Below are 287,434 nucleotides of genomic sequence, written 5' to 3' on the forward strand. Positions count from 1 at the left end.
CAGTTTGATTTTAGTGAGACTTATTTGCCTTTTCTTAGGGGGTTATGGATCAAATAATTATTTGGGGTTCTATTTGATCCTGATGTCTCTTCCTACTGAGATGCTCTCCTCTCATTTGTAGTTAGTCTGCTGTATCTCATTGTATAGAAGGAAGTGTTATGCATGTACAGCACCTATTTTAATCTGAATTGTCCCACTGAGCAATCACTTGAGGCTGAGACAATGGGGCAGTTTCCTTAAACCGGCTTCTTTTGAAAATAAAAAATATTTATTACTGCTGCTGTTTGACTAGCCATACTTATTTTGTATAGAGTCAGAGGGATTTGTACAATAAATCAGTGCAATTCATACGTGATTACTTTGTTTTTCTACATAAAAATTATTAACCAGCTCAATGTATTTACTGTATATACTCGAGTATAAGCCTAGTTTTTCAGCCCACTTTTTGGGCTGAAAAAAGCCGCCTCGGCTTATACTCGAGTCAGTGAAAAATTTGCCCGAAATGGAGGAGAAAAAGGGGCGGGGCCATGCCGCTGGGTGACACTCGTGAATGGCCCAGTGCCCCTGTGAGTTTCCCCTCCCTCTGTGTCAGTTTGCTGCGCAGCGCGCACCGCACCATCCCCCCTCCTCACGTTCTAATGTAATGCAGGGCTGTCTTACGATTCCCCTTCCTCCCCCTCCTGCCGCTCTGCAACGATGTCCCACCTCCTCCTTGTTATGGCAAGCAGCCACATAGCGATGTCCCACCTCCTCTGGTACAGTGATCCAATGATAGGAATCACTGTGCCGTGTGTCATAGGAGGCGGGACATCGCTCCCGCGGCTGCACGGGACATCATCATCACAGCGGGACATCAGCATCATGAGGTGAGTGAAGTATTTCATTGAATACACCGCTAGTTTACTGTTTTTCTTTGAAATAAATATTCAAAAACATTATTGGTATCTATTTTTATTTTTGAAATTTACCGGTAGCTGCTGCATTTCCCACCCTAGGCTTATACTCGAGTCAATAACTTTTCCAGTTTTTTGTGGTAAAATTAGGTGCCTCGGCTTATATTCGGGTCGGTCTATACTCGAGTATATACGGTAAATGTTTTGTGTAATGATTTTTTTTCTAACTGCATTGTTTTGTAATTTGTGTTTATGAAAACTTAATTCTTAAAAGAGGGTGGCAAAAAGGCTTCAGTCACGGCGTTGCACAAATTATTAACCCATTGGTTTTGAGTTGTCTCAATATGACCAAAGTGAGATTTGGGGGGGGGGGGAACTGCTTGTGTTTGCTTTTTCCTTGTATTGCTAATACGTTATTTGCAGGTCACCAACCAAGCATCGGCCACTTGTGGCTGCTGCAGATACAAAGCCTGGGACATCCTCGGCTTTTTGGCACAACTCAAGAGGCTGCAAATTAAGAGGAACTATTAAAGAAGGAATTTCCTGGGGCATTTCCACACTTATCCTAATCCCATCCCCACCCCCTAGATGTCAGCAAAGCAGAGAAGGGAATGTTTTCCCCTCAAGGGATCAATTGAGTTTGAATTAGAATTGACTATCCCAGGGGTGTCAAACTGCAGACCGGGTGTGTCATGCACTGGCCACGCCCACCCCCAGTTCAGCAAGGGAAGGGGGAAATTGTCATACGTCATGTGACGTGACATTGCAAGTTTGACACCGTTGGACTATCCGTATTCATGAATCTCAAAGTAATTGGTATAATAAAGGCTGGTATAATTAATTAGTGAAAGCAGTAGACATAACTTGGGACATTATTAGTAACATTACATTTATACCCCACATTTTATTTATAAAGCTGCCTAATTATTGTGTTCATGAGTTTATTAAAGATTGTAGATTGTAGATTGTAGATTTAATTTATTTGTATGCCGCCCTTCTCCGGGAGGGACTCAGGGCAGCGAACAACTCAAAAGGGGAAAGGGGATACAAACACAATACACGTAATTAAAATACACAAGAGTCATACAGCCAAGTCAAGAGGGGAGGGGAACTCATCAACCCCAGGCCTGCCGGCACAGCCAGGTTTTGATGGCTTTCCGGAAGGCCTGGAGAGAGGTGAGGGTCCGAATCTCCGCGGGGAGTTCATTCCAAAGGGCCGGAGCTGCTACAGAGAAGGCCCTCCCCCGGGTGGTAGCCAGATGGCATTGGCTGGTAGACGGAACCCGGAGGAGGCCGACCATGTGCGATCTAACGGGTCTGTGGGAGGTAATTGGCAGCAGGCGGTCTCTCAAGAACCCAGGTCCAATACCATGAAAGGCTTTATAAGTTACGACTAGCACTTTGAAGTGTATCCGGAGACCGATCGGTAGCCAGTGCAGCTTTGTGGAGGATAGGTGTAACGTGGGTGTACCGAGGTGCACCCACAATCGCTCGTGCGGCTGCATTCTGGATGAGTTGTAGTCTCCGAATACTCTTCAAAGGCTGCCCCATGTAGAAGCTTCTTGGATGAGAAGAGAAACGTCTTCAAAGAAAAATCAGAAAGTCCAGTTGCCCCTTGAAAAAAGCACTTTTGAGACATATAGAAGGCCCTCTCTTCTGTACCTAATAGTTGGGGTTTTGGCATTAGGGGCCTCTTTTAAAGGGCCTCTCCTAATCCAACATTCATACTAGGAGAAGAAAAGTCCATCAGGTGATTAGGTTTTAAGCAATTTACGAGTTTAAAGATCAATTGCAGCAATTGTGCCCAGTAGGTCACTGGCAACCTGCACAGAGCTTTCAAAACAAGCATTAAGTGATCTTATAGTTTAGCAGTCTGGCTCACTGCTTTATTTTTAATCATCGGCATCTTCACATTGTCTGGATTTAATTTCATTTCATTTTCTCTCATCCAGTCTCTCTCCAAACTCATAATGGAGATTAGGCAATCAGGGTGTTGATTATTTCCTTGAGTTGGATGGTATAGAATTGTAATGGTAGATATCATCACCATGCAGTTTCACAGTGGAATGCCAGCCCAAATTGCTTCCAGATAATTATTTTCATACAAATGCATCTGGATCTAGTAGACTACCAATATCTTGATCAATTGTTCCAAGAAAAGAATATTTGACATTGGCTTTAATTACTGGCTTATAATGACACCACTTTATGTGATAAGGAAGAAGAATTTTAAATTTTTCTCCCTGAAATTGGTAGAAACACATCCCACACTCCAGGTGGCTGTGATTAGCTTGGTTAATCATGTATTAACCTATCATTGTCAGTCTTTGTTGGAATCCTTACAGGCTGTGATTTCCCCACCTTGCATACATATATCATTCACACCTGCATTATGCAGCTTGTAATGGATACTTAATAATTGCTCATTTACAAGTTACACACAAATATAAAACCAAATTTACGATTCTAATTCTCCTACTTAATTGCTGCCACCAAAAAACTGATTGAAATAGAAGAGATTGTGAGCCAGTGTTTCTCCGCTTTGGCTGTTTTGAGAAATGTAGACTTCAACTCCCAGAATTCCCCAGCCTGCAATCCACATATCTTAAAGGTTGAGAAACATTGCTGTAAGGGATTTTAGCCATCAGTTCAAGCTAAAAGAGTTGATTGTCAGCAGCACTGTTCTTTCTCTAGCTGTCAAAATGAACGCTGATGGGGAGATGCTATGGAGCAGGGGTGTCGAACTGCGGGCCGGATATATTACGCAGGGTTAGACAAATGGGTGAAACGTCGTGAAACATGTGACAGCAATGGGATGTGACAATTTTGACAGCTGTGCTATGGAGTGTGCAGTTAGTTGATTATGGATAGATGATGATCTACAATGAACTAAATCAGCGATGGCAAACCTTTTCAGCACTGAGTGCCCAAACTAGAAGGTGTGTGCATGCTTGTGCATGTGCATGCACCGGAAACCCAAATACCATGCCCGTTTTTAGGCCATTTTTGGCTGTTTCCTGGGCCATTTTCAGAACATTTTCTGGGCCAAAAACAGCATGAAAAGAGCCTGAAAAACAGCCTGAAACGGCCTGAAAATGGCTTGAAAAACATCCCCACAACGGCCAGAAAAATGTCCTAGATTTTGGGCATTTTTTTGGCCGGTTTCAGGCTGTTTTCCCAAGACCAGCTGGCTGGTGCACATGTGTATGCCGGAAACCAGAAGAGCAGCTGGCAATGGCATGTGTGCCCACCGAGGGGGCTCTACGTGCCATCTCTGGCATCCGTGCCATAGATTCGCCATCACGAACTAAATTAACTAGCCTCCTTTTCTCCTTATATTGTACTAAGGTGGAACAAAGTGTTCATCTCTGGCCAGCCATTTTCAATTACTCAAATTGCAGTAATATTATAATTTAATTCCCTTTTTAGAAAGGAAATATGCTTTCTGGTCAAAAACATCTATCAGAATGGGGAATTTAGTTCTTGATCCTTGGGTCTTAGTTCGCATGTCTATCCAGCTGTTCTAGGCCCACCTTTGATACAGTAAAGTTGGTCTGGAACAAAGCATCTTCCTGTTCATTCTGGGGTTATCTTGTTCATTAGTCATGCTTGCAAATGAATCTTATCATTCTGATATGACTTTATTTTAAAGCTGTTCTTTAGCCATGCGCTGAATGTGTTTACACAGGTGACATTTTGCTCAAACAACGCTGCTGATAGGTTATCTCGAGCTCTAGATATCCCTCCATGTTTGGATTCATAATAATTCAGGTACTATTTCAACAATATCTTTTCACTCTTCATTTTAGCATCATCACAGTTCGCTATGAACACCTGAACTATCTCCCAACACATCTCAGGTATTATGTTGTATAGACAACCCAAACTCCTCTGAGCCATTGAGCCTTACTTGGGAAGCATGAGAGCGCAACCCTTTGTAGGGATTCTTAGTCAAGATTATTGGATCGGGATTTGGAGTTTCTCCGAAACATCTCTAGAATATGCACTGAAGCAGAAGGATAAACAAAGTTCATTTCTTCGTGTTCCACCTTTGGGCTGTAATAATTGGGGTTTCCAGCAGTGTTCTCAGCAAGGGCACTTCTACTGACTGCTGTTTTTTTCAATTCCCTTCTCTTTTAGCAACAGTTGGAAAGCTGTGCATTCTGCTGGGGAAAGGCTGTTCAGGGAAAAATAAAGAGGGCCTGTATATTGGAAAAGCTAATTTAGTAAAAGCAGGAGTGAGTCAGCCTATACAGTCGTTTTCTCTTGTAGCTGTCAGAATTCTGCTTTTTGGCAGGTAGCTTCGAAAGGAAGTAAGAACAAACAAATGAATGAACTATCTAGATTGTGACTAAAAAGGTCATGATAAATCATGGCTAAAACTAGCTGTAACTCCTAGCCCAAGAGCAAACCTTGACTTCTAATGGTAATTTGGATCTTCACACCAGAGTTGGATGTGCAATACAAACCACAAACTATAATCTAGATTTGCCTAGGAATCTAGCCATGGTTGGTGCATTTCAGTGGCTGGCTTCCCTTATTATGGCTATGCCATAATCTGCCTTGTTGAGTATGGCAGGGTGATGTGTGAATAAAGTGTGGTTTATTAAACAAGTAAGTTAGAACAATTAATACTATTAACTTAAAGGTTAGCATCATGTCCAAACCCAGTCACTGAACATCAATTAGCAATGAGATTTGAGGATTTTTCCTTTACTTCCATGAGTTCCATAATTTATAAACAGTACGCCACAAAATCTAAATAGAACTTCCATGCTCAAAGAGACTTTACTTTTTCATGTAAATAAATGGATGGTCAATGCTGGTAGTCCTCGCGTTATGACCACAATTGAGCTCCACATTTATGTTGCTGAGGGAAACATTCATTTTGTAAGTTTGCCCTTTTTTATGACCTGTTTTACATCCTTTCTTGTGACAGTTGTTAAGTGTATCATTGCATTTGTTAAGCTAGTAACGTGATTGCTAAGTGAATCTGGATTTCCCGTTGATTTTGCTCGTTAGAGAGTCACAAAAGCTGATCACATGACTCCAGGACACTGCAACCCTCATAAATATGAACCAATTGCCAAGCATCTGAATTGTGATCATGTGACCATAGGGATGCTGCAAGGGTCGTATGTGTGAAAAGTGGTCATGTCACTTTTTTCAGTGCTGTTGTAACTTTGAACGATCACTAAGTGAACTGTTGTAAGTCGAGGACTACCTGTACTTGTGGCCTTCCTGGAAATAAGATTAGTTATAGGTAAAGTTAGCAATAGGTACATAAGGTATGCCATTGACCCAGATAAATCAGGAAAGTTGTCCTTTATCTGATAGATTATAGTCATGTTTCAGCAATTGTTTTTACATATCCACCTTATGAATATCTAAATATAAAAGCCAAGTACCACTCACTCATCACAAAATCTCCAGAACCGTAAAGCCTACAAACTTGAAATTTGGCTCATATGTTCCTCTTGGCTTCTAGGTACTCGCTAAGAAAGGATTTTTCAAAATGACCATCAGATCATTAGTATTTCTTATATAGTAATTAATACGCTCTGATGCTAAGGAGTTCTACTCCCCCTCCCACCTGAAAAGAACTCTGTTCCAACTGCCAGTTGCCTTATATTAACACATTCTGATGGTAAGCAGTTAGACATTCTACTCTCCCTTCTCACCTGAAAAAAGCTCTGTTCCCACTGCCAGTTGCCTCACATTCCGTTACCTCAGTTCAAACTGGCAGACGTTCCACTCTTTCACTCAGGAGCGGCCTGGGGCTCCTTATAGTACTAAATGTCGGTACTTCACCAAAATGTCTATGCCTTCCACCTATGGAACTGCTTCCGGACTCAAAGCGGTGGGCGCAATATTCCCTTATGTGTATCAATCACCAACCACCACTGAACCAACGGATGGAACCGGAATGAACTGGATTTTTCCTGCATTGTCCGATCACATAGTTTTGTCGGGAAGCACGAGTATCCAGCTAGTATCTAATAAATGATGGCAAGGAGTAATTTACACAATTTCAATGAATAGTATTCCTTTTTGTGAGTGGTGAAAAAACAGGAATGGAGCTGATGTCCAAGAGAAGCAACCATCTTTGATAAGGGTGGGAACCCACTACTCTTCATTGCCTGAACTACTGGCATGAATCTACCAGATGGGACAGCTTTCTTTCATGTGTTCAGATCAAGACTATGGAGCCAAAGCACCTACTGAAGGCTCTGAAAAAAATAATTGAAGATCAGCCTGGCATCTCAGGGAAAAAACCAGCAAGTTCAGCCTGCAGGGATACTACTTCCACTGATGAATGGAATTGTACAGGAAGCTCTGGAAGGGATTTCAGAAGGCTTCAGCCCAAGCAGACAGAAGGTTTACACACTACACAAAGCTGTAATGCATTTTGACTTAATGTGCCACATGAGCTTAACTGTTCTGAATTGAAATGTCTGGTTTATGGCGTAGCATGGTAGGTGATTCTTCAGTTGTGCTATTTTTCAGTAAACCAGCTCTACACAATTTGTTTAGCAATCTGGATTAGGTCAGGGTTGTTCAATCTTCACAACCATTTCAACCTTCAATACTGGGAGCTGGAGACCACACATCTGAAAGTCATCAAGGTTGCAAAATAATGGATTAGACTAATGGATGAGTTCACACCTCTCATTAAACTATAATTTTACAGATATTTTTTAACAGTTTAACAGTTGGAAGGGACCTTATAGGTCATGTAGTCCAACCCCCTCAAGCAGGAGACCCTACATCATTTCTGACAAATGGCAGTCCAATCTCTTCTTGAAAGTCTCAAGTGATGAAGCTCCCACAACTTCCGAAGGCAACTTCTTCTGTTCCATTGGTTGATTGTTCTCACGGTCAGAAAGTTCCTCCTTATTTCTAGGTTGAATCTCTCCTTGGTCAGTTTCCATCCATTACTCCTTGTCTGGCCTTCAGGTGCTTTGGAAAATAGTTTGACCCCCTCCTCTCTGCCAGCCCCTCAAATATTGGAACACTGCTTTGTTTTAATTGGGATCTACTGACTAAGCTAAAATGCAAGTTTGAGTTCAGTTAGTGGCTGAGGGATTCTGGTCTGCCTTCGCGTACTTCTCAGGGTAGTAGAGGAGGAATATGGAGATTCTAACCAACATCAATCAACAGACACTATAACTAGAAATAAGAGGAAACACAATTTCCTTTTCAAAGAAACTGGAACTACAAAAGAGTACAAAGAACTTCATTACTGACTGGATATAAATTCTAAACTACCATGTCCACCTGCCAGGAAATAGTATGGTTAACATTTCCTGGATTACAATAATACAATTTTTAGCTATGTTTGTCCTTGTCTCTGTAGGAGCCTGATAAGGACAAGACTCATACATCCTGCTAAGCCACAGCCAACCGATCTATGTTATGTCTTAGCACAGCATGTAAACCTAGCATATAGCCAACTGACTTCTATGTGAAATGTTCTTCAACAAAAGACAGATGGAAGAAGGCAGGCAGATGAGTAGGCATCTGTTATTGTCTTCCCCACCCATTTTGTACCTGAACATTCCTGCAGATCTTGTATTAGCCAAGAAAGTTAATACAATCCTTGGTTGTATAAACAGATGCATAGAATCAAAATCAAGTGAAGTATTAGTACTGCTTTATAAAACTTTAGTAAGACCACACCTCAAATACTCCATCCGGTTTTGGCCACCACATTACAAAAAAGATGTTGAGACTTGCAGAGAAGAGCAACTAAGACAATTAAGAGCCTGGAGACCAAAACATATGAAAATAGTTGCAGGATTTGGGTTTGGGTAGTTTAGAGAAAAGAAGGACTAACGGGGGACATGATACCATACCAGCAGTATTCCAGTATTTAAGGGGCTGCCACAAAGAAGAGCAGTCAACTTATTTTCCAAAGCACCAGGGACAGGACAAGAAGCAATGAATGGAAACTAATCAAGGAGAGAAGCAACCTGGAACTAAGCAGAAATTCCCTAAGAGGGAGAACAATTAACCAGTGGAGCAGCTTTTGCCTTCAGAAATTTTGGGTGCTTCATCACTGGAGGTGTTTAAGTACAGACTGGACAGCCATTTGGCTGAAATGGTATAGGGTGTCCTGTTTGAACAGGGGGTTGGACTAGAAGACCTCCAAGGTCCCTTCTAGCTCTGTGCTGATTTGAGTTAGGTGCTGCGGTTAAGGTGGGCATCATGAGAAAGGGCTTCTTCAGAACCCAGGTATGGTTTTGTTCTCCGGTACCAAGTTTCATGCTGCTACTTATCAGGAATTGTCCTTCCATCCTATTTAAGACACCCCATTTTTTATGCACGCTCTGGCCTTACTGGGAACGTAAGGAGAAAACCACTGTAATATCCCAAACTCTGCAGCCAGTCCAAAAGGATGTCATGGTTGATACTATTGAAAGTGACAGAGAGATTAAACAGCACAAGGTTGGACTGACCACACCCATCCTAGAGCTGCCAAAGGTCAAGCATGACCAGTGCTCTCCTTGGACTGAAACCTGACTGAAATGGGTCCAGAATCTGCTTCCTGCCGAATTCTCTGCAACTTCTGTCTGCTCATTTCCCCAACAACTATGGAGGCTATTTATGCAAATAAACACTTTTCTCATGGAAGCCCATCATTTGAAATATGCCCCCCTTGCCCACAAAGGCTGCCTACCCTGAAATCAAATCAACTAGGATTGATCAACATCTGCCTTTGCCTATCAAAAGTCCAAGGAAATCTTTATTTAACAGTCCATTCAGGGAGAAGAGATGTCCTTTCTGAACATCCATTAAGATGAAATTATATCATCCATGTTGTACACATTATTTGTGTAATGATGTCAAAAATGCAAATTAAATAAATTATATAATGCATTGATTTGCATCATACATAAGTGACACAGTTTGCATCACTGCCTAATGGCATTACACATATGTAAATTGACTCAAGCGATGTAATTTCTGACATTTGCATAATTATGCCATTACAGAAAGAGCTGCAAATAAGTCAATTAAGGAAGATTTTTGTATTTTTTTTAATTGTCATCTGAGCTACATTGGATGCAGTGTTTGATATTCAGGAGAGATGTCTGATTAAAAATTTTGTCCATTGCATTGCATCTGAATTCTAAATAAGGATCTATTAATTCCAGGTTTCATATCTTTTGAGGGGCATTTAGCAACACACTGTTTCCGGATCTTGCTTTCAGCTGTTTTATATTCTGACCCATTTTGATAATTCTCTGTAACTGGAGTATGGGATAGATTCAGCCTGAAGATTAAGGAGAAACACAATAGTCTGAAAATATTCAAAGGGAGGGGAGAAAATGGTGAATCTTTAGTGGTGGCACAGAGTTTAGGAATAGATTCATTATAATGATTATAAGGGAAATTATAAAGATGATTGTAGCTATACTGTTAGGAGAAACTTTCTAATAGTTTCTATACTGTTTAAACTTTCTAATAGTTTCTATACTGTTAGGAGAAATTTTCTTTCTGGCACATCACACCAGAACAACTAGACACAAGGACAGTTTTTCCCCGAATGCCATCACTCCGCTAAACAACTAATTCCCACAACACTGTCATATTACCTACTAAGACTGTATTACTATTATTCTTCTCTTCCTTCCTAGTACCCATCTCTTTCCTAGTATCTATCCCTTCCCACTTATGACTATAACCATGTTGTTTGTATCTTTAAAATTTATATTGTATTATTTGTTTCCTAGTATAATTTGATTCCTTATTAGTAACCTATGACTATCACTAAGTGTTGTTGTATCATATGATTCTTGATAAATGTATGCTATTTTATTCTTCTTTATGTACACTGAGAGCATATGCACCAAAGACAAATTCCTTGTGTGTCCAATCACACTTGGCCAATAAAGAATTCTATTCTATTCTATTCTATTCTATGCATTGGGAACTCTTTCAAAATGAGTCAGAATGAATCAGAATGTGGTGATATCCTTTCCTTTAAGAAATGTCCATGTATCCTCTTGTTAGGGAGAAAACTGCCTTATTAACATGGTAAATCCTGTGTGGAGCAAGGAATGGAAGTGGTGATTGGACTTCCAGAGATAATTTTCAGGCCTTAGGATGCAACCCCAGTTTTTCCAAGAACACCTTGCCTCCTATCGGGGTTGGATTCTAAATTTTGTATAGGTAGTTCTCAGCTTATGACCACAGTTGAGCCCAGAATTTATGTTGTGAAGTGATAAATTTGTTGAGTTGAGTTTTGCCCCATTTTATGACTTTTCTTGCCGCATTTGTTAAGTGAATCACTGCAGTTGATAAGTTAGTAACCCGGTTGTTAAGTGAATCTGGCTTCCCCGTGGTCTTTGCTTGTCAGAGGGTCGCAAAAGGGGATCACATGTCTCTGGGACATTGCAACTGTCCTCAGTATGAATCAGTTGCCAAGCATCTGTATGCAAACCATGTGACCATGGGGATGCTGCAAAGGTTGTGAGCAGTGGTGGGTTCCAGATTCTGTTCCAACTAGTACGGTTGGAATCGCCCCAGGATCACCCACATGCATGCGTGTGGTGCGTGCGCACACATGTGCAGTGCACGCATGCGTTGTAGCTGGAAACGACGCTTCCACAAGCCTGCATGGCGCTCCAGCTGTTTGGAAGAGCGTTGCGCAGGCGCTGTACATGCCATGCGTGTGTGCGGAAGCGCCGACAGCTTTAAAAGACGGTAAGGAGCTCGGGCAGGCAAGTGGGCGGGCTCTCCGGAGCACCATACCAGAACGGTACCCGCTGCTCCGGGCAGGATCCAGTATGCTCGTACCGGAGCGTACCTCCTGCAACCCACCACTGGTTGTAAGTGTGAAAAATGGTCCTAAGTGACTTTTTCCAGTGCCATTGTAACATTGGACATTCACTAAATGAACTGTCGTAAGTCAAGGACGACTGGTAGAAAGCAGCCATTGCTGTTGACAGTTTCAATGGCATGAATTACTAAATATCTCCCGTGCATGCTTTTCTTTTTCTTTAGAAAGCTACATAAAATGCAGCAGTGAAAGTCAGCGCTTTTAGAATTGATTATTTCTTTATGGCAATAAAATGATTAGGCTTTGAATAATCAATGGGTGTCAATTAAATCATAACACTTGAGAGAAAGCCAACAAATTATTCTATGAACTTCTGGTTCTGTGAAAATGTGGACTGGAGCCACAAAGGAAACTTGTCCCATGTTTAAAGAGCATTTGCCTGAGTAAGGGCTTTTGATCTGGTATCAGTGGAGTGGAAACAAGTTGGAAAAGTATATCAGGAATCAATTTCCCCAGTACATGCACAGTCAGGTTTTTAAAAAATGATTAAAACTTAATCAAAGCCAATTCCACTCAAATGTCCACAAAGCACTATGGTAAAGTTTGGTTCTGGGAGAATGGGAATGATTGAAGGAGAAGGGGCATGAAAATATGAAATATTACACGGCAGGGAAAATGTTAGAAAGGGAACCATTTTATGGTTAGGCAAAATGCATCTCAGGGCTTTTGTATCTGTTGTGATGTTGCTTCCAGTTTCTACAGGAGTTATAAATGGCAGACTTTCTATTTTATAGTCTAGTTTAGCTTTGGAAACAGAAGGTGGGGTCTTTGATGCTCTCTGAAGTGAATAGTTTTCTTGCGGAAGTTTCACTATCAAACTAGGTAACATCATCAGTGCTATGAGGGAGTGGCGTTTGCTCCTATTTTTATTACTAGTGCACGAGTGTCAAACTTGATCACGTCACGTGACTTCACATGACGTATCGCGATGTTTTCTGCCTTTGCAGAGCTGGGGTGGGCATGCCAGTATGACATCCCTGTACTAGTGGTTTCCTATCAGGGACGTGCAGTCAGGGGAGGCGGGGCCTCACCAGTGTCATGAGGAAAAGAAAAGAATAATTAAAAGGAAAAAGACTAAGGTAGTTGCTGCCAGACTCCAGAGTCACAGTGGATGACTCTGAGTCTGCTTAGTGCTAACTGCTGGGGGAGGCGAGAGAACTAAGGGCTTCCTTTGCATAAGGAATTTTTCGCCTTTTAACCCTTGCTCAGAGTTAAGCAAGGGTTAAAAGGCGAAAAATTCCTTATGCAAAGGAGGCACATGGTTCTCTGCCTCCTGATCTAGCAGCAGCAAATCGTGCCTAAGTTGCCTTTTTATTTAATTTTTTACATTTTCATCATGGCGGGCGGACAAGAGGAGAGTTGAAATTCACAGCTGGAAAAGGTATGTGGATCAGATGGAGGGAGGGGGGGAATTCAAAATTATTATAATTTAATTTGTAATTTTTATTGTGAGGAATTTATGGGCGTGTGTGTGTGTGTTTCTTCACAGCGGTGGGCTCAGAGGAGGCAGGGGGCGAGGCGGCGGAGCGCAGCAGCAGCAGGGACGTCCTCCCCACTGTGTCTGACAGGCCAGATGTCTCGCATTTATGTCCGTCATAAACACGAGACGCCTAGCTTGTCGGACACAGCAGTGGGGATGTTGCTTCTTGCCGCTGCTGCGCTCTTGCCTCACCAACCATAAACCTCACTGCACGTCACTGTTTCCTATCAGTGTTGGGTGTAGTCTTGATGATCCCTTCATTAGGTTATTATTTACTGTTAACTTGTTTGTCTGCATTAGTAATTCCTCCATTGGGGTATTTTTTTACTTCTTGATTGTTAGTCTAGTGCTAATGTTTGCTCATCTGTGTGTTGGTTGCTAGTGAAGTGTTTTGGTCTTCCTGTTTCCTTTTCAGCTGGTTGATTGTCTCCTTTGAATGGTATGTTAATGTTGTTTATCTAAATGTGCCTGTTGTTGATGGTCGATTTGTCAAAGCGCCAGGCTTCCAGGAATTCTCTAGCATTTTTGGACTTGGCTTGATCTAGGATGCTGACAAGTTTCACAGTTGAAACTATGGTTACCGTAAGTCTATCCACGTGTTGTGAAATTAAGGACTTTTCATCATGTCTTCCGACTGCTAGTTGGTGTTCATGAATGAACTCTGCTGATCTTGTGCCTATTTGTCCTACATACTGGGTGTTATAGTCCTTACACTGTATGTTGTAGATGACTCCTTCTTCTTTTGGGGCTGCTGGATCTTTTAGTTATGGACCTAGCATCTTTATTGCATGTTTTTCCCATGATATACTGTACTTAACTTCAAAGTCACTGGAAAGCTTTTATGCTGGCATGAAGCTGCCCACGAAGACCCATAAGAGAAAATTTGTTACTTAGAAAAACAATGTCCATGACCTGGACATACAGAAACAACAGAGCATGTGCTTCTCTAGTGCCTATATTACAGAGATATTCATACTAGCCTCATCTCACCATTACTGTATAAATATTCAGGGCACAGAGGACACTTGTATACCTCCCCGCTGCTTGCAGAAACTAATTCTGTTATAACCTATAATGTTGCTAGGTTCTGCACAGCAGTGCTTAAAATCTATCAGATGATGATGACCTGTGCCTCAAGCTAGCCTTAATGAGCATTTAATTTGTTGGTCAAGTGTGTTTTGCATTGCGATAGAGTTAGTTAGTCATATATTAACTTTTATGTTCCCCTGTATTTATTTAATGTTTTAATTTTAGTAGATACCATTTTTGTTCTTCATACATTTTAGCTTTTTAAAAATGTATTTTGAATGCTTTTTAATCTTCCATACCTTTTGTTTTTTATAGTTTTTAGCTTTTTAAAAAATTGTTTGTATCACATTCTCTTTATGCTGGTCTACGACCATAATAAAGATCTGATGGCATGTAATCACAATTTCAGCAAACAGAACACGGCGAATTCAATCCTAGCACTTCACACTGAAACAGAATCTATTACTGAATGATGGAAACCGCTCTGCCTACGACTTTGGAGACCCATTGGTGGTGAGAGCAGAGGAGCTACAATAAGGATAATGGATGGGATGATCAGCTTTATGTATTTCTTTCTTAAATCTGGTCTCATTGCTTGCCCACCTAATAGGCAGAGACAGAGTACAAGAAAATGTAAGTTTTCTTCTCTCCAGCCCAAATCCTCACTGTGCAGCCTTCCCTATCTGTTGTCCTCCAGCTTTGTGGGTACAAGTCCCAGATTTTTCAGCCAAGGACCATGTGTTGTGGGGGCCTTTTGAAACTTGTGCCATTGTAGCTGGACCTCCCTTCCTCCACTTATAGGAAATTCCATAGAACAATAGTTGGAAGGGACCTTAAAGGTCTTCTAGTCCAACCCCCCCGCACGAGCGATCGTGGGTGCACCTCGTTTCACCCACGTAACACCTATCCTCCGCGAGCTGCACTGGCTGCCTGTTGATCTCCGGGTGTGCTTCAAGGTGCTAGTTGTCACCTACAAAGCCCTTCATGGTATTGGATCTGGGTACTTGAGAGACCGCCTACTGCCAATTACCTCCACTAGGCCAATAAGATCCCATAGATTAGGCCTCCTCCGAATTCCATCAGCCGGCCAATGTCGACTGGCAACTACCCGGAGGAGAGCCTTCTCGGTGGCTGCTCCGACCCTCTGGAACGAACTCCCCGTGGAGATTCGTACCCTCACCACCCTCCAGACCTTCCGCGTAGCCCTTAAAACCTGGCTGTCCCGACAGGCCTGGGGCTAAAGACTTCAACCCCACTTGAATAGTATGACTGTTGTGCTTTTTTAATGATGTATTGTCTTCATGTTTGTAACTTGTTTGTCCTTCCCTCCCCCTGAATTGTGAGCTGCCCTGAGTCCCCTCAGGGAAAAGGGCGGCATACAAATAAAGTAAAGTAAATGAAATGAAATGAAATGCTTAGGCAGGAAACTCTACACCACTTCAGATAAATGGATATCCAACATTTTAAAAACATCCAGTGAAAGGCTGGTTCTATCCAGGACTGTTTTAACGCATGAGCCTGATGGGCACTTGCCCATGGGCCCCCACGAGCATAGGGGCCCCATACTAATCTGTGTATGTTAACCTCTCAATGCACCTTGTATCATATCAATACAGCATCATATTTATTACATTTTACTGCATTTTTATTAATACTAAAATGCCAATAAAATAAATATATGTTTAATTTTATCGACCATTTACATTTTTATTCCTGGAAGTAGTTGTCATAGGGGCCCCAGTAAACTGCTTTGGCCGGGGCCCATTATGCTTGTTTAGATGGCCATGGCTCCATTCCTGAATTCAGACAGGTAACAGGTGCAGCCCATGTTATTTTATGGAGGGCAGAAAGATAGGAACTAGTCTGTCCCATGAAGGGAAAGCTAAAGCACTGAATCTTATGAGCTTGGTATATCCCCATCAGCATACAGGTAGTCCTTGAATTACAACAGTTTGTTTAGTGACGGTCTGAACTTACAACAGCACTGAAAAAAGGGACTGATGACCATTTCCCCCACTTAACGACCACTGCAGCATCCCCATGGTCACGCGATCCAGTTCAGATGCTTGGCAACTGAGTCATATTTTTGATGGTTGCAGTGTTCCAGTGATCACCTTTGACGACCTTCTGACAAACAGTCCATGAGAATGCAATGGATGGAAACTAATCAAGGAGGGAAGCAACTTAGAACTGAGGAGAAATTTCCTGATAGAACAATTAATCAGTGGAACAGCTTGCCTCCAAAAGTTGTGAATGTCCTAACACTGGAAGTCTTTAAGAAGATGTTGGATATCCATTTCTCTGAAGTGGTGTAGGGTTTCCTGCCTAGGCAGGGGGTTGGACTAGAAGACCTCCAAGGTCCCTTCCAACTCTGCTATTGTATTGTATTGTATTGTATTGTATTGTATTGTATTGTATTATATCAACCGCGCTACAGTGACTCACTTAAACAAGAAAGGTCATAAATATGGGGAAATGCACTTAACAAATGTCTTGCTTAGCAACAGACATTTTGGGCTCAGTTGTGATCCTAAGCTGACTATCTTTAATTTCAACAACCCAGATTCTCTTGGGATTTCCTACAGCAAGGCTATGGCCATAATTCTAGAGATGGAAAGGTAAACGCGTCGAGTTCATTCACACAACATGGTTACTGAATTTGCCCATTTCGTGGGTTTGCACAATATACCGCTAATAACCTGATCACAACACTTCACACTGCCCCCCCCCGCCCCGCCGCCATTCCAACCAAGCTCTTAGCATATCAAGTGAGTTCAGCCCTCGCTAAATTTACTTTTAAGTCCGTGGTGCGAATTCAGACACCGCCTTGAAAATGAGCTCTGTACATGCTCGGGACCTTCTTTTTGCCGTGGACGCGGAAGAGCCTCCCCTCGAGTTTGATCCCAACCACGCGTGGGGCAGAGCGGGGAGAGCCACTGCGATCCCTTTTCCGGCCCTCCGCCGGTTGCTTTTCCACAGGGGCGTGACGGGGGGCGCAGCTTCTCCAACTCAAATGTTTCTGCCTGGTTGCGCGGCGGCAAAACCTGCAGCCGCTGCAGCAGCCCTGCGCCACCGGGAGGGTGCCATCAGTTTGGGGCCTCGGCTCGGGGGTGGGTCGGCAGCCCCTCCCCAGCCGCTGAAAGAGACCTCTCTCGCCCCCCTCCCCGCGAATCGACTGTGGTGCCTTTAAAGGAAGGGGGGCGGCTGTGGGAGCAGCCGCAGCGCAGCTTCTCCAGCTCTTGAACGGGAGCCTCAGTCAGGCCGGGGATCGAGACGCAGCTTCTCCGCTGGAGACGGCGCGCAAGCGGCAAGGAAAAGCCAACGGGGAGGCGCTGCGCTCGACGGCATTCAGAAGCGATGGCGACCGACCCGCCGCCGCCGCCGCCGCGCCCAGGTGAGCGAGCTTCTGCGGCGGGGCTTCTGGTTTTCCCTCGCACGTGCCCCGTCTTCCTGCCTCGTCGAGCGGCAGCTCGGTAGCCGAGGCATGGCCGAAAGGGTGGGTGGATGGGTGGCGGCGACGAAGAAGGGGACGAGAGGGTTCCCGAGCACGTGCAGAGCGCTCGGGATCAGGAGCGGCACGCGGGAAGGGAGGCTTTTCCTCCGCCAGAGTTACGCGGCCTTGGGGAGTCTTCGCCAGCGGCGCCAAAGCTGGGGCAGGGGGGCGCCTTGTCTGTGAGAGCGGCGCGCCCTCCTTTGAGTACTTGCAGCCTTGTGGCCGTGTTCCGTCTCCTTCGGATCCCACTGGATCCCGTTGCGGCTCTTGCTCTCGGCCTCTAAAGCGCGAGGACTCTGAACATGTATGGAGTGCTTTTCTGCTGTTGTGGCAGGAAGGCACTGTTCCTCTGTTGCTTAGTCCCGGGTTATACCATCGGTCTGTTTAGCAGACTGCGCCACCCGCTTCCAATGCAAATAACAGTGGAAGCTCTTCTGAATTTCTTAGGGGTAAAGCCCGCTGCTTTCATGGTCATTGTCCTGGCACTTCATCCTGCTGGGTCAAGGAAATTCATGACGGTAAACCTGGATTTTTACACCACCACCACCCATCACTTTCCCGGGTGCAATTCTTACTCGGGTTGCGCTTCCTTGGGAAGGAAAGTTGACGAAGGTTGATAGCGTTTTCTGACACGCGAATGTATTAATAGATCGGTTAAGCAGTACAGAATGCATACTTTAACTTTGCCGAGGGAACGGCAAATCCCCTCTGTCCCTTTATCACAGCTTTCCAGAGAGAAAATAGCACCACTGTGAATCCATAGTGCTGTCAAGTCTCAAGGATGAGACCTGGGTGTTTTTTTTTTTTAGCTGGGACAGAAGGATTCTCCCTTGCAGGCAGTTTTATGGCAGTTGAGAGAAGAATTGTGAGCAATCTGACAAGTAGCCAGAAAGAAAAAAAACATTTTTTTCTTTTGCCAGAACTATTAGGGCAATCCCCAATAATATTTAATAATGTTAATTCTTCTATGGCCAAGTTTCCAGTTTTGTAACTCTTGTATGACATGTGTCGCTATTAACCTCCATCTGCTTTTGCTAGTAGTTGGCTTCAAGTTTAAATGGCAAAACAAGCACTTTGTTCTCCAGGGTATGTGTGTCCAGTTTCAAATGACCGGGAAAGCAAAAGGAAACCTCATCCCCACCCCTCCATATAAAACATGGGTTGCAAAAGGGAATGTGAGGACCCCCCCCCCACTGAAATTTGTTGCCCCCCCCCTTGCTCAGGCATCTTATGAATGTATATACTGGTGTTTCCCAGGGACTTCAGCACAATTGATTATGTAGAAATGCAAATGTTAATGAGGCCGGTTGCCCTTTTCGGGAAGAATATACCGCATGCTGTTTACCAGGAGGTGTGTTCAGGATGTACAGTCTTTCTGCCTTGCCAACTAGGGTTTCATGGTGCCCAGCTTTGCCATGACAACTCTGATTCTGCAACATGCTCATTTCTCTCCAGGTATCTTCAACAACATTCCATCTATTTTGTGGCTCTGCTTTGGCTCCTTTTGAACTTTAGAAATGTTCAGATGAGATAGAATGGAACTCAAACTGACTGGCTTCTAAGGGTCCTTCATCGCCTGATGCAAAAGTGAATGGGGTTGTCTTTATTAACTAATGTTACATGATTTTCTCCCGTTTCCTAAGCATTAGAATGTTTCAAAGGAGTGTCATTTTTTCCGGGTTTGCTATTCCTTAAATGCCACATGAAAAGTTAAGGTACCTATCTGATCTATATTGCTTATTTTGCAAGCTATAAAAACAGTGTACCACAATATAGGTGTTTCTGAAACAGGAATCCACAATAACTGAAAGCTCTTTGGTTTTCTTTTCAGAAAGTACCACCTGACCCTTGGATGCTTTGGGCAAACCTTGGCAAGAGTTATCTCTTAAATTAACTAAGCTGACTTCCAACTGCTTCTCTGCCCTATGACAGGCTAAGCTCACTTCTCTATTGTCTGGTGGGCATTTCATTCCAAAGGCATGCTAGATTCCGATTACTAATTGATTGTCCATTTGTAGTAATTAAACTGAGCTGACATGCAAGAAAGATTTTTGCACGCTAAAGCCCCGAAATACAAAAAGTCCTCAATGTACAACTGTTCATTTAATGGCCGATGTGACAACAGCACTGGAAAAAGTGACTGATGTCTGTTTTTCACCCTTACGACCAATGCAGCATCCCTATGGGATCAAAATCCAGATGCTTGGCAACTGATTCATCTTACGACAGTTGCAATGTCCTGGGTCATGTGATTCATCTATTCTGACCTTCTGACAAGCAATGGGGAGAAGCTGTTAATAACAACCCTGTTACTGACTTAATAATGGCAGTGATTCACTCAACAACTGTGGCAAGAAAGATAATAAAATGAGACAATGGTCACTGAACTGTCTCAGTTAGTAACAGAAATGTTGGGGGCAATTGTGATCGTAAGTAGAGGACTACTTGTAATAGTTTGGATGTTTCAGTCTCTCTAGTTCAGAGATTTTAACCATCTCTATGACCTTGGGAAGATTGCATTTCAGCTGTAGCCACTACTACTACTGTGAAACTGGAAAACTATGGCAGCAAATAAATTGCCCAAATATATAAAGAATTCTGTACCAAGGAGCTGAATAAGAGCACTGGGCTTACATTTAAAGCAGGAGGCATGTGAATATGAGAAAAGTGCTCGGATTTGGCATTAATGGTGTGGGGACCTTATTATAAGAAAGTTGGCTTTCCTTTCTCTTTTAATTATTCTGTCTCCATCCCTGGTTATTTTGCTTTCCTTTTAGGACATTGCTGTAGGAGCTAAACTGGAAGACACTTCCCTCCAACAAGTGACAATGCTCATTGAGGTGCTGGCAATAAGGGGCAATTAAGCAAAACCTCTTCTGCCTTTAATGTCCTAATATGTTACTTGTTAGAGGCTAACATTCTTACCGGCTCGAGGTTGACTCAGCCTTCCATCCATTCGAAGTCGGTAAAACAGATTGTTGCGGGCCAGATGCAGGGGTAGGCTCAGTGGTGGGTTTCAAAAATTTTTGGAACCTACTCTGTGGGTGTGGCCTCCTTTGTGGGAGTGGCTTGCTGGCCATGTTCTCTCTCTCTCTCTCTCTCTCTCTCTCTCTCTCTCTCTCCTTCCTTTTGTCTCTCTGTCCTTTTTTTCTTTTTTTCTTTCATCTCTCACTCTTTTTCTTTTTTTCTTTTTTTCTTTATTAATTTCTTCCTTTCTTTCTCTTTCTCTCTCTCTCTCTGTGTCAGTCTGTCTGTCTGTCTGTCTGTGTGTGTGTGTGTGTGTGTGTGTGTGTGTGTCAGTGGTGGGTTTCAAAAAATTTTGGAACCTCTTCTGTAGGTGTGGCCTGCTTTCCGGGTCCACTGGTGGAACCTCTTCTAACCGGTTTGATAGATTTGACGAACCGGTTCTACCAAATAGGTGCGAACTGGTAGGAACCCACCTCTGGGTAGGCTGCTGGGGGTTTGCATGGCTTCGGGAGAACCTCTAGGTAAGATTTTGTGCAGTTTGGAGAACCCCCAAATCCCACTCCTGGCTGGCTCTGCCCTTCCCTCCCCTCCCAGGAGTCCCCCTACAGCCCATTTTGAATGCAGGTAAGTGCAGGGCGTGCGCTCGGGTAGGGTGAAAAATAGGCATACCGGATGTTTGGGAAGGCCGGAAACGCCCTCCTGGAGGCTCGAGGAAAGCCTCCAGAGCCTAGGGAGGGCAACCCGCCCACCACCGTGTTGCAGGAGGTGGATTAGGCCACGCCTACCATGGCCACACCCATTCTACACCTGGGCAGAGAACCCCTTGCTAAAAATTTTGAAGCCGACCCCTGGCTATATGTTGTGGGCAATATGCTGACTCTGTAAACCGCTTAGAGAGGGCTGTAAAGCACTTTGAAGCGGTATATAAATCTAAGTGCTATTGCTAAGGCTGGCTGTTTGACTGTAAAACCACAAAGGGAAAGAGAAAGCTGTTAGCCAAGGTAGCTTTTCTACTGCTATTTTATGAATCTTTCCTTTAAAAAAAATCTGCTTTAAAGATATATATTCCCTTTTCTGGAAGAGGTCATAAAGCTGTCTTAATATCTGTTCCAAAGTGAAACAAGTGCATCTCCCAGTTTTGTTCAGGAAATACTAAAGAGATGAACTCCAAGAGTTTGCAAAACTTCTGATGGATTTTCTTAGTTTCTTGCTGGGGACTTCAGAAAAGTTTGGGAGAGTGTTTATATAATGGGTTTTTTTTTTGACCTCGCAGAACAGGAAAAACAACTTGAGCTTTTAATTTTTCTAGGCGAAACTGGAAGGCAGAATCTGTCTGGTCTTGAAGGATGTCTGGCATCAACCATTGGGATGGCTCCAATTGGAGGCATCTTTTTTCCCTTCGTATGGACAGAGGTGACCTCTTCCTTTTCCCGTAACTGGCTGCCACTAATATTGATTGCTAAAGAGGTGCCAGGCATAGTCCTGGATATATCGTTTGGATGGGCAGTGATTCGATTTTACAGTGCATCAGGAAATACTCGGGCTAGAAAATAAAAATTAAAACAGTGACAATGACTTCTATATGGTTGCCTTGAAAACTCATGAATATGTCCCTGAAGTTATCTGTGGTTAAATTCTAATTAGAATTTAATCTAATTCTAATTCTCTTTAGTGTTTTACGTATGCATAGCTGGAGCTGAAAAATGAATCACTATGGCTGGCAATTTAAAATGCTGTGGTACTTTCCTCCCTCATGTTCATAATAGCACGTGGGAATATGTTCCAGAATGTTTGCAAGAGTCAGGTGGCAGAGTCGTGACTTTCTCAAGCATCCAGGAATTTATTGCACTTATATGCCACCCTCCCCCCACCCCCCCGAGGGGACTCAGGGCGGCTCACAATCCAAGTCAGGGAAGGGGATACAGAAAAGGGATAAAAAGACAAACAAAACAATACATAATTTAAAAACACACAACAGTCATACCATTCGAAGCAGGGGGGCAACAGCTCTTTAGCCCCAGGCCTGTCGGAACAGCCAGGTTTTAAGGGCTTTGCGGAAGGCATGGAGGGTGGTGAGGGTTCGAATCTCCACGGTGAGCTTGTTCCAGAGGGTTGGAGCAGCCACAGAGAAGGCTCTCCTCCGGGTAGTCGCCAGCCGGCAATGGCCAGCGGATGGAATTCGGAGGAGGCTTAATCGGTGGGATCTAATCGGTCTATTGGAGGTAATTGGAGGAATGATACTGCTCTAAAGCAGGGGTGTCAAACTCATGTTGTCACATGATGTATCACAACTTTCCCCCCCCCCTTCGCAAAACTGGGCCTTAGGTGTGGCCAGCGCGGGGCGCATCCATTCCACAGGCTGCGAGTTTGACACCCCTGCTTTAAAGTATATTCTAAAATGTTCTGCACTTTCAGGAAACTGCAGCAGAATTTCTGAGGCCTCTACGCCAACTGCTACTTAGGAATGAATTCTGGGCTTAATTAGCAGGAGGTACTCATTTCCCCTCATCAAGTTGGAGGAAGATGGATATTTATTTCATTTTTATTCTTCCAGCACGGGAGAATTCAGAGCTGAATATTGTACTTCTGCTAATCAAAGTACTTTAAGTTCAGTTTATCACACATTGCCTTAACATACATCATCTGCTTTTATTGTTTTGCTTGATGTGTGAACCAGACCTTTCCAGTTTATAAACTTGGATCCCCAACACAACAGTCATGTTTCTATGAGCTGTAAAGTATGACTTAATGTTAGCTGTATTTAAGGCATCTAGCAAATACCCTTTGTGTCAGGTTTAGCAGTGTTCCTGATTGGTGAGATATATTTTAGATCTGATAGTCATTTATTTTTTTAAAAAAATCTGCTTTGCTGGTATTTTGTTTTGTTTTGTTTAATGATTTAGTATGCTGCCCAGACTCTCACTGTTTGAGTTGGATGAGCTATATAAATGTTCTAAATGAATAAACGTGACTTAACACAATTTTGGCTGGCCATGGTTTGTTCGTCTCCCTCCTTCGTTGTAGACATCTCTACAACTTGGTGCATGTTGCTACTGCTTCTCCTCCTGCATGACTATATTTTTAAAGCCCACAGTTATCCAAAGTCTCTGAATCACATGAAAGAGGTAGGAAAACATTAGTTTTTCCCAGTCTGTCTTCAGAATAAAGCTCTTGCTGCACTTCAATTGGAGTGAGAGTTGAAATAGAAGCATGAAAAACATAGATTCTACTGTAGGAACAACGCTGTAATCAATCAGCCCTGAACCCCCATCTTATTTTACTTGAGACATGGGCTGCTTAACTATAACTTAGGCATTAGCACAACCTCACATGAAATGGAAACTTTGTTTAAAGTAAGCTACATTAAGCTATGGTTAGTTTGGCTGGGTGTTTCTGGGTAAATAAATACAACTGTCTATCTATATGTTATGCCTATCAATCATATCATGGCTTGATGGGATGGCTTGGGCTATATGCTTAGACAATGACTTGAGTCCGATTACATGACAAACTAACCACATCTATTTAAGCTTAGTATAGCTTCTTATGTGGACTCAGTCATTCTCTGGGCATACACAACCATATTAACTATACAATACAATACAATAGCAGAGTTGGAAGGGACCTTGGAGGTCTTCTAGTCCAACCCCCTGTCTAGGCAGGAAATCCTATACCGTTTCAGACACATGGCTATCCAACATCTTCTTAAAGACTTCCAGTGTTGGGGCATTCACAACTTCTGGAGGCAATCTGTTCCATTGATTAATTGTTCTAACTGTCAGGGAATTTCTCCTCAATTCTAAGTTGCTTCTCTCCTTGATTCGTTTCCACCCATTGCTTTGTGTTCTACCCTCAGGTGCCTTGGAGAATAGTTTGACTCCCTCTTCTTTGTGGCAACCCCTGAGATATTGGAACACTGCTATCATGTCTCCCCTAGTCCTTCTTTCTATTAAACTAGACATGACCAGTTCCTGCAACCGTTTCTCATATGTTTTAGTCTCCGGTCCCCTAATCATCTTTGTTGCGCTTCTCTGCACTCTTTCTAGAGTCTCCACATCTTTTCTACATCGTGGTGACCAAAACTGAATGCAGTATTCCAAGTGTGGCCTTACCAAGGCATTATAAAGTGGTATTAACACTTCACATGATCTGGATTCTATCCCTCTGTTTATGCAGCCTAAAAGTGTGTTGACTTTTTTGGCAGCTGCTGCACACTGCTGGCTCATATTTAAATGGTTGTCCACTAGGACTCCAAGATCCCTTTGATCAACTACTTTGATCCATGGATGGAGCTAAGGTAGCTGAACAATATAAATTACTTGGATTGCGCAAACCCAATCCAACATGTGAAATGCTAGCCCCTATGGTTAACATCATCATGGTTAAAGCCCATTTTGTGTTGTTGTGTTAGTCCAATCTGTAAACCAATTTAATAATGGGAAAGCCCTTTGCTGCTGAAACACCAGTTAGAATGAAACTCTTGTCTTTTGGAAGTGAGTGACATGAAAGCTGGGTTTGAACAGAGTAGTGTTACTGAGCCCTGCATGCTATCTCCAAGGCTGTTATTAACAGCTAGCAACAAAATGGATTAAGCTAAGTAGCTGTAATGGAAACAGGGAACAACCTGTGGTATGACAGCTAACTGGCTTAATTGTTGAAGATCAGGTGTGAACCTCTGGAAATATATTCATTTTTAGTTAAAAGAGGTAGAATTACACAGCATAAAAAACCCTCGAAGCAGAGCAGCTGTTTGTGTGGAAATTGTGGATTTCCCAAGCAATGTCCTTTTTTTGTAATCTCATCTTCAGGCTGTGGATGCGTGTTGACATCTGACGGAGAGAACTTGAATATTAGCAATTTTGGAAGGGGCGTCCTTCCTAATAAAGGGCCAGCATTGTGGTTATAGCACTGGACAGGATGAAACATCCCATGTATAAATTTGCCTGTCATCCCTATTATTTTTGAAAAGGAAGCCAGTAAGAGAAGAAACAACTAGATATGAACTTGGGAGAACAGCCTTGATCTTCTGAGGTATTTCTAAACATTTTGTTTTTCCTAAGAAGGATGAAGATTGGTTTCTCCTAAGAGGTTCTGCCTTCTGTTTGTCTGTTTGGAAGAAAATCCAAAGAAAAAGAAACACATATTTGGACAAATATGTGGTCCTTTCACCTGTTTTTTCTTGTGGACTAAAATTGTTTGGTAGAAAGACCCAGTTGATAGCATTGCTAATATGTGGATAAGTGAACAGCCTTGGCTTTTTGATATTTGTGGTGAAACTAAAACATAGTTAAGCCGAAACTGATTTGATACAGATGGGAAAATTTGTGGAGAAACAACAAGGAGTTTCTCTACAGACAGGATCAGACTTCTGGGCTGGATCAGCACAAATATTGGTTTATCTTAATTACCGTAAGCTAAATTGTTGCCTTTGTATATTCGTTGTTTACAGAGCCTACTTGGCCCAAATCAAGCAAAGTACATGTCTTTAATGCAATCTGTAAAAACTCATGAAGATTTGGGATCATACTAGATTAAGCTAAAATGCAGTTGGATAGTTGGTGATCCAATTTACAATGGGAAGTCGGTTATTTACTGTGGTGCATGAACTAGTTATAATTTGGATTATAGGTTTGTTTTTCCATGTTATGGGAACTTAATACTATGTTTTGTTGACCTGGGCTTATGAATGTTATCTGAAGAAGAAAGCAAGCAGTGCTAGAGGTTTCAAAGCATTATCTCCCCTCCCCCACAAACAAGTATTGGATAAAGGCTGGTTGGGTGACCTTTAATTTTGATTCTGCAGCGGCTAACATCACTTGGACTTTCCATGGGGCAGGACACCGAGGCAAAGCAAAAGAGGTAATGGGAACGTTTCAGGTACTTGCTGGAAAAGTCGTTTCTCTAGGAATGTATAGAGTTGTTACCTGTTGGTTGTAGTTCAGTGTTGGTAGACACATGTATGTTTTTACGCAGATGAATCATGCTTTCTTTCCTAGATTTTGCTGTTGAATTATATTATTTCTGGAACAGAAGTTATGCATACTTCTGTCAAATAGATTGGGTTTGCTCATCTTGCTGAACTGTTATTTGTTTCATTATGACTAAATCACAGTTGGCTAGAATCATACATTGGGTTAAACTATAAACCATGATTCATAAATTACAATAGCAAATTTCTCCGACATAGCCAAAATCCAAAAGGTCACATTGTGCTTTGATGTGTGCCATACAATAGAACACAGGTGTGAGAATTCAGATTTTTTTCCCCAACCAAGCTGGAGGCCAGTCTTCTGATAGGGCTGTTCTACCTCAGGTGCCTTTTTATTTGATTTATTTGGCCTTCCAACTTGCCAAATAAACTTCCCAATTCTGGGAAGTTTATATATGGTTAAAAACAAATACAAAGAAACCAAACCCACCAATATCCAATACACAAGATTGAGACCAACTACAGCATTCCCATTCAACTCCTCATTTCTAGACAGGATCATACAACACTTTAGAAATTGCTTGCAGAAAAGTAGGATTGTTCATTTAATCAGTCAAATTTTAATACGGCCATATCAAGTTTTCAGGGCCTTATGGGAGGCCATCTGACTCTCAGATAGGACAGGGCAGGCTTTGTGATAGAAAGGGCATCCTACTTAGTTCCATACATGACATTGTCTCGTAGAAAGCATCTGAAACATGGCCATTATATTCAGTCGCATAGGATAAGCAGACACATTGTAGACAGCCAGTCCTGCAAACAACTGCATGGAGGTCTTCCAGCTTGATGACTCATGTTTTGAATTACACCAGGTCGCCTATAGAAAGCCAGTGCAGCTTTTAATGCTGCAGATAACTTGGTGAACTGCATCAAGTTATGGTTTTCTCTTAACCACACATATTTTTTCCATGACCATCTGTCCCTAAGCAGATCTTCCAACATGCACTCATCATTCCTGTTGTTGGGAAAAAAATGTCCTTCTGGGTTCAGTTCCAAGTGGGGAAAAAGAAACTAGAAACATGGTGGCTGCTTGGAAATATGGTTTTAATGGTGGACAGAACCACATGGTTTGAGGTCCTGGAGGGGGAAGGGGATCACATGCCCTGAAGATTTGAAGGAAAAGGGCAGAGATGCTGAGAGTCCCTGGGTTTTATACCCTCTCTGGTCTTTTGAGTTTGAGCTTGTATTCTGATTGGATGTCAGGCTCCCATGGGACCATGCAGGGGCAACTGTGTAGGTTATCTTTTGAGGCCCAAGTTTGGTTGAGTCTTGCTGGATGATGTAATCTTCCCAGGTGCCATGTGATGAGTTTCTGTTGCTAGATGGGTCCTATTATGTCCTGGAGGCTTTGTCTTTTGTGTTGCAGATAAGCTGGCTCAGGCCTTAATGGCCTATTAACAAAGGTGTTTGTGTGTGTGTTTGTGTGGTGAGTTTCTGCCTCCCTTTTAGGGGAAATATTCTGCCCTTTTTAATATTTCCTAAAATATTTCATTTTCCTAGGAGAGGGGTGGGTGCTAACCTCCTACACTATAACTGAATCTATCCATCTAGCACCACTATGCACTTCATAACTATCTGCACAACTGCATTTTCAACCAATTGCAGCTTCCAAGGGGTCTTCAAGGCGACCCTGTGTAGAGTGTATTGCACTAGTTCGAATGGGAGGTGTCCAAGGCAAAAGCAACTGTGGGAAGTTATCATCCAGCCCTCTCCCAGAAAAATGAAATATCCTAGGAAATATTGAAAAGGCAGAATATTTCTCTGGATATGAAAAGTAACTTGTTTTAAAAGATAGAATAGTTGCCTGTAACTTCCTGCCCATCCCCACTTTGTCAATGGGCCATTGAGAAGGCCAGGCTAGTCACTTTACATAATAAAGAGTTCTCCACTGCAGCCCCAGGGGAGATGGGAGTAAAGGCATGATAATGTTGGAACTTTACTCAACTGACCACAAGGCATCTGAGAACTCATCACAGCCTTGAGAGTAGCCCCTGCATGGCCCCATGGGAGTCTGACAACCAATCAGAGTACATTTCTTATGCAGGAACAGGAAACAGAGAGGTGGGACTAAACAGGGTATAAAAAGCCTAGCAAGCCCCCCCCCCTTCAGCCCTTCTCTTCTTCTCCACCAACATTGAAGCATGTGATCACCTTTTCTGTTTAGGACTCAAGCCATGTGGCCCTGTCCAACAATAAACCATCTTTCCAAGCAGCCTCCATGTCTCCAGTGTCTTTTTCCCCACTTGGAGCTGAACCCAGAAGGACATTTCTTTCAACACAACCATGAGCAGGACCTCCTGATTCAGGAATAGGCATAGTTTGCATACAAGATGGATTTGTGTAGAAGACTTGTTGGCCATGGCTGCTACCTGCAGGAGCCATGAAAGTCGGGTGGGGTGTGTCTGTGTGTGACCACATCCAGAGATAAGATGGACATTCCTAGAACTAGTGAACCTCAAAACCCCACAACCGCGTGGTCTTGCTCAATTAAACTGAAGCTTGAACTTTCCCACCCATTTCCTCACAGTGCTGGATTTTATCATTACTTCTCTTCCCCTCCTCCTGCTGTGGGTTACTGGTGAATTTATCCCTCACTTGGTTTGGGTTCTTTGCCTTTCTTGCTTTTTGGATTGTTGTTAGATGTAGAGCAACATATCTATGCACTGTAGTTTGTGTGGCTCCTGTGAAAATGCTTGCAAATGTTACGCAGATTTGCAAAGTGACACGTGAACCTTGACAGGCATGCAGGAGCTGAAATGAGGCAATGCTGCTGCATCTTTCAGAGGCAAGGGGAGACTTCCCTATTCTCAGGCACCTTCTGTAAGACTACTTGAGAACAGCATCTGGGCAAATTAACCTCAACCCTTTCAGAAGAACCTTGTCCCTGGAGGGAATGGGTTGAACAGAAGCTCATTCATAACAATCCTTCTTTGATAGATTGGATGGCTTAATAGGGAAATTGCACATTTAACCAAAGATATTAATCTCGCAGCAAGCATTTAACATCTACATTTTAAACAGTATCCCTGCAAGAGCTGCAGAATTTGAGCTGAGCAAACAAATACAGAGGTTTCTATCCTAACCAGGGAAGACAGAGGTGCTTATCCATATTTTTTTTTGCCTATCGGCTCCTGTTGCTCACTTACCTCTCAGTTGTTCAGCTGATGTTCTTGTCAGGTTGTCTCTTCTGGCATCGACCAAACTTCAGAATGAGTGTGCAGGACTGGCCTTGCAGCATGGGGTCAAGAATAGAAAAATGGGTGAGCAACACCTTAATCATGTTGGTAGAAAAAGCAGTGAAAAACTATGGCAAGGGATGCAGATGATTGTAAGCCTCGATAATATTTCACATCTCCCCATTGCTAAAAGGGACTCCTGTTTTCAAATCTTTCCCAACTCCCTCTAACAAAAACCAGAAAAAGGTCTTCCTTCCTTGCAACCTTTGCTCTGGGTAAAATGGCTCCAATGCTGCTAGGAGAGTCACCCCGACTCTATGGTTGGACTCTGATTTTGGCCCCTGTGGCCTTTAAGGAGGGAGGGGTGGGACAAGAGTTGCACTGTCTGCTTCATTGAGTGGTGAGTGAGCGGTTTCCATGACAACAAAGGCTACTCTGAGATCTTCACAAGCCAGCATTGCTTACTGTGGGGGTGGGTGGGTGGGTGGAGAGAAGAGAGTCTCAGCATTTTTTTTACATGTAGCACTGATGGTGGTCAAACACCAGAGTTGGGCTTTCCCTCTGTGAGTCATAAAGAGGAGGGTCCAGGGGTGGGTTTCGACCAGTTCGCACCGGTCCCTGCAATCCGGTTGGTCGCCGAACCCAGAAGTAAGTAACTTCCGGGAACGGCGAAGCCCCCCCCACGCCCGCGCACGCCCGCACACCCGCGCCCGCTCCTTACCCGGTTTTTCCGAATTCTGCGCTTTCCACGCATGCGCAGAACGCATACAGCGCCTGCGCGCTCCTCCAGGAGCAGCTGGAGCATCGCGCAGACGCTAGTACGCATGCGTGTGCCGCGTGCATGCGCGAGGACGCCGCGTGCATGCGTGAGGACGCCACGTGCGTGCGCGAGGACGCCACCGGCCTCATTCCAACCGATCCGGTTGGAACGGGGCGAGAAACCCACCCCTGGGAGGGTCTGACAAGTGGTTAAAATAAATGGAGATAATGTGAAGGAATTTCAATGGTGAAAAAAGTAAGGTTCTACATTTAGGCAAGAAAAACGAAATGCGCAGGTACAGTATAGGTGGTACCTTGCTCAACAGTAGTAACTGTGAAAGGGATCTTGGCGTCCTAGTGGACAACCATTTAAATATGAGCCGGCAGTGTGCAGCAACTGCCAAAACAGCCAACACAGTTCTAGGCTGCATAAACAGAGGGATAGAATCAAGATCACGTGAAGTGTTAATATCACTTTATTGGATTTAGATTTATTTATTGGATTTATTTCATTTATATGCCGCCCTTTTCCCCAAAGGGGACTCAGGGCGGCTCAAATTCAATTTATAATGCCTTGGTAAGGCCACACTTGGAATCCTGCATTCAGTTTTGGTTGCCACGATGTGGAGACTCTAGAAAGAGTGCAGAGAAGAGCAACAAAGATGATTAGGGGACTGGAGACTAAAACATATGAGGAACGGCTGCAGGAACTGGGTGTGACTAGTTTAATGAAAAGAAGGACTAAGGGAGACATGATAGCAGTGTTCAAATATCTCAGGGGAAGCCACAAAGAAGAGGGAGTCAAACTATTTTCCAAGGCACCTGAGGGTAGAACAAGAAGCAATGGGTGGAAACTAATCAAGGAGAGAAGCAACTTAGAACTGAGGAGAAATTTCCTGACAGTTAGAACAATTAATCAGTGGAACAGCTTGCCTCCAGAAGTTGTGAATGCTTCAACACTGGAAGTCTTTAAGAAGATGGTGGATAGCCATCTGTCTGAAGCTGTATAGTGTTTTCTGCCTAGGCAGGGGGTTGGACTAGAAGACCTCCAAGCTCCTTTCCAACTCTGCTATTGTATTGTATTCCTATTGTAATTTGAACCTTTTTGTGTCTCCAGATAACTATTTGTGAAGGAAGGCAGTCGTGATCTCTCCATTGAGCTTACCTCAGAAAGTGTTATGAGAGTGAAATGCAGGTGGAGGTGGACTCTATCATGATCTCTGAAGGAGACAAACCCCAAGGGGAAACAAGAACAGGGACTTCGATTTTGGTTCCCTCCTTTGCTCCAGGAACACCTAGGGGAAAAGAGAGCTTACAGCAGACTTTTTTTTAAAAAAAATAAGTAGACAAACTGGAATGCAGTGATGTGCGGTGAGATTTATGGCTGGTGAGGCATTGACGTCATTACAATCTTTTTATTAAAATGACTTCGTAATACAGGGCGTTTTAATAAAAGGATCTGCGCCGTTTCGTCCCATCCTTGTGCATTTCAAAGAGGTGGCGGGCAGGAGCGTATCGCTGAGGACCATATGCAGTGACCACCAGTGGCCAACAACAACAAAAAAAGAGATTTGGGGGGGGGGGAGCAAGGAGCCGAGGAGTTCCGTGTTATGTTTTCCACAAGAGACTACAGTCCCTCCAAGGGGGGGAGGGGGAAGAGAGAGAGAGAGAGAGATGATGATGATGATGATGATGATGATGACAATTAAGTATCAAAAGCCTTTTCAGTTTGACAATATAATATGTTATCCCAAATTATAAATAATCTTATTTTCAGATGCATTTTTTGCCATCTCTGTTATTTTCTTTAAAAAAAATCAGACTTGCTCCCAATTTGTGCCTTCTGGCAAACTGCAGTTTTCTTGGCAAGAGATCTAGCTTGCCATTGCTTTCGTCATAGGTCTGAGAAAGTTTCTTTCTTTCTTCTTTCTTTCTTTCTTTCTTTCTTTCTTTCTTTCTTTCTTTTCTTTCTTTCTTTCTTCTTTTCTCTTCCTTTCTTTCCCCTGATTTGTTTCTCTCTCTTTTCTCTCTCTCTCATTCTCTCTCTTCAGGTCTCTTTCATTTCTCTCTCCCTCTCCCCCCTTTCTCTCTCTTTTCCCTCTCCCATTCTCTCCTTCCAGCTCTCTTTCATTTCTCTCTCTCTCTCTCTCTCTCTCTCTCTCTCTCTCTCTTTCTTTCTGACACTGTGCAGAAGACTCCTCAGTGTCAGACTCAGGTCAGTGCCAACCATGGTCCTCTTCGTGTTGGCTTCGTGTTCCCTCCCTGCACCCAACCAGCTGCTGCTGCTCACCATTCCCCTCCTTCCTGAGCCAACATGAAGGGGACCGCAGCTCGCACTGACCTGAGTCTAGCGCTGAGGAGTCTTCTGCATAGCGTGGCTCTGTGAGATAAGAGATAAGCACAAGAAAAGGGCTGGAGCTTTTCTCGTTTGACACCCATTTACGCTTTCGCCCAGCGCTAAAAGTTGCCCTGAGCCTCCCTCCCTTCCTCTCCACAACCTTCCCCTGAAAGCTTTTTCCCAAATAATACCAGCAACCATTTCATCTCCACCAAAGTAGATACATACACACATGCGTGCGCGCCCCCCCCACACCAAACAAAAAAATAAAATAAAAAATGGCAGAAATGGAGAAAGAAGTGAGACCTCCAGAAAATAAAAGAAGCAGGAAGCTGGCTCATTCTGTAAAAAGGGAAATCAATGAAGAGATGAAGGTACATCTCTGCGCTCCCCCTCTATTATCACTGTATTGCAAACGAGAAGGGAAGAAAAAGGGAAGAGGGGTAGCTTTTGAACCGTTGAATCACAGGAAGAACGAGTGCCCTCTACTATGAGGCAGGAGAACTGCATGCCTCACCCACCTCTGGATTTTTTAGGCTTTTAAGCCTCAGTTAATTCTGCTTGAGCGATCATAAAACGCCTAAAAAGTCAGACTAGATGAAGCATGCAGTTCTCCTGCCTCATAGTAGAGGGCGCTTTTTAGAGGCTTTTTTAAACAGTTAAGCAGAGACATCCACGGTGAGGCAGCAGCTAGCTAGCCTCACCTCAGCTCTCACCTTTTTCCTTTTACATTTTTCTTTTCTTTTCATGATGAGAGCGGTGAGGCTGTGCCTCACTTGCCTCACCTGATGGCAGGTCACTGCTGGAATGGTTCCAAAGAAACCAGTGAGATGAGGACTACAGAAGACATATCCTATAAGGAAAAGTTGAAAGAACTGGGCTTCTGTACCCTGAGAAAGAGATGGCCAAGAAGTGACATTGAAGAATCCCATGCACACGACCAAATGGCCTGTTCTCTATTGTCCAGAAGACCAACTTAGTTCTAAAGGGATGCGACACTTTTCAACAGAAAAAGCAGGAATATAATCGCATAGAGAAGCAGAATGCCTGGGAACCATTCATTGGAATGCTTTAGAAAAGGGGTCTCCAACCTTGGCAACTTTAAGACTTGGAGACTTCAACTTCCAGAATTCCTGGCTGAGGAATTCTGGGAATTGAAGTCCACAAGTCTTAAAGTTGCCAAGGTTGGAGACCCCCGCTTTAGAGCATAGAACATCATCAGAGTTGGAAAGGACCGTGCAGGTCTTCTGGTCCAACCCACTGTTTTAGCAGGGGACTCTATACCATTTCAGACAAATGGCTGTCCAGTCTCCTCTTCAAAGCCTGCAGTGATGGACAACCCACAACTTCTGAAGGGAAACTGTTCCATTGGTTGATTGTTCTCACTGCTAGGAAAATCTTTTATCTATGGATGTCCTGCATTATGTAGGGAGTTAGACCAGATGACCTATACCTTCCACCTCGCAAATGTTTTTGATTCTGTTAATTAGCAATGTAGCCTTTTGAATTAAATGGGGAATGATGTTGAGAGGAAAGTGCTGAAATTAAAGGGGTTAATCAGGGAGCTGGAAGTAACTAAAAGATTGTTGATGCACATTCAGAGGGCTGACATGTTTAATTCAGAGTATTCCTTTTATTTTTCTAGGGAGTTGGGGTTAATTTGAAAGAAGTATCATTGCTTGTGATGCATCTTCTATCCCAGGGATGGCTAACCTTTTTGTCCTCATGTGTCCATACCCATAATGCAATGTGCACGTGACCCCCCTGTGAGCCCTGCCCCTGTGCATGTGTGGGCACTCCCCCTACACTCCCCCTGCGCATGTGCACATGACACCCCTCCCCCGTGTCCCATTCTGGGACTAGCAGGCCTCCCTGAAGTCTCCTAGGACCAAAAATGGGGCATGGGGGAGGGGACACGCCACACATGCCTGTGCTCACCCTGCCCCCAAGCATGTGTGTAAAATGTAAATAATTATATAACAAGGAAGAAGTATCTACATTATAGATGATCCCATTTAAACTTAAAGGGAAAAAATGTTGCCTATCTCCAATTTTGGCTGAGCTCTTGGCCAAATCATCTAGAAGCTTTCTCATTTTCTATGTGATGGATGGTTATATTAATAAGCCATTAAGATGGCTTTGTTTAGTTTCCTTCAATGTAGTGGTGAAACTGGATGCCGTATTAAGATGTGTTTTGTTATGGAGGGAATCCTTGGCTCTTTGTGGTCCCAAGTTGTAAGCTCATGTGGGGTGGCTGCTCTGAGTTTTCAGAAAGGATAAAAAGATGATTGTCACTATAAATAGAACACAGAATTTAATGGGAAAAGTAGAATCAATACTGTACAATTGAATGATCTGCAGCTTGATTGGCTTTGCTGATGAAGTACCTCTGCTCTTTCTCTATCCAGATTATGTAAAAACAGACTGTCCCAAAAAGCAAAGGAGAGGAAAAAAAAGGTGGAGGGGGATAGTTGGGATTTCATAAGGGAGAAAAAGAGGATGCCCCTGAAAAAATCAAGGAGAGGAATAATTTTGTTAACTGAATAATTTTGCCCTGACTGCCATATAAAATTGGATTTTTACCCATTAACTATCTGTTAAATATCCAAATTGCTGTGCTTTCTGTTTTCTGCAGCAACAGGGGAGAAGCGTATCTTTCCGTGGTAGTTGCCCTCTCAGACCCAATAAGGCACATAATCTTTTTTGTACCATGCTGCTGTAGCTATAAGCCAAAAGGACTGCTGTGTTTCTTTTTTGCTACCATAACATTCAGCGTTTGATAGGCGAAACCCTGCAGCTCCCCTTGTTTTCATTGCCTATTGGCTTCTTGGCTTTAACGCAAGTTGCGATGTTTAAACAGCATATGCTATACATGAGCTTGATTCTGGGAGAGGGGGAGAGAGGGAGGATGAGAGAGAGGGAGAGAGAGGGAGGGAGGGGGGAGGTTCTGGAAAAATAAACAGTATTTTTCAAGGTGTTAAAGTTTTGTTGTCTTGGCTTAATGCTAGTTCAGTGTAGCTTCTGCCTGGGTTACTCGCAGTCCTTATTGGCACAAGTGCTTAATGAGACTCTTGACTGCAAATAGGACTTGAACTTTTTTTAGAGTCTGTGCAGTGATCTTCTTTTCTAATACAGACTAATTTGTCTCTTATGAAAACTGCCTGTGCTCTTGAGTTGCAAAAGAGCTCATGAAGGAAAGATGTTATGGCACCTTCTATAAAGGGAAGGTGGGCTTAGCCCATCTTGTTTGTCATTCATTGGAGAGAAGCTTCAACTGAGAATTCCAAAGCTTGTCTTCAGAAGGATCGGTCCTTCTTGCGTACCCCATGCACATATGTGTTAGTTGTTCCCGACTCAAGAGGGCAGTGCTCATCTCCGTTTCAAAGCCGAAGAGCCAGCACTGTCCAAAGACGTCTCCGTGGTCATATGGTCAGCATGATTAAATGCCGAAGGTGCACGGAGCACTGTTACCTTCCCACCAAAGTGGCCCCTATTTTTCTACTTGCATTTTTACGTGCTTTCGAACTGCTAGGTTGGCAAAAGATGGGACAAGTAACGGGAGCTCACTTCGTTAAGCGGCGCTAGGGATTTGAACTGCCGAACTGCTGACCTTTCTGATCAACAAGCTCAATATCTTAGTCACTGAGCCACTGCATTGCCACAATGGAAATGTTCCCCTTAGTTCTGGGCAATAGAGTTTCTGTTTTCTTTGGTTTATGGCTGAGACTACCTTATAGCAGAGTACCAATCATAGCATTTTTTAAAAACTACCGTCTCAGGTTTCTGATCTTCATCAAGCTTTTCTAATTCTTTAACCAGAGGCAAAATAGTCTACTTCAGATAAGTCAAGAAAAAATGTGTAGCATACTAAGCTGAGAAAAGCACTGTGCGGCCGATGAGAGTCTGCAAATGGACTTATGAAACTTTTGCTAATGGAGATACCATTCCATATTACATTTGAGAACCATATGAGTGAAAAGGTCTGTAGATTACCTGAGTGATTGCCAATTTCTTCCACAGATGTGTCAACGCTCCAGGAAACACCATAGTATTTTCTTACTGCAAATTGGAACTCTCCTTGCAATTCAGTCCTGTTGATTCCCTTCCACACATTATTGATTGCTCTTTTGAACCTATATTTCTGCAGTTCCCACCCAAAATCATTATTGCCTTATTTCCTGTAGGGCCTCTGCCTTCTGTTGCTTCTCTGCCCCAGTATTGTGTTTGCTGACAATCTGTTGAAGCTCATATTTAGGACAATTATTGATGCTCTATTTCATTTTCTAAACCTGCCAGTTGCTGTTTCACTAACTTTGGGGTTTTCAGTGGTTGCAAATTCAAGTCAGTATTTAAATTTATATATATCTTTTATTTCATTTTCATTTTCATTTTATACAATCACTTATATACTGTGCATAAAAAAAAGAAAAAAGGAAAAAAAAACCCAACATAACACTTCATTCCCCCATACACCCTCTCTTCTCCCCCTCCAACTTTCCTTTCACCCCTCCAACATTCCCCTCTTCTACTTCCCTACCCCCTCAGACATCTCCCCCTCCCTCCATTTCACCCTCCTTACATTCCCTCTCACTCCCTCTTTACTTCTCCCTTCTCTTTCCCTCTTCTCCTCACTTTGGTGTATCCATACAATTCAATTTGTTTTTTACAATAAAAGTAGAAAAAGAAAAAAAGAAAAAAAAAGAAAAACGAGCCGCAGTACACAAGTGAATTCTTATTGTTCTAAAGATTGAAACTGTAATTCCACCCTCCCCCCTATAATCCCCCCTCCCTAACCCCCTTACGGCTTCGCAGGTCCCATGCCCGGCATAATTCTTTAACAAGCATTTGAGTATAATAAGGCCAGCTAACTTTAAAATTAAAAAAATAAGATAAAAGTAAAGCCAAAAAGAAAAAGGAAAAATAGTAGAAAATAAGAAATAAAAAAAAAAAAAAAAAAAAACACCCACACTCACACACAAAAAGAAGAAAGAAACAAAAAGGGTCAATAAACCCACTACGTTAACACAGCTTCCCATTATCTGTAAATCTTAAACAATGTGACTCATTCCAAATTTCGATTATTTTGCTACTTGCAGGGTTTCAAACTGTATTAGAGCCAGGTAAGTTGATCAATTAGAATTCCCCAACTAAAAGTCTCCTTGCTTTGTCTATCTATTCAGACCTTTAATTTATCTCTTTTTTATCCAAATATCCAAACCTTTCTATAACACCATTAAACTCAAATACTTCTTTCATTTTTCATTTCCAACACCTCCCTTTCTATCCTTACCCACCTCCACATATAAATTTTTTACCTTCCACCCTGCCTTTATCCATATCCACATATATATTTTATCCACATTCATTGCTCCTCCCATGTTTACTCCACTTTCCTGAAGATTCTCCGACCAATCTTTCTTAACTTTATATTGATATAGCAACTCAAACAAACATCAGCTTGCGTTCTAGCCCCAGGTAATCTAATTAAACTTTCGCTGCCCTTCCCTCTCCCACGCACCTCCCAACTCCGTTCGTCCCAAACCGCAACTCAAAAAGATCACAATTTCCGCTCTCCTCGCCTAAGAAAATAGTTCATGCACAATTTGAGTTAGAGTTCAGACAAAACTTCTGTACAATATATGTCCACAATCAGCAACGCTTCTTTCAGTCTCCATGTCTCATCATCGATATGCCACTTTTCCATTTTATCCCAGACGGAAATCATAAAACTTTAAAAACATCGCTTAGTCTTTATTCTTTAGTCTTCTGCCCTTCCGGAAGAGAAAAACAACACCCTCCGCCTTGTAGCCACGTGTCTCGCTGTTTGTCTTCTCCTTCTCCTTGCCTCTCCCCAGATCCGGATGAATCAGGAAGTCCCGCCTTCAGGGTCTCGTAGTAAAATTTTCGGGCTTCACAAACAGAGTTAATGCGGTGTTTTTGGTTGCCAAATGTAACTGTAATACCAGCTGGGACTTCCCATTTGTATGGAATCTGAGAGTTTCTGAGTTCTTCGGTTAAGAAAGCGTACTGTCTTCTTGTTCTTAATATTTGAAATGGTATCTCTTTAAAAACAATCAAGTCCTCCCCATCAATTATCAACCTCTTTCCGTAGAGCCTCTGTATTATCTCATTTCTAGATTCCCTTGTAGTAAAGTATATTATTATGTCCCTCGGAAGCTGTCGCTGTTTTGCTACCCAGGAATTCTGGCGGTAAATTCTTTGAATCTGCCAATCAAAGTTAAGTCCCGGACTTCCCACCAAGCGACTGAAAGCCTCAAAGAATGTCTGTTTCAAATTCTCCTGTTGGTTTTCACGCAGTCCTCTAACTCGTATAGCAAAGGCAGTCTTGTTATAATTTATCATGACAAGTTCTTTTTGGGCAGATTCAATTTCCTGTTCTAACGTTTGAATTTTTGATATCAGATTAAGGTTAGTTTCTTCCAAAAGTTCCAATTTGTCCTCCGTTTCAGCAATATAATCTGTCATGACTGTCATTACTCCGATCATATCCTGCTTTGCCTGAGCAATTTTAGCATCAAATTGATCACATAAATCCGATATCAGTTGATTAATCTCCTGTCTGAAATCATTAAGCGTTTTGAGAAGGAATTCTTGTGTTAGCAAATCTCCCGTGGAGGGTGTAGGAGACAAGGGTAGCGACTTCATAGCAGTTTTTGGAGATATGTTATTAAGGAAGCGCTTCTGTTTAGGTTTGGGAGCCATTCCAGAATAAAAATAAAAGACAAGCAATCAAGCGAGCCAAAAATCAAAGTCTGTGCTCCCCTCAGTTAATCTTTTAGCAATTAGTACGGAGAAGCCTTCAGGAGGGTAGGGTCAACTAGCTACGTCAGATCAAACACAAAAGCTACGAGATCGCCATCTTGTGACGCAGCTAAAAAAGAAAGGGAGCCTTTTGCGAAATTGAAGCTGGTATTTTAAATAGTAATAGAAGAAATTCCTCGGGAATGGTCCCCGCCCGGATTGGCTTTTAAATAGCTTAGCTTTGTCCTGGGAGGGGAGGCAATCTGCCTAGGCTGCAAAAAAGGCAGCGCGGAAAACTGGCCGGAGTAAAGGCTCAGCTAATGTTGAACCTCTTCTCCATTCACAGCAAAAAGAAAAGCTATGAATTACAAAGAGATCCTAACGACTGACCTCCTCTCTGCCCCTTTCTGCCAGAAAGGGGAGATATCTATAGATCTTATGAGATATACGAACCAGAGTCCTGGCAGGAGCTTTGTTGAGCTCCCGACGGCGGCAGCTCCTCCCCTCGAAGCCCCAAGTCAGTATTTAAATTGACTAAAGATGGCTGTTCCCTGTCTTTGCAGACTTGGGCATTGGCTTTATACTTTCTGATTGTTTTCTCCTTATTGCTTTGTTCACTATTCTGTACATTTCTGATGTTGTTGTGTGTGGATCAGGTATTGATTCAAAGTCGCAAACTCAAAGGAACAGACAGGATCAATTCATATAGTAAAGGTAAAAGGTAAAGGTTCCCCTCACACATATGTGCTAGTTGTTCCCGACTCTAGGGGGCGGTGCTCATCTTCATTGCAAAGCCGAAGAGCCAGCGCTGTCCGAAGACATCACCATGGTCATGTGGCCAACATGACTAAATGCCAAAGGTGCACTGAACACTGTTACCTTCCCACCAAAGGGGGTCCCTATTTTTCTACTTGCATTTTCACATGTTTTTGAACTGCTAGGTTGGCAGAAGGTGGGACAAGTAACGGGAGCTCACTCTGTTACGTGGCTCTAAGGATTCAACTGCTGAACTGCCTACCTTTCTGATTGACAAGCTCAGCATCTTAGTCACTGAGCCAGTCTACCTGGCCTTATAACCTTGTTACAAACCTCTAGGCTTGATTACTGTAATGGGCTTTACTTGGGGCTGCCCCTGAAGAGTGTTCGGAGACTACAATTGGTCCAGAATGCAGCTGCGTGAGCGATATCAGGTGTACCTAGGTACACCCATGTTACACCTATCCTCCGCGAGCTGCACTGGCTTCCCATCGGTCTCTGAACGTGCTTCAAGGTGCTGGTCATTACCTTTAAAGCCCTACATTGCTTAGGACCTGGATACCTACGGGACCGCCTCCTGCCACATACCTCCCAACGACCTATAAGATCTCATAGATTGGGCCTCCTCCGGGTACCGTCGACCGAGCAATGCCGGTTGGCGACTACTCGGGGGAGGTCTTTTTCTGTAGCTGCCCTGGCCCTGTGGAATGATCTCCCTGCAGAGATCCGGACCCTTCCCACTCTCTCGGCCTTCTGGGAAGCCACTAAAACCTGGCTGTTCCAGCAGGCCTGGGGCTGTTGACCCCAAAATATGCATGGTGTGTTTTTAAATCTATCTTTTCTTTCTCTTCTTTTTGATTTATTTGTATTGTTAGCCGCCCGGAGTCCTACGGGATTGGGCGGCATATAAATGTTATTAAACTTTAAACTTTATTAAAAACTTTACAGAACAAACTTTGTTTTCTTGTGATGACAGTATGTCAGACCATAATATGTTCATTGTACTTCTTTGTGAGTCTATGATATAGTCTTACTTTGAATTGCACCAGATATTTTCTACTCTAACTAGCTTCTGGCAAAGGAATTTTTTCTAGCTTTGCTACAAGGGTTTTGATTTCTCTCTCTCACAAAAGGCAAGATCCATTCTAGGTAGAATTCATTCCTCTCAACAAAAGGACAAAGGCTGCATCCCTGCATGCACCCAACCACAATAACAGATGGCCTGGCAGCATTTTTCTGCCTTATCCCCATGTTACTTTCATGTGATCTTCAGCTCATGAGTGAGATACAAACAAGATAAAGTTATCTTTGGCTTTACTGATGTTAAAGTAATATTTCCCCCCTTACTTCAATAACATAAGCAGCTTCAAGGTGCATCCAATGAAATCACTTGACTTAGGAGGAAACTCAGATGACTGGCAGTGATGAAACAGAATCTTAGAAGCAGGATAAGGGTCAGCAAATTGGGACAGTAAATGTCACCCCAATAAATATTTCTGCCAACCAAAGTATGGGTAGATAACACTATTTTTCTTTGGGAAATGGCTTATCAATTTTCTATTGAATCAATGGGAGATGAAAGCAATAGTAGATTTTCCATAGCTGAAGCTTATTTGGTTACTCTAAAAGCTGAAGGTCTAGGTGTGGTTGGTTTCCCCCTTTGTTGGATGCTAGTTATAGGGGTGTGTGTTTAAGGTTCACTGATTTCACCATCTTGCTTATCTTTCTTTTCCCAAGTTGTTTTGTTAATAGTATTGATGAAAGAAATGTCCTTCTGGGTTTGGCTCCAAGTGGGGAAAAAAGACACTGGAGACATGGAGGCTGCTTGGAAAAATGGTTTATTGGTGGACAGGACCACATGGCTTGAGTCCTGAACAGAAAAGGTGATCACATGCTTCAATATTGGTGGAGAAGAAGAGAAGGGCTGGGGGAGGGGCTTGCTAGGCTTTTTATAACCTGTTCAGTCCCACCTCTCTGTTTCCTGTTCAAGAAATGTATTCTGATTGGTTGTCAGACTCCCATGGGGCCATGCAGGGGCAACTCTCTAGGCTGTGTCCAGGTTTGGTTGAGTTCTCAGATGCCATGTGGTCAGTTGGGGCCAATATTATCATGCTTTCCTGTAGCTGAAGTGGAGAAGTCTTTATTATGTAAAGTGGACTAGCTTGGCCTTCTTAATGGCCCATTAACAAAGTGGGGATGGGCAGGAAGCTACAGGCAGCTTAAAACATGTTTCTTTCTTTTCACATCCAGAGAAATATTCTGCCTTTTCAATATTTCCTAGGATATTTCATTTTTCGGGGGGGGGGGGGGGGCTGGGTGATAACTTCCTACAGAATATTGTTCTATATTGTTTGGTGTACTCTGAGTTGCCCAGAATTGTTTGGAGTCGAGCAGCTTCAAATTAACCAATCAATCAAATATTGTCTCTCCTTGTAAGCCAGTTGAACTTCTAGATTTATAGTACATCTCTAATACGTGAATTGGTGCAGGAAAATGGCTGAAAATGTTGACTTTCTCAGTCTTGCAAGGCTTGGACTGCAGTGACAGGGCAGAAACCCTTGTAGGGCTGTTGGTTGAGGATTTCTGATCTTTGGCTTAATGGCCAAGTGTTAAGGAAGCACAACTCAGTTCTATTACCGCATTTTTGTTTGCTGCCCCCTCTCCCCTTCCTCTCTGAAATTGTAGCAAAGTTGCAGCCACGATTCCCAAATTAGTGTCTGATATCACTCTGGAACCTGGCATGCTGTGGAACGCAGCTAGCCGGCTTGCGTCAGCAGAAGCTCATTGGCATTCTCTCTGGTGCTTTTCTTCTCATCAGCATGCGCAGCAAGTCTCTGCTTTAGTTATTTTTAGCCTTCCAAGTTTTAGCCGAATTAAGATTCTTCATTTGTTCCTACCTCTATGGTTGAGCTTACAAGTCTAGTACATGGAGATTATATGCTTGGTAATAAGGTCTGTGGAATGACCTTTAGTTAGGCTCACTGAGGCTGAAATCAACTTGGAACGTCAGTCCATTGCTTTGGAATTATTGATCATGTGCAGAGTGTGTTTCTCTTCATAAATGTGGAATTTGATGGAAGAATAGCTCCTTTTTAGAAAGTATGTTCTGATTGAATGCTGTTTTCTTATGCAAAAAGAAAAAAAAAGGAAAGGAAAAGGTTAGGATGCTAAATCACTCTGCAGGGAAAAAAGAGATGCTTGTCTGAGAGATATAAACTGTAGCGTGGTGTGGCTTGTTCTTTTTATCCTTTCTAACAAATGGAATGTTGGACAGAAATTAAGTAATGGGATTTGCAATTCTGTCGGTCCATCTATCTGCCTGCCTGCTCATCTATCTCTCTGGGTATCAGCACGATATTGCTCCAAAAACTGAACAAAACAAGACCAAATTTGGTATGGTTAAATAAACCAGCCAAAGAAAGATATAAAAGAAAGATTGGGTCTAGTTACTGGCTGCACAAAACAGAAATCATTTGAAGTGTTGTTGACAGCTCCATTCTAAGCCTCTGCCCCATCATGCTCACAGGACCCAAGAGAAGAAAGTCTTCCCAGGGCACAGATACACAGACGCACCATAAGCGAAAAAGCAGAAAGAACCATTTACCATTAATTTGTTACTTAGAAGAAAGCGCAGGTGCCTCCTGTTGGAAGAAATATGCACCTGGTTCAGTTCCAAGTAGGGAGAAAGACACTGGAAACATGGAGGCTGATTGGGAAGATGGTTTATTGATGAACAGGACCACATGGGTTTGAAGTCCTGGACAGCTGACCACATGGAATGGAGAGTGAATGATGTTTATACCCTCTCTTGGGCCTTGCCCTTGAGTTTCCTGTTCCAGTGCCAAGGACATGTATTCTATTGGTTGCTGTCGGACTCCCATGGGGCTATAGAGGGGTCCTAGCTAACTTTGTAGGCTTTTTGAGTCAAGCTTGGTTGAAATTTGGGCTGATGCAATGCAGTTCCTATTGTGGCTGAATGGCTTTGCCCTGAAGGATAATCCCATCATCCTGGACCTGAAGGCCTTTTGTCTTGTAGATAGACTGGCCCAGTCCTGCTGGGGCTGTTAAGAAAGGTGGGGGCTGCTTTCCAAGAGCACATTTCTCCTTTAGGGAAATATAATATTCTGTCTTTTATAATATTTCCCAAAACATTTCATTCTTCTAGGAGAGAGGCGGGTGCTAACTTTCTACACTCCTATGGTGACTTTGGTTAAAGGGAGTGGAAAGAATTCAAGAATACATACTCTGCATACTTTTCCTAACCTGTTTATTCTTGCCAATTCAGTGGAACGTAATGATTCAATAGGCTTAAGATTTTGTCTTTCTCTGTGGTCGTATACATTTTTGAAATCTGATCAGGCAAGACAGAATTTGTTTTGGGGAGGAAAAGGAGAAGTTTGCAAAATGAAGATCGTGCTTGATAAGGAACAAGGTTAGGCTGGGGCCTTCATTTCATTTCATTTCATTTATTTCATTTGTATGCCGCCCTTTTCCCCGAGGGGGACTCAGGGCGGCTCACAACTTGAGCAAGGGAAAGGGGATACAGACAGTTTGACACCAACACAAAACAATACATAATTTAAAAAGCGCAACAATCATACCATTCGAGATAGGGGCAACGGTTGTTTAGCCCCAGGCCTGTCTGAACAGCCAGGTTTTAAGGGCTTTGCGGAAGGTCTGGAGGGTGGTGAGGGTGCGAATCTCCACGGGGAGTTCGTTCCAGAGGGTCGGAGCAGCCACAGAGAAGGCCCTCCTCCGGGTAGTCGCCAGTCGACACTGGCCAGCGGATGGAATTCGGAGGAGCCCTGCTCTGTGGGATCTAATCGGTCTGGTGGAGGTGATTGGCAGCAGGCGGTCTCTCAAGTACCCAGGTCCAATACCATGAAGGGCTTTATAAGTGAGGAAAACATTCCCCCTACCACCCCAAAATCCTCCAATGTTCCTATGGGAGAAAGGCCTTTTGGGGCATTGGCTTGGAATGGTGGTGATGAGAACATTTTAAGTCCTCTCCCTCCCCATTAGACCCAGAGCAGCACATACGCAGTCCCTCCCCATGTTTTTCACCTACACAGAAAACCCATAGCTGCTGGTAGTAGGTTGGCTGGAAGAAACTTGAGAAACGATGCTCTCTGCATGATTTGCTTAACTTGTTAGTGTAATGAAACTTCAGTATTGCTTCAAGAAACAAACATAAAGCCCGCATCAAACTGCCCTTACTTTATTATCTGCATTGTAGGTTCAATCTAATTGAGTGTTGGTGACTACACGGCTCTTTTTTTTTCTTGGAGGGGGGTATAATTCCGTCTTTATTGTTTTTATAAATAATACTCCTTCCTTCTCCTAGTTTCCTCACAACAACAACAACCCTTTGAAGTAAATTGGGCTGAGAGAAAGTAACTGGCCCAAAGTCACCTAGACCAGGGGTCACCAACCTTTTGGACCTCAGGGACCACTAAATTCATAATTTTAAACCCCACGGACCACTAATATGATCTGCCTAATGACTGGCGGGGTGGGTGCGGCTAGGTGGTCATGTGACTGGGTGGTCATGGCCAACTCAATGTCACTCACGTCGAGGGGCACCTCACCAGCCTCTACTCACCCCTCCCAGCCACTCCTCATCTCCCCACATGGGTTCCTTAGGGCCCCAAGAGGGAGCAGTTGTTGGAGCTAAGCAGCTACCATGAGAAAGCGTTGGCAAAACAGCTCAGTTCAAATTGGATCTGACTGAAAAAGAGGCTCAGTAGAAGCACCTCACCGAGGACTATGAGCATAGGCTTTCCAAGTAGAGGGAAGACCTCAATGGGCTGAGATGGCCAGCCAGTTCCAGGCCATGATGCAGTCCCACTGGAACAAGCCCCTCTGGCTCTTCGCCACCAGCGGCCCTTCCCTCCAGCATTCGCCCAAAGCCCTGCATCAGGAGTTTGAAGCAGACACCAAGTCAGAATTTCTTCTCCCCTCTAGCCCACACAAATAGACCCTGGAGGGGGAAACTTTCTGCAGCAGCCCAAATACTAATTGCACGTATCCAACCCAGGGGACGTAGTTTGAGGATCCTTGATTTAGTGTAATATAAAAAATGCAAATATTTTTTCTGCGTACCACCAAAAATTTCTCGTGGACCAACCGGTGGTCCATGGACCACCGGTTGGTCACCCACTGACCTAGATGGCTTTCAAGCCTTGAGTTTGTCAAAATGGGGTGGTATAGAATGTATAGGAAAATATATGCTTCATTCAATAGATTTTTAACATTTCATTTGCACAGCTAGAACCTGCAAGGTTCCAAATAAAATAAATAAAATGCATATGGCTTGACAACAGTGTTTCTTTCAGTTACACCTCCATTGCTACCCATAAATGTGCCATTTTAATGCAAGGAGGTCCAAACCAAAGACACTGTCTCACTTACGATGTGCTGCTCCCCCTCCCTTGTTATTAAGAATTTTACCAACACAATAACCACCCATTCCCTGCTTTGATAACCTTTTCCATTGCCTTGAAATTGTACTTGTTCCACATCACTAATCTGGCTAATTTCCCACCCAAGTATCAAATGCTTTGTATGCTGTCCAGAGGAAATAATGGAAGGATTACAGGAATAATATTTTTCAAAGGTTTCTGGAAAGGCTTTTATTTCAGGGCCTTTTAACTCGCTATCTGGTCACAATGGCAGGGCTAGAAACAGGCAAATCTTGTGAGCCTGCTTTTGTCTCTATAAATAATTCTTCGGGGGTTTCTGAGAGCGCAGGTGACGTGCATGATTCTTTTTTGTCCCTCTGTTTGGGTGTGAATAGGCTTCTTGTTTTGTCATTTGTCGGTTTTGTCTGCTTGAGGCTCGACATTTAGAATCCTGCAGCATTCGGTAGAAGCAGAGTGCACCCCATGTGGCAAAGAGGAAGCATGAGAAGGCAGCGACTCATTAAAACAATTCAACTGAGCTTCTGCAAACATTTGAGTATTTGGAACAGGAGGAGTGAATGTGCCATTTTGGTATAGGCTAGGCCAAATGGCATTCCCCACTCCAGAAATGGTTTTGAACAGCATGCTATGCAAAGTTACAATTAGACTATCATAGAATTGGATGAAATGGAAGTCTTTTAGTCTACCATCCTGCCTATGGCAGTAATTCTCAACCCATCCCAGACAAATAGCTACTTGTTTAAAAATCACCTGTGATGGAGCATCCACAATCCCAGAAAGCAGATTATTCCATTGCTTAATAACTCTCATCAGAAAATACTTTCATGTTGAGATTGGGTCCCTTAGCCTCAAAATAAGTGAGAGTTTATGCACCGGAGACAAATTCCTTGTGTGTCCAGTCACACTTGGCCAATAAAGGTATCCCATCTCATCCCATTCCACTTTTATGATCTCACCTTTATACCTCTGTTGGTGTGGCCCAAAACTGCACTGCTTCTTTTAGCAGTTGTAGCTTACTGCTGGCTCACACTTAAGCTGTGGTCTGTCAGGCCACCCATATCCTTCTCAAAATTATTGCCTACCTATCTTGTACCTGTGTATCTGGTTTTTCCATACTGAAATGCAGAAGATTTCATTTTTCACCTTTTTAACTGTGTTTGCTGGATAGGGCCTAATGTAAACATCCTTTGAACTCTGAGCTTCTCTTTTGGGTTATTAGTAATTCTTCCTACCACGTTTGTGACATTTGCAGATTTATTGGATGTCTTTTCTATCCCTTTCTCTTAAGTCATTTATAAAGAATTGAAGAGAAGAGGGCCCAGGACATTATCCAAAATTTCCCATTGCATTTCCCCCCTCCATGTAGACATATATCTTTTAAGGGTTGCTAGCTTGAGACAAAATCCTACTTCTTCGCTGCTTGCAGTAACCTTTTTGCTTCCCAGAAGATTCTAGAAATATGCAATTCATACCAATAAGATGAACCAAAATCCAGCATGTTGTAGGATCCTAGCCACTTCCAGATCTTCTGAGGCTGTTATATAGTACTGTTTATCTAGCAGTAATACTATGTGTTTCGCTAACTTTGCTTTAGATATAGCATATTATGTGACAGATTCGCAAAGATGGACACAGCCCAATGAAGAGTCTCAAACGAACAGGAACTATATAAGATATCTTGCACATATCTTGTTCATCTTGTTCAGTCATACATTGAAAAACATCCTGGGAGATCATGTCCTATTAATCACTTCAACCTATGTTTGGAATTTCAAATGACTAAGCTGTGGTTTTTTAAAAAAACGTGTCAATTGTCAGCATTGTTGATTTTCACTGGTTGAGTTGAGGATTTAGGAGGATTAAGGAGTACAGCCTGGTGGATTAACAGGTGGGATGAACAGACAGGAGTAAAATTCTCCTCAAAGTGGCTGTTTATCTAAAATACTAAATTGAGTGGATAGTTGAAGCACCCAACAAATTGCCACACTATTTTTTGAGGTAACATTCTCATCTTATGTAAGGCTCTTGTAGATGTTGTTATGTTTACTCCAAACAGAATGTACTGGCGGTATGCATTTATTATTTTCCTCTACTCCCTAGGCTGTGGAATTCTAGGAGTTGAAATCTACACAACTTAAAGTTGCTGAGGTTGAGAAACATCGCTGTATTTTGTTTTACAGTTTGAGGCAGGAGTGTCAAATTCAATTTCATTGAGGGCCGTATCAGAGTTGTGTTTGACCTTGGGACGGCCAGGGTGGGTGTGGCTGGGGTGGGCATGGCCAGTTCGACATTGCTCGTCAAGGCTCTGTTTGCGGCCACGACAGGCTCCTGCAGCCCTTTGCCAGCGAAAATGGAGCTCAGGGAGGATATGTGTGACCCGCCCAGGCTCTGTTTTCAGCTGCGACGGCCTCCTGCAGCCCTCTGCCAGCGAAAATGGAGCTCAGGGAGGATACGTGTGACCCCTCCAGGCTCTGTTTTCAGCTGCGACGGCCTCCTGCCAGCGAAAATGGGACTCTGGCTGGTCCTTCACTGTTTCCAGAGCAATCCCGTGGACTTGTTTTGATTTGCGGAATACAGTCATTCCTCTCATGGGTTACCGTATTTTTTGCACTATAAAACACACTGGAATATAAGATGCACAAAGATTTTGAAGAGGTAAATGAAAAAAAAAGTTTTTGCACTCTGCAGGCCTCCCAAACCCTCTGCATGCCTTGTTTTTTGTGAAAAATGGGGCATGCAGAGAGTTTGAGAGGCCTGCAAAGTGCTACTGGGGGCTGGGGGGAGGCAAAAATGGGTAAAAACCGGCTCATTTTTTGCTTGTTTTTGCCCTCCCCAGTCCCCAGGAACACTTTGCAGGCCTCCCAAAGCCTATGCATGTCCATTTTTGTAAAGAGGGTGGGGTTTCGGGGGCCAAAAATGCCGTATTCAGTGTATAAGATGCACCCAGATTTTCACCCTCTTTTTTTGGGGGGGGAAGGTGTGTCTTATACTCTGAAAAATACGGTAGTATGTGGATCATCCTGGGAAAAATTCTGGAATTGATTAGAGCCATGGTAGCGCAGTGGTTAGAATGTGGCATTGCAGGCTGATTGCTGGGTGTCCGATCCTGACTGGCTCAAGGTTGACTCAGCCTTCCGTCCTTTTGAGTCAGTAAAATGAGGACCCAGATTATTGGGGGCAATATGCTAATTCTGAAAATCGCTTAGAAAGTGCTCTAAAACCCTATAAAGAAGTAGCTAAGTGATATTGCTATTATCAGGTACCAAAATATACTTAGATTATTAGGACCCAGCTTGAGTTTATCAAAAATAAATCATATCAGCTTAACATGATTTTAATAGCGATAGGCTTGTCCAATCATAAAAACATTCTGTTCTCTGTATCCCATTTTCAGCAGCGCATGAAAAATATTTGAATGGTACAGGTTGTACCTAAGCCATGTGTTAGTCAGCAATTCTATAAACGACTTTATAAGGGAGATTCTTATGCTAATTACAGGATGCATACAAGGGCAGATAACCTGGTAGCATGCTGAATTAAGATTCAAAGTGATCTTGACAGGTTACACACTGGGTTACATAACCAGGTATTGTGTTTTCTAAATAAAAGAAATTGGTACTCTCTTATTTCAATTTCAGGAGTAATCGGGCTGATTCTTGTGGTGTTGTTATTTATATTTTTAAAAAAGAAAGCATAGAAAATGAGTACAAAGGCATTTGTTGTAAACAAACCAAGTTGATTATGCATGTATATTGATATTATCCTCTATAATGTGAAATTTTGTCAGTTCCTTTAGCTATGAGAAAAACTGGAAATTAAGATGTTAGTATTTCCAGTTCAGATTGTTAAGTACAATAGTCCCTTCAGTGGATAAAGTGCTTGGTCAAATATAGAAAGAGATAGACTCCTCAGCTTGTTATATACCTGATGGAGCATAAGAATGCTTCCAATCTTGTAAAATCAACATCTTTGTAACCATAAAATATGTAATTTCATTGTCCTCCTGTTAGTTTCCGAACAATTGGTTTCCAATTAAAAAAAAAGAATCTACAAGAAACCAAAAGCATTTCAGTCCATTTGAATTGGTAATTGAATTCTACTTCAACCCTAGTGATGAACTAAAGGCAAAACTTGAGCTTGATTCCTAATTATTGTAATGTGATTTTCTTGGCAGTAGTGGCCAGTAGCTTTCCATTTTGGTTCCTCATCCCAATATCAACCAAGGCTGACTGTATAGCTTCCGAAACGAGCCGAAATCAGCTAGCCTTGCCCAAAACAGTTCTGGTGGACACAGAAAATATAAGGAGGAATTTGTCAAGCACCTGACAGAAAAAAAATCCTGGAATTTGTTCTCAGTTGGAATCTAAACATGGAGCCAGATCCATTGGAGATGCCCAGGGAGCAGACTTAGCCTTAGTTATCCGGAAGCAGTTTAACCCTGCTGGACCTGAGAAAGTGGACAGTGCAACTACTTGTTTATTAAATCTTATTAAACCTTCTGGTTGGTAAAAGCCGCCAAAAGGTGGGTCCAAGCAGTAATTAATGCATTCCCTACAGGAGGGGATATTCCTGGGACCTTAGGAAACCTTCACTGGATCCCATCCGCCAGCACGTTTTTTGTTTAATTCCCCACCTCCCCTTTTTTAGGGAAAGTGGTAGAAGAAGTAGTTGCACAGCAACTTCAGAAGATCCTTGTGCTGTCCCAACAGTATATAGCTAATATAGGAATTAAGAGCTGTCTCCTTTAGGAAACTACCTCATGGGAAATGTAACTATCTTATGGAAAATGTAGTCCCATAACATGTGACCACATCTGTGCTCCCTGATTGGGCAGTGGGGTACTCTGCCCGGGAAATTGATTTATTACTGACCACTCTCTGAATTGCCTTCGGTTCTACCAGAAGCAGCTTTGCACCAGCGGCATGGGTTAGAGGAATTAATGTGTTTTTACACTACGTGATGGGACAGATCATGGAAAGTCAGAAGAATCTTAACACTGAACTGTACGTTTTGCTATTAAGGATGCCTGATAATAAACGTGATCTGAAAGATATTCCTAAGCGTGGAGTTAATTGGCTGCCCGAGCAGAACCTTATCGCCCGGGGCAGAACAATCCTAGATTAAATGGATTGTCTGGACCTCTTTCAGTTGGGTTTCAGGTCTGGTTATGGAAGAGAGATGACATTGGTAACACTTGTAGATCATCTCTGGGAGGAGTGGGATAGGAGTAATGCATCCATCCTTGCTCTTGTTGATCTCTTGGTTGCTTTTGATACCATTGACTATTGTATCCTTTTGGGCCAATGATGCCATCTTAGGCTGGTTCAGCTCTTTTCTTCAAGGCAAGTCTCGATTGTGTTTATAGGGAGTGAGAGGTCCAATCCCTGGCCGCTCCTTTATGGTATGCTACAGGGCTTGGCGCTGTCTTCACCCTTTTTAAATATCTATATGAAATTGCTGGGTGAGATCATCCAACATCATAGGATGAGGTATCATTAAAATGTTGTTATTATAACAATAACAAACTTTATATCTCCTTCCCTGGTGAGTCAAGGAATGCTGTAGCTACCCTCTCGTGGTGCTTGGAACCCTGGTAAGATGGAGTGACTATGGGTTCAAGGCCCTTTGAGATCTGGAAGTTTATCATCCTTAGTTTTGAGGGGGCCTGCACTACCCCAGAACAGACCTGGTGTGCAGTTTTGGTGTTCTCCTGTGAAGGCAAAGCTATGGCACACGTGCCACAGGTGATGCACGTGCCACAGGTGGCACACGGAGCCATATTTGCTGGCACACTAGCAGTCAGCCCTTCCAGAGGGTTGGGAAAGGCTGTTTTCGCCCTCCCCAGGCTTCAGGAAAACCTCCGGAGGATGGGGAGGGTGAAAAACAGCCCCAACGAGCCAACTGGAAGTTCGGGAATGATCCATTTCCGGCTTCCGGAGGGCCTCAAGGGGGCCAGGGTAGGCTGTTTTTGCCCTCCACAGGCTTCAGGAAAGCCTCCGGAGCCTGGGGAAGGGTCATGTGTGCATGTGTGTGGGTGTGTGTGTGTGTCACACACCCATGCGCATGTGGGCAGGGAGGATTGAATTGGTGTGGGCACACACACAATTTTGGCATGCCATAAGAAAAAGGTTCGCCATCACTGTCCTAGACTCATGAATCCTGTTCAAAGAGCAGGCAGCAGTCGTGGTAAGGAGAGCCTTTGTGCAACTTTATGTGTGTGCCAGATGTGACACTTCCTGGGTCATGAACCTGTGCCCAGTCACCCTTGGGTCATCTCCCAGTTGGATTACTGCAATACACACTACATGGGACTACCCTTGAAGGGTATTCAGAAGCTACAACTGGTACAGAACACAGCAGCGCTGACAGTTCTGGAGGTCCCTTGAGTGGCACATATTTTGGGGATATACTCTCTAGAGACAAGCAAGATGGTTTTTTTGAGTATTTTACTGCTATAGTGCTGTTATGTGAGCTGCACTTACTACCAGCTTGCTTCTGGATCCAATTCAAGGTGTTGGTCATTACCTTTAAAACCCCTTATGACCTGGATCCAGGGTATCTGAGGAACAATTTCATCCCAATGGAATTAGCTTTCCCCACTCATTCCAATGGAAATGGCTTACACTGGCTGGCAGGGTCAGGAGAAGAGTCTTTTCTATTGTGCCCCCTCCCCCCCAATTGTCTGGAGAAGTCTTTTGCTGGAAATGAGGTCCAGCCCCATATTCCTAGCCTTCCAGAAGAGCCCAAAAGCTTTGCTCTGCACTTGGCCTGGGGCCCCAACATTGGCCTTCTATGTTGGGGGTGGCTTACTAGGTAAATGTCCATCAGTCATCCAGGTCATGGTTGTTCCCAAAGGTGCTTTTTTAAGAAGGCAACTGGACTTCTTGGTTTTTCTTTGAAGATGTTTTGCTTCTCATCCAAGAAGCTTCTTTACTCTGACTAAATGGTGGAGAATGGAAAGAAGTATAAATCCTTCCATTTCCCCACCATTCAGCCAGAGGTGAAGAAGCTTCTTGGATGAGAGGCAAAACATCTTCAAAGAAAAACCAAAAAGCCCAGTTGCCTCTTGTAAAAGCAGCTTTGGGAGTTACCAGGTAGGAAAAATCTCCCCCCCCCCCCAGACTGCCCATCATCTTGATATTTAGCTTTTCTATTCAATCTTTTCTAATTTTAATTTTAACCATTTTCTAGTATTTTTTATATTCTATTATATTCTGAGCCATCCAGAGCCCTTGTATCAGTGAGATGGGCAGCATAGAAATTAAACAAGCAAGGAAGAAAAAAAATATTTGATGGAAAATATAAGCAAGCAGCTTCTCGTTAAATGGTATGGAAACTCTGTAACAGTATGAATTGTATATGAATGGAACAAACCACTTTAAAAAGTTCTGGTCGGATATTATAACTGTATCCTGCACTACAAAGCTTGTATTCTGTTTGTGGCTAGATTAGATTACCTTTATGACATTTTTGACTATATTATTTATATAATTTAATTATACAGTCAAACTAACTCCTGCACACAGAAAATTATTGCATTAGAAATGGTTATAACCTGGCCTTTTCTTTTCCAATGTGTGGTAATACCTTTGAGTGGACAATTTCAATTTTGTGAGTCTCACAGCTGCTGCTATAAATGGTAATATGTAGATATGATCCAAGTTCCTAAAAGTTTATTGTTCTGAACTATAGAAGTATAATACTCAAAAAAACATCTTGCTTGTCTCTAGAGAGCATATCCCCAAATTTTATTGGTGTTGGCAAGAGCTAAAATTGATTTACTGTGTTTGAAAAAAAAAACACTAAGATCAATACAAGATTGATTGTGTTTAGCAAGAATTGAAAAAGAACAGAGCTTTAACCAAAGAATGCCTTCCGAGATTGGTTTAAATCCTTGTAAACCTTTGGATTCATTTCCTGAGTATTTGGAGATGTAATCCTGTAGCCTTTACCTTCTTCAGAATTCTTGACGATGGGTGTAATCCCTCACCTTTTCGATTCTATTTTTTCCCTTCAGAAAGATTATAGGTCATGTTGTCTCACTTCCAGCCACCTTACGCCACAGTAATTAAATGAATTGTGCTGTGCTTTTGAACCTGGTTTTGTGATAAAAATAAAATTAGTCAGCCTAGTTGGAGAATTTAAAGGAATCGAAAAAATGTTTGAATGGCTTTAGTATGGTTGGCAATGGTACCTTTCTGGCTTGATTTTCGGACTTGGGCTTTGATCCTTTCTGGAGGAAAGGATTCAGAAATTGGTTATGCTGGAGGGGAGGGAGAGTTTCAACCTTGGGAGAACTTTGGGATTTTCTCAAGATTTTCCCTTATCCTTCCTTTCTTTATCCTTCACTGCAGTTTCATTTCTACATTAAAATCATTAGGGCAAAACAACCTAGTTAACTGATCTAAGATGTCATTAACATGATTGGCTAAATACTTAGAAAGCAATAGAGATGGAAATATTGTATATAGATGTATATACTGTAAAAATGAGAAAGTATGAAACAAAGTGTAATATGTATAATATAATCGAATGGAAACCTGAAATCAGAAAAAAGCTATGTGATTATATGCTATGAAAATGGAAAATAAAAAAAATTTTCTATGGGAAAAAAAAAGAAAGAAAAAAGAAATATCGATAACAGAAAGCTGTAAAAGTGCAATTGTGATTTTAATATTTAGAAAATGTCAAATTAAAAAAAAAAGATTGGCTAAGGTCAGGAGGAGTTTGGGTCCAGAGATGGGGGTGGGTTGTTGGATGAAGACAAACATTACCAGCTGAGGATTAACTTAGTTATTATTTGCATGTCATGTATTTATCAGATTTAGAAAGTGCCCATTTCTTTCATGGAAGGACTCTGGGTGATGTACAAATAAAATGTTAAAAGCACAAAAACAATATAAAAAATTAAAACGGAGACAAGGCTGGTAAAACTCAACATTAAAAATTAAAAGACAAGAGGAGGGGCCTTCACAGCTCCTGCTGTATGCTCCTCTATGAGCCCCCAGCGAGATAGCAAAGAGCCAGGTCTTCAGATATTTTTGAAAGTTTAATTCTCGAATACAGCTCATCTGCCTGGAATCCACACTGTATAATGAACATTAATACAATCGAGCGAGTCCAGAGGTATTTCACGAGAAGAGTACTGCATTCCTCTGCTCGCAATAAAAATACCTTATGCCACTAGGCTTGAAATTTTGGACCTGGATAACCTAAAACTATGCCTCCTATGGTCTGGCTTAAGCTTAATACACAAAATTGTCGGCTACAACATCCTACCTGTCAATGACTACTTCAGCTTCAACCGCAATAATACCCGAGCACACAATAGATATAAATTCAAAGTAAACCGCTCCAAACCTGATTGCAGAAAATACGACTTCAGCAATCGAGTGGTCAATCCTGGAATCACTACCTGACACTGATTTCTTCCCCAAGCCCCCAAAACTTCAACCTTAGACTGTCTACCATGGATCTCACCCCATTCCTAAGAGGTCTATAAGGGGGCGTGCATAAGCGCACCAGTGTGCCTACCGTCCCTGTCCTACTGTCCCCATTTATTTGTACTCATTTCTCATGTATATACTTATACCTGCTTAGACATATGTTTATATGTTATATTCATACTTATACTTGCTTGACAACCAAATAAAAATAAAAATAAAATAAACAAAAACAGTTGGGGCCCACCTCGCCCCCGGGAGGGAGAATGTTCCAAAGGACAGGTGCAATGATAGGGAAGGCACTCTTCCTGGACTCCACTCGTCAAAATTTTTTAACTGAAAGGGTCTGCAACATCCTGAGGTGAGATGGCTGGCAAGCAAATCTAATATGTACATACATACATACCAGAGGTGGGTTCCTACCAGTTCGCACCTATTCAGTAGAACCGGTTCGTCAAATCTCCCGAACCGGTTAGAAGAGGTTCCACCAGTGGACCTGGAAAGCAGGCCACACCTACAGAAGAGGTTCCAAATTTTTTTGAAACTTACCACTGACACACACACACACACACACACACACACACACACACACACACACGGAGACAGACAGACTGACAGAGAGAGAGAGAGAGAGAGAGAGAGAGAGAAAGAGAAAGAAAGCAAGAAATAAATAAATAGAAAAAAGAAAGAAAAAGAGTGAGAGAGAGCGATGAAAGAAAAAAAGAAAAAAGGGACAGAGAGACAAAAGGAAGGAGAGAGAGAGAGAGAGAGAGAAAACACATGGCCGACAAGCCACTCCCACCAGGTCACATGGCTGGCAAGCCACTCCCACAAAGGAGGCCACACCCACAGAGTAGGTTCCAAAAAAATTTGAAACCCACCACTGATAGATACATACATACATACATACATACATACATGCTAGTCTTTGACGGTAATAAAGATCTATTCTATCTGGGCTTATGCCATTTAAGACTTTAAAGAAATAATAACTAATACTTTGAATTTGACCTGGAAACAAACCAGCTCACATACTGTAGCAGAGGTGTTATATGTGCTGCTCTTTGGGCACCCAAGATTGCTCAAGCAGCTGCATTTGTATCAGCTAAAACTTTTGGATACTTTTCAAGGTAGAACATATTGTAATAGTTCAAACAACGGGCATGAATGACCGAGCGGAGAGCCTCCCTGTCCAGAAAAGGGAGTAAATGGCACACAACACATTAAAATAGTGATATTCATACTGCATTGTTTGCACCATTGAATATAATGTTATTCCTGTAATTATTCCTGTTGTGGTAATGAAGTACCACAACAGGGGAGGGGGGAACTAAATTAAATTATGTTTAAACTATGGTGAGCTAGGAATTGGCCTTGGCACTAATTTGGGTCTGCAGGTATAACCTCAGGCATACTTATGATTGTTCTGTCTGAAGGTTTTGGGTAGGTGGTTGATCTGACAGCTGCATTTCTGTTTGGAACAATTACAGATGCCCTGGTACATCCCTACTGTAGACTCTTGTAATGTGCTGACCGGCTGAATTTGCACAGCACAAAGTGGAGTTAGGTAGTTTGCAATTTAGCATGTTGCAGGAGCTCAGCTGTTGCCTTAACAGTTACAATAAGTTAAATGAACGTATCACTTTATACCATAATACTTTTTTTTTATTTGGGCCTAGCATGTTATATGAACATAACAATTGCCCTTGAGTTTACAGTTTAATATAGTGTGTGACTCAGGACACTGCATGGGATAAAGGTTTTGAGAAGCAGGAAACTGGAGCTCCGCCCAGAAGAAAATAAGACTTTTTAAATGCCTACTGAAGGGCTATGTGTGTGGGGGTGGGGAGGGGGAAAAGATAAGGAAAAAAAGAGTTCCCCAGATACAGCCTTTCTCTGGTCACTCTCCTAGAAATTCTTTGGAGAAAAGTTTTTCTGTCTGGCTCTTTGAAGAAATATATACTGGTTCACATAGCTTTAGAGTGAAGTGGAGGTTAAAGTTGGGTTTTTGTGTCTAGATATTTTGCATAGGGCTGGGGTGGCGAACCTATGGCACGCATGCCACAGGTGGCACGTGGAGCCATTTGTCGGGGCACGCGAGACATTGCCCTGTCAGCTCGCCAGCGCCCATGCGGTTTGTCTGTAGGGCTGTTTTTCGTCATCCGGAGCCTTCAGGGAAGCCACCTGAAGGTGCCTGAAGGCTCCGGAGAACTAAAAATGGCCCTACGGACAAACCAAAGTGACTTCCGGTTTGCTCATAGGGTCATTTTTTGCCCTCCAGAGCCTTCAGGGAAGCCTCCGGAAGGCCCCTGAAGCTAAAACTGGTCCTACGAGCAAACTGGAAGTCCATTCTCAAACTTCTGGTTTGCCCGTAGGGCCGGTTTTTTTGCACTCTGGAGGCTTCAGGGAAGCTCCTGAAGCCTCCGGAGGGCCTCCGGGGGAGTGGGGGAGGCTGTTTTCGCCCTCCCCAGGTTCCTATAAAGCCTCTGGAGACTGGGGAGGGCAAAAAAAGCTTGCAAAAAATGGGGGGGGGGTGCTGGTCATGTGCACATGCGTGCTGGGGTCGTGCATTGCATTATGGGTGTGGCATGCCTGTGCACGACCCCCCCTACGCTTCCACCACTTTTGGCACACAAGCCAAGAAAGGTTCACCATCAGTGGCATAGGGTATCTATTAGGATTCTAGGAAAATAACTGTTAAGGCATGTTTTCAAACCAACAGTCATGTGGCAATGACTTGCACCTTCCCTTGTGCAAGTTATTTCCGTTGTGGGCAAAGTGTCCCTTCTATTTCCCTGTTAGTCAATCCTCTCTTTTTAAGTTAACTAAAATTATCTGCCTGTGGAATCTTGAGGCCATTATATAGCAGAACCCGAGCAAAATATTCGAGAGCTGAAGAAGCTTCTTGGATGAGAAGAGAAACGTCTTCAAAAACCACAGAAAGTCCAGTTGCCTCTTGAAAAAGCACCTTTGGGACAACTATGACCTGAGTGACTGAGAATCTCTGTCGACATTTAATTGAACAAAACCTGTTCCTTGGTTCAAGAGGCTGTTCTCCCATGCTAAAAATTTAGCAAATATTCTTTGCCCGTCCCACAGAAGAATTTTCATTCTCATCTGTTAGTTATAATATTTTGCCATTTTCACTGTTAAAAGATTGAACACATCCCTGCACAAAGGACACACTGCATCGGTTTGTTGGATTCAGCATGGTCAGCCAACTTAATATTGTCTTTTCTAACATACTCTTACACCAGAGTACTCTTAGTCTACAGGTCACTGGATAATCTCAAAGCAAGTAGCTAATTTCATTGCACTGGCCAACAGTATCAGATGTCCAGCTGTCAAACAGCTTTGGTAAATGCAGTATCTTTTTATTTGTCTACAGCTGTCAGTAATAAGTCTATAATACATTTTATTGTTTTCCTACATTTTGCTTTAGTTTTTAATGGTAAAAATAAATCAATCAGTAATCAGTCAATGCAGTCAATGGGAGGTAAATTTGTCTTATGTCAAATCTGGAGGAGTTGAAACTTATGAAGTTTAACGAGGGACCTGCCATTGCAACCCAGAAGAATGTTGGATCAAGTGTAATCATGCTGTTCTTGGTACCATCCTGTTTTATTGTGTTTATAGTCGAACTGTACAAGGTTATCTGTTATGATGATGCCATTTATGCTGTTTTTCTGTAATATTGTGGTAGAAGTTTTGCAATATGCTACATAGCCCTTTAAGGATAAGATTTGCTCAAGAGTGTCAGAACTCTGAAATGCTTTGGTACAAAAAAAACAACAACTAGGAGCCAATGCAATTGTTATACAGCCTTTTAAAAATCTTTTATTATTCAGGCAGGCAGCTGCTTCTCTCTGAGTATCTGATAAAAGAGGACATAATTTTGTGAAATCTCATTCTGAGAGGTTTTCAAAGCCCATTGCCTCTTCATGGCGGTTATTGTTGTGTGTCACAAAAGTAGTTGGAAGAAGGTATTTGGGAGGCTTATTAACATTTTTTCCATGGGTTATTTTAAGTTTTTCTAGGCAATTCTAAATGCAGCTTGACCTCATCAATGTCAATGCAAATGTCATATTTTCTTAACGTTCTCAAAAGTGGATGGTGCTATAGTCATATTGGTTATCTGAATCTTTTTAAAATTTGGTCTTATTAAGAGGCAGAGAACTGCCTCTTAATTCTAGGCACGCTAGAATGAAAGTTATGTCCTCTTCTCCATTTTGTTGCTAGGTTGGTATGCTAGCATAGCATACTGGATTAAACCAAGCTTGTCAGTAAAATTAATCCTTCTGGCTTTTGTTTGAATGTTCCATACTGGAAGAAAAAGCATTTGGCTTGTCCCACTCCTTCACCATGATTCCAGAATAGTTTTACTGGGCCATTGAAAAGAATTTGTTCTGCATCTGGATGTTAACTTGTGTTTGCGTGCAGTTGATTATTTGTGGAGCAGAGCCAACTGAGATGACAGAAGACATCATTTTGCTTAGATATCTGTGAATGTTTTGAGCCGGTGAGAAGCAAGCTTCTCTGTACCTTAAGCCCAGCATGGTCTGGACTGGATCTCTGCCCCTCCTGCTTAATAAAATCATCCAAGAAGGTCATAGGGGCTGGATATTTGAAGTGGTAAATACATCCTTGGGTGAGAGGCATTTCTTGAAAGCTTTGAAGGAAGCACTGATGCATTCCTTTCTCAAGAGACCAACTCTTGGTCCAGCAACTGCAGATAACTGTCCTGTGTTTAATCCTGCAAAATCTCCATTCCCAACCCACTCTGGGGCCAGCCAGAGAGGGCATTTGTTGGTTCTCCGAACTACTCAAAATTTCCGCTACCGGTTTTCCAAACTACTCAAAATTTCCGCTATTGGTTCTTTAGAACCTGTCAGAACCTGCTGGATTTCACCCCTGGCTCAGTCCTTTCCCTCATACTATTTAATAACTATATGGAGACACTAGATGATGCCACAGGTCAGCATGTTTTGGGGTATTATCAATATACAGATGTTATTCAGTTCTGTTTCTCCAGTTCTGGCAAGACAGGTAATATGGGGAGATTCTCAGTTGTAGAGGCTGTCAGGATCTGGAGGAGTGAAAATAGACATAAGCTGAGTTCAGCAAGCTGTGAATATATAAATCTCCTGACTCCAGTAATGTGCTATATTTACTTCTAGACACACTCCTTTAGGTGAAACTTACTCACAATTTAGGGATTTGCTGGATTCACACCCTCAGCAGGTGAACCCAGGGCCAATATAACCTTTGCAGAATTGTACTGTATATCTTGTACAGCAATTTTAACTTGATAATATGTATTGTCATTGCTTTGATATTTCTAAGCTTTATTATGCTATAGAAATACTAGTAACAAATATAAATAAATAATATTTATATTATATAAATAAATTCTTGTACTCTAGGTAGAGTTTCCTTCAACAATGAGCTGGGCACAAGAGTTTTCAGTAATTAACTTTTCCTGACCCAAGGCCTTAATAGGATCTTGCTTGTATTGTAATTGTGGAAAATGTAATTTGCGTCTTTGTGTTTGTGAGTGATACAGATAATTTATCAGAGAGATGCTATTATTAATCACTTTAGTCCTTGAATCTAAAAATGGGCATTTCTTTCTATATGCAATGTCAAGTGCTCCTCCCCTGAGTATATAATGTTTTGGTTTTTTTTAAAAAAGTATAAGAAAATATTCAACAGCAAGCCAGTATGATTTCCATTAGGCTCTGGTATCTGTGACAATCCATGTATTGATGATAGATGTAGAATATATATTGAGAAGTAGAGTTTTCCAAGGAAGGAATGCTAGAAATGTAAAGAAACACCTGATTACATAAGACATGAAAAGCATAAAACAGTCTTTCTATTAAGATTCGGAAAGAGCTGGAGGACTTATTGAGTTTAAACTCAAGGGGGTATAAGATGCAGACAACGGCTTTAACTGTCAAAAATGTCAATGAACTGTTTAAAGTGGCTTTAGTCCTAGTGTATAAGATTCTTTATTAGCCATCCTTTTTTGAGTGTTTGGAAATCTTCAGCCTAATTCAAATCTGCCATTAGGAACCTGATGTTAGCCTTGTTTTCGTGAGCTTCTCCATCATTTTCAAGATGGGCTTTCGGGAGGCACGTGATTTTGGCCCTGGGATCCATTCCTGCTGTATCACAGGTCCCGAGTGTTTTATTTTATAAGGGTTTATCCAGCAGCTGAAATTTGGAACTTACTGAACCTTTCATTTCTTAATAGACAGGCCTGTCAAAGCATTGATCCGCTGATGTGTGCCACAGAAAATTGTTTTATTTGTGGCTAAGAATATCTGTTCTCCTTAAACCCTTGTCATAGGAGAAAATATGAAGCTCTTTAATGACTTCATGATCAGTTCCAAAGTTGTCAAGAAATTTTTCCAAAAGGAACATAGGTATGCAAAGGTACCCTTGTAGCTGTTGAATACTAATCTCTTGTGCACAGTGGAAAACTCCTCAGTCAATCTTTCTCTAGCATTGAGTAGGCCTGCATAGCCATTACACATTGGGAACAAAGTTCTTTTATCACTGTTGTACTAAGATGATTATTTATGCCATGATGACATTACAATATTTGAGGAAATCTAACTCAAGGTTTTGTTTATTTTTCATTTGACTAGCTGAAGTTTCTGAGGCAATGCAGAAAACAAGCTTCTTTGATATTTCTGAACAATTGTTGAGATTACAATATGCCGGTAAATGTTCACTTAAGTTGAAAATATCCAAGTAGGATTGGTCTATGGTGCCGTGATAGCACATACTACAACTTGGTGTTTGCAATGTGTGAAAAAAACTCTTGGAATCACAGATTATATGTTACTAAATATCAATGCCCTGAAATTTAAATATTTTTCAACACTAATTCACTAGTCATGTGTTAAAAGCTTCAAGATGTCTCAAGAGGCATTATTTCACAATCTCCTCAAGGGATGTCTTATTTTTTCTGCTTCACACATAGAAAGCTGGAAATTAAAAAAGAAGAAACATCTCCATTTGCCTGTAACTCTGCTTGTTTCAAAGGACGTTAATGAGATTTGAATATAGTAAATTCTGGGTTGCTCCCAGATCCTCTTTTGTTATTCGGGGTGTCCATGAGCCACCATGCTTACTTGAATACAACTCTCAGTTTCTGCTGCTAGTTTTATGGGGAAGAACTGGGCAGTTACATAAGGTCCTTTACCAAGTTTGATTTCTGGTGACTTTATGAACATATCCATGTAGTTTTGTTGGCAGCAGTACAAAAATGTCTTTTATCTATAATTGAGACATGTTTTAAAATTCTTCAGTCTAGACTTAGCATCCCTACCATTCCCAGAAGGTCTCCAACTTGAGCATTAATCAATCCTAGCTTTACATAACTTTCAAGCTCAAGTCAGTTAAATGCTGCCATCATCTGCTGAGGACCCTTAGTGAAGCAAAATTATAACACAGATTCCAGCTTGAGAACCTTTCCCTTTTGTGAATCCATAGAAATGTTTCAGTGTAATGGAAAACTAGTACAGTTTAGCTGAGAGTTGAGACATTTATAGAGCCTCTAACTTCAGTAGCAATGAAAAGGGTGCTGTCCAACTGCTATTTATATTTTTATTCCATTTTGCCTCCCAAAAGAGTCAAGGGTGCAATGCAAAGAATGCAAAACAAGACAATTTACAAACAGTAAAAAAATAGTTATTAAAGAAGAAAAGCAAGTAAAACAAATTTTCCTCCTGGAACAATTGTTATCATAACCTATGAGACTGAAAGTCCTCTGAATACAAACCATCCGTAGGTGAAATTTCATGAATGAGTTCATGGATGCTACAATTTATGAAAAACATATCATCCCAAGATGCTGCAAGGGTTTGACACAAACTATTTAAGCTGAGTTGTCTCTTGGTCTTTTGGAATGCCCTCCCTCCCTCCCTCCCTCCCTCCCTCCCTCCTGGGAATCCAGACTGTATTCCATCACAAGACCTGAGAGTGTGCAACTTGTTATAATGATATCTTGGACAGTTGAAATCAAATTAAGTTGCAGTGTACACTAAGGAAATCTAGAGAAATCTAAGGCGATTTCACAAAACTGGGACCTATTCAGATGTATACAACTACTGTAATTCCTAACAGTACCAATGCTAAGTTGAGAATTGAGAGTTTAAGTTCACATATCTGGAGTCACACCTGTATATTGGGGAAATATACAGTTGGGGATATACAATTGGGGAAGGTTGGTTGAAGCTGATTTGTCCTTGGAGGAAGAATCGGCTCCATTCTCCATGGTGCTGATGAGAAAATCCAGGAATGGGTTGACCTTGTCTCCTAGCTGATTGGACTGAGTCTGTCAGAGCTGCGAGGACACACCTCTGTTGCCAATGGTCCCCAGATTTTGATTCAGTCTCTCAGCTAGGACAGACATGTAAAAAATTGTTCCATTCGTTTGAGGTAGCATTCCTGGATTCTTCGCAGCAAAATGAACAGCGTGATTGTTTCCCAATCGTCTGTCTCCCGGTCTGACTGGTGGAGCCGCCAGACCCTTCCATCGTGAAGAGCTTTGGCTCGAGCCAGCTGAAGGCTGATTGATCGGCAGGCACTTCTGAGGTACTGTGCATAGCGGGTTAGCATGAATGAGCATAGTTTCATGCTGTTAACCGCTAGAGGCTCGGAGACCCGAAGGGAGCCTTTCTGCTCCTTCAGTGCATCGGCCTTGTTTGACCTGACAGTAGGGAACTGTCTTCCCTACTGAGGGTCTTTCTTTTCCTGCATGTAACTATTTTTAATATTTTATTTTCATTTGTAAAAAAAAGGTATTACATCAATGTTCTTATTTGAACCAAAGGTGCTTTTCAAAAGGCAACCGGACGTTCTTAGTTTTTTCCTTGAAAACGTTTCACTTCTCATCCAAAAAGCTTCTTCAGTCCTATTCAAAGGGTGTTCATCCCAAAGTACATAGATAAATGTCTATGGAGATTCTCAATCATTCAGGTCATGGTTATCCCAAAGGTGCTTTTCAAAAGCCAACTGCACTTTCTTGGATGAGAACGGAAACATTCTCCCACAGTGCACCGAGAACAAACGTGTCAGGTGAGATCATCATTCCTTTTCAAAGAAAAAACCCCAAGAAAGTCCAGTTGCCTTTTGAACAGCACTTTTGGGACATCCATGACCTGGATGATTGAGAATCTCCATAGACATTCTTATTTTTAATTTTCATTATAAAAATCAAGAAAGATTGTCCTGTTTATTCCACATTCCTCATGTTTTTCTCTACAATTATCATAATATATAATGTGTCTCAATAGCTTAGTCATTTTATAGTTTAGCAAAAGGATTTTTAATATAAAAAAGCAGTAACCTTTGCTTCAATAAATTATTCATTTAGGTATTTGGTCATTGTTTCATCAGTCAAATTACTAAACCTGCTTTGGGAAAATGTGTTTTATTTTTCCTTTTTTGGGCATAGTTTTAAAAAAATGAGAGTTTTTCTGATAAAAGAAAACACATACCTTTGCGTTAACACATACCTTCCTTCCTTTACAGCAATTTTATACATTTGGATAAAGGATGAACAGTTATAGCAGGGGTCAGCAACCTGTGGCTCTGCAGCCGCATGTGGCTCTTTCATCCCTCTGCTGCGGCTCCCTGTCACTGGTTGGCTTTTGATAGGGATTTCGGTTAGGAGAGGTAGAGGAAAAAGGATGGCATGCTAGGAGGAGACTCTATGGTGGGGGAACTGGACTTCTGGTCAGCTTCAGAATTGAATGGGGGGCTTCCAGTTAGGACCTTTGTGGCTCTTTTGAGTGTTTAAGGTTGCCGACCCCTGAGTTATAGGATGCTGACTAATAAATCTGATGTTATCAGCCATAGAGGAATCTTTTTTGCTGTTCTAATAGGATGTAGCTTCACTCCACTATGAAATAACATGTGCCAGTATGCATTATCTCCTTTTCTGCATTCAGAGAATAAAACATTTCAGGAATTCAAATGACTTGGGGAAATTTACTCCAGTGTACATTTCCTTTTGTGGCCAAGGCTCCGCTTTGCTAGGTTGACAGGCTGCTATTTCCTTGAATACAAAGGGGTACATTATAAATAAATTCAAAGCACTTAAACTAGAGAGTGGAGTGTCATGGTAAGTTCCTAGAGGAGCAATGGAGAAGAACCAGATTTTTATCAGAAACTGAGTTGTGAATAAAAGTGCATAGTTTATAGTTTAATTCTTAAACTATAAAGGCTGCCCCAGAGGAAAACAGAAAACAGCAGGCATAAGACTATGTAGTGGACCAGTTTCTGCGATCAATCGTACCTATATTTCTATCTCCAAACCTGAGAATAAATGAATGAAGAATTAATTTATGAAATGTTAAGGCGGACTTGAGTCGCAGTAGTTCGGATGATTCTGAAATCTTAGGTGCATATCTTCTGCTCTTAGAAAGTCCAGATCAGGGTGTGGAATAGGACCAGTTGAGCCACCATTTGACCTTAAAATGAAAACATGGAATGTGGACTTTGTGTCATAAGCCCACCTTTTTTAGTACTAGGAGTATATGCTGCTTGCTAATTCTTTAAAATTATGTTAAGAGCTTTCTCAAGACAGACATAGTTGTAACATATGCATGCCTTGGCACCTATCCTAAAAATGACTTTCTGAATAGTTTGTGTGGAGGCAGCTACCCAATTAATTAGCAGAGCAATCTAATTAATTAGCTTAATATAGACAGTGCCATCCATTGTTAGAATGTAGGCAAATGGTGTAAAATGTATTTAAACTTTATTTCCATCACAGTGGAGAACAGAGAAGCACTGAGCTGTTGAATGCACAGAGAAGGTTTTTGTTGTTTCTATTTCAGAGTAGCTTATTTATTTTTTAAAAAAAGCTTTTGTCCTCATTCTCCTCTCATCATACACTTTCATCTGGTTATCAAGAAAGGAAATGTGAATGGATTTGGTTGAACTGCTACTCTTTTGTAATGACCACAAAGAGATTCATTAGATCATGAAAAGATTAAAAACTTTAAAAAAAAGATAGAGAAATTATTTTGCTCAATTACTCTTTCTTTTCTCCGTGTACTTTTTGTTGTTGTTTTTCCCAGGACTCTGGTAGAACAGAGAAAAGGGCTCGATCTGAACAAGGAGGTCAGAAGCAGAGCAAGCATAGTATCCTGGGTTGGAATCCTAGATTGAGGCTGGCCACGTAAAGAGCGATGGGAAGATGGACAGGAAGTAGGGGAGAAAGGAAGTGGGAAACAGGGCTAAAAACCAAGAATCATCAAACTTTTAACCAATAAAGACATGTCAAAAAATCAGTGGTGGGTTTCAATTTATTTTACTGCATGCGCAGAAGTCCGGGTGGGTGGGTGGAGCCTCTTACCGCTGCCACCGATCCAGGGCGAACTGGCAGAAACCCACCTCTGCAACAAATCAGTTAAACTGTTGGAGGCCTGGATGAAGAAAGGTGAAAATTAAGTTACAGGGAGCATAAAATAAATTGCATATCCATATTTAGTAACTTTTTAAATTCAGTCTAAAAGCTGTTATCTACCTATGGTGCGTTGTGGCTGAAGAAACTTAAGGCAAGTATGAGCAAAGGATCTTGGAAAACTGTGCTCAGATTTGCCAGTGAGTCCAAGAGCAACCAAGTACAGATACAGAAGAGGGATACAAAGGATACAAAGTGGAAATAGACAGCATCAGAAGTGAGGACATTGGGGAAGAACTGGAGAGCCAGGAAAACGAGCGAAGAATATAACATTATCCACAGTATAGATGGGTGGTGTTGGAGGAGAGAGAGGTGTTTCTTTTCTTCTCTCGTAAAGTTAGAACTCAAGACCACCCATTAAATCTTACTAAAGGGAGATACAAGACTTGATGTAGTGAGCTGTAGCTCATGACTCGGAACAACATTTGGCTCTACCAGACTGTTGATTGACTACAAGAAATTCTGGCTTCTATGTATCCGAACTTACAGCCTAAATGTTGGAGATGTGGCTCTCTCGATGCTACATATTTTCATATATGATGGACCTGCCAAAAGGTTAAGGCATTTTGGATAAAAATATGGTGGATTATGCAAAATATCTTTAAAAGAAGGATAAAGTTTACTCCTCAGTTATTCTTACTAGGTATATGTACTGACTTTACAGTGGTAGAGACTAACTTGATTCTGCATCTAATAACGGCAGCAAGACTGTTGGTGGCGCAATACTGGAAGAAGGAAGACTTGCCTACAACTCAAGAATGGACATTGAAAGTTACAAATTTAGCCGAGATGGCTAAAATATCGGCATATCTTAAAGGTCACTCAAATGAGAGATATAAATGAGACTGGAAAAAATGGATTGACTATATACAAAATAAATACGGGACCAAGAAATTCCCGTTAGCCTATGCTTAAGATCAGAAATGATTTAAATTGTTTAAAGTTAGTTCAGCAAGAAGAAGCTAAGGTCAATGTAGAATATTATTAATTTCTTTATTTCTTTTTTTCTCAATAGATTTTAGACTGTGTTTGTTAGAAATCCATACCGTGTACGGGTTCTGGGAAGTCGGGGGGGGGGGGAAGGAGGAGGGGGGTTGGGGGGGAGGGGGGAGGGAGGGAGGGGTATATATTAGGCTAGACAAGAATTTGGCGGTAAACTAGAATTATTTTGACATACAAAAAATTGTACTTCGATGTCTTACTGATTGAGGAATGATGAAATGTTTGTCTTAAAAGAAATAAAACTTTTGAACTTAAAAAGAAATTCTTGTTCATGCAAGGCAGACTTAAATTCACAGTCAACCCTTGTGGCAATGGCAAGTTATTATAAGACATTCCTCAAATTCATGGAGGGTCAGGATATAAATGGTGGTGGCGGTGGTTTCAGTCTTTGCCCATCTCATGTGTCACTGCTATGAGAGGAGCAGCTCCATAAATCATTCAAGTAAATGGATAAATTGCCAGTATTATTGATTACTGTTTTTACCTTCTGCATCACAACCAGCATACCTTAACCATCTGTTGTTTGGAACTGACTAAAGAAGATGGTTGGTCATGTGACGTAGTACTGTGAACTATATAGGTCTATGGCCTAATAGCACATAGCAATAGCATTTAGAAATTGCTTCACATTGCTTTACAACCCTCTCTAAGCAATTTACAGAATCAGCATATGGCTCCCAACAATCTGGGTCCTCATTTTACTGACCTTGGAAGGATGGACACTTGGGTCAACCTTGAACTGGTGAGACTCTAACTGCCAAACTTCAGTAGTAGCCTGCAATACTGCATTTTAACCCCTGCACCACCACAGCAATCCAGCAAGTTTCTTCTTATCTTTTTATTAGAGTGCAGGATATGCCTTGACACATAAAGTGGGGGAGTGTGGTAAAGGGTCTTTGGAAATAAACAAGAAATAAACAAACAATCCTGAACATTTAGCTCTTTTTAGATATTTGGCTAGATGAGGTCATTCAGAGTCTAACATCCAACTTTCTCTGGCAATACTAAGCAATACTGAGCACGTATGATAATCCTATTGTGCTAGAAAAAACATTTTTAAATGCTTTTCTTTCCTCTTCCCAGATCAAGAGTCTGATATTAAATCTAAAGACAGGTGACAAAACCAGGATCTTGCAGGGTCATAGAGACAAGAATCCAACAGTTTCAGGAGAAAGCTGGCTAAGAACAATTGTTGGTCTTTGGTGAAGGAAGCTGAGAGCTGGCACTCACCTCATGGATACCACCAGACCTCCTCATATTGCCCTTCCATTTGCATCATTCTTGGGTGACTTTGAATGCTTTCAGACAATCGCTCCCCATAGATGACTCCCTTTTCACTGATTATTCTGCTGTTTTCAAGTTGTCTGAATAACAACACTGGAGAGAGGGAGGAATGCAAAAGTAAATTGTCTTCCCCATAATTTTATTCCCAGAACTGTTGATCAGATGATCAAGAACACAAGTAAACAACAGCAAAGAGAAGTCTTGTTCCATTGGTACAAAGGAGCTCCCCCTGCTCCCCCTCATACATTATCTATGTATGCCTGAGTGCAGTGGTGAAATTCATTTTTTTTTACTACTGGTTCTGTGGGCGTGGCTTGGTGGGCGTGGCAGGGGAAGGATATGAAAAATCCTTCCCCTGCAAAATCTCCATTCCCACCCCATTCCAGGGGAAGGATACTGCAAAATCCCCATTCCCTCCTCACTCCTGGGGGAAGGATACTGCAAAATCTCAATTCCCACCCCATTCCAGGGGAAGGATACTGCAAAATCCCCATTCCCACCCCATTCCAGGGGAAGGGTACTGCAAAATCCCCATTCCCACCCCATTCCAGGGGAAGGGTACTGCAAAATCCCCATTCCCTCCTCACTCCTTGGGGAAGGACATTGCAAAATCTCCATTCCCACCCCATTCCAGGGGAAGGGTACTGCAAAATCCCCATTCCCTCCTCACTCCTGGGGGAAGGATACTGCAAAATCTCAATTCCCACCCCATTCCAGGGGAAGGATACTGCAAAATCCCCATTCCCACCCCATTCCAGGGGAAGGGTACTGCAAAATCCCCATTCCCACCCCATTCCAGGGGAAGGGTACTGCAAAATCCCCATTCCCTCCTCACTCCTTGGGGAAGGACATTGCAAAATCTCCATTCCCATCCCACTCTGGGGCCAGCCAAAGGTGGTATTTCTGGTTCTCCAAAGTACTCAAAATTTCTGCTACTTGTTCTCCAGAACCTGTCAGAACCTGCTGGATTTCACCCCTGCCTGAGTTTATGTACAAGGAAGGATATATGGGGAAAATGTAGATGAATGTGTATAACACACACAGAGAGAAAAATGAATGGATGGATATGAGAGGCTCTAAATGGAGAGATGTAGGGATATATTATATACTATAATAAGAGTTGAATGCATGTTTCCCCCATTTTAATATTATCTCTCTGCATAGGAGTTCATCTAACTGCTTTTATATGTACGCCGTTCCCTGGGTTGAGAGATTGTGGCAAAATCAGTTGGTCATCTCTATTTTTTCATCTTTTCCAACCTCAAAGGCTGTGTTTGCAAGATTTAATTTGGTTACTAAATTTCTAAATTTACTAAAAAAAATTGAGATTTTAACAATACTCCAAACCATAAAAATATCTAGCCAGGGTGGATGCTAAACATGTGCAAATACAGTCATTAATCTTTAGCTGACCTGGTTACATGAATTGTATTTACACAAGCAATTATTCCTGACAGTGTTGAGGAAGAGGGATTAATATATTGACCATGTACTTGAATTCTTTATGAGAGAGTCTAGTTGAAAAATAACTTACCTTGCCTAGAAGAATATTATCCAATACCATCATATTCAATCAACTTCAAAGACTAGATTAAAAAGTTGTGATGCTCTTCTTGAAAGCAGGGAGGGTTGTGCAATTAAAGATTGCATTCCAAAGTTTGAAATCATGGGACTCATGGATAGATTTCTGAAAGGAAGATTACATCTTTTGCTGACTTTGGGTTACTAAGTAGTGCCAACACCTTACAATACATCTGGAAAACAAGCACAGATTTCTCAATGAAGAGAAATAGCTCTACACCTTACATAAATTATTATACTATACACATTTTTTTTCTGATTAAAATGTTTTTATTTTCCATTTTTCATTTTCATACACACACATATATACTGTGTATGGCCGGGGCCATACAACATTAAACAATAATCACAGCAATTCCTCTTGTCAACAATACCCCCCAAAATAGAAACCCAATATACCTCTTCCACTCTCCATACACCTCTTTCTTCCGCCTCCCTCCAACTTTCTATCTTCCCTCCATCATTCCCCTCTACCCTACTTCCCCTCCCCCTCTACCACTCCTCTCTCCCAGTCCACTCCCTCCCTTCCTTCTCACCCTCCCTCCCATCCTCTCTCCCACTCTCTCTACCCATCTTTCTTCTATCCCACTCCTCCTCCCCTTGGTGTATTTCTACTATATGTCAATGTACTCAACTTGTCCTATTTTTACAGAGAGATTAAAGAGAAACAGTATACATGTGAAGTCGCATTACATATACTATATTACTATACACATTTTGAAGACATAGAACACAACTTGGTATCCTGAATGCTCATCCCTGAGTAATACTGTATTACATGTATTCTTTCATAATTATTCAAAAAAATTATTCAAGAAATAAAGCATCCCTTGCAACAGCTGAAATGGTCAGTCCTATGTAATCTCTCTTGTATAGCATATCCAATGCACCAGAAAGCAGCTCATCAAGAGGCATTCCTGCCAGCTTCATGTGCAGTAGTTTTGTGTATTATCTAACTATAAAAGAGCAGGCTACAGATATAATTTAATACGAAAAACTTTCTCTTCCACCTCCTAATTCCCCCCCGCCCCCAGTGGTGGGATTCAGTCAGTTCGCACCTATTCGGGAAAACCGGTTGTTAACTTTCTAAGCAGTTCGGAGAACCAGTTGGAAGAAATCTCATTTTGTTTTTTTCCACTTTACAGGGCTAATCCTGTAAGGAAGGCAGGAAGGAGGGAAACACTCTGGTGTTGTTTCTAGCCTAATCTTTATTGCCCTGCTTACAGAAACTGCCTCTCCGGTTAACCCTTATTACATTGTAACAGCTAAAGCGAAGCGCCCATCGACCTGAGTGACGTTGGGTTATCCACGCCCAGATAGTCACATGACCACCGAGCCCCACCTACCCAGCTGGTCATTATGGCAGAGAACCAGTTGTTAAATTATTTGAATCCCACCACTGCTCCCCCCCCCCATACCCGATGCCCATGGCTGCTATAAAAACCTTAGTATATAAAAACTGAACTTTGAATTTCAATGAAATCTAATAGGGAGGTGTTTTTTTGATGCTAACCAGGGGAAAAGATGCAACATTAGAAAAAATGCCCTCTTTATTCTTCTCTCGCTCTGGAAGGGAAGAGCAAGTCTATCTAAGATTTCCATGAAATGAATGCTTGTTGAAGGAGAAAACAACTCTGAGTGCCTGATAAAAGGTTTCATTTCACCAAACAGTGATGTGATCCTCAAGAAAGCTTCTAATGGGTTCTGTCTCTTTGTAAGTGTGTGTGAATGAGTAAGAGATAAGTGTATGTGTGTGTACAGCTGGGCTCTGCAGCTGGAATGCCTTACATGAGATGTTTTGAGAGGGTGGGGAAGGGAGGGAGGAGAGAGAGAATATGAATATGAATATTGTTCCAGTTTTTTTGCAGATACATTTTCCATCACACAGTTCAGGGTGCCAAAGCTTTGAGTGATGTTCTTGCAGACCATTAATTGTCCTCAGTGTTCATTCTCTTTAGCTCTGGCTTGTGGTTAGCTGCAGGCAAAGCAGAATGTTGTGGTAGCCTAGCAACTGGTAGGCTAGGAAACTATATTTCACTGGAACTAAAGTGGAGTTAAAAGGTGCTTTTAGAGTACCTTCTGTGGAGGGAAAAACCAGTGGTCTTGTTTGAAAGTGAGAAGTAGGCCCAGTTCTCTGGCCATATTGCTTAAATTTTATAGTGGTCTTTGAAGACATTTGTTGCTAATAGTCAGTGGTGGGTTTCAAACATTTTTGGAACCTCTTCTGTAGGTGTGGCCTGCTTTCCAGGTCCACTGGTGGAACCTCTTCTAACCGATTCAGTAGATTTGACGAACCGGTTCTACCGAACTAGTGTGAACCTGTAGGAACCCACCTCTGCTAATAGTCAACACTCTAGACAAGGGGTATCAAACTCTATTTCATTGAGGGCCACATCAGAATTGTGTTTGACCTCGTGGTGATGATGGGCATGGCTGGGGGTGGGGAATGATCAGCAGGACATCGCTTGTATCGAGGGTGTCTGTGGTGGCCCAAGCGCTCTGCCCTGTTTTCAGCTGCGATGGCCTCCTGCAAACCTCTGCCAGTGAAAATGGAGTTTGGGAGGATTGCCTGTGGCACTGTGGGTTGGTCCTTCACTGTTTCCAGGGCAGCTCTGCGGGCCAGATCTAAGCACCCTGAGTGCCATGGTTTGACACCCCTGCTCTAGACATTTTCCAGAACAGTGCCCTTTATTCTGTGATTTGCTGACATGGTACCCATGTTTTCATTTTTGGCTAGGTTCTCAAAGTAAACCATGGTTAAGAAAAACTATGAACTATAGAGGTAGCACAGGCCTGGCTGGAGGCCATTGGGACCATGAAACAGCATTATTTATCCTTAAAAGCCTAGGATTCAGCTACATAAACTTTTTCTGATCTTTAGTAAAATGTGGACTGATGACCCAAGACTGTCCTATTCCAGATCAGTAGTATCTTCAGAACTGAATGTAGACTAGCAAAAAATGCAACAAACCTATATAATTTCAATGAAAGTGAAGCAAAACACAATCAATCTACAGTTCTTGGACAATTTTTTTGGGGTGGTGATTAATTTATGTGCCATCAAGTTGATCTCAACTCTGTGACTACATAGATGGATTTGTTTCCAATCCGTTCCTTTTTTTATTGGTATATCTGTCACCACTGTAATTTAATCCATTCAGTTTACAAGTACTGCTGGTGTCTTTTTCTTCTTTTTCCTTCTGTCTTTCCCAGCATTACAGATTTTCCGAGAGAAAAAAGTGTGTCCAAATTATGATAATATGAGCTGATCATTTGTGCAAACTCTTGAGATCATTTGGGTGAGAGCTCTGGTTCATTTGCTTAAGGACCATCTGTGATAGTCTCAGGAGTTTTCTCTAACACTAAAGTTCAGAAGCATCACTACACTTGACATTCTGCTTCTTCAAAATCTAACCTTTGCTTCTACAAAATGTCAGGTTGGTAGCTATAATTTGTTGTTTTTCTTTCTCAGACCACAGAGAATATTAGCAGGGATGTGGTGTCTGTGAGGTGGACGAATATTTCAGTCCTGAGAACAGTGGATATAATTATTTAATTCCTGGGCCTTTTTTCAAACAACAGGATTGATTTTATCAATTAAGCAGTTGAATATGTTATACATTTATCCATAAGGTAAAGGTTCCCCCGCACATGCATGCTAGTTGTTTCCAGCCCTAGGGGCGATGCTCATCTCCGTTTCTAAGCCGAAGAGCCAGTGCTATCCAAAGACATCTCTGTGGTCATGTAGCCAGCATGACTAAACTCAAAAAGCACACGAAGCGCTGTTACCTTCCCACCAAAGTTCTCCCTATTTTTCTGCTTGCATTTTAACATGCTTTTGAACTGCTAGGTTGGCCGAAGCTAGGACAAGTAATGGGAGCTCACTCAGTTACGCGGTGCTAGGGATTTGAACCGCCGAACTGCCAACCTTCTGATCGACAAGCTCAGTATCTTAGCCACTGAGCCACTGTGTCCCTGCCCTGCATATATCCTATCATAACTGATTACACTATTTATTTCCAAGTTAATAATATGTCAAAAATGGAATAATAAGCATAGAAAAGGAACAATTAATAGAAATATTGAGAAAAGAGAAAAGAAAACATAACTTACCAGATAGGCCCGTAGATATGAATGCCACAATCCACTGTATTTTTGATCAATAAAGATTTCTTGATAAGAAAAAGAACATGTGCGTGTATGTATGTGTGTGTACGTATGTACATACATACGTACGTACCTACGTATACACACACAGACAAATATATATAATATATATATATAATAAATATATAATATATAATATATAATATATAATAAATATATAATATATAATATATAATAAATATATAATATATAATATATAATAAATATATAATATATAATATATAATAAATATATAATATATAATATATAATATATAATAAATATATAATATATAATATATAATATATAATATATAATATATAATATATATATAATACAATACAATACAATACAATACAATACAATACAATACAATACAATACAATACAATACAATACAATACAATACAATACAATACAATACAATACAATATAATATAATATAATATATATATGAGTTACAACCCCCGGTATGCCCAAATATGGAAGATCACTACTTCCATTCTCTGTCCTTCGGCTCGTCACAAGAGGCCATCCAGACAGAAACGCAATATTTTTACTATTGCCTTTTTGTTACATTTGTTGTATTTGTGCTGATAAATAAATAAAGGGATATATATATATTTAGGAGACTAGTTTTAATTTTACCCATGCATTATGCAACATTCCTTCCTAATGATAAAGAGAGTCCCATTTACCTTATTTTGTGGAGTATAAGACACACCTTCCCCCCCCAAAAGAGGGTGAAAAACTGGGTGCATCTTATACACTGAATTTTATATACAGAATTTTTGTCCTTCCAAAACTCCGCTTCTGCGCATCCCATTTTTCGCAAAAATTGATGTGCAGAGGGTTTGGGGGGCCTGCAGTGTGCTCCCAGGGGCCGGGAAGATCTTCAAAATCTTGGTGCGTCTTATACTCTGGTGAGTCTTATAGTTTGAAAAATACGGTAGTTGGTGGAAGTACATAAAATGTACTTCCCATTTAATTAAAGTATATTTTGCTGCATTGTGCAACCCACCAAAGATGATTAATTAAGCATATTACATGAACCCTGTCATTTAATATCCTTAAAAGTAGGAACATGTGAAAATAAGTGAGTTTGCCAGAGGTTCTTTAAGGAACAGAAAGTTCACATAGAGGGCTACTACTTGCAGTCCATGGGTGAGTTAGCTATTCCTGATTAATAAATGTACATTCTGTAAAATTACCCAAATACAGTATATTAGTCCCCAGTCCAATTCCTGCTGTTAAATCCAGGTATCTGAAAAAAGATCCTTTCCCTTTCTTTTCATATTTTTAAGAAGTATTTTTTTTTCCTGTCTGAATGGGATGAGAAGAACTCCCTTGCTTTTACTTGGATCTACTGAGGCAGCATGATACTGTAATGTGCCTGTAAAGTGAGAACTCTTTGACAGACATCTCCCTGTGGGATCTGAGGGCAATAATTGATTTTCAGTAATTGGGCTGAGTGGGATGACTATCACTAAAGAGAAAGAGGGAGTGAATTAGTGAGAGGGAGGGAGGGAGGGACTGTACTTGGCTTGGCAGAGATGGAATGGACATATTATTGAAGCAATATTTTATTCATGCACCTTGATCAGAGCATGTTTGATGTTGCAGTTGCAATCTAGGAAACAGAAAACAGGTTGTCAGGCATGCCTCATTCCATATCCAAGAAAGAAAACCTCCAACTCTATTTAATTAGAGAAAAGGTACTTTTACTGGACGTGAAATGAAAACAGCGAAAGTGAAGCAAGATCTGAAGCAAAAAAGCGTGAACTTGTACATATCAAAGGTTTACCCAAATCCCTTCCCCCAGATACCCCAACCCAATGTCCCATCTCCAAGGTGTCATGTGGGACACATCTTCAAGTGGCCTCATTCAGTTGGTATGCAGAGAGAGTTGACCTTGACCAAGCCCAACCATGAGCCATCAGCATGTGCAGAAGAGGGTGAGAACAAAATTCCCTTCTTGAGATATCTCCCCTCCCAAAGACCATGAGCCCCCACCCTTCCCGTTACCATGGCAGCCGATAGCAAGCATGCAAGGTAGAGGCTGACACAGCTACTCCTCAATTTACAACAGTTCATTTAGTGACCATTCAAAGTTACAACAGGATTGAAAAGCATGACTTACGACTGTTTTTCACACTTACGACTTTGGTAGCCTCCGCATTATCATGTGATCAAAATTCAGAAGCTTGGCAACAGTCATATTTATGACTGTTGCCGCATCCCAATGTCATGTGATCACCTTTTCTCACAAGCAAAGTCAAAGGGGAAGCCAGATTCACTTAACAACTGGCTTACTAACTTATCCATTGCGGAGATTCACTTAACAACTGTGACAAGAAAGGTTGTAAAATGGGGCAAAACTCACTTAACAAATGTCTCACTTAACAACAGAAATTTTGGGCTGAATTGTGGTTGTAAGTTGAGGACTACCTGTACTTTTTCTTCCATGAGTGAATCAGTCTTGTGGATCTGGTGCTGAGGGGAATGGCCATCTTCATGCGGGTTTGAATAGGCCAGGACATTTTTGGAATCCATTATTCCCAGTGATAAATGATACCTAAGCTTGGCATTCTTTCAGTAGAGATACTCTGTCTGCTATAATTCCAGACTGCATCCTCCGCAATCAATTAAAATGGGTTTCTGTTCCCTTAATTTATTTTAACCACCTATTTTACAGGGAGGCTGGTTAAATGATATGCCACACCACTTCAGAGCATGATGAATCAAGTTTGAGAACAGTGTCCTCTTCCTTTTCAGAACATGAATGTCTTTTAGGGAGAGAAATAGAGTGATGGGGACAGAGGGATTGAAGCCCCGTTTGGAGTTTTCTGTTTCTATATAAGAAAACGTGACCAATTCTGCAGTGCTGTATAGAAAAAAATTCTACTTATTGTCTCAGAAGAAGCTATTTAATGTCACATCAGCTTAGAAACATAACATGCAATAACTTCACAGCCACCCAAATACAACTGGTTGTTTTTGCTGCAGAAGAGGAACAGTTAATTTATTGCAATTTTTAAACATTTTTAAAAAGCCAAAGATAAGAAGAAAGTAGAGCAGAGAGAAATGCCATATTACAGTCACAGCTATGCTGTGCTGCTCTATGCTGGCTGGGGAATTCTGGCAGTTGAACTCCATATACCTTCAAGTAGCCAATGTTGAGAAACACTGCCCTATCTAATAAGTCTGGAGATAGAGCTCGAGAGAGGAAGTTCAATTTTTTAGCTTTAACTTCCTCTATGAGGCCGGGGTGGGTGGGTGGGTGGGGGCTCATTCTGTGCTGTTTTGACTCTATGAACGGTGGGAGAATAAGGAGTTTAGTACTGTTTCATTCTGTTTTTCCCCCCTTCACTTATGGCAGGGATAGGACTGCTCCATCCTGAAGCAGTGTTAAGGATTCTTGTACAGGAACTTGATGCTTGATGATATAGGGTGGATATGCCAGATTCATTATACTTTACAGTCCTGCCATTAATATGCATTCCTTCTTTCAGTGTGGTATCTCACCCCCACTAGTTTAGATCTCCTAATGTGCTCTATAGCTGTGTTTCTTAAAAAAATTTTCTCCCTCAGGTCTCCTTTTCACTTTATATATATTTACATTATATTTACTAATGTTTAATGCACTAATGTATTCGTTTTCCACATAGGCTTTCAAATACTTTTGATTTCATGGACTCCCAAGAGGCTCTTAGGATCTTAAGACCACACTTTAAGAAATACTGCTCCAAAGGAGGATGGAGATTGTTGGTGGCTTTGAGAACATTGCTATAAATTCAAGAGACCTCCTCTTGCAAAATCAATTTCTACTTTTCTCAGACAGTCTCTTGATGTCAGACCTACAATATCAAATCTATGAAATCTATTTTCCCCACAAAAGCCATCCTCTGAGTGGGTAGGCCTGAGAGAGTGTGACTAGCCCAAAATCACCCAGTGGTTTTGTTACCTAAGAGAGGAAGGTTGGAATCCACTACCTTCTGATTTCTAGCCAAGCATCTTAACTACTAAAGATAGTAGGATTACAAATAGTTCTCTCACCATGATACCTCCTGATTATATACTCAATAGAATAGAATAACAGAGTTGGAAGGGACCTTGAAGGTCTTCTAGTCCAACTACTTCAGACAAATGGTTATCCAACATCTTCTTAAAAACATCTAGTGTTGGCACATTCACAACTTCTGGAAGCAAGTTGTTCCACTGATTAATTGTTCTAACTGCCAGGAAATTTCTCCTCAGTTCTACGTTGCTTCTCTCCTTGATTAGCTTCCACCCATTGCTTTGTGTTCTACCCTCAGGTGCTTTGGAGAATAGCTGGACTCCCTCTTCTTTGTGGCAACCCCTGAGATATTGGAATACTGCTATCATGTCTCCCCTAGTCCTTCTTTCTATTAAACTAGACATACCCAGTTCCTGCAACCGTTCTTCATATGTTTTAGCCTCCAGTCCAGTGGTGAAATTCAATTTTTTTTTAATACCAGTTCTGTGGACGTGGCTTGGTGGGCATGGCAGGGGAAGGATACTGCCAAATCTCTATTCCCATCCCACTCCAGAGGAAGGATACTGCAAAATCTCCATTCCCACCTCACTACAGGGGAAGGATACTGCAAAATCTCCATTCCCACTCACTACGGGGGAAGGATACTGCAAAATCTCCATTCCCATCCCACTTCGGGGGAAGGATACTGCAAAATCTCCATTCCCACCTCACTACAGGGGAAGGATACTGCAAACTCTCCATTCCCACCCCACTCCAGGGGAAGGAGACTGCAAACTCTCAATTCCCACCCCACTCCTGGGGCCAACCAGAACTGGTATTTGCTAGTTCTCCGAACTATTCAAAATTTCTGCTACCAGTTCAGAACCTTCTGAATTTCACCCCTGCTCCAGTCCCCTAATCATCTTTGTTGCTGTTCTCTGCACTCTTTCTACATGGTCCACTATATGGACCTGACTTCTCCTTACCCCAAGGACATGGGCACTTGGCATTTTGGGGGAAATGGAATTGAGGGACTGGCATGAAAATACAAAACCAGAGGCTTTCCTCCCTTCTTTGTGTGCAATCCATTCTTCCTCCCCCTCCCCCACTCATTATTCCCTTTGGCTGCTTTTATCTTGCTTTTCCTTCTGTCTGCCAGTTCTTCCCAGGTGTTCCTCCAGTTTGGCTTAATTAAAATCAAAGCCTGGCTTTCCATTCAATAACCCATTTGTAGCTGATTTAATTTTTATGAATTAATAAGGTATTTTGCCCCCCCCCACTTTTCTTTCTTTCTTTTTTTTAAAAAGGGGGAGAGCCCTTTGATGCTTGGAATTGCTGCCAGTCTATCCACAAAGATGAACGATATGCTATTTTGGCAATGGAAGAGATCAAATAATTTTTTGTTAAGTCTTGCTTTGGGGGATGTCTACTGGGTATATATGTGTTTAGCAAATAAGCTGTGCTTCTTAATTGCTCTTTCCTCTTTTCCCAGTAAAAGTGGTTTGAACATGGCTGTCAGATTAGACAAAGGCCTTCCAAGTGTGGGGTTTCTTAGTCATGTGATATCTTTTCCTGTTTCTCCAGCTTTGAATGATGATGCCATCCGTCTCTTTATGTACCAATAAAGGAGAATATTTGTACCTTAGGGTTGAAATGAAGGGTCCTTGGTGCTCTCTGAGCTTGCTTGTTTTCTTGCAGACGTTTCATTACTCTAACTAGGTAACATCAGTGCTTGTCCTGATGCTGAGGTAACTGATGCTGTTACCTAGTTAAGGTAATGAAACGTCTGCAAGAAAAGAAGGAGACTCATAGAGGACCCCTTGTCTCTTTATGTATATCGTATTGTATTATTTTCTTTTGTTTGCAATATTTATGTTTTTAGATTAACGGGAAATAAAGCAACTTCAATTCTAAAAAACAGAGTAAAAAAAGCAAAGTACCCAAAGACATTTTGGTTGATTTAATGTTGTCATTGAAAATTTATGCACAATAATAAAATGTTTATGTAACTTTGGAAACAGATGGGAGAGAAACACATATATGCTTCTCAGGAGAATGCTTCCCACTGTCCGGAATACGAACAAAAAGGATCAGTTCACTGCAGGAATCCATCTCTAAGGCTTCAGGACTTCTGAGAGTCTTCATTTTGTGTTATAACATTCGCAGTTAGTCCTACCCTTCACATCGATGGCAATGTCGCTCTCATTAAGAAGGATAATTAGAAATGTTAGCATTTTGTCTCTACAACAGGCAGCCTCTCTTTAAAACAGATGGAAATATACAAGCCTTATGCCAACTTGATTTGCACATTTCTCCCTTCTTTGGCAGTTTTCCTGATACAGAAAACTTTGTATAGTGGGGGCATCCTGCTGCTACCAGCTCCTTCCCTATTTAGGAAGCCAAATTGTCTACAAATCAGCGAGTCTGAAGAGGTCCAAGTTTGCTTGTTGTTCATCCTTGTCATGGTTGAGTTTTGACAGCGCAGCGTTTGGCCAAATGGCTGCAATATTTTGCAAAAGCAAGCTGTTGCCATGATAAAATAGTGATGGGCCCATTCCTTGCCTATAAACAGTAGATACCATTCATGAATATGACAACAAGAGACGTTTGCCCTGTGAAGCCATCGTGTCTTCCCAGGAGGAGATAAAAGGGGAAATGCAAGTGAAATTGGAAATAACATTGAGAAACCTCATCAGATGCATATATTATATAAAAAGAAACAGAAAAAGTCAAATGATTCCCTCCCCAGGAAGTTCTTTCTCATTTCAGCATCAAGGGCAAAGATTGCCTGTTTTGATCTTCTGCAGGGAAGAATTGGACATACCAAACTTTGCTTGCATCATGAGTGCTTTTGTCACAAATATGTTCTTGTGTGAACCAGGTCTTTTGAATAATTATTTATACAGCACCTTCTGTACTCATGGAGCTTTACCATGTCCCATGAAAAGCTTATAACCTAACATTTGAGAAAGGGGGAAAGTAGAATGAAGTTCAGTAAAGCTATTGGACTGTTTTACTATTGGACCCTGACTGCTCTTTAGAGGGCCAGATCCTGAAGATGAAACTAAAATACTTTGGCCACCAAAGGAGAAGGAAGGACTCACTGGGGAAGAGCCTAAAGCTGGGAAAGATTGAGGGCAAAAGAAGAAGGGGACGACAGAGAATGAGGTGGCTGGATGGCGTTACCGAAGCAGTAGGCGTGAGCTTAAACGGACTCCAGAGGATGGTAGAGGACAGGAAGGCCTGGAGGAACATTGTCTAAGGGGTCACAATGGGTCAGATGTGACTTCGCAACTAACAACAAAAGTTATTGGAAAACCAATAGCATAGCAACATATATTTATTCAACTGCATGTCCTCAAGTACTGTAATTTTTTTTGAAGATAATTTTATTATATGAAACCACTGGGTTTAGAAAGCTTGGATAAGAGTAGCAAAATAGGAGATTCCAGATTAACAGGATCTGATTGGCCCATTTTCACAACCAGATGTGAAACCTAACTACAATTAATCCCAGCTGTGGATGATTATTGAGACTTGAGTAAGCATAGAGGAGGATTTTAATTTTTTTCTTCCCTGCTCAAGTCCTGAAGAAATAATTCTTCTATAGATGGTGTTTGCTTTGGGGGTGAGTCACATCAGGGCCAGTGGAATCTAAACAAAAAACTTTTTTAGAAGCAGATTTTCCTCAGGATTTAAGCAGTGAGGAAAATGTTAAATCCCAGTAAGTTTCGGCTATGTCCATATTGTATTTTTTTTAAAAAATAGTGTGTTAAGTAAATTGATCCTTCACTACTGTTGCCTGAGTGATATCGTATAGTCTTGTTTGCAGCTTGAAAATAAAGACCTACAAAATTGTTTCCTTTAAGGTAAAGATGAAATGTAAAAAGAATGTCCTTCAAGCCCTAAACATTTATCTTAATAATACCTAGGCTCAATTAGCAAGTTTTTGTCACTTTTTATAGTTTAATTTGAAAGACTATTTGTCTGAGAACATTTAGGATTAAGTGGATTTTATTTAACATAGCCAAGCTGTTAGCATTTCCCCGGTTCAAAGCCATCAAGATACTGGCTTCGTAACTGCAACATTCATTAGTTTTAATTGGATATCCTAAATTTATAAAAACATAGCCTACTGTATTATATTAAACGGGTTCTGCAGGAGAAGTAGAGAGAGGCTTTGGTTGTTAGCAAAATGTGGCTGAATGATTAAATCATTGCTTGTATATGCCAACATATTGTTTGAGTATGAAAAGCAGAAGAAAACAGCAAATGGTTAGCATTAACCTACCAGCATGGAAGCCCAGTTTGACTCACTTATTTGGGGAATTGGGAGTATAGTAAAATTTGAAATAATCAGCTTAATATAATTTAAAAAATAATAGCTACTCTGCACTCTGACTGGAATCTATTATTAAGGATTATCTTGGCTGAGAAACCATCTATCATTAAGATCTTCAGAAATAAGAGCATGTGTCATCGAATTACAATCTTTGGACAGGACTACAATTACTTATTAGAGGAAGAGGCCCACAAGAGTCACACAAATTTAAAATAAACTTACAACAGCAGCTCGTGACCTGTAATATCATGAACAGGATATAACAACCTCTTTAGAACTCATCTTCACCCAGAGTGTGACTCCTGTGCTGTTATACACTTCATTGTTAATTATGTAGCTTGTCCTCATCAGTTTGAAAGCTCCCATAGTATGGGAGGATCTGAGGGCTCAATGAAGGAGAAGGCAAAATGATACATAATGGCATGACATAAATGAGACTGCATAATACTTATATCAACTTCGTCATACCAATAATTCATGCAATAATGATGCATATATTGCCATTTTAATGTCATTGTTACTTGTTACAGATGTTGCTCCACTGTAATTATAGACTAATGAAAATGAGAACTGAAAAGATATGACACCAAAGGAAAAAGTGAAGTGTTGAGAAGATAAATTAGGCACCAGTTCAGAGTGATCTAAGAGCCCAGTTTAGCTCAAAACATCAGTACTGAGGGAAGATGGCAGATCCCTTTTCCTCCTGTGCTTATTCACAGGCTGTTGGTAAAGGTTAGGTCACCCTGGCCTAACTTTTTTGAGGCAACGTCAAGAAGAAGAAATAGCATTTATTAACAAACCAATGCAATTTTGAAACAGAAAAGGAAAATTCCTAACCTAAGCGAATACATTTGGCCATGAACTTCCGCTTTGAGCCTCTTGTATCAGCAAAACATTGCTCAAGCATTTGGACTGAGAGACTTCAGGATATGTCATAACTCCATTCCTTATTACCGTCTCACATCAGTCTACTTGAAGTATTACCGTACATTCTGTCAGTGTTTCTGGCGTTCTGTTGTTGAATTTCATTGAGAAAGGTATATTTCTCGGAATGGGAAAGAGAAAGGGTAGCACACACACCATTTTCATCCAACCATTAATGGATCAAGAGATCTTAGGGGATTGCATCCAGGTTTTCCAGAAAATATATAATGGGAAGAGGACATTTGGCTTTGTTTATTTGCATCACAATTAATATAAAGCATACCATATAACATAAAATACAAGATTAAAATATGCACAAGTCAAACAAATCTTGCCCAGAAACCAGCAACATTAATTGTGTTGTTGTGCTGCATTGAATCCTCAAGTGTACACTGATCAGGGCACAAAGGATAGGTATACATATATATTGTCGTCTACATGTTTACAGTGGTAAGAAAAGGGCAGATGCGAAGAATCTGTTTTGCACTTCGCTGCTTCCAGTTGCCCTGGGATTGGAGGGCCACACTGCACCTCCATCCATCTGCTCTAGCAAATCTGGCCCCATCTGTTATCCAAAGGAATAGCTGTCACAACTTTCTATTTAAGCAAGACCTTCAGTAAGTTAAAACCAGCCCAGACTGAAATATGTATAAACGCCATTTTCCTGCTTACCACTTCATTTTGGCCTCGAACAGTCGATCTGAGACTTCTTTTCCTACTATTGCTCATCTCCCATGTGCCTTGTCTTTTTTGACTTTCAGCCTCAGGGCAGGTCCAGCTCAGTATCTTTTTTTATGACGAGTTATTTTGGCAGACAAAACTGATTGAAAAAGAGGACATAAAATGAACGATATGTCAGCGTTTGAGGTTTGTTCAGAATGCTGTGTGTCTGAGAAGCAAATCTGTAATGTAGCGTGGCATCCTAAATCTGCAAGTTGATCTGGGCAGTCCCTTATCTAAAGAATGGAGGTGTGCCAGCCAGTATGATGATTTCCCAAGGCTAAAGTTAAAGCACATTGGACTTGCCCTCAATTTAAGTGCTATCATCTGAATTAAATGCAATCTGATAGGGTCAAATCCCAAGGATTCTGCTAGCAAGGGAAAAAGAATAGCTTTTCCTTTCTATAGCTCCCAATGGTAGGGTAATAAAATAGGTCAGTTCCACTTTCCCCCTGTTCCAGGGTGGATCATTCAGAGTTTCTCTTAACTTGTCCCCTCCAAATCCCTCTTGATGTTTAATGTCCTTAATCTCCAGTGTCATCGGATTTCTGATTACAGAGGCACAATAGCAACGATGAAATTTCCAAACATAAAAGTCTTTGTTTGATGTGTCCTCAAAATTCCATGACTACTGCCAAGGCCCTTACAATTATTTAGTTACTTAATAAATTGTTATATCTAGTCATTGACTAATTGGTTATGTCTGCATCAAAATTGCATAGGAGAAAGAAGCAAGTTTTTACAGCATTAAATGATAGATTATTACAGCCATGGAAGATATGATTTGACAGTAACAGTTTTTAAAAATATGTATGTATGTGAATTTATTAGCCACCCAACTTCAGTAGACTCACATATGCTTAATATTCGGTATATTTTAAAGTTGCTGACTGAATGATGGAAGGTTTTAAATATGCATAATGTTTGATTGGGCTCTGTTTGCTAATATTGCCTTTCTCCCCTTTTTCAGTTGGATTGCATCATTTTGGCTCCCAGTGGCTCATGGAAGGCTTCGATTCAGTGGAAAGCTCTGATGATGAATTCTTCGATGCACGAGGTTTGTAATTCTTCTTCATTGGTTCTGAGCTGTCAAGTTTTCAGGGAGTTTTAACAAGCCCGGTCAATGTGTAAGATTTACATTTATGTTTAGCTTTCTTAAAATTTAAAAGCCTATAGTTTCATTCTCCTTTCAGGGCTTTATTGAAAACTATTCCTGTAACTTGGCTTTGCAGAAAAGAATTTGTGATGTACTTGGAGAATCTCTCCGCAGAGGGTGATTTATGGCTAATTTGTTTTTTGTTTTTTAAGAAGGGGAGAGGAATGTGCTGTAGCCACTGGTGATCTGAAATTGAATAATAGGGGTTTTTCATTTTGGAGAGGATTGTCTATCTGCATGGACTATGTGAATATTTGTATTTAAAATTAAAATATGCCGAACATGTTGCTCCAATGACGAGTAAGACAATGCAGATTTTTTTTGTCATATTGTATACATATTTCTTGAAAGGGCTTGGGTAAATTTTTGCTTGTTGCTTGTTATGGCTTTCCCTCCTGGATCTTTTTGCTCAGGGACTGAGATTTGATGTTGTGCCAAAACTAGACTGTGGACTCTGTGCGGATGGCTCACACACCATAGTTTAGGTTAGCTAAAAATAAAGTGAGGAGAAAATTACAATCCATCCTTCTCTGCAATTTTGTTTTTGCTTGACAGAGAGAAACAAAGTGCCCTTTTCAAAGCAGGCATAAGCTCTTAGATCAAAGCCTGCTACGGAACTTCCCAACTTACTCAAAAAGTAATGCCACTGTTTTGTTGGTACAGGGCTTTTTTGGTCATTTAACAAATTGTTTTACTTTGATTTTCTGCCCTATATGTAAAGGGTCCTTCTGCTTAAAACCTAGTATTTTGGAAGGCTTTAGGATGACAGACAATGCCGGGTTACATCATTTATCAAAAGTTTTGTGTATATCTCTTTAAATTAACTAGTCTGCCGCTTGCAGTGGGACTTGTGAGTGAATTTATAACTGTAAGATCATTTGTGTATGAATGGAGGTAACATTTTGGTTTTTTGGACTATGTATCTTAGTGAAGGCATGGCATGGGGGAAAAGGTTGTACTTTGATAAGTGTCCCCCCCGCCCCCCTGCCTCAGATCTGCCTAATTTGCCTAATTTGGCAATTAGAAATTGCCAAATTAATTGCTTGCTCAAATATTGTGATTTGGAATTCATTTTGGAACCTTGCAGACTTTCTTACAGCAAGCTGTACCCAAAGATAATGGATATCTGCAGCCAAAACAACTTTTATGGATTGTTTTCTTTCATTTATCTGCTTTAGGACCTATTTATTTCCTGACTTCCTGTATGTAAATAGAATGGTTCAATTACACTGAGGTCCACTTAATCATTCTGATTAATTTTGGGTCCTCTAGATTTAACAGCAGATATGTTATTTCCTTAATTGAGGCTGGCCTTAGAGAATCTACGAGCTTTAATGGACCATTGCAGAGATGAAAAGCTCACAATAAACTAAAATCATGAGCTAGCAGTGTGTAGCAGCAGCCAAAAAAAGCTAATACAATCCTTGGTTGTATGAACAGAGGCATAGAATCAAAATCACGTAAAATATTAGTACCGCTTTATAAATCCTTAGTAAGACCACAATTGGAATACTGCACCCTATTTTGGTCACCACATTACAAAAAAGATGTTGAGACTTTGCAAAAAGCGCGGAGAACAACTAGGATGATTAAAGACCTGGAGACAAAAACATATGAAGAACTGTTGCAGGAATTCAGAGAATATGGTCAGAGAAAAGAAAGGTTAGGGGTGACAGTTGTTTTTTCTTTCTTTCAAACTTGTTGCTTTAAGATTTCTTGCATTTATTTTATTTCCCCCCACTTTTTATTAGTTATAATATAAAAAGAATTTACAAAAGTGAATCATAGGAAAAGTAGAAAAAGTAGGGGAGAAAAAGGGAAGAGAAAAGTGTAGAGAAAAAGAAAGAAAAGATATTGACTTCCAACTCTCTTTGGTGCAGTAGAATAAGAAATAACATCAAACCTCAACTTTTTATCTTTACATAATAGTATAAACTAGCCATTTCTATAACAGCCAATTTAGCTAATCAGTAAAACCCAAAATCAAAATTTCATTTTTTGTTCCACCTCAAGCACAAAGTCTTGAAACAGTTTCCAAGTAGAAACAAAAGCACTTGTATGTTTTCTTTTATCAAAGCAGTCAATTGAGCCACCTCTGCTAATTCCATCAGCTTTTGCAACCATCCATTTGTAGGGAGTAATGCATGCTTCCATTTTTGTGCATAAAATAATATTGTTGCCGTCCACATTTATAATGTTCCAAGGGGTGACATGATAGTATTCCAGTATTTGAGGGGCTGCCATAAAGAAGAGGGGGTCAACTTATTTCCAAAGCACCAGAAGGCAAGACAAAAAACAGTGAATGGAAACTAATCAATGAGCAACCTGGAATTAAGGAGAAACTTCCCAAGAGTGAGGACAATTATCCCGTGCAAAAGCTTGCCTTCAGAAGTTGTGGGTGCTTCATCACTGGAAGTTTTAAAGAAAAGGCTGAACAGCTACCTGTCTGAAATAGAATAGGTCTCTTGCTTGAGCAGGGGGTTGAATTAGAAGACCTATAAGGTCCTGTCCAACTCTATTCTGATTGATATACTGCAAATGTTGATGACAGATAATAATATAGATCTAGTTTCAACCTTCAGATATCTTGGCACTTTTACTCTTTGGAAGTGGGAATGAAAAAATGATCTGCCAAAGCTTTTCTATTTTTCTTTTGTTAAATAAACATCTTTTTGTGACTTGATGTATTTTCTGATCACTGTTCTCTTCTTTGATACTACTGAAAAAATGAGCACCTGCTATTTTTGGGGTTGCTCAGCTAGATGTGTCATTTAAAGCATGAATGGTATGTGTCCTCAGACATATGTTTTAACAGAGACTCAGATTCTCCATAGCAACCACAGGTATGTAGTGATAGGACCAAAGTCAATATTGTTATATTCAAAGACTCTTTAAAAAAAACAGTATTAGTAAATCCTGGGTTGATCTAGATTCTCAATGATTTAATGCTCTAATATATAGGTATTATCTATTAGAGCATTAAATCATTGAGAATCTAGAGCATTAAATCTGCAACTCACAGCGGAAACAAAATACACAGAGAACACTTAAAGCATTAGATTAAAATCTTCACTAGAGAAGACACAATAAGAAGCCTTCTTTTTCCTCCTGATAAATGTACTTCTTGAAAATTATCACATGAACTTTAAAAGAAACTGCTACAGGAACAAGCAGGAGCTTCTCTTAAAGTGAAAATGTCAATGTGAGCAAACAGGCGTGATTTTTTTTTTAAAAAAAAATCTAGTTTATCTTAGTATCTACATTATTAAGCAGAATTTCAAGCCTGGCAGTTTTAAAAAAACCTGTAGAACATATTACTGCTATTTGTCTGCAGAAAATATATATATAAAATGCGAAAATTGAATTCACTTAAAAAGATTATGTAGTAAAAAGCAAGTTTTTTTATTTATTAAACACAAGAAACTTTGTGCCAAGAATGAAAGTGGATTGAATATGAAAGAGAATGACCAGTGAAGGAAGTAAGTTGTGATAAAGAGTGAATGTATGATGATCAAATTACAAAGCAAATATGTGAAAGAAAAATGAATGGATTTAGAGGAGAGGAAAGGTAGAGAAAATAATTGATGAAATTGATTCTGAAAAAAATGTTAAGAACAGTATATGAAGTGGTACATGGGCATGGTGAGAAGTAGGATGATTTGCAAAGATAGAAAGGTGTGTTGCAGTGTACAGTAGAATAATGTTGATGTGAACTGGTTTTCTCTTATTTCTTTTTCTTCTCTCATCCCTAATTTCTTTGTCTCAGGATTTTTTTACTCCTTTTTATGTGGATAATGTTGCTTTCCCCCAAAAGGGAATAGTGTAATAGATATTCATGTACTGAATGCACATCTTCTAAATTGGTTTTGCAGTTTCATCATATCTTGGTAACAACTGACATACACTATATTGTCTGCAAATGTTCTTAATACAGATTGTATTGCTTCTTTTATTTAAAAAGTATATACTTTTAAAAATAAGTTTCCTAATGTTGACATTTAAAAATCAAAGCTATCACAGTTTCATATTCTGCAACAGTTTCAAAAGGTTATCTGGTACCAAATGATCTTTGCAAAATTGAGCACTTATGGTTCATGGGTACAGTGAAGCTAGAGTTAAATTATCTTTACAAAATGACCTGATCTTCCCCAAACACTAGTTACATATGGCTGTATTTTTCCCCCATACTAATGTCAGTAGATGCATAGATTTTGAGTATATCAAGAATATAAGGTATGAAATTTAGGACAGCAAAAATACAGTGGACAATTTTATGCAATTTGCAGATCAGTGAATGGACTTTACTGGAGCACAATTGAAGACAGACAATTGCTTTCTTGATAAGCAGGGTGGATAAAAATTGATATATATATTTTAAAAAATGTATTTTTTTATTTAAATCAAATTTTTAAAATTTAAATCAGTTTTTTTATTTTTATCAAATTTATTTTAATAAAATGCTTTCAGAGTAAAAATCTATCTAAAGATAGTTTTCTATTTAAGATATATTAATAATTTAGCTTATTCAGCATGAAATGGAGCTTAGTTATGTAGCACAAGGGTGAGTATTCTGCAATATTAACATTTTTGGTAAACTCATTCAATGAATCCAAGTCCTGCAAGCTGAATAGGAAACCTTCATTTTGTTTACAAGCAATAATATTAAAGATTCTAACTACCAGCAAGAATGAGTCCTTACATTTAAAGAGCACCTGTCATTTCAGATCCATCATGGCAGGGCCTGTCCCAGGCATCCACTCACCTGCTGCCTGCCACATCCCTCACCTTGTGTCAATGCCACATCACCAGTCATCCCATTAAAGTAAATGGGACTGTCAGTGAGTCAACAGCGGGTCAGAGGAGGAGCCGCTGCGGGACAGAGATGACAGTTACTCTTTAAAAAGTGTGATTTGAATCGAGTTGATTTAAATCAAGCCTTTTTACTAGTGATTTAAAGCATGATTTCAATTGTGATTTAAATCGACTTGATTTAAATCAAATCCACCATCCATCCATCAATAAAATTGTCCATCAGTGGTTATCAGGTGTAATGATCATATGGCACTCCCAAGGTCTGAGACATGAACATGGTAGAAGATATGAGGTTCACAGGAGACTATTGGGATTTTTAGACCATCTATTTAACCCTTGTGAGAAAAGAGATTCTGGTTTAAAGGTGATTGGGCAAGTTTGTATCCTACACATATTTTGAGCAACAATCCTTTAATTGCTGTCTATTAGTCATACAGACTGAGATTTATAGGAACTGAAACTATCTGAAGGGCACCCAGTCGATTACTCCAAGAGGATCTATCTTGACCTGATCTTCAAGGATATTCGTACGGTGATGAAATGCCTGGAAGGGAGAATCAATCCCAGTAAATTTAAATTATTGAAGCATGGAAGACAGCAATTTTATATGTAAATATGTTTCCTCAGTGAATGAATGAATTGACAGCAGATGGCTGCCCTTGATTTGATTTCAGTTTGATATATTTCATACACAACAAATGGCAGTGTGCTTGATAAATGGAAAGGTTTTGTTTAGGAACTCAATATAAATACCTTCATTTCAGAATTTTTCTTCCCTTGATTATCCTATGATTATCCTAAAGGAAAAGAAGGGAGCCTTACAGATTCCTCTCTACACTGTGCTTTTACACTGTTGAGGATTTAAAGGAGGGCAGCCTTGTAGTCAGGTCTCATGAAGGTTTCCTAAGTTGGAACAAAACCAGGTTCCATGTTTGAAATGGGTCTCGAGGAGCCATATTTAGTTGCAGACCAGATAATTTGCTCTGGATAGTTTGCATCTTTGTCCACAAAAATGTTCAAGCTTCTATCTGATTTCAGGGAGCAGCGGAAGCAGTCAACCACTATTTATCACCTGTGACAGGTTTAATGGGAAAGAATAAACTGCAGCTTAATCCAAACCAAAAAAAAACCAAATAGTTTTGATGGATGAGTAATTTGACTCAGGTATAATTATGCAGCCTGTCATGGATGAGGCTGCAGTCATATTGGAAGTTTATGTTAACAATTTGGGAATGCAAATTGGTTCTCCTGGATGACAAAAATGGTAAAAACAAAGCTTTTTTCAATTTTTGTTGGGCTTCCATTAATAAGAAATAAATCCAGATCTTCCCTCCATCTATGCCTTAGTTGTTTGCAGAGTAGAATATAGAATAATAGAGTTGGAAGGAACGTTGGAGGTCTTCTAGTCCAACCACTAAATTATTTAACTATATGTCAGCCTCTGCTTTGCTATTTGCTTTCGGCTGCCATAGAAACAGGGAGGGGGGGGAAGGTATTTGAGCTGGGGGAATTGGTACAGGAGTGATAGTTAAAAAGGGAGTTTCTTCTCACCATCTTCTGTGCATGCTGATGGCCGGTGTTTGGAGTTGGTCAAGGCCAACCGTCCTGCATACCAACCTGATGAGGCTTCTTGGAGATGCACCCACCTGACACCTAAGGGATTTGCAGATTGGGCAATGTGGTGGGGGTTATTGGGGGGAAGGGGTTGGGGCAAATGTTTGATAAGTATGATTTTGTGCGTTTCTGCCTCAAACCTTGCTTTACTTCTCTGCTATCTTTTCATAACCAGTAAAAGTACTCTTAATTCTACAAATGGAGTTAAGTGGTTTCTTTCTTGGTTGCTGAAGGAGGCGTGCCTGACATTAATCATACTACAGCATGTAAAAATGGCCTTTTCTAAACAAACTTCCAGAAGCTTCCACAAATGCAAATAATTACAGGATACTGTCTAGACACATACTGTATACCTGACTGTTCTGACCCCCCTCCGTCCGGTGATTAACTCCGACATAGGCTTACTGTTAGCCATGCTTTATTCACAGTAATTACTCACAGATAAGACATTGGCAGCAACCCAGACTCCCACAGATAAGAGATACAATACACACAAGAGCTGCTCCAGCTTGGTATAAATGGTTGTGTCCTGCAAAACATCTCCTCCCAAAGTCTCTTCTTATATACTCTCTTGGGAGGAGCCAAACCACAACACCTGGGCTTGGTTATCTCCTATGAGTCTGTCTACATAATTGCTACCTTTGTTTCTCTGCCCTCCTCTGCCTGGTGTCAGGGACAAACTTCCTTTGATCTTCACCACTGCTCCAGTGCCTGACGTCAGGGACAAACTCCCTTTGATCTTCACCACTGCTCCAGTGCCTGACGTCAGGGACAAACTCCCTTTGATCTTCACCACTGCTCCATGCCTCAGGCGCCTCCTGGTGGCCAACCAGCCTCTCTGGTCCCTGCTCGGAGTCTGAACCCTGCCCAGGGTCCTCTACATCTTCCAGAGCCGACTCATAGGGTCCCTTACTATCGGAGTCCATCAGCAGCTCCAACGGCTCCTGCTGGGCCACAGCACCTGACCATCTCATAACTGTTTTGTTGACTATAAATTTGTTTCATTTTTTGTGTTCAACTCAAATGGTTGGCATTAACATATAAAGCTTCCATTATGTATGGTCTACTCTAGACAACTCAAAGGAGATCCTCCTTCTCTTCTCCCATCACTATCCAGGATCTCTACTTCTTGTCTTACAACTTAGGCTACATTCATGTGATACTTTTATCCAAGTCAGATTAAAAATGTATGCATTTGTGCAACTTGTGCTTAATTGCTTCAGTTAGCTTCATTGGGAGAATATGTGGACCTGGGATACAAACAGCCTGTTTGGTTATTTGGCAGTGCAATAAATTCTGCAAATCCAGAAAAATGATTTAATTTGGTAAGCAGATTCAGTATGCTGGGTGAATGTAGACACTATGAATTATAGTGGACAGCTTCCGTAAGTGTTAAATAGTTGGCTGCAAAATAATTATTTAAAATTTCCTTCGGATGCATATTTTCCTGATTTATTTATTTTTTTCTTTTTCAACTTTAGTCTCTAGAAATTATTGCTAGTACTGCTTTTGTAAGTTAGGATTATATTTCTCTTATTATTAGAATAATGCTTATGCAAATGAGTTTTAAATGGGTTGATGTTCCTGATTTCTTGTGGAAATATGATGGGATGTAAAGTATTTAAAACAAATAAATGAGGAGGTAATTGTTTGTAACTGCATGCCATTTTACAGGGGGGGTGAGGGCTCAGTGGTTAAAGACACTGAGCTTGTCACCTGGAAGCCTGACAGCTTCCAGTGTTGTGCGATGGGGTGAGCTCCCATTGCTTGCCACTTAGGTGGGAAGGTAACAGATTTCTGTGCACCTCAGGATAGAGTCATGCTGGCCACATGACCACAGAAATGTCTTTGGACAATGCTGGCTCCCTCAGCTAAGAAATGGGAATGAGTACCACCCCTAGAGTCTGAATCACCTGGCCAGAGAAGATCTTTACCTTTACCGTTTTACTGGAGTCCATAAAAAGTAATTATATATTTTCAATTTGCTTGGGTTTGTGTTGAAGATAGTGGGACATGTAGCCATTCCATCCATTTGCCTAAATTCAACACCTTCCCGTTTAAAGTATACATACATGGGAATTCCTATTTTCCTGGTGGCAGCCATTGAACTTGCCCTATATTTTGTAGCAACTGAACTCCTTATAAGCATTTGGACTTGCTTTAATAAATTGTCTCACTGCTTAGAGTCATGGCATTAATAATCCAAACCCTTTAGGGATAGACAATTTACCTCTGCCTTCTATAAGCACATAAGAAGTGGTAATGAGTCTTAGCTGCTGAAGGCTGCTATGAAGTCCAGTCCCCTGAGTATGTCATTAGTTAAGCTCTAGATGGCAACTGTACTTAGCCCAGCCTCTCCCACTGAAGTGGGAGACAGCCAAGTCTAGGTAAGGAAAGGAGGGATGATAAATGATATGTGAGGAGGTCATATTGTGAGTGGGAAACAATTGCTGGCAACAGCTAGGGCCATGATGGCGAACCTATGGCACGCATGCCACAGGTGGCACATAGCACCCTCTCTGTGGGCACACGAGACGTTGCCCTAGTTCAGTTCCACTGCGCATGTGCGAGTGTCTCTGCCACACATGCACAGGGAGCAGAGGGGGTGCAGGAGGCGTGCAGGGGGTGGGGCACATGCATGGGGCTGCACGCACATTGCATTTTGGGGGTTCAGGTGTGCATGCGCATTTGCACATGCACATGCACACTTTGGGCACTTGGTCCACAAAAGATTAGCCATCACTGAGCTAGGGTAATACTTTTAGTATCAGGAGATCAGCCAGGATGGTGCTGTGTCATTCAAAAATGGCACCTATATAAATGTCCACTATTCACTTGGAGTAGCTATCCTTTAAGTATTATCATTGTGCTCTGCCTAGAATTTGATATACTGATAGAATATAAGTACTAGAAATAAAAGAGATGATTCAAATTCTAGGCCTCCTTGATTTCTGCAGGCAGGCATATTATATGGGGAATATGTCCTTGCAAAGCCCTCTGGAAAACCTGGGTATTTTCCACTTAGGCTGATTTTGCTTTCTGTTGGTTGTCAATGAAGTAATCCTGCCTTTGCTTTCTAGGCCATCACTGAAATTATGTGGTTGTCTTTTGCAGAGGAGGTGGCCGAAGGAAAGAATGCCATCCTTCTGGGGATGAGTCAGTGGAATTCCAATGACTTGGTGGAGCAGATCGAGACAATTGGAAAGCTGGATGAAAATCAAGGTACTATTTTGGTTTAACCTGTGTCCAAATGATTGAGTGCTATCTTGTTTTTATTATGAGTGCGGCAAAATTTGGGACTGATATATAGCAATAACATTTAGACTTATATATCATTTCATAGATCATTCGGAGGCATGGGATAAGATACCACCAATACGCGGACAATACGCAGTTGTATCTGTCCGCCCCGTGCCAACTCAATGAAGCGGTGGACGTGATGAACCGGGGTCTCGAAGCCGTTAGGGACTGGATGAGGGCTAACAAGCTTGTACTCAACCTGGAAAAGACCGAGTGGCTGTTGTGTTTTCCTCCCAATAATTTGGCTAGTGTTCCATCACTCAGGCTGGGGGGCCAAATATTATACCCCTCAGACAGGGTTCGCAACTTGGGAGTCCTTCTGGACCCACAGCTGACCTTTGATTACCATCTGTCGGCTGTGACCAGGGGGGCATTTGCCCAGGTTCGCCTGGTGCGCCAGTTGCGACCCTACCTGAACCGGGAGGCTCTCACAACAGTCACTCGTGCCCTTGTGACCTCTAGGCTGGAATACTGCAATGTGCTCTACATGGGGCTGCCCTTGAAGAGCATCCGGCGACTTCAGCTAGTCCAGAATGCGGCCGCGCGAGTGATTGTGGGTGCACCTCGGTTCGCCCACATAACACCTATCCTCCGCGAGCTGCGCTGGCTACCTGTTGATCTCCGGGTGCGCTTCAAGGTGCTATGCCACCCATAAAGCCCTTTATGGTAGTGGATCTGGGTACTTGAGAGACTGCCTTCTGCCAATTACCTCCTCGCGACCTATAAGATCTCACAGATTAGGCCTCCTCCGAGTTCCATCTGCCAGTCAGTGTAGACTGGCAACTACGCGGAGGAGAGCCTTTTCAGTAGTAGCTCCGACCCTTTGGAACGATCTCCCCGTGGAGATTCGTACCCTCACCACCCTTCAGACCTTCCGCACAGCCCTCAAGATCTGGCTATCCCGTCAGGCCTGGGGTTAAAGATTATAATCCGTCCCCACCCGAATGATGAATGTTGCTCTATTTTTTAATTATGTATGTTCTATACGTCATTGTATGTATCCCCTCCCACATAAGTTGTAAGCCGCCCTGAGTCCCCTCAGGGAAAAGGGCGGCCTATAAATAAACTTATACCATACCATACTATCATAGTCCTTACAGCGCTCTCTAAGTGGTTTACAGAATCAGCATATTGTTCCCAACAATCTGGATCCTCATTTTACTGACCTCGGAAGGATGGAAGGCTGAGTCAACCTTGATCTGGTCAGGATCGAACTCCTGGCAGTGAGCAGTGAGTTAACTGCATTCTAACCACTGCACTCCCACAGCTCTTATATAGCAGTCCTGTCCACAGCCTGTGATCAGATAGCATATATCACTGGGCAGGAATATTTCAATGACCTTCTGAAAAGGATAGGACAACCTTACAGAGAAAAAAATTAAGCCGTGGACTATCCTCTCTTCCATGGAACTATTAACAGGCCTCTACTCTAAGGAACTAGTCCATATGGACTCTAGGAGAAGAAATGGCTAGCTCTGGCATGCCTTTCTATGTATTTTCAATGAGACTTCATACTCATGTATATATTAGATTATATTGCCAATGGGCACTGCTTATCCTAAGACTGAAGAAAGCTTTGGGAGAAGGAATGGGATCGACTTACACTTTTGATTTAAATAAGGTTTAGAAACAGATTGGCCAATTATGGAGAAACTGTTCAGTCCTGCCCGAAATACGTATCAATATATTAAGGGAAAACAAGACAAGACACCCATGGAAATAATTCCTTTGATCCCTTTTCCATTTTCTCGAATTGCAGTATATTATAAATTTAAACTGCTGTCATTGGCTGGCTAGTCTGCCGGAGCTCAGTAAATAGAGAACACCAGCGGCCTGCCAGCAGTTGGTATCACAGCAGCTTGGAAAATAAAAGGTACTGAAAGTTTCTATGCCTGGAGTCTATTCCTCCCATGCCGATCTAACACTGGCAATGAAAGGAAATTGACCATCCACCTCATGGCATCCGCGGCTATTTTACAGCAAGGACGACCCTGCTCCAGCCAACATCCGCATGGCATCACACACATCCCCCGTACCATAGCGAATGTTGTTGCCGAATAAATGGCTTAAGCTGTTCAGTTATAAGTGGGGATGAGATGCTCATAGATCATGCCCCAGATTTCCACTATTTTTTAAAGAGAATTTGTATACAGTCTTGGGTATATCCGAGATGAGTCCTTCTCCATGTCACCCTGAAACAGATGAATCAACTGAGATTAACTGGCTGTCAATGTATCTGTGCAAACAAAGTTGTTTTGTATTAATTTTGCTGATAAGAAGTTGAAAGTAGGTGTTAGTTTAAATTTTAATAGAAAATAGTTTTCACAAGAGAAAGAGGGCTGAAGACAGCAAAGGGGAAACTCTTGAAAACAGCATGACCATCAGAAGAAGCTTAGAAATGAATGACTGGCAGCTGCAGTGACTAGTTTTGAATTAGACGGTTGTACTTGTTGGTTTCAAACCAGAAGGGAATCTAGTAATTTAAAATGGAATAGACAGTGTTGCAGTGCTGAATCTCGTTTGTCCACAATTTATATAAAATCCATAAGCATTCAAGGACACAATCTGAGGAAAGAGCGCTAAAAGAATAAGAGAACTGGCATGGGGCCTTATCTATTCATTCCAAAGGAGCCTTGAGGTGTGTTTGAAGATGAAGTAAGTGTTTTCGTCATAGGATTACATGCTAGATCAGTGATGGTTAACCTTTTTGGCACTCAGTGCCGAAACTGGAATGCATGCATGTGCAAATGTGCCGGAACACCGGAACCTGGAAGACATCAGCTGGTCCGGCACGCATGTGCACTGGCCAGCTGCTCTCTGCTGGGTTCCAGCATACATGCACTGCACACCAGGCCAGTTGGCTGGAGCACATGCGTGCAACAGAACCAGGAAGAGCAGCTAGCAACAAGTGTGCCCACAGAGAGGTCTGTTTTCAGTTTATATCATTAAATCAGAAAAAGAGGAAATTTTGCCACCAATGCCTATAGGCATTTTCTTGATTCTAGAATTAAGAAGAGAAGGTAAGTACAGAACTAAAAAAAATCAAATATATGGCAAGTTTGTATAATTTGCACATTGACTAGAGTTGGAGTTCAGAAAAAAAATATTCTGACTTGAACTTTTGAAATTTTTTCCCATTGGAGAAGGGGACGCAAGCCAAGTCTGGAGACGTTTTCACAGTTGGCTGCCAATCAGTCAGAGAGATATAAACCAACTTCCTTAATTGTTCCACTTCAGATTATGTGCCTTTTGCTAATAATGCTGATGCAAAATATCACCTAAGACTGATATTTTTATGGTATAGAGAGTTTTAGAGTTTAGAGTTTTATTAGAATTTGTAGGCCGCCCTTTTCCCTGAGGGGACTCAGGGCGGCTCACATAAAACCGGGAAAGGGGAATACAGACATCAAGATAGAAACATATAATAAAATGGTAGGCAACATACATTCATCATTCGGGAGGGGCAACTATCCTTATCCCCAGGCCTGACGGGCGAGCCAGTTCTTCAAGGCTATGCGGAAGGCCTGGACGGTGGAGAGGGTACGAATCTCTACGGGGAGCTCATATCTCTGGCTCAATAAGTTGTACTTGTGCTACGTTTTATCATTAGTTTAAATAAAAAGAGGAAAACATCTTTTGCACTGTCTTTCAGTCAAATCCTCTGAACCTTTAAACATGCCTTGTGCAATTATAAGTAATATTTTAGTTTTTTTTTTTTTATTTTTTTTAAATCTTGCCTTTAGTTTTTCTTAAACCGAAGCAACATGACAAATTAAATCAGCTATGTTCATTATTGCAAAGCACGAGGAAACTAAACAGCATGCTTCTGTGTTTCAGTGGTGCTTAAAAATTTGGAAAATGGCTTTGGTTAAAAAGTTCACGCAAGCCCAAATTCCTATGAAAATACCCGCAATTAGATTTATTCAAATACACTGTTTTCTAGATAAATGAATCTTCATCCTAACAAGTTATCCTTGTCTGTGCAAAGGTTCTGTATTTTTTTTTTGGGGGGGGGGGGAGTCCGTATTTTTTAACTTTTTTGTTTATCATCTGATTTCTAATTTATTAGTTTTTGTCTTGGTGGTTTATTTAATTGGGTTTTTAAAAAGTTGATATTCTGTGCACAAATAGAATTTTTTTTCTACACCACTGATCAGCTGAGTGATGCAGTGGCCACATATCCAAACAGTGTCTCAAAGACAGCAAAATAGATAATTAGTGGGTGGGCTTTGAAGGACTGGAACATGTTTTACAGCTGCTCTTGACAGTGATATGAAGGGCTGCCTTGTGTTCCCTGCTAATTTATGTCAATCAACAGCCAATGATTCAGGGGGAGTTGAGAAAGATGCTGTCTGCATTCTGAGCATCTCTCCTCTTGACAGTGAGTAGGAAAATTCATTTAATGTGACAGTGAGCTGAACCATTCTATGGGAAATTAAATAGACAGTTCTGAAAGGAGATTTTACATCTGATTTCTCTGAGGAATCGTGTAATTTCAATGTATGTTTCATGGGACTTTAAAAAAATATTTTAAATTGATTTTTACCATTGTGTCTCATAAATCTCATGTTGTATTTGTCTTATCAAAGTTCAACTGGAATTGACAGAACTGGTTCTTCCTTGCAGAGAATGGTAGTATGTTAAAATATAGTCAGCTGTAATTTTATTGATCTGTTTGTGACCCATAAATTTTCCTTTCCAGTTTTCTGTGTCTATAAGAGTTAGTTTGGTGCAGTGTTAAGGCACCAGAGAAAAGACTAGGAGATGGTGAATTATAATTCTGCCTTGGGCATAAAATCAGCTGGGTGACCTTGAGCCAGTCACTTTCTCATTCATAGGAAGAAGGCAAGGGCAAACCACTTATAAAAATCTTGACAAGAAAACTGCAGAGACTTGCCCAGACAGTTGCCAGGAATGAAGGCAATATTAAGGCTTGAAGTATTATTTGAAGATGGAGTTCTTTTAGTAGAGAGTCCTAGTGGACAACCATTGAAATATGAGCCAGAAGTGTGCAGTAGCTGCCAAAAAAGCCAACACAGTTTTAGGCTGCATAAACAGAGGGATAGAATCAAGATCACGTGAAGTGTTAATACCACTTTATAATGCCTTGGTAAGGCCACACTTGGAATACTGCATTCAGTTTTGGTCGCCACAATGTAGAAAAGATGTGGAGACTCTAGAAAGAGTGCAAAGAAGAGCAACAAAGATGATAAGGGGACTGGAGACTAAAACAAGATGAATGGTTGCAGGAACTGTGTATGTCTAGTTTAATGAAAAGAAGGACTAGGGGAGACATGATAGCAGTGTTCCAATATCTCAGGGGTTGCCACAAAGAAGAGGTAGTCAAACTATTCTCCAAGGCACCTGAGGGTAGAATAAGAAGCAATGGGTGGAAACTAATCAAAGTGAGAAGCAACTTAGAACTGAGGAGAAATTTCCTGACAGTTAGAACAATTAACCAGTGGAACAGCTTGCCTCCAGAAGTTGTGAATGCCCCAACACTGGAAGTCTTTAAGAAGATGTTGGATAGCCATTTGTCTGGAACGGTATAGGGTTTCCTGCCTAGGCAGGGGGTTGGACTAGAAGACCTCCAAAATCCCTTCCAACTCTGCTATTGTATTGTATTGAGAACTCTGCTTGCTAGCTACAAATTCTGGAAAGAAAGATAATAGGAAGAGCAGAAGGGTAAGATTAATAAAGGTACTTAGAGCTTTAAAGCTTGTAGCATATTTTAGAGGTAAAAATATTTTGTTAAAAGTAATAAAGTATTTATGATTAGAGTAGTATCAGGATTGTTGATTTGATGTTAGCCGTATGCATAGTTAAGAACATATTGTTCTGACCTAGGCTTCCCAAGAACATGAAGCAAACTCCTGACAAAAAACTCTTTTATTAATTTACTGTGAATTCTGCTCATTCACATCCAGCAAAGTCTTTCAAGGGAGGATTTACAGTCACAGACCTTATCTGGCTTGCAGAGTTGCATGGCCGATATCTGCAAAACTTGGCAAGGAGTCTCGGAGAGTCACGCACCAATTAAGTGAATTAATTGTCTCCTGCAAACTCCACTCCCCTTTCATTCCTCTTTTATTTCCTCTGGGAGGGGCCATTCATCGTCCATCTGTGGCCTTACTCCCAACTCGACCCCTGTTCTTTAGCTGTTCCCTTTGTCTGGCAATTTTGTGCATGTGCACACTGGGAACAGGCTCCAGCTGTTCGTCTGCCTCACTGATGTCTGACTCTGCAGGCAGCTGATAGCTGGCATATGGCTCTGGCCCCCTCTCTGCCTCCGACACAGAGCCCTTATCAGAGCCTTCCAGACTCCAGGACTGGCCCATGTTCCTCCCCAACCTCCTCACTGTCCGAATCTGCTGCCCGCTCCAATGGCTGCTGGGGTGCCCACAACACATATGCAGTGCCTTTGCCTGATCAGACTTCTGGCCTGTCTAACCCACCAGTCTGTTTTCACAGTGACCAACTAATTGCAGAAGGAAATGACTAGTTTCCCAGAAGATGGCATTCAGAGACAGTTACATTGCTATCAAGGCTAATCGCATAGAGTCAACATAGAGTGTGAGGATTGTATTTATCCAGTTGCTCCTCCACAATAATTCAAAATGCAAAGATCTTGCTTTTCTATATTCATTTCAGCAGTGCGGTAATATTTTTGTTGCTTTATCAGGGGCATCAAATTGGTGGCCCATGGGCTGGATGCATCACGCACAGGCTACGCCCACCCCAGCTCCACAAAGGCAAAAAAACATTGTGATACATCATGTGATGCAATTGAGTTTGACACTTGTTCTTTAGGTAGATTCTTTGTTGGACAAAGAAGGACCTTGGATAGCTCCCATGCTTCTCTCCCCACCGAAGAAGTGAAATTCTGTCATCTTCTGTTGTATAATTGATTGGGGCAATTTGTCTGATACTGTACTGTACACCTATGCAGAGATCTGGATTTAACGGCAACATTTCTTTCAGAGTATATATATAGGCACAGATGTAGCTCTTGTTGGGCATGCCTTCAAACAACGGTAGTTTTTCCTGGTTGTGTGATTCCTGCTGTGGAATCCTGGGATTAGTTTAGTTTCTCATGAGATCCCAGGAAAAGACAGTCTTGCCTTTCAAATCAAGATCTCTGCATAGTCCTAGTATTTATTGTGAGAACCAATCCAGGAATGTGGGAAGGGTGTTTGTGTGCATTATAGATAAAAAGTAGCTAGAGAGGTCTACATGTTTCATTGGGAAGTAGACAACGTACATATAATCCTTTCACATGAAGGCATTTTCAGAGCAATAAACCCAGTTGGCCATATGGATAAGATGAGTGACTATTGTGAATTGAAGAGATACAAACAGTGGTGTCATTCAACCGGTCTAACGACCGGTTTGCTGAGTACGCATAAAACGTGCGCTTCGTTCTCTCTTGCAGTTCATTAAAACAAAGATAAAAAACGTACATTCTACTGCAGCTGAGGTGCACCAAAACAGCTGAGGCACAGCAATTGGCTCTGCTGCGCCTATCAGCTGGGTTAAAAAACAAGGAAATATAGGTGAGTAAAGCCCAGGGACGGGCACGCGGGCCCACCTGAAAGTCAGAGTGAACCAGTTCGCTCTCAGCTGATCTTCTGAGCTACCAGTATGCCAGAACCAGGCTGACCAAGTAGAATCTCACCCCTGGGTACAAATAATACATATTAAAATCTAGGTTTGGAGCAGGGGTGGGTTCCTGCCAGTTCTAACCTCTTCTATAGAAGAGGTTCCACAAATCTACAGTGCCGTTTAGAACCGGTTCCAGCTCCCTCCCCCCATCCGTCCAAACATCATCAAGATGAAGAGCGAGAGGAGGAATTCTGGGAGTTGAAGTCCACAAGTCTTAAAGCTGTCAAGTTTGAACACCCCTGGGTTTTTTTCTAAAGGGCTAAGGGTGCAAGGATCTTGTAACTTGACAGCTTTAAGACTTGCATGCTTCAAATGCCAGAGTTTCTGAGCTCACATTTTGTTTGCTAAGTAAGAGTGTTGTTAAGTGAATTTCACCACATTTTACAATTTGGCCACACCCACCCAGTCACATGGCTGGCAAGCTACTCCCACCCAGTCACATGGCCAGCAAGCCACTCCTACCCAGTCACATGGCCAGCAAGCCACTCCCACAAAGCCGGCCACCAGAAGAGGTTCTAAATAATTTTGAAATCCACCACTGGTTTGGAGAGACTATCTTGGCAACCATACATAATAGCAGTATGTATGGATTCCAACTGCATCTAGAAGAACAGTGAGAAAACTAGTGTTAATAATGAGAGATCTTAAAGCCAATGTGGCTGCAAGAAAGAAGCCTCTTTTTATGCAAAATAGGGAGCATATTGATTTCCTGTTCCTGCATTTCCCATTCCTGCAGAAGCCAAGATTAAAACCAATGGATGAAAGCTGTAAACTTTTAGAAGTACTTGATAAACAATATTTATTTAACAATGGATCAATTTAACAATTGGAAAAGGCACTGTTTTCTCAGTAGGGATGCAGTGACCCAGTGGCTAAGATGCTGAACTTGTTGATCTGTAAGGTGAGCATTTCGGTGATTTGAATCCCTAGCTCTGTGTAACAGAGTGAGCTCCTGTTACTTGTCCCAGCTTCTGCCAACCTAGCAGTTTGAAAGCATGTAAAAATGCAAGTAGAAAAATAGGAACCATCTTTGGTGGGAAGATAACAGTGTTCCAGTCCAGATTTTATCTGAAAATCTGGTTGGTTATTTTGGTTAGTCTGAATTTGGAAGAACAATTAGTGATGACCTTTACATTTCATAGTCTTTACATTTATGCTGCTTTGAGTTATTGCTCAGTCAGTCTAAAGGATTAAAAGCCATTATAACCCATTTTAAAATATTATTTCCTAGAAGATTAAAATATGAGCAGCTGGAAATTCAGCAAAATCCATTCTAGTGCAATTTATAGGTAGGAGTGAGAGCATATCTGTAAGGCATCCTGGTGAAGATGGAGTTTTCACAGATAACTAAATTAATCCCTCTTGGAAACCTTCATTCCCCCCCCCCCCCAGCTTGCTGTAGTTGCCACAAATACTTACAGTGAAAGCCTTTTTAATCCCTGAACAAAATTAATTTGCTTTAGTGCTCAATCTGCTTTTCAGTTTGAATGTTTGCGTTTTCATGCAATCTTCTGGTTGGCAACTCAGTATTTGCATTGCAGTTTTTTAATTGTCATTTGAAAAAGAAGGAACCAATTTAATATAATGGACCAAAATATTTCACTTGGCAATTAAATTTATACATATAAAAATGGCTGTATGTGTGTGTGTGTTCCACCATAACTCTGAAACTCCTCGAACAATTTCAACCAAACTTGGTACACAGATGACTTCCTCTCTGGAAACAAATACTGTGGGGGTAAGACACCCCTAATACCCCTTGGTGCATGTATTCTGTTATGATACAGCCTGTTGTGCCCTAAAATGACTTCTACTGTACTGCCATAAAATGGCTTCTACTGTACAGCGCCATCATAATGGCTTCACAGTACTCTACAAGGAGGCTCCCTCTGGTAAGGGGGAAAATCCAATATTAGAAATTACATTTGTCCAGACATTTTCCCCCTATAAATAAATACCCGGGCAACCCTGGGTTATCAGCACAAGTATTCTATATAAGTGTAGAGTAGTGTATTCAACAATATGTGTATATTATGACAGAGCAGAGTATGGTAGCAATATCAATGCATGGTTAAGCTGGGGAGTTTGCTTCCAATATGTGGAAGTTAGTACCAGTTCTGATTATTTTAAAGGGGGACTGGACAAAGACATGGAGGATTGTGTCATCAGAGCCGAGGTGGCGCAGTGGTTAAATGCAGCACTGCAGGCTACTTCAGCTGACTGCAGTTCTGCAGTTCGGCTGTTCAAATCTCACCGGCTCAGGGTTGACTCAGCCTTCCATCCTTCCGAGGTAGGTAAAAGGAGGACCCAGATTGTTGTTGGGGGCAATATGCAGACTCTGTAAACCGCTTAGAGAGGGCTGAAAGCCCTATGAAGCAGTATATAAGTCTAACTGCTATTGCTATTGCTATTGCTATTGCTATTGCTATTGCTATTGCTATTGCTATTGCTATTGCTAGTGCCCAGAAATCTTCAGGACTAAATCAGAGGTAGCATATCTTAAGTAATGACTTCTGGAATGCAACCGTGAAAAAGCACTAGGATTTTTCCTTCCTGTAAATATTTGGGAGCTTCTCTGAATACATTGGGCTGGCACTTGCAGGATACAGAAGACCTAGATGGTTTGCTGTAGAAATTTGAATAGTGGTACTATTCCAGATATTAATTACAGCTTTTGGAAATCTGGAAAATGAAACAATATGTTATTCTATGATTCAGATTTTATATTTTACAACAATAGAGTGGGTAACTTTTATTATTTCTATTTGATAGCAATATATTATTACAATGAGATGTTTTGATAAACAATGATTTCTATATGCTTAATATATACAGTACCTATATTAGATGTTTTGTATTGGTACATTTGAAATTCCCCCACTTCCTTTTTTCCCCCAGTTTTGGTTTCGGGGTTGTTTTGTAATTTATTGTCTTTTGTATTTCAATATTTTGTCTGTTTTTGTATTTATGCATTCTGTTTATTTTTGTTGTCTTGCTATAAAAAAAACCCACGAAATTTGGGGAAATAACTCACTCTTAAGCCACGTCATTTATAAATTGGTGTTCAGTGATATGCTGCTTCTGTACTGAGAGGTGACTAATATTGTTAATCATCCCATTTTCTGTATATAAATATATTAAAGATCTACTAGCCAAGGATTGGTGTTTTGTGTCTGAATTACATTTAATTAGACATGGTGGGAAGCAATTCTTCTTCCTGGTAGTTCAGATATCATAGCTGATTCCAACAAGCTCTATAATGCACCCTGAATTCTAACATCAGGAGAGAAGAAGCAGAATTGTTTTCCTGTGCTTGCCCTTGGTTCACTATAAAACCTATTGTAGTTATGCCAGCAAAGTAAACATAATTTTAAAGCCATTATCCATATATTGATGATGCTGAAAGGAAGCAGAGATGGAGGACAGATAGATGAAATTAGAGGAAGCTACAATGGTCCATCTTGAATATGAGCTGAATGGATGAATTTGGGTCTTGGGGTTGGGTGCTAGTGGGTGATGTAACAATTGAATGAGTCTATAGAAAAGATAAGTACTTATGAATAAAATCTAACATCTCTATTTCTGTCTTTGACAGGTGAAGACCCCACTTTTTGTTCATCTGGTGTTCTACATGAAAAACAACGTGAGTCCTGGAGCTTTTAAAATGTATTTCCATATTTAAGATTTATTGTACTGTCTAAAAGTACAGACAATAGGTAACTTTGACTCTGCCCTGATAGTCATTAAAATGTATTGTCCCCTTGTATGGCATTTTCTTTCTTTTTTTACTAAACTTACTAGGATCTCAATCCTTTCCTAGTTTAAAATACTTTTGTGATCACTTGCTAATAGGAAGCATATGCCAGCAGCCATGCATAAGTTTATTTCTCTGTAACAGATTTGTTATTATAAACAGCTAGCAACAGTGCAACAGATGGCATAAAAACTGACAACTTTTTATGGGAATGTGCAAATGGGAAGTGTCTCTTTTCCTTCTCTCCTTTTACTGAGATGGCACTTCCTCAGATGTTGGCATTTAAAAAAAAAAAACAGATCTGAAAGAGATTATTCAGGTGCCGAGGCCCAATATTTCGTTCCCATGTGAGTCTGAATGTATTTAGTTGCTCTGATCAAATACGGCATCTTGGCAAATTCTTCAGGGATGAAAGATAAGCACATCTGTCATTTGCAGCCTTTTACAGTAGGTAGCATAAGCTTTCTCAGCCATTATCTCTTGCTACCCCGTGCCAAATGTAAGCAAGGATAGCAAGCCATCTTTATCCTTAGATGCGATGACTGGACCTACATATTGAATTAAAGTATAGCTTGTTTAATTGTGATTCATTACATGACGTACAATTGGCTGTCTTCATGCAAAATAACCTATGCTATTATATCGCCTAAGAGCCAAGGTGGCGCAGTGGTTAAATGCAGCACTGCAGGCTACTGCTAGATCAGCAGTTCAGCGGTTCAAATCCCACCGGCTCAGGGTTGACTCAGCCTTCCATCCTTCCGAGGTGGGTAAAATGAGGACCCAGATTGTTGGGGGCAATATGCTGACTCTCTGTAAACCGCTTAGAGAGGGCTGAAAGCCCTATGAAGCGGTATATAAGTCCACTGCTATTGCTATTGCTTCAATGGGACGCAGTGGCTCAGTGGTTAACGCTGAGTTTGTCGATCAGAAAGGTAGGTAGTTCAGCGGTTTGAATCCCTAGTGCTGTGTAACGGAGTGAGCTTGTCCCAGCTTCTGCCATCCTAGCAGTTTGAAAGCTTGTAAAAAATGCAAGTAGAAAAATAGGGACCACCTTTGGTGGGAAGGTAACAGTGTTCCCTGCACCTTCAGTGTTTAGTCATGCCAGAGACATGACCATAGAGACATCTTTGGACAGCGGTGGCTCTTTGGCTTTGAAACGGAGATGAGCACCGCCCCCTAGAGTCGGGAATGACTAGTACATATGTGCAAGCGTAACCTTTACTTTTTAAAATTACATCTTGCTTATTATATTGCATGAATCAGGCCAGTAAATATTTGATAGGTTTCTGAAATGACCCATATCCTTCTCTAAAGAAGGTTTTTTTGCCTTTCACATGTCCTCACATGTTCTCAGTGGAGGCAGAGAAATTCATCTATCAAGACACATAGCTATACATCCTTTGAAAATGTTAGTTTTTGTTGCACAATCATATTTATATAATCTATTACTTTCTCCCCAAACTTGGTAAGTATAAGACATTGTAGAAACGTAGGTTTCAAAGAAGCATTAAAATGTTCTCTATCTCATGGTTGATCGTGACAAATCTGATTCTGACAAATCCTTTTTGTATTAGTAACTGTCATGCCAAGGGCTATCTGAGTTGCTTTATTTATTAAACTTGTATGCTTAACCATCTCACCAGAGGCGATGCTAGTGGCTTATAGACATTTATGCTTTAAGGAGAATCTGTTGAAAACACAATCTAAACTTGTGCATCTCAAGGAAAACAGACTATTTTTTTTGTTCACACTGCCTCCTGCATCAGAAAAAGCAATCTCTTCTGATCTCCAGCAATTGTGTTCAAATGCCTTTAAAAGCTCTTCTTGTTGACATAAGCAAAATGAATGCCTCCTGAGCATTCTCCAGAAAACATCCCACTCTGTAGTTGGAATATGATATGATCTGGAATGAAATCAGTTCTAATTTCTTAAACACAAATCCTATCACTCTAGCATTCCCTAATAACTGATTTTCAAACGGGAGGGATGGTTCTCAAAATGTAATTTGTGCTTCAAAGCAGACAGAGAAAAAAATTTTTCAGCCTCAGTCCCTTGGGCCTACTAAAACTACCTTTTCAAATATATATCTTCAGATTGCAAGTTATTTTTTGCTATGAAACAGAGTGAGTCAAGAGTTCCTTTAATTAGAGATTTCTGAACCAGAATAATGAAAATAGCTCAGAGTCCAGTATTTCCACAAAGCTGAGTCCTATAATGACAGGTATCTCTTATTCCCCAGTAGCTCTTGTCTTGCACACAGAATGAGAGAAGTAGGAAATAAGAAGGGTGTAGTACATGCATGGCTCCAGACCAGAGGTGGTATTCAGCAGGTTCTGACCAGTTCTGGAGAACTGGTAGTGGAAATTTTGAGTAGTTTTGAGTAGGTAAATACCACCTCTGACTGGCCCTGCCCCCATCTATTCTCTGCCACCCGCGTCCTAACTGATCAGGAGGAAATGGGGATTTTGCAGTAACCTTCCCCTGGAGTGGGAAAGGAATGGAGATTTTACAGTATCCTTCCCCTGCCATACCCACCAAGCCACACCATGCCCACCAAGCCACGTCCACTGAACTGGTAGTAAAAAAAAATTGAATCCAACCACTGGGATTTCTTTAAGGACTGCAGAGCTGAACTATACTACATGGATTTTTATGCAGCACACATTGCCCCATCCCCTCTGCATATAGTAGTCTCAATTGGGATTGAGCTTCCATCCACTTACTGGAAACAAAAACCTAAATAGATGCATACTGTATTTTTTAAAAAAAGTATTCATTTAAAAAATGAATATAGGAAGGAATATGCACTCGTATAATAAATCTTATATTTGTGTCATATAGTTCTTATATAATTGTTAAGAGTTGTCTATGTATTTAACAATAGTTAAATAAACTAATATATACAGCCTTATTTTCTAAAAGTTCCAAACAAGAATCCCCTTAGTGATCAAAACATATGTCCTCTTAAGAATAATTTCTATGGGGTTTTATGGCATCTATAGTACTGTAGGTAGGAGTTTAAATATTCTTTTTCAGTAAATATTCATAGCCAGTGCTAAATTGTTCCTTCCAGATAATATAAAATAGGAGAATGCATCAGAGTCTGTATAGTTTTTCATGTTGGGCATTGGTTTAGCCATTTGTTCCTTTGTAGCACAGATTAGTCTTGTTTAATCAGAGAGTGAATGGCTGTTTTCCTTTTCTGCCATGAATCCCCTTGCTTTTTACTCAATTAAAATTCATCCAAATAACTAGAGGATTTTATTGAGGCAGAACCCCATTGGACAATTTTGTTGCCTGTGACTTTGTCAGTCCAATAATGGAAGCATGCTACCTTTCAGGAGCTTAGGCCATTCATTCATTCATTCATTCATTCATGCAACTTTTATAGCCAAGTGACTCTGGGCATCTTACGCCTCTTCTCCATATCAGAGATCTTTTCTGGTAATGTTAGTAATGGAATGCTTGGTCATCTATAGTTGCATTACAAGTTGGAGTGTCCAATTTCACCCTGTAATATCAAATTGGATCTCTACTTTCTGATTCAGGATATATTATCCCCCCCCCTTTTTTTTAATTTCCCTGAAATTTAATCATCTGGTCTTTTGGACAGATTAAGGACAAGTGAACAGAAGTAATCACATTGGATCCAGAAGTAATCACATCGGTTTCATATTGTAGTATGCATGGTAGTGCTCATCTGATTGTTTAGATTCTTCCAGGAAGTAAATGTAAGGCTTGGCTCTCTTTTGACAGAAATGAGATGATGAGCGGGTTTTTGAGCCAAAAACAATTGCAATTAGATATTAGGACAAACTTGGCTCTCTGATAGAGTAGGTGTACCTTGGACAAAGTACTATACCTTGATTGGCCAGAACACTGTAAGTATTAATAAAAGAATGTATGTAGTGAACCTGAATGAAGGATATAAGAAAAAAGGAACTTTTTCATACAGTGTGCAATCTATGTAATTCACTGCACAATATGTGGTAATAGCCACCTACTCGATAGTCATTTGTATTCATCACAGAAAGAGCTGCCAGTAGCTGCCAGTCATGATCTAGTATCAGAGACATATTTTAGTAAAGAACACTGGAGGAAATTAATACTCTCATATACTGCTTATGGATTTCTCTGAGGGTTGCTGGTTGGCTACTTGGACAAAAGAGAATGTAGGGCTATGGCTGTCTATGGCTGTTTTTTTAAAAAAAATGATATTCATGAAGGTTAGATTAACCAAGCAGATTCTTCTAATTTGCAAAAATGAGTGACTTCTTTCCCCTATTTGATGAAGAACTGGGTAGTGTTAGTATTAATATATACTTTTCAAACAAGGCAATTTTAAGGGAACTCTACAGCTCAATCTTCATTTGGAGTTTAGAACATCAGTCCTTATTCAAACCCCCCCCCCCAATATATTGATCATGGGGATAGGGACTTTAGACGAGCACAGATGTTCCCCTATGGGACACCCTACCCCATACCCATTGAAGAGTCTGTCTTATCCTATCTATGCATTGCTTTAGTCCTCCGGGATTTGGCGGCCTATAAATCTAATAAATTGAATTGAATTGAATTGCTTTAGGAAACCTTTGGTGCTCCCTCCCCACCTTCAAATGTTCATACTGTAGAACCCATCTGGAAAGTCAAAGAAGTGCAAAGAAATTTCCGGAGAAGTAGGAGTAAAAGAGAAGTCTTATGCCATTTTAAGGAGTAACAGATTTGATACATCATAAGCTTTTCCAGGTCCATGAACGTTGTGATCACAGTATGTGGGTTAGATTTTAAAATGTCACAAGATTCTTGGTGGTAAATATAGATGGGAGAGTTCTTGGTGGATAGGATTTTCTATCATCTTGCTGTTTCTAACTTGTTTCAAAATATGTCCAATTTTCAAATCTATATTGTTAAATTATACATCCAATCAACACCCACCCACCCACCCCTTGCTGTTTGAATAGTGAGCCATTATGTACGCTGAATGTCACCTTCTGTGCAAGATTTGATTTTTGCCTCCTTTGTTCCCATAGTTTGCTTAATGATGTAATTAGCATGAATTGCAGTAATAGCAGTATAAATAAGATTGCCAGGGAAAACTGGTAAAAATCTGAAACCTCACCTGAAAAGTTCTTTTGAATCCTGCTAAGCCTCGGTTATAATTTTTACTCATTAAAGCTTTTCTTGCAAATAGAAAAACATAATTTGCCATATAATCAGCTTCATTTCAGCAGGTAATGAAATTTTTCTGTTTTCTTTGCACTCCTGCTCCCCGCCCATGTACTATTCCTTTCAATGGCTTTCTTTGATTACACTGTGATCTGTGTCTGGGACAATTTGAGCTTATCTCACACATTTGTTATATTTGTAGACTGATTCTAAAAAAGGACACCATCTTCTGTTTTTAAAAAAAATCTAATCTTTTGTTTAAATGATCCAGAGAGTCTTAGGGGATCAGACCAAAAGCCTTATTCAGAGTGACCCAGTCCCTTCTGGGTAAGGAGGGATAGAAGTGGCAGAAACATCTTCAGAGCTCTTATGACTACTTGGTGAATAAAGAGATCAACTCCAATGGGCAGATCTGGCCAGGGAATCTAGAGCCCAGTCTTGTGATGTGATTTTGAACCAGTGACTCCTGAGAAAATGGACAGGGTTCTCTGTGCTGTCAGTTTAGCCACCTGGTTATTGAACTGAGAATCCTTCTAGGTTTGAAAGCAGCCAAGGAGGTGATCTATGACTGCAATAATTTGTTTCTGGAACTTTTGCACTTTGATATGGCTCAAGGAGTAATCAATAAAGACTCAATGACTGAATGCTTTCTATGGTGTCAGCGTTTCTGAGGAAGGAGTGGTATCCCCTCCTTGAAGAAAACAATAGTGGTTTTTTTTTTTCAAGGTTAGATCATTTTGTAATATTCTTAGTGATAAAATGGAGAGTAGAATGGAGATGTCAGCCTTGAACGTTGTGGGTAGAGTAGCCTGTCTTAATGAATTAAATCTATATCCAGATTTATCCAGAGCACATTAGCCACTAGGTAAATGGCCATAGGCTAGAAAGATGGGAGCTACAATTCACTGTTATTGTACACAGGGTAGAATTTTTAATATTGGAAAATAAAAGTAAAGGTTCCCCTCGCACATACGTATGTGCTAGTCATTCCCAACTCTAGGGGGTGGTGCTCATCTCCGTTTCAAAGCCAAAGAGCCAGCGCTGTCCGAAGGTGTCTCCGTGGTCATGTGGCTGGTATGACTAAATGCCGAATGTGCACAGAATGCTGTTACCTTCCTACCAAAGGTGGTCCCTATTTTTCTACTTGCATTTTTACATGCTTTCGAACTGCTAGGTTGGCAGAAGCTGGGACAAGTAACGGGAGCTCACTCCATTACGCAGCGCTAGGGATTCAAACTGCCGAACTGCCGACCTTTCTGATCGACAAGCTCAGCGTCTTAGCCACTAAGCCACCAGGTCCCTGCCAAGAGGCCATATTTGAACTCAATGATTTTAAATAACTTCTCTCTTTTGAAGGAAGGTTGCTGAAAACTGCACTTAGTATAGCAATAGCAGTTAGACTTATATACCACTTCATAGGGCTTTCAGCCCTCTCTAAGCGGTTTACAGAGTCAGCATATTGCCCCCAACAACAATCCGGGTTCTCATTTTACCCACCTTGGAAGGATGGAAGGCTGAGTCAACCCTGAGCCGGTGAGATTTGAACAGCCGAACTGCAGAACTGCAGTCAGCTGAAGTAGCCTGCAGTGCTGCATTTAACCACTGCGCCACTCGACTCTTATGCAGTTGATGCAAACTCTAGAGCAGGGGTAGTCAACTTCTTTATACCTACCACCCACTTTTGTATTTCTGATAGTATTAAAATTTTCTAACCGCCCACCAGTTCCACAGTAATGGTGATTTATAAAGTAGGGAAGTAACTTTTCTTTATAAAATTGATAAAGCAGAGTTACAGCAAACCCCTACTGCCCACCATGAAAGCTGGAACACCTACTAGTGGGCGGTAGGGACCAGTTGACTACCATTGCTCTGGAGGAAGCAGATTATCTATACTGAGTTGAGTGTCAGGATGGAATTCAGTATGGAGGCAGACTTGGTTAAGCTTGTAGATTACCTGTGGTAGAGTCAGGATGGAGATAGTGCATCCATCCTTGTACTCCTTGATTTCTCAGCAGCTTTATATACTGTTAACTCTAATATTCTTGGGACTAGTTCTAGAGGTTGGGGTACCATTTTATGGTAGGGGTACTATTTTATGATAGTTCTCTTATTTCCTTGGGACTCAATCAATGTTGGTTGAGAAGATGTTGCTCCTTAGGTCCCTTATGGCATGCTACAGATCACAACTCTCTATCCTATTTTATTCAACATCTACATGAACTAAGTAAGGTCATTTGCTGTTTTGAAACACTAAAGCAAACGCCGTTATGGCCACTTTTGGTCATAAATTGAATTGGTGACAACTGAAGCTTTCAGATGATTGTGAAGATAGGTGGTTAACAGCAATATTATCAAAGCAAGGGAAGTCCAAGTTCAGACTGCATTTAGCTAACTTCATTGCTTGACTTTTGATTTTCTAGCCTACTTCGTGGCTAGTGAGGATAAAATTAAGTGAGAAAGTGCTATGCATACTACCTTGATCTCCTGGAGAAAAGACAGAATATATATATAAAACAGATAAATAAAACACTGTTTCATAATGTAGGCAACTCATGAATAGCCAAAGAAAATCTTCCACTCATTAACCAGCAGCATTTTCCAGTTGTTATTGAAGTTTTTTTTTTTTACAAGAACTCAGTTGAGGACAAGATAGAATAATTACTGTTGACTGGAAATGGGTGCCCTTGAACTACAGTCAGTTTGCTGGCTGAGGTGTCAGAATTACAAAACCATGGCTGAAGATTCATATCAATAATGCAGCAATCAGTTTCACAGCTGTTGGTAATTGGGATATTGAAAGCAAAAAAGGTAAGATCCCTCTTCTTTTGTCTTTCAGGGGAGTTGTACAGAGCCTCTCTGAGGAAGCATCGCTATCCTGCACAGGGCAGCATTGAAATCCATGAGGACATTGAGGTGAAGTAATACCTGGATCTTACTTCAGGCAGCTTCTGCATCTACAGCAGGGGTGTCCAACTTTAGCAACTTTAACACCTGTGGACATCAACTCCCAGAATATCAGCTGGGGGTTTCTGGTAATTGAAGCCCACAGGTCTTAAAGTGGCTAAAGTTGGACACCACTGATCTATAGCAATACAGTACTCAGATTTTTAGAATGTTTATTTTAATCATCATATTTTTATACCTCCTATCTCACTTAAGTTACTCTTAGGATTTTGCCACAAACATGCTCCAAAATCTCAGATGTTATAATGCATTGGGTGGGTGGGTGGGTGGGGAAATCTTTTGATTCTCAGCTGTCAAAACTGTCTTTGACTCCAAAATTACATTTGCTGGGCTGTTATTTAACTAATTACTGTAAATCACAACCTTCATCCATGTATTGGGATTTGATTCTGTTACTGAGAAAGCAGAGTAGAGAGACATCCATGGCTTCGTTATTTTTAATTTTAAACATTTTATTTATTTGTCAATCAATCATACTTATATAGCCATCCATCACATAAAAAAGTGATTATTGGAAGCACACAATAAAAATGTTAATGATGGTTTCAAATTATCTTTTAATCTGCAGACTTGAGCTTTTTCTAATATGGCAAAATGCACCGGAAAATAATGAATTACTCTCTGCAGTGATCATATTTTCCACCCTCTGCTTCCTCTTGGGTGAGAGCCCGTGAATAATTTAGGAAAGGGGTCCCCAACCACAGTGGACCAGCAACAGGCCACGCAAACAAGCGAAGCCCCATCTGCAGGATGCAGGCAGCACGCAAAACCACGACAATGCTGGTCTGTGGAAAATCTTTCTCCATGAAACCAGTCTCTGGTGCCCAAAAGGTTGGGGGCCACTGATCTAGGGCTACAGATTCCTGATATATGATGACCTTCTACCGCTGCACCATAGAGAGGTGTTTTAATTTACTGCACCTATGTATGGTTTGCCAATTGCAGTCACAGATAGGACAGTGCTCCAGAGGATTAACATCATTGCCCAAAAGATCATTGGTTGTCCTCTCCCCTCTTTGGAAGAGCTTTATAGCTCCCACTGCCTTAAGAAAGTTCAAAACATTCTGGAGGAGGATCCCAACGTCACGACGATACAGACGTGCAGTCTCGATGCTCCGAGACCACAGCCGATACTTTTGCCGCTAGGTGGTCCAATCGGACCTAAACCGTCCCGCAGAAACGGTGAACAGGAAGAATACATCTTGCTGATCTCAGGGACATCGCAAAGTCCCTGATCGATGCTCTTTCATTACTGTTTTTCATTCATTAGTGTTTTTCTAATTCATTCAAGAATCGGACCTTTTTTAAACTTGAAATACAAAAAAGATACAAAAAGAAACAAAGAAAATTGCAACAATAACACTGCTACTCAGAGGCTGGAGGTTTGTGTATTGGAAACGAAACACTTTTACTTTTCTTACTGATTATCCTGGCTTGGCACTCCAAGGTCTCATTGCTTCTTTATAGAGAGTGATAAGAAGGGAAGCATACAGATGTCCCATTGTAGTATATCTTCAACCAGAGAAAAATGAAAATTAAACTTTATTGTGAATCTATGCTTAATCTTGTAAAAACCTTCCAAGCTAGAGCAGCAGTGTTTTTTAGCTGGAGATAATGGCACAATTTCAACAGCAGAAAGAAACTTTAAGCCTGCAAAAGATATTCTTAGAAATTCAGAAATTATCAAACACATCTGAGAGGACGGAGAAGAAGTTGGAAGACTTAGAGTATCTAACAGTAAAATATGATGAAGAAGTTGGAGATGTTTATCAAGGGGAAAAAGTGGAGGTTAGAATCCAAAAAAACAAAGAGGAAAATGACTATAAAGAAATTAAATTTGTTGATATTTATGGTGATTGGTTTGTTTCTGGAAATGGAAAGAGTGGAATACTGAAAGAGAAATTAAATGGAGGGGAACTCTATCCCAGATGGCAAGACACAGAAGAAGAAAAAACAAAAGAAGTTATGGATTTAAAGAGAGAAATTTTATTAGCAACATCATTGATAACACTACTAACTATTAAAGATAAGCTGATTAAGGAAACAGAAGAAGGGCATCGAAATTACATGAGAGATTTAATAAGCAAGGAGTTGCTAAGGGGAATCCATACAAATTTGATTAAGGAGATGATTAGAAGAATGACACCACAAATGGCAGAAGACATGAGACTGTTTTGCTACTGGAAAGATACAGGTTGATAGATGGAAGTGTATAATTTAAAACTAGTTAAACCTAGTGAAATTTAGTGACAATAGATATAGTTAAATAAATAATTGATAATGATAATAATGTATACAATGTGTATTGTTATGATAAGTAATAATTGGATATGAATATTGAATGGTACCCATGAAAGGAAGATTAGAAATCCTTTTGGATTATATATAAAGGTTAATAAAAAAGAACTAAGTTAGATTCAGTTAAGTCTTGATTATTATGGGGGGAAATGTTATGATACAGGATATAGTCAAATAAAGGAGGGATAATGATAACAACGCATATATATGTGTGCGTACAACATAAGGAAACTGGATGTAAATTGTAAACAGTGATTTGGAAAGGAGGATTAGAAAATTTTGTTACTAAATATGATGGATGTTTAGCTAGAATAGGACAAAAGGATTCAGTGTTATTGGAGGATTTTAGAAATAGTAAATGAAATGCCATGTGTGGTTATGTATTAAATCTTGGTATATTTTATGATGAAGGATGTTTAAACAATTATAGTCAAATGAAAATGGAGGTATGATGATGGTGACATGTATAAATATCTGCGTTAAAATACTTGAGTTAATATGAATTATGCTTGATGACTGTGGAAGAGATGCACGAAAGCCTTTTATAACCAACTGACTTTCTACAGTATGTAAAGAAGGAAGATTTTATGTGTTGTGTTTGTTTTGAAAATAAAAAAATATTAAAAAAAGAAAGATCAAAACATTCTTAAAGATCCATCTCATCCTTGGCACCCTTTTTTTTAAACTATTACCATCTGGCAGGCGGTACAGGACAATAAAAAACAAGACAAACAGGCTGAAAAACAGCTTCTATCCCAGAGCAGTAACTATTTTGAATTCTACTGTATAGTGCAATATTAATGACGGTTTCAAATTATCTTTTAATGTGCAAACTTCAGCTTTTTCTAATATGGCAAAATGCACTAGAGAAGCAACTTAGAACTAAGGAGAAATTTCCTGACAGTTAGAACAATTAATCAGTGGAACAGCTTGCCTCCAGAAGTTGTGAATGCTCCAAAGCGGGAAGTTTTTAAAAGGATGTTGGATAACCATTTGTCTGAAATGGTATTGGGTTTCCTGCCTAGGCAGGGAGTTGGACTAGAAGACCTCCAAGGTCCCTTCCAACTCTGTTTATTCTATTCTATTCTATTCTATTCTATTCTATTCTATTCTAATGCAATATCAGAGGTTTTCAATTCAATTGTATAGAATGTGAAGGATATGTCTTTTTGTTTTCTTTTTTATGTATAACGTACACTGAAGATGGCATTTAATTTCATTGTACAAGGTGCAATGGCATTAAAGTATAATAATAATATCTGAGTTTTGCTCTTTTTCTCATACAGTAAATATAGCATAAAGCTAGGCTGCTTTCTCCTCAAATCATTTGGTTTCTTTTTCTTTCCCTCTCCAGGAAGGAAGTCAGTTGCGCAACTGCAGAACACATGTCCTGATTCTTGTCCTTCATGGAGGCAACATCCTAGATACAGGAGCAGGGGAGCCCAGCAGCAAGATGGCTGACGTCAACACCTTCACATCTGTATTTGAGAAAGTGACCCAGGCTCACTTCCCTTCCTCACTCGGCCATATTGTAATCAGACTTGTTCCCTGTCCAGCTGTCTGCTCTGAAGCCTTCTCCCTCATGGCAAAGTGAGTTCTACTCCTTCCTTCTTAACCATCATATTACATATTTCAGGGAACTAGGAAATGGGCTTTCTATGACAATTTTGTGGAAAAGGAAATGAGATGCACCCAGGGGTGGGCTGCTGCAGGTTTGCCCAGGTTCAGGAGAACCTGTAGTTAACATTATGGCCGGTTTGGAGGGTTCCACCACAAAACCGCGGTAGACAATTGCGCGCTCGACAAAAGTGCGTACGTGACGTCATCACAGCGCGACAAAAACATCGCGCTGTGAGCGGTAAATGTAAAAATAAAGCGAAAACCTTACCCTAACCCCCCCAAACCTAACCCTAAACCTAACCCTAAACCTAACCGTTAACCTAACGCTAAACCTAACGGTAACCCTTAACGTAACGCTAAACCTAACCCTAATGCTTAACGTAACCCTAAACCTAACCCTAACCCTTAACCTAACCCTAACCCTAAACCTAACCCTTACCTTTATGTGAATCTGCTTGGTTTAATTTTATTTTAATTTTAATTTTATTTATTTTTTAATTTTTTTCGTCGCGCTGCTGATGACGTCAGGTACGCGCTTTCGTCGAGCGCGGTTTTGTCGACCGCGGTTTTGATGGGTCACGGGTTTGGAGAACCTCCAGCTCCTATCCCTGGCTGGCCCTGCCCCCCCTGCCCCCCCAGGAGTCTCCGTTTTGGATACAAGTTAAGTGCAGGGCTCACGCAGAGGGCTCGGGGAGAGGGAAAACGGGCCTCCTGGAAGTTTAGGAAGGGCAGTTTTTGCCCTCCCAGAGGCTCGAGGAAAGCCTCCAGAGCCTGGGGAAGGTGAAAATTCCCTCCCCCCTGCCATGGTACAAGAGGCTGACTATGCCACACCCACCCAGCAACCGAGCAGAGAACCCATTGGTGAAATTTTTGAAGCCCACCCCTAGATGTACATCTTTTGGTAAACTATTCTTCCTCCTTGTGCATTTCCATCTGAGAAGTGGGGAATAATAGTAGCTTGCCTTGTAAACTGCTATTGTGGAAGAAGTACGGATTGTGAAGTATTGCTGGATTAGAAATGACAGATTAATAAACGGAAGAAATAGCAACAATACTAAATGGCGACATTGTGTACAAATGGGAATGTCAGAAAAGTTCTGTTTTCAGCTGTTGCCACAGGTGACTCAGGCTGTATTAAGTAATTCTTTTTTTTTTAGTGCCTCTGGCTTTTTGAGATTCTTACAGGGATTTTTTTTAGCACAGTTACATGTACCTCAAGCAATGATCTGAGTGTTTGAAATAAAACATAAACCTCCAATGCCATGGCTGAGAATAAAATTCCTGAATACTGCACTTCTGAGATAGGTTTAGGTAATATTTTTTTGTTCTGTGGGAAACTAGAAAAAAACAACCTCCTTAACATGAAGTCACCCAGGTTGGAATAGTGGGGACAGTCGAGGTAATACACTGATATATCGTTTCTAGAGAAAAGAAGGAACTTAGCAAAGGATTTGGTTCGGTTTCATCTGGAGTGTCAGATCATGTTCTTGAATTTTCTTTGTGCTCCCTCCCTCTCTTTCAAAACCCCATTTGTGTGCTTTCAATAAACAGCAAGAATATGGGAGAAACCTAAAGCACTGGAATAATTCTTGCAACTATACATTAATTGTATTTGATCATTTTAAATACCAATCCATATTTTAGATGGGATCCCTTTTCCTGTGAGGTCCCGTCTCCTCCCATAAAAGACTACGTTTAAATCAGGATTTTCACTTCCCCTCCAAGAGGAAAATATGGCAGTGAAATTCTTCAGCTCTTTGGAACAGGGAGAGCCAAATGCCTCGTTCTAATTGCCAAATAAACCCTTTCATTGCTTTCTCTAGTGGTAAGAGTATTCGAACTTCAGCTCAGCAGGTCCAAAGACCCTCAACTAATTAGTAGTTTAGATTCTTCCCTCTCTTTTTGAGAGATAGAATGAGGAGCATATATCATGGAGATGGACAACAATTGGAATTGGTACCCAGTTCTCAGAATGCCCCTCCCACTCTGTAAATCTAAACATTAAGAATAATTTTTTTCTTCCTGGTCTCACCAGGACAAGGTTGGCAAACAAAACTGTTCTGGGGATAAACATAGTGGAGATCTCCACATACGCCAACTTGTGCCCTCAAAGAAAAGGTGGATAAGCACGCACTAAGCTAGGGGTGTCAAACTCAAGGCCTGGGGGCTGGATCCGACCCCCAGGGTGCTTAGATCTGGAAACAGTGAAGAACTGGCCTGCGGTGCCTCTGCCAGTGAAAAAGGGCTCCCAAGTTCCATTTTTGTTGCGACGGTCTCCTGCAACCCTCTGCCAGATCTGTTTTCACTGGCAGATGGTTGCAGGAGGTCATTGCAGAAAAAAACGGAGCTTGGGAGTCTGTTTTCACTGGCAGAGCGCTTAGGCTATCACAGGTGTCCCCAACACGAGTGATGTCGAGCTGGCTACGCCCACCCCAGCCCCCCTGAGGTCAAACATAATCCTGATGCAGCCCTCAATGAAATCAAATTTGACACCCCTGCACTAAGTAATCAGCTGTCAACGGCTGCACATATGCCGTAAGCTCCCAGAAATTAGCCATATGCAATAAAACCCTATAGCCATAGAAATAAAATTTATGGCCATCTTTCTGAATCCTGAATAATTGTAGACAATCTGTTTTTTGGCATGCAGATTATTAAAGTTACTTTACATGCTTTAGCAAGGGTTGACTCGGTTTCCACCAAGATATTTGCTTCTGTACCTATTGCCAACTTTACAATTGAACTCTATGACAGATGAACAATGAACTCATGAGGGAAGCATGGAAATGTGTTATTTGCTCAGGGGGGACAATGCTGGATGAGAGAGGCTGATGGCCCTATGAATGCAAGGTCTAAGAAATAAGTCAAGTGCCCTCTCCCTATTCTTCAAAATGAAAAAGGTCTTCTGCAGTCACGACCTAAGCCTAAGATTGAAAATCAGGCTTGTCAGATGCTGCATCTTTTCTATCCTGCTCTTTGGAGTAGAGAGTTGGTTTCTGACAGAAAACATTTGAAGAGACTAGAAGCATTTGAAATGTGGATTTACAGGCAGCTGTTACCAGGGGTGGGATTCAGCCAGTTCGGACCAGTTCAGGCGAACCGGATGCTAATTATACATCTGGTTCGCAGAACTGGTAGTTGCAAGGACTGGCTGGCCCCGCCCACCCCTCCCCTCCCAGGAGTCTCCATGTGGCCTGTTTTGGATGCCAAGTAAGTGCAGGGCCCACACGGAGGCTCTGGGAGGGGGGAAAATGGGCCTCCCAGAAGTTCCAGAAATCCTGAAACAGGCCTGTTTTCGGTCACTGAAGGGCCTCTGGAGCCCGGGGGAGGCTGTTTTCACCCTTCCGGAGGCTCGAAGGAAGTCTCCAAAGCCTGGAGAGGGCAAAAATGCCCCCTCACCGCCATAGTGCAGGAGACTGAGTAGGCTACGCCCACCATGGCCACACCCACTCAGCAACCAGGCAGAGAACCAGTTGCTTCAATTTTTAAATCCCACCCCTGGCTGATTACATATAAGTTGGGTTGACAAAATGAGAAATGGGGAGGTGATAAGCCACCTGGGAAAGCCACGGGAAATCATCAAATCATAAAAAAGCGAAAGTTAGAATATTTTGGACATGTGATGCGACATCCAGAAAAAAAACACCATACTTCACTTAATCCTCCAAGGAAAGACTGAAGGCAAGCGAGGTCCAGGCAGAAGAACATCATGGTTTCAAAATCTAAGGGACTGGTTTGGACAAAACTCAACAGCACTTTTTGGTTGATAAAAATAGGATTGTTGATAAAAATAGGATCGCCAACATAATTGCCAACGTCCAATGACGGGTATGGCACAAGAAGAAGAAGCCCTCTCCCTGCTGATTTTCAGGAAAGCTGAGGACATAAGTGATTCTCAGCAGGTGGAAGAAAATCTCTTGTTGATTCATTCCTTGCATGCTGAATGGCCTACAATCCAGATTTTCTGTTGTACTTGCAAATTGAAAGCCTGGTGGTTGCATATTGTGCTTCTTTGCCGGGCGATAAATATTTCCCCCTACTTTGGTTCATATGAAAGTACTGCTGATTAAATATATAAAATGTCAGATATAATTAGAATCTTCAAAACGATTAGTGTGTTGGTTTTTGCATCAACTAAGAAATGAATTCTGAAGCAGAATGATAACTTTCTATTCTCCTACCTTCACATCATTAGTTACAACAATATAATTGGCACTAAGTGAGCTGGATCCTCTGTCAAAATATAGCTCCCACCCTAATTGCTGTTTTCTTCTGTGCCTTTAGAGACATTAATTTAGTTAAATAGCATTGTAAGTAATTAGATTTCAACATGTCATTCTGGAGTTCCTCTGTGTTCAGAGATTGTAAAGGGTCAGTATTGTGTTCCAGGTCAGTCTGACCAGAGGCCTAGAGAAAATGATGCTGTGCTATCTTCAGACGTGAGGGACAGCATTTATGTTCTGAAAATTATAAGGCTGAGGTCAAGGAAGGCTGACATTTAAACTGGAACTGAACCAAAACTGCTCTTTCTGTTTTTGTTGTTTACCAATGTGACATCACCTGGCGACTATTCCAGGAGGGGGGGGGGAGAAAAAGAATAGAAGGAAGAATTGATCCTACCCCAATTAATAAGAGAAATACAGAGATCATTAACAGGATGTTGAACAAAACAAAACGACACAACCTTTCCTCTCCTTTGAAAAATTAATGTTCATCCTTCAGTGTAAATGAGACAATCTTCACCATAGCTATACTGTACATGTAATTAAAATGAGCAGATTGCCTTGAATGAGCCAAGGTGGCGCGGTGGTTAAATGCAGCACTGCAGGCTGACTGCTAGATCAGCAGTTCAGCGGTTCAAATCTCACCGGCTCAGGGTTGACTCAGCCTTCCATCCTTCCGAGGTGGGTAAAATGAGGACCTGGATTGTTGTTGGGGGCAATATGCTGACTCTGTAAACCGCTTAGAGAGGGCTGAAAGCCCTATGAAGCGGTATATAAGTCTACTGTTATTATTATTGAATGGGGAGCATTATCAGAGGAAAGTTCTTGGATAAAGAGGCTCATAAGTTTCCAGACTCTCTAGGAGTCACAGAGCATATACACTTAATAAATTATTATTGTTGTTGTTATATTCCCCTACATTTGGAAATGCTGTCCAGGTTAAATGGAAACTTCAGTCCAACTTTCCTAGAGTATGTCAGATTGAAAAGAGCTATTAGGCTTGGAATTTCTTTGAATCTTTCTGTCTTTAAGCCTCTGTCATTTGTTGTTGTTAGTTGCGAAGTCGTGTCCAACCCATCGCGACCCCATGGACGACGTTCCTCCAGGCCTTCCTGTCCTTTTGGTACTGTCCATGGGGTTTTCATGGCAAAGATGATATTGGAGCGGGTTGCCATTTCCTTCTCTAGTGGATCACGTTTTGTCAGAGCTCTCTGCTATAACCTGTCCGTCTTGGGTGGCCCTGCATGGCATAGCTCATAGCTTCATTGAGCTTTGCAAGCCCCTTTGGCACGACAAGGTAGTAATCCATGAAGGGGCTCTGTCGTTTACATACTGGATATTCAGGAAAGGAAAGGAGTCTCTGTAGTTTTTACTTGGCTAGTCGTTATCAACTATAGGGGGCAGTGCTCATCTCCATTTTGAGACCATCCGCCAGTGCTGTCCAAAGATGTTTCCACATTGCAAAACACTATTTCCTTCTCGCCAAAGGTGGTGTCTATTTATCTACTCGTATTTGCATGCTTTCAAACTACTGGGTGGGCAGGAAATAGACAGAGAATCATTACGCAACCCTTAGGTCTCAAACCCGGGCTGTCCACTTCCTAGCTGACAAGCCCAGTGTCTTAACTGCTGAATCATCACACTTGCCCCATGAGATATTTAGAGCCAAAATCATTTCCAGATTATCCCAGAGTTCCTTTTTGTTGTTTCCCAAAGAAAAATGTGCTACCTAGAAGAGATAGCATAGGCTGTGCTCCAACAAAGTCCAAGGACTCTCTTTCTAACATTAGTCAATTCAGTGTCTTTGTCCATCTTTTCCTACTTATTAATGTAATTAATCAGACTTTCCGAAGATTGCTTCTCAGTCTTTTAACTTAGCTTTTGTGGATAGATGTTTGTAGCTCTTCTCTGTGTGAGTTTGTGGAAGCCCCTTTTCAAAATTTCCTAAATTAGTGTTAAATTAGTGTAGGGTTCCTTGCTTGGGTGGTGGGTTGGAGTAGATGATTTACAAGATCCCTTCCAACTCTGTTAATCTGTCAAATCTGTTATTTCAGAATAAGGATGGAAATGCTACTTTTGACCTCAGAATAGCAGAGGACAAATTGAGGCTCTCACTCATAGACTGGGGTCAAAACTGGCAAGAATAGCCAACACTCCAGAAGATAGGCTTAAGATACAGAAGGATCTTGACAAATTTGAACATTGGGTGCTATCTAACAAAATGAAATTCAATGGTGAAAAAAGTAAGGTTCTACATTTAGTAAAAGCAAGTAAAAAAATGCACAGGTACAGTATAGGTGGTACCTTGCTCAATAGTAGTAACTGTGAGAGGGATCTTGGAGTCCTAGTGGACAACCATTTAAATATGAGCCAGCAGTGTGCAGCATGCATAAACAGAGGGATAGAATCAAGATCACATGAAGTGTTAATACCGCTTTATTAATGCCTTGGTAAGGCCACTCTTAAAATACTGCATTCAATTTTTGTCGCCATGATGTAGAAAAGATGTGGAGACTCTAGAAAGAGTGCAGAGAAGAGCAACAAAGATGATTAGGGGACTGGAGACTAAAACATATGAAGAACAGTTAGGGAACTGGTATGTCTAGTTTGATGAAAAGAAGGACTAGGGAAGACATGATAGCAGTGTTCCAATATTTCAGGGGTTGCCACAAAGAAGAGGGAGTTAAGCTATCCTCCAAAGAACCTGAGGGCAAGACAAGAAGCAATGGGTGGAAACTAATCAAGGAGAGAAGCAACTTAGAACTAAGGAGAAATTTCCTGACAGTTAGAACAATTAATCAATGGAACAACTTGCCTTCAGAAGTTGTCAATGCTTCAACACTGGAAGTTTTAAAGAAGAGATTAGATAACCATTTTTCTGAAGTGGTATAGGATTTACTGCCTAAGCAGGATGTTGGACGAGAAGATCTCCAAGGTCCCATCCAACTCTGTTATTCTAAGACTAAAATGAAGACAACATTATGAGGGCCCCAAAACAATGGTCAGGTAATGATTTTGCGGTAGCTCGTGCAAGTGAGAAGGTCTTAGTTGAATTGGAATAGCCTACCTAGAATAAATATGTTTTAAATAATGAAGTTGTCCCACCAAAACTGCAGTGTCTTGAGCTGCTGCCTGGTCAATGTTACTGTAGGGATATTTTGCTTCTTGATAGATCTCGTTGAGCTAGATTTCAACTGGTACATGACTTGAACAACAGATGATATCTGAAAGCCCACTAATCATTGAGAGATTACCAGAATTACAATACAAACTATCAATCTATTGACAGAAAGCAGCAATGAGATTTTGTAGCAGTAATTAAGCTTTTAATGGAACAATGTCCTGCTGACATTGGTTAAGCCCCTTGATTATAGGGTGGAGGAAAGTCAAAGACACGGAGGAAGGACAGAAGACTAAAAGGAGTTGGAGGGAAGGGAAGTAAAATGGAGAAGATAGGAACAGTAAAGCAGCAGGCTTGAAATGGTTGGGAAAGCACTAAGAGTGGCAGAGTTGAAGAAGGATGAAATTCACTTCGTTTCCTAAAATAAGCAAGCCAATCTGGCACACTACAATTACAATGGCTCTTGTTTAACCTTTAAAATAGTGCTTGTGAGACGCAGCGCCCAGTGTTTATGATGGAGGTTGGATGGAGTTTGCTTGCACTCCAGAGGATCATTTCCTCTATAAAAGCTTGATATGGTTTTTTTATTAGCCTCTTTGCTTCAGTCACTTGGAGCTCATTTTCTCAATTGTAGCTGTTTCTGCAAACCTTGTGGCGGCAGCATAGGAGGGAGAGAGTTCCTGACAAGGTGCCTGACCAACTTTTCCGAATTTTGCTGCTCTACATCTTTGCTTAGAGCAGGGTGTCAAACTTGATTTCATTGAGGGCCGCATCAGGGTTGTGTTTGACCTGGTGGGGGGAGCGTGACCAGCTCAATGTCACTCATCTTGGGGGTGAGGCACTTGTGGTGGACAAGTGCTAAGGCAGGACTTCCTTGAGACCCCCGCTCGCTCTCATAATCTCTTCCCTCCTTCCCTCCCTTTTCTTCTTTTTCCTTCATTCTCCTTTCTTCTTCTTTCCCCTCTTTCCTTATTTTTCCTGCCTTGCTCTCTTCCCATCTTCCCTTCTCTTTCTTTGTCTTTCCTCTTTCCCGTTCTCCTTTCCTGTCCCTTCTTGTGTGCTCAAATGCAAAAGGGGAAACATTTCTCCTTTTGTTTTGTTTTTAGTTTGTTTTGCTAGCCCTCTGCCAACGAAAACAGAGCCCAGAGGGGCCTGTGTGTCCCCCTCCATGCCCCATTTTCAGCAGTGACAGCCTCCTACCGACAACTGCCAGCGAAAATGGCTCCTGGGTGGGGCATGCATGGCCCCCTGAATTCCATTTTCACTGGCAGAGGGCTGCAGGAGGCCGTTGTGCCCAAAAATGGGGTATGGGGAGGCCACATACACCACCCAAGCTCTGTTTTTGCTGACAGAAGCATTGTGGGCCAGTCCTTTGCTGTTTCTGGGCCAGCCCCACAGGCCAGATCTAAACATCCCACGGGCCAAATCTGGCCTGCAAGCCTTGAGTTTGACATGCCTGCTTTAAAGGTTTCTGATCTGAAAGCTGGAGTTGATGGCTGTTTTTCTGAGGTGTCTTATCTTGTTCTTTATCCTCCTTTGAACCGTAACTTAAAATTCTTCTTTCAAGCTCTGTAAACTTTCCCCAAGTTTCAAGCCCTGCAGCTTTTGGCTATTTTAAATGGAGAGGAGTAATTTGAGTGGCTGAGCTCAAAAGAGCATTTTTCTGAAGGCACCTGACTTTGTACTCTCCAGAGCTTCAAATTGGAATGCAGCTCAGAATCCAGCATCTGTGTTGTATTCAGCAGCTCCCAATTAAAACATAAAACATAGAATAACAGAGTCGGAAGGGACCTTGGAAGTGTTCTAGTCCAACCTTCTGTTCAAGCAGGAGACTCTATAGCATTTCAGACAGATGGCTGTCCAGTCTCTTCTTAAAAGCCTCCAGTGATGGGGCACCTAACAACTTTTGAAGGCAAGCTGCTCCACTGATTAATTGTTCTCACCAGTGGGCAATTTCTCCTTAGTTCTAGAATGCTTCTCTCTTTGGTTAGTTTCCATCGATTGTTTCTTGTCTTGCTTCTGTACTTTGGAAAATAGGTCGACTCCCCCATCTTTGTGGCAGCCCCACAAATATTGGAACACTACTATTGTGTCTCCCCTCGTCCTTCTTTTCATCAGACTAGACATGCCCAGTTCCAGCAACCCTTCTTCGTGTTTTAGCCTCCAGTCCCCTAATCATCTTTGTTGCTCTTCTCTTCACTCTTTCCAGAGTCTCAACATCTTTTTTATATTGTGGTGACCAAATCTGGATGCCGTATTGTACTAAGGCTCTGTAGAGTGGTACTAATACTTCACATGAATTCAATTGAATTCAATTCAATTCCAGTGTCCAAGATAGAGCTTGGAAATCTTGCAGTCATCTACAGCAGCAGACAGTCGGCGTAGATAGGACTAAGCTAAGATAAATGGTCTGGATTAGTATAAGGCAGCTTTCTCTATTGCTGTAGGCCCTGTTTGGACACCCAGAAGCCAAAATTATCCTCCAGCCTATACAAGTGGTGGGTCCATACTGCCTCCTTGTGGCATCTAATTGGTCGCTCACAGAGTAAAGGTAGCAGAAGAGAAACAGACATGATTTTCCAGGGAATAATGGTGAAGCAAAAACTGTAAGTTGAACCAAAGAAAAACCTTTAATACTTGCAAAGCTGAGCAGCCTGCAAAATGCTTCTCTTCCTTCTTGATTTGTGCAAGAGGGGTGGGGTGTATTCCCGGACCTCTTTCACAGAGAGCCCTGTCTTACCCTGATGGCTGAGAACTGATGGCTCAGTATCTTCATGATGTTGATGTGGGTGCTTCTTAGAGGCCCCATATTTGTATTGGCGAGTTTTGCACAGCCATATGGGAAGGATCGCTCTCATCCCTTTTTTCACATGGAATCTGCATTGTGCTGACAAGCAGAATGTACAAGATGTGTGAAGAGCAAGGCACAAAAGAGTGTGCAATTAGCAAGTTTATTTCACAACTATGGAACTTATAAACTGGTTGTTTGCCCATACCTCCATATTCCTTCACCTTTCCCTTTGTGTGCGTGTATGTCTCTGTGTTATATAACAATGTTTTGTCAAAAAGTCTAGCAACTAGTCTCCAAAAATTATTCACGCTAAGAGTAAACATCTTTTCTCCCTAATTAGGTTTACCAAAGTAAGGAGGAGGAAGATACAATGGCTGCTGCAGTCATTGCTTCCCTTCTCAGTTTACCCAAAGTTGGACTTCAGTTGGGCTTTCATTTATTATATTCTCCTGCCATTTAAATTTTCTTATTTAGTAATTTACCAGTCCCCTCCCCTTATTAAGTGGGGCAGACACTTCTCTTGGAACAGCTGACAATTGAAAGCAATTGGAGTCATCATTCCAAGAAAAATAGTATGTATTAATGAAGAAAACAGACTGACAGTAGCAAACATAAGACAGCAATTAAATTTTACATGCTGTTAAAACAAATGTCTTCCTTTTCCTAATTAAGGCTTTCATCACCTAGTGAAAGACTATGAGGAGAGTCTCTCCAAACAGTCAATCCCATGTTTTGGTGTGATCATTAAAGAAGGCTTCTCAAGTCATACAATATGGGACCATGTTCTGACCCCCTCCTCTGTTCAGTAACGAAAGCCGAGACAAGTGTAAAATGGAATGTCCTTTAATAACAAGACCAGACTCTCGGTGGCTGAAAGCCATATAAACAAACAGATAAGGACCTTGGCAGCAAGTCCGACAAACCTTGGCAGCAATGCAAACAAACTCTGGCAGCAATCCAGCCTGCCAAGTTTGTTTCTCTTTAGTCCAAGCGTTGACTTCTGCAAGAAGGGCGTGGCACAAGCAGTCTCTTTTATAGTCTGGAGAGGAGTTTAATGACCATCAGCTGAGCCAGGGGTGGGTTTCGACCGGTTCGCACCGGTCCCTGCGATCCGGTTGGTCGCCGAACCCGGAAGTAAGTAACTTCCGGGAACGGCGAAGCCCCCCCCCCGCGCCCGCACGCGCCCGCACACCTGCGCCCGCTCCTTACCCGGTTTTTACGAATTCTGCGCTTCCACGCATGCGCAGAACGCATACAGCGCCTGCGCGATCCTCCAGGAGCAGCTGGAGCATTGCGCAGACACTAGTGCGCATGCGCGCGCCGGGTACATGCGCGAGGACGCCACGTGCGTGCGCGAGGACGCCGCCGGCCTCGTTCCAACCGAACCGGTTGGAACGGGGCGAGAAACCCACCCCTGAGCTGAGCATAATTACCTCCTGTAATTACGTAGTTGTTCTTGACGCCGAGTAGACCATCGACGGTGTGCATCCCGGAACAACTCACTGTTGATTTCTGGATCACTCTCTCTTGTCTCCTCCCCATTGATCCAAGGCTCAGGCGCCACCTGGTGGCCAACCAGTCTCTCTGCGCCCTGCTCGGAGTCGGAACCCTGTCCAGGGTCCTCCACATCTTCCAGGGCCGACTCATAGGGCCCCTCGCTGTCGGAGTCTGGTGGCAGCTCCAACGGCTCCTGCCGGGCCACAACAGGACCATATCCAAGTTCTGTGTTGGATATTTGCATGGTGATAACACCAACCCAGTGCTGGTGTTTTTCTGTCAAAAATGCAGTTCTCTTGAGATCTCACGAATATGACTTTTATTTTCTTCCCTGTACTTCTGGGTCCAGAAAAATGCTTGGGTCTCTGACCTTCATCTTTAAGCTGGAGAGGTTAACTTCCTGCTGTACTGCCTCCTTCCACCTTGCACTCAGCTGAGGATCATGAGCTCCTGACTCTTATTTGCCAACTATAGGTTAATAAGACAAAGTGCATTAGGAATAGCATGCAAGTTGACTTCGTGGCAGGACAAATCTTATTCCCATGGGTCAGGATACTGTTCATCTCAACCAGCCCCAGGAAGACCCTCTCCCTTAGTATGTAAGATGCAGGCAGGATGGTATGTATGAGAAGGAGGCAAGCTCTCAAGCAGAAACAGGCAAAGAGTGTTTGGACTGCTGGAAAGTTCAAGGAGAGAGATCCAAGGAAACTACTGGGTCTTTTAGAGGCAATTCCTTCCCTGCCATAGAGGGCCATAAGAGAGAATGGCAGTGTCACAAGAGGATAGACAACTTACTTGTTTGTATTTTTTAAAAAAACAAATAGGTGCTTAGCAAACATATTTATGCAAATGTAGTAAATTTCTTGTTACCAGGAAATGGATGCTCTTCAAAATACTTTTGAAGAATTTGACTTCTCCTCCTCCTCCTCCTCCTCCTCCTCCTCCTCCTCCTCCTCCTCCTCCTCCTCCTCCTCCTCCTCCTCCTTTTGCCATGTCCATTATCAGAGGTGGGTTTCTACCAGTTTGCACCTATTTGGTAGAACCGGTTCGTCAAATCTACCGGACCAGTTAGAAGATGTTCCACCAGTGGACCCGGAAAGCAGGCCACACCTACAGAAGAGGTTCCAAAATTTTTTGAAACCCACCACTGCTAAAGGCTTAGGGGTGCAAGGATCTTGTAACTTGACAGCTTTAAGACTTGCACGCTTCAATGCCAGAGTTCCTGAGCCAATGTGACTGGAGGAGAAATTTTGGGAGTTGAAATCCACAAGTCTTAAAGCTGTCAGGTTTGAAGACCCCTAGTTTTTTTTTCTAAAGGGTTAGGGGTGCAAGGATCTTGTAACTTGACAGCTTTAAGACTTGCACGCTTCAATGCCTGAGTTTCTGAATAGCTACTTGGACCGACCTAAGTACTAATTCATAATTTCATATCCGGTCACATGGGTGGCAAGCCACTCCCACAAAGGATGCCACACTCACAGAGTAGGTTCGAACAATTTTTGAAACCCACCACTGTCCATTATCAGACGTTGGTGATCATGTGCGCAATCCTATTTTTATCAACAGCCACACGAAAACTGCTGTTGAGTTTGTCCAAACCAGTCCCTTAGATTTTAAAGCCTTTGGTTTCAGGGGGAGCCTGGAACCCCCACAGACCGCATCCCTGGGTGACAGATTGGGGGGCCCTACCCATTATGACTTTATGCCAAAATGGCGGGTTGGAGGGAATCAAATGCTCCCGTGGACCAACAGGCCTCGTGAGGCAGCCGGCTCATCAGTATTGACTGAAGGCGGAGGCCATATGAGTCGGAACAGCTTCAGAAGAACAGCGCATGGTGTGGTGGCAGCCACTTGAACAGTGTGCCCAGTGGTGTAGAAAGCAAAGGGAAGACTACTACACTATATATTTCCCAGGAAAATCATGATAATGGTGGAAAAACCTAAAAAAATTGGACTACTGGGAGTCACTAATGTCAGTTCAGTTGAATGTGTCCTGGCTCATCTTAAATTGCCACATCTTTTCTCCATCCTCAATGTAATCCAACATTTATAATGTTCTTTATTGCGGATAATTTGCATTGCCACCCCCTTCTTTTCCTTTAGCCTGAATCCTTACAGTTATGATGAGACATCTCTAAGTAGCAGTGAAGATCACATCCCGCTGGCCGCCTTGCCCTTGTTGGCGATCTCTTCTCCTCAGTACCAGAATGCAGTTGCCATGGTGATCAGCAGAGCCAACCAAGTTTATAATGAATTTCTTGGATCTCCTGATGGGGCAGGCTTTAATGGGCAGGTATGACCACTCTTCTTCCTGCTGGAAAACCTAAAAGACCTCATTACGCCGAAACTGATAAAATTTATTTTTCACAGGAGGTGTATACTTCATTCTTTATTTCTTTAATCAGAAAATACTCCACTGCTACTAGTAACAAACTAAGAAATTAACCAATATATTCAGGCTCCTGGCCCTTGCACTTTTGCTCCATATATAATTTGCTTCCTGAAACCTTGGCATTTGAAATAGATGGTATGACGCTTGTGGACTGATCTAAATGGAGAGGAAATCTATGTTTCAGGAAGAGACCACATTTATTTTCAGTTTCTGAGGACTAGAGGGGCATGATAATAATAAGGGTGCTGTCATTTGAGACCGCATTAAGTCTCACTTCTTGCAAATGTTGATGCTTGGAAAGTTTCAGGAAATAAGTGTTGTCCGTTAAAATTTTTAACAGGCCTAACTTTCTACATAATTGTGACACTTAAAAAAAGGAAATCTCATGCCACCAATTTAGTCTAGTGGTTAAGGCACTAGGCTAGAAAGCCGGAGATCATGAGTTCAAGTCCTGCCTTAGTTATAAAAGCCAGCTGGGTGACTTTAGGCCACTAACTCTCAGCCCAACCACCTCACAGTGACTTTCTTGTGGAGTAAATAAGAGGAGGAAGGTGTGTTGGATACGTTTGCTTCCTTGAGTTATTTGTATAAGTGATAACAGTGGAATATAAATTAATATGCTTGCTCAATTTTGGAGAATTCTAGAGACATGTAAACATGTTATTGATGGACCATTTGTAGTTACTCATATAGGCTCATTGACTTTTTAAAGTTTATCCTATGTTTATTTCATGTTTCAACCAACAAATAAGTCTGAAATGAAAACTGTAGAAGATGTGATATTGAAAAATACAGAGGAAAAATTCAGTTCTTAAATAGTTATTTTATGATCAGATAGATGCAATTCAGGAAGAGAGGGGCAGTCTGTTGGAGTGAGTTTTTCAGCAACTCACTTTTTTCTGTTAGGTAAGAATGAAGAACACCATCTCTGGAATTTTAACTTAAGAATTCTTACAAAAATCACCCATTCTAGTTTTCTTACAACATCAGCCATTCCTCCCAAACCTCACCTTGACATAACTTTCCTCCCCTCCACTATTGATCCTCAAAAAATGCAATAAAAATCATTTCCATGGGGAAAATGTTTTAAATAATTTTTATTCAACCTTTTAAAACTTTAAAACAGGATTTCCAATCTTTACAGCCTTCCAATACCAGTATCCATTCTATTTACAAATTTGTCAGTTTTATGGCCTTTTATACATTACATGTTATATGTTAAACACACACACACACACACACACAAAATAACTTTAACATTTAGTGATATTTGCTATGATTATACAGTTTTTCACTTTACTATTGTTCCTAGGTATTCTTTATGTATTAATTTTTGTATCTAGTTTCTAGTCAATTGTACCACCTATTCCAGATCTTAAAGTATTCTTTTTCCTCTCTATCTTTTAATTTCCATGAAAAAATTATTATGTGGAAGAGGAGATGAAATTTATGAGGAGTCCTGCTAAGAAAAAATTCTCTTTAACTTCCTTCAAAACCCCACAAGGAAGGGAAAAACTCTTCCGTTCTACTAATGAGTAATGATGTACTTTTGCACAGTACTGTCACTTAATAAAAGCTTAGTAGTTGCGGTCTCTAGATTATCCTTTTCATATGATACTGCTTTTCATGCCAGACTGGTCTGTGGATTGAACTGGTTGAGTTCTCACAGAACTTTGGAAGGAAAGCAATAGGAACAAATAGTGTCTGGGGAATTAGAAGGAGGAGGATAAATTAGCATAATGGAAGCCTGCTTCTTTAGACTTGAGAAGGTGGTGAAAAGATAGACCTGAACCAATACTAGGTTCTTTTATAATAAGTAAACAATAGTTGAAGTAGGCATGTTTAAATCCAGGGAAAAGGTTTGGAAGGAAGAATTAACCTTTCTTAAGATGGTTGCAATCCAATGCAATTTTGGATGGTCCCCATTGCTGATTTTCATAGTAATGTGAACACCTTAGTTTAATTTCTCTGTATTTTATGTCTCATTTATCTGATACTGATTATGCACAAACTTGTATCAGCTTATTTTATTGATGCAGCTGATATAACTGAATTCACATATTGAAAACTTATTATTTCCAGTATGGTAATTACAAGAAATATTTTCTCTCCGGAAGGAGCCATAGCCTATTGTAAGATCCTTCTTGTGTTCACGTCTTTGCTCTGTGACTGGAAGATTTGTGACTCACCTGTATCTGGCTTTGGAATCTCACCACACATTACACGATGCTAAAACATTAGAAAGTTTGCAGGTCAAAGTACCGCCAAGATGCTGCATGAACCAGGCAATCCTGCGAAGCTATAAAAATGGCCGTGAAATATTTATTTTGCTAATCATAATGCTGCATGGTATGTGAGTGTAATGCCATAGGGCTCAAAGTGAACTTCTCTTGTTGGGCCAAACCACAAACTTCTTCTTGATCTTCCAGGTGTGCCTTGTGGGGGACTGTGTGGGAGGAATGTTGGGCTTTGATGCCATTTGCTACAGCACAGGACTAGCAGATGAAAGCCAAGTCAGCAGCAGAAGAGGCAGCACCAGCAGTGTTCAGGTACGCATGGGAGAATGTCAGAGAAGGCAGCCACTGCATAGCTTATCATCTACAATAGCAGTTTTGCTAATTGGAAAGCTGCGAACCATTTGGAATGCCATGACAGTGAAATGATATAAAACTCCTGTGAGCTTACTGTATAAGTGCACTATGCACCAATACAGGTCCGTAGCAATCTTGTATGATTGATATGAAATATGAGTTAGAAGTGTGCGGCGGCAGCCAAAAAAGCGAATGCAATCCTAATTTGCATAAACATAGGTATAGAATCAAGATTGCGTGAAATATTGGTACCGCTTTAATAACTGCTTTAGTAAGACCACACCTGGAACACTGCATCCAGTTTTGGTCACCACATTATAAAAAAAGATGTGGGGCTCTGGAAAGAGAGCAAAAAAGAGCAACAAAGATGATTAAGGGGTTGGAGGCTAAAACATATTAAGAACAGTTGCAAGAACTGGGTTTGTCTAGTGAAAAAAAGAGCCTAAATATGTTAGTTTTAAAAAACTAACTTCGTGTTGTTGTTTGCAGTAAACTTTGGGTATGAAAATTGTATACAGCCCCTTCATGTGTATCATCATAGTAATTTCCCACTTTAAAATAAACAGACATATAAATAAATTTTCTCTAGGATAAATCTGTTTCAGCTGAAGATTCAAATCTAGAAGACCTCAAGCGCCTCAGCAAAAGTAATATTGATATCTCAGGAATAATGGAGAATGAAGAGCCGAGACAACCATTGCCTCGGAAACAAAGTGATTGCTCCAACTATGACTGTGATAGCATAACAAACCATCATGCTTTCCTATCCAGGTAACTAAAAGACTTGCATGAAGAAAGTGTTAATACACGAAAGCAGGAGCAAGACTTAGTGTGAACTAAGCAATGAGTAGATAATGTCAGGTAGACTGTATGGCCTGGGCTTGGTACCGTATTTTTCAGACTATAAGATGCACCGGAGTATAAGATGCACCAAGGTTTTGAAGAGGCAATTTTTTTTAAAAAAGTAGGTAAGTAGATAGAGGGATAGAGAGAGAGAAAGAGAGAGAAATACAGTAGGTAGGGAGAGAGAGAGAGTAGGTAGGTAGGTAGGTAGAGGGATAGAGAGAGAAATAGAGAGATAGAGAGAAATACAGGAGAGAGAGAGAGAAATACAGTAGGTTGGTAGGGAGAGAGAAAATAGGTAGGTAGATAGAGGGATAGATAAGTAGGTAGGTAGGTGGATGGATGGATGGATGGGTAGATAGATAGATAGATAGATAGATAGATAGATAGATAGATAGATAGATAGATAGATATACATACAGTAGATAGGTAGGGAGAGAGAGAGAGAGTAGGTAGATATTTCCAGGTGTATTCATCCATGTGCTGGAGAAGGAAATAGCTGACAATCTGCAGCACCTAAGACTTTGTTTCTGTTGGCACAGCACTTGATCAATGTAATTCTCATCAACCACTCTAAAGAGCTTTCTGAAAGGAAAAAAAAGTTTTTACACTCTGCAAATCTCCCCAAAACAGCCTGTTTTTTGTGAAAACTGGCTCGGGTTTTTTAAAAAGGCATGAATAGCCTTTAGTGGGCTTGCAGAGTGCTCCTGGGGGGTGGGGGGCAAAAACGAGGAAAAAACGGCCGCTTTTTCACAAAACTGGGCCCGTTTTTTGTCAAAAGAATTGCATGCATAGCTTTTAGGAAGCTTATAGAGTGCTCCTGGGGGCTGGGGGGGCACAAAATGGGCTGTTTTTCACTCATTTCTGCCCTCCCCAGCCCCCCAAGAGCTCTCTCAAAGCTTTCATAAGGTTATGCATGGCCATTTTGGTGAAGGGGCGTGGCTTCGGGAGGCAAAAAAAAAAGTTGTATTCAGTGTATAAGACGCACCCAGATTTTCAGCCTCTTTTCTGAGGCAAAAAGGTGTGTCTTATACTCCAAAAAATATGGTATTTATCTACCTTCTCAGGATGCCAAAGAAAGCTTTTGAAAAGCACACAGGTATACTCTGGAGCCCCTTCCATATGTGAAACATCATCATGAAAATAGGTTTTCCAATTACTTCTCAGATAGTATATGTCAGAGTTTGTTGCATAAATTGAAATCCAAAAGCACACACAGATAACTGATGCAGCAGGATTCATTAACTCCTTTATATATATAAGAATAGATGAATAACTGTACAATACCAACAGATGGTTCTTCCAAGTAAACACAAGGCAGGAGAGTTACGGGCAAACACAAGCAGTTAATTTCAAATCAGCAGACAAGCCCAGACAGACTGCTAGTTTACTTCTCAGAGCATCAGACTGCTTAAGTTTCTGTTTCAATTCCCTGCACAGACTCAGATCTGTTTAAGCTTCCATTAGCTGACTCAGTTGCTATGCCTATTCATTGGCTGACCTTGTTTCCATGTCTCTCCCAGTCATGAATATTTTAACAGTATATCATAATGTAATTTTTTAAAAATTGTACATAAGGCACAAACCTCATAACTGATGGAAAAATAGGTGTTAGAAAGTCTATAATGCTGATAGTTCTGCATTCATAAACTCTAGCTGCTGCCTTTGTTTACTCATAAACTGAATTTTGTATTTGCAAATATAAAGTTTTCTTTCATTCCTGTTTATTTGGAATAGATTAGATAAAGGAAATGACTTTAGTCTTTTCCTTAAGACCGATGGTTTGGAACCAACTGACATCACACACTCACAAAAGTGCACGCTCACAAACATAAAAAAAAATCTTTTGCCTGCTTTCAAAATAAATAGTCCAAAGCCCTCCCAGAAGCTAAATTGTTCTTTGGGTTGATGAAGATAAACCTGCTTCTCTCTTCCTCATGTTGAAATTTTGTCCAGAAATGGACCCATTCCCATTTTTATACATTGATTCAGTTACCAATATATTTGCAACCCTTAAAAGTATTACAGGTACAGTAGACCTCAACTTAATGACCGCAATTGAGCCCAAAATCTATGTTGCTAAGTGAGAATTTTTTAAAGTGAATTTTGCCTGATTTCAGGACTTTCCTTGGCACATATGTTAAGTAAATCACTGCAGTTGTTAAATTAGTAACACGGTTGTTAAGTGAATCTGATATCTCCATTGACTTTGCTTCTCAGAAGGTTGCAAAAGGGGATCACATCAGAGGTGGCATTCAGCAGGTTCTGAATCAGTTCTGGAGAATCAGTAGTGGAAATTTTGAGCAGTTCAGAGAACTGGTAAATACCACCTCTGGCTGGCCCCGCCCCAATCTATTCTCTGCCTGCCGAGTCCCAGCTGATCAGGAGGAAATTGAGATTTTATAGTATCCTTCCCCTGCACGCCCACCAAGCCATGCCACACCCACCAAGCCATGCCCACAGAACTGGTAGTAAAAAAAATTTGAATCCCATCACTGGATCACATGCATCCCTCTGCAACCATCATAAATGTGAGTCAGTTGTCAAGCATTCAAATGTAAATAATATGACTATGGGGATGCGCAGTGGTCATAAGTGTGAAAAATGGTCATAAGTCACCTTTTTCAGTGCCATTGTAACTTTGAATGGACATTAAGTGAATTGCTGTAAGTCGAGGACTACCTGTAGTCTTTGTCTGGTTGATTTCAGCTTCAAGTCTATCGTCATTGTGGAATGGAGCTATGTTGTTTCACTTTCTTATTCTCTTTCCCAGTATCCACTCGACAATGTTGAATGAAGATGCAGAATTTCCCCCAACAAACACTTCAAGCACATTGGATGTTAATTTGGGGCGATTTGAATTTGAGGTGTCTGATTTCTTCCTCTTTGGTTCACCCCTCGGTTTGGTGCTGGCTATGCGGAGGACAGTCCTGCCTAGTCTGGAAGGTGAGTGATGCCCATCAGTTGACAGATAGCTACTCTTGGCTACTTTCGGCCAAACTTTTATGTCCTTGAATAGAATGAGTTTGCTCAGGTTGTCTCTGAAGAGCACAAACTTCTTTGGGCAGAGTATAGGAGATTCAGTGCTAATTTTCCTAAAATTATTTTTGAAAAGGGATTTTTCCACAAAAAAAATAGTAGATCCAACATTTCAAAATCCATAAAACTTACCCAGTTTTCAAAACAGTAAAGGTCCTTCTCGTGATGATGCTGTCAGGCCTGCAGCCATCTTTTCTTTTGGATCTTTGGCCTGCCACACTTTCTATTATTCTACTATGCATTTTCTATTGTGGGAAAATGGGAGGGGGGGGAGTTGTATGGAGTTAGATGATATGTAGTCATAACAAAATTATTTCTAGAAAGCCAAGGTCACCCTTTGTCTTTGTGCCTCTGCACCTGACCAGAACTGGATGGGTGGAAATGCCAGCATGGCAGTGGAAGATTGGACCATATGTGGGTGTGGGGGCAAGATCTTGAACTTTCAACTGGGTGGGGGAAACTGGGAAGCTTTCAGATTCAGGTTTTCCCAGATGTTTCCCAATGTGGCTCTCTTAATAAATTGGAACTTTGAGGAATACCTTGCCTTGGACTCTGATTTAATTTTGGATGCTATTTGGAACCCTGACAGATGCTTTTCTTTCCATTTTTTCACACTTGTTAAAGATTAGGTTTTAACTTAATGGCAGCTGAGACCATTGCAAACATTGTGTGCAATATCAAGATTTCTGAAATAATCCATTTTGTGGGTTCTTTTTCATTCAAGTTGAATATCTGTTTTAAGAGATCTTTTCAATTGTACAACAAGAATCAATCCATTGCTGGTGGAAATTATTCATCCATGGACCAATATGTGCTTTAAACGCTTACTTTTTATCTGATTTATTAATCAGGTCTGGCAGAGCAGACATTTGGTGTAAAATGCCAGGCTTACTACAGCAATTAATATCATTGGATTGTTCTTTGCTTAGCTCTGGAGAAATTCTAATCTGATTTTCAAAGCGCAGTTTCCTATTTAGTTTGCTATAACAGCTTTGATTAGTGATGAAACACAGATAGGCAGGTGCTGGAATTGTCTCTTTGTGAATGTTGAGTAATGACAACTTTGCCTTGCAAAGGCAATCTAGGCTAGAAATAATTTGTTTTTGGAACAAAAAAATAGACGTTAGTGAATCATAGACCATTCTGATAAACCTTTTTTAGTTCATCATGTTTATACATTTTCATTGTTATGAACAACTCCAGTTTTATCAGTTTCACAGTGTGGATAGGAAACTTGCAAGCTTAATTTTCTTGCTGATTATTTGTCCTTAAAACTCGCTTTTATTAGAGATTCAGCACCTCGCCTTAATCAGGTCTCTTAGCAATTCCATTTTTAGAAAGCCAATATTTTCACTTTGTTATTGTGTAAATGAACAATCATTTAAAGAGAAGAGTATACCATAATAAAGCATGTTGATTAAGTAGCTAATATCAGCAGGATGTGAGGGAAGTAGAACAATTCTTTACTCTAAAAAAGAACAGTGGTTCAGAAAGCAATTAATTAAGATTGTTAAGAACTCTGTAGAAAGACCTACAAGCTTAAACTATTCAAATGCCTTCCATTTACATTGCTTCAAAGAAAGGCAAGCCATAAGGAGGCCAGGGTCTTATCCCCTTGCCCTAGGAGGTAAACTAGCTCTGCAACCATAAGAAAAGCAAATCAAATAATAGAAAAAAGAGAATCATTCTTTCTACCCACCTTCTCCAAGAATGTTCATTTCCTTAACTGCATGAGTCCCTCTCCCCAACCTCACAATTATTATGCTACTATTTTGCAGTGGTCTGCTCATTTCTTGCCTAGTTATTCGGGCAAAGAAAAAGATAGAAGAAGCAAATTAATAATACAGAAAAACTGGAGTGAGACAACAACATTGGTTGTCATCTCTATACAATTGTATAAAAAGGATATGGTGACTCCATCTTAAACGTTTGACTAGAAATATGGTTGAAATCCTCTCTGTCTAGCTTGTGTGCAGAGAGAAAACAGTGTTGAAGTTTTTAATTTGTTGGACTGGAATTTGAATGGGACCATTATGGGTTTTCTGAATTGCAACATAATTTGCATGCCAGTCCAGGATTTTGAAGAGGAATCATTGATGTAAATAAATAACTAAATAAAGATGCAATAAATCGAAGGTCACCTTGTTCAAATAATGTACAAAGTATGGAATTCTATTTGATATGCATTCTAAGTATACCACACCCATCAAACTGTGCACACTTTCTGTGAAATCCAGCATATCAGGAGGTGGCTTGTTTGGGTACATTGGACTCTGATTTAAAGACTTTTTTTAAAAAATCTTAAGAAACAATTTGATTCAGCGATGACTTTGAATGCAAAAACTATTCTTTAAAAAAGTTAATTGCTTTGTTTATAGGAAAAAAAGAACATAGAATCCTCTTTTAGAAAGTGGAAAGTATTGTTATTCATTAATATAACATATTTGTTTATACCGTGATGATGTGTTGGAAGGCAGAAGGAAGGATATAGCTCAGAATTGACTCCATTGTTTCCAAAGTACTTGACTCTTCCTCCATGGGAATTTTACATCTTTCGAAATTTAATAACAAGTCTGTAACCTTGTGTTTTCTTTTTGTGCTCTGAAGATATATCTAAACAGTTCATATTGACTCTGAGTCATCCTTTCTCCCTGTGTCTAGTCTGCCAAGTACATCCAGCCTGCAGTCAAGTTTACAGCCTCTTCCACTCAGCTGACCCTTCCGCCTGCAGACTGGAGCCATTATTAGAGAATAAATTCCATCTTCTGCCTCCCTGTACTGTACCAAGGTACCAGAGATACCCCTTGGGAGATGGAAGATCCCACCTCTTAGGTATTTATGTCTTTGGCTTGTACAGTTCACACAACCTGTTGTAGTCATGTTGCCTGCCTTCCAAGTACTTCTGCGTGCCTCAGCCGTCTAGACAATTATGTAAAACAATCTTTACAGAGATGAACGAATAATAACTCTCTGCCAAGAATTGACTTATGCTCTCTGTGGAGTTTCAAGGCGCCGTCTCATGGTTTGCCCAGAACATGACATCATAGGGTTTTTCCCCCCAATCCATGCACCTTATCATCCTGGTGGCTCAGGGGCTAAGACGCTGAGCTTGTCGATCAGAAAGGTCAGCAGTTTGAATCCCTAGCATCATGTAACAGAGTGAGCTCCCATTACTTATCCCAGCTTCTGCCAACCTAGCAGTTCAAAAGCACGTAAAAATGCAAGTGGAAAAAATAGAAACCACCTTTGGTGGGAAGGTAACAATGTGTTCCATGCACCTTCGGCATTTAGTCATGCCGGCCACATGATCACGGAGATGTTTTCAGACAGCGCTGGCTCTTCAGCTTTGAAACGGAGATGAACACTGCCCACTAGAGTCAGGAACAACTAGCACATATGTGTGAGGGGAACCTTTACCTTTACCTTATCATCCAAGCTTGCCTCTAGACAACATATAGTGCATACATACATTCATACATATTAGAAACTCATTGTCTTCCAGATGTGGACTTTAATTCCTATAATACCCTAATTATTAGAATCTGGGTTGAGCCTCTGTGGGTTCACTCTGCTCCTTTACTTACAGGTCCTGTGTTTCACCAAGATTGTGTTTCGTATGTCATGTATCCCAAAATTATGATACCAAACTCCACTTGTTATTATTTTGATAAGGAAAGGAATGCTTCATATTCCCTATTCATTGGCTTGGCTTTTTGAAATCTGGGTGGTTCTTCCTTCCTGGCTTTGCTCACATGAAATCTATGTCCATTATATTTTTTAATGGCTCAAATATCAAATAAGATGGGGGGGGGGGGGAAATTACCTAAATGGCTTCATAGAGCTTAGTAGTCCTTCCATGCCCAAATGCTTATCTGGCACTATTTTTCAGAAACTTTACTCCTCCCTTATCTGATTCAGTTCTTTCCCACCTTACAGCTGATACATTCCAGTACCATAGCAGCTTGTTTGCTGAAGATAGTTCTGCGAAGTCATCCTTCATGCAAGAAACTTTAGCACTTCCCAATGCTGTACAAGGGAAAATGAGAAGAGGGAGCCTGGGCAGCAGCAACAGTGAGAGCTCTGGGTCAACAGAGAGCTTGTTGTCCAGCAACATAGCAAACAGTGAGTGCAATTGGTTTTAACACTAGAATGGCATTTTGGATTATTAGTTATTGGTAGCTTTCTCCTCGTGAAATCCTGCCGGTTTTGGGTTGGCTTACTAGCAATAGCACTTAGACTTACATACCACCTCATATTGCTTTTACAGCCCTCTCTAAGCAGTTTACAGAGTCAGCATATTTTCCCCAAAAATCTGGGTCCTCATTTTACCCACCACGGAAGGATGGAAGGCTGAGTCAACTTTGAGCCGGTGAGATTTGAACTGCTGAATTGCAGCTAACAGTCAACTGAAGTAGCCTGCAGTACAGCACACTTACCACTGTGCCACCTCGGCTGTTGGCAATTTGGTGAAATAACTTAAGAAAAGCCTTTGTCAACAGCTACACCTAATTTTGCCCCTGGATCTCTCTTCTGAAGAGTTGACTCTGCTCCTTCCGGCTGATATTATTCTCAGTAGGATCTGGAGAGCTTCTGTGATGTGGAATTGACAAATGGAATGCCTGTTTCTTTTCCACAGTAACTTCCAAATGGTGGGGAGCCAAGAGAATAGATTACGTTTTGTACTGTCCAGATGTCCTCACAGCCTTTCCTACAGTGGCTTTGCCACATCTCTTCCATGCCAGCTACTGGGAATCAACAGATGTGGTTGCTTTCATTCTGAGACAGGTAACAGTACCTTCCTTGTACTGTTGTGTGCTCTCCCTCTGTCTATATCTGTGGATGACAAATACATTTTTTATCTAGGCCACAAAACTGAATTGATGGCCTTGCAGGACATCCCTGCCTCATTTAATTTCATTGCTGTGTGGATAAAATAGGCAAGCCTCCCTTTCAGTGTAGAATAGAATAGGATAACGAAGTTGGAAGGGACCTTGGAGGTCTTCTAGTCCAACCCCCTACCTAGGCAGGAAACCCTATACAACTTCAGACAAATGGCTATCCAACATCTTCTTAAAAACTTCCAGTGTTGGAGCATTCACAACTTCTGGAGGCAAGTTGTTCCAGCGATTAATTGTTCTGTCAGGAAATTTCTCCTTAGTTCTAGGTTGCTTGCCTCCTTGATTAATTGTCCTTGCCCTTAGATGCTTTGGAGAGTAGCTTGACTCCCTCTTCTTTGTGGCAGCCCCTGAGATATTGGAACACAGCTATCATGTCACCCCTAGTCCCTCTTTTCATCAAGCTGTGTAGGAGAATGTAACAATGCAGTTAAATTAATGAAATACCCAAAATATTTATGCAAAATTTGCCCATAGATGAGAACGTCTTGCAAGCAATAAGCTGGTGTTCTAAACCTGTGGTGTACGAAGATTCATTTATGCCATTATTTTGAACTTACTTGGCAGAACTTACTATGTTGAGAGCAGTTCCCATATTTATGTTTCGTTTCAGGTGATGAGATTTGAAACCATCAATGTGAAGGAAAGCAACAGTTTGGATCCAGTGTCTCTCAGCCCTTCAAATCCCCGAGAGAAATGGCTGCGCAAAAGAACCCAAGTCAAGCTAAGGGTACAGGATTGCCTTTTTATCCAATTCCTCTATTATTTAGGTAAAGGTAAAGGTTCCACTTGCACATATGTGCCAGTCGTTCCCGACTCTAGGGGGCAATACTCATCGCTGTTTCAAAGCCGAAGAGCCAGCACTGTCCGAAGACATTTCTGTAGTCATGTGGCCAGCATGACTAAACATTGAAGACTCATGGAAAGCTGTTACCTTCCCACCAAGGGGGTCCCTATTTTTCTACTTGCATTTTTATGTGCTTTCAAACTGCTAGGTTGGCAGAAGCTGGGACAAGTAATGGGAGCTCACTCTGTTATGCGGCGCTAGGGATTCGAACCACCTAACTGTCAACCTTTGTGACTGACAAGCTCAGCATCTTAGCCACTGAGCCACCGTGTCCCCTATAGTTTAGCATATTTCAAAGGAACCGAAGCCATTTTAAACCAGTTTTTAAAAGAAAAAGAAAACAAGAGCAGCAGTGGTCAAAATGGGTTGATGCATTTCAGATTTGTTCAATTTGTTACCACTTGATTTTTTTTGGACAGAGCTGCCTTTGGGGTTCTATCTTTTTAATTGCTTTTATTATTTTGTATTTGTCCAAGTAGTCTCTGGAAATAGATGGCTATAAAAAAGTTTGATAATAATAACAACAGCAGCTGGAGCAGCATTTGAACAATAGGAAGTGATGGAAATACTTTTAATGGCCAGGTACTTTTTCACAGATGGCAAGAAAGCCAGAAGGATTTCTAGTCAGCCTGTCTTGTTTAAAAGATAAAAGCAGCAGTTAAAGCCTGAAATGGCTGCATATGAATCTCAGTGGAATTTTATTTTACCGTATTTTTCAGAGTATAAGATGCACCGGAGTATAAGACGCACCAAGGTTTTGAAGAGGCAATTTTTTTTTAAACGTAGGTAGGTAGATAGAGGGATAGAGAGGAGAGAGAGAGAGAGAAATACAGTAGGTAGGTAGGGAGAGAGGGTAGGTAGGTAGGTAGGTAGAGGGATACAGAGAGAGAGAGAAATACAGTAGATAGGGAGAGAGAGTAGGTAGGTAGGTAGGTAGGTAGAGGGAGAGAGGGAGAGAGAGAAATACAGTAGGTAGGTAGGGAGAGAGAGAGTAGGTAGGTAGGTAGATGTTTCCAGGTGTGTTTATCCATGTTCTGGAGAAGAAAATCAGTGACAAGCTGCAGCACCTAAGACTTGTTTCTGCTGGCACAGCACTTGATCAATGTAATTCTCATCTATCACTCTAACTAAAGAGCTTTCCGAAATGGGAGGGCAGAAGTTTTTGCACTCTGCAAACCTCCCCAAAACAGCCCGTTTTTCGTGAAAACGGGCCCGTTTTTTTTTTTCAAATAAAAGGTATGAATAGCCTTGGGTGGGGTGGGGGGTCTTGCAGAGTGCTTGTGGATGGATAGGGGTCCAAAAAAGAGTAAAAAACCAGCCTGTTTTTCACGAAAATGGACTGTTTTTTTGTCAAAACAATTGCATGCATAGCCTTATGGAGGCTCATAGAATGCTGCTGGAGGCTGGTGGGGGGGAAACGGCCCATTTTTTGCTCATTTCTTTCCTCTTCAGCTCCCAGGAGCTGTCTGAAAGCCTCCATAAGGCTAGGCACGGCTATTTTGGTGAAGGGGCGGGGCTTCGGGAGGCAAAAAAAAAATGCTTTATTCGATGTATAAGACGCACCCAGATTTTCAGCCTCTTTTTTTGAGGAAAAAAGGTGTGTCTTATACTCCGAAAAATACGCTAATTTGTCAAAGGTCCAATTAAGGAAAGAGGTCCAGTTAGGTGTAGTGATAAAGGCACAAGGCTAGCCATGAGGCCATCAGTTTGACACAAACACACACATGCAGAGTTATGGAAAAAATCAAGAAGGCTCATCCACATGTCAACATTTTATTTATTTTTATGTATTTATTTAGCTTGTCAAACATGTAAAAGATAATAGGTATAAGTATAAACATAAATATGAATGTAGTAAATGGGTACGAATAAATGGAGACAGTAGGACAGGGACAGTAGTGAGCTGGTGCTGGTGTGCTTATGCATGTCCCTTACAGACCTCTTAGGAATGGGGTGAAGTCAATAGTAGACAGCCTTAGGTTAAAATTATGGGGGTTTGGGGATGTAACAACAGAGTCAGGTGGGGCATTCCAGGCATTGACCACGCTGTTGCTGAAGTCGTATTTTCTGCAAGCGAGTTTGGAGTGGTTTACCTTGTGTTTGTAACTATGGTTTGCTTGTGTATTGTTATGGCTGAAGCTAAAGTAGTCATTGACAGATAGGGCTTTGCAGCAGATAATTTTGCATACTACGCTTAGGTCAGAATGTAGGCGGTGTAGTTCTAGGTTCTCCAAGCCCAAAATTTCAAACCTGGTGGCATAGGGTATTCTGTTGTGAGTAGAGGAGCGGAGGACTCTTCTCCTGAAATACCTCTGGACGCTCTTCAGTTGTATTAATATCCGATATACAGCGCAGATTCCAGGCAGATGGGTTGTATTCGAGAATTGGTCTAGCAAAGGTTTTGTATGCCCTAGTTTGTAGTACAATATAACTGGAGAATGGCTGTAGGACCATGTAAGGGGTTGTTTCTCCTAATCTTAGAGGGTCTATTCTTTCAGATGTACAAAAACAAATACCTTTCTCCTAGGTTGGCTCCAGTCACTTCATTCCTTTCCTTGTTTCCCTTTCAGAATGTAACTTCCAACCACAGATCGAATGATGTCATTGTTGCAGAAGATGGCCCTCAGTTGCTAGTTGGCCGGTTCATGTATGGACCACTTGACATGGTGGCTTTAACAGGAGAAAAGGTAACATTCCAAGGTCATCCTTCCCTCTCTTCCTCCTTCTCTGTTAAGCCATTGAAGACACCTAAGCCCTTAAGAACACGAGAAGACCCTGTAGCTGATCAGACCAAAAGTCCTTCTTTGCCTGCATTTTCATATCAGCTGACCATATTCCAAACTTATAAACTAGATATGAGTTCAATACCTCCTCTCTATTGCTTCTTCTGATTCCATGGCCTGCGGTTTTCTGAAGACAAATATTTCTATAGCATTTAATTATGCCCTTCCCTGTATGAGAGGATGCTTGTAGGAAGCTGGGCTTGTTCTGAATCAGACCATTGTTCTTTGTGTCAACAGTCCACAGAGTTTCAGGCAGCAAAGTGTTTAATTCTTTTGATCTGCCTGTTGGAAATATTTTAGTTAAAGGTGCTAGAGAGTGAATATCACAAGCAAAGTACGTATTCTAAAATTGTAGGCGGGACCAAGCTCATGCCTACTCATTGCCAGCACTGCAAGATCTTTTAACTGTTGATTCACATTTTTGTTCTGTCTTTTATGAGATAAGTCCTACAGATGTTTGAAAGTTACTGTTATTTTCCCTTTATTGTTTCTTCTTCAGGATAAACATGCTGTGCTCTTTCAGCTATTTCTCATTGGACTTGGTTTGAAGGCCCCTCACCATCTGGATTGTTCTCATCTGGCACTGTCTTTCTTAAAATGTGGCACCTAGAATTGGACACATGCTTTAGCTGCAGGCTGAACAGTACAGAGCTGCAAGCTTTCTTTGTGCTTCTATTAAAACCGACTAAAATTGTCAGTGATGTCATACTGCTGAAATAGCTACTAATCCTCAAAGCTTTTGCCACCCTGTTTTAGGCTTTAAGATGCTGCAAAACTAGTTTTTTTCTTTGAGAGACTAATATAATATCCCTCGTGAACTTTGATGTTAACTGTCTATGGGTATCGACAGGAATTTGTTTGCCTAACCTGAACTTCTCTATTACTGCATGTTAATTCCATAAAAGAATTTTACTACATGTTCTCTTTTCGTCTTTCAGGTTGACATCTTCATCATGACCGAACCTTCCTCCGGACGTTGGGTCTATTTTGATACAGAAATCACCAATAGTAGTGGTAGAATCTCATACAACGTCCCCAAAGACAAAAGACCTGCTGTTGGCGTCTATCCTATTAAAATGGTGGTCAGGTAAGCCTGGAAAAGTATATAAATGCATCCTAAAATTATTGAGAGATTGAGGATTATGTCCTACTCTCATAAAAGGTTAATCAAATTCTAGAGTTTTCTACAACTGCTTGAGGCTGGGAGTTGATGGCGGGGGGGAATTACCATATTTTTCGGAGTATAAGATGCACCTTTCCCCTCCTCCCCAAAAGAGGGTGAAAATCTGGGTGTGTCTTATACACTGAATACAGCATTTTTAGCCTCCCAAAACCTCGCCTCCTTTGCAAAAATGGCCATGCATAGCCTTTGGGAAGCTTCCAGAGTGCTCCTGGGGGCTGGGGAGGGCAAAAATGAGTGGAAAATGGGCCATTTTTTGCTCATTTCTGCCCCCCAGCCCCTAAGAGCACTCTATAAGCCTCCTAAAGGCCATGCCTGCCCTTTTTTGACAAAAAACAGGCTCATTTTGGTCAAAAACAGGCCGTTTTGGGGAGGTTTGCAGAGTGCAAAAACTTCTTTTTTTATTTGCCTCTTCAAAATATTGGTGTGTTTCATACTCCAGTGTGTTTTATACTCTGATTAATATGGTATTTATCATGAATGAGGGCAAATATGTGTCCCAGAATAATGTTGTAGGATCCGATTTGGGTGGGTCACCAGAATCAGAGGTTTTGTTTCCTGAGCCTTCAAACTGGAGCCCACCTTCTGGGAATTTCTCTCTAGCAGATTGTGTATTTTGGGCTGTTCTGTGTGTGGTATTTATAAGGTGCCTGCTGTATGTAACTTTTTAGATATTCTCTGAAGATGGGCTCCAGCACAAGTCCAAATGCTCATAAGGCAAAACCTCTGGTCCTGATGACCCATCCAGATTGAATCCTGCGGAATTATTATTTATTTTCAGTTATAATATACCAGTACTTATTTTAGGGATCATGCTCCAATTTTCATCTGTTTTCACGTCATACCATATCATGCCAGGAAGCTTTGGCTTCCAGTTTTACAGTTACGGTCCAAGAGCTGCAAAATTGGGACTAAATGATGCTTCTTGTAGCTCAGGCCACAAGTTGCCCATTGCTGGTGTAATGAATACATCACTTTTATTACCCTATGTTATAATCCTTATCACTCAATGCCAGTTACTATTATAAAGATAAATATCACCACAGAAAGCAAGAATTTTGCTATTGGAATTTGGCAGTAAAAATTTCCTTCGGTATGGATGTCCTTGGGCTGGTTCACCTGCAGAATGAACAGGTTGACAGATCACTGCAATCTGATGCAGTCCATACTTATGTCTCTCCCTTATAGCTGTTCCCCAGTAATGGGACATGCAAAGCTATGTGTTCACAAAGGAAGATACGCTTGATATTCTTCCTCTCTACTAACACCTTTCTTGGCATTTCTGTATCGCTTAAGTAAGCTATGACCATTATATGAAAAGCTGAAGGTTTTTTTCCCCTTCTGAACTCAATATAAGGCCACCTGAATAGGTATGATGGCTTTCTATTATAATTGTTTTCTCTATTCCTTCATGGTCACCAGGGGAGATCAGAGTAGTGCCATAAGCTACTTGACTGTCCTTCCTCGAGGAATGGAGTGTGTCGTCTTCAGCATCGATGGGTCCTTTGCTGCCAGTGTCTCCATCATGGGCAGTGACCCTAAAGTCAGAGCCGGAGCAGTTGATGTTGTCAGGTAAAGGCCGTCTCACAATTCCATTTTAAGTTTTTTTTTTAATTTTGTTTATTTTATTAGATTTATTATAGCCTCCTGTTCCAGGAGATTCTGGGTGGCTTACAAAATAATACCAAATTAAAACAAGCCAGCTAAAACAACCATTATTAAAAAGCCTAACAGTGCATATCACCACCCCTAACACATTAATATGAGCCAGGGTTTAAGGACTTTTCAGAACCCCAAGAGAGAGGGTGTTTTCCCAACACTGGAAGTCTTTAAGAAGATGTTGGATAGCCATTTGTCTGAAACGGTATAGGGTTTCCTGCCTAGGCAAGGGGTTGGACTAGAAGACCTCCAAGGTCCCTTCTAACTCTGCTATTGTATTGTATTGTATTTTCTGTATCTGGGTAGGATGGACGTTGTTCTAGAGCAGGGGTCACCGACCTTTCAGACCTCTGGGACCACCAAATTCATAATTTTATATTCTGCGGACCAATAATATGATCTGCCTAATGACCGGCTGGGTGGGTGTGGCTAGGTGGTCATGTGACTGGACAGGTGTGGCCAACTCAATGTCACTCAGGTCAAGGGGTGCCTCGCCAGCCTCTACTCGCCCGTCCCTTCCCAGATACTCCTCATCTGTCTGCCCGGGCTCCTTAGGGCCGCATCAGGAAGCAGTTGTTGGAGCTAAGCAGCCACCATGAGGAAGAGTTAGCAAAACAGCTGGCTCTGTTCAAATTGGATCTGACCGAGAAGGAGGCTCAGCAGAAGCACCTCACTGAGGACTACGAGCATAGGCTTTCCAAGCAGAGGGAAGACCTGTGGGAGTGCAAGGCCAGGTACCGGCGCCTGGAGGCTCAGCGGGCTGAGATAATCAGCCCGTTCCAGGCCATGATGCAGACCTCCAGCTCCTTGCCACCAGTGGTGCTTTCCTCCAGCCTTCGCCCAAAGCCCTGCACCAGGAGGCTGAAGCAGACCCCCAAGTCAGAATTTCTCCCCCCATCCAACCTGCACAAAAAGACCCCAAAGAGGGAGACTCTCTGCAGCAACACAAACGTTCATTGCACGTATCCGGCCCGGGGGCTGTAGTTTGAGGACCCCTGATTTAGTGCAATATAAAAAATGGAAATTTTTTTCTGCAGACCACCAGTGGTCCATGGAACCCCAGTTGGTGACCGCTGTTCTAAAGGGCGGGGATCTTCCTTGGCCCCACAAGATGACAGCCTTTAATAGAAGGGACCTGGAGTGCACCCAACTCAGCCTGAATGTACCAGAGAAAGGTGATCCCTCAGACAACCAAGTCCTATTCCATGAAGGGGTTTAAAGGTATCATTCAGCACCTTGAATCGTACCCAGAAGCCAAATGACAGCTAGTGTAGCAGTGGTGATACATGGGCACAGTGAGGCGTGCCCATTACTGCTCACACTGCTGCATTTTGAACCAGCTGTAGCTTCTGTCTGGTTTTCAAGGGCAGCCCCAGGTAGAGTGCAGTACAGTAGTCCAGTTGTGAGGCCTGTATTGCCTCCTGGCCGACGAAAGAACACAACTGCCCTGTAAGATATATCTAATAGCCAATGGCTTCCATGCAGAATTCCTGACCGTTCCCTATAAAGGCAGCCCCTTTTGTCTACTGATAAAGCAGTCAAGTGGTAATCATTCTGGAATGAAAATACGCATTGGCATATTCCTGTCAGTTGCACCTTGGAAATCATCTGTTTGGGGAAAACCTTGTTACATTTTCACCACTTGGTGGCAGCAGTGCTAACAAAATATCCCCAGGCAAAACTTTCCAGGTTCCATGAAATATTAAACTGTGGAACTTTTCTTCAACGTTTTGAAGGAAATTGTGTTTCCTGTCTCCATCATATGCCCCCCCCCGACCCCTCTTTGCTTTTTCCCTGTGATTCTCCAAATGGTCAAAACTGCAGTTAAGCACCTTGTGTAAGGAAGGGGGAATTTCCTGCTCCACCCACCCTCTTCAGTCCTGTGTTGACTGATAATATGGCTGTGGAGATGTTTATTTTTGTACTTTGACTATTTTAGACTGTGCAACACCACTTGTATGTATTTCCATTCTCAAGTGGCTGGGAACCTGGTTCCTGAACTTTGTTTACAGGAGTCAGAGAGAACTTTGTGGGGACACAAAGGAATAGCTGGATCTGCTTCAGGGGTGGGCTTCAAAAATTTTAGCAAGGGGTTCTCTGCCCAGGTCCTGGGTGTGCGTGGCCATGGTGGGTGTGACTTAGTCGGCCTCCTGCACCACCGGGGGGGGGGGCATTTTTGCCCTCCCTGGGCATCAGAGGCTTTATTTGAGCCTCCGGGAGGGTGAAAACAGCCTCTCCAGGCTCTGGAGGCCGTTTTTCACCCTCCCTGGGCCGCATGTGTCCTGCACTTAGCTGCATTCAAAACGCGCCATGTGGGGACTTCTGGGATGGGAGGGGTGGGGTGGGCGGGGCCAGCCAGGAGTGAGATTTGGGGGTCTCCGAACTGCACAGAATCTTAGCTAGAGCTTTTCCACAACCCATGAGAACCCCCAGCAGCTCACCCCTGATCTGCTTAGTCATAAACCATTCCTACGTTAAGCCATAATCCATGTTTGATAAACCACAATAGCATTCACATTCCAAGCTAAACCAAAACCAAACAAGTATCTCTGTGCCATAAAACAAGTTTAAAATCAAAACCTTAAGTAGCAATGAGAACAAATGAGTAAAAGAAGAAGAATTAATATTAACAAGTACAGGTAGTCCTTGACTTACAACCATTCATTTAGTGACCAAAGTTGCAATGGCATTGAAAAAAGGGACTTATAACCGGTTTTCATGCTTTTGATCGTTACAGCACAGTCACATGATCAGAATTTTGGATGCTTGGCAACTGGTTCATAGTGATGTTTGCAGGGTCCTGAGGTCATGTGATCAGTTTTTGAAACCTTCTGACTAGCAAAATCAGTGCGGAAGGAAGATTCACTTAACAACTGTGTGGCTAACTGAACAACTGCCCTGATTGACTTGACAACTGTGGCAAGAAAGCTCGTGAAATGGAGCAAAACGTCACTTCACAAATGTCTCACTTAGCAATAGAAATTTCGGGCTCAATTGTGGTTGTAAGTCAAGGACTAAGTGTAAAAGCAACCAGTGGAATCCTACATGGGGTGGGGTGTGGGATGCCCTGAGAGCCTTTTTAAAGCTTGTAAAGATGCCAGGCCCCTCAGAGAAGGTTTAGTCAAGTTCACTGTTGTAGGCAGATTTCCTCAGATGCTTTCAGTCAGATTGGAGTTTCATAAAAGGAGTTTCCTCAAACAGCCTGGAGTTAAGCATGGTAGGGCTTCAAAGGCAGCAATTTGCTTTCCGCCTAGAAACAAATTGGCAGGTAGGGCAATGCTTTAAGCACAGGTGTAATATGGTCTCTTAGCATTGTTTCCTAGACTCACCTGGTGGTTTAATTATGTAACCATTCAAACCTCCAGGTGCTTCACAGATTCACAGGCAATGCCACATAAAACACATTCACGTGGCCAGGCCTGGGTATTACCATTGTGTGCACCACACTTTTAAGTCATCCTCTTCCAGAAACAAACTTTTAAGGCAGTCCTGGGTTTTTCTCTCTCTTCAGCCTAGCAATGAGATTTGTCCAGAAGTTTGCCTACCTGCTCCTTTTGGGAGAATTTAATCCCAGACAGAACTACCATCTCTCAAATTATGGTCTCCTACAATCAATAAGTTCATTTTCTCCAGATACAATTTTAATTCATTTTTCTCTCATTCAGTCCATTACTGGCTGTAGGCAGGCAGCTCTGCAGGGAAACCTTGCCATTTCCTGAAGATGTAACAGAGAAGTAGGGTGTCCTCGATACTAATGTCACCTCGCTCCAAATATTTTAGCAGTTTCGATGTAGATATTGATAAGCCTCGGAGACCAAATAGAATCCCAATAGCTCCTATTTGATTTAACAACTGCAGTGCATCCATAGGCCGTCAGTGCTTTCATCACCTGGCTACCTGAGAGACCGCCTCCTGCCACTCACCTCCCAGAGACCTATAAGATCGCACAGACTAGGCCTCCTCCGGATTCCATCTGCCGGTCAATGTCGGCTGGCGACTCCTCGGGGGAGGGCCTTCTCTATAGCTGCTCTGGCCCTATGGAACGATCTCCCCGTTGAGATCCGGACCCTTACGACCCTTCCGCAAAGCGACCAAGACCTGGCTGTTCCGGCAGGCCTGGGGCTGTTAATTTATCCAGCCCCATCTTAAGTTATGAATGTTGTGGAATTTTTAATGTTGTTTTTTATTTTTTGTATGTCCCCCCCCTTCCTTTTTTTATCTGTAAGCCGCCCTGAGTCTCTCAAGAGTGGGTGGCATACAAACCAATTAAATAAATAAATAAATAGATCAGAAGGATGAGAATAATTTCCTGCTGCAAGCTGCAGGAGGGCATGCAATCTTCCACTGCATATAGAAAAAGGAAGATCTTACCCATGACTCAGCTCACAATCACTGACCCTCCTTTGACTGACAGACATCTCTGAGCAATTCTTTCCAAGCTAGAGATGGAGCCATTGTTGACCTGTGGCTCCTATTTCTAAATCTCAGTTATCTAGTCTACCAAAATTGATAGTATCTATAACCAAAGAGAGAACACAAAAGAATCTACACCAGGGGTGACAAACTCACGGGCTGGATGTGTCACATCCTAGCCACGCCCACCCGATTTAGCAAGGGGAGGGAATCCCGATAAGTCATGTGATGCCCCCGTGATGACGTGAGTTTGACACCCCTGATCTACACCCTTTGTTCTTGCCCAAACAAAGATCATCAGGCTAGCCAACCCACAGCCTACCCTGAAGCCAGTTTGAAATGTGTCATTATTTTATTGGATTTTATCTATCACATTGTTATATTGCCACAAACTGGAAAACTTAGGTAGAATAATCTCCTTCATCCAGGACTGGCTACAACTGATAAGACAGCAGTCTCTCAATCCCCTTACCAACCATAGTAGATTAGAGACTAGCTTTTAACTGCCTGTCTTCTTAAGAAGTAGAAAGCTCCTTAAGAAGTGATCTAGTAACTATCTTTTTTAAATAGAGAGGCATTTGGCTTTCCTCCAAAAAGGCATGCATATTTTGAAGTAATATGTAATTACTAACATCCTCTTGGCTAGAAGTTGGAAGTTGGAAGCCAGGTTGTGCAAGAATATAAAAATATTGTTGCCAACATGCTATCTACTTCCTCGTGTATTGCAAATTGGGGTTGACCCAATTCAGCCCTCACAGTTCACGCTCTGCTAAAAATACAGTATTCTGATGTAAAATAACTTATCTGTCAAAACTCCTAATTTAACGTGTCTCTGAAGTTTCTATAGTGGGAGGAGGGAAGAGAACTTGGATTAAGTTTATTGGCAGATGCAATATATGTGGGGACAGAGGGGGAAGCTTCAATGCTTTCCTTTTTGTATTTTGGATCACTGTCTACAACTTTTGCAAACCCATGTTTAATATGCATTTTTTACTTTTTTCATTAATATGCATAATTTATAAACTTTTGTCTAAGGAGAAAAAAGATTACAGGAGTGACTGCGGAATTCTGGGAATTGAAATCCATGCACTATAAAAGTTTACCAAACACCTGGATGAGAAAGAAAGTTAACATTGAAAGTCATTGATACGGGGGTAAAAGAGGGAACTTATTATTAAGAAGACTGTGTTAAATAATAGAGAAATGAAAATTTTGAAGGATAATTCATAATTATTTATTGGTTTCAGAATTATTTTTAAGGTGCTATACATTTGCATTCAACTGTATGCTAAATAATTTCATTCCCCTATTTCTGACTGTTACAGCATGCTAATAACCAGGGGACCTCAGCAACTTACAACTTCAATTTCACAACTATCATCTGCAATTCCATCTCTTCCCTCTTCCTAACCATCTGTTTTTCCTCTACAGTTACTTTCTCACCTTTTGGTACTCTCCCATTCTCACTCTTACCCTCTGGGATTCCATCGGACAGAATAAATGTCTATGGAGATTTTCAGTCATCCAGGTGATGATTGTCCCATGAGTGCTTTTTCAAAAGGCAACTGAACTTTCTTGGTTTATCCTTGAAGACATGAACTGAAGAAGCTTCTTAGATGAGAAACAAAACCTCTTCAAGGAAAAACCAAGGAAGTCCAGTTGCCTTTTGAAAAGGCACCTTTGAGACAGTCATGACCTGGTTGACTGAGAATCTCCATAGACACCTCTGTAGTTACCTTCTCACCTTCTGGTATTCTCCCATTCAACTCCTCCCCTCTACCAGACAGAATAGTTTGATGATCCCAGTTGCTTTTCTCTTCTCTCTGTTACAGGCATTGGCAAGATCTTGGCTACCTGATTATCTATATCACAGGACGTCCTGACATGCAAAAGCAACGTGTAGTCTCCTGGCTGTCTCAACACAACTTCCCTCAAGGGATGATCTTTTTCTCTGATGGTCTTGTCCATGATCCTTTAAGGCAGAAAACCATTTTTCTCCGGAATCTTGTGCAAGAGGTAATAGTTAGTTGATAGTCTTCCTCCTTGCCCTTTCAGGAGCATTGAATGGGGGAGTTTGGAAGTTTGGTTAATTAGACACTAATTTTCCTGAGTACTTTGTTCAGAAACAGCCATAACATCTGAGTTAAGACTCCAATAATCCATGTACTTCTGTTCTGACCTGAGCTTCTCTAAAAAGCACAAAGCAGATTCCCGGTCCCGACAAAACCCTTTTTAGTAAACGGATGTGAATTCCTCTCATTCACATTCAGCAAAAGCCTGGTAAACAGTCTTTCAAAGATGAATTTATGAACACAGACCTTATCTAGCTTGAAAAGCTGCCATGTAAATATTTTCCAAACACAGTGCTGTGCAAGGAAGGACTTGGCACAGAGTCTCTGAGATTCACGGACAGATCTTCACACTCCTGAAATGAATGAACGAATGAACGGATTGTTTCCTGCAAAAGCCCACTCCTCTTTTGCTTCTCTTATATTTTCTAAGGGAGGGGCCATTCACCATCCACCTGTGGCTTTACTCCCAAGTCAACCCTGATTTCTTAGTTGTTCCTCCCCAACCTCCTCACTGTCCCACTTTGCTGCCAGCTCTGCTGGTGGGCCACAACAACTTCATAGTTCAAATTCATGATTGTTAGTGACCCAGACTGATGATGTGAGTTAATTGGGGTATTAAAAATGTGAGCTATAGGCTCTAGCTGGTATCATATTTTCATGGCTAACCTTTGACATTTCTCCCTCCAGTGCCACATCAAAATTTGTGCTGCATATGGCTCCATGAAGGACATTTCTGTGTATAATGTCCTGGGTCTTTCCCCCTCTCAGATTTACATTGTTGGACGACCAGCAAAGAAATATCAGACTCTGTGCCAGGTGATTTTTTTTTCTTTTTCTGAAAGATTTTAGGAAAATAAGAAGGCTCCTGGGGACATTGTACAATTAACCCTTGTGGGATGGAATTTGTTTGCTGCTGCGGCAGCAAAACAGGAAACCAGAGCTAGTTTAGTCGGACGTGCCTGCATGCATCATATAGAAACATACTAGTCTAAAGGATATATATGCACTCTCCTTATTTAAGTTTTAATTGTAAGTCTTAAAATCATAGAATTGTGGAACTGGAAGGAATCACATGGGTAATCTCATCCAGTGTTTCTCCATGCTGCTTGGGGAATTCTGGAAGTTAAAGTCCGTACATTTTAAAGTTTGCTGAGGTAGAAACCCTGATTTACTCCTACCCTCTATAGCAGGATAGCAAACCTTTTAGACACTGAGTGCCCAACTGCATGCATGCGCATGCCCAAACTGAAAGATGCACGCGTGTGCGAATGCGCACATGCATAGACATGTGTGCATATGCAGACATGCGCACATGTGGGGCAGAGATCTGAAGACCAGCTGGCTGGCAGGGGATGGGGCCTCCCAACACCTGCAGTGTGGCAAGAGTTAAGATTTTTTTTCTTTGCTGAGCTTCTGTTGCAATATTTGCAGGTCAACAGAAGCTCACGAAAGAAACACCATGGAGATCTGACCTGGGGCGACGGTGTGTGTACCAGCAGAGAGAGCTCTGTATGCCACCTCTGGCATGCATGCCATAGGTTCCCCATCACAGCTCTATAGTGTACAAGAAAACGAATGAAACCCTCCTTGAAAGATGGCTATTTCTTTAAAAACTCCAGAGAATTCCAAAGCTTCCTAAGTAGAAAGTTGCCCTGTTGAACAGATCTTACCATTAGGAAGATTGCCATTGCATTTAAATAAAACCTGGGTAGCTGCAATGGATTCCCATTATGGAATCCTTGGTGCTGTCTAAGCTTGGCTGCTTGTTTGCAGAATGTCATTACCCAGCTAGGTAACATCTTCAGGTAACACCAGTTTAACTTTCACTGGATAATGAAATGTCTGCATCAGTGGTGGGTTTCAAATTTTTTTAGAACCTCTTCTGTAGGCCAGCTGGCCTGCTTTGTGGGAGTGGCTTGCTGGCCATGTGGCTAGGTGGGAGTGGCTTGCCAGCCATGTGACTGAGTGGGAGTGGCTTGGCAGTCATGTGACTGGTGGGTGTGGTCAACTTGTAAAATGTGGTGAAACTCTTGCTTAGCAACCAAAATGTTGGCTCAGGAACTCTGAAGTGTGCAAGTCTTAAAGCTGTCAAGTTACAAGACCCTTGCACCCCTAACCCTTTAGGAAAAAAAAACCAGGGGTGTTCAAACTTGACAGCTTTAAGACTTGTGGACTTCAACTCCCGAATTCCTCCTCTCGCTCTTCATCTTGATGATGTGCGGATGGGTGGGGGGAGGGAGCTGGAACCGGTTCTAAATGGCACTGTCGATTTGTGGAACCTCTTCTATAGAAGAGGTTAGAACTGGCAGGAACCAACTCCTGGTCTGTATGGAAACAACAAAGCTCAGAGAGCACCAAGAACTCCACAGTTCAATCCCGAGCTACAGGCTCTCTCTTCTACAAGTAATCCTTGACTTAGAGCCACAATTGTGACTAGAACTTCCATTGCTAAGTGATGGAGTTGTTAAGTGAGCCTTGCTCACCTTTTTTTTTTTTTACCATAGTCACTAAACAAATCACATAATTCTTAAGTGAGTCCAACTTTGTTCATTGACTTTGTTGGAAGCCCCTTGAGAAGGGTGCAAATGACTGCGACCATCATGTATACATGCTGGTTGCCAAGCACCTGAATTTTGAGCATCTGGCTGTGAGGGCACTGTGACAGCCATAAATGCGAAGACCAGTCATTTCAGTGCCATTGAGCTTTCAATAGTTGTTAAACAAAAGGCTTATAATTTGACAACTCTGCATTATGCCCATTATTTCTGATCCTATGGAAAACATTTCTTGATCGAAAGAGTATGGCTCTCTTTTGTGCAACTGATGTGTCTCCCCGGTTTTGTTCAGGCTGAATCTCCCAGGTTCCTTCAATCTTTTCATTATTTATTACATTTGTTTGCTGCCCATCTCACTGCGAGGCAACTCTGGGTGGCTTACAACATTAAAGAGGGCATTATAGAGCATGCTCTCAAGTCATAGCGTCATCTGCGTTACCCTCCATGGAACCTGCTCTAAGTGGTCGCATACATCTAGAAATGGGCTGCCAGAATTATAGACACTCCAGGTGTAGAGGGGAATAAGAATTTCACTTCTTTTTGATTCAGTATTCCCCTTAATGTAGCCCAGAAGTGGCTAGTGCTTCTTCTACCAGCTGTCTAACACAGCTGCCTCATCTTAATGATCACATCTAAGACCTTTTCCCATGTAATGCTTCTAAGCAGTAAATCCTCTACTCTACTTACCATATTTTTTGGATTATAAGATGCACCTAAATTTAGAAGAGGAAAACAACAAAAAAGGTTTTTGGCCTCTGCACCCCTCATTTTTGGCCCATTTTCTAGGTGTTTCCTGGCCCGTTTTTGAGGCTTTTGCGGGGTGTTTTCATGGCTTTTTTCAGCCCATTTTCTAACATTTTTGGCTCATTTTTTGGGAAGAAATGGGCCAGAAAAAGCCTCAAAACAGGCCAAAAACCCCCTAAAAAATGGGCCGCAAAAAGGCCTGAAAAAAGCCCGAAAACAGGGCGTGTGGAGGCCAAAAAAATAACCACCAGGCGGTCTATAAGACTCACAGACATTTTCACCGCCTTTTGGGACACAAAAAAGTGTGCCTTATAGTCCGAAAAATATGGTAAGTGTTATATCTATGCTTTCTATGCCAGCAGAATAAAACCTGCAATGGCCATCAGCAATTTGTTTTTACTTATCTTATGTTGCATTGCTCTGATTTGTACCAGAATTGTTTTGAACATTAAATCTGGCAGACTTGATTAATATTCTTTTTTTATATTTTTTATTACATTTTACAAATGCAAAGATAGAAATCTAATACAAACTAAGAAGAATATAAAAAAATGCAGTGGAAAAATACATAATAAAAAATTAAAAAGATATAAAATTACTCCCATCCTCCTTGCAGACAAATATGGAAAGCTTCAGCAACTTATTTTCTCTGATATTTCAGTAAACATCTATTCTGTGGTACGCTCTAAATATGGCTTTGGTTATGCCTGCTAATGTTTGCTGATTTCAGAATCCTGCATTTTTAACAGGTTTGCGCTCAATTAGGTCAATTCTAATAGTTAAGCACTTTCAGTATATAAACAGATTCAGGTAGTCTACCATGTTTCCACATTTTCCTCTAGTCAGGGGTCTCCAACCTTGGCAACTTTAAGACTTGTGGACTTCAAGGAATTCTGGGTGTTGAGGAATTCTGGGAGTTGAAGTCCACAAGTCTTAAAGTTGCCAAGGTTGGAGACCCCTGAGCTAGCTAATGCAAAAGCAGCTTAATGTTTCTTGCCCACACACTCATCCCTCTCTGGAGTCCCTGCATTGTTTGCATTTTTTATTAAAAATGTAGACAAACATTACCCTCCACTGGAGAATCCTTGGCCAATTCCTTGGCACAAATTCTCTCTTACTCCTTACAGGTGGCCGCAAGGAAAGAGACAGCTGATTGGTCTACTCTTGATTCACTTGTCCTTTATTGGCTTTTAATCTGGTTGGTTGGTGTTTGGGGAGAAGAGCAATGAGGCTTCTGCATTACATTACTCCCTTCCTCCATGCCACAGTTGACGCTAAACGTTTGTCATCTTTGTCCTCCTTCTCTCCTCCAGTTTATCAGCGGAGGTTATGCAGCCCACTTGGCTTCCCTGGAGTTCAGCCTCCGTTCTCGGCCTAAGAAGAACAACTCCCGCATGATCCTAAGGAAAGGCAGCTTTGGTCTTCATTCACAACCCGATTTCCTGCGCAAGAGGAATCACCTCCGGAGAACTATGTCTGTCCAGCAGCCTGACCCACCGTCCTTGACCCCCAAGCCAGAGCGTGCCCAAAGCCAGCCCGAGTCAGATAAAGACCATGACCGGCATCTGCCCTCCATTGTGTGGATGAGAGGGGGGGTTCATAAGTTTGAGTCTGTCCCATAACAAGAGCTGGGATTGCACCACCAGGCCCCTGGTATCCTGCAAAGAGCTTGTAGGCATTTGCTCTTTGAGTTGCACTTGGCAGCTTCATGGTTCAAAGTGATGGAGAGGATTGGAATTCACAAAGCTCTGGCAGCTTCTGTCTCCCATGGGGAGCTTTCTGTTCCTTCCTCTTGTTTGTATCCACTCATGAAACATTGAAAGTAGAGAAAACGATTTGTACCAACCGCGATCTCTTGCGGGGGGTGACGCTGGACAGGAAAATGAGCTTGTGTCTTAATGTTTACTTCGTAACAAAAATGTGCAATAAAGCAGAGTGGGGAAGCTCCAGCTCATCTCAGTGAGAAAGGGCCTCACTGACAGCAACCACATCTGCTTCTCGAAAAGGCAGCCTTCTGGTGTGGCAGCAGCAACATCTGCAATTCTTGGGGCAAATAAGAATCAAAGGGAGGAGCCCATAGCTGTGCACTGGGGGAATCTCTTGGGTGCCTTAAGCCCAATATCTTTTCATCCAGACAGTTCTATCACTGGCTCATCACCAGAGTAGGTCTCAATTATACTTATTTATCAGAGGCTTCAGTAGAGGCAACACATGAACGTGGAAACCAGTGGTGGAAAAAATTGAACCCTGGATTCAGTGCAGGCCTACTGTTTTTCAGATGTGCCACCCATCTTCTGTGGCTACACAATAGCATTTTTGCTATTTTGGCAGAAAACCATAACTTCTAAAGAAACTAAAGGGATCATCTGCATCCTTCTGTCACATCATCATAATCCCACTGAAGCAACCTTCACTCCTGCTACTCACAGTGTCCTATCCTATGTGTTGAACACACTGTTGAGCTTCAGGAGACAAATTTTATGTGCCATATTTCCAATGTTTTAAGAGATCTGTTGCCATTTCTGAATAAAATATGTATCCCAAACACTCAGTGATAAGGCATCAGTTTTCCATATGAAGGGGCCCCATGACAAAACTTGACATCTCCAGTTAGGGCTAGTAAATCCTTTGGATATAAAATGAGTTAATAAACTAGGGGACTGATTCAAAATAAGGGAGTTGATTTTGTTCCTATAAAGTAAATATGTATGCGTGGCATACATGCTTTTCAAGAGTCTCTCACCTGTTTTTCCCACCATTGGATGCAGTGTAGCTATAGAAAATACAGATTAAATGAAACTTCCATGCAACTCTTGAGAAAGAGACTGAGATCTCTGTTCTGGGCCCGATCCATCGGACCTTGGTAGAAGTTGAGCAACCCCAGTCAACCATTACCCCATCACGAAAGTACAATGGAAAAATGGCAAAGGAAATGAGTCGGGAGATAGCAAATGACCTTGTACTACCAAATATTGAAGTAGAGTACCATAGCCCATATTTCATAGCAGAAATAATAGGCAAAACATGCCTGTCATCTGTTCTTAGAATTGACCAGACAAGATAACAGCACACAAGAATCTTACCCTAAATAGATTGAGCTTTTTTCTTTATTTGAAGTATATCAAAGATGGATATTAGAAAGCAGATGGTGCCTACAGTAATGAAAGGAGAATGAAATATGGCAAATTGCTTCATGACTTAATTGCTGTACAATCCTGAGGTTATTAAATGAGGACTATTAAATGAGTCCTTGCCTTTAATAAATCTGCTTCTGGTAATACAACAGTATACCTTTCCTAAGCTGCAGCAACAAAATTTCCTCAGAGAGTTAATCAAGGGCTTTAAAAAAAAAATTAACTGTCAGTATCTCATAGCTAATGCAATCTTGATTTTTCTTGTATCTTCAAAGCCTTTTTTCCCTATGGGCATCTTCACCAATTTCACTATTCTGATTTCATAATGAATTCTTTGGCAATTGTTCTTCAGAGATTTTGGATCACTCTTGAATCTACATCTGTCTGGCAGTCTAAGACTCCCAGCTCCATCTCTGCCTGATAACCATTTTTTCTTCATCTTCTGTACTTTTAGACTCCCAACAGTATTAACTTCTTACCAGCCTCTTAACCCCTTTTGGTTTCTCTTCCCCATTGGACACTATATTTTCAAACTACCTGCTTTCCCAATTCTTCTCAGACTCCGCTTGTCTGCTTGAAGTACAGATGGACTATCCAAGTAATTATATGACAGGATGACAGACGGAGGCATTTTTAACCTTTTCAAACTTGGGTTTGATTCTGAGCATCAAACTCATTTAATAACATCTCTTGCTCCTTCAGATGTTCAAACAGTCTTATTCTGCCATATTACACATTAGTTTTCCAAGACAATATCCATCAATCTGAAGGTGCTTGCTGATTGAGTGTGCTACTTAACCTTCATGATTTTGACAACATGGGAGCATAACTCTACTATTTCCAGTCAAGTGTGCACCACATTGGTCCATTTATCTATCACATGCTGAACAGCAAAGATCACAAAAGAAAAGAAGCAGGCAATGAAACTGAAACACCAACCCTCCAAGTTGTTGACCTTGATTGATTTTTCCATACAGAAAGGGCAGGCATTCTCTTTTTTGGCTCTCTTATCTCACCACACCACTCAAAAGCTTTGAATCTCTTACTGTGGTGTTCCTTCGTTTTATCTCTTGTTCTGCTTCATATAAAGAATGTCTCTTTAATCATTCTTTTCATTGACCTTTTTCTGGTTCTTGCATAAGTAGGGAGATCTACCAGAATTGTTAAACTGCTCAACTTCACACAATACATGGTTTTGATTGATTATACTGCAAATCCATTAAAATTACAAATTACAAATATCCTCCCGTTGGTAGGTAAGGCTAAAATGGGTAATTGGTGATTCAGGCTTTTGTGAGAATCCAGCCATTAGTTTAACAAGTGGTGAGAATCTGACCATAATGTTAATATGGTTTCTTTCTTTGGGTATAGTAATGTCTTGAGGTAGTATTGTTGCATTTAGTGCATTTAGTGTTTTTAGTGAACCCAGTCAATAATAAGCATCCCTTACACCAAGTTTCAAGCAGATAGCATGGGCTTAAAAACCAAATTAGATGTAATCTAGTGAGTAAATTTGCTATTTTTAAAAAAGAGATAGACATTCTCCAAGCAATTGAGGATGCATCTTGGGAAACTTTCCCTTTGTCTGCTTATTAGTCCAGGCCCTTGGAGTAATGCTTCTACATGACTTAACTGACATCACATGTAGTTTATGAAGCAAGTTAAGGTTGAAGAATAATTCACAATCAGGTTTTGCAATGGTGCATTATGGGTGATATTATTGAGAGATTTTTCTACCCGAAAAAAAAAAAGGAGAGTCCCCAGGGTGTTGTAGACATTATACCAGGTAATTCAGAGTTAAACACATCAACTTTAGCTCATGATTATAGTAAGGAACTATATCCCCCAAATTGCATGCTTGAATGTGTTATAGTCAGTGGTGGGTTTCAAATTTTTTTAGAACCTCTTCTGTAGGTGTGGCCTGCTTTGTGGGAGTGGCTTGCTGGCCATGTGACTGAGTGGGAGTGGCTTGCTGGCCATGTGACCAGGTGGCAGTGGCTTGCAAGCCATGTGACTGGGTGGGCATGGCCAACTTGTAAAATGTGGTGAAACTCACTTAACAATGCTCTTGCTTAGAAACCAAAATGTTGGCTCAGAAACTCTGGCATTTGAAGCATGCAAGTCTTAAAGCTGTCAAGTTACAAGACCCTTGCACCCCTAACCCTTTAGAAAAAAACCCCAGGGGTATTCAAACTTGACATGTTTAAGACTTGTGGACTTCAACTCCCGAATTCCTCCTTTCACTCTTCATCTTGATGATGTGTGGACAGGCGGGGGAAGGGAGTTGGAACTGGCTCTAAATGGCACTGTAGATTTGTGGAACCTCTTCTATAGAAGAGGTTAGAACTGGCAGGAACCCACCCCTGGTTATAATCCTCCATGCTTGTAGGAATGGGACAGAATAATTGCAGAATAATTGCGTCTTGATAATTGCACTCCATAAAGAGTGCAAACAGGTTTGTAAGTCAATTTAAATGTAACATGGTACAAGAAATGGTTTTGTAAGGTCAGTTCTATTGGCCCCTGAGAGATTTTAGCAAAACAAATTTGTTGGCCCTGGGATTATCTGCTGGTATTCTTCAAGTACTGTTTATTTAAAAATACCCTTCTCTCTTATTCGTCTCAGACCTCCACATTTAATAATGCTTCTCCTTCCACTGACTTAATTATTGCCTCAGTAGGTACTTCCAGGCTATTTATGTGACTCAGCATAAGTTTTGCTATCCAAAAGTGGGACAAACAAGATTGTTTTGACAAGACAATTTAGGGATCTCTACCAAAGAGTTCCTTGTAGCCTCATTTTAGGCCTGAAGCTTTAAGAAATGGAAATGCTGGCCCTAAAATCAAGAATGTATTGTGTTGGCTGACATTTTCCATTCCCATGTGGGCTCCACCCACATCCTGATACTTTTCACTGTAGTTTTACAGGAGAGTACCGTGTTCTTCTGATGTTTCAGAATTCACCTGGAAAAAACAAAGACCGGAACAAGCAACTAGACAACATAGATGTGAAAGGTTGCTTAAAGAAGGTTGTGTCGGAAGCAAATAGCATCAAGTGCATTCAGATGGGAAATTTGTAGGAAAACTGAAGATCTGGATCATTCTAAAACATTTCAGTAAAGACGAAGGAACCCTTGTGGACTATCTTGGAATAGCAGTCTTGGTATTGGGATAAATGGATGTTTGAACCTACTTGTGTGTTAGGACCGATCCTGACATGATTGATCACTTTGTGGGTCTTGGATTAAATCTGTGAGGAATGATCTGCTGGATTCCCCAAAGTTACTTCCAGCTCTCAGTGTGTCTCTTTCTGACGATAAATAGAAAGGAGTATCCTAGTTAACCAAGACATCATCTTCTTTCTCCCCATCCAGGATTGGGACAACCTTAATGTTCTTAAATGCCTTGTTAACAGTTCCCTTTATGCTGCTCCCTCATGTTTAAGAACTTGTTCTTTTTTTAAAAAGCCAATGAATAACAATGGTGGCTTGTTATAATGTGTGTTGTTACGAGATGACATGTATATGGTTGTGCTGTGTTTGCGCATACACGTGTGTGCAGTGTTTCACATCAGTGCCATTGCTAACTTTGCATAGCAGAAGTTAACTTTTATATTACATGTTTTGTTCAAGGTTTGGCTGTTTTGTTATAGGATTGTGAAAAGACCTTCAACTCTGTTCCAGGTATGAGTAGCGTTGTTTAATCCAAATCTGAGCTTTCACATTTAAGTAGCACCAAAGGAAATGCTGGGCTGGCGGCCTCTGCTGCCTTGACCCAAATATTCTGTGGTGTGTCTTTTTTCTGAAGTAGTCTTTGAGTCCTCTTGAACGTTCAAAGATAGAAGTTTCTTCCCATTCATTGGCATTTACAGATCAACTCCTATTTTTGGAGGCCTTCCACCTTTTCGGGTGGAAAACCACATCATTCACCGCATCATTTGAACGCAGCATCCTCTGTGTTGCACCAAGGTGGGAAGAGACGGAGGGAAAAGAAAAAAATGGAAAAATATATTCAAATGGGGCTAGATGTGAGCTTTTTTTCTACATGAGGCACTTGTGCTTTGCAGAATCTCCTGTCATCTACCAGAACCATTATTGGAAGTGGTAAATATCTTCTACAAAGGCATTCTCTTGCAAAGTAAGACAAAACAGTTTTGTAACAATATCAGGTAGCAATGCAGGCTGATTAAAGGTCATTTGGAGGATGAAAGTTGAGTTCATAAAAGCTCCGTGCTGGTAGAGATTAACTATTTCACATTTTTTTCTGCTCCCATCACTTGCATTGATTATTACCATCTCCTATGTTTGCCAATAGAATGAATCCTTCAGACAGCAAAAAGCTAGACACACAATTTCTCCTATTCCTGCTAGAACACATTTGGTCCCTACATTTTTTCATCATAAACAGGTAGATGAATTTCTAAATTCTAAAGGGTTCCGCAACCTTCCAAATCTCCCAGAAAGCAGGATAATAACCATGGCTGTGCACCATCATTTGCTATTCAAAATGTTTAATACTAATCTGCAAATGTATTTAATACTTGTATTTGATTTTTGTTAAAATTATCTTGGAAAGATTACATGAAGTTGTTAGCTTATTAAACTTCACATTAAAAGGGCCAAACTCAAAATAATCTGAGGCACTAATAATGCTAAATATTTTCATATTTTTATTTTTTTAAATGAAATTTCCATTGGCGACGCCAGATATGCTAATTCATCTCTAGACACTTAATTACCATATTTTTTCTGAGTATAAGAGGCACAGAGGCTGAAAATCTGGGTGCATCTTATACACTGAATACAGCAATTTTTGCCTCCTGAAACCCCGCCCCCTTCACCAAAATGCCTGTGCATAGCCTTTAGGAAGCTTCTAGAGTGCTCCTGGGGGCTGGGAGGGCAGAAATGAGTGAAAAACAGGCAGTTTTTTCTCAATTCCCCCCCCCCCTAGCCCTCAGGAGCACTCTATAAGCCTCCTAAAGGCTATGCATGCCTTTTTTGACAAAAAAATGAGGCTGTTTTTGCTAAAAACACATTTTTGGGAGGTCTGCAGAGTGCAAAAACCTTTTTTTAAAATTTGCCTCTTCAATACCTTGCTGCGTCTTATTCTCTGGTGTCTTTTCTACTCCATAAAATATGGTAGATTTGTACAAACCTTAGTTTAGTCAATAGAGTGCTCATAGACACAGCTGAGCAAAATCCCTTTTGAAGTATGGAGAAACCCATGCTTATTTACAAGATTCCATTTTTTTCCTGCCACCTTTCCAAGTCAAGATATATTAGGCTGTTTTTTTACGGCCTTGGGAGATATACTGACATAGTTATTCTTCCAGGAACTCTGCCTTCCTGCCTTATCAGCGGCATTCTACATCCATAATTACAAAATAGCTTCGGTTTTTCTCCATCTAGAGGTGAAATGGCAAAATTAAAAACCTGTTCTTGTTTTCTGGGTTAATTATGAATATTGATTTCGTGTCTAGTTATCAGCTCTTCCAAACGTGATTTAATCATTGAATAGGTTCACTGTACTACAAAGACGCTAATTTCAAAAGGTTTTAGATTCTCAGCCCTGGGACTCCTAGACCAGTGATGGCAAACCTTTTCGGTACCGAGAGCCAAAAAGGGAGTGTGTGTGCACGAGCACAGCACCGAGAGCCGAAAAGCAAATCCATCTGGGACGCGACCAGGAAGAGGATCTGCCCAGGGGTCATGTGTGCAGTGGAAAATGAACGTGCACTGGCCAGCAAGTCTTCTGGTTACTGCCGCACATGCACACACTGATCAGCTGATCAGCAAGCTGCCACGCATGCTCACACCAAAAAATGGAAGACCAGCTCTTCCAGTTCGCAACACTGCTGCACACACGAAGGCCAGCTGATCATCATGTGCACATGTACGCCAGAAACCCGGAAGAGGAACGGGCAATGCTCCACCTGCCACATCACTGTTCTAGACGATGCTTCCCTGAATTGGGCCTGAAGATGTTGTTTTCAAACTCATGATTTGCATGTCTCTGTGGTTCTTGGAAAACACTTTAGGGTGAGATTTAGAGATTGCTGAAAGGGTTGAAGGGTGTAATTGGAAACAGTGAAGTGCTTCAAGAATTACACTTTGAATTGCTAAATGTAGAGAGAGTTTGAGCAATATGGGGGATTATCAAGTGTATAATGATGGTGAATAACCAGCTAAATCTTTATGGAACAATCAGAGAGACACAGACTATGGTAAGAAGTAAGTAATTCTATCCTGCCTCAAAGCAGCACACCAAATTGGCCTTGTTATATTTATTGTATTTGGAGGTTTTTTTTAAAAAAAAACAGCTTGGATTTGAAAGCTGCCAGATATTTATATTATTATTTATATGATTTTATTTATATATCAAATTTGGAGATTGCCCGTCTCCTTCACAGAAGGACTTTTTAACACTGAGATGCCAAAGAATGTGAGCTTTGAACTGAAAAAAAATGTTTTGTTACAAGTCTGCATATGAGGATGTGGTATTTTGAATGTTGGATAAACTCCAGCAGCAGCAGAGGTTATCAGAATATTTTAAGCACATAACCATTTCCAATGTACAGCTAATGAATTTCTTACAGAGAAGCTTAAATGGTTGGGGAAGGGGAGGGAAGTGTTAATGCTTTTTTCCAAGTGGTATTTTATTTTATTTTCAGCTGGTTTTTAAAATCTCCTGACCTAACGTGACTTAATGTCAAGTATCACACTTTCTTTGCCTTTCAGTACGTATCTTTTTTAACTCTTGCTTTGATGTGGGCAAATTTTCCGTTGCTCGGACCCACAATTTCTGATTAATTGTTTTATCACTCAGCACTCTGATGAAATAAAGCACCAGGCCTTGTTTGAAACTAGTGTTTCTTACTGTTTCCATGTGTGCTACTGTGCATCTTTATTTCATGCACAAAAATAAATGTATCTATTCCTATTCTATACATTCTACAAATCCATGACTGTACACGAGCAGAAGAGGAAATAAAGCAATGTAACTTCTAAAGTAGGCTGAGTCTTTACTATCTGCTACCACGTGTCCTTCAAATCCTTTACATCGGAGGCAGTGGTGGGTTTCAAAAATTTTTAGAACCTCTTCTGAAGATGTGGCCTGCTTTGTGGGAGTAGCTTGGCGGCCATGTGACTGGGTGGGAGTGGCTTGGCAGTCATATGACTGAGTGCGTGTGGCCAACTTGTAAAATGTGGTGAAACTCACTTAACAACGCTCTTGCTTAGCAACCAAAATGTTGGCTCAGAAACTCTGGCATTTGAAGCACGCAAGTCTTAAAGCTGTCAAGTTACAAGACCCTTGCACCCCTAACCCTTTAGAAAAAAACCCAGGGATGTTCAAACTTGACAGCTTTAAGACTTGTGGACTTCAACTCCCAGAATTCCTCCTCTCGCTCTTCATCTTGATGATATGCGGACGGGCGGGGGAAGGGAGCGGGAGCCGGTTCTAAATGGCACTGTAGATTTGTGGAACCACTTGTATAGAAGAGGTTAGGACTGGCAGGAACCCACCCCTCATCAGGGGTGTCAAACTCAATTTCGTTGAGGGCCACATCAGGGTTGTGTTTTACCTCAGGGGCCGAGGTGGGCGTGGCCAGGGTAGGCATGGCCACCTTGATGTCACTTGTGTTGTGACCCAAGCACACTGCCAGCAAAAAGAGGCTCCTGAGCTCTGTTTTTGGCTGTGACTGCCTCCTGCAGCCCTTTACTAGCAAAAACAAAGCTGAGGTGGGCTGCACATGCCTCCATGGGCCCCATTTTGGGCCACAGCAGCCTTCTGCCAGCAAAAATGGTGCTCTGTTTTCACTGGCAGAGGGCTGCAGGAGGCCGTTGCAGCCAAAAACATAGGCCTTGGAGGGATGCACACAGCCCTCCTGAGCTCTGTTTTCACTGGCAGAGGCACCGCGGGCTGGTCCTTTGCTGTTTCCAGGGCGGCCCCATGGGCCAGAGCTAAGCACTTGAGTTTAACACCCCTGCCTTGCATGGTTTTGGATGAACAGATAAGGGAATGGAGGAATGACCTGTATTCCATTTTATGGAATAGCCAGCGCATGATGTGCACTGTAATTTGTAAATAGGGAATGCCTATTTTAAGCGGGGAATAATTAGCCAAGCAGCCACTCCAGGTTCAAGTTGATTAACCATATTCACTCATTGTGTTCTGCATGCTATGGGAATTAATTCATTGGGATTTATAAACCTTTCTTTATGTCTTAGCAACAAGGTAGAAAATACTCATGGCACTGACATTCCATGACAAAATGGCAGATTTTCAATGGCATTTTAGAGATTTTTACATCGAATTAAAAATGGAAATGGATATCCTGAGACTTTGAGCTTTAAGCACCCATTTTGACTCTTAAAAACTGCCAAGCTCCTGTCAAAATGTACATTTTTAGCCTTCTTCATCAGATCCGGCCATTGTGGTCCTGGAAAGCCAAAATGCTGCTTTTAAGCGCAAGACTGAAAAATGTGGAATGTAATTTCTGTCAACTGGAGTTTGTTCAACAAACTGTATAATGTGATAAAGCCACAACTTATTTTAAATTGCAAATAACAGAAATAGTTAAATTACAATTTTTTTTAACTACGGGCAGCCCTCAACTTACTACCACAAGTGAGCCCAAATTTTGTGTTGCTAATGAAAAATTTGTTAAGTGAGTTTTGCTCCATTTTATGACCCTTCTTGTCACAGTTGTTAAGTGAATCACTGCAGTTAAGTTAGTAACTCCATTGTTAAGTGAATTTGGATTCCCCGTTGACTTTGCTGGTGAGAAGGTTGCAAAAAGTGCTCACGCGACCCTGGGACGCAGCACCGGTCATAAATATGAGTCAGTTGCTAAGCGTCTGAATTTTGATGCTGCAGTGATTGTGTAGAAAATGGTCATAAGTCACTTTTTCAGTGCTGTTGCACTTTGAACGGTCACTAAATGAACGGTTGTATGTCAAGGACACCCTGTATTTCTTACAAGCTGTTAAAGCAGGGGTGGGTTCCTGCCAGTTCTCACCTCTTCTATAGAAGTGGTTCCACAAATCTACAGTGCCTTTTAGAACTGGTTCCAGCTCCCTCCCCCCGCCCGTTCGCACATCATCAAGATGAAGAGCAAGAGGAGGAATTCTGGAAGTTGAAGTCCACAAGTCTTAAAGCTGTCAAGTTTGAACACCCCTGGGGGGTTTTTTTCTAAAGGGTTAGGGGTGCAAGAGTCTTATAACTTGACAGCTTTAAGACTTGTGTGCTTCAAATGCCAGTTTCTGAGCCAACATTTTGGTTGCTAAGCAAGAGCGTTGTTAAAGTGAGTTCTACCACATTTTACAAGTTGGCCACACCCACCCAGTCACATGGCTGCCAAGCCACTCCCACCCGGTCATATGACTGGAAGCTACTCCCACAAAACAGGCCACACCTACAGAAGAGGTTCTAAAAAAAATTGAAACCCACCACTGTGTTAAAGCCTACTGTTTCCAGCATCAAGGAAAATAACATTGGTTTATTGAATGGCAGAGTGGGATTACTGTTTCCAATAAAGCTTGAACACAGGGGGAAAAAATCATTCTGAGACTGAATAAAGACAGAGCGTGCAACCAGCAATTATAGTTACCTATTCCCTAGTAAAACAACAACAACAACAACTCAATCTCATTTTGGATTTCCAGGAATGATTATTGCTTGTAGACTACCACATTCACTATATCTGAGAGCTTTAGGCTTCTTCTATCACAGTGGTTCCCAAACTTGGCAACTTTAAGACTTGTGGACTTCAACTCCCAGAATTCTCCAGCTAGCTCTTCTGGCTGGAGAACTCTGGGAGTTGAAGTCCACAAGTCTTAAAGTTGCCAAGTTTGGGAACCACTGTCCTATCATAAGATTTTCCAAAGCTGCATTTCTATGCCAAGTAGCTGAGAACATAAAACCAAGCTCATGAGTAAGCAAGAGGTGATAATGAATAGAGTAGAGTAGAATTTAGAATAGAAAAATAGAATTGAAAAATAGAGTAGAGTAAAGAATAGAACAAAACAAAATAGAATAGATGAGTTGGAAGGGACCTTGGAGGTCTTCTACTCCAATCCCTGCTCAGCCAGGAAACCCTATACCAAGGGTATCAAACTCATGTCACAGTGGCATCATGTGATGTATTGTGACTTCCCCCCTCCCTTTGCTAAACTGGGCATGGGCATGGCCAGCGCATGAAACATCTGGCCCGCAGGCTGGAAGTTTGACAGCCCTTCCCTAAACCATGTCAGGCAAATGGTTATCCGATCTATCCTTAAAAACAGCCAGTGTTGGAGCAACCACAACTTCTGGAGGCAAGTTGTGATTAATTGTTCTGTCAGTTTGATTTTAGAACTTAAAACATATTTAAGAAGCAAGCAAGGTGGAAAGGGATTTTCCCTTATTAATTACTCATCTCTTGATGAACAGCCAGCCCAAGAAACTGAACAGGGCTGTTTTGGAAGTAAGACAGTAGCTTTTGTGGGAAAGTTGTCTGTCTCTCTTTGAGTGGATCTTTGCTCCTGGTAGTTGCCTAGACAGGTATCTACAGTTCTTCTGGTAACATGTTTGGAAGTGACTTTTCATTACTTATTTCCCAGGGCTTAGAGCAGGTGACCGGCCTTGAGTCACCCAGATGGCTTTGTGCTCAAGGTAGGACTAGAATTCATATCGAACTGCTTCTCCAATACATATATGAACAAGTAGTCCTGAATTTATGACCACGTTTGGGATCAGAAGGTGCATTTAAGCAATGCAACCATTAAGTGAGACATGCCTGATTTTATGAGTGCGCCCGAACCAGTAGCAACAAGATTGACAACCCATCACTGATGATTATGTATACATAAAATGAATATGAATATAAGGCAGTATTAGGACAGGGAAGGTAGGCAGCTGGTGTTCTTATGCATGCCTCTTATAGACCTCTTAGGAATGGGGTGAGGTCAACAGTAGACAGTCTAAGGTTAAAGTTTGGGGGTTTGGGGGAGAAACCACAGTGCATTCCAGGCATTGACAACTCTTGTCGTATTTTCTGCAATCAACTTTAGAGCAGTTTACCATACGTTTGTTATCAGGGGTGGGTTCCTATCAGCGTTGATACCAATTCGCTTCACGCGCACTTCATATATGAAGTGTTTCCTGCTTAAGCAGGGGGTTGGACTAGAAGACCTCCAAGGTCCCTTCCAACTCTGGTATTGTATAGTATACCGTGCTGCCCCCAAAATAAGACAAGGTCTTATTTTCTTTTCACCCCCAAATAAGCACTTGGCCTTATTTTTGGGGAGGTCTTATTATTTTGTGAGGTGCAGGAGGCGGTGACCATGATCACTTCATGGCTGCTGCTGTGTTGCAATATTTTCAGGGAGGGCTTATTTTAGTGCATGCACTCAAAAGCCCAATTGGACGTATTATCCGGGGAGGTCTTATTTTTGAATATAATTGTAAGAACAAATGTCCTTTGCGACATTATGTTTTTTTTACATATACTTGGGATGACAGCAGTATATGTAATTGTTAATGCTGGGCTAGAAAGACCTAGCCTCTTGTTTCCCTGAGGATGGGTCACTTCAGGCCTGTCCTTTCCTCAGCCCAAGAAAGGAAGAGTATTGTAACATGATGTAAATTTAGAGATATGTTAAAATATATCTCTGCTTTCTCGATCTTTAACTTTTCATTTTCTTGCCCTGTTTGCTTTTCCTTTGATTTATGTTCTCCCTTACTTTCTATTAATTTGTTTAGTTTTTCTTGTTTAAAAGTTTTAATAAAAAATATATAGATTAAAATGAAAAAGAAGGAAAGAGAGAATTGTGGACTGTTAACTAAAAGTCAACAGCAAGTGTCCCATAAAATAACCATAACAAACAGTATCCATTAAAGGATCTGTTTCAAAATATCCTAGTAATTATAGTAATGTGAGCCTCCTCTACAGAATAGCACAGGGAGTTTAAGCATTATGAAAAAAGAACCTGACCCCAGGTTCACATAAACTGTTTCACATCTGCACAGATCAGCCCAATGATGTTTAAATTGCAGTATTGTGCACAGGTTCAGTGCCATATTTTAAAAGAAAAGACTTCCTGTCCATGAAGTAGGGGTGGAAATAAGCACAGGCTTTCATGTTGGAAATCCCAGATTTGCAGAAACTCCCACCTGTATTAGTTACAATGCCACATGGTTGATACTCGTGTTAAGAAGGAGAGAAGCAACTTAGAACCAAGGAGAAACTTCCTGACTGTGAGAACCATTAACGAGTGGAACTGCTTGCCTCCAGAAGTTGTGCGTGCCCCATCACTGGAAGCTTTCAAGAAGAGACTGGACAGCCATTTATCCAGGATGGTATAAAGTCTCCTGCTTGAACAAGGGGTTGGACTAGAAGACCTCCAAGGTCCCTTCCAACTCTATCATTCTATGTTCTAATAGTGTGGGAAAATAGCCAAGCCCACACAGCTGTGCAAGATCAGCCAAAGGTTCACAAAAGTGTCTTTAATGCTGGTTCATATGTTCATTTATACTGAGTTAATTAAAGTGCAGTCGCTTGAAATCACTTTAAACACGCCTTCCCAGGTTTCTTGCCACCTGGGCTAAGATGCTGTTTATGATAAGCAAACTCTTGATTACTTATAAACAACCACTCCCCACTCCCCTCCCCTTCCCCCTTCCTTGCAAACAGAGAAAACCTGCAAGGCTTCAATGTTAAAGCAGCATCCATCTGGCATCAAAATCCCTATTGCATACAACCACGTAAGCAGCAGTATAAGGTGGGGTTTCTGTTTAAGAAAAAGAGTGCTGGAAATAAAGAGAAAACCAACAAGAGTAGAGCCGTTTCAGAATGGAGCCTCGTCTTACGTGAGTATAATGAACAGACCAAAGAAATAGCCCCAATGGAGGATTTCAATAGCTTTTACTCCACCTTCCACGCTGCTTTCGAAGGCTTCACTCTGAATACAGAGGATCTCCGCTGCCTTGCATGCTGCTGCTTCCTTGTCTCATAGGTTCCAGTGCACTGACAGCACAGTCAATGGAGGGTATAGTGGTATGTGGGAATGACCTTGGGAGTCAAGGCAGACAAAGTCTGAAAAAGGGGGATGTTATAAATGGTAATGCAGGAGCAGATGGACGGTCTAAGAATCCCCACTCCTAGGGAAGGAGAAGGGCCAGAGCCCAGTCAATCTTAGAGTCCTAGTCAATCTTTCAATGAAATAAGAATTGTTGTGTAACCTGAAGGAGCTCTCAGAAAAGATTTCAAACATAGACAAGCAGAGACATGTATGGATTCCATAACCCTGAGATTTATTCATACATTACGTGTCTGTCAAATATTTTTCAGAACTTTTAGACAAATCAACGTCTTCTTTTAAAAAATAATAATATAAAATACATAAGATATTTGCCCATAATTTAAATAAAATACATTATTTCATCTTCCATCAATGAAGTTTAAGTTAGGAGTGTGCAAGGTCGGAATAAGAATCACACATGTTCTTTTTTTCCACATCTGAAGCATTTTAAAAGCTTTGACTTCTTGGGGCTCCTCTGGGTGAATATACAGGAGGTGGAAGGTTGTCAGTTTTAAGACAACTGTCTTATACGATCCTGGACCCATTGTGCACTGGGATCTGCACAAATCTTTCTGTCCTTCTTTGTGGTAAATCTGCAGAAGAGACATAAACATGCATATTTCGTCACAAGAGGGAAAGAAAACAATTCTCTACAATTGGCACCACACTCAGTTTTCAAGGGCGCAGATCCCCTCCCATCAGTTGCCCTCAAGAGGCTCCTGTTCCAAATTGATTTCATGAAAGGGGGTGCATTGGCAGATGTCCACTAAACCTTTCAATGAATTTCAATATTTAAGCTAAAGGGCTGATTTGCCTGAAAGTTGTGGATTGAAGTGTTGAACTAAACCTGCACACAGGCCCTTTCAAGGGGGAGATAAATTTAGATTTTGGCATAAGGATATCTGCAGAGGGGGTGACAAATAAGATAGCAGCCAAGGGTCTTGCAATTGCAACCCCACCTCTTCATTAATGTTTATTGCAAAAAAAAAAAAGAATAGATTTTTTTTTCTGAGTGAAGAACTCTCTGGCCTCATTGTGATATGTTGGGTGGGACTGCAACTCATTTTACATTTAAATTAAATTCACATAAAGTCAATATAGGGAAATGTGATGATTATGGTTGGTGCACTTTTCCATAAAGGTCACACAAAGGTACTAGATGTTTCAAGGGCAGCCAACATCACATTTAACATATTCAGGAATCACTTGGGAGTTGATAGATTTTTTTTTAAGTACTTACATGGTAGCTGGCATGGAACACCTGGAATTTGTACGTTCATAGGACTTCAGATTCCTCAGTGGCACAGGCTTGTTTTGGTAGTTAAAACAACAGAGCCGGGGATCTGAAAGACAGGAAAAGAGACTTGTGTCATTTTAATGGTTTCCCTTCCCCAATCATTGAGTCTTCAACCTGAACTTCTCACCTGCTATTTTAGAATATCTACATTCCCCTCATTTAATATGGACAGATTTTCCCTGGACTGACAATGGATCATGTTGTTATTATTAGATTTATATCCAGCCTTACTTTGTACATCTCAAGGTAGTATACATAGCTAATGCTTCATCCTCCCATATTCTCCACAAGAACAACCCTAGAGATAGGTTGAACTAAGGCAGAACGACTGGCCCAAACAATGTGTTTAAGAGGTGGAGATTTGTATTTTACTTGTTGTTGTGAAAATTCCAGAGGCAAATTCAGCAATGATTTCTGCAGAAATTAAGAATGCAGGAATTGTCTCTCTCAGGCAGAATCCCTTCCTTATTTCCTTTCTTTGTGACTGAATGGATTCTTACTAGTAGGTATCTATTATAGCTAGATAGTGACTATGTGAGCCCCAAAGCACTAACTCCTAAAAATTCTACCTGTCACTAGAGGATAATAAACTTATTTTGGAGAGGAACTGTAGGTTTCTCTTTTGTCCACCCAAAAAAACAATGTTCAATATGGAAAATAATTATTTTGCATGCATTAATACAACTGATACTGTAGTCCCCACCCACCCCCACCCCCAAATCCTTGAAATGGCTTATGGTAATTAGAAAAACTGTTCAGAGTAAAAAGGAGAAATGTTATTTATCCATCTACCCTATCCTCTTTTGAAACCTGAAAGGAAGAGCTCATTCTTTCCACATGCATCTTCTGAAGCGTTGGATAGGGTCCTACTCCCTCCTTCTCATCTCGAATTCAGCTCCAAGCAAGAGGCCTTAATGCAGAACTTCCCTTTCAAATGAGGTTGTACTTATACTCTGAGCAGCATTGGCTGAATCTAACTGTCCTTGTAGTTTGTTGTATGACCAGCACTTTCAGGAGAGATGGTTGAGCAAAACTTAGAACCCATGTCAAAATGGCAAGGGTTATAACTCTGAATGTAGGTACAAGGTAAAGGAGTCCCTGAGGGTTTTACTCTGCTGGTCATTGCCAACTATCGGGGCAATACTCATCTCCAGTTCAAAGCCATTGAGCCAGCATCGTCCAAAGACATGTCTATAGTCAACATGACATCACAGAGTGCTATTACCTTCCCAGCAAAGTGGTACCTATTTACTTACCCGCATTTGCATGCTCTCGAACTGCTAGGTTAGCAAGAGCTGAGGCAAGGGCAGGAGCTCACCCCATCACCTTGGGCTCAGGTCTCGAACCTAAGCTGCCAGCTTTTCAGCTGACAAGTCCAGTGTTTTAACCATGAGCCACCTAACCGCCCTCAGAATGTGGGTGGGATGCTGAAAAAGAGAAGAAAATGCATACTTACCGAACTGAGCCTGAGCTTGGGATAAGAACATAGCAGCAATCAGGAAGACGGCGAGGGTAGCCAGGGAGCTGTTCATCTTTGCTCTTGGATCAGATCTCTTGGAGAGAAGAAATAGTAGTTGGGGTAGCTTGTGCACCTCCCTAGCTCCATGCTGAGAGGCAGAACTCCTCATGTTATATAGACCAGTTGATGAGAGGGTGGAGATTTGCTGGAAATCTACGCTTCATATCTGAGAAATGATGACATAACAGTAAAAAAATCTGCTACAATCACTTTGCTGGATGAAAGAGGAAGCAAAGAGAAAGGGAATCTGCAGCCTTCCTCTAACTTTGCAAAGCAGGTGGCAGATAAGCCATCTAAGCCAGGGATTCTGCTAGAAACAACATTCCTGGCAGGGGGGGAAATGGGAATGATGCTAGAAGAGCAGGATAGCCTTCTCTGGCAAGGTGTGAGAGGGTGAGGAAAGGAAATGGGAAATCAAGCAGGAGCCCTCAGAGGTCTGGTTTCACTCAGATGTCTTACTTTTTAAATAAGGTGATGGATATGCAGCATTTATTGTTTATAGACTTTTAAATGTACATTAATCTCAATTAGGGCTTCAGGATCTGAAAATGGTGCAAAGCTTTGGGGATTTCTAAGAGTGCTGATTTGCCAAGAAATGGAGGAACACTGGTAGGAAACAAATAAGTTTTCAAGGGAAACTTGCTCTTTGGCTTGAGTTTGGCCCTGGTATTGATCCAAAGGTCCGCTTGAGATGAGCAGATGTTCTCTGAACTGGAGCTTCCTGCATCTTTTCTACCATTCACAACAGAGGCTGTTCGCACAGCTTTGTTCTGGGGGGGGGAGGTGCTGGACCAGCACAGTTCCCTGCAGTGCCTGGGGAATGGAATGGAATAGAATAGAAACTTTATTGTCACTTTAAATGACAATAATTCATTAATCAGCATACATTAAAATGAAATTCTCAGTTCTCAAAAGGTAACCATTATGCAATACACACACACACACACACACGACACAGAGAAACATCACAGCCTAGTTTGAATGTATACATATACACAGTGGGGGGGAGGAAAAAGAATTCTGCAAATTTATAAAACGGATGGCAAAAAGAACAAAACTCTTACAGAATCTAGTAGTCCTACTATAGATACTTCGAAATCTCCTCCCAGAGGGGAGCAACAGAAACAATCCGTGAAGTGGGTTTAAGGTCTCTAACAATGCTTTGAGCTCTAAGCGCAGAGTGCTTATAAGCAATATCCTGAATAATGGGAAGTGAGCTTCCTATAATCTTCTCGGCTGTTCTTGCCACTCTCTGTATGGACTTTCTATCTGAGGCACTGCTACCACCAAACCAAACAGTGATGCGGTTTGTTAAAACGCTCTCAATCATGCCTCTGTAAAAAGTGGCCAGGACAGAAGGAGAAAGGTGTGTTTTACTCAACCGACGCAGGGAATGCAAAAGCTGGTTTGCACACTTCGTTAAAGATAACATATGAAGAGACCAAGTTGGATTCTTAGTTATCTGGACCCTCACGTACTTAATGCTATTGACCATCACCACAGCTGAAGCCTTGATACCAAGTGGAGAATGACTATAGCAATAGCAATAGTTAGACTTATATACCGCTTCATAGGGCTTTCAGCCCTCTCTAAGCGGTTTACAGAGTCAGCATATTGCCCCCAACAACAATCCGGGTCCTCATTTTACCCACCTCGGAAGGATGGAAGGCTGAGTCAACCTTGAGCCTGGTGGGATTTGAACAGCCGAACTGCTGAACTGCAGTCAGCTGAAGTAGCCTGCAGTGCTGCATTTAACCACTGCGCCACCTTGGCTCTTGACTATGCCGGTGGCTCTTTCTAAAACCAGCAATGTTCTCCTTTGTTTTGTAACATTCAGAACCAGGTTAAAAATTGGTTAATTCTCTGAACACAAGTCTCAGAACAACAAGTCTATTATCATATTGAAAAGAAACTATAAAGTCCAAAACAGCTGTGTGGAAAGCTGCCAATCATTCCTCCTGAGAAGCTAAGCTGAATCATGATAACTTGCATAAAGCAGGCTATAATTGATATTTTATGATTTCCAAATGGGTAAAACTATCACTCTTACTCTTATTTTCTTTGGAACACAACTGAGCTCCTTGGATGTAAACCTGATCCTCAACTGTATACAGGTAGTCCTCAACTTACAACATTTCATTTAGTGACCAATTGAAGTTACAACGGAACCGAAAATAGTGACCATTTGTCACACAACCGTTGCAGCATCCCCATGATCAACCTTCAGAGGCTTGGCAACTGACTCATATTTATGACGGTTGCAGTGTCCTGAGGTCATGTGACCACCTTCTGACAAGCAAAGTCAATAGGGAAGCCAGATTCACTTACCAACCATGTTACTAACTTTAACAACTGCAGTGCCTCACTTAACAACTGTGGCAAGAAAGGTGGTAAAATGGGGCAAAATTCACCAAGCAATTGCCTCAAAGAGCCACAGACATTTTGGGCTCAATTGTGGTCATAGGTAGAGGACTAATCGTACTAAAAAAGTATTTCCTCACACAACTCCATAAGGCTGACAATGAATGCAGAACCTCACCATGTCAGGAGTGGCATTATTTTTCTTTATAGGTTAGTTTTTCAAACGTCTATATCCCCTGTTCAAATAAATCTAAGTTACCAATGTGAAGTTGATGCTATCTAAATCGGTTCCACCACAAATCCGCGAAGCCCTTATCCGCGGAGACATAAATGCGAAGACTAATTTGCGCCGTTCGAAGCGCTAAGGAAAAACGCGACCCTACCGCGATGACATAATCGCGGAGGGCAAATCTGCGCATTCCCAAGCACTCAGCATCCTAACCCTAACCCTAACCCTAACCCTAAACCTAATCCTAACCCTAACCCTAAACCTAACCCTAAACCTAACCCTAAACCTAACCCTAAACCTAACCCTAAACCTAAACCTAAACCTAACCCTAACCCTAACCCTAACCTAACCCTAACCGTAACCTTACCCTAAACCTAAACCTAAACCTAAACCTAAACCTAAACCTAAACCTAAACCTAAACCTAAACCTAAACCTAAACCTAAACCTAAACCTAAAACAAAACCCTAAACCTAATCCTAACCCTTACCTTAATTTAAATCCGCTTTCTGCCACCGCGCTGTTTTAAAGCGCCTTTCTGTCGCCGCGCTGTTGTCGCGGCGGTGATGACATCGCAGCTTTAGCGACGCGATTTTATCACCGCTATTTTGACAAGCGCGGTTTTGTCGTGCCACGATCTAAATCCAACCCAGCCGACCTCCAAAGTAAAGACAGTTGAAAAGGATAATCCAGACACATTCAGATTAAGTCCCCCTTGCCTGCTTAAAAAGAAGTATCCTCATTTTTTTCTGGAATACCCAGAATGAAAACACGAAGCATCTTTGAAGACAGTATGTTCCACAGTTTTTGAGTAGTTTGATTAGTAGTTAAGAACCATGCTAGGAAAGCCTGAGACTGTGAGTTCTAATCCTGATTTAGCCCATGAAAGCCAGCTGAGTGACTTTGGGCCCAGTCACACTCTCTCAGCCCAGCTCACCTCACAGGGTTGCTGTTATGGGGAAAATAGGAAGAGGAAAGTGTGTTGGTTATGTTCACCCCCTTGAGTTATTTGTTCTTTTGCTCATTCATGGCTTCTGGAGGTAGTGGAGAGCAATGTCAGAAAGGGCCTCTTCATATGTGACATTTCCAAATACTTTCTCTGGGCCTTTCCAAATATTCTGCCACTTTTAAAGGGCTGGTTCTTATTAGGTTCAAAGCAATCCACATGTAGCAGGCATTAAACCCACATCTAATAGTTTTAAGTGGTCATTTCTCTTGTTTCCATTTGGTGTATTTAGGGAAATTGCTGGCAAAAAAACTGTCCTAAAGGCAAAACTGCCTTTAGTACAGAAATGTGAATGGAGAAAAGTGAATAAAATATACACCATTGTATGTGTCATTTGGGATTTGTACAGAAAAAAATCGCTCATGTGTTTTACATAAACGAAAACCCGTCTTACCGGAAAATGTCATCAAATTGTAAAATATGAAATTGTGTTGCTCATTCTTATAGTTAACACATTGCTAACTTACTTGTTAAAAAACAAATGTGTCACACATGTGCTGGACTCAGTACAAGCTTTTTTTTTCAGATGCAAGTGAAGCATTAGTGTTAGTGTGTGTTGGTATAATGTTATTCTCAAGTTCAATTTTTTTATTTCCAGTGGAAATTATCTTCCTCTGAACACATTAATTATTTTGTAGAGAATGTCTGACTAAGCCTTAAATCTAAATCACTTTTTCTCTGTTGGGAAACAGGATGATTGAACCTAGAGTTCCCTGTGAAAGAATTTCTTCATTGGTGGGTGGGTGGGGAAACCTTTCAAGAGATGCAGCACAGATAACAAAAAGATCTTCTTTGAGTTGAGTTTAACTCCAAGTGACTTTATGAACTGGCAATCCTTTGAGGTGGTCCAGACAAGAAGATAAAACCATTAGTACTACCTTTATGAAAGGTTACAGTAGCAGAATTTTGCAAGTCCAAAAGTATTTCTGCCCCAACTTTGCTTCCTAGAGAACGAGGGAGGGTCTCTTCAAAGACGTCATCAAAAAAGCGCAACAAAGAATGTTCTTTCTGTGCCAACTCAGAAAGCTCCAACTGCCCAACGAACTGCAGATTCAGTTCCACAAGGGAATTATTTAATCTGTCATCTGCACCTCCATAACTGTCTGGTTTGGCTCTGCAACCCAACATGACAGAAACAGACTTCAGAAGATAATTAGAATTGCAGAGAAAACAATTACTGCCAACCTGCCTTCCATTGAGGACCTGTACACTGCACCAGTCAAAAAGAGGGTTGTGAAAATATTTACACACCCCTTGCATCCAGGACAAACATTGTTTCAACTCCTACCCTCAATGCGATGCTGTAGAGCATTGCACACACAAGAACAGTTTTTCCCCCCAAATGCCAACATTCTGCTAAAGAAATAATTCCATCAACACTGTCAAACTATTTACTAAGTCTGCATTACTATTACTTTTAATCTTCTCATAGTTCCTATCACCCGTCTCTTCCCACTTATGACTGTATGACTGTAACTTTGTTGCTTGTATCCTTACCATTTATATTGATTGTTTCCTAGTATGATTTTATTGCTTATTTTTACCCTATGACTATCATTAAGTGTTGTACCTTATGATTTGTGACAAATGTATCTTTTCCTTTATATATATTGAGAGCATATGAACCAAAGACAAATTCCTTGTGTGTTCAATCACACTTGGCCAATAAAGAATTCTATTCTATTCTATTCTATTCTGCTCTGCTCTGCTCTGCCCTGCCCTGCCCTGCCCTGCCCTATTCTATTCTATTCTATTCTATTCTATTCTATTCTATTCTATTCTATTCTATTCTTCTTAGACACTTGCCATACTCCATTTCTTCTGGGGACTGAGATATCTTTTGCCTTACTGCTGTCCACCCTGAAGCTCTTCTTCCTGTCTCTCACAGCTCATCGTATGAACATACCTATGAACACATGAAGACATGATTTGTTGAACAAAACGTAGTAATCCAAATAAACCACTAAATTCTAAAACATAATTAAGCAATCGCAATAGCTAGAGTCACATAACTGATTAAGCAAAACCAAACAGACCACATTAGTCCCTGGCTTAATATTGAATTGAATTGAATTGAATTGAATTGAATATATATGAATACATATATACATATACATATAATATATGAATACATCATTGTTTTCTTTCCACAGAAAAAGCTTTCTGACTTTTGCAAATGTCACTCAGTCCCTTCCTTAAATGAGTAATAATTTGTCACCTGTCATTAATAAATGATATGAATCATTAAAAATGTCAAGAATTTTCATTTGTAGGAACGTGAAATGTTCTTTTAATTGTAGAAGCAAATAATGCCAATGCTGAAATAATATCAGATTAAACCCCAGAGGGGCATTGGACATTTGCCAGAGAAGGTCTCTCCTTTTCAGAAGACATTTTGGACTCCCATTGGCAAATATTCCAGCAGGGAAAGGATGCATCAAAGATTCCTAATAATACGTTTGCAGTATGAAAGAAACAGAACATTTCTCTTGACCCGAATTTTAGTTCAGTAGGTTTTCCTTGGTAGAAAGAAAGACCTCACTAGCATGTCTAGAATCCATCAGATCAACCACCTCTCCTTCTATTGAGAAATCTCTGAGACTAGTGATTTCTGTTTGCATCCAACTCAATCTCCTGGGATTGGTCTATATGACAATAATAAAAATCTGATATTGAGAACAGAAGGAGAAATTAAAAAAGCAAAATCTAATCTAGGATGAAATTGCTCAACTAATGTTTGTTTCTTTTCTTTAGAATATTTCTTCAGAATGTAGAGCTTTATCAAGTGAATTGGACTTCCAGTTTTCCACCCAACTAGTGAAAAGGATAACATTTGGGGCAAGGAACTTTTGAGTCACAGGGAACATGAATCAGACAGCAAGGAAAACTATCACGTGTTAAGAATTCAAGAGTTAGAGTTGAAGAGGAAACCCAGAAGCCCTGAAAGGACCTTCTAGTTTCCCTGTCTGAGGAAAGAGCAAGGCAATGAGTCAGGGACCTCTACTCTTGTGCAACTGGGTCAAAAACTTAGACTTAGAGCCTTAACAAATATCCAGAAATGAATGACACTTTTCTCTGCATAAATAATCATAGCAAAGCAATCTATAAGGGCAGGTAAGTCATCCTACTGGTGGCCTGGCAGCTGAGGTGCCCAGTAGCATTCTTCCTGAATGCTCCCTGTAATGTTCTTCAATCTCTCAAGATTGATGTTACAATTCTTTTGCCTTTGGGCAACTTCATTTTCCACGTTTATAAGAACAGGTGAATGGAGGAGTTAATGGTCACCTCATGGTGACCATGTGCATGTATGGCTTTTCTTTCCTTTTGGTGAGGATTGGGTTCAGGCTAACATGTCCCCTTGTCTTGTCTTCCATTTTCTGAAAATGAAGTTATCGGTAAGAGAAGGCAAGAAATTGTTGATTCACTCACTCGTAGCAGAGTTTGCAGAGTAGCAGAGATATATTTCCACAGAGGTCAAGATATAATAGTATCGGATTTCAAGTCTGCCATCAATGAAACAGGGATGAGCTTTTGGGTGGATAAATCAAGATGCCACGATAAGTACTGCGATTGCAACCCTCTCTAAAACATTGGTTATTTGATGTGGAAAATCCTCAACTATAAATTCTGCCTTATTTCTCTCTCCTTTTAATCTTACCCAAATACTTCCAGTAGGAGGTCCGTGTTCAGATTCCTGGATTTGTGTGTGTGTGTAAATTTTCTTTCTTCTTGCATTGTGAAATTTCCCTTCCCCATTTTTCTCCAATCTGCTCCTTTCAGGGGGAAAAAACTAATTGCATTGCATTGCATTGCTGTGTTCAATGATGAGTATTTTTCCACCAACTTTCATTGATGCTTATCCCATACAATTTGTCTTTCTGAATTAGGATTTCTAGTGCTTCCTATTTATTTCCCATACTCTGTAGGCTGGTGTAGAAACATCTGAAGTTCTGAGTATTGTACCTCCTGTTGACATTCTGTTGTAAAGTGCAATAAAACTCTGGGTCCCCATCCTGACCTCATGCTTCTTCCTTAATGTTCTGCTTTCTTGACCTCAGTTCTTGGCTGCAAATATGGTTCTGGGTTTTTGGCCCCTTTCCCCTTTTGTTCTAATACTCTGCTGATGAGATTGGAGAGATTCCTGTCAACACTACCTTCCCAGTGTGTGTAAGACATTTATTTTCTCTTCCCGGTAGTCCTCCATGTGACCTCTAGGCTGGAATACTGCAATGTGCTCTACATGGGGCTGCCCTTGAAGAGCATCCGGCGACTGCAGCTAGTCCAGAACGCGGCCGCGCGAGTGATAGTGGGCGCACCGCGGTTCGCCCACATAACACCCATCCTCCGCGAGCTGCGCTGGCTACCTGTTGATCTCCGGGTGCGCTTCAAGGTGCTACTTACCATCCATAAAGCCCTCCATGGTAGTGGATCTGAGTACTTGAGAGACCGCCTCCTGCCAATTACCTCCCTTCGACCTATTAGATCGCACAGATTAGGCCTCCTCAGAGTTCCATCTGCCAGTCAGTGCCGACTGGCGACTACGCGGAGGAGGGCCTTCTCTGTAGCAGCTCCAACCCTTTGGAACGATCTCCCCATGGAGATTCGTACCCTCACCACCGTCCAGACCTTCTGCACAGCCCTTAAGATCTGGCTATCCCGTCAGGCCTGGGGATAAGGATTATGCCGCCCCACCCGAATGTTGAATGACTGTTGTGTTTTATTGTTATTATTTTGTTTATTCACGTATTGTCTTATATTGTCTTGCACTCCCCTTCCCATGAATTGTAAGCCGCCCTGAGTCCCCTCAGGGAAAAGGGCGGCCTATAAATAATGAACAATTCAATTCAATATTGAGACGATGGTCATAACATTCAACTTTTTTCGGTGACATCACTTGCATGGCCACATTTTGACTTATGGAACTTGGTTGTCTTTTTGCCTTATGACCCAATTGAAATAATTTTCTTTAAACTACCTGTGCTTTCAGTTGCCTCATGTTTTGGTCCAAGATCCCATAGTCTCCAGAGAGTGTTACTATGATTTTTCTATGAATATCATTTATTTCCACATGGCACAAAAGGAAATGATAATTTGGTCGATTTGAATAGTCTTGGTCACTTGGTCATGTTCTAGAGTGGGCATGCACTCAGAACTTATACACCTGGTAGGCAACATACTTCCTGCAGTGTCATACTGGATTTGCACTTAGCCATTTCAGTTCTCTTAACACAAAAACAACTACCACCCTTGTACGGCTCTTCTTTCTGCAAGTTTTTCTTGGATTTCCTTGATCCATTGGGACGCAAGTGTCTTCTACAATAACCCATGTCCTTCAGCTGTCTGTCCATCATTCTCTAGAAAGAGAGTCTGGAAATTGGTTCTTCAGTTTCACTGTCATCTCAAATATTGTTTTTGCTCTGCCAATGTTTCCCCCCACTGTTCTTTGGTGCTATTTTGATTTCCCAGCCTCTTCTGGAGAACTGTAAAATCTCCATTCCCATCCCACTCCAGGGGAAAGTTACTGCAAAATCCCCATTTCCTCCTGATCAGCTGGGACTCAGGAGGCAGTGTATAGATGGGGTGGAGCCAGTCAGAGGTGGTATTTACTGGTTCTCCGAACTATTCAAAATTTTCACTACCGGTTCTCCAGAATGGGTCAGAACCTGCTAAATACCACCTCTGGAACAACATCCCCTTTATGACTTGTGGCCTTCATCTCCCAGAATTCCTCAGCCATCGTTCCCAACTCTTGACTTAAAGGAATGCTAAAGAATTTACACTAAAAATTAAACAAAGGACAAAATAAAATGAGAAACGAAGGAAATACTATAATATTAAAAACAAAAAATAGGAAAAAGCTCCTACAATTATACTATAAGATTTTATACTGTTGCATAATAAATAAATAAATAAATAAATAAATAAACAAATAAACAAATAAATAAATGTAAAGGTGTCCCCTATCCAGTTGTATCAGACTCTAGAGGCAGTGGTCCTCTCCGTTTCCTAGCCGAGAGAGCCAGTGTTGTCTGAAGATGCTTCCATGGTCATGTGGCCAGCATGATTATACAGTGAGGTGCACGGAATGCCCTGTTATGTGGTACTTGGGTCTTGGGAACTGCTGGTCAACAAGCCTAACCTCTTAACTGTTAGACCAGGGGTGTCAAACTGAAGGCCCGGGGGCCAAATCTGGTCCACGGGGTGCTTAGATCTGGCCCATGGGGCCGTCCTGGAAACAGCGAAGGACCAGTCCATGGCACCTCTGCCAGTGAAAATGGAGCTTAATGGGAGCCCTCCCGAGCTCCATTTTCACTGGCAGAGATTTGCAGGAGGCCATTGCAGCTGAAAATGGAGTTCAGGAGCCCATTTTCACTGGCAGAGCATCAGGCCACCACAGGCGCCCCCCCCCCAACATGAGTGATACCATGCTGGCCATGCCCACCCTGGGTCCCCTGAGGTCGAACACAACACTGATGCAGCCCTCAATGAAATTGAGTTTGACACCCTTGTGTTAGATCATCATGCCCCACAATTGTGTGTGTATGTGTGTGTGTGTGTGTGTATTACTATAAATCAATTTTTAAGTAACACATTCAACTAAAACATATTGAATCATATTGACCACAAATCTGTTTCTTGATTTCACCCCTTCCCTCTTCTTGCTGATGATGATAGTGGATAGATGAGCAAAATTTTCCTTCATTGTGACTCAAGGCTTCCATTGATATGCAATGTAGAGTTGTCAACACCCACATGATATTGTGCTGAACAAACGAATATAAGATAAATGTCAGAAATCAAAATGTAAATTTGGATGCTCCTCATAATCGGATGGTGGAAAGAGGAAGAGGAAGGAGAAGAGGAAGGAGGTGAGATGATGTCTTTCCTTCCTGTTGCTTGAGCTCACAAGAATTAGCATTTGCGGCTTCTGGAGAAAAGTACTTTGAATAGCTACAGGATGTAGCTGTGATATTTTTTGCTTCTGTAGAATAGGATCCAATGAAAGTAAGCTATTTTCTACAAGTTTCCTTACCTTTGATATGAGTCCCCCTGGTCATCTTTGCTGATGGGAGAAAAGAAATTGGCCTTTTTGATTTACTTATATCACTAAACTTTAAGTTCATTTATGTAAGTAAACAAAAAAACAAGCAACCCCCACACAACAACACACCAGTCTTCCTTTCCCCCATCAGTGAATATGACCTCTATCAAAGGTAAGGAAACCTTTAGAAAATCACTAACTCTTAATTTGATCATAATTTTGTGTTGACAGCACCTAGAGCCAATATAGGAGGTTTGAAGCAGGGGTGAAATTAACTTACCTTTGACACCGGTTTGGTAGCAATGTGAGCAGGTGTGCACTACCTCCATCCATGCGCAGGACCTTCCACGCATGTGCAGAGCGTCAAAAACGAACGTGATGATGTCCGGCTGGATGGGTGGAGCCTGCTGCTTAGTGCACCTGCAAAGGTAAGCAAAAAGCGAGGGTGGGGGGGGAGAATCCGCTGTGCCACACAATTTAGATTAGCTAGAAATCAGGAAATCCTGCTTTCTAGCTAATATAAATCGCACATCACAGCTGATCATCAGAAATACTGGTTCACCCGTACCGGTAGCATTTTTTTTTTACTACTGGTTCAGGTGAACTAGTAGCATTTTTACTACTGGTTTGGGTGAACCAATCCAAACTGGTAGCATTTCACCCTGGTTTGAAGCCTTTGGACACCTTTAAGTCTATCGTGGTTCCTGTGAAACCATGGTAGCTACCCGAGCTGACAGTGGTTTTTCCAAGTATGAATTTTGCAACATTCTCTTCAGCCAAATTTATTAAGATGAAGGCAATAGTGATACAAGTAAATTGTGGACGTGGCAGTTTAGAACCAAGGTATTGATGTGTAAACTGGGGAAGGGACTTTCCATGTCTTTTTCTCAACTCCTTGAGGTACATCATAGTGCAATAGGTCTCTTCTGTGATAAATGGAGAATCTGCAGCCATAAATTATTTGTGCAATGTTTGCTCAAATTCTTTTCTATGAATGAAGGCAACTCTTCCAGTTCCAGCCTCAGTGAACTTCATTGCATCACATCGTTGAATGATTGTGTAAGAAGAAAAATAACGTTAATCCTTGCACACAGCAAACAATAGCCTCTTTCAAGAAATATTTGGAAACTGTTTTCGTACTTGAAGCCCCTTTCTTCCCAGGTCTTTAACTTCGCTAGTAGTATGCCAACATAAACAATTTTTATAAGCCACAATAATGTCCTATATATCATCATGTAATTAGTATAATATAATGTTAGAAAGAGAATTGCTTTGGTGGTGGCGCAGTAATTAGAATGCAATGTTGCAGTTCGATCCTGACCAGCTCAAGGTACATTCAATCTTCCATCCTTCCAAGGTGGGTAAAATGAGGACCCAGATTGTTGGGGGCAATATGCTGACTCTGAAAACCTCTTAGAGAGGGCTATAAAGCACTGTGAAGTGGTATATAAGTCTAAGTGCTATTGCTATTAGTATAGTGGTTAAGACATCAGGCTAGAATTTGGGAAACCATGCATTCCAGTTTCACCTTATGCACAAAGACAGTTAAGTGATCTTGGGCAAGTCACTCTAAGAAGATGGCAGTGGCAAAACACTTCTGAAATCTTGCAAAGAAAATTGCAGAGGCTTGTTTGATTTGATTTGATTTGATTTTATTAACATTTGTAGGCCGCCCTTTTCCCTGAGGGGACTCAGGGCGGCTCACATAAAATCAGGGAGGGGAAGTACAAACAGTGACATAGACACATATAATAAAAGTAATAAGCAACATACATTCATCATTCGGGAGGGGCAACTATCCTTGTCCCCAGGCCTGACGGGCTAGCCAGTTCTTGAGGGCTGTGCGGAAGGCCTGGACGGTGGTGAGGGTACGAATCTCCACGGGGAGTTCGTTCCAAAGGGTCGGGGCTACTACAGAGAAGGCCCTCCTCCTTGTAGTTGCCAGCCGGCACTGGCTGGCCGATGGAATACAGAGGAGGCCCAATCTGTGTGATCTAATTGGTCGCAGGGAGGTGATTGGCAGGAGGCGGTCTCTCAAGTATCCAGATCCACTACCATGCAGGGCTTTATGAGTGACTAATAGCACCTTGAAGCGCACCCGGAGATCGACAGGTAGCCAGCGCAGCTCGCGGAGGCAGGTGCAAGAGTTGTTCAGGCAGGTGCAAGAGTTAATACTGACACAAGGCACATGCACATGCACATGCAACACACAAACACAAACACACAGAGTGATACAACATATGAAATTCTTTGGGTTTCGGAACTGGAAGAACATGATAAAATTTAAAGAATTTTTTTGGGGGTGAAAACCCCACTCCTTAGTCCTATTCCCGTTGTATTACATCACTTGTAAAGTACAAAAGTTACATTTCTGATGTTTGCATTCCAGCTCACAATTGATTGCCAGCCCTAATTTGTACACCATTCTGTACAGTTTAAGAGTTACTTATACAGTAACACCAGTTTGACTGCCCAGCTACTTGAGAATAAGAAAACATACAGTTATAGAAAAGGATAATGTGTTGAAATGAGCATCTCTAATTATGTAGATGCTTTGGCCATCTCCCTCCTGGCTAGGCATTCTCTGTACAATATTTTAAAAGGATATTGGGGTAAATAGAACTAGCCTCGGGATAGTCAATACTGAACTAGGTGTCAATAGTTTATACACCATTGAATCTCCTTGCTGAAGGAGGGATCTTTCAATTGTGGATCCAGCTCTTCTCCAGAAGTGAGAATGAATGCCAGTTATCTGCCCAAATATGTCTAACTCCCTGACCCCATTCACCCTATGACACTCCTTTCAGAAATAGTTGAGATCCCACAACACATAACCGCACTCAAACCACCCAAATGCCAGCTTCATGGTGATAGTGATTTTTTCCCTTATACTGTATTTCTTTGCATCCATCTATTGATTGTCTGCAATGTAGGAGCCCAGATCTGTTTAAATCTGAGAAACTTTCTATGTATAGAAACACAGCGTATCAAGAGCTCAATAATAATTAAATGAATCACGTTAGCTGAGTGTCAGGAGAAGACAAGTATTACTTGATTTATTACAAGACAATCTGTGGCCCATTGGGTCATCATTTCAGAAATGCTTCCTTACCGAAACAGAGAAACAGAATGACCAAGGTTGAGGAAAAAGGAGCAACATTTGACTTCCTGCTGGCTTCCCCACTGATTTTCCTTGCAGGAAACTGATAGGGAGTGTTGGAAATGATGATTATGTGGCTGTGGCTGATCATGGCAGCACAGTGGCCTGGCAGCACACCAGCACTGGACTGGTCACTGTTTTGCCAAATTTAAATCCATAGGAGTCATGGATCTCAGATTTTGGATGTATTCTGTAAGTTAGTCCATTTGCAGTATATTGATTCAAAAAGCCCTATGACACTCCATTTTGCCCAATTGAATGTTACAAACAAACAGACAGGAGAGTTTAAATATTATATAAATTGTTTATTAAATGAGTATCTCCCTTTTTATCCAGGAATTCAAAGCAACATACATCACATTCACTCTCCCTTTGTTATGCCCCATCATAATAATACTGTGAAGTGGATTGGATAAAGAGTGACTGAACGAAAGTTGATGGCTTGATGATAGATTGGGGGCTTGACCATTAGCTTGGCAGCAAAAGTCATGTGAAGAAAAAAGAGGGGAGGGGAGGGGAGGAAAGGAAAGGAGAAATGAGAGAAGGGAAGGGAAAAAAGAAGGAAAGAAGGGGGATAAAAAAGAAGGAAAGAAGGATAAACTATTGAATTTGCTAAGTTAATTTTTAAGGATTGTCACTATAAACTTTTCCAGAAAGGTATTTAAATATAGTTTAAACGTTGTGAGTTTCGTCAACAATTTAGGCCATCCTCAAAAAATGAGTCACATTCTTTGAGATATGTGTTATAATAAGAACCCCTCAGAATGAATCTCCTGTTTCAGTTAATCAGCTGGTTTGGATTAGATGAGGCTCTCAAACCAAACATTTTAAAATTAGTGTTGGGGATCTTTCAATCTATCTCTCAGCTGGATCCTTAGTTTAGAGTATTGGTCAGGGAAGCTTGCTTGAATCATCCAAATCCTGGAGTCATGAAAGATTAATTGAGAAAAAAGGAGAATTCTCTTGTTCAGGATAATGTAAATAAAAAGATAGGAGCAGGAGCAGCATAACAAAAGGACATACATCTAGTTTAACAGAAATCAGTGTGGGACAACTCACTGCAACCAACTTACTGCCGGTTCTGTGGGCATGGAGTAGTGATAGCTTAGTGGGCATGTCAAGGGAAGGATGCTGCAAAATCCCCATTTCCTCCTGATCAACTGGGACTCAGGAGGCAGAGAATAAATGGGGGGTGAGGTTAGTCGAAGGTGGTCAAAATTTCCGCTACTGGTTCTCCAGAACTGGTCAGAACCTGATTAATACCACCTCTACGCCAGGGCCAACTCACTGTGAGCCAACTTGCTAAGAGAGTATTCAACAATTCAATTTAAGTATTTAAAATAATTTTAAAATTAAGACAGATTCTAAACCTTTTCTTACAATTTCCAGGGATGGCAAATGGAAAAAAAAAGACCAGTAAACAGTGAAACTCTCCCATATATATTTTATTCCAAGAGCTTGTTAGAGCAGGTGATGACGATCTGATGATCTCGGTCACCCTGACTTGATGGCAAAACCTGTCAGTCACGAACTCAAATGCATCCTCTCTCATCCTTTGCTTTCCTCAATCAAAAGGCAGGGTGTGTGTGTCCCTACCATCAGAAATTCAAATCCAGATCATAAGTAGCCCCTACGTAGGTAGTCCTAACTTCAAATAAGCAACAGTGGTGGGATCCTGCCGGTTTAACAACCAGTTCGGTGATTGCGGGCTCCGCAGATGGGTGCAGTTTTAACAAAATTTACCTTCCATGTTACCTCTGGGGAGTAACACAGCTGAGGCATGGCAATCCATTCTGCCATGCGAGTCAGTGAGAGGATATAGGTAAGTAAAGCGTAGGGATGGGCAGGTGGGCCCATCAGAGGTGAGTTGCTGCTGGTTCGGCCCTGATCGGGTGAACCAGTAGTGGTGGTGCTGGAAGGCTCTGCCCACCCACCCAGACGCTTCTGCGCATGCGCGGGAGCACACCCAAACCAGTAGTAAAAAAATTGGCAACCCACCATTGGGGCCCACCTGATCGTCGGAGTTACCGGTTCACCTGAACCGATCTGAACCAGCTGAATCCCACCCCTGCTAAACAACCAGTTGTAAGTCAAGGACTATCTGTACAAACTTTTATGTTCCATCTGGAGAAGTTTCTTTTCAAAGAGCCCAGCACTTTTCAAGACGTAGTAGGCTTTTCAATAGTTAAAGCACTACACAGATACTATGCATAGAAGACCCCAAAGCACATGTGCTGGTGAGAGAGAAGTTCCCTGAGGAGGGGCTCCAACAGTAGTTCAAAAGTGCAGAAGACTTAGCCTCTGGTCCCAGTGACCAAGCCAGACTGGATCCTGTTTTAAAATAACTGAAGAAACGTTTGATTCCTTGGAAGCAAGTTAATACCCGACCTCATTTTTCTCCTGAAAGAAAAACAGCAGCCAAACTACGCACCACATATCATCTGTCTTGCCATGATCTCCTGTGTCTCTGTTTAAGTAAACTCTTCCAAGTCAATTTGTTCCCAAGAGAATTGATGGTATCTGCCCTGCAGTCTGAAAGGATAGAAGGAAAAACAGCTGAAACATTTCTGCTTTTCCCAAATTAAAAAGAACAAGTAGGAATAATGCTGTGGATTAATGTATCATTTATCTATTTATCATTATTTTATTTAAAAAAAGACTTTATTTGGAAGGGAGGGCTCTTTGTTTACTCCTTTTGAAAAGAATACAGAACCAGTTCTTAATGAATCCCCAAAGAAACTCTTGCATTCCGGGACATGGGAAAAGGTTCAAGAAAATGCACAGGTACAGTATAGGTGGTACCTTGCTCAATAGTAGTAACTGTGAGAGGGATCTTGGAGTCCTAGTGGACAACCATTTAAATATGAGCCAGCAGTGTGCAGCAACTACCAAAAAAGCCAACACAGTTCTGGACTTCATAAACAGAGGGATAGAATCAAGATCACATGAAGTGTTGATACCACTTTATATTGCCTTGGTAAGGCCACACTTGGAATATTGCATTCAGCTTTGGTCGCCACAATGTAGAAAAGATGTGGAGACTCTAGAAAGAGTGCAGAGAAGAGCAACAAAGATGATTAGCGGACTGGAGACTAAAACATACAGTATGAAGAACGGTTGCAGGAACTGGGTATGTCTAGCTTAATGAAAAGAAGGACTAGGGGAGACACGATAGCAGTGTTCCAATATCTCAGGGGTTGCCTCAAAGAAGAGGGAGTCAACCTATTCTCCAAATCACCTGAGGGTAGAACACAAAGCAATGGTGGAAACTAATCAAGGAGAGAAGCAACTTAGAACTGAAGAGAAATTTCCTGACAGTTAGAACAATTAATCAGTGGAACAGCTTGCCTCCAGAAGTTGTGAATGCCCCAATACTAGAAGTCTTTAAGAAGATGTTGGATAGCCATTTGTCTGAAATGGTATAAGGTTTCCTGCGTAGACAGGGGGTTGGACTAGAAGACTTCCAAGGTCCCTTCTAACTCTGCTATTGTATTGTATTGTAAAAGTATATGGAGCCTTCCCATCAATTTTCAATGGGTTGGTAGGAGAGAAGAATTGCCTTATCAGACAATTTCTGGGCAATATTCCATTTAGCAGGCTTCATATCCCTGACATATATTTCATAATATTTTGCGCAATTCAGGAAAGGCTTTCCATGGTCATATGTATCTCTGTCTAAAAAGAAATGACATGTAGGATAAGCTTCTCTTTTTCATGGCTCTTGAGTAGACCACAATTGACCACAAGAGAAACAAGAAGGAAGAGACAAAAGGAATTAAAAGAAAAATGCCTCAAAGCACAGCAGCTGACTTTCTTTCAATAGCCTAAATATATGTCAGGCTGATTAAGCTTTTTAAAGATCCTGCCTGGAATTTCCCAGTAATGTAATAATATTGCTTTCCGGGTGATTTGTTTTTTTAAGGTGGACGGAGGGGGGAAGAGTGAGGAGGTGGGCTGCCTGCTTCTTGGTAAAGGAAGAAGAAGCAGATACAGAATTCACTTAGTCACTTCTTGGATGAGCAGAAATGGGGGGATTGGGCTGTGACCCCCTTTTAAAAAAGATTCCAGACAACATTTTGCAGCCGGTGCGGTTTTTGCACACTTCATTTTTGGTTTTTGGTTTCGGCAACTGAGGTTTTGCAGAAGGTGCCAACAGCATGATGTCACCCATAGGGAAGGTTCGGTTTCAATTTTAAAAAAAAGATTCAGTTTCTGATTTTAAGTGTGCTTAGGCCAACTTACATTTTTTTCCAGTTTTCATCTGCACTTTGTAGCTAAAATTAAGGGTCTTGGGGAATAGCAGGAAGAGTCTAAGACAGTGTTTCTCAACCTTGGCAACTTGAAGATGTCCGGACTTCAACTCCCAGAATTCCCCAGCCAGCCTGTACTCTTGCCCCAAAGGAAAGAAGATACAGGCAGGGGTGGGCTTCAAAAATTTCAACAACAGGTTCTCTGCCTGGTTGCTGGGTGGGCGTGGCCATGGTGGGTGTGGCATAGTCGGCCTCCTGCACCATGGCAGAGGGTCCGTTTTCACCTTCCCCAGGCTCTGGAGCAGAGGTGGGTTGCTACCAGTTCGCACCGGTTTGGGTGAACAGGTAATGGTATTTTGGCCTTGGTCGCAGAACCGGCAGCAACACAGGCTGGCCACGCCCCTGAACCAGTTCCCCGGTGTTTTTTTAGTATTTTTTTCATGTTCTGCACAGGCGCAGAACAATTTACAGTCAACTGTACGCACGTGCAAAGTGCACAAAGCGTGTGCAAAGAGAACTGTGTCAGCTTCTGCTTTGCTGTTGCTTCAGCTGCCATGAAACGGGAAGGGGGGGGCGTGTATGTGGGAGGGATTTAATTGATGTGCTGGAGGAATGTTCTAGGATGTACCAGTCGTTGGGATTACGCATGCGTACGTGTTTCCCGCCTGCATCAACGGCCTACACATTCCATCTTCGGCCTGTCTTTTTGAAGTTATCTCACACCTGACATTTGAAGGACTTATGATTGGACCGGAGCTTTGATCCTAAGGGGGGGGAACGGGTTTTCCTATATATCAATTGCTTTCGCGCCATATTATTCAGATCTTGCTTCACTACTGCTCGCTTACCATTTATAATTAGTAAAAGTACTTTGGATTTCCAACCCATGGAGTCTCTTAGTCTTCTTTCCTAATTATGGAGTGGAGTGGGGCGTGACAAGAAGCAAGATCTGAATAATATCCCTTTCCAGGAGATTTACGTCTACCGAGAAGGGAAAGAATGTCTTCTCCGACCAGAGAGGAGGAGGGCGCAGCTGGAGGGGATTCCAGTGAACTAGGACCTCCCGACCTTTCTTTACACCAGCCCAGCCCGTCTGACCGACCTTTGCACGAAGATTTATTTCAACTGCAAATTTCCAGTCAGCCTGAACCTTCCCCCCCACCCCGTTGGTCAATGTCAGCGGGGCAAAGAGAGATAGAGACAAGCTGGAATGCTGGGCTCACCCAAAGACCACCTCCACAAACTTCGCTGGAGCCAGGTGCTGTGAGAAAACTTCAGGCGAGTGAAGTCCCTGACTATTGGAGCCAAAGGTACTGTGGGGAAAGCAGAGGGGGCGATGAAGGAGAATGGAGAGGCTATCAGCACCGGGGCCCGATGAGAAAACCCCAGCGGAGTGAATTACCTGATTATTGGGGTCAAACATTTTTGGAAGGGAGAAGGGGGGAGGAGGAAAGAGACTGGAGAAACTGGCAACGTTACCCACGCCAGGATTCTCCCCCACCCCCCCCTCGGCCCGTGTCTCCCCCTGCGGCTAGAGGTTTCGCTGATCAAAGAGGACCTCCCCCCCAGCCTCCCCCCCGAAGACATCGAATGGCTAAAATCCCTCCCTTGCCTGTACGTTTTAAGGGGGATTCTACTAGCCTTCCCTCCTTTCTTATGCAGGTGTTTAACTACATGGAAATTTATGGCCGGGACTTTGAATCTGACACTTTAAGGGTCAGAATGATTCTTTTATCTTTGGATGGTGAGGCGGCTACATGGTCGACTGCTTTGCACATGTCTGGCTCTCCCCTCTTGGGGAATTTCAACCGTTTTATGGAGGCTTTCCGCCAACGTTTTGATGACCCATTAACTGAGAAGCGGAACAAATTGAAGTTTTTAACCTTCGACCAAGACGATAGACCTGTCGCCCAATACATCCAGGAATTTCAGTGTCTCTCACAATACATGAGAGGATGGGGGGAGGACGCCCTTCTGGACAGATTTGCTGAAGGGTTGAACGCAGACATTTATCAACAATGTGTCAATCGTAACCTGCCAAGACGCTTAATCACGTGGTTTGAGCATGCTGCAGACGCCGAGCTTGACTTAATCCGTCTGCGTTATGCCACAGAAGAAAGAAGGAAGCGGAAAGAGAGGGCTGCCAGGTCCCTCCCCCCTCCTACTACGCAATCGTTTTCCAAACGCCGAGGCGACGCGAGAGGGCCCCCTTCTGGCTCCTCCAGACCGTTAACATGCTTTCGTTGTGGCAAGCTTGGGCACACCGCCCCCGAATGTCGGGCTAAACTGCCTCTCTCTGCCCAACCCCCTCCCAGACGTGATGACAAGCCTGCCAGAGGCTCTGAAAAGAAGAAGAAGGAGACAGCGTTCGCTGGGGAAACCAACCCCCCTCCTTTTGCCCAGCCATTAAAGGATGACGCAGATGCTAACTCCTCTTCTTCTGAGGACTCTGATGACGACACATCGCCTCGCTGGGTGAGTTCAAACAAGGGGCCCCTTCTCATCCCTATTGAATTAAAAGTTCCTCCTGAGGGGACCCCTGCCACCCTCCTAGCTTTACTTGATTCCGGCTGTTCCCGATCCATGATCAATCCCGCCATGGTAGAAAAATTGGGCATCAAATTGCGCACTTTGAAAACCCCGATTGTGTTTTGCCAAATAGATGGATCGATTGCGGGGGGGGGGGCGCCCATTTTTTTACTGAGCCTTTGGAAATGAGGATGGGTACGCATACTGAATTAATCTCTTTTGTGGTCGCGCCTGGCATGGACAGGCCACTCATTTTGGGCATCCCATGGCTCCGAAAGTGGAACCCTCACATAAATTGGCGGACAGGCCGCTTGCGTGTTCGCTCGAAGGTGCCTCCAGTGGGGGAGGGCTCTCCGGACCGACCTGACGTCACTAACGTTCCTGAAGTAGCCGCTAGAGGGCAGGAGAGGATTGCAGGAGAGGACAAAATCCCGAAAGAATATTTGGATCTTAAGGATGTCTTCAGCGAGCAATCTTCGGACATTCTACCCCCCCACAGGCCTACTGATTGCTCCATTGACATTTTACCCGGGGTCAAACTCCCAAAACCCCGCATTTACTCCATGTCACCCAGGGAAATGGAGGAGATGCGTTCTTTCATTGACAAAAATTTGAAACGTGGGTTCATTGAACCGGCTCGACCCAAAGTGGCTGCCCCTGTACTATTTCGTGAAAAGAAAGATGGGTCTCTTCGTTTATGCTGTGACTTTCGCAACCTTAACGCGATCTGTACTCAAAACCTCTACCCACTGCCATTGATGAAGGACTTGTTAGCGCAACTGGGGAAGGGCCGCATCTTCACAAAATTGGACCTGCGAGAAGCTTACTATAGAGTACGCATTAAGGAAGGGGACGAATGGAAGACCGCATTCAACTGCCCTCTTGGTTGTTTCCAGTTCCGAGTTATGCCTTTTGGCCTACAGGGGGCTCCTGCTGTGTTCATGCAATTTATTAATGAGATCCTGCACGATCATCTCTATAAGGGCGTTATCGTATATCTGGACGATATCCTCATTTATACTCGCTCTTACGACCACCACGTCAATCTGGTGCGCACTGTTTTGAAAAAACTCCGTGCTGCCAACCTGTATGCCAAATTGTCTAAGTGCGAGTTTCACCAAACGACTATTGACTATCTGGGCTACCGTATCTCCTCTGATGGCGTTGAAATGGACCCTGAAAAAGTGAAGGCGGTCACTGAGTGGGACGCACCCAAAACTCGTAAACAGTTGCAAAAATTTTTGGGTTTCGCTAATTTCTACCGTCAATTTATCCCCTCTTTTGCCAACATTGCTCTCCCTATTACTAATTTACTCAAGACTAAAGGCGACCCGAAGCCTAAACCCAATAAGCCTTTGGACTGGACCATGGAATGCCAGGCGGCATTCGAAAAACTTAAACGCCTTTTTGCCGCTGAACCAGTTCTTAAACATCCTGATCTCAACCAGCCTTTCGTCGTCCAGGCGGATGCCAGTGATGTCGCCGTTGGGGCCGTTCTGCTACAAGCCAATGACCAAGGTAACTTACAGCCTTGCGCGTACACCTCACGTAAACTCACTGACACAGAGCGGCGCTGGGCGGTTTGGGAGAAGGAGGCTTTTGCGGTCCGTTGGGCCCTCGCTACTTGGCGCCATTTCCTCGAAGGCTCTAAACACCCATTTGAGGTGTGGACTGACCACAAGAACTTGGAAGCGTTACGCACACCTCGTCGTCTCTCCCCCAAACAGATGCGTTGGGCCCAATATTTTAACCGTTTCAATTTCACTCTAAAGTATATCCCGGGTGGAAAGAACTTCATGGCCGATGCTTTGTCCCGATTACCTCAGTATAATTGTTCCAAACTGAGTATCGTCCAACCGCTCTTGGCAGCTCCGGTACTCACACGTCAACAGACCAAAGCTCAGGAGGAAGTGCCTCACGATCTACTTTCTGACCTCAAAGCGGCTCTTCCTCAAGACGACTGGTTCCTGACCCATCGGGACGAGTGCACCATGAGGGACGATCTACCGTGGATTGGTGCTAAATTATACGTCCCCGCTTCCCTACGACTTGTCGTCCTTCGTCGCGCTCATGACTCCAGGATGGCGGGTCATTTTGGGTTCGTCAAGACTTTGCACCTCGTAAAGAGACAATTCTGGTGGCCTTCTTTAAAAAAGGACATTGAACTTTATGTGGCCAGTTGCCCAGTTTGCGCTGCCGCCAAAAAGCCGCCGGGGAAACCGCAGGGACTTCTACAGTCTGTCGCCCGCCCGGTTGCACCTTGGAAGGAGATTTCTATGGACTTTATTGTTGAGCTCCCCGAGAGCCAGGGGCACACCGTCATCTGGGTGGTCACTGATTTATTTTCCAAGCAAGTTCATTTCGTGCCTTGCCACAAAATTCCTTCCGCCAAGGCGTTGGCTAAATTATTTCTTTCCCACATCTACCGGTTACATGGGGTTCCCGACCGTATTATCTCCGATCGTGGAGTCCAATTCACATCTAAATTTTGGAAGGAGTTCCTCGCACGCATTGGTTCCGCCCAAGGCCTTAGCTCCGCCTACCATCCTCAGACTAATGGCGGCTGTGAACGTACTAATTCCGTCCTTGAACAATATTTACGTTGTTTTATCAATTATCAACAGGACGATTGGGTTGACTTATTACCACATGCTGAAGTGGCCTATAACAATTCGGTTCACTCCAGTACGGGTTTCACCCCTTTCCGGGTCGTTTACGGCCAGGATTTTGTTCCTATTCCCGAACTGCCTACGGCCCAGCCTCAGGTTCCTTCCGTTGCGGACTGGAGTGAACGTCTCAGTCGCCTTTGGCCCCTGACTCTTTCCACCTTGGACGCTGCCCATAAGGCTCATAAGAAGCAGGCTGATAAGAAACGCTCTCAGCCCTATGAGTACCACGTTGGAGATTTAGTGTATTTGTCCACGAAATTCTTGCGTACTACACAAAAATCGAAGAAATTGGGTCCCAAGTATGTTGGCCCTTTCCCAATTGTGAAAGTTATCAATCCTGTTTCTGTTCGTTTGCAATTGCCCAAGCATCTCAACCGTATCCACCCAGTGTTCCACATTAACCTCATCAAACCAGTTCGGGTGTCCAACCTAAGGCCCACAGATGACCCTCCGCCTGCTCCGTTACTTGTGGATGGGGAACATCATTTTGAAATTCGTGACATTCTTGATTCCCGTAGGCACCGTAATCGCATCCAATACCTTGTGGCTTGGAAACATTTTCCCCCCTCCCACACGGAATGGGTTGATAAGTCCCACGTTCGTGCGCCCCGCTTACTCCAGAAATTTTATGCTTCTTATCCCGACAAGCCTTGACTTCTCTCCCCTCCCTTTTTCATTTGTTTTGTTATTTGTCTGTTTTGTTTGTTTTTCTTCCAGGCCTGACAGCCTTTTTCCGGGGGACGGCCGGATGTCAGCTTCTGCTTTGCTGTTGCTTCAGCTGCCATGAAACGGGAAGGGGGGGGCGTGTATGTGGGAGGGATTTAATTGATGTGCTGGAGGAATGTTCTAGGATGTACCAGTCGTTGGGATTACGCATGCGTACGTGTTTCCCGCCTGCATCAACGGCCTACACATTCCATCTTCGGCCTGTCTTTTTGAAGTTATCTCACACCTGACATTTGAAGGACTTATGATTGGACCGGAGCTTTGATCCTAAGGGGGGGGAACGGGTTTTCCTATATATCAATTGCTTTCGCGCCATATTATTCAGATCTTGCTTCACTACTGCTCGCTTACCATTTATAATTAGTAAAAGTACTTTGGATTTCCAACCCATGGAGTCTCTTAGTCTTCTTTCCTAATTATGGAGTGGAGTGGGGCGTGACAAACTGGCAGCAACAGCAGCAGCAACACACTTCTGCTCCAGAGGCTTTCCTCAAGCCTCTGGGAGGGTAAAAACTGCCTCCCCCAGGCTCTTGAGGCCCATTTCCAGCCTTCCAGAACTTCCAGGAGGCCCATTTCCCCCCCCCCCTCCAGCCTCCACACTGGCCCTGCACTAACCTCACATCCAAAATGGGCCCCATGTGGAGACTTCTGGGAGGGGTGTGGTGGGCAGGGCCAGTCGGGGTGGGATTTGGAGGTTCTCCAAATCAACCATGATGTTAGCTACAAGTTTTCCCGAACCCAGGCAAACTTGTAGCAGCCCACCCCTGGATACAGGAAGTGCTTGACTTATGACCTCAACCAAACCCAAAATTTCTGTTGCTAAGCCAGGTGGTTGTTAAGTGAATTTTGCTCCATTTTATGACCTTTTTGCCACAGTTGTTAAGCCAATCAATGCAGTTGTTAAGTGAATCATGCTGTCATTAAACAAATCAGGCTTCCCCCATTGACTTTGCTTGTCAGAAGCTGGCTGGGAAGGTGATTACAAATGGTGATTCCGAGGTTGTTAAAGTGAGGACCCAGATGCTGACTTTATAAACCACTCAGAGAGTGCTATAAAGCACTGTGGTGTGGTTTATAAGGGTAAGATCTTTTGTTATTATGTGACCCACCCACCCCACCCCTGGTCAGCAAAACTATCATGCATACATGCCAGCTACCAAATACCTGGATTTTGATCATGTGACCCTGGAGATTGCCGTGTGAAAAATGGTCATAAGTCACTTTTTTCAGTCATCTTGTAACTTTGAATGGTCACTAAATGATTGGTTGCAAGTCAAGCTATTCTCCAAGGCCCCTGAGGGCAGAACAAGAAGCAATGGGTGGAAACTAATCAAGGAGAGCAGCAACTTAGAACTAAGGAGAAATTTCCTGAACAGTGAGAACAATTAATCAGTGGAACTAGTTGCCTCCAGAAGTTGTGAATGCTCCAACAGTGGACGTTTTTAAGAAGATGTTGGATAACTATTTGTCTGAAATGGTTTAGGGTTTGCTGTCCAGGCAGGGGGTTGGACTAGAAGACCTCCAAGCTCCCTTCCAATTCTGTTCTGCTCTGCTCTGCTCTGCTCTATTCTATTAAGTCAAGAACTACCTGTACTAAGACTTGGAGCCTGTGGTGTAGAGAATAACTTACGTTTCTGCCCTATCTCTTTTACAGCTCTGGTATTTTCACATTGACAGCTCCTAACACTACCAATTAAAAGACATTGTGCTGGTATTTCTCCACCTTCCTGGGGTTTTCATACAAGGAAAAAAGCAGCAGCAGTGGGCAGAAATGGGGAAACTACAAATAAAAGCATCCTACTTGAGATCATAGAATTGGAATCATAGAACGGAATCATACAACCATAGGCTACATGTCCACAGCACTCATAACTACATCAGCCATAGACCAAAGTTCTAGGCTTAAAAAATATTCACTCTGGCATGTGCTAATCTTAGTTTTATGAGATTATATGATTTATAATTTTGATTTATGATTCAATATACTGTGCAGTCTCAGAACATGGGTTAATTCAATAATCAAGGGAAGCATGTTGTGTTAACAGAGCTGTAAGAAGAACTTAAGGAAGAGATGCAAGACACTATCTCTACCAGGAAGGGTCAATTGGGCATAATAGAAGCTCCTTTGGAAGGGGAAGAGCCTGTTTCTAACCATAGGAAGGAAAGCTAAAGTCAGAAGCAAGTGTCTGGGAAATATTTAGGAGCCTAGAAAAGTGAGAAAATCTTTTATGTTTTCTGAGAAGAACCAATAGCTTCCTTGGATTGTTATCTGATAACTACGCCAGTGCAGCCTTAAACTAGATGGACTTCCTAAGAGTGTTGGATGTGATCCTCGGAGAAACACATAATTAGCCAAATTAATGGAAGTACTGTGTTCTCACAATATACTGATAAACTAAGCAACCATGTAGACTTTGATTTTGAGCAACACATCCAGCAACAAAACAACTGACTAAGGTTAAAACTAACCAAAACATCAGCTTGTGCAAATACAGCTGCTGGGTTTTTAACTAATCTCATTAAGTATGTTGAGTAAACCCAGTTTCCCAAACATTCACACACACACACACATACTGCCAAAAATTTTGCAATGCGGACACCAGGAAATCTTGGCAGAACAAGCTGAATATAAATGCAATTTATTCAATGTGTCATGCAGTTGTGTTACATATAAAGTAAATACAAGTGGTTTATTTATTTAGGTTTAGGTTTAGATTTATTGGTTTTGTATGCCGCCCACTCCCGAAGGACTCCGGGCAGCTCACAATAAACAGGGGGGGGGGAATAAATAAGACAATACAAACAATATTAAAAATCCACAACAGTCACAATTGAAATGGGGGTGGGTACTTCAACAACCCCCAGCCTGCCGGAACAGCCAGGACTTAGTAGCTTTACGGAAGGCCGGGAGGGTAGTAAGGGTCCGGATCTCCACGGGGAGCTCGTTCCAGAGGGCCGGAGCAGCAACAGATAAGGCTCTCCCCCGGGGGGTCGCCAGCCGGCATTGGCTGGCAGATGGAACCCGGAGAAGGCCAAGCCTGTGCGATCGAATCGGTCTTTGGGAGGTAATTGGCAGGAGACGGTCTCTCAGGTACCCAGGTCCGATGCCATGTAGGGCTTTATAAGTAGTGACTAGCACCTTGAAGCGAGTCTGGAGACCAATGGGCAGCCAGTGCAGCTTGCGGAGGATAGGTGTAACGTGGGTATACCTAGGTGCACCCACAATCGCTCGCGCGGCTGCATTCTGGACTAGCTGAAGTCTTCGAACACTTTATTTATTTAAAAGGTATTGGTCAATTTGCTTTTGCACTCTTTGATTAGTTTATTGGAAATATGATCAATGTTGGGATAGGCAGCTAGATTAAAAACGTCAATATATAAACATAAAGGGAATAAAATTTCTTTCTAATGTCTGCTATAGGAGGGACGCGGTGACTCAGTGGCTAAGCTTGTCGATCAGAAGGTTGGCAGTTCAGCGGTTCAAATCCCTAGCGCCGCGTAATCGAGTGAGCTCCCATTATTTGTCCCAGTTTCTGCCAACCTAGCAGTTTGAAAGCATGTATAAAATGCAAGTAGAAAAATAGGGACCACCTTTGGTGGGAAGGTAACAGTGTTCCATGCGCCTTCGGGGTTTAGTCATGCCGGCCACATGACCACAGAGATGTCTTCGGACAGCCTTGGCTCTTCAACTTAGAAATGAAGATGAGCACCGCTCCCTAGAGTCAGGAATGACTGGCACATATGTGCAAAGAGAACCTTTACCTTTTTACTGTCTGCTATATTATTATGGCTCCTGAGGAACCCTAGAATATCCTAGAAGGGATGTTTAAGTTCCCTTCCTCTTCTATCATAGCTGTGTTTGAACCTGATGAGGGTGGTGAGCATTGAGGCTTCTATTTATGGAGTTTCATTGGAAATCTGGATTTGATCCTTGGGAAAGATTGTAGCGGATCAAAGAAACAAACCCCAACTGTTTCGGGAAGATTCAGAATCCCCCCCCTCCCCCGGGGATTTAAACATTTTACTGGATTATAGAATAAAATACAAAAATACAAAAGCAAATAGTAAGACACACTGGGGAGGAAAGTGGGAAAGACAAGTGAGGAGGGGAGGAAGAAAAAAAATGAAGATAAAGTTGAAACCAGAAACGTTCCCCTCCACCCCTGGAAAAAGACTTAGGAAAAAAATGGAACTTTGATTTTATATATGTTGATGGCAGCAAGACTACTGCATGCCCAAAAATGGAAGGACATTCAATTCCCACCATGGACAAATGGCTACAGAAGTTGATGGAGTTGATAGAGATGGCTAAATTGACTGTTTTGATCAAAATACAAATACTTTTATTTCTACTTGGGAACTGTTTCTGGATTTTGTGCTTGAGATAGAAGAAAATGAAACTTTGATTTTGGGTTTCACTGATTAGAATAATTTGTTGTGATACAAATGACTATCTTATATTACTGAGGAAAAGTAAAAAGTTGAAGTTCCATGTTAATGCTTTATTCTACTGCAACAGAGAGAGTCAACAAAGAGTCAGAATATTTTATGGTGGGCTACAGTAACAAAAGCAACAGATTCTTCTTAGTTACCGCTGATGACAACCTAAAAATCTTGTTAAGCACCACTGAACATTTCCAGGTAATGTTTTGGCTAAAAGAAACTCTGACATTGAATTTGAACCTGCAATTGCATTTGATGTTGTACCCCATGTCTAATTTTATAGCATTGGACCAATTCCCTTCCCTGCACTTGTTCATAGGGTGCAAACCATATTATTTTGGGACTCGCTGTATAGGGACAAACTCAGCAAAAGAGACATGGACAAAATTAAATTAAATTACATTTTTATTCTGGAAAGTATCAAGAAACATCTTCCTGGGATATGGAGGCTAATAAATTCTGTTATGAACACAGCTTTTAACAACTATGTATCATTACAAATACAATATGAATAGAAATAACACATATTCAGTTTCAAATAAGGATGTGAAATGCCCCTGACATCAGTATATACATAAACACAAACTGGATTCAAAAATAGTTTTCACAAACACTGAAGCCTCTAGCTTGTGAAATGTCTGCTCTCAATTTCAATCTCTGTTTAATGAAATCTCTATAACAAATGTCCATCTTTCTTTTCATAATATCCCATAGAGCATTCTGGGAGTTACAATTTGGAGAGGTGCTCTAGGACTTTCCATATAGTATAGTATAGTCCTGAACTGGTGTACATTTCAGTAGTTAAATAACACATTTAATTTAGCAGCACCATTAGAACTCAAAGTGAGATGATTTTTAAGAACGGGAGGGGTTGGCTCTTTACATTCAGGAGTATAGCTTTCAAACATTTTGGGTGAGCAATATGCCTGGTCTTCGGCCACATCAGGATAAAGCAGAATAATTTTCAAACTAATTTTGGGAACAATAGGATCTGAAATTGGAAGACTTAGCTAAGAAAAGAGGTCCTTTAAGGGTTGAGGATACAAGTCCACAGCATGAGTATGGATAACAAGACCAGGGAATTCCTGCCTTCTAACCTGGGAATCTCCTGGCAGGGACTCTGTTCAGCCACTGAATTGCCAGAATATATGGGCAGAGTGATAAAGGCACAGCTGAGCTTCTAATGTAGTTGTTTCCCAGATGGAGCTTCTCTATTGATCTCAATGTATGGCAACATGGTGGAAGCTCAGCAGTTAAGATCTTCGTTCTTCATTGAAATATCTCACAATATTCGTGACCCATTCTTCTCCTGGGTTAACACAGGCTGGCATATCGTTCCTTAGAATAAACCTATCAGAAAGTAAGATGATTTTTTACAATTTAAGCTACATTTTCACCAATTGGGTTCACATAGTACAATTCAGTTGGGTTCAGTAAGCTACAATTTGTTTAAATACATACAAAAACAACAACAATTGGCTGGATTTAGAAAAGCAGATTGGGTTCTAATTGATACCATATTTATTAGCTACAGAGTAATGAATGGATTTTATAATACTATACTACAGTAGGGCAGTGTTCCTCAACCTTGGAACTTTAAAATGTGTGGACTTCAACTCCCAGAACTTCTCATTCATCCATGCTCACTGGGGAATTCTGGGAGTTGAGGTCCATATATCAGTCACCAAGGTTGGGAAACACTGTAGTAGGGTACACACACCTTCAAAAGTTTCAGTCCTTACACAGGCGGAGTATCTCTCTACTGTACATTCAGCATTCTATGCCTTATGCCTCTACTTTTAGACTTTAATTTGTTAAAGGAACTGCAAAGGACAACTGTTTCCTAAGCTTTTGTCCAATTCCCAGACTTACACTATAGCGGGCAGTTGGCATGCCCCACTGGTGGAGAAAAAACTTTTCACACGATGCTTCGGAATTTTTCTCTTGGTGTAACTTAGGCAGCAGATGGTTGAATCAAAGCCCACTGTAAGAGATGTTAAATGTGTCAATATTTAGCTTAGCTCAATTATAAAATATCAGCCTTTTCTATACAAGGACTTTGAGACCTCTGTTTCCTCAGGTTGACCATTCATCATCTCATGGAACACATTTAAATCTCACAGCTCCATTGGAACGTTCCACAATCATCTAATATCACAAGACTGGAATGGGTTTGGGAAATATGATTTCCTCCCCTTTTTTTGTCTTCTTGTTATTTAAAATTTGTTTTGACACCTGGTTTAATGACTCAAAATAGATTCATTGATCTTCTAACAGAAAGATCAATGTTCCTCCTACTTTGTGGTATTCTTTATCCCTAGAAATTTTTCTCAAAGTGAAGTGACATCTATTAAGGTAGCAAGAGGCAAAATGTGATCTGTATGGCACATTTAAACATATTTCAAGAACTGCATATGAGACAGCTATTGTTTGCATCATATTGGGGTTCAATTTAGTCATCACCAGTTGATAGATAGATAGATAGATAGATAGATAGATAGATAGATAGATAGATAGATAGATAGATAGATAGATAGATTAGAGAGAGAGACAGATAGACAGACAGACAGAGAGATTGATAGAGATAAAAATAGAGATAGATGATAGACATAGATAGATAGATAGATAGATAGATAGATAGATAGATAGATAGATAGATACGAGAGCGAGACAGATAGAGAGATTGATAGAGATAAAAATAGAGAGAGAGGCAGATGATAAACATAGATAGATAGATAGATAGATAGATAGATAGATAGATAGATAGATAGATAGATAGATAGATAGATAGATAGATGATAGATGGATGGATGGATGGATGGATGGATGGATGGATAGATAGAAATGGATGGATGGTTGGATGGATGGTAGACAGACAGACAGATAGGTAGAGAAATAGAGATACAGACAGATAGGCAGACATATGATAGATATAGACAGACAGACAGATATGAATGGCTTCTAGCCTATAATAAAACCATTCTCCTTGGTGAAAACTCCAGTCAATGTTGCTCTTTTTAAATACATCTAGCTTATCAGTAACTCTGATTGTAGAATCTATTAATTTAGAGTATACCAAACTGAGATTCCTAACCACTGGGTGATTTCTATTTGAAATGAACTAGCGCCTTTTAAAATGTCACTATTATGAAGATATACAATAGCTGTCTAATCTTATAAAGATGTTTCTACGTTACTTTCAGACATGTTCCTGAAGAACTGTGTTGCTTTCAATTAATATCCCTCATCAAACGCTATCTATCAAATACATCATCCACAATTATACATTTGTTTGTTAGGTTCAGATTGAAATTCATTTAGCTCTAAGTTAACTCACATGCATCAGTTACAGGCAGAGAGATGGAGACCACAAGAAAGAGAAACATGAAGGCTACCACTGAGATCTTCATGATGAGCAGAGCTGAAGAGCAGACTCAGGAGTGCTGAAAATAGTGCCTCTTTTGTTTGGTGCTCACTATTCCAGCACTCTCCTTTTATACAACTTTCTGGTTACATACATAGGGAAGCTTATGTGTTTTTACTCATAAGGGGAAAATACCAGAAAACCAGTTGTGAGAATTGATATCATGGAACAATTGTTAGTTGAAAAAAAGAGAAGTTTCAGGGGAACACCTCATCAAACCATAGAAAGTAGCCAAAAATATCTTTTCTTGTAAAGGATTATTTCTACATCTCTCAGTGGTTGGTGGCATGGCAACCATACTCAAAAACTAAGAATGAAATCATTCCAAAGGGTTTTTTTCTTCCATTTATGGTGGTCACAGAAAAATGAAAAAAACAAACAAACTACCTTTTAGGTCATGGCTGACACAGTCTCCTTATGATACAAAAGAAGGACCAATATATTTAAATAAAAATGTATCCTTCTATCAAATACACCAAGGAAGGATACAGACCAATGGGGAAGCTAACCAGACATAAGGCATTTGTAACAAGAGAGCATTCTTGGTCTAACAGATACCAGTTCAGATTTACCTTCCTTTCAAAAAAAAGTTTTTATTTTGTTTATGCAAACATAACATCTTTGCAACCCATTACACTTGTTTTACATAACTGTTATGATTGTTTTATCTGTACATGTAAATACATACATACTAGCATTTATATTATTTCATACATCTTTTTTCTCCATTCTATATGTAACAACCTTTATATACATTTGACTCATTTTATATCCATTTCCTATTATTTATTTGCTACAGTCTATTTTGTAATTTTACCTTTTATTCATTTTCCGGTTTAATACTTATTTTTTAATTTCTTGATCTTTCTTCTTTTCTTTTTTGCTTCCCTACTTTTTTCCCATTTCCTCTAGCCAATTATGCCATAAATCCCATACAGAGTAATATTCAGATTCTTCTTTATCTTTTAATTCTTTCGTGAGCCTATCCATCTCTGCACATTCCAATATTTTAATTGCATTAATTAATTCCATACCAACAGCAGATTTATCTTCCGTCTTAATTAAAATTTCTGTCTGCCTTCTGTCTGTGAAACAGGGATTCCTCTGCACCATTCAAGGCTCACCATGTTGGGATTTCTTGTCTCTGGGAGTTCCCTGGGTGTATTTTGGCAGCCAAAGATAAAAATCAGATGTGGACTAGAGCTCCCTTTGAGATCCAAAGTTGACTACTTAAATCTGTCAAAGTCTTTAATTTTCAGTGTCTGTTCTTGTAACACAAGCTAAAATAATTGAAAGTTTTCAGATAGTTCTTACTCATCTGACCTCTCCTCATTCTGTTTTAGGTTTTATGAAACAACACAAATATGGACATTTTCTCCAATGTTAAGAATATTGCCCTCAATGGATAGAATTAAAATTAGTCCTCAATTTATGATGACAATTGAGTCCAAATTTCTGTTGTTGAGACAAGTGAGTTTTGCCCCGTTTTACTACCTTTCTTGCCACAGATGTCAAGTGAATCACTGTAGTTGTTAAATTAGTAGCTGGTTGTTGTGACTCTGGCCTCCCTAATGACTTTGGTTGTCAGAAGGTCGCAAAAGGGGATCACATGACCCCAGGATACAATACAATACAATAGCAGAGTTAGAAGGGACCTTGGAGGTCTTCTAGTCCAAACCCCTGCCTAGGCAGGAAACCCTATACCGTTCCAGACAAATGGCTATCCAACATCTTCTTAAAGACTTTCAAGTATAAAAAGTGGAAAGAGGCGACACAACTAAGGCAGAATCTCAGCAAAAAGCCCGAGCATGTAAAGATAAAGTGAGAAAAGCTAAGGCTCACAATGAAGAAAGGCTTGCCACAAAAGTAAAAAATAACAAAAAAAAGCTTCTTCCAACATGTTAAAAACAAGAAAAAGGTTAAGGAAACAATTGGTCCATTGCTGGGATAAAGTGGCAAGAAGGTGACAAGCAACAGGGAGAAAGCAGAACTATTTAGCATGTTTTGCATCTGTCTTTACACAAAGGGATAAAACAGTCCAACCTATCAAAAACAGCACCACAAAAATCAGATTAGGAACACAAGTTGAAATAGGGAAGAAAATGGTAAGTGAGCACCTGTCCACCCTAGACGAGTTCAAATCACCAGGACCAAACAAATTACACCCCAGGGTTATGAAGGAACTGGCAGATGAGATCTCAAAACCACTGAACTATATCTTCCAGAGATCCTGGAGCACAAGGGAACTGCCAGAGGACTAGAAAAGAGGTGATGTGGTTCCCAACTTCAAAAAAAGAGGGGGGGGGGAACAGATCCAGGAAACTACAGACCTATCAGCCTGACCTCAATACCAGGAAAGATTCTGCAAAAGATAATCATGCAACGAATACGCAAATGAAATAATAGCCAAAAGCCAACCTGGGTTTGTCAAAAACAGATCATGCCAGACTAATCTTATTGCATTCTTTGATAATGTGACAAAATTAGTGGACCAGAGGAATGTCGTCAATATAGTTTACTTGGACTTCAGTAAGGCATTTGATAAGGTAGACCATAACCTACTACTAGATAAAGTAGAAGAATGTGGTTTGGATAGCATCACCACCAGATGGATTTGTAACTGGCTGACCAACCGCACTCAACGTGTAGTCCTCAATAGAACTGCATCTTCATGGAGGGAAGTATGCAGTGGAGTAACCCAAGCTCTGTTTTAGGCCCAGTACTCTTCAACATCTTCATCAATGATTTGGATGAGGGAATAAATGGGGAACTCATCAAATTTGCAAATGACACCAAGCTGGCAGGAATAGCCAACACTTCAGAAGATAGACTAATGATACAGAAGGATCTTGACAAACTTGAACATTGGGCACTATCTAATAAAATGAAATTCAATGGTGAAAAGAGTAAGATTCTACATTTAGGCAACAAAAATGAAATGCATTTAAATATGAGCCAGGAGTGTGCAGCAGCTGCCAAAAAAGATAGCACAGTTCTAGGCTGCATAAACAGAGGGATAAGATCATGTGAAGTGTTAATACCACTTTATAATGCCTTGGTAAGGCCACACTTGGAATACTGCATTCAGTTTTGGTCACCACGATGTAGAAAAGATGTGGAGACACTAGAAAGTGTGCAGAGAAGAGCAACAAAGATGATGAGGGGACTGGAGACTAAAACATATGAAGAACGGTTGCAGGAACTGGGTATGTCTAGTTTAATAGAAAGAAGGACTAGGGGAGACATGATAGCAGTGTTCCAATATCTTAGGGGTTGCCACAAAGAAGAGGGAGTCAAACTATTCTCCAAGGCACCTGAGGGTAGAACAAGAAGCAATGGGTGGAAATTAATCAAGGAGAGAAGCAACTAGAACTGAGGAGAAATTTCTGAAAACCACTGAACCATATCTTTCAAACATCCTGGACCACCGAGGAACTATCTGAGGACTGGAAAAGATCTGACGTGATTCCAATATTTTAAAAAAGGAGGAAAAAAATTGATCCAGGAAATATCAATCAGCTTGACATCAATAGTCGGGAAATCTTGGAAAAGATGATCAAGCAATTTATCTGCAAACAGAAACAAGCAAAGTTATTATTAGAAGTCAACATCTGTTTGTCAAAAACAGATCATGCCAAATGAACCTTATGGCATTATTTGGAAAACGATTAAATGTGTGGATCAGTGAAATGTTGTGAACATAGTATATTTGGACTTCAGTAAGGCATTTGACAAAGTAGACCACAACCTATTTCTTGGTAAGATAAAAAAATGTGGGATAGTGTGACCACTAGATGGATTCATAATTGGCTGACCAATGTGTAGTCCTCAATAGAACTACGTATATCTATATAGAGAGAAGCATGCTGTGAGGTAGCAAAAGGTTCTGTCTTGGAGCCAGTACTCTTCAACATCTTCATAAATGATCTGGATGAGGGGATAGAAGGGGTGCTCATCAAATTTGTAGACAACACCAAGTTGTAGGGAATAGTCATTTCTTTAGAAGATAGGCTCAAGATCTAGAAGGATCTTGACAGACTTGAACACTAGGTCCTATCCAATTCATTGGTGAGAAAAGTAAGATTTTGTACTTAGGCAAGAAAACCAAATGTACAGATATAGAATAGGTAATACTTGGTTCAATAGTGGTAACTGTTACCAGAATCTAAGAATCGTAGTGGATAACCTCTCAATTATGAGCCAACAGTAGGCTGTAGCTGCAAAAAAACAAAAGAGGATAGCATTAAATCATGTAAATGTTAGTATCACTTTAAACTGCTTTGTAAGGCCATACTTGGAACACTGCATTCAATTTTGGCCACTACGATACAAAAAAGATGTGGAGACTCTAGAAAGAGTGCAGAGAAGAGCAACAAAGATGATTAGGGGACTGGAGACTAAAACATATGACGAACGGTTGCAGGAACTGGGTATGTCTGGTTTAATGAAAAGAAGGACTAGGGGAGACATGATAGCAGTGTTCCAATATCTCAGAAGTTGCCACAAAGAAGAGGGAGTCAAACTATTCTCCAAGGCACCTGAGGGTAGAACAAGAAACAATGGGTGGAAACTAATCAAGGAGAGAAGCAACTTAGAACTGAGGAGAAATTTCCTGACAGTTAGAACAATTAATCAGTGGAACAGCTTGCCTCCAGAAGTTGTGAATGCCCCAACACTGGAAGTCTTTAAGAAGATGTTGGATAGCCATTTGTATGAAATTGTATAGGGTTTCCTGCCTAGGCAGGGGGTTGGACTAGAAGACCTCCAAGGTCCCTTCCAACTCTGCTATTGTATTGTATTATTATTGTAACAGTACTGGGGCATTCACAACTTCTGGAGGCAAGCTGTTCCACTGATTAATTGTTCTGTCAGGAAATTTCTCCCCAGTTCTAAGTTGCTTCTCTCCTTGATTAGTTTCCACCCATTGCTTCTTGTTCACACATTTAATCATTTTCTCAAATAATGCCATAAGGTTTATTTGGCATGATCTGTTTTTGAAAAACAGATGTTGGCTTCTAATAATAACTTTGCTTGTTTCTGTTTGCAGATAAATTGCTTGATCATCTTTTCCATAATTTCCCGACTATTGATGTCAAGCTGATATTTCCTAGATCCATTTTTTTCCTCCTTTTTTAAAATATTGGAATTACGTCAGAACTTTTCCAGTCCTCAGATAGTTCCTCGGTGGTCCAGGATGTTTGAAAGATATGGTTCAGTGATTTTCAGAAAGATTCTCAGTTCTGAGAAATAGGGATACTGAGAAAGAGAAAGAAACAAGAATGCAGATTAACTGAGAGGGTAAGGGCATTTGTGAAATACTTTGAGGGAGAGGGAACAATACGATTCTAATTAACTGTTGAACAGAAAGTGGAAAATTATATATATTCATATATATATGCTTGTCGTGTTGTATTCGGGTCTTTTCCCATGTAAGATTCCCATGTAAGATTTCCCATGTAAGATCCTGTGTAGCAATCTTACACGAGAAAAGACCCAAATACAACAAGACAATAGCAATAGCAATAGCAGTTAGATTTATATACCGCTTCATAGGGCTTTCAGCCCTCTCTAAGTGGTTTACAGGGTCAGCATATTGCTCCCAACAATCCGGGTCCTCATTTTACCCACCTCGGAAGGATGGAAGGCTGAGTCAACCCTGAGCCGGTGAGATTTGAACAGCCGAACTGCAGAACTGCAGTCAGCTGAAGTAGCCTGCAGTGCTGCATTTAACCACTGTGCCACCTCGGCTCTCTAGACCAGCATACCTACACCCCTGAAAATCTATGAAAATTTGTGTGGGGGGGTGTGTATTCATAGATTTTCATTATATAAAATAAATTGTGTTTTATTTTATAAAAATCATAATAAGCATACATAAAAATATAATTAAATAGTCCAAGGTATATTATGATAATAAGCAAGAGAAAACAAATTAGTAAGATTTATTATTATGGTTGCTATCAGTCATCCAGATATTTAGACTAGATTTGGCATTTTAGTCCACCAATCAGATCCTTCCCCAAGGACCTGGGATAGGCAGATGTTGTTGTTTGATGGTGTTAAAGGTAGTGTTGCAGGATATAAACTGTTCCAAGTAAATCTGCCTTTTGCAATTGACTGGTGGTGATTTTATGAATGCTGTTGGTATTCAAGTGGTGCTCCAGTGGTTTTGGATAGGTAACTATTACTATTGGCACTTTTCTTTTTGCTTTCCTTTACCATTATTGTTGCATTTCTATTTGCAAGTCTTTGTGGTTTGTTATTTTTCTCTGGTTCTTTCTCTTCTCTTCTGCTGTCTCCAGGTACTGCAACATCCACTGTGCAGACTTTTTTTGTGTTTCTTTTCAACAATGGTTAAGTCTGGAGTGTTAAGAGGCAGGTGCTTATCTGTTTGGATGCTAAAATCCCAGCGCACTTTGACATCTTCATTTTCTATTGCTTTCTTTATTTTACGGTTCCACCATTTCTTTCTTGCATGCAAATGGTATTCTTGCAGTTATTCCAATGTACCATTGTTGCTCCTTTGTCATGCCTTTTCTGTAGTAGTTGGTCTAGGTGAATTTCTTGCAGCAGTTAACTAGATAGTCCATTGTTCTTCCAATAGCAATAGCAATAGCAGTTAGACTTATATACTGCTTCATAGGGCTTTCAGCCCTCTCTAAGCGGTTTACAGAGTCAGCATATTGCCCCCAACAATCCGGGTCCTCATTTTACCCACCTCGGAAGGATGGAAGGCTGAGTCAACCTTGAGCCGGTGAGATTTGAACAGCCGAACTGCAGAACTGCAGTCAGATGAAGTAGCCTGCAGTGCTGCACTCTAACCACTGCGCCACCTCGGCTCATCCATCTTCCTTGCAGAGGTGGCATTTGCAGTCTATTGCTGTCTTCTCAGTTGTAGCTTTGTATGCATTTGTTGTTCAGCTTTGATCTCGGGTAACCAGAATTAGCTTGTCTGATCTTTCTTCAATTTTCCTGTTCTTAGCCATTGCAAGGTTATGATCTGCTTTGCCTGCTTTGTTGAGGGGTGGGGGGCAGGGTAGGTGAGGCGTATACTGTCCATGTAATACTTTGTCTTGCTCTGTCTCTTTTCTGTTCTTCAATTAATCTTTCTGGTAGGCCAGTTTGGTTTCCCTGGTACTCATTAAGCCATGATTATGATTGCATTCCCTCTGCATTTGGCCTAGAAGCCGGGTTTGCATCAACAGCACAAAAACAGGCTTTGCCCTAACTCTTGCAATTACATGTAAACCTCTATATTTTGAAATTCAAATCTGTACTATGCTTACATTGTAAGCTGCTCAAAGAGTGGTATATAAGTCTAAGCCAGAGGTGATATTCAGCAGGTTCTGATCAGTTCTGGAGAACCGGTAGTGGAAATTTTGAGTAGTTTTAGTTTAGTTTTAGTTTTATTTGTCATTTATAGGCCGCCCTTTTCCCTGAGGGGACTCAGGGCGGCTTACAATTCGTGGGAAGGAGTGCAAGACAAAACATAAAATATGTGAATAAAATAAAATAAAACAGTAAAACACAACATTCATTCAACATTCATTCAACATTCATTCAGGTGGGGCGGATTAGGATCTTATCCCCAGGCCTGACGGGATAGCCAGATCTTAAGGGCTATGCGGAAGGTCTGGATGGTGGTGAGGGTACGAATCTCCACGGGGAGATCGTTCCAAAGGGTCGGAGCTGCTACTGAGAAGGCTCTCCTCCGCGTAGTCGCCAGTCAGCACTGACTGGCGGATGGAATTCGGAGGAGGCCTAATCTGTGCGATCTGAGGGGTCGAAGGGAGGTAATCGGCAGAAGGCGGTCTCTCGAGTAGTTCGGATAACCAGTAAATATCACCTCTGACTGGCCCTGCCCCCATCTATTCTCTGCCTCCCAAGTCCCAGCTGATTGGGAAGAAATGGGGAATTTTGCAGTAACCTTCCCCTGCAGTGGGGAGGGAATGGAGATTTTACAGTATCCTTCCCCTGCCATGTCCCCAAGCCACGCCCCCAAGCCACAGCACACCCACCAAGCCACGCCCACAGAACCAATAGTAAAAAAAAATTGAATCCCACCACTGGTCTAAGTACTATGGTGGTATGTAAGTGTAAGTGCTATTGCTATTGCTATTGGTACTAGAATGTGTCAGTCCTATATAAGGAAAGGTGTAGATTTATTCCATGATGCCAATGAGTTTTGATGTATTACTATAACAAGAACTGAAACCAAATATATTACAAATAACTTTTCTCACAGGAAATGTCTCATATTACTAGAAAGCTTCAGTTTAGACTGGGAGTTGCACAACCAACAAGTTTCTTCTCCACAATTCTCTATAGAGAAAGTGAGATTTAAATTGCTGTAAATTACTTGACATGTGGCAGCTTTTCTACCTTGGTATACCTAAAGTCCCAGCTTCCATTTAAAATGGAACCACCCGGAAACTTCTGGACTTTTGAGAAAACCAATAGATGAAAGATAACTTCTGTTTAATTTCTTCTTCTTCTAATAAAGTCCCAGGTGAAATCATTGGAGGCTCTAGTTTATAGGCCAGTGTTTCTCAACCTTGGCAACTTGAAGATGTCCGGACTTCAACTCCCAGAATTCCCCAGCCAGCATTTGCTGGCTGGGGAATTCTGGGAGTTGAAGTCCGGACATCTTCAAGTTGCCAAGGTTGAGAATCACTGTTACAGGCTAATGAGGAGAAGGAATAATTAAGCATTAAATGGTGTCTCTGTTCACTCTGTTTGTGATACTTTGTTCTTTTTTCTTTTCTCTTCTCATCTCTTTTCTCAATTTTTCTTCTGTTCCTCACATGAAGCTGCTGGAAAGGTGACATATTATGTTTGCTGGAATAAAAAATTGCTTGCTTACAAAGAGTTTTGAACTTAAGGGTGAAAGCAGTGGTGGGATTCAATTTTTTTTACTACTGGTTCTGTGGGCATGGCTTTGTAGGCTTGGTGTGGCTTTGTGGGTGTGGCTTTGTGGGCGTGGCAGGGGAAGGATACTGCAAAATCCCCATTCCCTCCCCACCCAATTAACCTGCTTTCCAGCTCCGGTCTCCTGTTCAGGGCAACAAAAGAAGATCATCTGAGAGGCTGGGAGGCAGCAGGGGCGGGGCCAGCCTATTTGCCGATTCTCTGAACTATTCAAATTTTCCGCTGCCAGTTCTCCAAAACCTGTCAGAACTGGCTGAATACCACCTCTGGGTGAAAGCCATATAAGCTTCACGAAGGACATTAGATTTTTAGGATATTCCTTATTTGAGCCGAACAATCTTATTTTTATCTTCAAACTCTCAGCAGGAAACCACATAAAAGTTCTAGTAATATAGCATGGCTTCAAAAAATGTTTTTAACAAAGCATTTATAAAAATAATTATGTCCATCAAGAGCCTTATTTTTACAATTTGAGACAAAATGTTTGTCATTATGTGCTTTGTCCCCCACTTCTCACCTCTTTTTATCCTCCCGGAAATAGGGCATCCAAAATCACACAAAGATGTGGTCTCCCCAGTGTAAAATATAAAGGAGTAAGGACTTAACGTGTCTTTTATGTAATCCTTTTTATAATGCAACCCAGAATGGCACTGGAAAGAAAGAAAGAAAGGAAGAAAGAAAGAAAGGAAGGAAGGAAGGAAGGAAGGAAGGAAGGAAGGAAGGAAGGAAGGAAGGAAGGAAAGAAAGAAAGAAAGAAAGAAAGAAAGAAAGAAAGAAAGAAAGAAAGAAAGAAAGAGGGAGGAGAGAGAAGGACGGAGGGAGGGAGAGAGGGATGAAGGAAGACTGTTCTGCCCCGGGCGTTGTTTGGACATTGCTCCTCATTGGCTCATTTAGGTGTCCCAGGATGCATTGTGTGGTTCAGGTATGTGACCGCACTCTTCTTGCGCTCAGGCTCAAAAACAACTCCACTGTAAACTGGATTTGCTGTGGTTCTTCGTTTTCTTTCTTGTCTTTTACTTTGTATTTCTTCCAGATGATCATGCATAACAAGTCCAAGAGAAACCATAAAGGCAGGTTTCTGTGGGTTTTCTTCTCGTTTTGGCTTGGGAGGTGCAGGAGAGGTAACAGTATGAATCTCTGTTGGCTTCTCCTCTGTTTCTACTTGGGGTTTGACTGTCTGCTTTTCAACATTTGGTTTTTCTGATCTGTAGAGTCTGAGGTCCAGCAAACCTGGCACCTGGGGCTGCTGTAACAAGGCTGGTGAGTTGTGCCATTGGAAAAGTTTTGGCTATGGTTGCTGTTTGCCCATTCACAACACGAACTGGGTGTATGGAATTCTGTGTAGAGGGTAAGGAAGTGGGGGTGAACTTTGTGGTCAACATCACAGGCCTCTGAAATAAGCAAGCATAGGGGGAGGTGGAGCTGGGGCTATAGGTATGTTATTCTGGGCAACTGGTTTTGGTCGAACCTGTGGAAGAAAATTTGGACAAGGAGTAAGTTTGGGAGGAGGGATGAACTGTGGCACTTTGATAGGCTGAGGAGCTGTAGCTTGAACCAATGCGACTGTATTTTTTGCCACTATTTGTACTGCCTCTGCTCCTGGACCGGTGACTTTATTTGTTGTCTGGAGGTTGACAGGTGTGTTCTGTGCATCAGTGCTAAGGACAGTTTTCTGGCTGCTGTTGATGACAGTCACCATGGCAATTGTAGGTCTTTGACCCACAACAGAGGCAGGCCATTATTGCTCCATCAATAAATGAAAGAAAGAAATAAAGAAAGAGAAAGCGATAGAAAGAAAGAAAGAAAGAAAGAAAGAAAGAAAGAAAGAAAGAGGGAGGAAGAGAAAGAGGAGGGGAAAGGAAGACCATTATTGCTCCATCAATAAATTAAAAAAAAGATGTCAGAGGTTTCCCTGTTACAATGGGTGATTTCCACTCATTGCAGATATCAAGTAGTGATATCTAGTAGTGAGAGTATCCAAAACAGTCACCCACACAAAATAAACAGACATTTCCTAATGAGATTTACTCTGTTGGCAACAACAAGGCAGAAGTCCAGCAGTTCATCATCATGCTTAACTTGGTTATGAAATTAACCTGCCTTTTGAAATCACACAGTTGACTGAATCATAAATTCCGATGTGTGGATTAGCACAATATTCTAAGCCACAAAGGAAACCTAAACAATTTTGCATGTCATGGAAACGCACCCATTAAATTAGTGGTGCTCAAAGAGAGGTCAATAGGCCATGGATGGTCCATGGACTGCACTAATGGTCCTTCCATTCACCTCCTAACACCTCGCCAGATCACAAACCACTTTCATGATTCACGAAAACATATTTCTGTCTGTCTTTCTGTCTGTCTGTCTGTCTGTCTATCTATCTATCTATCTATCTATCTATCTATCTATCTATCTATCTATCTATCTATCTATCTATCTATCTACATATCTATCTTTGAAACACTTAGGGCTGTAAAGCACTGTGAAGCAGTATATAAGTGCTATTGCTATCTATCTACTGTATCATCTGTCTGTCTGTCTGTCTATCTATAATTTATCTATCTATCTACAGTATCTATCTATCTATCTATCTATCTATCTATCTATCTATCTATCTATCTATCTATCTATCTATCTATCTATCTATCTATCTATCTATCTATCTATCTATATCTATGTCAACTCACCAAACTTTCTTGACCTATTCCTGTGTTGCCATAGGCAGGGGGATAGGAAATCAGCTGCACCAAGCAATTCACACCTCAATCAAAACAAAACACACCCTACGCCCCCCCCCCAAGTCAAGGCCATCTCCATGGAAACCTGACGTGGCTGGAGTGAGTGACTTCTACCACCCTCAAAATTGCTTCATTGGAAAATGTGACTAGTGACACACTTGGGGGGGGGGACAGCAGGGTCAGAGGCAAGGCACGAACTGGGTGAAGACAGAGTTGGCTTCACTTAGTTCATGCCGACATGGTGCTCCTAATTAACAACTGGGTTTTTGAGGTTTATGAGGCCAAGAACCTCAATGGTCAAATGAGAATTTTCTCGACTTGTTAAAACCTCTACAAGATTTTCTTTTTAATGTCTTTAATGTCTTCTGAGTTATTTGCTCCTCAATCCCATCGTTAAAATTGGAAATTGCTTTCATACCAGTGTCTGCTAGCACCACTGAGAAACGGCTCTGCCTCAATTAGGTGAGAATGACTTAGAAATTGAAGTCCCAGGCAATTGTAGCAGGAGAAATCATTAAAGTCTTGCTCCTGGGAAAGCAGAAACTAAAACTGCAGCAATTAAAAGAAGCTCTTTCAGTGTGGAATGAAGGGGCAATCAATTACTCCGCCTCCATTCACAATTACCAAGAAGAGATAAAACAAGCAAGATCTGGAAACCAAGTGTCAGGGACATATCGGGCAGCTTTATTGTGTCATACGTATAAGCAGGGCTGAGTGGGGAGATTTCTTACACAGATTAATTTAATTAAGCAACACAGAAGCAGATGCCAGTTACTAGAAAGGAATGCATGATGTAACTGTCGGAATAAAATTGCTTAGTGTATATATACACCCAGCTTTTAGCATTTAGGCTTACATAGTGCCACATAGCATCTTAAAATATTATCTTTACAATGTAGAAGTGAGGGGGTCCTTGGTGCTCACCAGGGCTCATATAGATACATGTATACACACTGCTTCTCTCCTTCTGAATATTTAACTTCAACCAGATTTCAATGGGATTTAAAAGATTACATTTTACGTTTTAAACATTCTCTGTTATAACACTGGTCTATAAGGAGAAAGTCTCGGAAATAAAAGTAGCTTAATTTTACCAGAATTGGATCACTAATAAAGGAAAATTAAGTCCCGAGTATTGGTTCCAGTTTCCAAGATATAGCTTCAGGTCAAAATTGCATCAAAATAAATCACAATTAGGAGAGGGATATGCAATTATGCTCCATACCTTTTCTGCAAAATGTGATATAACAATGAGAATGGTGCCACACCAATCATTATAAATGTATATCTTTTTACTGATAGCAATCATTCACTTATTTCATGCTTTTTGCACGAAAAACTGACAAGCTCTAATCCCATATTAAACGACAAGGTTCCATCTTTATTCGTTATCTAAACTGCGCCTTTTGGCTTATCTCTTGTGAACTGCAGTAGAATCATCCCTGGAGAGATTCCTGCAGTAATTGACAAGCATGGCCGGACTCCATTTCCCTTGGTATCTTTTCTCCATGCCTGCGATATCCTGGTGGAATCTCTCCCCATGCTCATCACTCACTGCCTCACAGTTCAAAGGGAAATAGTCTAAATGCCAGTGTGAGAAGTGAATTTTCAGTGACATGTTTCCACCCAGTGCTTTATAAGACCTAAGTCACAGGTATCAAACTCGCAGCCTCACATTGCCGTCACGTGAAGTTTTGTGATGTTTTTTCTCTTCGCAGAGGCACATGAAGCATCCAGCTGATGGGCTGACGCTTTGATATCCCTGACCTAAGCAAATTTTTGTAGGAAGTTATCACCCAGCCCTCTCCCAGAAAAATGAAATATCCTAGGAAATATTGAAAAGGCAGAATATTTCTCTGGATGTGAAAAGGAAGAAACATGTTTTAAAAGACAGAATAGCTGCCTGTAGCTTCCTGCCCATCCCCACTTTGTCAATGGGCCATTAAGAAGGCCAAGCTAGTCCACTTTACATATTAAAAACTTCTCCACTTCAGCTCCGGGGGGGGATGGGATTAAAGCATGATAATATTGGCCCCAACTCACCACATGACATCTGAAAACTCAACCAAACCTGGATTCAAAACACAGCCTAGAGAGTTGCCCCTGCATGGCCACATGGGAGTCTGACAACCAATCAGAATACATTTCTTGCACAGGAACAGGAAACAGAGAGGTGGGACTGAACAGGTTCTAAAAAGCCTAGCAAGCCCCCCCCCCCCCAGCCCTTCCCTTCTTCTCCACCAACATTGAAGCATGTGATCACCTTTTTCTGTTTAGGGCTCAAGCCATGTGGCCCTGTCCAACAATAAACCATCTTTCCAAGCAGCCTCCATGTTTCCAGTGTCTTTTTCTCCACTTGGAGCCGAACCCAGAAGGACATTTCTTTCATCATTTTCCATGTGTTTTTCATAGTGCCTTCTGTTCTCAAAGTGAAGATAAATTGATACACTTCCATGTGGTACCATTTTCTTTGTTCTACAGTACTTTGTCGAGACATTACGAGCAAGGGTGGGCTTCAAAAATTTTAGCAAGGGGTTCTCTGCCCAGTTGCCAGGTGGGCATGGCCCTGGTGGGCGTGGTCTAGTTGGCCTCCTGCACCATGGTGGGGAGGAGGTGTTTTTGCCCTCCCTGGGCTCCAGAGGCTTTCCTTGAGCCTCTGGGTGGGCGAAAATGGCCTTCCAATGCTCCAGAGGCCCTCTGGAGGCTGGGAAAAGGCTCATTTCCAGCCTTTCCGAACTTCTGGTAGGCCCATTTTTCACCCTCCCTGAGCCTCTGGGCAGGCCCTGCACTTACCTGTATCCTAAATGGGCTGCATGGGGACTCCTGAGAGGGGCAGGGGCGGGGCCAGCCAAGAGTGGGATTTGGTGGTTCTCCGAACTGCACAGAATCTTAGCTAGAGTCCACCCCTGTTTAGGAGGCATCATGATCATTAGACACCTCCCTCCCTTGTAGGCAACCTGTGTACTCACCTGTGTATAAATCATTATTGTGAAATATCTTGAAATTTTTAGCCACCCAGCACCTTTATCATCTGTTTTCTAATTCATTTAATCAAAATATGTAAAATTAACACATTTTATCTCGGAGGTCGATAATTTCCCAAAATTTGTAGACCAGTGCAATTGATTAATATAACAGCTTCAGCCTTCAAGGAAAAGGCTTACATGAAATCTGTCTCTAGTCTTCCAATAATTTATTCTTGGAAATATTGCAGTTTAGCATTTTTTAGAATTGATTTCCTTTTGTACACGATCATTTACCATTAGTACTGAATAACCCATTGCTCTATTTCTTAGAACATGATTAAGAAAATGTTCCTCCAAGGAAAATTAAAGTAAAAGCTAATTGCAGAAGATATCTATTTCGTCATTTGGGGAGAGTGTATTAAGTTATTAAAAGCGTGATGGTGCAGTGGTTAGAATGCAGTATTGCAGGCTAACTCTGCTGACTTCCAGCAGTTTGATCCTCACCAGCTTAAGGTTGATTCAGCCTTCCATCCTTCCGACTTTGGTAAAATGAAGAGCCAGATTGTTGGGGGCAATATATGCTAACTCTTTAAACTGCTTAGAGGGGGCTGTAAAGCACTGTAAAGAAGTATATAAGTAAGTGCTATTGCTATAGTGCTATTAAGGGTTTAAATTTTAAGACATTTAACTTATTGTCCTTTCTGTCCTTTATTGCTATAGTGCTATTAAGGATTTAAATTTTAAGACATTTATCTTATTGTCCTTTCTGGGAGACCATAAAAAAGGGGTTTCAATGATTTACTCTTTGTCCATGTTTTGAGTCTGAAATGGCATCCTCTGAATATTGGGTGTCAGATTTGTATCTCAAATTATGTTGATGCTATTGCTGCCAGTACATGCCCAGAAACTGCAAGGGAAGATCAGCACTGTGTTGAATTTTCGCCTGGAAAGCAAGTGTTGTCTAGGGAGTTATCTTCTATTTTTCCTTATTCCTTTCAACTCAGCATTCTGATGCCAGTTCTGAATTTGAAAAGACCTCTCCTTTCCTTGTCCCTTAAAATTCAATACTTGCAATGGGTACTGAGTTTAAAGGGAGAATCCAGAAGGTTATCAAGTGACTTTGCAGCTGACACAAGCCAACTGCACACAACTTTCTGTGCTTGCAGCAATGTGCACAGGTGCAATAAAAGGACCACTGTTGGTTCAGTGGTACAGAAAGCAACATATTCTATTCCCATCTAAGCAACAGGAAGAAATGATTTGGGGGGGGGTTATTTACAGTAAATGTGTATTCTTTATATTCTATGCCAATAGTTAATAGTATTCTCATTTCTTTTTGAAATCTATCAGACATCTGCCTTATAGCATTTCTTCTCATTGGATCTGCTCACTTCTCTTATTATGCTTATTGCTCACTAACAACTTTAGAGAGGGAGTGTAAATTAAATTACATGTAAATAACCAAAGAGAGGATTCACAAGAAGTGTCATTAGGCAAATGTTTCTTTAGAAGACTTAAAAGATTCCAGAGATGTTACTATTTCCTGCACAAAAAAATGATGGCCACAATCTAAGCGGTGTCCCATTACAGAGTTCAAGAATGGGACAGTTGATTGTGCCAAAGAAATTTTAGTAGAGGAAATTGTCATTTGCTGCAAAGAGGCTTGTGACTGGAAAAAATGGGTTTCCACAAAATATCTCTCATCATTTTCTGACAAACATCATATTACTTTGCCTGGCCCACCAAAGCTTTGAGAAATCTGAATTATAGTAAGAATGCTGTTTCATTGTCCTAATTAGTCATTCCACATGATCTGGCCCACAGACACTTTGCTGCTTTATGCACTCTGCTTAGCATTTCTTCATGTTAATTCAGAATGTTGAGTCAGCCATAACTAAACCAAATGGGTTAGGTGTAGAATAGTAGTAGAATAGAATAGTATAACAGAGTTGGAAAGGACCTTAGAGGTCTTCTAGTCCAGTGGTTCCCAAACTTGACAACTTTAAGACTTGTGGACTTCAACTCCCAGAATTCTCCAGCCAGCTCTGGAGAATTCTGGGAGTTGAAGTCCACAAGTCTTAAAGTTGCCAAGTTTGGGAATCACTGTTCTAGTCCAATCCCCCCCTGCTTAGGCAGGAAACCCTACACCACTTCAAAGTTCTGACAAGCAAAGTCAATGGGGAAGTTAGATTCACTTAGCCATGTCCTCGACTAATGACCACAATTGAGCCCAACGTTTTGGTTGTTAAGTGAGACAGTTGTTAAATGGGTTTTGCCCTATTTTACGACCTTCCTTGCCCCATTTGTGAAGAGAATCGCTGCAGTTGTGAAGTTTCCAACGTGGCTGTTAAGTGAATCTGGCTTCTCCTATTGACTTTGCTTGTCAGGAGGTTGCAAAAGGGGGCCACATGCAACGGTCATAAGTATGGACCAGTTGCCAAGCATCTGAATTTTGATCACGTGATCATGGGGAATGCTACAAAGATCGTAACTGTGAAAAATGCATTTTATCCCCCAATGACACCGTAACTAAATGAACTGTTGTAAGTCGAGGACTACCTGTAGCTATCGATTTGGGCCAGTTGCCCATTGCCCTAAATATACCATTTGCCTGAAATGTTATAGGGTTTTCTGCCTGAGCAGGGGGTTGGGCTAGAAGACCTCCAAGGTCCCTCCCAATTCTGTTATTCTGTAGTATATCAAGTCACGAAAATCCCAACTAAGGTTAGAGCACTAATCAAACTTAAGATATTATATACAGGCAGGTTTTAGAATTATAACTGACTTGTTTCACTTCAACATGTTTGCACCATGGCCAACCAGCTGCACTAGAGAAGCCTCCCTTTGTTTTACACCAGATGGCCTTGTGAGGCAATCCCGCTGCCAGTAAGGCTTCGCAGCCATTGATCTCCAGTGATTTTTATGAATTGCCCAAAAGCTTTTTTTTTGAAGTAGCCAGCACCACATCTCACAAAAACAAAGCCTAAAAGTAAGGTTTCCAGTAAGGTCTTAATGAATATGATTAATCAATATGGTCAAGTCTCTGGATTTAAAATTAATTTAGGAAAAACCAAAATATTAGCAATGAATATGAATACCAAACAGAAGGAAGAATTGGGAGCGATGTTAGGATGTGAGGTTGTTAAAAAAGTCAAATATCTTGGAGTTAATATTTTAACTTCAAATGGGAAATTATACAAGCATAATTATGAACCACTCTGGCATAGTATACAAACGGAGATGAAAAGGTGGGAGAAACTGCATTTATCTTTGCTGGGAAGGATAGCGGCAGTGAAAATGAATATTTTACCAAAATTTTTATTTTTGTTTCAAATGTTACCAATACTCAAAAGAGATGTGAATCTTTTAGAATGGCAGAAGGGTATCAACAAATTTGTATGGGCAGGAAAGAAGCCGAGGGTAAAGATGAAAATAATGCAAGATGTACGTGAAAGAGGAGGATTGAAATTACCAAACTTAAAATTATATTATGATGCAGTGGTCTTATCTGCAATTAGTGATTGGATCCATTTAACCAATGACAGAATATTGAATATTGAGGGACATGATTTGGTATATGGTTGGCATGCTTACTTGTTATTTAACAAAAAACTGGATAAGAATTTCAAAAATCATATTTTAAGAAATGCCTTATTGCGGGTTTGGAAAAAATATCAACATAAATTAAATGACAAATTGCCCATGTGGGCAATTCCTAGACATGCAATTGAAAATATGAATATAGAACAAAAACACGATAGAACCACTTATAGACAACTCCTTATTATAGAAAGAGGGGTGTTGCAATTAAAATCCTTAGAGGTACTTAAAAAAGAGAAGGTAGTTCAAACGTGGTTTCAGTATGGCCAATTACAGGCCAGGTGGAAAATAGACCAAAAAACAGGCTTTGTAAAAGCTGAGGATAACTTGTTTAAAAACAAAGCCTAAAAGTTATTTATTTGCTTTGTAAAAAAAAAATCCTTTTGTTTGTCCTGATTCCAAGATTCAATATCATCAGGGGACATCTGGTTTTAACATTTTGGAAAGAGGAAAATAACTTTAGCCACACCATGCATAATTTTCTATACTTCAATCATGGGCCCTCCCATTTGTTTCCTTTCTAAACTAAAAATTCCCAAATGTTGCAAAACTTATCTTACTTTCTGTTGTAAGCTACCCAAAGTCATGAATGTGAGATAAGTGGCTGCATAAATCAATTTCTTCAGTGGAAACTCCTCCAACCTCTTGATTATATAAATTGCCCCGCTCTGAACTTTCTCTCTCTCTCTCCCTCCCTCCCTCCCTATCTATCTATCTATCTATCTATCTATCTATCTATCTATCTATCTATCTATCTATCTATCTATCTATCTATCTATCTATCTATCTATCTATCTATCTATCTATCTATCTATTATCTATCTATCTCTATTGCAGAACTACACACAATATTTCAGAGACAGTCACACCATTGCTTTATATAAGGGCATTATGATATCGGCACTTCTATTTTCAATCACCACTTATTCCTAAGAAGCTGCTGTCATTTGTTTACAACAGGTTCACACTCTGTCAATCCCTTTTCAAACCATTTGCCATTACTACAAAATCTCTTTCCTTATCGATCCTTGATAATTGGGATCCCATTAGTTTGCATGAGTGGTCAGGAATTTTGGTCCAATGTGCACTAGGACATATCATCACATTTGTAGATGACACCAAACTGGCAGTAATATAGCCAACACTCCAGAAGACAGGCTCAAGATACAGAAGGACCTTGACAGACTTGAACACTGGGCTCTATCTAACAAAATCAAATTCAACGGTGAAAAAAGTAAGGTTCTACATTTAGGCAAGAAAAAAATGCACAGGTACAGTATAGGTGGTACCTTGCTCAATAGTAGTAACTGTGAGAGGGCTCTTAGAGTCCTAGTGGACAACCATTTAAATATGAGCCAGCAGGGTGCAGCAGCTGCCAAAAAAGCCAACACAGTTTTAGGCTGCATAAACAGAGGGATAGAATCAAGATCACGTGAAGTGTTAATATCACTTTATAATGCCTTGGTAAGGCCACACTTTGAATACTGCATTCAGTTTTGGTCGCCACAATGTAAAAAAGATGTTGAGGCTCTAGAAATATTGCAGAGAAGAGCAACAAAGATGATTAGGGGACTGGAGGCTAAAACATATGAAGAACGGTTGTAGGAACTGGTGTGTCTAGTTTAATGAAAAGAAGGACTAGGGGAGACATGATAGCAATGTTCCAATATCTCAGGGGAAGCCACAAAGAAAAGGGAGTCGAGCTATTCTCCAAGGCACTTGAGGGTAGAACAAGAAGTAATGGGTGGAAACTAATCAAGGAGAGAAGCAACTTAGAACTAAGGAGAAATTTCCTGATAGTTAGAACAACTGATCAGTGGAACAACTTGCCTCCAGAAGTTGTGAATGCTCCAGCACTGGAAGTTTTTAAGAAGATGCTGGATAACCATTTGTCTGAAATGGTATAGGGTTTCCTGCCTGAGCAGGGGGTTGGACTAGAAGACCTCTTCTAGAAGATCCCTTCAAGCTCTGTTATTCTATTCTATTCTATATTGGATAGCATCTGCCATTTGGATGCCCAACATGCAAAAATTCCTTTGGAGCTTTCTCCAAACCTTATTGTGTTTACCACTCAGAATAACTGAAGACTTCTGTTGCTAAGGAATATAATTATTAAGTGAGTTGCACCCAATTTAATGACTTTATTTTTGCCCAAGCTATTAAGTGAATCCAGCTTCCTTCCTGGCAGGAAGCCAACTGGGAAGGTCATAAATGGAGCTCAATGGCCGCCAGATGCGGCAACTTTCTAAGTCCATGTCAGTTGACAAGTGGCCAAATTTTGATCACATGACCATAGGAAACACTGTGATGGTCATAAATCACTTTTTCCAGGGCTGTTGAAACTTCAAATAGCTATTAAAGAAATGGTCGTAAATCATGTGCTATGTTTATCAGCAAAACATAGCTATTCCAGTAGTTAGAGTTAAATCACATAGATCTATCTAGTTTCATAGTCGCACATCATGGGTTTCACAAAGAAATATTTTCTGATCCCTGAAACTAACCCAAGCACTGCCTGGAAATGCCAGGTTGTGCCTGGGATTTTCCCCAGGTATGTCGCAACTTCTGCAGGCAAGCTATCCATTTTTTCCAAAGAAAATTCACTCTTGGCCTGTCTTTTGTTTTTCTCCCCATTGATTTGCCTGATGTTCGGAATGTGTTTAGATAAGAGCTGTCCATCACTGCAGGGTCTGGAATGCCCTTTCCATTCCTCTGGATTTTCCCAGAAGAGGCATTTCAAGCTAGATGGGAACAGTTGGTCTTGTGTGAAGTAGCAAAAAATATGAGAGAAAAGCCTACGCAGAAAATTATAGCTGATGGGGTCCCATGATAAAAGAATAACAGAGTTGGAAGGGAACTTGGAGGTCTTCTAGTCCAACCCCCTGCTCAAGCAGGAAACCCTAGACGGCAAACCTTTTTGGCACCAAGTGCCCAAACTGGAACACACATGCATGTGTGTATGTGCCAACTGGGCTTCGGGTTTCCGGCACACGCATGTGCACCGACCAGCTGGGCTTCGCATGCGCTAGAGCACTAGAAACCCGAAGACCAGCTGGTCAGCGGGCACATGCTTGTTTTTTGGGCATTTTTGGGCTGTTTGCAGGCTGTTTCTGGACTGCTTTCAGGCTGTTTTCCGGGCTATTTTCAGGCAGTTTTTCAGGCAATATTCAGACAGATTTTCGGGCCGTTTTCAGGCCATTTTTGGGACTGTTTTCCATGTGTATGCCGGAAACCAGAAGAGAAGCTGGCGACAGTGTGTGTTCCACCTCTGGCACGTTTGCCATAGGTTCACCATCGCGGCCCTAGACCACTTCAGACAAATAGTTGCTCAATCTCTTCTTAAAAACTTCCAGTGTTGGAGCACCTACAACTTCTGAAGGTAAGCCACTGATTAATTGTTCTGTCTCCTTTCTCCTTAGTTTCAGGTTGGTTCCCTCCTTGATTAGTTTCCATCCATTGCTCTTGTTCTATAATAATGGTGGAATTATTACAATTTTTATTGACACAGACACCGATTCATCTTCCTTGTTTGCATTAACTAAGCTTCAGTTCAGAAGAAAGCAGACATTATAATTGCTTTCCTGATTAAGAATCAGGAGCCAGGGAGATTTGTTGACTAATGTGTGTTTCAAGCAGTAGTAAATGCTGAAATCTGGGCATCTTTCTATGATCACCAGTGAGATGTGGTGACGCAGTGGTTAGAATGCAGTACTGCAGGTTACTTCTGCTGACTGCCAGCTGACTGCAATTTGGCAGTTCAAATCCCACCAGGCTCAAGGTTGATTCAGCCTTCCATCCTTCCAAGGTAGGTAAAATGAGGACGCAGATTGTTGGGGGCAATATGCTGACTCTGTAAACCACTTAGAGGGCTGTAGAGCACTGCAAAGCGGCATATAAGTCTAAGTGGTATTGCTATCAGTCTATCACTTTGAGCTGTAGACAAATCATACAACTGTTGAAAGCAAAGAATTATTAATTGATTGATCTCTGCTTTTACTTTTGCTCTTTGCCCAAGGGGTAAATAAAAATATGCAAAAATCAGATGACAGATGGCATTTCATGAAAGTAATTCATTAAAAAAAAAGATGTTGAAATCTTCAGATGTTTTATACTACAGTTCCGAGAAGTCCCTCAGTCAAATGGAATCAAATGATTTCTGTTTAGGGGAAGGCAGTTCAAAACATTTTGAGGGCACCAGGTTCCTGAGTGACATTCTAAGAGTTAGGGTAACCCAGTTGAAATACTGTCAATCTTTTTTTTTTCTTTAATGTATTATTATTTTTCAGAATGCAAATTACAAAAAAGTGACAAAATAGCTAAATATACTAAAAAAACACATACACAATTAAACAAAACCATGTGTAAGTCTAATAAATAATAATAAAAATCAAGGTAAACTATTTTTTAAAAAAACTAAGACTAGATAAGAAAAAACAAAGTCTACCTTATATATAAAATTAGTAATAACCACTAGATTACTAAACAATGCCATCTAATTAATAGAAAATATTATTGTGAAATATTTTTAAAAAAATCTTTCCATGGTAATACATATTGCTTCATCCTTTGATTATCAGAAAATATCTCCTTTCCAAAACAGATGTCTGAAATCCATTGCTCAACATCTGGAAATATGTTTTATTCACATCTTTATTGGTGACAATTATAGGTCCTCTGTAAGAGAGATGGATTATTCCAAAATGTGATGAATTATTACTAAATAATTGTTAAATAATTATTAATATATTTATCACTGGAGACTCACTGGGGAAGAGCCTAATGCTGGCAAAGATTGGGGACAAAAGAAGAAAGGGATGACAGAGAATGAGGGGGCTGGATGGAGTCATTAAAGCAGTAGGCGTGAGCTTGAATGGACTCCAGAGGATGATAGAAGACAGGAAGGTCTGGAAGAAAGAGCCGAGGTGGCGCAGTGGTTAAATGCAGCACTGCAGGCTACTTCAGCTGACTGCAGTTCAGCAGTTCGGCTGTTCAAATCTCACCGGCTCAAGGTTGACTCAGCCTTCCATCCTTCCGAGGTGGGTAAAATGAGGACCCGGATTGTTGGGGGCAATATGCTGACTCTGTAAACCGCTTAGAGAGGGCTGAAAGCCCTATGAAACGGTATATAAGTCTAACTGCTATTGCTATTGCTATGTTATCCATGGGGTTGAAATGGGTCAGACATGACTTTGCAACTAACAACAACAATATATTAATAAATAAATCTCTGCCTAGATAACATGAAATTTTCCATCCTGAAAATATTCTATGCAGCCATTCTTTTCTTTTCCAGACATAATATTTTTAGAGCTTGGGCTAAAGAACTGAGCCTTACAAAAAATGGCCAGAGCTGGGGAGTTAAAAGGTTACTTTGGAGTAGATGAAAAACAAAAGAGAAAGCGGAAGAGAATGTAGATCTGATGCCAGGAGGAAGACATTAACTGGTAAAGCAGAATGTCCTAACTTGTCTTTTATATTTGTCATTTCTCAGAAGAGAAATAAAGTTGTAGTTCAGCATTATTGTGCCTCTTCTGCAGTTGAAGGAAAAGTTGTCGTTCAGGATAGACGATGAAAAGGCAAAAGAAAATTTCCCTAATTTAAATGTATCCAAGTCTCTGGGATCAAGTCAAATGACGTCTGTGGCATTGAAAGAAATAGTAGAGGGGATTATAGTACTGCTATCTGTACTATACTTCAAACATGGAGATTGATGTAATTTTGCAGGATCCAGTCTAGATCGGTCACTGGGACCAGAGGTTTACACCGCACATTTCAAAACCACAGACCTAAATTTTGGTGCCACCACATGGATGACACGTTTGTCATCATTGAAAGAAATGCACCGAAAGACTTTCATACCCTCCTGAACTGCATTTTCCCAGACAGACAATTCACAACAGAGGAAGAGATGGCTAAACAATTGCCATTTTTAGATATGCTTGTCAACAGGCAGGAAGATGAAAGCCTAGGAACCACAGTTTATCACAAGGTCACCAACACGCCATACATTAGTTCCAACAGTAACCATCCACTCTCATACAAAAAGAGTTGCATCAGAGCACTATATGGTAAGGACCCACTGTAGTACCCAGGTAACTAAACAACTGGAGAACAGAGATCTATGTGAACAATTCAGGCAGAATGGCTGAATTCTGCCACAAGCATTTTATTAGAAGATGCCTGCACAACATGCAAGGGAGAAAAGAAAGAAAGAAAGACAGAAAGAAAGAAAGAAACAAACAAAGAAACAAAGAAAGAAACAAACCAAGAAAGAAAAGGGAAAGCAAGGGAAGGAACGAGGCAAAGAATGAATGAATAAATAAACAAACAAAGAAATAAATTATTTGGCACACCCTGCATTTCGGAAGCAGTAGAACACAGCTTCTGAGACAGAATATAGAATAACAGAGTTGGAAGGGACCTTGGAGGTCTTCTAGTCCCACCCCCTGCTTAGGCAGGATACCCTACACCACTTCAGACAAATGGTTATCCAATATCTTCTTTAAAACTTCCAGTGTTGGCGCATTCACAACTTCTGGAGGCAAGTTGTTCCAATGTTTAATTGTTCTGTCAGGAAATTTCTCCTTAGTTCTAGGTTGCTTCTCTCCTTGATTAGTTTCTATCCATTGCTTCTTGTCCTGCCTCAGGTGCTTTGGAGAATGGCTTGATACCCTCTTCTTTCTGGCTGAATGTGGGCATCACACACTCTCCAGAGGATACCATATGAGGACAAATCATGCATTGCAAAGACTGCTTGGAGATATGAGATACTTCTAATATCCCCTGAATTCATCTCCTGCACAGATTGCCCCTGTGAGTATGTAAAGACAGACAAGGAGGAAGTTAACCATCAGACTGCAAAAACACAAGCAAGCAGTCAGACAAGGAAACCCGAACTCAATGGGAGCCTCACATTGCAATGAACAAGGACGTTCATTCAATCTTGTAGCTACTAAGATTGTTGATTGAGCAAGTACAAAGATAGTCAGGGAAATGATTGAAGCCTGGGAAATGGGCTTCTTGTCAGTCAACAGGAGTGCTGATTTATCACCACCTTATCAGGTACTTGGGAATTGAGGACTTGACAGAACAAGAAAACGATGACTTAATATCTGGTCATCAACACCCTAATCAACAAATAAAAATCCACACACAACCAGGTACCACATAAATAGTATGCATAGAATAGCCCAAAACACACACTCTGCTAAGTTCCCTGATGATGGGCTCTAGCACGAGTCCAAAAGCTTAGAAGATCCCAGTGACTGACCCAGATTGGATCTGGGTCGGTCACATATATTTACCTTCATTTTTGACATAATTTGTCCAATTATTGTCAGGCTAAGTTTGAAGCTCCACTCATTTACCTTAAATTCCTTTGAATACAGATCATAACTTTTGTCTTTTTTGGAAATGGTGGAAATCATGTGACCAAAGCAATGGACGCTAAAAATTCCCAAATGTCTTTTGCTTCAGGAAGCTGCACAGGGCCTCAAATTTAAGGCTTATACAAAGTAAGTAAAGTTGGTTTGGCTTCAAGGGTTTGTTTTTGCTTTATCTGAAATGCAGATAAACATTTGGCTTTGCTGTCTTTCCCCCTTTTTGGCTGAAACGATCAAATTTCATCAAGTAAAAATTTGTTATGTACTGTTGGATATCATAAAATTTATCAAATATATCAACTTTTTATGTAGTCATATTTTCCATGGAAAAGGGCATTTCTTTGGAAATTTTCTTCTTGAAACTCTGCCCTTCGTACTAGATTGTCCAAGTATAGTAGCTGTGTGTAATCATTTACAACTTTTATGATTTAGATAATTAAAGTATTGTATTTTTGTTAAAGAATGGTGGCAACCAGTCAACACACATGCTTCTTACAAAAAGGACCTTATTATACAATGATTTACAAAATATACTGCATACAGATATACTGAAAACTTATTACTTACCACTTTTAAAACATTTCACTTTTAAACCTCATTCATTTCTTTTCCAGAATGTTTGTTCTTTTTCAGTCTTATTCCAATTTAATTTTCTATTACCCTGTTTCCCCAACAATAAGACCTTCCCGGATAATAAGCCCAATCAGGCTTTTGAGCACATGCACTAAAATAAGCCCTCCCCAAAAAATAAGCCCTCCATGAAAATATTGCACAGCAGCAGCATGTACCACATTCGCCACCTCCTACACCTCAAAAATAATAAGACCTCCCCGAAAATAAGACCAAGTGCTTATTTTGGGGGTCAAAAGAAAACAAGGGCCTATCTTGTTTTGGGTGAAACACAGTAAATTCAGCTTTAACCTTAAACTTCATCCTTACTATCTTACTCATCTTTCTTTACTTCCGTCTTCTAACCATTCAATGATTCACCTGTTAACCCTCTTTATGGGAACAAAATTCAAAGCATCTGGAATGTGTTAGTTCACTTCTAGTACTTTATTACAGGAGTTTCTCTTCTCCTCCCACTCCTCCCCCCCCCCAAGTTATTTTTTTTATAATTTTTTATTAACAAACATGTAAAATACACCAACACAAAACTTAGATGTACACCACATTTACACAATACAATACGAACAGGAGCTTCCTGTTCTTTCTAATAGCAATTATTAATTGATACCGCTCACCTTATATTATTTCCCCTTCTATTGTATTTCATTTGGATTTCAACATTCTCAACACTCTTATTTTACTCATAACTATTATTTTTTGAGTTTTGTTATGTTCCTTCATTGATTCTTGTTTCTTTCCTCCACCCACCTATACCATTTATCCCATATCTGGTAGAATTCTGATTCTTCTTTTCCCTGGATTTCTTTAGTTAGTTTGTCCATTTCAGCACAATCCATAACCTTTCTTATTGTTTCATCTTCGCTTGGAATTAATTTGTTTTTCCATTTCTGGGCAAAGGCAATCCTTGCCACCGTAATTATATGTAGTATTAAACACTGGATTTCTTTTTTGTATTTCGCAGACATTATTCCTAATTAAAAAAAGAATTCAGGTTTCCATTCTATTTTAAACCCTGTTATTGCCTCCTGCCAATTTTTGATTCTTTTCCAAAAAAATTTAGCCTCCTCACAGGTCCACCATAAATGGTAATATGTTTTGTGTATTGATTCGCATTTCCAACATTTTGGGGAGGTATTTGTTAAGATTTTAGCTAACCTTGTTGGTGCCAGGTGCCATCTGTAAAATATTTTGTACTGGTTTTCCTTGTATGCAACTGATAGTGTCATTTTTAAGTTTGTTCCCCAAAGTTTTTCCCGTTTCTCTAATTTAATATTATAGCCAAAGTTCTGCACCTATTTTATCATTTTTCTTTCACAATTTCCTCTTCCATTTTATACTTCAGGAGGAATTTATATATTTTCCCTATCATCTTTCTATCTGAGCTTTGAATAATTTTATCCAATTCGTGTGGTTCTGTTTCGATGTCATATAATTTAGTATCATTATTGTATTTAGTTTTGATTTGGAGGTAAGTTAGCCAGTCAACTTTCATGTTCTGGTCTGCCAATTCTTCAATTGTTTTTACTTTTCCCTGTCTATCAATTAAGTCTCTGTATCTTAGCGTTTTGTTCAAATCTATAAAATTTGGGTGAGTAGTCCTTTCTGTCGGTGATAGCCAATTGTGGATTTCCACATAGTGGATTTTTTTTATTTTGAACCATTTTTGCAATAATGCTCTTCTGATTAAACGATTTTGAAAGTATTTGTGCGTTTTATTTTTATCACCCCATAGGAATGTATGCCAACCTGCTTGCAAATCATGGCCTTCAAAGGTCAAAATTCTTTTATTCTTTAGCTCTATCTAATCCTTCACCAATGTTATTGTTACTGCGGATGCAAGTTATTTATTTTGCTTCTTCCTTCAAGAGGTTGAGGTTGGTTGCTCTCAATGAAAACAGCAGTCATTCATCTTCTGTTGAGGGGGTGGGGTATGGGAATTCTCCTTGGGTGATGTTAGTGTGTTGTTTTCCAGCCTCTTCTTCCTCCCATCCCTTACAGATTACATTCATTTACTTTCTGGCTTTCTCTGGCTTGAGCAGCTGCCACAACCCTTAATTCTGGTTAACTAAGAGCTGGTCAATAATGCAAGTGGGCCCTCCCAGCCATCTTTTTTTCTTCCCAAGTCAACTTTGCCTGGAATTAAGTCAACTTTGCCTGGAATTGCCGAAGCTACTGCCATCTTTGCCTTCAATCACACATTGGATCCCTTTCCGAAGTTCATCATTTTATTCTTTATCACCTTGGAATATTGTCTGAATCTAAAATTGATTACTTTTTATGGGTTTTGTGAATGCTGGTCTTTGCCTTTTTCCCCCTTTCTTCTCCAACCATCTCCAGCTCATCGTCTTGGGACTCTTGTGAACATCAGCTTCTTCTCCAACCAATGTCATTGACAATGCCAATGTCAAGAAATGCTTTTTGAGTTGACAACCAACATTTCTCAATTACGGTAATTCTCAACTGTCCTTAATGTTCTACCTTCCATAAATCTGATTTTACATGCACCTGAGCACACATCCCTGTGAGAAATGCTAACAAGTGGTTACTAGCCTCAGGACAAGGCAAGCAGAGAATTGCCTTTCACATGCAGTTCCTTCCTTTTTATTATTTCTCTGCTGCAGTGACGTGCGGTCAGCTTTAGGCCTGGTGAGGCACTTTTTAGACTTGTGGACTTCAACTCCCAGAATTCCACAGCCAGGCATGCTCAGTTCCAATTTAAAGTGACAGCATTTTCCCCCCTTGCAAAATACATTTTCCCATTCTTTTTCTTCTCCCTCCCCCTCCTTCCTCCCTCTCTCCCTCCCTCCCCCCTCTCTCAAACAGACACACGCACACAGAGAACTTCGATCCCTCTCTCATTCACTCACTCTCAAACACAAACACAGAAATTGGATTGGATATATTTTCCAAAGGCTTGAAAGCAGCTCCTCTGCCATACCCCCCCCTTCCCCTGCTGCCTTCTGATCAAACTTTTTGAATTCCTCCCCCCTCCCCCCACACACCTTTTCCAGCTGTTTCAGAGACGATTTCAACTCTGGTTCTCCCTGCCCTGCCCTGCCCTGCCCTGCCCTCTTGAAAAGCCAGAGCTCTGTCAGACTGAGCTAGTTGCTCCCAGAGAACTCTAAAAAGCCTCTAAAAATGCCCTCTACAGGAGGCGAGAGAATACGTGCCTCATTTGCATAAGGAATTCTTTGCTTGTTAACCCTTGCTTAACTCTTAAAAGGCGAAAAATTCCTTATGCAAAAGAGGCCCCTAGTTCTCTGGCCTCCTCCTAGTTAATACTGAGAGCAGACACCAAGCCACTGTAACTTGAAATCTGATAGCAACTACCCTGGCTTTAATTATTTAAAAAAAATTATTTAAAATTCTTTCTTTTCCCTGAGGAGACTGGTGAGGCCCCGCCTCCCTTGCCTCTAGTGATTGCACGTCCCTGCTCTGCTGGACTGGAAAGAAGGAGACCTGTGAAGCCAGTTTTCAGATCCCTTATTCAGTACAGTCAAACAGCCTAGAGTTGCCCAACCAGAGCCCACTCTGTATGTGCCCAGTAATCATAACCTTTTTCTGAGGAACCTCTGAGTAAAAGGAAGTTATAGCAAGAAGAATGCTTGGATTTGCACACCAGAATGAGATTTGCTTTGGTTTCTATTAGTTTCAGTCAACAGACAAACCGACCATGACTTAGCACTAAGTCAAACTTGCCGTCATACTTGGTATGAAATAATTTCCTCTTGATGATTTGACATTGCTCTGCGTTTGCACAACGAGCTGAATGCAGGTCAACAAAATAACTATTGTATGCCCATCGCTTGCTACACCTAAATAAATCATATTATGACTTAACATGATAACCTGAGTCACAGTATGTTAAGACAGTGCCTGGTATCCATAGCACACTAAACCACAAATTTCTTAACTGCTCGTTAGCCGAGTCTAGTGTATTGTACAAACCTGATTTTTATCAATCCAGTAAGTACCTGATTTTGTTTTGTCCCTGGGACTTTCTTAGTCATCTGCTGCTGAAGGGACAGAAGAGGGGTGTCAAACCCGAGGGGGTCACAGCAGTATCACATGACGCATCGGGACTTTCCCCCCTTTCCTAAACTGGGCGGGGCCTGAGCCAGCACGGGCCGCGAGTATGATACCCCTGGGATAAAAAGCAAGCTAAATGATCTTCCTACTTTCAGATGACGTCCACATCAGCAGGGCAGCTACTTTTGATCACTGTAGTCAGATCCAAAGATTACCGTATTTTTCGGAGTATAAGATGCACCTTTTTCCCTCAAAAAAGAGGCTGAAAATCTGTGTGCGTCTTATACACTGAACACAGCATTTTTTGCCTCCTGAAACCATGCCCCTTCACCAAAATGGCCGCACAGAGCTTTTAGGAGGCTTTCAGAGAGCTCCTGAGGGCTGGGGAGGGCATAAATGAGCAAAAAATGGGCCAGCCCCCAGGAGCACTCTATAGGTGCTAGTTGTCATCTACAAAGCCCTTCATGGTATTGGATCTGGGTACTTGAGAGACCGCCTACTGCCAATTACCTCCTCTAGACCAATAAGATCGCATAGATTAGGCGTCCTCCGAATTCCATCAGCCACCCAATGTCGACTGGCAACTACCCGGAGGAGAGCCTTCTCGGTGGCTACTCCGACCCTCTGGAACGAACTCCCCGTGGAGATTTGTACCCTCACCACCCTCCAGACCTTCCGCAATGCCCTTAAAATCTGGCTGTTCCAACAGGCCTGGGGCTAACGACTTGTAACCCCACTCGAATGGTGTGACTGTTGTGTTTTTAACGGTGTATGACTCTATGTTTTGTAACTTGTCTGTCTCCCCCCCCCCTTCATTTGTGAGCCACCCTGAGTCCCCTCAGGGAAAAGGGTGGCATACAAATAAAGTATAAATGAAATGAAATAAGCTTCCTAATGCCCCTTTTTGACGAAAACCGGACCCATTTTTGTCAAAAACAGGCAGTTTTTGGCTCATTTTTGCCCCCCCCCCTCAGGAACACTCTACAAGCCTCCTAAGGGCTATTCATGCCCATTTAAAAAAAAACAGGGGGGGGGGCATTTTCAGGAAAAACAGGCCTTTTTAGAAGGTTTGCAGAGTGCAAAAACCTTTTTTTATTTACCTCTTCAAAACCTTGGTGCGTCTTATACTCCGAAAAATACGGTATATGCTAAAGCCTTCACTGGATTAATAAAGTTGGGTTCTTCACCTAAGGTTTAATTGATGGCTTGATGATTCACATGTCAAATCTATGGCTGGAATTCTTACAACATTGAATCACAAACATGTCTGGTCTTGTCTATTTGATATTTCCCCTGAAACAGTAGGTTGACCCAGATTCCACATTCTTCAATCACATTCTAAAGCATGGGTAATGTTTTTTTCCTGGCAGGAGAACAAGCAGCGGTTTAATACAGCCAATTTCAATAGAAACGAAAGCAGAAAAAAATTATCCCATAATGCAGTTGCCCCATCTTGGGAATCATGCAGTCTATATATTGAGCGCACTGACTTTATTTTTTTTTTTGGGGGGGGGGGGTAAGTTGCTTACTTTAATTGTGCATCTGATCAGGATTGCTTGCATGGTTTAAAAATGTTGCTAATAAATCTTAAAAATAGCTCACACTTTACACCACCTGCCTAGTGAAGCTGGTGCAAGGTGGAGCTGTTTAATCTGTATTCTTCTTCCATAACCAACAAGTTTTCAATGATAGCTTCATCTTCAGGGCTGTGTTCTAGGACCATCTCAACCCGATGGACAGCTGAGGATTCATCAGCAGGCATATCTTCATGATTCTTTGGATTCTCCTACTTGTCCTTTCTTCCATCTCTCACTGTCTTGTAGGCTGATAAAATACTGCTTCTCAGCCGTAAGGATTGGAGCGTGCAACCATGTATTTTCCATGCTCATCAATGTTTGGTACATTAATACTTGGTGGTTACCGTCACTGAAAAGAGATTTGACCAAAGGAGGGGATTCTTTTTTTCCGGAGAAGAGACTGCTGAACGCACTGATTTTAAAGAAAGTCAGCTGGCACATATATTCCTTCATTGACATTTTCTTTAAAAATGGACCTCACCCACTCCCCTGGCCTTCAGAAAAGCTGTCAATACCTGGCTGTTCTGGTAGGCCTGGGGCTGTTGACTTCATCGTTGAGGTCCAGCCCCAACTGAAATGAATGTATCTATGTTGTTTTTTTAACTTGTCTATCTTATTTTTATTTTATTTTATTTCCCCTCTCTGTAAGCCTCCTGGAGTCCTCCGGGATTGGGCGGCCTATAGATAAAATTAAACTTGAAATTAAACTTGAAACATGTTTTCTTAGGAAAAGTGCTGTAACCTTTCACACTTAAGCTGCTTTCTTCTCTTTGCAACATTCCTAGTTCTGCAAGTAGGGATGGCCTGTGTTATTTCATAATAAGCATGACTTCTCTATGTCACTGCCAGGCAAAAAAAAAACAAAAACAGTCAAAAGAAATCTGTATGTTAGTTTCGTGATAACCTCCAGAAATCTATGGAAATCCCCCAGAAAGAATAAAAAAAGAGGAAGGAACTCATCTAGACTAAGGCAGGATGAGGGACCCCGGATGTTTCCCTGAGGGATGGGTTCCATGTTCTTCATGTCCCATGATGTGATACAACTGTCTTGCTTAAATTAGTTCCATTACCATTGCAATGTTGCATTCACTTGCATCAGAATGGAAAAAAAGGAAAGCATTACTAAAGGTTTGCAGAACAGAGCAGAAGTCTACTGAATCGGGCATCCTGGTTCCTGCAGTGAATAACCAATTATTTGGCAAAATTAAGACAAGAGCACACCCTTCTGCCGATGGCCAACCTTCAGAAACAGCAATCTTTTCCTCCGAGGATTGCATAGGGCAAACCTTTCTCCATGAATTTTGAAGCCATTTCGATCAGTAGCAAAGTCATCTTCGAAAAGCAAATTCTACAAATTGGTGCAGGCAGGAGTAAACTGCTGGGAGTTCTCAAGGGTTCGGGAGAACCTCTAGCTAATCCCACTCCTGTCTGGTCCTACCCACCCCTCCACTCCCAGGAATCCCCACATGGCCTCTTATGGATGCAGGTAAGTGCAGGTCATGCACAGAGGCTCAGGAGGGCAAAAAACGGGTCTACTGGAAGTTTGGGGAGGTTTAGGTTAGGTTTAGGTTTAATTTATTTGTATGCCGCCCTTTTCCCTGGAGGGACTCAGGGCGGCTCACAACTCAAAAAGGGAGGGGAAATACAAACAGAGTTACAAAAAACATAAAAACCATACATAGTTAAAAGCACAACAATCATACCATTCGAAGTGGGGCAGCAAGTCTTTAGCCCCAGGCCTGTCGGAACAGCCAGGTTTTAAGGGCTATGCGGAAGGCCTGGAGGGTGGTGAGGGTACGAATCTCCATGGGGAGTTCGTTCCAGAGGGTTGGAGCAGCCACAGAGAAGGCTCTCCTCCGGGTAGTCACCAGTCGAAACGGGCCTGTTTCTGGCCTCCAGAGGACCTCCGGAGTCTTGAGCTTGAGGAAAGCCTCTGGAGTCGGGGGAGGGCAAAAAGCCCCCCCCCTGCATTAGGCAAACTAGATCATGCCCACCATAACCACTCCCACCAAGCAACCAGGCAGAGAACCCTTGCTAAAAAATTTGAAGGCCACCCCTGGGTGCAGGTAGTTTTTCACTCACAATCATTCATTTGATGAAGCTACAGCAGCACTAAAATATTGACTTACAACCAGTTCTGGCACTTACAACTGTCACAGAATCCCCAGAGTCCAGTGATCAAAATTCAGGCACTTACAATGTTTGCAACATCCCAGGATCATGTGATCACCATTTGCAATTTCCCCAGCTAAAGTCGAGGAGGGGAGCTGGATTTGCTTAATGGTCATGTGATTCACTTAACAACTGGAGTGATTCGCCTAACAAGCATGGCAAACATATTAAAATCAGGCATAATTCACTCAACAATAAGCTTCCTTAGCAACAAAAAGTCTGGAGCTAATTGTGGTCATAAGTGGAGGATTACCTTTAATTAACAGATTATCAGAGTTGGAAGGGACCTTATAGGTCATCTAGTCCAACCCCCCTCCCCCCACTCAAGCAGGAGACCCCACACCATTTCTGACAAATGGCAGTCCAATCTCTTCTTGCAAGTCTCAAGTGATGAAGCCCCTACAACTTCCGAAGGCAACTTCTGTTCCATTGGTTGATTGTTCTCACTGTCAGAAAGTTCCTTCTAATTTCCAGGTTGAATCTCTCCTTGGTCAGTTTCCATCCATTATTCCTTGTTTGGCCTTCGGGTGCTTTGGAAAATAGTTTGAACTGTATGAAGACAAGAAAGAAAATAGTTCTCTGCTTGCTCTCTCCAAACCATGCATAGCTACAGAAACAAATCTTGCTCTTTTCCTTATCTATAATGCATTCATGCAACTTTTAAACTACCGTAGGTTGCTTATAAACCTAGCAGCTATTTTTTACAAAACATGCTCAACTGTTTAGATTTAACGGTTAGCCCTGATGTGACTTTATGATACCTAGGATACATTTTTGAAGTATTGCACAAGGCTCAAATTTCGACTGATTCAGTAACTGGGTTGCACATGTTGTATAAACACAAAGTAAATCAGTACAACAGTATATAAAAATGTAAATAGGTTTGTGTGTCTATAGTAATTGTTGATTTTTTTTTTGCACCAAAGCAGCAAGTTTTTGTCAGATTTTTAGTCTGACAAAAGAGCAGTGTCCCAAACTCAGGCACCCAAATAGTTAATTTTAACTTTTAAAGTTGGAAATTCCAGACAAAACAGACAAAAGTATATCAATGACAGTTATTTCCAGACAATCGTGACTTCTGAGGGTTGCAAACTAAGATTATGAAATCTTAGAATTCATGCTTATTAATACAATGAGATTCCTGGCATCTACTGCACTATACCCAGCTACATTTATAATCCCATTTCCGAATTATTTTATACTAATTCATCTAAGGATCCTTCTGGATACAGCAGTGCAGCACAAGCCTTTTGGAATGCAACAGCAGCTCTGATGAGTCGCTCAAGGGCTTCCTCCTTTCATGTTTCCTCACTATCACCTCCTGCCAACCTCAACATCTGGAAGTGAGTCATCATCGCCTAGATGTTCAGCTGACTGTATTGTTTTCACACACCATGTTTAACTTGGTTATTCAATGATCTCATTTTCTGCACTTTCTTTCGATACACTCAGCTCTAAAGTAAACAAATTTCATGTTGTTTAAACCAAGTTTAACAAGTTGTCCAAACGCATCCTTTAAAACTTTCCTTGATCTGATTAAGTCTGCTATGAGAATGTAGCCAGTAACTAAGTAACCCGGATTTTGCATTGTTTTTGAAGATGAGGTTTTCATTCCACTGGCATGTTGTGTGGACATGGCCTTTCTGTTGTTCTTGAGGTTGGGTTCATACAACACACTCACAAATCACAGTTACTGTTCTCATTTGGGGTGCTACATCTCTCCAGTGGATTTAATGTAGATTGGGGATTCACACAGCACATTGTGACAATACCATAGCTAAATTCCTGCAACAACCTACCCAACTTCATCTCATTTTACTTGAGCATGCTCTATGAATCTAGCCAATTTTAGAGCTTCTAAAGAGTACAACAACAATCACAACAACAAAGGATGGCCAGATTCTCTGGTTGTTACCGGCATGTTTCCAGGAGGCTAGTGATGTGTCTTTTGTATTGCATTTTCTGGTTGTGTGTCAGGGTTCCAAGTAATAGACGCATAGCAAGCAAAACTCAGAGGCAGGTTGATTCCTCAAAGAATAGCTTGATTGGATATATCATATTGGCACAGATCTAATGAAAACCGACTCTGAAGGTTCCCACGGTTTTCACCTGATTAAAAGTAAAAGTTTGCCACTTTCTCAAAACAATCAGTCACATGGTCTAATCACAGCTCTGGTCCAATTGCCTGGTGACATCACTCCTCCTTCCTCCAACCAGGTGTGAGAGTGTCCTTAGTTCCCAAGAGAAAGTATTTTATTTTTAGCACAAAGTCCCAGCTATATCAAATTACCCCTTCCCTATCCTTCAGCTCCAGTGTGGCAACACTGAAGCACCAAGATGGCTTCAGGGTTGACATTGTGCTTCTTCCTTCCCTGTCGGACACAGCACATTTACCACTAGCACTCTTCCGCCATCAAAAAAGTATTCTATCCACTCATCCACCTTAATAAAGCACACTGGCCAGTCAAGGCAAATTGTGAAATCTGGACCAATAGACAGGTGTAAATGGATGCCATGGCTACCTTGGTCTAAGCTAGGCTAAGATGGGCTTTATGGTTTGGTGTGCTGTGGGATACTAGCTATTGTTTCCATGTGTATCCACAGGCCAACATATCTGGCTATAATTCAGATTATATGTAGGACACCTAATATGAACACGAGATCTTTTTAATGTGAGCTCAATATATCCGATGAACTCAGCTCCTGAATCAGACTGCCTTCTTTCCCTGGAGGCTTGCACTTTTCAAAAATGCTTTTGAGGAAGATGATGAATAAATGTTAAACGGTGCAATCCAAGAAATGCTATCTGCAAAATTTACAAAAGTCAAGGATTCACCTGAAATACAAGGAATCAGATGGGTGCTGGAATATCATTAAAGTATAACTTGCAGTGTATCTGACCCATCTCCAACCTTCATAATCTTTTCTAGTCTAAACATTTCTGCTGACTTCCTATTACGCATGTGTGTGTTTTTGATATTTGCACTCTCCAAGTTGCCCTTATATTGGCACTCTTAAATATCCTATTTTCAAACCCTGTTGAGAGAAGGTAAATTACGTTTTTCTCCCTCCCTGCCTGCGTTGCACAGGTTCCCTTCCCAGTTTCTGAACAAAAAGAGAGATGACAGGAAGTGCAATGCTTGCATTCGTTTTCTGCATGGAAATAAAGTCATTATGAACCATGGTGGCGCAGTGGTTAGAGTGCAGTACTGCAGGCTACTTCTGCTGACTGCCGGCTGCCTGCAATTTGGCAGTTCAAATCTCACCAGGCTCAAGGTTGACTCAGCCTTCCATCCTTCTGAGGTGGGTAAAATAAGGATTGTTGGGGGCAATATGCTGTCTGTAAACCACTTAGAGAGGGCTGTAAAAGCACAGTAAAGCGGTATATAAGTCTTAAGTGCTATTGCTATTACCCATCTCCTCCCACTTATGACTGCAGGACTGTAACTTTGTTGCTTGTAACCTTACCATTTATACTGATATTGTTTACCTGATTGCTTATTTATACCCTATGACTATCATTAAGGAATGTACCTTATGATTCTTGACAAATGTATCTTGTCTTTTTATTACACTGAGAGCATCTGCACCAAAGGCAAATTCCTTGTGTATCCAATCACCCTTGGCCAATAAAGAATCCTATTCTATTCTATTCTATTCTATTCTATTCTATTCTATTCTACTCTATTAACACTGAGTCTAGGGGTGAAATCCAGCAGGTTCTGACTGGTTCTGGAGAACGGGTAGTGGAAATTTTGAGTAGTTTGGAGAACCGGCAAATACCACCTCTGACTGGCCCCAGAGTGGGGTGGGAATAGAGATTTTGCAATCTCTCCCCAAGAGTGAGGAGGAAATGGGGATTTTGCAGTATCCTTCTCCTGCCACGCCCACCATGCCACGCCCACAGAACCGGTAGTAGTAAAAAATTGAATTTCACCACTGACCGAGTCTGATTATGAACAAACAACGTTTACACAGCAAGCTTCATCCGCGAAGCGAGTTGCTAACGAGGCAGCCGCCACACGCAATAAACGGGCCACAGAACAGACGCCCTGTGGGGGAAGTTTGCGACCAGAGGATGGCTGAGAATCACTCCAGATTGGAAACAGCAACATACCAGGGGGTAGAAGGAGGGGAGGGGAAGAGAGAAAGGAAATTTCTCCGTCTCTTTTCCTTAGAAGAGAAGGTGTCATCGAGGAACAAGCAAACGGGATTCATCAATCATAACACATTGGCGCCAAATGTCTTTAAAATCCCAGAAGCAGCGCAAAATCCCCTAGAGAGGTTTCCTCTGCTAAGGCTTTCCTCGCTATGCATTACGAATCGTCCAGGTTCCCGACTTTCTTTTTCTTCCTCGCTGCCCCGACTCGTTTCCTTGGCCGCCGATCCCGTGCCTTGCTGATTCACCCGCGCTCATCGGCGTTTTAGGAGCAAAATGCGCCCATGCCGGAGGTGGGGGGTGTTGACTCACACAAACCAGGCTTTCCGACAGCCCCGCCGCCGTCCCAAGGGACGCAGAGCTCCATAATGAGGAACGCCATTTCTTATATAATCCTCCTATAGAAGTGGGTCCTTCCGGTTCCTTTCGGAATTCCCGGAAATTAGAGATCGCCTCTTCCCGGCACTCCCACCAGTCTTTCTTCCAGTCTGCTCTCCTCCAGATGTTTCTGAAACTCTCCCCCAACCCCGTGATTCTGCAGGAAACGCTGGTGGGGATCCTGGGAATTGTGATACTGCAAACTCCAAACTGCACACGGTTAGTCAAGAGTCTGGGAGCCCAACCTTAATGGTGGTGGATCTCTGTTTTAAAAGTTATATTTAACCTGTATGACAAACTATAGAAGCATGTTATATAATGTATAGAATGTGATGGGCTCCCTGCTGGTGGGAGGAATTGTGAAAAAAGATGTTGATTTCAACAACTGCCAGAATAACAGAGTTGGAAGGGATCTTGGAGGTCTTCTAGTCCAACCCCCTGCTCAGACAGGAAACCAGTGTTTCTCAACCATGGTGACTTTAGGTCCTGTGGACTTCAACTCCCAGAATCCCCCAGCCACCAGCTGGGGGATTCTATTTCCACGAAAGTAAAAGCCTATTTAAACTGCAGTGTCTCTGTATGCTGGTTTGTATGTTCTCCAACACAACTCTCAAAACGCTTCCCTGAACGCACTCACTCTCCCAACGGGGAGCTTGCCTAACAGTATGGTTATAAGTTGAGGATTACATGCAGTACATTTATATAATACAGTTACTGAATCTAACTCTTTTTCTGATTTGGTACAGTATGTAAATCATAATCTAACAAAATCCCAAATAGATTAGGTTCACCACTTGGTACAATAAACCATATCATTAACCAAACTAAATACTGATATGTACAGTCGAAAGAAGCAAACAGTGGCAGCTGGCTGTGTCCCACCACCCCAGAATTTTGGTCATATGTTCAAATCAGTTGCTACCAATGTTGGGTCAAGACAAGGGATAAACTGTAGAGCATTAGCAAAATAAGAAAGAGCAGGTTTTGCTTATCACCCTCCAGATTTTCAAAGTACCTGTATAGCACTAAGAGAAAATGTTTTTTAAACTCCAAGTCTGGTTGTATGCCTTCCTGATCTTTTAAAATTAGCACTTGGTGTGGGGTCATTTTTCTTTCAGGATTTTCTGCTCTTGACAAATTGTTCTCAACCTTTATATTACTTGATTGTCCACAAAAACTCAGGTATTCAGTTTCCTTTTCTTTAACTTTTATTTTTGGAAGGACAACACACCAAAAGCAGTTCAAATGTATTTCTGCTTCATTGGCAAAAATAATACTGTATACAAAGTAGGGAAAATGATATGGGTCTGTGTTTTTTCCCATGCTGGAGGGATGGGAAATTCCCAAGGAAATAGAGATTTGGTGGGCAGCCAGAATAACAGTTTCAAGTGCTACCAATCAAAAACCATGTATAAACAGTTTTTCTTATCCTCTTTAATGCATCTATCAACAAAAAAACAGGGTAAATCTAATCAGTATACAATTCTACAAAAGAGACAGTACTATTTTGCAGTTAAAGACTCATCTAGAATATATCTTAAAAATTGTTCTAAAGAATGGAAATCATACTAAAGATGTGTGCAATGTGTGATCAGGTATTACATTTTCTCTACTCCTATGACATGCCAGATATTTGTCTTTCTTTATATGGACGATTGCTAGATCCTTGTTTAGAAATCGACTGCTAGATCGTTGTTTGGAAATAGCCTGATGATAGGTCACCAAAGCAATGAAAGATTGTGAGGACCATAGGGTGATCTTCTTCTTGCTTCAATCGGATTCTTCCACTATGTCTATGACCTGTCCCTCAGACTTAAAAGAGAAGACATCTAATTTTAAACTCCATTTCCATCACCTAAATTGAGAAATTCAAAGAAACATCCTGGCAGTGAGAGGCCATGGATGGCTCAGCCTGAAAGACTTAATGCAATTGAGCGAATCCAGAGGTATTTCACGAGAAGAGTCCTCCACTCCTCTGCTCACAATAGAATACCTTATGTCACCAGGCTTGAAATTTTGGGTTTAGACAACCTAGAACTATGTCAACCAACTAAGGTCTGACCTAAGCGTAGTACACAAAATTGTCTGCTACAATGTCCTACTTGTCAATGACTACTCCACACATTCACAACTTAGGGTGGGGCTGGACAAAGTCAACAGCCCCAGGCTTGCCGGAACAGCCAGGTCTTAGTCGCTTTGCGGAAGGTTGGTTATATGCTGACCTTGACCTTCCTCTCCCCCACAGCCCCACAATTCTCCCATTTAATTATGAGAAACGGGCTGCTAAAGCTACTTGGATATCCAGGCTGTATTCTGTATTCTGTGCAACCAATTAGATAGCAGTAAACAGAAGGGGGAAAAATATGTCTTTTTGTGGTCCATATCTGGAAATGTTAATTAAAAAAAGACTTCCCCACATGTGTATGAGATATAGGGGAGACAATAAAAGCGTGACCCGTCAAAAGCGCGGAGGACAAAATCGCGCTCGACGAAAGCGTGCATGTGACGTCATCACAGCGCGACGAAAAAAATTAAAAATTGAAATAAAATTAAAATTAAAGCAAGCCGATTCACATAAAGGTAAGGGTTAGGTTTAGGGTTAGGGTTAGGATTAGGTTAAGGGTTAGGGTTAGGTTTAGAGCATTAGCGTTAGGTTTAGCGTTAGGTTAAGGGTTAGTGTTAGGTTTAGCGTTACGTTAACGGTTAGGTTTAGGGTTAGATTTAGGATTAGGTTAAGGGTTAGGTTTAGGGTTAGGTTTGGGGGGGGTTAGGGTAAGGTTTTAGCTTTATTTTTACATTTTTCGATCACAGCGCGATGTTTTCGTCGCGCTGTGATGACGTCAAATGCGCGCTTTCGTCGAGCGCGATTTTGTCCTCCGCGATTTTGTGGTGGAACCCAATAAAAGGAGCTGGGTATGTGTATGGGGAAAATATAAATAAAATGTGTCAGGGCAGAGAAAATAAAGTTGTGTATTCAAAGGAAAGGATGCTTTAGGCAGCCTAAAGCATCCTTTCCTTTGAATACACAACTTTATTTATAGGCTTGGATATAAAGGAAGAGGCGCATTAAATGTTTTGCCTGGGAATACAAGGACAATTTTTGCTGGAAATAACACTGATTAGCTACCAACATTTAGAATGGAATATGAAACGGCTATTGGGTTCAAAAATGGGAAAGGAGGATGCCAAGACTGCATATTGTCACCAATCTATTTAAATTGTGTGTGTGTCTGTCTGTCTATCTATCTATCTATCACCTGGTAGGGAGACAGAAGAAACAATTTAGGTAGATAGAAGCAAGGAACAATTAAGAAATTTCTTTCAGAAGAAAAGACAGATGTGCAAAAGCCAACCTGTTGCTCAAAATCAAACATCCTTAAAATGTATTGATTGCCAGTGCCACCATAATGCAAATAGGGGAAATAGTAGAACCGATAATAGGCTCTATTTTCCTGGGCTCAAAAGTCCACAAAGATGCAGAGACATCACACTACCATCAAGGCCAAGGTCTTCCCTGTTACGACACATGGCTGGGAAAGCTGAACCATCAGAAAGACTGAGCAAAGAAAAATCAACCTCTTTATATTGGAGGATATGGTCGACGGTATCTTGGAGAGCAAGAACACCGAACAGTTTGACATAAGATGAATAAAAATAGATTCTCATTGGAATAATATGGACAATATGTTGTCGCCGGGGCGGGTGATGGTGGTGGAGGTTATTTTATTGTTATTTTATTAATTTATTATTCTCTATTTTATTAGTTTTACGCTTTTTATATTATATATTGATTGATTGATTGATATTCTTATAAGCCGCCTTGAGTCGCCATGTGCATATAAGTGGCAATATAAATTTGCAAATGAAATAAAATAACAATAATATAATGAAGTTAGATATTTTGGACACATAATGCATAATCTCTTATGACAGGCATGCTTTAATTGGATACCTTGACATTGTAAGTGGCATTGCAGGAAGAGAGCCATATTAGTCGAAGGTAGTCCAAAAAATCAGCCAGAGATTGGTAGCACCTTTGAAAATTAACAATGGAACTGAGCTGTAGATCACCAAAACTTATGCTTTATAATAAAATGTGATACTTAAAGATGTGCTATAGATGATTTATGATTCTAGATAATTTGGAGTTTGACTTGCTGACAAAGAATCTTTTGAATTGTATGACTAAATGAAGGCATGGGCTTCCATTTCCCAAATGAGATTGCAACATCTTGACATCATTTTTCTGTAGTGTTCAGAAAAAGAATAGATTGACACTTAGTAAAACAAAATTGGGGAAATTACTGCTTAGTCTAGCAAACCATAAACAAGCTGTAAGGACTGAAGTAGCATGCAGGATCCAAAATGAACCAAATAAAGTGGAGGATTAGAAATGTTTAGACTAGGAAACAAAAAAAAAAGCAGCCAGTGCCAAATCCTTTAGTGGCATTCTCATTGCCATGTTCTGTCTTAATTGACACATGCTACACATGTAACCAGAAAGCAATTACATCTTGTGTAAAGGAAACAAGACACCCGCTGCGTTGAAGTGCTGCCAATCTTTGATATCAAATTCCCATATTGCCACATCATTTGTTTTTCTCCAAGTAAGTTTAAGTGATCTTACCTACCTCAAGGCAATGCCTAAACAAAATCCCATTAACCAGGAGGAGTACCAGAATGACTGACTTAAACCTGCTATGTTCGGGCCTGAGATCATGTGGCATATAGCGTGCATCAAGATATTCTGTTAAACATAGGGTTTTGGATTTATTTATTTATGGCTTGTTTGTTTGAGCACAGTATGTTATATCAGCACCATAACTGCATTTTGCTCATCAGAATTTAAGCCAGTGATGTGTGAATGCAGCCAAAGAGGAGTAGAGATTTGAAAAGAGTAGGGTAGGGTAGGGTAGGGTAGAACAGAACAGAATTGAATTGAATTCTTTATAGAATAGAATTCTTTATGGGCCAAGTGTGATTGGACACACAAGGAATTTGTCTTTGGTGTATATGCTCTCAGTGTACATAAAAGAAAAGATATATTTGTCACAAATCATAAGGTACAAGAGTTAATGATAGTCATAGGGTAAATAAGCAATCAAATCATACTAGGAAACGATCAATGTAAATCGTAAGAATACAAGCAGCAAAGTTACAGTCATAAGTGGGAGGAGATGGGGTGATAGGAACCATGAGAAGATTAATAGTAATAGTATGCAGACTTAGAGAATGGAATAGAATAGAAAATAGAATAGAAAATAAAAGCTCAAAGTGGGTCTTCTAGTTCAGCCACTACTCAAGCAGGAGACCCCGTATACCATTTCAGACAAGTGCGGGATCTCATCTGTTAGATAGCATTTCCCCCCATTTAAATCCCCCCCCCCCAGTCCTAGCAATGCCAACCCAAAAATCCCCTCCGAGAATGCGCACGGGATTGCTCTCACCTTGGGATGCAAAACGAAGAGAAGCCGCTGCGCCCCCCCCCCCCCGCCCCTTTCCCCCGGGGGGAAGGGGAGAGCGACGCCTTTCCAGGATTGCCCAAGACTTGGCTCCCGGCACAGCGCGGAACTGCCGATGGTCGGCAGATTTGTCTCATCCGCTTCTCAGCTCAGCTCAGTCCCGCCCCTTTGCTGAATACGGCGGAGTTTTCGGAATGAGCTCAGCTCATGCTTGGGAATTCCCGGCCTCCGCTCCTCCCTTCTTAGAAACCCGCCAATATAAGCGAAGAGCACCATGGAGACCGTCAGTCGCTTTCCAGGATCTCTCAGCAGCCAACCTCGCTTCTTCCTACCCTCGACATCATGCGCGCTTCAGTTCAAACTGCCGCCGCTCTGGCTCTGCTGGTGCTGATGCTCAGTTCTTCGATTCTAGGTCAGTCCGGGCAAGTCTGGGGGGAGAAAGGGAAGGGGGGGGAAAGAAAGGGATGAGGACGGGTCGGTCGCTTTCCTGTCGAGCCCGAGAGGACAGGGAGGAAGAGAAAACGGTGAGCGGGCGGGCAGCGGTTGTCCCAAGCCACTTTTCCCCTTCTCCTTGGCTTCTCCCCGCCTCTAAGAAAGGGACAGTTGTCTGAGAATTTTGTCGAAATAGGCCCATTGATTTCCTTCCACTCTCTGTTTAATGATCAAACGGTGATTGCAGTCCTTTGGAACTTATTGATCAAAGACAGGAGCAGTTCAGGAAAACTTTACATCAGGGGTCCCCAAACTTGGCAACTTTAAGACTTGTGGCCTTCAACTCCCATAATTCTCCAGCCAGCTAGTAACCTTATCCACAAGTAACTACCATTCATTCAATGACTTGGAAGTTGCCATGATGTTGAAGAAAAGGGCTTCTAACCAGACCTGGGAGTTAGATAAGACTTTCTGATAAAGTGTTTTTATGTAAGGAAAGTGTGTGTGGGGGGACCCTTTGGAAGCATTGATGCAGAGTATCTCTTCCAACATTGCTGAATAATTAGCCCTCTTCTTCCATTTATTCTGGAGTCCCAGGACTCCAGAGTAAAAACAAACATACAAACAAATGAGTTCTTGACAAGCACAAGCCTTATTGTCTTTTACTGCAGAAATCCAAAATTGTTCTTCCACTCACTTGCGTTTTCATTTCCTCCTATAGCATCTGATCCCCCAACCTCCTGCTGCTTCAGCTACACAAAAAAGAAGATTCCACTCAAGCTTTTGGTCAATTTCTATGAAACAAATGGCAGATGCTCTCAGCCAGGTGTTGTGTAAGTATCAATTCCGCAGCAATTTCAGCAGTCGGGCGTAGAGCAGGTATAGTGAGGATGGGCTAAAGTATCCTCATAGATCTAACGCCACTACTTCTTCATATATGTACCTGCTCGCTAGAGCAAGGATGGTTAACATAAGCCGTGTGCTACCGATGACTTCCAAATTCTCCTGAAATTTGATGATTGACATTTGGAGGCAAAGAGCTGATATATTGCTCACTAATATTTTACAATATGAGAAAGAAAGGGAGTAGCTCTATTATGATCTTGCAACAAAAACGACAAAGTTTTATTATTTAATTATTATATGCATTATATGCATATATTGCCATAATCAACCTCCATTTTTCTGCCCATAAGCCGGTAAAAAAGCTAAGCATCTAAACATTTAAAACAATTACAATTATTTTATTAAAATAAATAAAACTAAAAATATTATTCACAGAAGTTATAAATTTGGCCCAAGAGGGTGTTCTTTAACTTTTTTTTCTGAAAGTGAAAAGAAAGTACACCCCACAACTTAGGAACAATATTGGGAAATTAATTTTCACATAAGCTTTTCTAAATAACTGTACATTTTACCACTATTTTGGTAAGGGCAAAAAGAGTATTAAAAAGAGATATAAGACAGTATTATCCAAAGCAGATATAACAAGACATTTCTTTCATTGATCTATATTAATATATTAACAGGGTTTGCACGTCAGGGAAATCTATACAGTGACATACAAATCCATACAATGTTAGTTTATTTTGAGAAACCAAGTAACTCATTTATTTTAAACGTGGCTAAAATAAACCCTTAGTGCTTTATGTAAATTAAGTGATGAGATAGCAAACTTGGTCTTTTTTTAAAAAAAAATGTTAAAAAGAATTAAAAAGAATGTTACTACATTTTCTTATGCGTCATCTTCAATATGGTGTTCTCCAGAACTATGTACTTCAGTAATCAGAATGGTTAGAGTAACTATTATGGTGAAACATGGGAATTCTGGGAGGTCAAATCAATATAGCTGAGGACCTCAATCTGGGATGGTCATCCTAATGAAATTATGTAATTTGCAGTATTTCAGGGAGGAAGTCACATTTTCCAGATTAAAGTTTGAGGATTAGGTGCTTGAAACCATATATGCTACCTTCTGTGCTCAGCATAATTGCTATGTGGAATAATTTAAGGGGAAACAGTTAGGAAGTCTTTGAAATCAGAGTTCAGGTGAAGCAGAATGTGTGATTAAAAAAAGCAGTGCAATTGGTGTGAAAATAAAATTGGAAGGTATAATTTTTTGTTATTCTTATGATTCCCTTCAGGTTCATCACACGGAGAAACCTGCAGATTTGTGCCGATCCCTCTGAGAAGTGGGTTCAAGAGCATATGAATTACTTGAAAGCGAACCGAACAGTCCGTGCAACTGTGGCAAACTAGAAGAGATGAAAACTTAAGGGCATAACACAACTGCATACATACTTGCTTAATCAAGCAATTTTCCACGTGCAACTGCACTTAAATCTCAGGAAATTATTTTAAAATATTTAAAGTATTTTATTTGGGGAATGAATGTTCACTCCTAGTAATTATTTTATTTATGAAAAAAGTTAAGATAAGATAAAGGAATTTTGTATATGTTTATGTATTTGAGTGTTAGAATATACATGAAACCGAAAAAATATTTGTGTTAATAAATATTTTTATATTAACAGTATTAATCTCTAAAGATTTATTTCCTTCCACCCTCCTCCACAAATTGTGGGAAAACTCTGCCTGAATACTTTCAAAATCTTAATGCTATATATAAGCTTCCACACTCTTTACATGTTCACCTTCCATTTTGGACCTGGTTAAATTAATAGCTGTATTTGATAGTTGTATTAGTTAATTAATTGGGTACTATTCTGTATGTTCCTAGCATACAACAGCAATAACAATAGGACTTAGACTTATATACCACTTCACAGTGCTTTATAGTCCTCTCTAAGCGGTTTACAGAGTCAGCATATTACCCCCAACACTCTGGGTCCTCATTTTACCAACCTCAAAAGGATGGAAGCAGTGGTGAGATTCAAATAATTTAACAACCGGTTCTCTGCCCTAATGATTTCTTCCAATAACCAGTTCACCCAACTGCTCAGAAAGTTAACAATCAGTTCTCCCAAAGTGGTGCGAGCTGACTGAATCCCACCACTGGAGGGAAGGCTGAGTCAACCTTGAACAGGTCAATATCGAATTCCAGACTGTGGAGTCAGCTTGCAATACTGCATTCTAACTACTCTGCCACCATGCTGGTTTTCTGAAGATATATTTTTATTCAAATCAGCTAACTTTACATACAGCCTAGGTCTAGGACCTAGGTAATTAAAGTTTGAATATTACAAATATAAATCTGCAAAGTGTTTATATACCGTATTTTTTGGAGTATAAGATGCACCTTTTCCCCCAAAAAAAGAGGGTGAAAATCTGGGTGCATCTTATACACTGAATGCAGCATTTTTGGCCTCCCAAAACCCGGGTGCCTTCACAAAAAACAGATCTGCATAGGATTTGGAAGGCTTGCAAAGTGCTCCTGGGGGCTGGGGAGGGCAAAAATGAGTGAAAAATGGGCCGTTTTTTGCTTGGTTTTACCCCCCTGGGCCCCAGGAGAACTTTGCAGGCCACTCAAACTCTGCATGCCCTGTTTTTCACAAAAAATGAGGTGTGTAGAGGGTTTGGGAGGCCTGCAGAGTGCAAAAATGTTTTTTTTTTTAATTTACCTCTTCAAAATTTTGGTGCATCTTATACTCCGGTGTGTCTTACACTCCCAAAAATATGGTAGGTAGTCTGCAACTTAAAATCATTCACTTAGCAACTATTCAGAGTTACAACAGCATTGAAAAAGGTGACTTACAATCAGGTTCTTGCGTTTATAACCACCAGAGCATCACCACAATTACATGATCAAAATGCAGGTGTTTGACAAATGTATTTACGATGATTGTGGTGTTCCGCAGTCATGTTTTGCCATTTGCAATCTTCACAGCCAGCTTCTGGCAAACAGGCAATAGGGGAAGCCCAATTTCCTTTACAACTGTATAATTTACTGAACCACTACAGTGGTTGCTTAGCTTTCTCTGTTAACCATGACAAAAAAAAAGGTTGGTTGTGACTCACTTAACAATTTCTGCTTAGCAACAGAAATTATGATCCCAATTGTGGTCCCAAGTCAAGAACTATCTGTATCTAGTACTAAGACAAGAGCAAAAACAAAATGCACAGGTACAGTATAGGTGTACTTTGCTCAATAGTAGTACCTGTGAGAGGGATCTTGGAGTCCTAGTGGACAACCATTTAAATATGAGCCAGCAGTGTGCAGCAGCTGCCAAAAAACCAACACGGTTTTAGGCTGCATAAACAGAGGGATAGAATCAAGATCACGTGAAGTGTTAATACCACTTTATAATGCCTTGGTAAGGCCACACTTGGAATACTGCATCCAGTTTTGGTCATCACGATGGAAAAAAGATGTGGAGACTCTAGAAAGAGTGCAGAGAAGAGCAACGAAGATGATTAGGAGACTGGAGACTAAAACATATGAAGAACGGTTGCAGGAACTGGGTATGTCTAGTTTAATAGAAAGAAGGACTAGGGGAGACATGATAGCAGTGTTCCAATATCTCAGGTGTTGCCACAAAGAGGAGGGAGTCAAGCTATTCTCCGAAGCACCTGAAGGCAGAACAAGAAGCAATGGGTGGAAACTAATCAAGGAGAAAAGCAACTTAGAACTGAGGAGAAATTTCCTGACAGAACAATTAATCAGTGGAACAGCTTGCCTCCAGAAGTTGTGAATTCCCCAACACTGGAAGTCTTTAAGGAGAGGTTGAGTAGCCATTTGTCTGAAACAGTATAGGGTTTCCTGCCTAGGCAGGGGGTTGGACTAGAAGACCTCCAAGGTCCCTCCCAACTCTGCTATTGTATTGTATTGATATTTAACCAACCAGATGTTCTCAAGACTAATTATCTTGTACAATAGATGATAATAATGAACTGAATATAAGGGTTAGGATTTGGGACTGAGAATGTAGTAACAGATGCGGTTGAATAAACCCTAAGAGAAATCCAGCTGTTAGAGTAAACCATGTGGGCCTATTTCTTCCCCCACAACAACCAATAGGGTAGGGGAGACCTTTGAGCAAAAGATGAAGGAAACTTTTTTCTTGCTACTCAACCTAGCAATTAGTTTAAGAGCTAGACCCCCCCTCTGAACACAGATGTTCTATATAGCCATCAAAGCCAACATTTCCTGATAATAATTCTTGTTTTCGCTTCATGAATTGGTCCACCTGGCTCCTTGCAATTTCTCCAACTCAATGGGTACTTTTTATATCTAGAATCTCTGACTCCCTCAGAGAAATTATTATGAATGATGATGTCAGCCTCTATATCGCTTGCTTGCTATCGGCTGCCATAGTAACGGGGAGGGAGGGGGTTTACAATATTTGGGAGGGGAATTATGCTGGAGGAGACATCTCAAAGAGGGAGTTTTGTTCTCACCATCTTCTGTGTATGCTGAAGGCTCATGTTTGGGTTTGGTTAAGGCCAACCGTCTCTGCATACCAGTTGGATGAGGCCACCTGAAGATGCACCCCTCATGACACCCTTGGGGGTTGGAGATCAGACATTTAAGTTGGGGTAATTGGGGGGAGGGATTTGGGTAAACTTTTGATATGTACAAGTTCACACCATTTATCCTCAGATCTTGCTTCACTTTCGCTGTTTTCACCATATCCAGTAAAAGAACTTTTCTCTAAACCAATGGAATTGGGAGTTTCCTTTCTTGGATTTTGAAGGAGGTATGCTTGACAAATGACCTCACTAATTCATTTGTAATTACTTTAAATTACATTCCCTCTTACAAGACTTTATCTCTCCATACACTTCTCCAAAGAATTTTGATGCTTTCCCTTTTAAAAAGTGTGCTATTATTTTAAAGACTGCTATTTTTTTTTCTCCTATAGCTTCTTTTGATGTGAATTTCAACCTTTTGATGTGAAGGACCATCTACAGAGCTTAACATTATTCACTGCAGGGCAAATTCTTAAACTTGCTGACAGATTAAAAGCAAACCAGATCCCAGTGATCTGTATGAAATAGTCTCAAAATGCTTATTGGGTAACATCTTTATTATATTAAATTCATTTGAAATAAGAGAAGTCATTGAAAAAGCTTTCAGGTTCTCCAGAGCAGCATCAGATTTATGTATTTTAACTATTTCTATCAATTAAAAAAAACAGGATAACAAAATATAAGAGTTGGAAGGGACTTTGGAGGTCTTTTAGTCCAATTCTCTGCTCAAGCAAAAAACCTTATTGTCCCTGTCTTCCTTCATCTTCCCTGAGTTTTCGTGCCACCCGAGTTCGGGTTGATGCTTGGGGCTCAGGATCCCGGAAAACACCCCGGATTTCGGGGGAGCTGGTAGAGTTTTTAAAGGGGATTTTGGTTAATGTCCTTGTCTTTCCTGGGGTAAAATTCAGCAGGTTCTGATAGGTTCTGGAGAACCGGTAGCGGAAATTTTGAGTAATTTGGAGAACCAGAAAATACCACCTCTGGCTGGCCCCAGAGTGGGGTGGGAATGGAGATTTTGTAGTATCCTTCCCCTGCCATGCCCACCAAGCCACGGCCACAGAACTGGTAGTAAAACATTTTGAATTTCACCACTGCTGACGCCTATAGCACTTCAGACAAATAGCTGTCCAATCTCTTCTTGAAAGCTTCCAGTGATGGAACACCCACAATTTCTGAATTAATTAATTGATCGATTAATTGATCTCACTGTCAGGAAATTTCTCCTTAGTTTAAGGTTACTTCTCTCCTTGAATAGTTTCCAATAATGCCACAAATAAAGATAACTCTTAAAAGAGCAGTAAAATTGTAAGTAGCCTACTACCAATAGATTCAGAAGTGAAGCACACATTTGCACAGTTTTTGGTGAGGTGACTAAAGATCTAAGGAGAAATCATACTACAGAGTGGGTAGAGCAACAGGGAGGTGTTGCTTCTGGACCCTGACACCCTTCTCCTAAACCTAGGGAATCTGGGACATCTCCTCTTAGCAGAAAAGACGAGTTAGCCAGAGTCAACTTGAAGGAGACAGTCCCGTAAAAACCTCTTGGTCTCTTGCTCTGTAGGTTTTTATACCTGAACTATCTCAAATTGTACTTGGAAACTTACTGGAAGCCAATCCATCATTCGCAGAAAGTACCGTATTTTTCAGAGTATAAGACGCACCTTTTTTCCTCAAAAAAGAGGCTGAAAATCTGGGTGCGTCTTATACATCGACTACAGCATATTTGCCTCACGAAGCCCTGCCCCCTTCACCAAAATGGCCGTGCATAGCCTAATGGAGGCTTTCAGAGAACTCCTGGGGGCTGGGGAGGGCAGAAATGAGCGAAAAATGGGCTGTTTTTTGCCCCCCCCCAGCAGCATTCTATAAGCCTCCATAAGGCTATGCATGCATTTTTTTTTACAAAAACCAGTTCGTTTTCATGAAGAAATGGGCCGTTTTTTGCTTGTCTCTCCCCCCCAAGAGCACTTTGCAAGCCCCCTCCCCCCAAGGCTATTCATGCCTTTTTAAAAAACAGACAGGCCGTTTTTGGGAGGTTTGCAGAGTGCAAAAACTTTTTTTCCCCTTTTGGAAAGCTCTTTACCTGATTGATGAGAATTAGATTGATCAAGTATTGTGCCAGCAGAAACAAAGTCTTAGGTGCTGCAGATTGTCAGCGATTTCCTTCTCCAGCACATGGACACCTGGAAACATCTACCTACCTACCTACTCTAGTACTCTCTCTCTCTCACTACCTACCTACTGTATTTCTTTCTTTCTCTTTCTCTCTCTCTCCCCCTCTATCTACCTTTTAAAAAAAAATTTCCTCTTCAAAACCTTGGTGCATCATACTCCGGTGCGTCTTATACTTTGAAAAATGTGGTATGTTATATTGTTGACTTGGTCTGCACAATGCAAACCATTATATTTTGTACCAGCTCCACTTTTTTGGCAGTATTCAAGAGCAGCCCAATATAGAGTGACTTGCAATAACGCAATTATAAAGCAATTATGGCTTCTTGCATAAAAATGGACACAGCTGAGCATTAGCACAATCCTGGGGACAGCTTCCAACTACTGATCTAAGTGGATCTGCCGATTCAGGAGCAAAAAAGTTGTAGATTTGCTCTTTGGAGAAAGTGTGTAGTCCTCCCCAGAGCTAACCACCTGTCAAGATTTCATTTTTTAAAAAACTTTTAGCTTCATCTTGTTTGTCCCATCCAGATCCTTGCAGTATCCAATTGATAAGAACATTTGCTGGATCTCCTGTTTGATTCTGGATGTAAATGATTCAGAGTTCTGAAATTTTCTTGGTTCATAGCATTCTCCCTGGTATCTAAATTATATACTGGGGTGCCCTGGTACAGCACAGCAAACTCACAAACAGCTGAGCTCCATTTATTAAGTAGTAAAATATCCCACGGCATCCCTATGACTTTGCCTGAGGCATTGCAGCACACAATTTGGGAACTATACATATAACCTATCAGCATATTGATGTCACTTCACCCTGAACCAAGGACAAACTTCCTCAGCAGGTTCGGGTAGATGTTAAATAGGTGTGACATATAATGAGAAAAGGAGCAAGAATTTCACTGCTGAACTTCCACCACTAAAATTTGCATATGAAGGAAAGATAAGTTAAAGATGCTCAAGCAACGTCTTAATTTAATTACTACAATACTATATTTATTATCTGAAAACAACCTGTAGCAAGTTGTAAAGAATTCTTTGGGGTTGCAACTCCTTAAATTCCAAGCTATTGTAGAATAGTTTTGAGTGAATTTTTGGAAACTGAAGTCCAAGATACCTGGGAGGCAATTGGTTAAGAACGATTGTTAAGACCCTTAAGCAAGAGATGTCAAACTGGCGCCCTCAGGCTGGATGCATCACATGAAGGCCACATCCACCCAAGCTCCTTGAATGGGAAAAACCTCATGAAACATCACATGATGGCAGCAAGTTTGACACCAGTGGCTTAACTGATGACACTGGTTACATCTAAGATTGATGTGACAAAGAAACATACACAACATTTAATCTGGCAATTGAATTAACACACTTTATTGGCTGAATAAATCAGCAAATCGTAAATAAACAATTGAGATTTGCTCTAAGTCTAAGATACACACATATATACACACATTAACAAGTTTAAAGCTAAGCTTTGCATTTTGTATACATCAGGATTTTTCAAACTTGGTACCTTTAAGATCTATGGACCAACTCTCAGAATCCCCCAGCAAGGGAATTCTGGGAACAGAAGTTCACACATCTTAAAGTTGCCAAGTTTGGAAAACACTGATATAAATGCATCTTCTTCATGATTCTGAACATGTCGAAGAATTAATTACCCATTATATGGCAATCTAAAAGCTATATGTATTTCCAGTAAAATAAGTAAAATACAAAAGTTCCTTATTAAACAGAAAACACAAATGAAGCAGGATTTCAAATCGGATACATTCAATAGGAAGCTTTTTGTAGGAGCTTTTTATTAGAAGCTTAACTGCTAATCTAGATGAACAAAACGGATTGTGAATTGAAATGATAAATGTCTATGGAGTTTCTCAGTCATCCAGGTCATGTTTCTCCCATGACAAGCATAAAAAAGGCAAAGGTGCTTTTTCAAAGGGCAGATGGATTTTACTTTCCCTTGAAGATGTTTCGCTTCTTATCCAAGGAGCTTCTTCAGTTCTTAGACTTATATACTGTTTTGGAGAGCTGAAGAAGCTCCTTGAATGAGAAACAAAAGATCTTCAAGGAAAAACAAAGTCCAGTTGCCTTTTGAAAAAGCACCCTTGGGATGATATGGTTAACTTTTTATCACAGTGAAAAGTGATGTTTTTGTGTGTGTGTGTATGTGTGGTGGTGGTGATGGTGGTGGTGGTGATAGTGGATAATTGTTTGCCTGGAACTGCAAAATAAAAATAATATCTAGTTTAGTTCCATGTTTTTTCTAAGACTTGCCAAAAAAATAAGGCAAAGAAGGAATGTTGATCCTTAGGAAATCTTACATCTAACAAATTACAAGAGCACCACCTTGTGGCTATGTTTGCTGAGAAATCTTCAGGCTGGTTAGTCTGATGTAACATTTGTCTTTAGCCAAGCAGAATTTATTATCTCAACATTTCCTATATCCTCATAATCTTCTCATGTTTCGGGAACTGGAATCATCTTTGGTGTCCTCACCATCAAATTTCCTTTTCCCCTCCATGAGAATTTCATTAACTTGAACAAAGCGAATAAACAGTCAAACAGATCCATATTCCTCTTATTTAGCTCCCTTATGAAATATGTATATCTGGATCTCCTTCATTAGCTAAATTATCTCTCCCAAAACCTGACCATGCGTTAAAAATTCATCCTTGCCTGACAGTTTATAACATGTTAAGTATTTAGGACAAAGTTCTAGGTTCATAAGACCAACGGAGCTCAGCCCATTAATCTTCATCAAACTAAGGGAAACTAAAAATGTCACTGATTCTTCATTTGATCATGGATGAAAAAGCTTGGAATGGCAGCCATATGTTGTGCTAGTTTTTAAACAGACCACTGATTGCAAAAAAGTTTATGACTTTCTTTTTTTGCAGCACTTGTTAAGCAAATGCTATGGTCCAAAGCACCTGAAGGCAGGATAAGAAACAATGGGTGGAAACTAATCAAGGAGGGAAGTAACTAGAACTAAGGAGAAATTTCCTGACAGTTAGAACAATTAATCAGTGGAACAACTTCCCTCAAGAGGTTGTGAATGCTCCAACACTGGAAGTTTTTAAGAAGATGTTGGACAACCTTTGTCTGAAATGGTATTGGGTATCCTGCCTGAGCAGGGGGTTGGACTAGAAGACCTCCAAGGTCCCTTCCAAATCTGTTATTCTATTCTATTAATGCAGTGGTTAAGTAAACAAAAATTGATAAAGTGAATCTATTGTACCTGTTGGGTGTTTTTAGTTCAAAATTGAAAGTAAATGCCAGTTTCTGGTAAAAAAAACCATTGTAAATCTCCATCATGTGACCACAGGATGCAACCAATGGCCATGAATGCAGATCAGTTGCCAAAACCCCATTGCAATGATGTGAGTGGAGAAGGGATCTTTAAAACCAGGCCCTAAGTAGCTCTAGGGAGGTCTGTTGGAACTTCGAGCAGTTGCTGATTCCTTGTAATCACTATGTGCTCATCTGGTTTTTCAATCTGAGCTGGGGAGGGCAGCATTCTTGACCCTTGGAGCAGCATCTTGCTCTCCAGAAACCCCTTCACACTGGCGCAGGTTATAAGGCTCTATGCCTGGTGCTGGATCAATGAAAGAGCCCGGAGATGCTAGGTACTGTCTATTTTGTTATCCAACAACCTTCCTCACCAAATTGGTGGAGGTGGTCTAAAGGGTGATGTTGGAAACTCAAAGAGAGCCCAAAGAGCTCTTCCCCAAAGAGAGCCCAACATTCATCCTGAAGCTGCTTCAGCAGAGCTAGCTTAAATGTTATGCTTTCTGTGACAGATTATGGATGTATCTCAAACTTTTACTGGAGCAATTGCTAGGACATAGCCTGATAGAAAGGGTACCTTTGGCACCAGGCTGATTTGTCAGTGACATATGGTTCATGAAAAAGTGTGGGCATGTGACTGGGGTGTGCATGTGTTCCTATAGTAATAATTGTCATTGGAGACTCAAGTAACATGGACAATGTTCCTCCAGGCCTTCCTGTCCTCTACCATCCTCTGGAGTCCATTTAAGCTCACGCCCACGGCTTCAGTGACTCCATCCAGCCACCTCATTCTCTGTCCATCCCCTTCTTCTTTTGCCCTCAATTGTTCCTAGCATTAGGCTCTTCTCCAGTGAGTCCTTCCTTCTCATTAGGTGGCCAAAGTATTTGAGTTTCATCTTCAGGATTTGGCCTTCCAAAGAGCAGTCAGGGTTGATCTCTAGGACTAGCCGGTTTGATTGCCTTGCAGTCCAAGGGACTTGAAGGAGTCCTCTCCGACACCACAGTTCAAAGGCCTCAATTCTTTGGTGCTCAGCCTGTCCAACATTTGCAGCCATACGTTGCAACTGGGAAAACCATAGCCTTGACTATGGGCCCTTTGGTTGACAGAGTGATGTCTCTGCTTTTTAGTATGCTGTCTAGATTTGCCATAGATTTCCTCCCAAGGAGCAAGCTTCTTTAAATTTCTTGGCTGTAGTCCCCATCTGCAGTGATCTTGGAGCGCAGGAAAACTACTACCTCCATTTCTTCCCCACCTATTTGCCAGGAATTGAATGGGCCAGATGACATAATCTTAGTTTTCTTAATGTTGTATTTCAAGCCAACTTTTGCACTCTCCTTCTTCGCCCGCATTAAGAGACTCTTTAGTTCCTCTTCCCTTTCTGCCATTAGAGTGGTATCATCTGCATATCTGAGGCTGTTGATATTTCTCTTGGCAATCTTAATTCCAACTTTTGATTTGTCCAGCCCTGTGTTTCTCATGATGTGCTCTGCGTATAAGTTAAATAGACAGGGTGGCAGTACACACACACACACACACACACACACACACATACAGGGGGTGGACTTTTGAGAGCAGGCATCAGAATTTCAATGTGTCCCAGTGTATACACAGAAAAGTGACAATACAGGTTAATTGTAAGAACATGTGTCCTTTGAGGAAAAATTGTAAGTCTGACATTGTCTTTTTTTACGTAGACCTGGGATGATAGCAGTATATGTAATTGTTAGTGCTGGGCTAGAAAGGCCTAGCCGCTTGCTTCCCTGAGGATGGGTCACTTTGGGCCTGTTCTTTCCTCAGCCCAAGAAAGGAAGAGTATTGTAACAAAATGTAAATTTAAAGAGAGGTTAAACTGTATCTGTGCTTATGAAACTTTCTCTATCTTTAACTTTTATTTTTCTTGCCCTTTTTCCTTTTCCTTTGATTTCTTTTTCTCCCTTAGTTTCTAATAATTTGTTTAGTTATTCTTGTTTAAATGTTTTAATCAAACATATATGGATTAAAATGAAAAAGAAGAAAGAATTGTGGACTGTTAACCAAAAGTCAAGAGCAAGTGTCCCATAAAAAAACTATAACAAACAGTATCCATTAAAGGATTTGTTTCAAAATATCCTAGTAATTGTAGTAATGTGAGCCTCCTCTACAGAATAGCACAGGCAGTTTAAGCATTATGAAAAAAGAACCTGACCCCAGGTTCACACAAACTGTTTCACATCTGCACAGATCAGCACAATGATGTTTAAATTGCAGTATTGTGCACAGGTCCAATGCCATATTTTAAAAGAAAAATGTTCCTGTCTATGAAGTAGGAGTGGTAATAAGCACAAGCTTTCATGTTGGAAATCCCAGATGTGCAGAAACTCCCACCTGTATTAATTACAGTGCCATATGGTTGATACTCGTGTTAAGGAGGAGAGAAGCAACTTAGAACCAAGGAGAAACTTCCTGACCATGAGAACCATTAACCAGTGGAACTTCTTGCCTCCAGAATTTGTGAGTGCCCCATCACTGGAGGCTTTCAAGAAGAGACTGGACAGCCATTTATCCAGGATGGTATAAAGCAGTGATGGCTAATATTTTTGTTTTTGTGTGCCATAATGCAATGTGTGTGCAACCCCCGCACGACCCCTGCCTCTTTGCATGTGTGCGCAACTCCCCACATGTCACGCCCATGCACGCATGCATGATCCTGCACATGTGTATGCAATCCCACATATGGACCCCACCCCATGCATGCACCCCACCCCCATGCATGCATGCGGATCTCCTGCCTCGCACTGCCTCCCACTCATACCCTGCAGAGGCCCAAAAACCAGCTGGTTGGTGGGAGGAGCATGGATATGCGCAGTGAGGCTGACCTGGGGCAACTGGCTCGCGTGCCCACAGAGAGGGCTCTGCGTGCCACCTGTGGCATAGGTTCGCCACCACGGGTATAAAGTCTTCTGCTTGAGCAGGGGGTTGGACTAGAAGACCTCCAATGTACCTTCCAACTCTATCATTCTACGTTCTATCTTCTAATAGTGAGGAAGATAGCCAAGCCCCAAGCAGCTGTGCAAGATCAGCCAAGGTTTCACCAAAGTGTATTTAATGCTGGTGTTGGCTAAATGCCAAAGCTCGGAAGCTAAGAGGAATTTCCTATTGTCGTTTACACTGAGTTAATTAAAGTGCAGTCGCTTGAAATGACTTTAAACATGCCATTCCAGGTTTCTTGCCACCAGGGCTAAGATGCTGTTTGTGATAAGCGAACTCTTGATTACTTATAAACAACCACTCCCCCCTCCCCTCCCCTTCTCCCTTCCTTGCAAACAGAGAAAACCTGCAAGGCTTCAATGTTAAAGCAGCATCCATCTGGCATCAAAATCCCTACTGCATACAACCACATAAGCAGCAGTATGAGGTGGGGTTTCTTTTTAAGAATAGGAGTGCTGGAAATGAAGAGAAAACCAACAAGAGTAGAGCCGTTCCAAAATGGAGCCTCGTCTTACGTGAGTATAATGAACAGACAAAAGAAATAGCCCCAATGGAGGATTTCAATAGCTTTTACTCCACCTTCCACGCTGCTTTCGAAGGCTTCACTCTGAATACAGAGGATCTCTGCACCTTGCATGCTGCTGCTTCCCTGTCTCATAGGTTCCAGTGCACCGACGGCACAGTCAATGGAAGGTATAGTGGTATGTGGGAATGACCTTGTGAGTCAGGGCAGACAAAGTCTGAAAAGGAGCATTGTTATGAATGGTGGTGCAGGAGCAGATGGACGGTCCAAGAATCCCCACTCCCAGGGAAGGAGAGGGGCCAGAGCCCAGACAGAGTCCTAGTCAATCTTTCAATGAAATAAGAATTGTTGTGTAACCTGAAGGAGCTCTCAGAAAAGATTTCAAACATAGACAAGCAGAGACATGTATGGATTCCATCACCCTGAGATTTATTCATATTTCATCTTCCATCAATGACGTTTAAGTTAGGAGTGTGCAAGGTTAGGAATGTGCAAGAATAAGAGTCACACGTGTTCTTTTTTTCCATCTTCAAAGCATTTTAAAAGCTTCAACTTCTTGGAGATTCTCCGGGTGAATATGAAGGAGGTGGGATGTTGTCAGTTTTAAGACAAATCTCTAATACGATCCTGGACCCATTTTAAATTGGGATCTGCACAAAGCCTCCTGTTCATCTTTGTGATAAATCTGCAGAAGAGACATAAACATGCATATTTTGTCACAAGATGGAACGAAAACAATTTTCTACAATTGACACCACACTCAGTATTCAAGGGCGCAGATCCCCTCCCATCAGTTGCCCTCCAGAGGCTCCTGTTGGAAATTGAATTCATGAAAAGGGGTGCATTGGCAGATGTCCACTAAACCTTTCAATGAATTTCAATATTTAAGCTAAAGGACTGATTTGCCTGAAAGTTGTGGATTGAAGTGTTGAACTAAACCTGCACACAGGCCCTTTCAAGAGGGAGATAAATTTAAATTTTGGCATAAGGATATCTGCAGAGGGGGTGACAAATAAATCAAGATAGCAGCCAAGTACCTTGCAATTGAAACTCCACCTCTTCATTAATATTTATTGCAAAAATATGAATAGTTTTTTTTTCTGAGTGAAGAACTCACTGGACTCATTGTGATCTGTTGGGTGGGAATGCCTATCCAGAAGGACAGCAACTCATTTTACATTTAAGTTAAATTCACATAAAGTCAAAATAGGGAAATGCAATTATTATGGCTGGTGCACTTTTCCATGAAGTTTGCCAAAGATACTAGATGTTTCAAGGGGAGCCAACATCACATTTAACATATTCAGGAATCACTTAGGAGTTGATAGATTTTTTTTAAGTACTTACACGATAGCTGGCTTAGGACACAAGGGACTTCCATTTTCAAAGGACTTCAACATTTCCTTTGGAAAAGGCCTGATTTCGTAGTGAATACAACAAGAGACCTCTGGAAAACAGGAAAAGAGACTTGTGTCATTTTAATGGTTTCCCTTCCGCAATCATTGAGTTTTGAACCTGAACTTCTCACCTGTTAGTTTACATTCCCCTCATATAATATGGGCAGAAACAAATTCAACAATGATTTCCGCAGAAATTAAGAATGCAGAAATTCTCTCACTTGGGCAGATTCCTTCCTTCCTTCCTTCCTTCCTTCCTTCCTTCCTTTCTTCCTCCTTCCTTCCTTCCTTCCTTCGCAAATATAATGGATTCTTACTAGTATGCTACTAGGAATTGTCACAGCCAGATAGTGACTATGTGTGCCCCAAAGCACTAATTCCTAAAAATCCTACCTGGCACTAGAGGAAACTAAACTTATTTTGGAGAGGAACTTTAGATTTCTCTTACATAGAGAATCCACTTTCCATTTTGTCCACTCAATAGACAATGTTCAATACAGAAAATAATTCTTATCAATATTCATCTCCAGTTCAAAGCCCTTGAGCCAGCACCGTCCAAAGACATTTCTGCAGTCATGGAGCCAACATGACATCACAGAGTGCTATTACCTTCCCACCAAAGTGGTACTTATTTATCGCATTTGCATGCTCTCAAACTGCTAGGTTGACAAGAGCTGAGGCAAGGGCAGGAGCTCTCCCCATCTCTTGACGCTCAGGTCTCGAACCTAAGCTGCCGGCTTTTCAGCCAACAAGTCCAGCGTTTTAACCATGAGCCACCTAACCGCCCTCAGAAGGTAGGTGGGATGCTGAAAAAGAGAACAAAATGAAGTCTTACGGGGCTTAGCCTGAGGTTGGGGTAAGAACATAGCAGCAATGAGGAACAAAACGAGGGTAGCCAGGGAGCTGTTCATCTTTGCTCTTGGCTCAAAGGAGAGAAGAAATAGTAGTTGGGGTAGCTTGTGCACCTCCTTAGCTCCATGCTGAGAGGCAGAACTTCTATTCTTATATAGACCACTTGAGGAGAGGGTGGAGATTTGCTGGAAATAAAATCCAGGTGTTTTGTTCTAAAACTTCTAGAGCAGTGATGGCGAACCTTTTTTCCCTGGGGTGCCAAAAGTCCATGTGTGCTGTCGTGTGTGTGCTTGTGTCCACTCCCCCCCCTCCATGCGACCTCCAGGCACATGGATGCACAACCCCACACCCGCCACGCCCTGTTTTGGGGCTAGCAGGCCTCATTGAAGCCTCCAGATGCCGGAAACAGCCTGTTTTCCAACTTTCAGTAGGCCCATTTTTTCCCCTATCCAGGATCCAAGAAAGCCCCTGGAGCTGTGGCTTCTCCTGCCCCCCCCCCAACCTTCGAGGCCCTTGGGAAGCTTGAAACAGTCCGTTTTCTGACTTCCGGTGGGCCTGGTAGGCCCATTTTTCGCCCTTCCCAGGAGACCGAAAATGCCCTCCCAGAGCCTCCGCACAAGCCCTGTACTTAATTGGCATCACATGGAGACTTCTGGCAGCATGGGTGGGCCAGCTGAAAATCAGCTGGCCAGGGCTCACATGCGTGCTGGAGCGAGCCAGGGCAACACTGGCTTGCCCATGGATATGGCTCCGTGTGCCACCTGTGGTACGAGTGCCATAGGTTCGCCATCATGGCTCTAGAGACTCCAGGCTGAAAAAGGTTGAAACAAATAAAAAAAAAATTGCATATACTGAAGCAATTTCCTTCTGAATGCTGATAATTGTGTGTATTCAAGGAGCAGAAAACAGTTTTTCAAGTCTTGCCATTGGGCTTCTTACAGGAACCTGCCTAGCCCAATGTTTGTTTGAGTAGTTGCAGCAGTTTAGTAGAATTAAAATTTGGTCAACAGACCTTTCAATCAAAACTAAAAAGAAGAAAAGTGTAAACAAATGAGCAAACTCATAGGGAAAATCATGGAATTCACAACTAAGGTCCATTCACCGTCTGATATCCACAATCTCAGTTGCTGCCAGTATATAACAAGGTGAGCATACAGACAGAGTTGAAGAGTGGTTTGATGCTAGAAATTATTGATTGCATTGCTTCTTTATATCTGTGGATAACAACCTCAGTCTCTCAAGTCTTCCTTCCAATTAATCACACAAGGGATCATCTTTTCTGACTGACATCTTTGTTTGAAAAACTAACATCAACTTCTAATTCTTACAGTCATTATTAGGGAGTTTGTGTATATGTATAAATATTGGAAAATTAAGATAATTTGATGTTGAAAGGTAGTGTATTCTATTGTGATTCTAGAAAAAGCAATCCAAAGATGAAAAGACCATTCAGAATCCTATAATTGAAGATCCTTTATTAAAGGAAACTCACGTTGTTAATTTATCTAATGTAATGTTACAATTAAAATATCATTTCTATAAAAGGTAATCATGAAATAAAGGTAGCTTTCTTCAGGGTTGGAACAAGTACACATCCAGGGAGCTTGATTGATCAGACTTATCAATAGCCTTATGCTATTGTCATGTGCTAATTCAACTGAAAGTGTCTTCCCAGTTAATTAATTCAACTCATGCACTTTAATAATAGTCTTGTTTCTGTTTCCTGTACAACCTTATCATGCTGATAGAATGTCTTTTCATTTTGGACAGTTGAAACCTAAAACAGAATGGAATAACCTAAAGCCAATCAAGTTGTGCTCCAGCATTTGCTTTCTTTGTTTTTATCTTTGTTGTAGTTTCTCTATTTGTTTCACACTGACACAGATACACTGTTTGGGCAGCCCCATCAAGTAGAAATCAATGTCACATGACCCTTAAGTTCTGTCTTTCTCTACCCAAATAAATTATAGAAGCTGCAGTCCCAAATTTTATGGACAATAAAAGGTACAATAGCCACAGAAAGATAAGTTTATTGTGATTGTGGGAAACTCACCTGTTTTCTCTACAATCGTGTATTCCTCCTGTCCCAAAGACCTTACTTCTTTACTGAGGATGACATTTCTTCTGAGAACAATGCAATTTCTTCTGAATTGATGCCCAATTATCAAAAGCATTTAAATAATAATAATCTTGATCCCAAATGGGAAGGATTTGGCTAGATTCACATGATATACCATGCAAAGAATATGGATTGGGTGATTGTAGTTAGTTTGTAGTAGTTTGTAGTTTATTGATCTTGTATGCCGCCCACTCCCGAAGGACTCCGGGAGGCTCACAATAAACAAGGGAAGGGGATAAATAAACAAGACAACACCTTAAAATACGCAACATTTGCACAGTTATCGTGGGGCTGGATATTTCACAAGCATTATTTTATTGTATTTACTGATGAAGAAAGAAAGAAAGATTTATATTTTTCTTGGAAATGTATATCTTTGTGTACCCTATCTTTAATAAGCTTGTAAGGAACCAGAAAATGTTGATTAAATACTTTAATAAAGCAGATGTTTTAATAAAAACAAAATATCTTTCAACAGATTGTTTTCCTTTGTGTTCATAGAACTGAGAACATAAAATATCATGGAATCATAGGGATGGAAGGGACCTCAGAGATCTTCTAGTCTAGTCTCCCTGCTCAAGGCAGGAAAACTTATACCATCCCAGTCAAATGGTTGCCCTATTTTTGAAAATTTCCAGTGATGGAGCCATAATTCCACAAGGCAAGCTATTCCATTGATTAATTGTTCTCTTTGTCAGAAAATTTCTCCACCTTCTAAGATAAATTTCTCTTTAACAAGCTTCCACCCATTATTCCAAAACTGCTTTTTTCAAGAGGCAACTGGACTTTCTGGTTTTTTTGTCTTTGAAGACATTTTGCTCATCCAAGAAGCTTCTTCAGCTCTGACAAATATATTTAAATGATTTAAATATATTTAAATATATTTAAACTTTTTTCTTCTGAGGAGAGACCGCCTGTCAGGCCTACAGTGATATTCCTTTTAGGATTTTTGCCTGCCACACTTTCTATTATTTTTCTATGCTGTTTCATTAGTGGGGAATTGGGAGGGGGAATAGTAAGGAGTAGAATTGTAGAATGTGTTGTTGTCAAAATAAAACATTCCTTTCTAGAAGCCCAAGGTCATCCGTTATCTCTGCACCTCTGCACCTGACCGGAACTAGATGGGCGGAAATGCCAGTGTGGCAGAGGAATATTGGACCATGTGATGAACTTGTGGGTGTGGGGGCAAGGTCTTCAACTTTCAACTCAGTGGGAACCCAGGAAGCTTTCAGATTCAGGTTTACACAGTTTGTACCAACAAGTCTGTCTTATTAAATTGATACTTTGATGAAAGTTATGTCTTGAACTCTGATTTAATTCATGAACAGCCTTGGTTGCTGCTAGTTCTGCAACCCAGGCCGAATCATACCTACCAGTGCAGCTGAACCAGGCTAAACTAGGAGCAACCTACCTATGCAATGAGCGTACAGAAATACTGACCCTTTGCCACCCTCACTGACACAAGGTAGGCTTAATAGTGTTTCTAGCCAATGTTTAGTTGGCTTCAGCCTTTATGAAGCACCACCAATGCTCTAGACATCTCTTTTCAGCAGCCTCAATTCTCAGTAAACCCTGAGAAGTGATAGGGGATTTAGAAGGGAATGGCCACATGGGTATGATCTGGTCCAAATTGTTAAGTGCCTCCCCATTTGAAGCAGTGACCAAGGCTTTAATTGGACTGTGGAGCAAGAGGTGAAGTAATTCTCAGCTACACCTGAACCCTTGGTTTGGTTGCTCAGATTTGCAGCAAGCAGGACATATAGGGGAAACATGAGAGAGAAAAGTAATTTCATTTCCTTATAGCCTAGAATTATTAGGATGCTCTTTTTGTTCAGAATTTTGAAGCAAAATACTTATAGCTTTCTTATAGTCTTCTATTGATCATCTGAAGCTCTTATTGGTTTAAGGTCTTCCCTCTTTTCTGCATTCTGAAGTTAAGCATAGCAAAGTTGAAGATATAGTTCCTCCTGACTGTTTTTTTTCCCCAATCATTAGTGTAGGAATATTGGGGTTTGGAAACCTTCTCAGAAAACATATCCTCGTCATATTGACTGTAGCTGATCATTGCAGCCAGCATTCAAGATCTCCTCGGTGATCTTCTCGTCTAATAGCCCATCCAAACTGGTTCATCATAAAAGCTAAATGGAGCAAGTAGGTACACAGGCTTCTGAACATGAGTGGTTAGTAGAAGAGTAATTGTTCCCACCCATTCCACAGCTCATATACCTCAAACATTCATTTGCTCCCTAATTGTCTTCAGGATTAGAGCAGCCCTACATTCTCTAGTATAAGTTTTGACTCATTGAACAATTATGAGGAATTGTTAGGATAAGACGTAATGATTTTTGAATGAAGTAAAAGTATATGGAGTGCATTAGTCTGAAAACAACGGGAACATTGTGCATAAGATCACTGTCTTCTCAGAAAAACGAGGTCTGAAAGGCAAGATGTTGCCTTGTGAAGCAAAGAAAGTCCTACAATTACACAGTACTTTCTATGATTTTCTAAACATGGCATTGCAACGTTTCTTGACTATCACATACATCGTATAGAGCCAAGATGGCACAGTGGTCAGAGTGACTTAAAAACTTTTAAAGCTGAAGGTCTGACTGACTGAAGTGAGTTGAGGATTCATTGTACAGTCATTGCATTCAGTCCTCCCATTCAAATCTCAAAACTGCAACTTTAGTTTGGCAGTTCAAATCTCACTGGCTCAAGGTTGACTCAATCTTCCATCCTTCAGAGATGGATAATATGAGGATCCAGATTGTTGAGGGCAATAAAATATCTCTGTAAACTGCTTAGAGAGGGCTGTAAAAGCACTATGAAGTGGTATGTAAGTCTAAGTCCTATTGCTAGATATATATATAGAGAGAAAGGCAGTTTACCTCTTCTTCTCCTTCAGTCTCTGGCTCGCTATCAGCTTCATTCTGAGGGAACCCAGGGCATGGTGAAATGACAGCTTTCACAGATCCTTGAGGGATCTAGCGGCTCTGGATGACCGCCAATGACTGGGTGGACATTTCGGTCACCCTGGCCTCATCCAAAGTTGACTGGAAGGGCACCTTAGGCTTAGCCAACAAATGGAGTTGGAGGGGAAGGTCCCTCACCCCGCAGACCAAATGATCCAGCATTGAATTTGCAGTGAAGGATTGCAGAGCCGCCACATAGTGGTTTGTAGACTCCCTATCGGTCTGGTTCTTATTATAGAAGGCATGGTGGCAGGCAATGCTTTAAGATGATGGGGCATAGTGGTTCTTTAATTTCATTAACAGCGTCTCCCATGGCACTAAGTGGATAGAGACCAGCGCAGAGAGAACCTGGGCTGTGTCAAACATCTCAGTGCTACACACAGTCAAGAAATAGGAACATTTACGTTCACTGGAGATTTCAGAGAGATCGTTGGCTATGAGGAAACATTCAAATCTTTCCACCTATGATTCCCACATTTCTGTAGTAGGGCTGAATGGTGTGAAGGACGTGGGGGCAGCTATCGTTGTCAAACTGTGGCACAGTGAGGGAAGCATTTGGCCCGGCTGAGGTAACAACCTCTCATTGTTCCCAGTGACTAGCTTGTCCATGAGGTGTTCAGCTCTTTGTGTTAGTGCTCAGCTCAGATTGCCTCCTTAGCACTCAATCCCACCTTCCCCCCCCAATATTAAATACTGGGAACCGTGGGTAGATCGAGTAATGACTAAGGTGAGGCAGGCTTAACAAGCTAACATTTACAGTGTTTCTAACAATTCAACAAGCACAGACCGGCAACAAGCTGGGAGGCAGAAAGCGAATGCTGTTCCCGTTTGACAGTTCCTTTAAATAGTCTGGTGTAAAAACCAGCCAACCAATCCGCTTCCGGAACTTTCCCACTCAAACTGTGGGCCAATCAGGGACTCCGTATGCGACAATCTAGAACTAAAGAGAAATCTCCTGACAGTTAGAACAATAAATCAGTGGAACAACTTGCCTCAAGAAGTTGTGAATGCACCCAATACTGGAAGATTTTAAGTAGATGTTGGATAATGATTTGTCTGAAATGGTGTAGGGTTTCCTGTCTCAGCGGGGGGTTGGACTAGAAGACCTCCATGGTCCCTTCCAAATCTGTTGTTATGTTCTGTTAATGCAGGGGTTAAGTAAACAAAAGTTGATAAAGTGAACCTATTATACCTGTTAGGTGTTTTTACTTGGAAATCAAAAGTAAACACCAGTTTCTGGCAATAAACATTGTAAATCTCCATCATGTGACCACAGGATGCTTCCAATGGCCATGAATGCAGATCAGCTGCCAAGAACCCCATTGCAATGATGTGAGTGGAGAGGGGAACTTTGAAACCAAGCCCTAAGTAGCTCTAGCCTCCCTAGAGACCTCCCTAGGGCTGTTGGAACCTAAGGCTCTATGCCTGGTGCTGGATCAATGAAAGAGCCCGGAGATGCTAGGTACTGTCTATTTTGTTATCCAACAACCTTCCTCACAAAATTGGTAGAGGTGGTCTAAAGGGTGATGTTGGAAACTCAAAGAGAGCCCAACATTCATTCTGAAGCTGCTTCAGCAGAGCTAACTTAAATGTTATGCTTTCTATGACAGATTTTGAATGTATCTCAAACTTTTACTGGAGCAATTGCTAGGGCATAGCCTGAAAGAGGAGGTACCATTGGCACCATGCTGATTTGTCAGTGACATTTGGTTCATGAAAAAGTGTGGGCATGTGACTGGGGTGTGCATGTGTTCCTATAGTAATAATTGTCATTGGAGACTCAAGTAACATGGACAAAGTTCCTCTAGGCCTTCCTGTAATCTACCATCCTCTGGAGTCCATTTAAGCTCACGCCCACTGCTTCGGTGACTCCATCCAGCCACCTCATTCTCTGTCGTCCCCTTCTTCTTTTGCCCTCGGTCTTTCCTGGCATTAGGCTCTTCTCCAGTAAGTCCTTCTTTCTCATTAGGTGGCCAAAGGGACTCGCAGGAGTCCTCTCCAGCATCATAGTTTAAAGGCCTCAATTCTTTGATGCTCAGCCTGTCCAACTTTTACAGCCATACGTTGCAACTGGGAAAACAATAGCCTTGACTATGTGCACATTTGTTGTCAGAGTGATGTCTCTGCTTTTTAGTATGTGGTCCACATAAAGGGACTCTTCAGTTCCTCTTCCCTTTCTGCCATTAAAGTGGTATCATCTGCATATCTGAGGCTGTTGATATTTGTCTTGGCAATCTTAATTCCAACTTTTGATTTGTCCAGCCCCGTGTTTCTCATGATGTGCTCTGCATATAAGTTAAATAGACAGGGACACACACATGCACACACACACACACACACACACACAGAATCAGAATTTCAATGTGCGCCAGTGTGTACACAGAAATGTGACAATGCAGGTTATCGTAACACAAGCATGCTCAAATATAATTCTAAGAACATGTGTCCTTTGAGGAACAATTATAAATGTGACATTGTGGTTTTTTTACGTAGACTTGGGATGATAGCAGTATATGTAATTGTTAGTGCTGGGCTAGAAAGGCCTAGCCTCTTGCTTCCCTGAGGATGGGTCACTTTGGGCCTGTCCTTTCCTCAGCCCAAGAAAGGAAGAGTATTGTAACAAAATGTAAATTTAAAGAGAGGTTAAACTGTATCTGTGCTTATGAAACTTTATCTTTAACTTTTATTTTTCTTGCCCTTTTTGCTTTTCCTTTGATTTCTTTCTCTCCCTTAGTTTCTATTAATTTGTTTAGTTATTCTTGTTTAAATGTTTTAATAAAACATATATGGATTAAAATGAAAAAGAAGAAAGAATTGTGGACTGTTAACCAAAAGTCAACAGCAAGTGTCCCATAAAATGACCATAACAAACAGTATCCGTTAAAGGATTTGTTTCAAAATATCCTAGTAATTATAGTAATGTGAGCCCCCTCTACAGAATAGCACAGGGAGTTTAAGCATTATGAAAAAAGAACCTGACCCCAGGTTCACACAAACTGTTTCACATCTGCACAGATCACTCCAATGATGTTTAAATTGCAGTATTGTGCAAAAGTCCAGTGCCATATTTTAAAAGAAAAAACTTCCTGTCCATGAAGTAGGGGTGGTAATAAGCACAGGCTTTCATGTTGGAAATCCCAGATGTGTAGAAACTCCCACCTGTATTAATTACAATGCCACATGGTTGATACTCGTGTTAAGAAGGAGAGAAGCAACTTAGAACCAAGGAGAAACTTCCTGACCATGAGAACCATTAACCAGTGGAGCTTCTTGCGTCCAGAATTTGTGAGTGCCCCATCACTGGAGGCTTTCAAGAAGAGACTGGACAGCCATTTATCCAGGATGGTATAAAGCAGTGATGGCTAATATTTCTGTTTTTGTGTGCCATAATGCAATGTGTGTGCAACCCCGAACGACCCCTGCCTCTTTGCATGTGTGCGCAACCCCCCACATGTCACGCCCATGCACGCATGCATGATCCTGCATATGTGTATGCAATCCCACATATGGACCCCACCCCATGCATGCACCCCACCCCCATGCATGCATGCGGATCTCCTGCATACGCACTGCCTCCCACTCATACCCTGCAGAGGCCCAAAACCCAGCTGGTTGGTGGGAGGAGCACGGACATTCGCAGTGAGGCTGACCTGGGGCAACTGGCTCGCGTGCCCACAGAGAGGGCTCTGCGTGCCACCTGTGGCATAGGTTCACCACCACGGGTATAAAGTCTTCTGCTTGAGCAGGGGGTTGGACTAGAAGACCTCCAATGTACCTTCCAACTCTATCATTCTGCGTTCTATCTTCTAACAGTGAGGAACATAGTCAAGCCCCAGGCACCTGTGCAAGATCAGTCAAGGTTTCCCCAAAGTGTATTTAATGCTGGTGTTGTCTAAATGCCAAAGCTCGGAAGCTAAGAGGAATTTCCTATTGTCGTTTATACTGAGTTAATTAAAGTGCAGTCTCTTGAAATGACTTTAAACATACCATTCCAGGTTTCTTGCCACCTGGGCTAAGATGCTGTTTGTGATAAGCGAACTTTTGATTTCTTATAAACAACCACTCCCCCCTCTCCTCCCCTTCTCCCTTCCTTGCAAACAGAGAAAACCTGCAAGGCTTCAATGTTAAAGCAGCATCCATCTGGCATCAAAATCCCTACTGCATACAACCACATAAGCAGCAGTATAAGGTGGGGTTTCTTTTTAAGAATAGGAGTGCTGGAAATGAAGAGAAAACCAACAAGAGTAGAGCCGTTTCAGAATGGAGCCTCGTCTTACGTGAGTATAATGAACAGACCAAAGAAATAGCCCCAATGGAGGATTTCAATAGCTTTTACTCCACCTTCCACGCTCCTTTCGAAGGCTTCACTCTGAATACAGAGGATCTTTGCTGCCTTGTATGCTGCTGCTTCCCTGTCTCATAGGTTCCAGTGCACCGACGGCACAGTCAATGGAAGGTATAGTGGTATGTGGGAATGATCTTGGGAGTCAGGGCAGACAAAGTCTGAAAAGGAGCATTGTTATGAATGGTGGTGCAGGAGCAGATGGACGGTCCAAGAATCCCCACTCCCAGGGAAGGAGAGGGGCCAGAGCCCAGACAGAGTCCTAGTCAATCTTTCAATGAAATAAGAATTGTTGTGTAACCTGAAGGAGCTCTCAGAAAAGATTTCAAACATAGACAAGCAGAGACATGTATGGATTCCATCACCCTGAGATTTATTCATATTTCATCTTCCATCAATGACATTTAAATTAGGGGTGTGCAAGAATAAGAGTCACACGTGTTCTTTTTTGCCATCTTCGAAGCATTTTAAAAGCTTCGACTTCTTGGAGATTCTCCAGGTGAATATGAAGAAGGTGGGATGTTGTCAGTTTTAAGACAAATCTCTTATACTATACTGGACCCATGCTACATTGGGATCTGCACAAATCCTTTTGTCCTTCTTTGTGATAAATCTGCAGAAGAGACATAAACATGCATATTTTGTCACAAGATGGAAAGAAAACAATTTTCTACAATTGACACCACACTCAGTATTCAAGGGCGCAGATCCCCACCCATCAGTTGCCCTCCAGAGGCTCTTGTTGGAAACTGAATTCATGAAAAGGGGTGCATTGGCAGATGTCCACTAAACCTTTCAATGAATTTCAATATGTAAGCTAAAGGACTGATTTGCCTGAAAGTTGTGGATTGAAGTGTTGAACTAAACCTGCACACAGGCTCTTTCAAGAGGGAGATAAATTTAAAGTTTGGCATAAGGATATCTGCAGGGGGGTGAAAAATAAATCAAGATAGCGGCCAAGTACCTTGAAATTGAAACCCACCTCTTCATTAATATTTATTGCAAAAATATGAATAGTTTTTTTTTTCTGAGTGAAGAACATTCTGGACTCATTGTGATCTGTTGAGTGGGAATGCCTATCCACAAAGGAGAGCAACTCCTTTTACATTTAAGTTAAATTCACATAAAGTCAAAATAGGGAAATGCAATGATTATGGCTGGTGCACTTTTCCATGAAGGTCGCGCAAAGATACTAGATGTTTCAAGAGCAGCCAACATCACATTTAACATATTCAGGAATCACTTAGGAGTTGATAGATTTTTTTTAAGTACTTACATGATAGCTGGCTTGGGACACAAGGGATTTCCATTTTCAAAGGACTTCAACATTTCCTTTGGAAAAGGCCTGCTTGCGTAGTGAATACAACAATAGATCTCTGGAAAACAGGAAAAGAGACTTGTGTCATTTTAATGGTTTCCCTTCCCCAATCATTGAGTGTTGTACCTGAACTTCTCACCTGTTAGTTTACATTCCCCTCATATAATATGGGCAGAAACAAATTCAACAATGATTTCCGCAGAAATTAAGAATGCAGAAATTGTCTCACTTGGGCAGATTCCTTCCTTCCTTCCTTCCTTCCTTCCTTCCTTCCTTCCTTCCTTCCTTCGCAAATATAATGGATTCTTACTAGTATGCTACTAGGAATTGTCACAGCCAGATAGTGACTATGTGTGCCCCAAAGCACTAACTCCTAAAAATCCTACCTGGCACTAGAGGAAACTAAACTTATTTTGGAGAGGAACTTTAGATTTCTCTTACATAGAGAATCCACTTTCCATTTTGTCCACTCAATAGACAATGTTCAATACAGAAAATAATTCTTATCAATATTCATCTCCAGTTCAAAGCCCTTGAGCCAGCACCGTCCAAAGACATTTCTGCAGTCATGGGGCCAACATGACATCACAGAGTGCTATTACCTTCCCACCAAAGTGGTACTTATTTATCGCATTTGCATGCTCTCAAACTGCTAGGTTGACAAGAGCTGAGGCAAGGGCAGGAGCTCTCCCCATCTCTTGACGCTCAGCTCTCGAACCTAAGCTGCCGGCTTTTCAGCCGACAAGTCCAGCATTTTAACCATGAGCCACCTAACCGCCCTCAGAAAGTAGGTGGGATGCTGAAAAAGAGAAAAAAATGAAGTCTTACGGGACGTAGCCTGAGGTTGGGGTAAGAACATAGCAGCAATGAGGAACAAAGCGAGGGTAGCCAGGGAGCTGTTCATCTTTGCTCTTGGATCAAAGGAGAGAAGACATAGTAGTTGGGGTAGCTTGTGCACCTCCTTAGCTCCATGCTGAGAGGCAGAATTTCTATTGTTATATAGACCACTTGAGGAGAGGGTGGAGATTTGCTGGAAAATCCAGGTGTCATATCTGAATCTCAATTAGGGTCTCAGATTCTGAAAATGGTGCAAGGCTTTGGGGATTTCTAAGAGCGCTGATTTGCCAAAGAAATGAAGGAATACTGGTAGGAAACAAATGAGTTCTCAAGGGAAACTTGCTACAGAATAATATAATGGTCACCAGAAGGCTTCAGATTAGTATCTCACAACCTTGGGAATTGTAAAGTGTCTGGACCTCAACTTCCAGGATTCTCAGAATTGTCAGAAAATTTCTCCACCTTCTAAGATGAATTTCTCTTTAACAAGCTTCCACCCATTATTCCAAAACTGCTTTTTTCAAGAGGCAACTGGACTTTCTGGTTTTTTTGTCTTTGAAGACATTTTGCTTCTCATCCAAAAAGCTTTTTCAGCTCTGACAAATATATTTAAATGATTTCTGCGCATGCGCAGTTGACTGAATTGTTCTGTGCATGTGCAGAAACATGCCAGCAACGGCAGAAGAGACCAGGGAACTAGTTCGGGTGTCAGGCCTACAGTGATATTCCTTTTAGGAATCTTTGGCCTGCCACACTTTCTATTATTTTTCTATTCTGTTTCATTAGTGGGGAATTGGGAGGGGGAACAGTAAGGAGTAGAATGTGTTTATTTTCAAAATAAAAAATTCCTTTCTAGAAGCTCAGGGTCATCCTTTGTCTCTGCACCTCTGCACCTGACCGGAACTAGATGGGTGGAAATGCTAGCGTGGCAGAGGAATATTGGACCATGTGATGAATTTCCTTGTAGCTTGTTGAAGCCAGTAGTTGGGTCCAGCATAAGACCATCCACCCAAGCTTTCCCTCCTTCTGTAGTGACAGACGGAGAAACACATTATGAGGTGGAAAAAATTGTAGAGTCCAGGCTGTATAGGGGTCGCTTACAGTATTTAGTGCATTGGAAAGGTTACCCTTTGTCCGAAGCTACTTGGGTGAAAAGCTGGAACCTAAAGGAGGAGATGTTAGTAAAAGAATTCCATGAGAAGTTTCCGAATAAGCCAAAGGGTTCCTCTGGGAGGTGGAAGAGGTGGTTAATTTTGTTATGTTAACTTTTATGTTGTTCTCTTTCAGGAAACGTTTTTCTTCTGAGGAGAGACCGCCTGTCAGGCCTACAGTGATATTCCTTTTAGGATTTTTGCCTGCCACACTTTCTATTATTTTTCTATGCTGTTTCATTAGTGGGGAATTGGGAGGGGGAACAGTAAGGAGTAGAATGTGTTTGTTTTCAAAATAAAAAAATCCTTTCTAGAAGCCCAAGGTCATCCGTTGTCTCTGCACCTCTGCACCTGACCAGAACTAGATGGGTGGAAATGCTAGCGTGGCAGAGGAATATTGGACCATGTGATGAACTTGTGGGTGTGGGGGCAAGGTCTTCAACTTTCAACTGGGTGGGAACCCAGGAAGCTTTCAGATTCAGGTTTACACAGTTTGTACCAACAAGTCTGTCTTATTAAATTGATACTTTGATGAAAGTTATGTCTTGAACTCTGATTTAATTCATGAACAGCCTTGGTTGCTGCTAGTTCTGCAACCCAGGCCGAATCATACCTACCAGTGCAGCTGAACCAGGCTAAACAAGGAGCAACCTACCTATGCAATGAGCGTACAGAAATACTGACCCTTTGCCACCCTTACTGACACAAGGTAGGCTTAATAGTGGTTCTAGCCAATGTTTAGTTGGCTTCAGCCTTTATTAAGCACCACCAATGCTCTAGACATCTCTTTTCAGCAGCCTCAATTCTCAGTGAACCCTGAGAAGTGATAGGGGATTTAGAAGGGAATGGCCACATGGGTATGATCTGGTCCAAATCGTTAAGTGCCTCCCCATTTGAAGCAGTGACCAAGGCTTTAATTGGACTGTGGAGCAAGAGG

At 41.3% G+C, this 287,434-nt stretch overlaps 6 protein-coding genes across 6 annotated transcripts; 2 read left to right on the forward strand and 4 right to left on the reverse strand.

The window, feature by feature from the left end:
• Positions 1 to 17,286: 17,286 nt before the first annotated feature.
• Positions 17,287 to 166,890, forward strand: PITPNM3 (PITPNM family member 3). The gene is made up of 20 exons (XM_032216982.1): positions 17,287 to 17,642; positions 86,804 to 86,890; positions 96,530 to 96,637; positions 107,973 to 108,020; positions 116,134 to 116,210; positions 119,914 to 120,149; positions 133,915 to 134,104; positions 136,633 to 136,752; positions 137,384 to 137,565; positions 140,411 to 140,583; positions 143,338 to 143,508; positions 144,613 to 144,798; positions 145,313 to 145,461; positions 146,185 to 146,301; positions 148,989 to 149,105; positions 150,140 to 150,288; positions 151,804 to 151,953; positions 158,286 to 158,469; positions 159,213 to 159,341; positions 163,138 to 166,890. Exons 1-20 carry the CDS (start codon positions 17,606 to 17,608, stop codon positions 163,444 to 163,446), a joined length of 2,919 nt encoding a protein of 972 aa, XP_032072873.1. The 5' UTR covers positions 17,287 to 17,605; the 3' UTR covers positions 163,447 to 166,890.
• An 11,360-nt stretch (positions 166,891 to 178,250) lies between these two features.
• On the reverse strand, positions 178,251 to 180,901 carry LOC116508505 (C-C motif chemokine 5-like). Its single transcript, XM_032217154.1, has 3 exons — positions 180,773 to 180,901; positions 179,260 to 179,362; positions 178,251 to 178,612 (listed from the first exon to the last, which is right to left on the reverse strand). The coding sequence occupies exons 1-3, from the start codon at positions 180,846 to 180,848 to the stop codon at positions 178,531 to 178,533; spliced, it is 261 nt and encodes an 86-aa protein (XP_032073045.1). The 5' UTR covers positions 180,849 to 180,901; the 3' UTR covers positions 178,251 to 178,530.
• Positions 180,902 to 210,501: 29,600 nt separating this feature from the next.
• LOC116507771 (C-C motif chemokine 5-like) lies at positions 210,502 to 212,658 on the reverse strand. Its single transcript, XM_032216100.1, has 3 exons — positions 212,586 to 212,658; positions 211,121 to 211,232; positions 210,502 to 210,598 (listed from the first exon to the last, which is right to left on the reverse strand). Exons 1-3 carry the CDS (start codon positions 212,656 to 212,658, stop codon positions 210,502 to 210,504), a joined length of 282 nt encoding a protein of 93 aa, XP_032071991.1.
• A 9,828-nt stretch (positions 212,659 to 222,486) lies between these two features.
• Positions 222,487 to 223,332, reverse strand: LOC116507772 (PHD finger protein 21A-like; the record flags this gene model as incomplete). Its single annotated transcript, XM_032216101.1, is given in 3 exon segments — positions 222,487 to 222,801; positions 222,803 to 223,002; positions 223,005 to 223,332. Coding segments are annotated over 3 exon segments (843 nt in total), but the record flags the coding sequence as incomplete, so codon positions are not given.
• Positions 223,333 to 256,506: 33,174 nt separating this feature from the next.
• LOC116507036 (C-C motif chemokine 4-like) lies at positions 256,507 to 259,642 on the forward strand. Its single transcript, XM_032214962.1, has 3 exons — positions 256,507 to 257,108; positions 257,850 to 257,961; positions 259,273 to 259,642. Exons 1-3 carry the CDS (start codon positions 257,039 to 257,041, stop codon positions 259,385 to 259,387), a joined length of 297 nt encoding a protein of 98 aa, XP_032070853.1. The 5' UTR covers positions 256,507 to 257,038; the 3' UTR covers positions 259,388 to 259,642.
• A 12,275-nt stretch (positions 259,643 to 271,917) lies between these two features.
• On the reverse strand, positions 271,918 to 273,877 carry LOC116507439 (C-C motif chemokine 7-like). Its single transcript, XM_032215563.1, has 3 exons — positions 273,742 to 273,877; positions 272,857 to 272,956; positions 271,918 to 272,194 (listed from the first exon to the last, which is right to left on the reverse strand). The coding sequence occupies exons 1-3, from the start codon at positions 273,815 to 273,817 to the stop codon at positions 272,113 to 272,115; spliced, it is 258 nt and encodes an 85-aa protein (XP_032071454.1). The 5' UTR covers positions 273,818 to 273,877; the 3' UTR covers positions 271,918 to 272,112.
• Between the last annotated feature and the right edge of the window lie 13,557 nt (positions 273,878 to 287,434).

This window comes from Thamnophis elegans, chromosome 4 (assembly GCF_009769535.1).
Source record: "Thamnophis elegans isolate rThaEle1 chromosome 4, rThaEle1.pri, whole genome shotgun sequence".
NCBI classification, from domain to species: domain Eukaryota; kingdom Metazoa; phylum Chordata; class Lepidosauria; order Squamata; family Colubridae; genus Thamnophis; species Thamnophis elegans.

Coding starts and splice junctions, on each gene's coding strand:
- PITPNM3 (XM_032216982.1), top strand. CDS start 17,606: ATGGCGACCGACCCGCCGCCGCCGCCGCCGCGCCCAG. Junction 145,462..146,184: donor TTGCTTTCATTCTGAGACAG/GTAACAGTACCT, acceptor GTTTCGTTTCAG/GTGATGAGATTTGAAACCAT. Junction 159,342..163,137: donor AATATCAGACTCTGTGCCAG/GTGATTTTTTTT, acceptor TCTCTCCTCCAG/TTTATCAGCGGAGGTTATGC.
- LOC116508505 (XM_032217154.1), bottom strand. CDS start 180,848: ATGAACAGCTCCCTGGCTACCCTCGCCGTCTTCCTGATTGCTGCTATG. Junction 179,363..180,772: donor CCAAGCTCAGGCTCAGTTCG/GTAAGTATGCAT, acceptor CCTGTCTTTCAG/ATCCCCGGCTCTGTTGTTTT. Junction 178,613..179,259: donor TGTTCCATGCCAGCTACCAT/GTAAGTACTTAA, acceptor TCTCTTCTGCAG/ATTTACCACAAAGAAGGACA.
- LOC116507771 (XM_032216100.1), bottom strand. CDS start 212,658: ATGAAGATCTCAGTGGTAGCCTTCATGTTTCTCTTTCTTGTGGTCTCC. Junction 211,233..212,585: donor TCTGCCTGTAACTGATGCAT/GTGAGTTAACTT, acceptor CATCTCTTACAG/TGGGCTTTGATTCAACCATC. Junction 210,599..211,120: donor TGCCAACTGCCCGCTATAGT/GTAAGTCTGGGA, acceptor ACTTTCTGATAG/GTTTATTCTAAGGAACGATA.
- LOC116507036 (XM_032214962.1), top strand. CDS start 257,039: ATGCGCGCTTCAGTTCAAACTGCCGCCGCTCTGGCTCTGCTGGTGCTG. Junction 257,109..257,849: donor GCTCAGTTCTTCGATTCTAG/GTCAGTCCGGGC, acceptor TTCCTCCTATAG/CATCTGATCCCCCAACCTCC. Junction 257,962..259,272: donor TGCTCTCAGCCAGGTGTTGT/GTAAGTATCAAT, acceptor GATTCCCTTCAG/GTTCATCACACGGAGAAACC.
- LOC116507439 (XM_032215563.1), bottom strand. CDS start 273,817: ATGAACAGCTCCCTGGCTACCCTCGTTTTGTTCCTCATTGCTGCTATG. Junction 272,957..273,741: donor CCAACCTCAGGCTAAGCCCC/GTAAGACTTCAT, acceptor CCTGTTTTCCAG/AGGTCTCTTGTTGTATTCAC. Junction 272,195..272,856: donor TGTCCTAAGCCAGCTATCGT/GTAAGTACTTAA, acceptor TCTCTTCTGCAG/ATTTATCACAAAGATGAACA.